This window comes from Tasmannia lanceolata, unplaced genomic scaffold (assembly GCF_043159265.1).
Source record: "Tasmannia lanceolata isolate RefF3 unplaced genomic scaffold, GAP_Taslan_0.1 ptg000002l, whole genome shotgun sequence".
In the NCBI taxonomy this organism is placed as follows: domain Eukaryota; kingdom Viridiplantae; phylum Streptophyta; class Magnoliopsida; order Canellales; family Winteraceae; genus Tasmannia; species Tasmannia lanceolata.
The window spans coordinates 50,102,425-50,390,782 of NW_027518679.1; the positions used below are offsets into that span (position 1 = coordinate 50,102,425).

General features: G+C 38.4%; 16 protein-coding genes across 28 annotated transcripts; 6 read left to right on the forward strand and 10 right to left on the reverse strand.

Moving 5' to 3' along the window:
* The first annotated feature begins 5,049 nt into the window (after positions 1-5,049).
* LOC143886480 (peroxisome biogenesis protein 16-like) lies at positions 5,050-10,567 on the forward strand. The gene is made up of 8 exons (XM_077390460.1): positions 5,050-5,118; positions 6,777-6,834; positions 6,979-7,192; positions 7,862-8,106; positions 8,331-8,605; positions 9,888-9,955; positions 10,033-10,094; positions 10,506-10,567. Exons 1-8 carry the CDS (start codon positions 5,050-5,052, stop codon positions 10,565-10,567), a joined length of 1,053 nt encoding a protein of 350 aa, XP_077246575.1.
* Positions 10,568-13,306: 2,739 nt separating this feature from the next.
* LOC143877106 (2-oxoglutarate (2OG) and Fe(II)-dependent oxygenase superfamily protein) lies at positions 13,307-22,343 on the reverse strand. Of its 3 annotated transcripts, XR_013250557.1 has the most exons (6): positions 22,186-22,343; positions 20,946-21,193; positions 18,234-18,420; positions 17,931-18,082; positions 14,412-14,613; positions 13,307-13,604 (listed from the first exon to the last, which is right to left on the reverse strand). XR_013250557.1 is itself a non-coding variant. In XM_077378954.1 (5 exons), the coding sequence occupies exons 1-4, from the start codon at positions 22,285-22,287 to the stop codon at positions 17,960-17,962; spliced, it is 660 nt and encodes a 219-aa protein (XP_077235069.1). In that variant the 5' UTR covers positions 22,288-22,343; the 3' UTR covers positions 14,405-14,613; positions 17,931-17,959. The 3 variants fall into 3 exon arrangements, 2 of the variants coding, with proteins under 2 accessions (XP_077235069.1, XP_077235059.1); XM_077378954.1 differs by lacking the exon at positions 13,307-13,604 and having other exon boundaries at positions 14,405-14,613; XM_077378944.1 differs by lacking the exons at positions 13,307-13,604; positions 14,412-14,613 and adding an exon at positions 17,251-17,743.
* A 3,020-nt stretch (positions 22,344-25,363) lies between these two features.
* Positions 25,364-38,139, reverse strand: LOC143877116 (phospholipase D gamma 1-like). The gene is made up of 10 exons (XM_077378966.1): positions 35,681-38,139; positions 34,676-34,792; positions 33,577-33,771; positions 29,814-30,062; positions 29,654-29,722; positions 29,403-29,550; positions 28,550-28,698; positions 26,682-26,855; positions 26,278-26,475; positions 25,364-25,873 (listed from the first exon to the last, which is right to left on the reverse strand). The coding sequence occupies exons 1-10, from the start codon at positions 37,394-37,396 to the stop codon at positions 25,580-25,582; spliced, it is 3,309 nt and encodes a 1,102-aa protein (XP_077235081.1). The 5' UTR covers positions 37,397-38,139; the 3' UTR covers positions 25,364-25,579.
* Positions 38,140-42,928: 4,789 nt separating this feature from the next.
* Positions 42,929-51,008, reverse strand: LOC143877122 (subtilisin-like protease SBT1.1). Of its 3 annotated transcripts, none has more exons than XM_077378984.1 (3): positions 50,940-51,008; positions 45,608-46,147; positions 42,929-44,859 (listed from the first exon to the last, which is right to left on the reverse strand). In XM_077378984.1, the coding sequence occupies exons 2-3, from the start codon at positions 46,140-46,142 to the stop codon at positions 43,079-43,081; spliced, it is 2,316 nt and encodes a 771-aa protein (XP_077235099.1). In that variant the 5' UTR covers positions 46,143-46,147; positions 50,940-51,008; the 3' UTR covers positions 42,929-43,078. The 3 variants fall into 3 exon arrangements, with proteins under 3 accessions (XP_077235099.1, XP_077235107.1, XP_077235092.1); XM_077378992.1 differs by lacking the exon at positions 50,940-51,008 and adding an exon at positions 46,503-46,843 and having other exon boundaries at positions 45,608-46,144; XM_077378977.1 differs by lacking the exon at positions 50,940-51,008 and adding an exon at positions 46,503-46,839.
* A 9,428-nt stretch (positions 51,009-60,436) lies between these two features.
* On the forward strand, positions 60,437-63,425 carry LOC143886485 (3-ketoacyl-CoA synthase 6-like). The gene is made up of 3 exons (XM_077390474.1): positions 60,437-61,224; positions 61,672-61,900; positions 62,796-63,425. Exons 1-3 carry the CDS (start codon positions 60,545-60,547, stop codon positions 63,276-63,278), a joined length of 1,392 nt encoding a protein of 463 aa, XP_077246589.1. The 5' UTR covers positions 60,437-60,544; the 3' UTR covers positions 63,279-63,425.
* Positions 63,426-64,641: 1,216 nt separating this feature from the next.
* Positions 64,642-77,281, reverse strand: NUDX14 (nudix hydrolase homolog 14). Its single transcript, XM_077379005.1, has 7 exons — positions 76,935-77,281; positions 76,124-76,229; positions 73,144-73,221; positions 71,412-71,504; positions 71,186-71,278; positions 65,322-65,420; positions 64,642-65,080 (listed from the first exon to the last, which is right to left on the reverse strand). Exons 1-7 carry the CDS (start codon positions 77,279-77,281, stop codon positions 64,832-64,834), a joined length of 1,065 nt encoding a protein of 354 aa, XP_077235120.1. The 3' UTR covers positions 64,642-64,831.
* Positions 77,282-82,260: 4,979 nt separating this feature from the next.
* On the forward strand, positions 82,261-163,477 carry LOC143877147 (WD-40 repeat family protein / beige-like protein). Its single transcript, XM_077379018.1, has 32 exons — positions 82,261-82,461; positions 83,049-85,166; positions 88,472-89,259; positions 91,552-92,265; positions 105,299-105,433; positions 106,506-106,610; positions 107,260-107,373; positions 110,818-110,894; positions 116,955-117,036; positions 125,459-125,791; positions 129,740-130,362; positions 136,672-136,756; positions 142,744-142,938; positions 144,461-145,006; positions 145,132-145,275; positions 145,380-145,850; positions 147,882-148,030; positions 153,754-153,823; positions 153,966-154,049; positions 154,142-154,198; positions 154,340-154,408; positions 154,500-154,586; positions 154,680-154,796; positions 157,479-157,628; positions 157,855-157,939; positions 158,211-158,331; positions 158,488-158,584; positions 158,679-158,792; positions 160,399-160,768; positions 161,405-162,210; positions 162,302-162,424; positions 162,990-163,477. The coding sequence occupies exons 2-32, from the start codon at positions 83,105-83,107 to the stop codon at positions 163,062-163,064; spliced, it is 9,048 nt and encodes a 3,015-aa protein (XP_077235133.1). The 5' UTR covers positions 82,261-82,461; positions 83,049-83,104; the 3' UTR covers positions 163,065-163,477.
* Positions 163,478-164,355: 878 nt separating this feature from the next.
* On the reverse strand, positions 164,356-174,414 carry LOC143877155 (protein BUD31 homolog 1-like). 3 transcript variants are annotated; one of them, XM_077379045.1, is made up of 4 exons: positions 174,315-174,414; positions 165,284-165,413; positions 164,990-165,177; positions 164,356-164,774 (listed from the first exon to the last, which is right to left on the reverse strand). In XM_077379045.1, exons 2-4 carry the CDS (start codon positions 165,375-165,377, stop codon positions 164,619-164,621), a joined length of 438 nt encoding a protein of 145 aa, XP_077235160.1. In that variant the 5' UTR covers positions 165,378-165,413; positions 174,315-174,414; the 3' UTR covers positions 164,356-164,618. The 3 variants fall into 3 exon arrangements, with proteins under 3 accessions (XP_077235160.1, XP_077235152.1, XP_077235144.1); XM_077379037.1 differs by having other exon boundaries at positions 165,284-165,429; positions 174,281-174,414; XM_077379029.1 differs by having other exon boundaries at positions 174,281-174,405.
* A 2,337-nt stretch (positions 174,415-176,751) lies between these two features.
* On the reverse strand, positions 176,752-183,906 carry LOC143877173 (DEAD-box ATP-dependent RNA helicase 7-like). Its single transcript, XM_077379057.1, has 14 exons — positions 183,260-183,906; positions 181,150-181,284; positions 180,928-181,068; positions 180,686-180,797; positions 180,226-180,296; positions 179,935-180,089; positions 179,691-179,802; positions 179,108-179,209; positions 178,960-179,020; positions 178,709-178,880; positions 178,513-178,609; positions 178,316-178,410; positions 177,902-178,035; positions 176,752-177,323 (listed from the first exon to the last, which is right to left on the reverse strand). Exons 1-14 carry the CDS (start codon positions 183,806-183,808, stop codon positions 177,100-177,102), a joined length of 2,160 nt encoding a protein of 719 aa, XP_077235172.1. The 5' UTR covers positions 183,809-183,906; the 3' UTR covers positions 176,752-177,099.
* Positions 183,907-201,095: 17,189 nt separating this feature from the next.
* Positions 201,096-203,270, forward strand: LOC143886491 (growth-regulating factor 10-like). The gene is made up of 3 exons (XM_077390485.1): positions 201,096-201,271; positions 201,350-201,577; positions 202,639-203,270. The coding sequence occupies exons 1-3, from the start codon at positions 201,220-201,222 to the stop codon at positions 203,034-203,036; spliced, it is 678 nt and encodes a 225-aa protein (XP_077246600.1). The 5' UTR covers positions 201,096-201,219; the 3' UTR covers positions 203,037-203,270.
* Positions 203,271-204,584: 1,314 nt separating this feature from the next.
* On the reverse strand, positions 204,585-223,876 carry LOC143877180 (protein TPX2-like). Of its 6 annotated transcripts, none has more exons than XM_077379097.1 (18): positions 223,515-223,876; positions 221,729-221,884; positions 219,898-220,059; positions 219,324-219,489; positions 218,785-218,893; positions 213,907-213,957; positions 213,270-213,370; positions 213,073-213,151; positions 212,902-212,964; positions 212,483-212,569; positions 212,218-212,315; positions 210,445-210,523; positions 210,296-210,361; positions 210,138-210,200; positions 209,101-209,172; positions 208,933-208,977; positions 208,651-208,757; positions 204,585-205,160 (listed from the first exon to the last, which is right to left on the reverse strand). In XM_077379097.1, the coding sequence occupies exons 1-18, from the start codon at positions 223,684-223,686 to the stop codon at positions 205,142-205,144; spliced, it is 1,695 nt and encodes a 564-aa protein (XP_077235212.1). In that variant the 5' UTR covers positions 223,687-223,876; the 3' UTR covers positions 204,585-205,141. The 6 variants fall into 6 exon arrangements, with proteins under 6 accessions (XP_077235212.1, XP_077235203.1, XP_077235194.1 ...); XM_077379088.1 differs by having other exon boundaries at positions 213,270-213,373; XM_077379079.1 differs by having other exon boundaries at positions 213,907-213,960.
* Positions 223,877-228,977: 5,101 nt separating this feature from the next.
* Positions 228,978-240,917, reverse strand: LOC143877210 (uncharacterized). The gene is made up of 4 exons (XM_077379124.1): positions 240,019-240,917; positions 238,168-238,404; positions 237,759-237,976; positions 228,978-229,555 (listed from the first exon to the last, which is right to left on the reverse strand). Exons 1-4 carry the CDS (start codon positions 240,256-240,258, stop codon positions 229,354-229,356), a joined length of 897 nt encoding a protein of 298 aa, XP_077235239.1. The 5' UTR covers positions 240,259-240,917; the 3' UTR covers positions 228,978-229,353.
* Positions 240,918-243,901: 2,984 nt separating this feature from the next.
* On the reverse strand, positions 243,902-254,205 carry LOC143886500 (uncharacterized). The gene is made up of 4 exons (XM_077390493.1): positions 254,047-254,205; positions 247,172-247,470; positions 246,014-246,262; positions 243,902-244,344 (listed from the first exon to the last, which is right to left on the reverse strand). The coding sequence occupies exons 2-4, from the start codon at positions 247,388-247,390 to the stop codon at positions 244,099-244,101; spliced, it is 714 nt and encodes a 237-aa protein (XP_077246608.1). The 5' UTR covers positions 247,391-247,470; positions 254,047-254,205; the 3' UTR covers positions 243,902-244,098.
* Positions 254,206-257,551: 3,346 nt separating this feature from the next.
* Positions 257,552-261,097, forward strand: LOC143877216 (uncharacterized). Its single transcript, XM_077379136.1, has 3 exons — positions 257,552-257,886; positions 258,715-258,963; positions 260,631-261,097. The coding sequence occupies exons 1-3, from the start codon at positions 257,668-257,670 to the stop codon at positions 260,874-260,876; spliced, it is 714 nt and encodes a 237-aa protein (XP_077235251.1). The 5' UTR covers positions 257,552-257,667; the 3' UTR covers positions 260,877-261,097.
* A 613-nt stretch (positions 261,098-261,710) lies between these two features.
* Positions 261,711-268,746, forward strand: LOC143886505 (YCF49-like protein). Of its 2 annotated transcripts, XR_013253844.1 has the most exons (5): positions 261,712-262,137; positions 262,248-262,326; positions 264,361-264,429; positions 268,198-268,361; positions 268,522-268,746. XR_013253844.1 is itself a non-coding variant. In XM_077390504.1 (4 exons), exons 1-4 carry the CDS (start codon positions 261,770-261,772, stop codon positions 268,303-268,305), a joined length of 624 nt encoding a protein of 207 aa, XP_077246619.1. In that variant the 5' UTR covers positions 261,711-261,769; the 3' UTR covers positions 268,306-268,746. The 2 variants fall into 2 exon arrangements, 1 of the variants encoding a protein (XP_077246619.1); XM_077390504.1 differs by having other exon boundaries at positions 261,711-262,137; positions 268,198-268,746.
* Positions 268,747-280,604: 11,858 nt separating this feature from the next.
* LOC143886510 (AT-hook motif nuclear-localized protein 22-like) lies at positions 280,605-282,251 on the reverse strand. The gene has a single exon (XM_077390513.1). It carries the CDS (start codon positions 281,761-281,763, stop codon positions 280,885-280,887), a length of 879 nt encoding a protein of 292 aa, XP_077246628.1. The 5' UTR covers positions 281,764-282,251; the 3' UTR covers positions 280,605-280,884.
* Between the last annotated feature and the right edge of the window lie 6,107 nt (positions 282,252-288,358).

Consider the following 288,358-nt stretch of genomic DNA (forward strand, 5'->3'; position numbering starts at 1 on the left):
GAACATCTTTTGGTGGAAATTTAGTGGGTGTTTATAATTTTTTTTAATCTCTTGAATTCAATCCCATGGGATGATTTTTGCCCTTCAATCTGTGGGTGATTAAATGGACTGAGAAAAGAAAGAATCAACTGTCTTAATTCACGGCGAAATATTGGAGGGTAAGGAATGTCTGATGAGAGCAGATTTTGATCACGAACCACAAAAAGTAAATCAAGAACTCTGATCAAGTAAATTAATAGATTGAAAAAAAAAAAAAAACACAGAGATCAAGCAATCTAGTTGCTCTGATACCATGTTAAATAAAGAAAAGAGACAAGGAAAAGCTAAAGCAAAAAATCAAAGATAAGAGATTCGGTTGTATGCCTATGTTCACGGTAATGGGACCTCTCCCTTTTATTACTTTCACTGACCTGCTTTCGTTACAGCCCCTGCTCTGTGTGTATTATAAGAGATTTGCCAGGCAAGTTCGTAAAAAAGCCATTTAGTGGCTTACTTTTGCAAGAGAGAACATCCAACTCAAACGAATTAAATGAATAAGACAAAATCTGTTAAAAAGTGAGTTCCGAAATTGCCTAACAAATCCCATATAATAATGTTCATGTATTATACCAGCATTCTTCGCCCATGCTATGCATGGGTGTGAAATAATGGACCCCACTCCATAAAAAAAAAGAGGCCTAAAATGTTGGAAAAATATTGAGGGTACTGTTTTTGATAGAAAACAGAAACTTGTTGCTTTAAGGCGTGATATCACTTTCCTTAAGACAAGATTCGCCCCCACTAGTAGTGTGCAAAGGGGATCCGCGAATTGCCTCCAAGATACAATGAAGCCTAGTAGGGAAGTCCTACTAATGTTTGATGACGCGTAGCACCAGCGGAATCAAACCCGAAATGCCCTTCCGAAATTTCAAGCCTTAGAGAAATTTCTAGATACTGTTTTTGCAGAAAAACAGTATCTAGAACAGTAAACAAAAGAAAAACAGTATGTAGAAATACTGGGGATTTTGTAGGAGTGTAGAAGAGAGTGTAAGTCTGTCAGAATTGCCAATTCGTTTTCCTATGTGAAATGACCGAATTCTGCACATTTGTAGACCACCTGATGCCTTTTCAGAGTAAAAAACACCTCTACAGGGCACCTTTCCAAAATGTTTGAAATCTGACCGTTAGAAGTGGGCCTAAAAAAGCGCCACTATGCACCCTATAGCCCATTGCCCACGCCGCGCGCGCACGTGTGCGTGTGCGTGTGCGTGTGCGAACGGTGCGTTGCACCGTCCTTCGGGTCCAACCATGGCTTCAACCCAATGTGCAATCAAACAAGTATTAAAAAAGTGTAGTGCTTTATAAGCCCTTCTCTTTCCTTTCTCTCATCCGGTACGGAACTATCTTTTCAACTACACTTCTACATCCTTTTGTAAAAGCAACTCTTTCCAAGAAAACATTTTCTTTTTCCCAAACGTTTTTAATAAAATATTTTCCAAAACACTAAAACATGCAAAATACATGATTTTGAAAATCCAAAATCACTAACATAAAATAGTAGGCCCCACCTTATGCGTGTGTTTGAGTGGAGATTGTTGGAGCCACCCCCATCAAAACATGAGGAAAATGGTGACACCGGAATTAAAACTAGGGAAACACATTTAATAATGACAAAACCGTTTTTTTGGAAGAAAAGTTTTTCCAATAAAAATATTCCCTTTAAAAAAGGTGAATGACATCAGAAAGAAACATCCTTAGTATATATTATAGATAGATAGATAGATAAATAGATAGATGGAGCGGAGTGGGAGCTTACTGTCCACTATTGGGTAAAACTGAACGGTCTCTCTCCTTCCTCTCTCTTCTAAAACGACTCTCTCTCTCTCTCTCTCTCTCCCCCCCAAGAGCGCTTATGTAATATGGGAACTCATGGCTAGAAACAATCCTTATGGTTTTGATATCCGGTTTCGTTTTCCCACCGATTCTACTCACCCTTTCCGACCAAAACAGACGGATTATAAGGTTTTTCCCAAGTTAGAGAACTTTCCCCTAACCCCCTGGAGGGGGAATGAATCCCTACACCTAACTGTTCCGCTCCCTATGAATTATGCCCCTTACCTTCGCTACACTCGCCATTGGACAACCTTAGGGTTGTTAATTCTCTCCAAAGGAATTGTTGGGTTCAAATCCTCTAGTTCTTGCTCCAGCATTCAATGAAAGTCGATAAGCAGCGCGCAAGAGGCACCTATTTCATTCGACGTTCCGGGGCAAGAGCCCGCTCGATTCGACCAACCAATGGGGCGAGAAAGCCCAGTCAGCCACCTTTTCAGGCTCACTCATGCTTTCCACTCCCGCTCGCTGCCACCTCTTTCCTCTTTACTACTCCACTTAGTTGATGCAACGAACTCTTTCTATTCCGCTCGCCGAATTGGAATAAGGTGAATCAATTGGCTTCCATCTAGCTCTCCTCCTTTTCTTTCTTTACTTTAGAATAATATAATGTAATTAATTCATTTTCAACTCACTATATTTTATTAAAGTGATTCTTATGGCCACATGCCCACACGCGACAAATGACCCGTTCTTAATGAAGGAGTGAAAATCCGTCTCTCACGTTCCTTTAATAAATCACCTCTTTAAATCTTTCTTTCTCCCCCCTCTCTCCTAAAACGTCTTCCCATACCTTAAAAACTAGTTGCAGACCCGTGCGATCCATGGGGCGTTCCTTTAATATATACTAAGGATGTTTCTTGCTGGAGAAGGCTAGTGGTGGACACGGCTGTTGGCGTTTGCGGACGTCAGCCAAAGAAAAGCCCCGATCTGCGGATATGCTGCACTTGCTTATGCAAGGGTCATTTGTAGAATTCGACGGCATAGTGCGTGGACAAAGAAACAATATAAGAAGACCCATTAGTCACAGAGAAAAATTAGCAAAAAAATGAAAGGAAAAGATAAAAAATAGAGGGCTTAATTTCCACCAAACGCCTTCTCTCAATTCTGGATCTTCGTCTGTAAGAAAGAGAAAATGACAAAAATTTCAACAGAATAGTGATTAACACCATTGCCAATATATGACTCCATTTCTATAGGTTTTTGTCTATGTTGCATAATTAGCCTTCGCAAAATCACAGAAGCAAAAGGCTTCTTTTTTTATAAAGATCGGGTGAGAATATATAGGAATAGAAACAGATTTGGGGACGTGGGAACGTCTGAAATTGTGGAATATGAAACATCTTGTTTACTTTTTTAGGTAGTGAAAACCCAGGTAAAATCGGCAAAATATTTTTCCTAGTACACAGATGCGTGAATTTAGGCCTTTTTATTGAGACGTTAATAATTTATAATGGACAAAATTAGAAAGATTTGGAAATGATTTTGCGCTATTAATTAGGGAATAAATCTGGAAGATTTGGAAACGATTTTGTGCTATTAATTAGGGAAACGATTTGCGCTATTAATTAGGGAATAAAGCTGGAAGATTTGGAAACGATTTTGCGCTATTAATTAGGGAATACATATAAACGGAATACATTAAAAACGGAAATGAAAAAAAATTATGAAACTCATTTTAGAGACAACGGAATACATAAAAAACGGAATTCATTTTAGAGAAAATGACTATTTATAGCCATTATTGCCTTTTATTGAAAAGGCATGCGTTTTGAAAGGCATTATTGCCCCTAATTACATGTTAATTGCGATTTTAGAAATCTTTGTAATATACGGGATGGAGGAGGGGCCGACATGAGGCAACACCACGGCTTAGAGGATTCCGCTTTATATATATATATATATATATATATATATATATATATATATATATATATATATATCTTCTATCTACTATATCTACTATCTATCTACTATCTACTATAATAAGCTGGATGGAAAAGAAGAGAATTTTTTGATTTTTTTGAAAATTCTATGAGAATTACACATCACTTTTTTTGACTTTTTTTAACAAATGCACCCATTCAACTCACATATTTTCAATCCTACCCCCTCCTTTATGCTTTTAACAAAGGCACCCATTAAAGCCATATAATTTCAATCTTACCCCCCTCCTTTATGGATTTTTAATAAAAAAATCTATAGGGCGATCTTAACCATCCGATTTAAGAGGAATTATGGAAACATCTATAGATTGGAGGGCTAGGATCAGCCTACGGAAATGATTTTTGGGGCACAACCTATTTATGTTGTGTTCCATCACATGGACGGTTTGGATCAACCTATGACGTGGTCCGTACAATTCTTTGTCGGCCCGTGCATCGCACGCACCTATTAAAGCCACATAATTTCAATCTTACCCCCCTCCTTTATGGTTTTTTAATTCTCTTTTGATTTTTTTGAAAATTCTATGAGAATTACACATCACTTCTTTTGACTTTTTTTAACAAATGCACCCATTCAACTCACATATTTTCAATCCTACCCCCTCCTTTATGCTTTTAACAAATTCACCCATTAAAGCCATTTAATTTCAAACTTACCCCCCTCCTTTATAGATTTTTAATAAAAAATATATAGGGTGATCTTAACCATCCGATTTAAGAGGAATTATGGAAACATCTATAGATTGGAGGGCTAGGATCAGCCTACGGAAATGATTTTTGGGGCACAACCTATTTATGTTGTGTTCCATCACATGGACGGTTTGGATCAACCTATGACGTGGTTCGTACAGTTCTTTGCCGGCCCGTGCATCGCACGAGGTTTTTTACTAGTATATATATATATGAAAGCCACCTCACCCTAAAAAGTCACCTACACTATTTCTATCTCCTCTTTCGCATTAATAATTCACCTTCATTGCGCGAACGGGTACTAGTTGGTTAATAAAGGAAAAGGAGTAAACTAAATGGAAGTGAGTAATTGATGTAAATGCAATGCTCTCGTACATCCATAGCAGTTACTAAAAGAGGTGAAAGTTAATGAAGGTAATGGGAGGAGGTTTCCAAATACTCGAATAAAAACCAAACCATGTTTCATGGTATTTTCTATTCCTAGACCTCTCTCTCTCTCTCTCTCTCTCTCTCTCTCTCTCTCTCTCTCTCTCTCTCTCAAGCTATGGAGGCATACAAGAGATGGATTCGTAAGAATAGGAAGTGTGTACATTCTGTGGAATCAATTGCCAATGTAAGCTGCATCTCTTCCTCGTCCTAATCTTTTTTTCTTTTCTATGTGAGTTCTTCATTTTCGTAGATCATCTCTGTGAAACTACCAATTACTCCAAAAGCTTAAGCTGTTAGAGAAGGTGTTATTTAATCTTTTATACTTTAACACTCCCCCTCACGTGTGGCACATGTGGCCCCTCTTTTGGGTTAGGCTATTGCATGTGGATTTTTACTATATATCAAGGAGGTTTGAACTCAGGACCTTTCACTCTGATACCATGTGAAACTATCGGTTACCCCAAAAGCTTTAGTTGTTAGAGAAGGCGTTATTTAATCTTTTATACTCTTAACAATTTCTAGATACTGGAATATGCAGCGGTATATTGTGTGAAACAACCAAGTACTCCAAAAGCATATAAGTTATTAGAGTTGGTGTTATTTAATCATTTATACTTCAACACTTCCCATCACCTATGTGTTGGGATTCCACGCAAAAGCAAATAGTCCCACATCGGATAAGTGAAGTGGATGGGGTGGGTTATAAGGGAATGGGCACCCTCCCTCTAACGGCTAGCTTTTAGGGGTGAGTTCTGTTGGGACCCGGGTAGAATTCGCCCTCAAAAGCTAGTTGTTAAAAAAAGCTAGCTATTAAGGGCAGGGAACCCATTCCCTTATAAGCCGTTACACTTTTCCGACGTGGGACTATTTTGCTTTCACGTGAAAGCCTCCAACAATCTCCCCCTCCACGTGGAAGCACTGTGGACAATCTCGCCCCTCCACTTGGTAGGAACGTGGGAACTACGAGATCTTCCCCGAGAGATTTTCCGTCCTCGGAGGCATACTGGGGTTACCAAGATCTTCCCCGAGAGATATTTCCATCCTCAGAGGCTAAACCGGGTTACCACGAGCCCGGTTTTGATACCACTGTTGGGACCCGGGTAGAACTCGCCCTCAAAAGAGCTAGTTCAAAAAAGCTAGCTATTAAGGGGAGGGAATCCATTCCCTTATAAGCCCATCCACATCGTTACACTTTTCCGATGTGAGACTATTTTGCTTTCACGTGAAACCCCCCAACAAGTTCTACCCGGTAATTCCCTACATATGGTATCAGAGCTAGGGCGTGGTAACTCCCAGGAAGATCTCGGTAATCCCGGTGTGCCTCCGAGGACCGTGGAATTCCCTCAGAGAAGATCTCATAAATCCCACGTTGCCAATCCGTGGAGGGGCGAGATTGTCCACGTTGCTTCCGTGTGGAGGGGAAGATTGTTGGGGTTCCACGCAAAAGCAAATAGTCCCACATCGGATAAGTGAAGTGGATGGGGATGGGTTATAAGGAATTGGGCACCCTCCCTCTAACGGCTAGCTTTTAGGGGTGACTTCTACCCGGTAATTCCTTACACTATGCCCCTCTTTGTTGAACGTACACATGAATTTTTAATATCAAGGAGTTGCTGGGTTTTGAAACCAGAACCTGCCGTGAGGCAATCGCTATGATACCATGCGAAACGACCAATTACTCCAAAAGCTTAAGCTGTTAGAGATGGTGTTATTTAATCATTTATGCTTCAACATATTGCAGTAGAAAAAGTAGTAGAAGAAGAAACTGGTCTCTCTTAATTTTTTCGTTTTTTAGCTCCTAGTCATATTTTGCTTATATGGGTCCTAAAAATTTATTCACAGGGCATGACATGGCTACTTCCCGAATGCATTTCTGGTTCAGAGATAAAGCCAGAAGCAGGTTTTGTGTAGTTATGGTAACATTGGTTTCTTAGAAACTGCTAGACTATAGGATCATTTTTTTTAAATTTATTTTTCTTCCTTTCATTAATATATAGAAAGAATTGATAAATGAGTGTTGAGATATTTTAAACTTCTTCCACAGTAAGGGCAATTTTGGGTATAATCACTTCTGTAAATCAACATATCATGAATACGGATCAAGCCAACATGAAAAGGGACTACAGGGAGCCATTGTTTCCCTGGTCTTTGTTCATATCTGCGCTTAAAGACGTAGAGAACTTAGTGGAAGTTATGGCCCAAGAATTCTATGGTGATGATAGCAAATGGAATTTCATTGCGGTCACAGAGGCTACCAAGTAAATTGCCTTTTCTTTTTTCTTTCTTTTGATTTTTTAGGAAAGTGACAGTTTTATTCAATGAAAGCGAAATTGTAGTACATGAGCCATCCCACAAGTATTAATTCAATTCGTTATCCCCTACAAACATAATGCATACGTGACCATACCCGTTTCCTCCCTTGATTTCCATGTCGATCTTGGCCATGCCATCCTTTATCAAACAATCCGCCAAGTCCATTTCATATGCAAGAAGTCAGGTTGTATTATAGCACAAAGGTCTCTTACCTCCGGAATGATATCTGCCAACTCCCACGAGCCTGATGATTTATTTTGAGCCCAAGACAAAGCATTCAAGGATTAAGGGCCCCAAACGGCGATTCAAGAACAATCTCCACTTCATTAGAGCCACACATTCCATCAAGTCCGAAAAAGGATACAATAGTATTGCCATTTTCATCTCGAAGGACTTCTCCAATTCCCGTCCTCTCCAAGTTTCCTTTAGTGCTCCCATCAAAGTTAAATTATATCCAACCTGAGGGAGGCGGTTTTAGATCTTCGCTTCTACCCCAACCAACCAAGTCCACTTGTTCTTTCACTTAGAAGTAAATGATTCTCTCATGGCTGCCTTTTATTCTAGTACTAATAATTTCTAATTAAATGTTGCGCACTCAATTCAATTTGATGCAGAGCATTAGCCAGGTTAGCCTTGTTCCGCGATGGTGGATACAAGATGCTCTTGAATGGAGGGCAGCTTACAAATGTTGAAGAGGGTCGGGATGCTTCGGAATCTGACCAGGGTATTGGGAGTTTTGCAAAACCTGGTGGAAATCATGGCTGCAACCCTACTCATCTAGAAGGAAAAGATTTGTCTGCAATGAGCAAGTTTGGGGAGAATGATAATATGGTCTCGGATCCAACACTTGAGCCTCCCAGTAATAATTTTAGCTTGGTTTTATTGTTATGCAATGAACTGCTGCTTATTTGCTTGTTATTGTTACACTAGTTTTCGATCGGGGCCCATGCTATGCATTGGTGTAAAATGGTGGGCCCCAAATCATCACAACATGAGGTGTAAAATGTTAGGCCCCACCCTAATGCATAGATTTGGTAGAGATAGTGGACCCCCCTAATACTTCTGGTATTTTCACAATTGCAGCTATGATGATTGAAAAGCCTACCCTTTCTACCATTTGGTCTGAAAAGGGACTTTCTGGTGCCTCATTTGTCACGGGGGAGGTGTTGTTTATCTTGAGACCACTTATCTATGTTGTGTTCGTTAGAAAATATGGAGTACGATCGTGGATACCTTGGCTACTTTCGTTGGCTGTGGATCTCACTGGAACGGGCATTCTTTCACATGTAACAAATCTTGGTCTTAGTAGTAGAAGCATAGAAAATCCCTTTCCTCTTTCCACCTTTGAAAAGAATGAGGTGCGTGTCTTTTCCTGTCTAATCTTGTTTAAAAATTGTTTGTAATCTTCTTCCTAAACTCATTCTAGTTTTGCATGAGATTTTATATGGTGTAGTATCGTATTTTTCTAAAAGTATCGTCCACGTGATGGACCACAATGTATATAGGTTGTGCCCCAAAAATCATTTCCGCATAGGATAATACTAGCCCTTCGATCTATAAAAGTTTCCATAATATGCAGCTCCTCTATAGATCGGAGGGTTGGGGTCATCATATATAAATGATTTTTGGGGCACAGCCCATTTACGATGTGGCCCATCACATTGATAGTTTGGATCATCCTATAGTTTGGTCCGTACAGTAGTTTTAGAAAATTACTGGACTATGAGGGCTTACACCATATAAAAACTCCGTTTTGCATATAATGCCACGCAAGGTTTTAAATTTCGGTTTCGGTTCCGATTTCGGACCCCACCAAAATCCAAAATTTCGGGCCGAAATCTCGTAATAATTAAAAAAGATTATTTAATTAATTTCAAAATTTCGGCCGAAATTTCAAACCATGATGCCACGTGACCTAATAAGGGGTGTCAAGGATCCACTTGGGATCGAACCATCCATCAGAGTGTCATGTAGAATTTAAGAACAAAAATACATAGCACAATAAGAATATAAAAAAAAAGCTTTTCTTGGAGGAAGAACAAATTTCATATATTTTCCATAATTTTTCGACATACAAAATACCCATAACAAGCTTTTAAATAGACTTGATTTATCACTAACATCCACGTTTTCTAACCTCTCAAAAAAAAAATAACTCAACTTCACTTTTGATAAACTTCTCCTCCAATAAAACAGCAACAAGATATTCTAGATAAAAATGTAAATGCACGTGATAAGATTTCTAGAAACTAAAAGAAAAAAATGCCTATAGCTTTTTTTACTAAAATACCCATGAAATAATACTTAAATTTATAAAAAAATAGAGGGTATTTTTGTAAAATAGTATAATAAAATCAGATTTAGGACTGCCTCACATGCCTTTATTAGTTGTCTAGATCCGACCGGTAACGATTTCAAATCATAATATAGGGTCCCGAAATGTATCCAGGGATCCTGGTAATGTGTCTAGATCTTGTCCGTTTAAGTTCAGATTCAGATGGTCGACCATCTGGGTCCATTAACACCCCTAGACCTAGGGAATGAGGAACCTTTTGCTATGCATTAGCACATTGTTTAATCATAGATGAAAATCAATTTTTAGGTTGCTAAATAGGTTTGCATCTTATGGGCTTGATACAGGTAAAAAAGCGTAAGCTATTGTTGGCATTTTATCTCATGAGAGATCCCTTCTTTAGCAAGTATACTCGGTAATGATATGCTTGCCTTATGCCTTTCTTGTGCAATGCTTTTCTTGTTGTTTTTCGGCTTATACCTGCTATTTCAGGCATCATCTTGAAAATACCGAGAAACTTGTGATCACAGTTCCACTCGCTAGGTTTATTGCCGGTGCGTTGCTATTCTCTTTCTAATTCAGTTCTTAAATTTCTTTTGTTCTTCTTGTTGGGGGCATAGTTAGCAAAACTCCGTTTTAAACTAAAACACGTTTATCGGGTTGCCGTTTAATACTCCGTTTGAAACCTTTTCGGTTAAATAAAACTCCGTTTTTTCAGTAAAACATTTTAAACCATTATCAACGCGAAAGCAAAAGATACCACATCAGAAAAGTGAAAGGATGTGGAAGGGTGTATAAGGCATTGGGGACTCTTCCCTTAACGGCTAGCTTTTAAGGCCGAGTTCTATTAGGGTCCCTAGACTTCTTAGCACTTATGTTGATTGCCATTTGTATTGGCTTACTTTATCTGATTTGAATTGAGAAATGTCCATAACGGGAATACCATGGTTCTTTCTTATATGCAGCTAAATTTGTTGAGCTTATCGTTGGAGCTCAAGCGCGGTACACTAATACATCAGCATCATAAGAAAGAAATACACAGAGCCTCCAACAAAAGTTGGTCATGCATGTTTCATTTTCAAGAGAGAACTCTTTTGGTGAAATAGTCCCCTAATTGTGGGAATGTTTTTCATCTTCTCTATGGAGATTCTCGTGCTCAGAATTCCAATACAAACTTCTGTATTAGATTTATCTAACGTCGTGTAGAAGGGTATATTACCTCCTCAACGACTCTCCCTTGAAAACAAAAACAAAATCAAAATGTTGCAAAGAGCAAGTGTAACGCATAAAGCATTAAAAATTGAACAAAAGTAGCCAAAACACATAAAATACTAAAGAGCTATGAAAGCATATAAAAGAGAAACGTTGCAAGTCCTTTGAAATTTGATTCAGGGGTCACAGCTTTTAAAGCATTAAAATATTAAAATATCCGACAAAGTGGTAGAAGCGGCTAAAAATCAGGAAACAGCTGATTGGATTTTGACTAAAGTTTTTTTGTATCCTAATTTTTTGCCACTTCTTATCACCGGAGACACTACTGCTGTCCTGTTTTTTGTTTCCTGATTACCAGCAACTTCATCCTCATCTACACTTGTAGACACCAATTTATCATGAAAAAAAATCATGGTAGCCAAACATGCCCCGAGTGTTGAGAGACTAGGAGAGAGGTGAGGGGAGTGAGAATTGAGCGAGGAGACGATGCAAAGTGAGAGAAAAATAATCACCCAAATAAGGTGGGACCCATGTGTTTTTTGTCGGCGGACTAGAGAACGATCTCTAGTCGGCAGACTAGAGACACTTTCTTCTCTCTCTCTCTCTCTCTCTCTCTCTCTCTCTCTCTCTCCAAGAGATCACTCTCATGCTAGAAGACACCACTTTGAGACAGTCCAACAATTTGCAAATGGATTTGAATTTAAAGATAATGATTTGCAAATAAGAGATATTTTAGCTCCAGAAATTATATAGTTAGTAGCTTCCAAAGAGGCCTTAACGACCCATTTGCAAATAAAGATTAAACTAAAATAATGTTATCCTTAAATAAGACCGTGTTTTGGTGGCATACAAAAAGAGTCCCTTACCAAATAAGAATGTTCTTTAGACTTTAATGTTTAGATGTTTTATTTTCTTTTGTTTCTGCTGTTATATACACTGACTAATATAAGAATTGCAGGGCGTTACATGAAAAGGAAGGAAGGCCAAAGGGTGGAATGACAAGGAACCAATTCTTTCTAATCACATTCATCTGCAGCTTTGCCTACTATGTCTTCCCTGGCTACCTCTTTCCCATGCTAACATCCCTCTCATGGGTATGTTGGACCTTCCCACACTCTATCCTAGCCGAACAACTTGGGTCAGGACTCAGTGGGCTTGGGCTTGGGGCCGTTGGGCTCGATTGGTCCACTATCACATCCTACCTCGGAAGCCCGCTCGCTAGCCCGTGGTTTGCCACAGCCAATATTGCCGTAGGATATGTCTTCATCATTTACATCTTAACACCTATCACTTATTGGCTCAACATATACAAGGCCAAGGCCTTCCCTATATTCTCCAGTAGGCTCTACACATCTTCGGGACATAAATACAACATTTCTAGCATCATCGACTCTAAATTCCACCTTGACGTTGATGCCTACGAGAGGGTCGGACCTCTTTATCTTAGCACCTCTTTTGCAATGACTTATGGCGTTGGCTTCGCCACACTCACCGCCACAGTGGTCCATGTCTTCCTCTTCCATGGAAGGTATGATTCAAAATTCCTATTTTACTGCCATGTTTGGCAACATGAATTTTTTTTCATGGAAAATTGGCTTACCAACTGTTGAGAGAGGGTTTGGGAGAGTGGCAGGGGAGAGATTTGAGAGGGTATGGATGAGGATATGGTGCTTAAGTGGTTGAAAAATAAGGAAAACAAAAAGGGCAGTGATAAATTCACCCCCTATAAAGATGAATTCATCCTTTTTTACTGGTTGTGGCTTCACAACCAGTACAACACTAGGGGTGCAACTAGGGTCGGGTTGCGGATGACCCGACCCGACCCGAGGAACCCGTTTTTCCAACCCGACCCGAGTTCAACCTGACCCAACCCAAGTTTTTTCCAACACCCCCTTCCCCTCTTAATTTTGTCCTTTTTTTGGAAACAAATGCCGGAATTGGCTGGATTATTGGTATCAGATTCCGACTTCAGCCCCTAATCCTTGTAATCAAATGAACACTAAGGGCCCGTTTGGATACCTCCCATTTTGTATTTGGATTTGGAATTGAGTTTTGAATACAGAATGAATAGATCCGGCAGCTCATGTAGAGGGAGACAGAGGGGGAAGGGGGTACTTCCTAGTGGAGGGGAGGGGTTGAGGTGCAAAGAGGGTGAAGGAAACTGCCAGATCTGTGGATTTCCAATTTTTTATTTCCACAGCAAACTTAGAAATCTGTTTTTTTTTCACTGTCAGCTGATGAATTAGAAATCCAAGAATTTGATCCGATCCAAATTACAATGCAAAAAGGGCTGCAAATGTGAGAAATCCAAATCAAAATCTTCTCAGCATCCAAACGGGCCCTAAAGGATTTTTTTTTAAAAACCTGGAATTTATCCAGCAACCCGGGGTGGCATCTTAAATTTTATTGATAGGAAAATATTAGTTACGGGAGGACATAAAACCTTGCCTCTTGTCCAAGAAGAGGAAAGAAAGAAAACCCCATTTATCCCTTTACAAAGAAACAAGCAAAATTTATTTAGTGCGAATATATGGAATGCCTAATTGGTCGCAACTGACACTAAAGGATTCACATGGATAAATCTCATTAAATTCACTCGCATTTTCACAGTGAAATTTGGATGTTGAGCAAATCAGCCTCCCAAGACAGGAAAATGGATGTTCACATGAGCCTTATGAGCAAGTACAAGCAAGTTCCAGAGTCTTGGTTCATGTGGATCCTTGGCACGAACATTGTCTCCGCTATATTCTTTTGTGAGTACTACAATGACCAGCTTCAATTGCCATGGTGGGGCATTATGCTAGCGTGCGCCATTGGCCTTTTCTTCACCCTCCCGATCGGAATCATTGCCGCTACAACAAACCAGGTATCTTATCCATATATGCACTTGGAATATTGTTTTTTTTTTTTTTTCTTAATTTTCTAGCTCATAGTTGGCTTGGTCATTTTTCAAGGGCGAAAAATGATGGTAGTTACCATTACCAAAGGTGAAGTTATTTTTTGAGATTATGTAAAAGGAGGGGCTTAGTTATAATTTCTATGCTCAAGAAGAAGACAGATGTTCTTACAATATAGAAAGTTCATGAAGACTTCCTTGTAAAGTCTCATGGAAAATTATTTCTACACTTTCCTAGCATTTTTCATCTACTTTTTTTTTGTTTATTTTCTTCCTGAAAATGACAAACAAAATGGGCGTAGTGTATACTATCTATTTATCTATAAGAGGAAAGTGTTCCTGCGCAGCTGCGCAGGGAAGCTTGCGCTTAAGTGGCTTAAAAAGCCACCGATTGGTCACTTTTTGTGGACCCCGCAAAGGTGGACCCTCTATACGGACCAATCGGTGATCCTCTATACGGACCAATCGGTGATCAATCAGTTGGTTTTTAAGCCACTTAAGCGCAGGGAGCTCCCTGCACTTGAACACTTTTCGCTATCTATAATATATAAAGTGAAGTCCATTCCTACTTTTTACGGGGGCATTGTTAATTTGTTTTTGAAAAATAATAATTTTATTTAGAAATATAGAAATGATTGCTGTGCACTCGGTAAAGATTCTCCCATAATATATGAGGTACTAGATGCTCCTAGTTTGGCTAGACGGCCAGCCAAATCTTTGGTGCTTCTAGGAATGAAAGACAAAGAGAAAGTACGGTGCATACCCAAATCGCATACTCAAATCTTTAATCCCGAGATTAGCTAGTATCCATGGCCTGTCCCAAATCCCTTTAGCCCACAAAACTGTGTTAGAAGAGGAATCATTATCAACTTCCAAACTACCCTCCATCTCGCTGATGAACATGGTCAATCCTTGTTGGAGAGCTTGAACCTCCACTTCTATGAATTGGATGTTATGGATTAGGCCTGCAAAAGAGTATATGATGTCAATATTCCTAAAACAACTCCAATACCTTCCTTTAGGGGCCGTTTGGATACGCGGATTTAGAATCTTGGATTTCCTCCAAATCGTAGTTGGGAGACGAGAGAAGAAGGAGACCAGCCGTCGTTTTTAGTTTACTCACCCTTCTTTCTGTTAGCAAGAGAGCAGGAGATCATCCCATGTTTCCAGGTTTTAGAAATCTCAGGATGTGGGAGAGATTTCTAAAACCTGGATTTCTACTTAAAATCCAAGATTCTAGAGAGAAGTGAAGCAGTAGGTCTCCTTCTCTCGTCTCCCAACTACGATTTTGAGGAAATCCACGATTCTAAAATCCATGTATCCAAACTGCCCCTTAGGGTTGCAACTCAGGTTGGGCGGGTCGAGTTTTTAGAAAACCAAAAATTTATAAACCTGACCCTACATGAGTTAGTTTCTCGGGTTGGGTTTTTAATGTTGACATTAGGATAATTGGTAATTTCAAATATTATAGAAAACATCCAATCTTACACCAAATTTTTCAAAAATTAATTCACCAAGTACTTAAATTTGAGAAGGAAACTACTTTTTTACTTCACAGACCACATCACCTCAATGCAAACAATTATATCAATATACCAAAAAAAATTCATGTTATTCAACAGATATTTAGAGGAAAAAAGTGCCTACTAAATATATTGATATGATTAAGGATATGTACAATGGAGCAGTAACTAGAACTACAGATGGCACGTCTAGTGAGTTTCCATAGGACTACACCAAGGATCAGCCGTAAGCCCTTATCTTTTTATGCTAGTTATTGATGAACTTACGGCGGGTATCAAGAACGAGGTGGCATGGTGTATGTTATTTGCAGATGACATAGTAGTAATTGACGAAACCAAAGCAAGAGTTAATGCTAAGTTAGAGTTATGGATAACTACTTTGGAATCCAAAGGTTTTAGACTGAGTAGGATTAAGACAGAGTATATGGAGTGCAACTTTAATAATGTAAGGGCGTGGGGTGAGGATGTAGTAAATATGACTGGACAAGAGGTACATAAGAGGGATATATTTTGCTATCTTGGTTCAATCCTACATAAGGAAGGAAAGATTGAAGAGGATTTTAACCACATAATAAGAGCAGGTTAGTTGAAGTGGAAGCATGCTATGACCTTAAAATACCTACCAACTTGAAGGGAAAGTTTTAGAAGATAGTTGTGAGGCCAGCCATGCTATACGGCTCAGAATGTTGGGCCATGATGAAGTAGCATGTGTATGAGATGAGTGTAGTGGAGATGTGAATGCTTAGATGGATGTGCGGCTACACAAGGTTAGATAGAATTAAAAATGAAGACATCCGTAAAAAGGTGGGGATGGCACCAATTGAGAAGAAGATGAGAGAGCACCGCTTAAGATGGTGTGGGCATATCCAACGTAGGCCTTTGGATGCTCCAGTGAGAAGAATTGACTCGTGCTAAGTTGATGGAGTAAAAAGAGGTACGGGCAAACCGAAAATAACTTGAGTAGAAACTTGAGGAAAGACTTGATGGTTAGGAACATAACAAAGAACATGACCTTGGATAGGAGAGAATGGAAAAAAATGATCCACGTAGATGAACCCAACTAGTGTCAAAATTAGACTTAGTCAATTTGAGCCAGGTATACCCTTTCACCATCTTCATGAAAATTTTCTAAAGGATTCATTAGCCGATCCCCACTAGTTTGGAAGAAAGGCTTAGTTGAGTTGAGTTGAGTTGAGTCGTTGTTATTCAACAGATATTTAAGAAATTCATAGTACACCTATAGGAGTCAAGCCGGGTTTCAAGTTTGGGGTTTTTTTTCCCTCTAAACCCGACCTGACGCGAGATTGGATCTATATTTTCAACGTGAAACCCGACCCAACCAAAGACCCATGATTCTAAATCTGACCTAGGTTATTCTCAGGCCGGGTATAACATGGCCCATGTTGCAACCTTACTTGCACATGTATGTACACCTATAAGAAGAGCGTGTATTTATTTATCCATTTAATGGCTGCAACTTTTATTTGATAGGGTGGTAACATTTTGCTACTATGTAGCCCGTCCACATGTAAGATGAGAGCCATGTGGGTGGACCCCATTTACGAGTGGACACATCTGATACATTGCTCTAACTCTAACGAAAGTTGCTTCATTGTGACCTTATGGTCACGGGTTCGAGTCATGGAAACAGCCTCTCTGCAAAGTAGGAATAAGGTGCGTACATCTAACCCTTCCAGATCCCGCAATGGCGGGAGCCTCGCACTGGGCCGCCCTTTTTTTTTTAATCAGTGGCATTCATCTACTATTGTACCACAACTGTGCACGAAATTTTGATCAAGTAGTTGAGATCGTCCATCAGCATTTGGATTGCCGGAAACAGGAACCAGAATCAATATCATATTCCAATTCCTATTCCGATTCTCCTAAAAACAGTAAGAAAAACGGGGTAAGAAAAAGATTCCAGCAGTCCAAAGGGCGAATTTTGATGGCAAGGAATCCTCCTTTGGTTACTCTATATGAAATAATTTTATGTCAAATAAGGGCGAATTTTTATGGCATCCAAAGAGGTCCTAAAGCAACTAAAATTTAACAGAAGGTCCAACCAAGAAAAAACACAACTGCAAACCCAAAAGTTCTCATCCTAAAAACAAAACATACCAGAGCATTTTAGTAAGAGTTCCAGCACCATCAGTAAACTATGTTGCATCAGTATGGTTACAATTGTCTACGACACGGGTATCAAGTGTCAGATTCGGCAAACCTCAAAAAGAAAGATGCACGGATTCACCAAAATATTTTAATCAATTCTTAAATTTTAATTACAACAAATAATATACTAAAAGTTTTAACGGGCGAAGTAAATATAATGTTTTATTATCATATAAAAAATCTTAATATTAGGATGGATAAAACTCAAAACATGAGGTAACTGCACAGTAGTGGGACACGGCACACGGGTGCTTTGCACATTCGAAAGAAAGCGTGTAACATAGTCAGTAAAGACCCTTAATTAACATTCCTCATAAAATGGTTACATTCAAGCGACATTCTGTTCTGGGTGTGTTTCAAAACTGTGTCTGTCGGTACATGCATTTGAGTCAAAAACTTCCACCTGCATGTGAGAGGCCATCCATATAAAGAATTTCGAGCAGAATCTAGGAGAATAGAAAACCATGGTGGCTAGATGTGTTTATTATTGAGTAGAGATATTCATATGAAAGGAGAGGAGAAGACGGAATGATAAAATCAGAAAACTGGATCAGAAATAAAAGCTGGCATGCCTGAAGTGAAGAACTTACATTTGTATGAGTGACAAACCCTGATGGAATCAAGCAAAAACTACATCCGAACGTAAGACATATTTGACATTTTTCGTAACAGTGCGAGCTTCGTGAAGTAAGCATTTATCCCCATGAATGTGAAGGAGAGCCATTCCTTCAATAGGAGCAACCTATGGAAATCATTAGCAGTCAGAACAGAAATTCCCAATCCTTTTCTCCACAATTCAACTCTTCACAATCAGTAATGGGTAGTTCCAAAAGGACAAAAAGAATACAAATGAATGATATGTCCATAATGATATCCAAGAAAATAAAAATCACCTCAGCAACAACCCCTCTTCTGGAATCGTAAAAGACGGTCTCCCCTCCGACTAGACTCATATCATTGCTACCTTTGGATCTTAAACTGCCAGATAGATATATTAATAATGTATAGTGCGTCTTATGTCCGTCTCCAAGATCAGTGCTTTCATCAATATGCCGCCCAAAGCGCTGGCCAACCTTGTACCTGAAAAATCAAAAGAACAATCATAACAAGTAACAGAAAATTTAAACCAAACATACCAGGAGGAACACTTGTTCATGGTCCATTTATGAGCTCTGTATTGCTACAACCTAACAGGAGCTATTCTAGATTCATTACATATGCAAGACTGAAAACAATACGAATGCATCGGATAATGCAGCTCGAGCTGTTGAGTAGAAGAGCATGAATTTCAGTTTCTGCAAAATTGTAAACTATGATGCCCAGATACTTCTCGAGGCCCAATGTACCATGTAAGACATGACATGATACTTCACAGATACGTATGGATACTTCTGTTGGTCAAATAATTATCTTGTTCCAAGCATATGCCTCTCTAGTCGAATTACCTATCGATACTTGTGGATACTTCTGTTGGTCAAATAATTATCTTGCTCAAAGCATGTGAGTCTCTATTTGAATTAACAATCATGTTGCTTTCTTGTTAGTGCCTTATATTTGCAATTATAATTTTGAATGTGCGTGTCTTAAAAATGCTATTTTAAATTTATTTTTTTACTGACAACTTAAAATTTATTGCTAATTTCATTATCTAAGTTAAATCAAGATTAATGATATTTTATTTATAGATGTCTTGTGTCTTATCTCCAGGCATGGGATACCTGTATCTGCATCTGTGAACTATATTTTGATGTGATTCAATTATCCGGGCCATTAGATTTAATTTTCTTCCTTTTCCCCCTACTGGACTGTTGGAAATGTGTTATTTTCTTTTAGGCATTTTATTTTATTTGATTTATTAGCATTTTATCTAGACTAGATATGAGAAATGTCCACATCAACATTTGACCCACGATGCCCTTTTCCCATGGCCCACTTATCACCCTCTTTTATAATTTTTTTAGGCCTGCCCACTTAATCCCACTTTTTATAACCCTTTAGCATGGACCACTTTCCTTATCACCGCTTCAACAAAGTCACATATATACATACACCCACTCCCCCCTCTCTCCCGAAGGTTAGAAAACATGAAAGAAACCCCCACCCTTGGATCGACATCTCACATCCATTCCCTCTTCTCACCTAATCGACTTCTCTCTCTGTCCCTCATCTCACCCCGCCAATCACTCTCCTTCCTCTCATCATTAAAAAAAAAACACTCTCCTTCCCTCAATTCACCATTCCACTTGCTCGCTTCTCCCCTCATCTTCCACCATCCATTTCACCATCTCCCTCCCTTCTTCCATTCTTCCATCGCACTCCCTCTCTTTGTTCTTTGTCCCATTCTTTGCAGTCCTTATACCCCCTACGCCGCCACCCCCGCCGCCCACCCACACACACACACAAAAACATATTTTCTCTTCCTTGATCTTGATTTTCCCTTTTCTTTATCTTGATTCTTCCTACCTTTGTCAGCCCATTTTCATCTGTACTCTAGCCATCTCTCTTTCCCCTCCTCGAGACCACCTGCAGCATGAAGATGCCCGAGGCCCAGCCCCGATACGTCATCATCACAGGTATGGATCCATCATTTTTTCCCCTTAGCCTACCCATATTCCCTTTTTGAAGCATTCTCCTCAACCTTAATCCTAATTTTTCCCCTATCACCCTTGTATCATACCCTGAACCTATCAACCCCGTTATTCCTATATATTGCTAGGTACCTTTTTGGCTATAGTTAGACATTATTTCAGTATATCTGATTTGCTTGATAGAGATACATTGAGACATGAATTCTATGATTAATTAGCTGATTTTTCTAGAATTTATTGTTGAACTGTATCATACCCTGAACCTATCAACCCCGTTATTCCTATATATTGCTAGGTACCTTTTTGGCTATAGTTAGACATTATTTCAGTATATCTGATTTGCTTGATAGAGATACATTGAGACATGAATTCTATGATTAATTAGCTGATTTTTCTAGAATTTATTGTTGAACTTTACATGAATGAGTCGAATTCTATTGATGAATTAATTTTAAAGCTTTGGATCTTTATGAAAATTCTAGATGTTTTTTATTATCATATGCCGTTTATTTGATTTGGGAATGTATGCTGCTAATAATATAAATTAGAAACTGCCATTCAGAAAAAAAAACAATATGAATTAGAAACTATTTTAAGCTTCAAAATTCCTAGAAAATGATCCACAAACCCTAGGTTTGCATCAAATTAGTATTAAAGTTGGATTCACATAAATTTAGAAAAATACTGAGTCGTATCTCTGTTCCTGTGTCTGTGTCCGTATCTGTGTATAAAATAGCTCATGAATGCCAAACAGAAGGGATACATATGCCTAATTTGGTGTACATAATAAGAAACGAGAGGCTATCATTTTTCACTGGACAAACTGGAAGGAATTTGAGAGTTGAAGAAAGAGATTCGAACGAAGTAGTTTAAATAAGATTCATGGTAGACCCAAGCTGTGGTAACAAGTATTATAATATAGTTAAAATGTATGATTATAGCACAATTTAGTTAGATATCCTGTGAAACAAAAAGGAGAGGAGTTTATAAATAGGGTGTCAAAAAGAGAACTAGTACCTGTAGAATCTAATATTTGGATTCAAACCAACAGCTACCTTTCCTCGAACTTTAATATCAACGAATATTTTTTTAAGGCCAGATTCCCAGATACCTTGAGCAAGAACTGGGTCATTCACGGATATGCGATCATTGTCTCGATAAGCTTCTCCTTTTGTGGGACCAAGACTTCCCTGATGGACAAAACCAAGGGATTCCGCAGCTTCGATAAAAGCCTTTGATTCTGTGGAAGTAAAGAAATTTTGCACCTGGAAATCTTAAACAAGGTGACAATGGTGAGACAAGTGAAAATGTCATGCATATAAGGCAACTAAGTAACTTGCCCAAAACAGCAGTCTCTAAAGTAAAATTAGTGACCCACCAAAAAAAAAAGTAAAATTGGCGTAGGGATTCGCATGTGTTGGGGCTTCATATGGGTACCCAAAAATTTAGGCATTCTGCATCATGTTCTTCGCTCTAATTTGATTTACTTCTACTTTTATAAATGTTGGGAAAACTGACATGGTTGAAAACATGCGATGTCCAATTTTAAGGGTATCTATACCAGCTTACATACATATGGCATGTCTAGCCAATTTCAAACTTTTCACGTACCCTCTTATTCATGCGAACAGTTCCACGAGTCTTCCTTGCAACCGAGTGATCGGCACGACGGCATCCCAACTAAAGTCGGTTATACAATTGATTTAATATTTTAGTAATTTCTTATTATGTATATGTCTTTGTATTGTTGTGTTCATAAACTTTTTGAAAATTTACCACAAGCTTGCACATACCACACACATGAGTTGTGGTGTTCTTGAGTCCAGGCATTCTAAAGGGTTGAAAAATGGTGGACAAGTTGGGAGAAAGAGGCCTTTTTTCTTGGATTGAGAGAATGAAATGGAGAAGAAGAAAAGAAAGAACCAACGACTCACATTCGCCTTTCCGTCTCCACAACGGAAACCTAAGCACATTTAGCTCTGTTAGCTTTGTATGCTCTGTTAGCATTTAGCCATGGTATATAGTCCAAAGAAATTCATCATTAAACCAAAAAAATATATATGAATTTTTGACCTAATGAAAGGCAAATATGGTAAACAAAATTGTTGGATCAGATGGGTAAATAGAACAATCCATGTTCCTGGTCATCTGAAGTTCTTTATAACGATTCAATTGCTTACACAAGAAAAAATAAATTTATATCTAACAGAAACCCTAGAAACATAGACAATATGATTCAAGAAGCATAATTTCTTACCGTGAAAAGATGAGTGTCTTTGAGAGGCGTTATCTGGAGATCTCGTTTGGGTTTTATGAGAGGCCACTTTGAAGATTTATTACTCTCTCGTTTGCTCGTCATTCCTTCTCTCCCTCTCTCCCCAAAACCAATTAAATTGCTTACTTTCTTCCCCAGCAAAAGGAAAATTGGGCAAAACCATTGATTGGGGCATATGAGTCTATAGGGACAAGCCCAAAAAAAGTCGGGTCGGGTCGGGTTGGGTATCTTTGGGGCTCGGGCTCGGGCTCGGGTTGGGTTTTCCAAACCCGGGTTGAGTTCGGGTCGTGTTCGGTTGAGGGCTTGGGCAACCAGACCCAAGTGAAACCCGACATTTTTTATCATTTTTTTTAAGTTTTTATTAAGCTTAAAAGCTGGGGTTGGGTCAGATCAGGTTCGAGTTGGAAAAAAGGATTCCTCGGGTTGGGTTGGGTCGGGTTGAACCTCATCGAGTCAGAACTTGGATCAGGTTGAGTAAATGGTTCCTCGAGTTGGGTTCAGGCTGGCCTCAACCCGGCCCAAGTTGCACTTATATTGGGGTCGCTTGGATTGCCCACTGTTAAATGAATGGTTTCGATCACCTAATAATGGGCCCCACTGTATTCTTTTCCCAGCCATCCATATAGAAATGAGGAATGATAGATGAGGGTGCCCTTGTATAAAGAGTAGGGCTGCAACTCGGGTCGGGCGGGTCGGGTTTTGGAGAACCCAACCCTACCTGAGAAATATCTCGGGTCGGGTCGGGTTTTTTTTTGGAAAACCCACGATTCCCAAACCCGGCCCTACCCATGATAAATCTCAGGTCGGGTCAGGTCGGGTCGGGTTTTTTCACGTTGACGCAATTTTTTAAGAAAAATTCTTGTTTGGCAAGGCAACTCAACTTATAGAAGTAGAAATTACACTCACATTACACTTGAATCAAACAATGATGTAACTACACACATTACACTTGAATCAAACAATGCCGTAATCAAACAATGTTGTAATTACAATCAAACAATGCTGAATCAAACGCTTGAATCAACTCAACTCATAGAAGCAGAAATTACACTCACATACAATAACAGTGGGTATGTGGGTTTTCACTTTTAACTTGTAACTAACAATAGAAAAAAATGTACATACTATAACTTATGTAACTCGGGTCGGGCCGGGTCGGGCCCCTTCAAACCCGGCTCGACCCGAGATTCATGCGGGCTTTTGAATGCTCAACCCGGCTCGACCCGAAACCCATGAAACCTGAACCCGACCCAGGTTATTTTCGGGTCGGGTAAAACCCGGCTCGAGTTAAAGAGTAGGAAAAGGGCCATTTATTGGATCCACGTCATTTTAAGTAATCTTTTAAAATTAGTTGAGAAAGTAAATTCGGTTGTATATTTAATAACGTGGATCCAATCAAGTGCCCTTTTCCATCTCTTTGTGCAATGGCGTCCTTGCCTCTACAAAAATTATATTTTTGTATAGGTAGATGATTTCCGCACTACGCTTTTTTGATAATCCTGTTTTGATAATGGCACTCCTTATTTTTAATTGACTGTAATAAATTTTTCATTTTTTTTTCAGGAGGCAATTGTTTCACCTCCGTTGCAGCTAAGCCCTGTTTACTTTGGATATTGAGTACCAATTTGTGAGTCCAAAACTGATTGTTGGACTTAAAATTAGACATAATTTTGAGTCCAAGAATCAGTTTTGAACTCACAATCAGGTTCTCAAAATCCAAAATTACACTTCATTACGATGCTTCTTCACTTCCATGACATTTTCGGCTTGTTCATCCTCACCCCAAGAGATGAAGCAAGCGTTACCATCTATTCAGTCAATGTCTAGTTTTGAGTGTAAAGTTTATGAATTTCGGAAACATCACAAAGCCCGTATTTAGATCTAAGTTAATAAGAGTAATTACGCTCCTTTTCTTCCGTCCACTTTGATGTATGGGGTCTGCGGCAAGCATGTAGTATTTTTGGCTTTAGGTTACCTCTGTAGAAGATTATTCCTATACTTGTTGAAACGAAGGTTAGAAGTTGTTTCTCCAACCTGATGGGTCCTTTAAGTGTGTAGTATTCTTGGCTTCAAGGCACCTTTGTAGATGATTATTCTAGAATGACATAGATGTACTTGTTGAAAGAAAGGTTAAGAGTTGCAATTGTTGAGGTGAGTGATTGGCTTAATTGCAATCTCTTTAATGTTATTAATTTCTATTTCCATTGACGCATCCTTCTTTAAAATCTTTGATCTCTTTCCATTGACGCATCCTCTTTAATATCATTAATCTCGTTCCAATGATGCATAATAACTATGCCTACAATTCGATGGATGCATGTTTGGTCCTTGAGTCTGGTTGAATGTTTGCCGCCCATCTCTAAGCTTTTAAATGGACATTCAGTATTGCTTGATCATAATGGAGTTTGGATCAAGAGTGATCAAGATCAAAATCAACTTATATAAATAACGCATTCATCAAAATCATTCAGGTACTGAGGTTGTTTAGTAGCAACATTTGACATAAGTGAGATTTTGTACAAGTGTTAATAAAATCTTCTTATGTTGGAAGAAATGATTCATCGAAATAACAAGTCACCGAGTCACCTGAGCAGGTGTGGACAAGTGAAAAATGTCGGCTTGAGTAAAACTAGGGGTGCAATTTGGGTCGGTTTGGTCAAACTTTTGCTAAAAAATGAATTGGAATCAACTTGAACCCTACGCAATTTTATGGTAAAAGCTCATCCCAAATTTCCAAAAAATGACCTGAGTTGCACCGCTACGAGTAACCCAAACATTGGTAAAAGTCCAATGCCCCTAAAACATAAGGGTTCCTCAGCAAGGTTAGCCAGGGGAAAAAATGTATCCAATGGTGAACTGCTCCAATCATAAATAGGATTGACTAGGGATTCATAGCACATGGTTTTCATAAAATCTGTATGATTTTCCCAAGATTGAGTTTTGATCCACGAACCATCCAAGATCCCAACGTGGGGCCACATTTTGATGATCAAGGTGGACCCAGTGTTTTGATGACCTCCTGTCCCCTGCTAGATCATTCCCCTCAATATCTTTCTTGACATGAACCACAGAAAAAAGCTGAAGATATAGAAATGTACAAATTATCTGAATGTCTACCCTATATAAAAAATTAGGAACAGATGAGTACAAAGAATCAAAAGACTGGGAACTTAACATAATTCCTTTTATTTGGGTTTTGAGGTAAGGTGGTATGTCCCCGTCTTGTACAATTTTTATTCATCAATAAAATTTCAGGTGCGCCCAGGTTCCTAGATAATTTCCGGGTAACAAAAAAACAAGAACTTTACATAAAACTAGATGCATGTGAGAAAAATGCATCACATGTCCAAAATGCTGAGTTGGTATGATTTTCTTATCATATGGTAAGATTTTCTTGAATAGTGACAGAAGTTCCTACTATGTTTCCTCCGACATCTGGAAAAGTTTCACGTCCAGCAAGAGGCTTCACTTTGCCTTTCCTGTCAACGCTGACAGGGTACTTCAGGAGGTGGCCTTTCATCTCTGTTACCTCGTCGGCAGCAAACTGTCTCCAATACAACTCTCCGAGCGCTCTAACCCGCCTCATACATTCAAGGCTCTCTGGATGGGTGAAACATTCCTCCACAGCTCCAATGTGCTCTGCCCACAGCGACATCCTATAGCCATAGATCTACAGGTAGCACCCACTTCAGTTCAAATTATTACTCTAATTGATCCAATCACAAACGACTTTAAAACTGTTTTTAGACCGTAATCGTATTTTCAAATTTCACTGCATGAATCAACATATAATGTAATATGGAAGTTAATTAAAGTGGGGGCCACCATTTTACACCTCAGGTTTTGATGTGTGGATCCCACCATCTCTACCCAAACCTATAGGTTGGGGCCCACCATTTTACCCTGATGTTTTTTATAAGGTGGGGTCCACCATCTCCACCCAAAGGGCGTTTTGATGGTATGGGACCTGCCATTTTACACCCATGCATGGGACCAGAATACTAGCAATGCAATATGGATGTTAATTAAAGTAATCTGAGCACAAATTACGAGTTGAATTGCTTAAATGTGTACCTGCCCATGTGGATTAGATTGTTTTTGTGCCCAGGTATGGTGAGGCTGGTATGCACCCATTGCAATTTCAGTGTCTCTGCTGCCTTCCAAGGAGCGTTGGTTGATGTTTGCAGATCCTATTATCACATACTCATCATCCACTATCATACCTTTAGAATGAACATAGATCATGAAGCGCCGATTCTTCTGAGCAAGTACCTATGGTAGGAACAAAATGCTTTTTGTTGTAAAAGGAGTCCTTAAGATGTTAGGGTTGTACATTCTCAACAACAAAAAAAAGATGTTAGGGTTGTAACATTGGAATTATAGCATTAATTCTGAATTACCCACCAAATAAATAATGAAAGGAAAACAATGGAATTTAAAACTAGCAAGGAAATTTACTCGAGGGACAAAAGAGTTACATGGGGAGTGTTTGCTGGGGTAGTTCTTCCATATGAAGCATCTTTTCCCTCCACAGCCTCACGATTGCCAAGGCAGAAGAAGTTCAAATAATCTTGTGGCTCGTATGTTTTCTCAAGCCCAACCTCTTCCAAAGCCTTGTATACTGTCTCATACATCATTTGCATTGTTTTGTACTGTAGTAATCAACAGGAATTCTGTAAACAAATGTTGTACAGTCATACATGCAAACTGTAAAATATTTTTTCATTTCATTGCTTCAATGAGAAATATTCTTGCACGTGACAACAAAATATCTCAATAGATGACTTGAAAATAAATACATGGTATGATAATTAGAAGGGAGTTGCTAGCCAGTTTCGCAGAAAGCCATTTCGCGCCCGGTTTTTGCATGTGATGACAAATTGACAGCCATGTCAGATGAATTAAATGAGTAAGACAAAATCTGCCAAAAAAGCCAACATGTGCGTCTGTCACCATTTTCACTCGAGAAGCAGATCAGCTAGCTGATACTTTTACCAAACCCTTGAGCAAAGCTAAACTAAATGATGTATGTAACAAGCTAGGAATGCATGACATATACATTCCAGCTAAAGGCACTTTGGTCATTGTACTCCTTTGCTTCTTATATAAATACATAAGTGAGGGGAGCCATCTCTAACTCACCATTTTCTCTCATTCTTCTGCCTTCTCTCTTCTCTCAACATGGTATCAGAGCAAAGGTCCAGAGTTCAAACCTCATTGATGTCAAAAATACACATGCAATGGTCAACCCAAAAGTGGGGCCAAATGTGCCACGTAGGCCAACCCAAAGAAAGAGGGGCTACACGTGAGGGGGAGTGAGGATAAAAGAATAAATAACACCTTCTCTAACAGCTTAAGCTTTTGGAGTAAATGGTCGTTTCACACTTGTTATACAAATTTCAATTTAGAGACAATCTAAATTTAAGGAGTTCATACTCCTCTACAAAACCATTGAACATAAACCACTGAAAGCTAACAGGATTCATACACCCTCCATAATGGAACCTTTCACCTAAAGAACCAATTTTCTTGCTAATATTAATTCTTAGTAAATTTTCTTCCTTTCCATCTTGATGAAAGCTAGCAATCAAAAGTAAATGCCCTGGAGACGAACAGAATTTCAGAACTTTTTACTCTTTTCCCAGACACATAATAAGAGACATGAAAGCCTAGAAAATAAATCACAAGAAGTGAATGCAATTGAAAGATGTAAAGATAGGTAATGAAAAGAGATTTTAATCAAGGGAGTGGAATAGGCTTAGAGGAGACCATTCATCAACAGGCACTCGTTTTAAGCCTCTAAACCCTGTCATGAATTTTGCTTTTCTATGAAAGTTCTATCGAATGTTTCTGATATCTATAACAAATTTTTTTAGAGATACTCTTATCTTTACACCTGAGCGTATAATATATGTCAAGACCAGGACTCATATCCATTAGGTCCTCCATAACACCATCACCAGAAAAAAAACATGAATCATTGATCGGTTTGAGAAGGGATCACTACCTACTCAAAAAACACTTTCACATCAAAAGCACTAAAAGAAAAAAATAATTCTTTCTGCATACTTCCAACTTTCAAGACATTTTACCCTTTAAAGGGATTCTTTCCATCAGGGCCTCACATGTGAAATTCTATCTGTTATAGTTAGAGAACTTTCACCCCTCTCTGAATGAAAATTACATGTTTAGATTAGCAAGATGCCTGCTATCATGACACAAGTACGCCAAATTCTGAAGTCTATAGACATGGTGAAGCATCTTTCAATGAATTGTGTTGCTAACATTGAAAGAATTCCAAATTCCTAACCAAAAGTCGAGATCAAAACTGGTGGTTCAAGATCACCTGCCAGAAAAGAATCCTTTGTGTAGGAAGACCTGTTGGAACACCCTCGGGCCACATTGGGATAACTATATAGGCAGAAAATCTCTCGTTTGCTTTGATCTTGTTAGCAATTTTTAGAGCAATTTCCATTGGTATTAAATTGTTAGCACCTACACAATAAAAATATAAAATTATGGAGTCAAAAATAAAAAACATAACAAAATGTTGAAATTTAATAAAGTAGCTAATGCACATCCAGTTGAAGAAATGAACAGCAATTAGAGTTTCTGATGAGCATACTGAAGTATAATAATGCAGTAATCATCGAGAATAGTAGAGAAAGAAATCATAGTTATATTTAGCCTGATATCAATAGATAAAAAATGCCCTTACCGCTTACCTCAACAAGTTTCAACATCAGGGTGGGCACACGGCCAAAACACCTAAGAGAGTGGTTCCAACTTCCAACCATTTGTAAGATACATAGAGGAGTCCCATTACAATTTCATATGTCTAGTCATGATTGGCAAGTTAACCTCACAAGTAGGTATTAGATGTAATCTTCAGAGTGATGATGTCTGATATGGTTCATTAATCAAACATGTATTTATTTCCACATAATGAGCAACAGGCACCAAGATAGCTTTCTATATTTTAAAAGGGTAATGATATCTCCCCCGCCCCCCCCACCCCACACCCCACAAACGGATAAAATCCCCCCTTTAACGGTTTCTGTGAGAATGGTTCACTACTTGAGGATAAATTCACCCCCTTTAACGTTTTTCTTTGCCTTTAAAACTTAACGAATAACGTTAAGGGGGGGGTATCAGTCCCCTTATAAAAATATGTACTTGTAGTAGGTTATATAGCGCACCTAAGTCATTGTGTGAAGACCAATTATATGACGACCCAAGGAAGTATTGATTCTCGATGTATATGAAATGTTGGGCAGCTCGGATAGCCTTCACATAAGCTGTATGTATGCTCATGTCAATCAATACATTTTTTCCACAAACGAGGTTCTGTTACAAAATTGTAGAAGTTAATAAACTGTATCATGGAGTACAAGGAGACTTCAAACATATAAAATTAAACCATAAATAGCATATTACACTTTTACCATACCTTGCTTGTGGCGTCTTTAGGATCCTTTGGGAATCCTTTCACTGAATTTGAATCAATTGAACGGAAAACCTGGATTTGTTGGGGAAGGGAAGATCAACACATATTTGTTTGAAAATCATGTGAAAGGAATCTCCATCAATAGATAAACATGTTATTTTACCTGCACATGCCAAGCCTCTGGATCATTCTCGTTTAAGCATGGAACATCAAGCCTCCCAACGATGTCGGGAATTCGTTCAATTTTGAGCAGTGCATCATCATATGATCTTTTCAACTTATTAATCCCATGGCGCTTTGAAGCTTTTAACCAGCGCTCCTCAAAGTTGGTGAGGACATCATATGCTGCCGGACCATCAATCTTACAGTGCAAATCATGCCATGGTTCCCTTGGACAATTGGCATTGGGTGCCTATATAAGAAATAGCACAAAATAAGAAAAGGGGGAATTTTTTTATTTTTTATTTTTGAATGGCAGGGATTTATTAAAGAAAATAATCACTTCTTCCAAAGGTAGAATGATTCAATCACTCCCAAAGAGAGACATACAATCACTTCTTCCCAAGGTAGAATGATTCAATCACTTCTGACCAGGCTACCACGACATCACCACAAGTTGAAATCCTAATGCTAAATTCAAGGAAACCCCAACTCTAAATTGACGAAAGCTTTTTTTTTTTAATGGCAGGGATTTATTAAAGAAAACAATCACTTCTTCCCAAGGTAAAAAGATTCAATCACTTCAAAAGAGAGACATACAATCACTTCTTTCCAAGGTAGAATGATTCAATCACTTCTGACCAGGCTACCACGACATCTTCCCCACAAGTTGAAATCCTAATGCTAAATTCGAGGAAACCCTAACGCTAAATATGGGAAAGCCCAAAGATGTTGTTGACCCATTCGCCTATAGTCCACTATTTCAAAACGTGGTTACAAGTCAAGATGCGGTCAAAGAAAATCCTAGTCAACTTGGTACAATATAGTTGAGTACTTGGTTGACGTGGTCATAACTCGGGAAAGTTAAGGGATTTTTTATTGACTTCAAAGGGCAAAACGTGTACACAAGAATGCGACCAAGCTAAAAGGGAGTCGACGATGTCACGGGAGTTTTGAAACTATGTCATAATAATTATTGAGGAAAACCCTTCCTCTTCCCAACCATTTTTCCCAAAAGTCGACACACGCTCCTCGAAGATGCCAAAAACCCCGTGAATCGGAAGGCTTTCTTTAAAGTCTCTTATCGTTTTACCCAAAAATATAGCTCGACTTTCATGTAAGGGCCCGTCATAATGGATGATTTGATGAATTAATACGACCATGTGTGTGGATTGTATTAATAGGCCCAAACCACTTATTTGTTTGGGCTCCATCGTAAATAGGCAATTAGACGCATGTATTATTTTAAAACATGAGTACATTTCATTAGTTCACATACCATGGTAAATAGGCTGTGCCCCAAAAATCATCCCCATAGGATGATCCTAAGTCCCTCTGATCTTAAGAGGGAGGACAACGCCATATAGAAATCTCTTCAAATCAGAGGGTTAGGATCATCGTATGGGGATGATTTTTGGGGCAGGACCTATTTATCACGGGACCCAACCAATGAACAGTATGAATCTTTGAAGAATTGTGGGCCCCACTCTACTCTTGGGATCTCTTGGGATCAAGGCCTACATATGTTTTCCAACAAAAATTGAACCATTGATTTTTATTTTTTATTATCTTATGCATAGGATAGCCGACCCCAACTAGTTTGGGACAAAGGCTTAGTTGAGTTGAGTAATATCTTATGCATATGATGTCTAAGTAGCATAGGACCAAGACCACATGGTTCATAATGTTCTATAATTTCATTAGTCTTGATTGCACAAACATTTTGAGTTTAGAATTCACTTTATTGGTCCAGACATGCACAACAGCATATGTCATTAGGTGTTCAAAGTTATTTAGCTATTAAGGATGGTTTTCTTGCTTATGTGATGGTTTCTAAGTGTGTATTTGTGCTTATTCTAACATTTCCTGAAGTTCAATCATAAGATTCCATCATTTGCATATGTTTCCATGTGTTCCTGTGATTTTACAAGATTTCCACTGAGATTTTCATCCAAAACCAAAATGTTTGCATTTCTATGCCAACCAAAACTGAAACCAAAATTGAAATTTAAAACCTTGGATGCCAGGATTTTTACACAATATTCAAGAGGCAAATTGCGGTTGATATGATATCTATGTCCAAGGCTGTGAAAAAAGAGTGGAGTAGTCATTTTCATCCATGAAATTTGTGGAGCTTGGAACCATTGATTGAGATAGTTCATCAATCTTTGATGGAATATGAAGAAACAATTATGGAAAAATTAGGAAAAAAATAGAGTTAAAGAAATTGTTATAGCTATGCAATCAGATATACTATGCAATGGTATGTCTGAAAAAAAAAATAACTTTTTTTTTTCACGGAAGTTCAAATTTTTATGAGGACTAGAAAGATTTTTTTGAGAATATAAAATTCAATGAAGATTGTTAGTGTTGGCAATTTGATGTTTTTTCCATTGATTCAGATCAGCAGGCGAAAAAAGTGTTAAAGACTAAAAGATCTTGAATAGAAAATTCATTAAAAGTAGTTTTTTCTTTTTTGAATAGCAATTTTAATGAATCTAGATTGGAGAATCTAAATATTTAATTATGTGGACATGAACAGATTTCCACAACACGCGATCAAATTAGATGAACAGATGATGAAAGTGCAGGAGGATTTAAACTCAAGGACACATTCTACGCAACCAAGATGGACTGACAAAGTTCAAAATTCATGTTGAGCCAAGTCCAGGCATCTTCATCTTCCAAGTGGGCGCAACATTATGCATGAATATCCATTTTAAGTGATTTTTTTCTGGTTCTGAAAAATCCCTTTGGTGCCTACAACCGATATTTCTACAAAGTTTCAACATTCCATTGTTTCAGGCCTCAAATAAACCCGACATTCAATGACAAGATTAACGAGAAAATTGGAGTTTTGACTTTTGATTGTTTTAATTTTAGTTTCAGTTTTGAAGTCCTTGTCTTGAAAGGAGGTTTATGTGGAAGGGTTAGGATTAGATGAGGGATTGAGATTAGAAGTGCACTTATGACTGTTTAAAGAATACAACTAATATATAATATATGGGAAGTGATATATCCGCCCCTTTTGAGTACTTGGGACACCCAGCAGCAGTGTATCAAGGACTGCAGAGGGGCTGATGTACTTCACGTCAGAAGGATTCAATGGGGCTGATTGCCACGTACGCAGCAGTGTATCAAGGACTACAGAGGGGCAGATGTACTTCACGTCAGAAGGATTCAATGGGGCTGATTGCCCCGTACGCAGCAGCTGGGTGTCCCAAGTACTCAAAAGGGGCGGATATATCACTTGTCATGATATATATATATATATATATATATATATATATATATATATATATATATATATATATATAATGTTTTGAGGGACTTTTAGCTATTCTATTGATATGTTTTAAGAATTAAAAAATTGAAAACTTTTGCTGCTTATTTGTGATCGTTGATCACTTGTTTTTACATGCTTTCCCTTTAATTCCCTGTTTGATTTCAAATCTAGTTCCCATATTTGCAGCAAGAAAGAATGCAAACCAGATTTGAACTAGCCTCCCGTCCCACAGATTTGTGAATTATGTGCGAGAACAAGCTGCGGGCTGAAGAATTTTTAATTGCTTTCAATTAATTTCAATAAATTCGAACAATATTTGGCAGCGCATGCAAACCATTTTAGGCAGATTAAGTGGCATGCATTTTTTGTATTTGCATAAACATTACAACAAATGAGCTTCAAGGGAATTACGATAGATTGAAAAGAGTACTGGCACAAACATCTTTACAGCAATATTTGGAAAATAAAGGTTGAAAATTACCGTAAATGTGGGATTGTGATAGTCATCTTTATGCACAGTTTGTAATGTCCTAAATAAAGAATGCCTTGGAGTATCATACCGCCCATCACATAAATCAAGTCCGCCGAGGAAAGCTATGATTTTTCTCTTATTATTACCAGCTCCAGAATCCACGATCACAGTTTTCTGATGATGGGTATAGATTGCCCCAACTTCCTGATAACCAAGAATTTCAAAAGCAAAATTCAGGCTACGGTCTGAATAAGAAGAAATTCTGGGGTTTGAGATACAATTTTTACAGAAGAATACCCAAAAAATACAAAATAAAACCAATATTTCTGACTCTTGCTTTTTTAGAGTCTGTTTGCTCCATTTAAAAAAAAGGCGGCCCAGTGCACGAGGCTCTCGCCATTGCGGGCTCTGGAGAGGGCTAGATGTACGCATCCTTACCCCTGCTTTGCAGAGAGGCTGTTTCTGTGACTCGAACCCGTGACCACCAGGTCAAAAATGGAGCAACCTTAACGTTGCGCCAAGGCCCGCCCTCTTGATGTGTTTCATAATACATCAAAATCATTAAAAACATATGCCATGTGCCACACTAAAATATGACACAGAAATTAAAAGATTCTTAGCTACAATAAAAGAAGGAAGACTAAATCTAGCAATGCCTCTATAATATTCCAATCAATATGAGTTAGTGTTGGAAGAATTAAAAGAGCGGAAGCTGCGGAACCTAAAATGCATATATTTGTAGAAATATTCCATAGATTACTAGAAAGATGAAATTTTAAACCATTATCAATAAGCTTAAGGAAATGAAAAATAATGTTGGATCTCTAACTCGATACTTTCCACTCAAGCATTTGACCATTTATTAGAGGCGAAAAGATTTAACCTGTGGTAACTATTCTTTTAACAATTTATCACAAACTAGAGCACCTCCATCATGTCTGAAGAAAATTGTACTTCTAAAAACTTCATAAATCTTCAAATATGAACACTTCTTCTTGCCTTGAAGACATTCCCATGAAAGTTTCAGATGAGGATAAGATTGTGTTGTGCTAGTAGGCCTCAAACAAGAACCATGTGTTATACAAGAAAACATTCATTTAAGTCAAACCTGTTGATTTGCCCAGCTATGACGCTTTCCAGCTGACCGGGGACAAAGCAACACTTGCACCGAGGAATGCTTGAAAAATCGACGGGTTTCCTCATCGTGTGTTTGCATGACTCCACCCTGCATATTGTTAAAATGTACAAGGAAGTTAGTGAAAGGCAAATACCAAAGCTGAAAGAAATATAGCAGTAGGGTAATGTGTAAGACAACCTGGAAAGAAATTTTATAGTAGAATAACGTGTAGAAGACTTGATTCAGCATGAGAATTTGTAGAAAGAAAAGAAATGAGATCCTATAAAAGGAATACTAAGCAAATATTCACATAAAGACTCCACGTACCCATATTCAAGCCCATAATATGAGTCATGTTAACACAAATATAGGGGCCTGCACACCACACACAGAATACAGGAACACAAAATTCAATTTGTTCTTTGCCTCCAAAACATGTTATTCAGGGGTCTCTGGGAGGAGGATTATGATAGAGCTTGCTGGCTGGTTTTATAGGTTGCTGCCAAGGAAAAGATACCAAATAAATGGAAAGGAAAACAGAGAAAAGGGGGGAGGGGGGAGGGGGGAGGACGGTTACATTTTCTTTTTGAAGAAAAGATAGATAAATGACTGCAGGCTTAGTTTTCAATTCTGCTCTGGATGCCATTCTGTTTTTCTCCTTACTGTAATGTTCCAGTGTTTTTGTAACTGTTCAAATGGACGAGTCTTGATTCCGTTCTGAACTCTTAGAAAATGAATGTGTCCAGAACACCAGATAAGACATCAAAAAATTCACCCTATAATAAAAGGCAGAGACTTGAAATATAATCTTGTGCAACTCATAATATCTCGTGGTCAAGAGCCTTCAAGGGACTGAATTGATCAAATAAATCAACATGGAATCATATAAAGACCCAAACTTGTGTTATGAGGTGATTTGATGAAATAGATTTTCTCCAAACATGAAAGCATCATCAATGATAAGATATTTGACTCCATGCAGGGCTGTTTCCTTACCGTCTGAAGAACCCAAAATTTCCTTGAAGTAGGGTCATCCCAGACAAGAAGCAAAACTCTTACACCTTCTTGTGACTTGGTTTTGAGAAGATCCCCCAGCGTGCAATCCAATGCATAACCTGCATCTCGAACCAGTCGGACCTTGTGGAACACCGACCATCCTGCAATGTAAACTAGACGACGGGCCCGGCTAATTGCCTCAAAGATGTCAATCCAACATTTACCGTGCTCATATCGCATTCCACAATCAAGCCTCAGATCCGGAAGACAACCTTCAGGAACATGGGCATCCTGATAAAGTGTAACTTTTCCACCTTCCCTAAGGGGAAAGTATGTACCGCGTACCCCATAGTAATTAGGACCGGACCCCACCCCATTGTGGAACATGGTCAGTCTCTCAATCGGTATGTACTGAACTGAAAGCTTCAAAACAGCTTCTGGTTTACAAGGTTTTCCACTTGTATTGAGGATTGGGAAGGATCCCTCAACTTTCAGTCCAGAGTAGATCTTCTCTGCTGGGATTGCTACAACCCCTATGAGCTGGGAGCCAACAACATCGCTGTCCTTGATAATAAAGCGAATTTCCGCAGCATAATGTGCAACTGGCACGTTAAAGTGCTGCATCCAAACAGGGTTCTCATTGTTACTGATCACATATGTCCTGCCTATTACAGCATTGGATACTGAAATTGAAACATAGGGATCGCTGGTCATATGTGGACGAGGCAAATGGCTATCAATTTTGCTGCTCATGCTTGTAGTCAAGGTTCTCCCAAACATATCCTTTAATGTCTTAGAGAACATATCCATGTTCGGAAGGTTGTTCGCTTCCAGAATCCAAATGTCTAAACTACCATGTAGCAAAAGCACCTTCAGGGATGCTTTAGATGGCTGAAATGGCACGAGTTGTGTGCCATGCTGCGAGCCACCAGGGGTATAAGGAGTCTCGATACGACCAGAGAACGAATTGTTCGAATATCCATACATCTCCGGCCTCTGATGGTGTTGAGGACTCAGGGTATGAAAACTGTGAGACGAATTCAAAACCGACTGTGATGTGTGGTTAGGCCGACTATGATCAGACAAGCTCACATTGGCTAAAAGGTTGTCCAATGGAGGATATAGAGACGGAGAAGAACTGATAGCATCATGATTTGACATCACTCCCTCACTGGCAGACACCGAGCTTTCTTGATGATGGTAAGCGGGAGAACTATTAATCCAAGAAAAAGGTGAAGAAGGGTAAGGTGCAGGTAACGTCGGACCCGGTTGATAACCGTAATGATCAGAATATGAAGAATTGTATTGAAAACTACCATGGTGTTGTAAACTCGGCTGTGGATAATTGTAGACAGGGGGAGGTGGGTAATGGGGAATTGGGTACTGATAGAGTGATGAATGAGAATTAGGGTTAGGGTTAGGGTTCGGGTTCGGGTAAGGAGGTTGAGAGGGATGTGGGAGGTGGGAAAAGAGTGGTCCAGAATGAGAAGTAGGACGAGGTTTTAAGGGATCGGAATGCGAAGAAGGACGAGGTTGTAATGGTCCTGAATGATTCATATAAGGAGGGCATGGTTGTGGGATGGAAAAGGAATTAGATGAACTGTAAGGATAAAGATGAGGAGTGGGCGGCTGTGGAGCTCTGGGATCAGGATTTGGAGGGGGATATCGATATGGATACGAATAGGGATCGTATGAATACGAGTTGTAGTTTTCCATAATTACTGAGAAATTTAAGCCTTTCTTAACTGACAAAGAAAACAATGAATATCTCTATTGTTTCAAAAAACCATTAGAATAAATCAAAAGGGCTGTTCCTTTGTTTAGTTTTGTAGGGTTACTGTGAAATTGAAGGCTTTCTTACACCCCAAGGCAAGAACTTTTCCAAACAAAACAACGACTAGCTGAAACGGGTTATTCCTTTGTCTAGTTTTCTAGGGTTTCTGTGAAATTGAAGCCATTCCTATACCCCAAGACAAGAAACTTCGAACCAAAACAAAGAATATCATAAATCTCTACTGTTTACGAAACCAGTAGAAGAAGAAATCAAAAAGGGTTATTTATTCCTTTGTTTGGTTTTCTAGGGTTACTGTGAAATTGAAGCCTTTCCTATGATTCCAAACAAGACGACGAATATCTCTATTGTTTAAGAAACCAGTATATGAAATCAAATGTTAGGGTTCTGAATCGGGGCTTTGTGTAGAGATCAAATGTTAGGGTTCTAGGGTTTTTGCCGATTTCTAGGGTTTTGTGTAGAGATCTCGCGTGTGAGATACGCAGAGGGAGATCGATATGAAAAGGAAGGGAAGAATTTTAATTAAGGATTGATGATTAAAAAGATAATTCAAATTACAAGAGATTAAAACAAAGAAAGTCTGGTAAGAATTGAATTGGATTACCAGAAGAAAATGGGGGCATTAGTTTTCAAATCCTAAAGCGTTTTCTTATTTCTGTCCCAATCGAGAATATTTGAATATATGGATTCGAAAGAAACAGAGGGCATTGGTTAAATTTCAGAAATGTTCTTTCGTTGTTCTGTTTTAACGGTTTCCATCGTACGAACAGTAAAAGATAGGATCATCCTATCTCTGCCGTCCATTTTAAACCTCAGAAAATTGGAGGGTTAGGATCATCTTATGGAGAATATTTTGTGGGCATACTATCTATGTCTGGGCCTAGAACTGGCAAACAGGCAGGCCGGGCCTGGTCGGGCCGGGTCAAACGGGCCGAGTAAAATGACCTGGAAAATTTTACGGGTCACTAAGCTTGGACCCGGACCCGGCCCGTACAGGCCGAGTCGACCCACGGGTCACCCGGATATTAGACACATTTTTTAAGATTTTTTTTTTATTTGTAGAGGGATTTGCTGGCCACCTTCGCCAACCATTTATGTTGATTGTTTAAGAGATTTGTCTTATTGTCGTGTGGTTCTGCAAAGATTTGGCAGAAGTACGATTTGTGAAAAGGCGGCTAGCAATAAATAATCATCATGGGTACTAAGTTTTAAATGAGAAATTACTAAAAAATGGAACCAAAGTTGAAAAATTACGGGAAAAAAACCGAAAAGATGATAAAAAATATGACAATTAGGGAATATATTACATAGAAAAACGAAAAGTTATGACAAAGAAGGAAAAAAATGCATAGACAATGACAATTACAGAAAAAAGTTTCAAAATAAAACCTTTTCCCGGCCCGGCCCAGTTTTGACGGACCGGGACCCGCGGGTCAATTTCAAAAGGGTCACTGATTGGTGACCCAGACCCGTAATTTACGGGCGGTCCGGATCACTTTTTACCAAGTCTATCTGGGCCTAACAAATGAATGGTTTCGATCACTCAAATAATGTGGGCCCCACTATATTGAGTGGGAGTGTTATTGTATGGTGTACGTGGCCCTTGATATTTGAACCAACAACAGCTGATTCTATAAGTTGTTAATTTGTTATCCTTTGATCAAGTATCAAAGACAGGTATGACGTGTACGTACCGTTGATATATTTCCATGCATAAACACCATATGATTTGCGGGTATGACATATGAGTAAGAGATGCTTTCTTTTAAACACCGAATGCATTCATTCTTCAAGGTTGTGAGTGTTAAGCGTGTAAGAATTGGATAAGGGATTGATGATTATCTCTTTGTAGGGGTGCAACTCCGGTCGGGTTGAGGCCAACCCTAATCCAACCCGAGATAGCTTTCCCTCAACCCTAACCCGACCCAACCGACCTCAGGTTAAGGATGCTCAACCCTAACCCAACCCACCTCCAAATCGGGTCAGGTTGGGTAGGGTTGGGTTCGGGTTCATCTAAGGCCAAAGAGAAAAATACAAGAAAGAAAAACATGATCATGAGAAAATCATGATAAAATTAGAGGACGGAGGTCAGGTCGGGTTGCCAAGACCTCAACCCTAATGCAACCAGAGTTTAAATCGGGTTGGCTTTTCCCAACCCTAGCACGACCCAACTCGAGAAAATGCCAATCCAACCCAAGCCAAAATCGGGATGAACATGTCGAGTTTGGGTTGAGCCCGACCTAAGTTGCACCCCTACTTTGTAATCTCTTGTGTTGGTTGTTCACAGCGAATGATGTTTTCAATAAGCAACCTTTTCGAACCATTTACTGGACCACGTAAAATATTCGCGTTATATTTGTATGCTTGACTATTTAATATTTCCATTTGTTGAGAAAATCCGTCGGGCAATCCGATCCAATCGTGCACAAATTAAACGGAAAAGAAAAATAAACAAACAAACCACAAGATAAACACCAAGATTTTACGTGGTTCGGCCAAGCCTACTCCACGGGCGAGAAACACGATTTTCCATTATGAGAAAACAATATACAAAAGATTACAATGGATTAATCTCAAACCCACAGACCCGCAACCTTTTTGTTGCTTCTCAAACCCAAGATCGTACACAAGAGAAACCTGAGAAAACCCAAGAAAAAACCCTTTTCTTCTTATTCTCTCTCTCCCTTAGGGTAGCCCTCACCCCCAAGCCTCTCGCTCGTCCTCTTACCGTCCTTCCCCAAGAGAAAATTCACTCTCTTTTGGTATTTAAGTTTTCCCCAAAACCTAAAAATGTAGCTTTCCTTTTTGCCTCTTGCCTTCCCTCCCAAGCAAGCTACAGTGGGTAGGAAATAAGGCAACTTTCCAACAATCTCCACCTTGACTTATTTCCCAGCCACTTGAAGATTTTCCGTTGATGTTGCCACCGGGCTGCTATTACCGCAAACGACCATTGGACTTCTGAAGTACCAACTACACACCCTCGAATCACCTTGGTTCTGACTCATCCCGATTCGATCAATACGGCCAATGCTTATGTATAGCTGCCAACCCGTTGACTCACCAAGTCAACCTTGGAGAGGGATCTTGATCCATCCTCCCCAACACAGGTACTGTCATCCTCTCGCAATCGTCTACAACCTGGAAACCTGTCCCTGCACCAACTGCGAAAGAGACCATACGCGTGCACGCACTACCACTCTGTTTCCAACTAGCCATCGAGATCTTAGGAACACTAGTCACCGTGTCCCCGACCAGACGATATAATCCGCCACACTTCTCTCATTTCATCAGAACCATTAGCCGCATGTGATTTTCATGGCTCCACCTGCAGCAAAAAACCTGCAACCCCTGGAGTCCAACCAGCCAAGGGACACTAGATTCCTTCGCATCTTTGGGACATAAGCCACCCCACCCAAAGTATGAACCACTCCATCAAACATTTTGATCTTCACCGTTCCAACTCCTGTGACGTCACAAGTAGACCTGCCACCCAAGGACACTACACCCGCCCTCGTCCCTTGGAACGTATCAAAATATTTGACATATAAAGCTTTTCCAACTTGTCTCATAATTTAGGCGCATCTTCTTCTTCCATAACGTTAAACATAATGCTATCTGCCAGACATAGTCGAATCGTGCTAACAGCCTTCGACTCAATGTCTTCCCACTCGGCACCCGTCATCTTCTCCAGCTTCCCATCATTTTCCTTCAACGCCTTAGCCAAGCCCTGTTCAACTAGGATGTCCTTCACCCTCGTCTGCCATAGGGTGAAACTGTCCTTTTCCGTCAAATCTATCAATGTTGAAGTGAGTAGAACTTGATTTTACCGACATCTTAGATTACTTCGCACTTCAAGGTGTAGCGCTCCACCTCGAACGAGAATCTTTCTTAGACAATCTTTCCACTCACAAAGATCGCTCTAACTGTGACCCAACCACAACACCCATGATCACTCCACTCAGCCTTGATGAACGCTCCACCTGAGCTTTGATACCACTTGTTGAGAAAATTCGCCGGCCAATCCGATCCGATCATGCACAAATTTAACGAAAAGAAAAATAACAAATAAGCCACAAGATGAACACCAAGATTTTACGTGGTTCGGCCAAGCCTACTCCGCGAGCGAGAAACACGATCTTCCAATATGAGAAAACAATATACAAAGGATTACAATGGATTAATCTCAAACCCACAAACCCGCAACATTTTCCTTGCTTCTCAAACCCACGATCGTACACAAGAGAAACCCGAGAAAACCCGAAAGAAAACCCAAGAGGAACCCGAGAAGAAACCCAAGAAAAACTCATTTTCTTCCTTCTTCTTCTCTCTCTTTTTCTCTGTCTCCCTTAGGGTAGCCCTCACACCCCAAGCCTCTCGCTCGTCCTCTTGCCGTCCTTCCCCAAGGGGAAATCCACTCTCTTTTGGTATTTAGGTTTTCCCCAAAACCTAAAAAGGTAGCTTTTCTTTTTGCATATTGGCTTCCCACCCAAGCAAGCTACGGTGCATGGGAAATAAGGCAACTTTCCAACACTATCGTTTTCCCAAAATATTTGATAAAATTGCATGGGGAATCCGTCTAGATTGGGCGACTTGCCGATTTTCATGCTTGAAATTTGCCCATGGCTTCTTCTTCTTCAAATCCTTTCCAACCAAAATTCAACAATATGGTATCCAGAAGAATATTCTTTATTGTTGGAAATAATCCATGTAGTGGTTGAGAAGAAGATAAGAAGATGATGCTTCAAGGCGCGTAAATGCTCTCCTTAAGACGATATTCGCCCCCACAAACTCGCCTCCAAGATACAATGAAGCCCAGTTCCAAACCGATTGCTTGACGACGTTCTGCACTGAATCGAATCAAGCCTGAATCACCTTTGAATTTTTCAAGTAATTGAGACCCAAGTATTTTGTTTATGCAGAAAACATAATACTTGAAGAGAACTTTTAAAACAGTAAAAACAGAAACTTTGTGCAAAGTGCGCCTAAAAAAAGGCCAATAAAGCGCCACTATGTGCACCCTATAGTCCTTGCCCACGCGCACGTGCGCTTGTGCGAACAGTGCGTTGCACCGTCCCGCGATTCAACCCAAGGTTAAGACCCATTGTGCACCATAATAAAGTAGAGAAAAAGGTAGAGCTTTATAAGCCAAACTTTTTCTTTCTTATAAGTCGGTACGGAACTATCTTTTTCACACCACTTTTGCACTCTTCTCTTTCTCTTGCAAAAAACAACTCTTTCCAAAGAAATTTTTTTTCTTTTCCAAAACACACTTAGAAAACATTTTCTAAACACCATCTTTTGACAAAAAATAAGATTTTGAAAATCAAAATCTAACATTTCTTTGGGAAGGAAAAATTAAAATCAAAACATATGAGCTATGATCATGTGTACACTGAAGCTCGATTTACAAACCATCTTCCAACCAATCAATGCGCAACTCCATTGACTCATATGCATCCAAAACTTTTTGAAATGGCTCTTTATTTCTAAGAACAACATTTGATCTGCGATGAATACATATGTCAAATTATAAGAAAGGTAATATGAATACAAGTAAGATCTGTTTCCATTCTATTCTATATTCCTACCTTTCTTATTTCCTATATCTACTGCCAACTAACTGCAATGGGACTTCTAACAAAATGCTCATTAGACACCCAAACCAAAGACCCAAAAGAAGATACCCCAGACCCCATTTTTCCTCCCAAAGCCTTGAAAGTTACCCTGTAACTTATCTTCTCTCCCATCTTTCTAAAATTTAAAACACTTGGCTCCACAGTCGTGGTAATTCCCTTCGATGGGGTCACCCGCACCGAATATCTACTGCTCGCGGGCCCGACATTTGTCGCCGTTCTCATATAAGTCGCGGTCTGAGTTTTCTTACTTTCGAACAACAAAGCAAAAGAAGGGTAATTCAAATCCCCAGCTTGAAGAACTCTATCAATGGGGCAAGTATAATTCCTCCTAGCCAAAATCGCCAACTGAGAGGAAGTGTAGTTCAAGCTACAAATATAGTTCAGATAATCTTCAATGGCAATATCGTAAATAAGTCCTGGATTCGAGGCCCGTTCCGGGTCAACATGGCCCGACCCATAAGCAAAAGGAGTGGCCATTTCGGATGTTATCGAGCCCGCATCTGTAATAGAGCCATTCTTGTTGTTGATTGTGTAACCTGTGGTCATTAGTGCCGATTTAATCGCAGCTGGGGACCAATCTGGGTGTACGGATTTAAGTAGAGCCGCTAATCCGCTCACGTGGGGGCATGACATGGACGTTCCAGATAAGATATTAAAAGCAACTCTTCTTTTGTCCGTATTGAGCTGAGTTGGACTCACCACGGGCGGCCACGCGGCTAATATATTCATGCCCGGCCCGGTCACATCCGGTTTTAAAATATCCGGCCCGATTGCACTCGGACCCCTCGACGAGAACGCGGCCATGACTGGAGCCGGATCGCCATACACTGTCCCTTGGAAGACAATCGTGGCCGTTGGTTTTTTTGTAGAGTCCATGTAGTCTTTTAGGGCTTTCCCAGCAGTAGCTCCTAGTGAAGAAGCTGGTAATACATGGGGATCAGCGAAAATCTCTTCTCCTTGATCATTGTTGTTTAATAACAACATTCCGGCCCCACCCGCGAGCTTCACTTGCTCCCCCTTTTCGGCTCGACCGCTCAATCCGCGATCGCAGACTACGATCTTACCCTTAACGAGCTTCGGAGTGAGGGACCCACTGATGCAATACTCGGCCGAGCCTTGGGTCCCAGCGGTTTCTCCATAAACAAGTGGTAATTGTTTTTTAATCCCCTTCCCAGTGTAGAGTGACCCACCTCTGAAAACTCGTCCGTTCCCGAGCTTCACCGTAGTTGGGAAGCTACGGTCGAGATAGCTCGCCGCAACGGTCATAATCCACGGTGCAACGTTGGATACCGTCGATTCAGACGGGCCCGAGTTTCCTGCAGAGCATGAGACGAAGACGCCGTTTTGAACGGCGCCGAGTGCAGCTATAGCCATTAGATCGTTGTAGTAAGGTCGAGAGGAGCCGCCGAGGGAGAGAGATAATATGTCGACCCCGTCGGCAATGGCTTGGTCTATGGCCGCGAGTATGTCAGCGCTGGCACAACCCTGCGGCCAACAAACCTTATAAGCCGCAATCCTAGCTGTGAACCTCATGCCGAGTGCAGAGCCACTGGCGAGTTGGAATAAGCTAGCGTGATCAATGATGTTTCCAGCAGCGGTCGAGGCCGTGTGGGTACCGTGTCCGACCGAGTCCCTTGTTGAGCGATATTCCACTGTCTCATTGATACGGCCAGCGACGGCTTCATACGCTTTGAAGAACGCTCGTCCTCCTATTAGCTTCTTGTTGCATGTTGCAGAGGAGAAACTTGTACCTGTTGAAGTATAAATGATTAAATAACACAACTCTAAGCTTATGCTTATGGCATAGTTGGTTGTTTCACATGGTATCAGAGCGTTATTGCCTCACAGCAGGTTTTGAGTTTAAAGCCCAACAATTCTTTGACATTAAAAATTCACGTGGGAGGCATATGTGCCGGCCAACCCAAAAAAGAAGGGACAGAAATGAGGGGCAGTAAATGATTAAATAACACCAAAGCCCTGTTCACTTAAGATTATGACCAGGGTTTTAAATTTCAGTTTCGGCTATAATTTCGGTCGAAATTAGGTAGAAGATATCGAAATCCCAGATTTTTCTCCCGAAATTTTGGCCGAATAAAGGAATAAAAAATTAATATTTTATCAAATATTTTGCCGAAATTTCAGCAATTTTGGTTTCAGAACGTTTCGATTTCGGTCCTCACCTCGGATTTCGGCCAAAATTTAAAACCTTGATTATGACAACTGATTGTGAGTTCCAACTTGGTCTCAAAATTACATTTAGGCCTTGTTCATTCAAGATTATGACAACCGATTGTGAGTCTAAATCCAATTATTGGACTCAAAGTTAAACGTAAATTTGAGTCCAGTAATTGGTTTTGGACTCACAATCAGTTGTGATAATAGGAAACGAACTAGGCTTTCAAGTCCAATAATCAGTTAGCACAAACAATAGGTTGTTATAATCTTAAACGAACAGTGCCTAAGCATAAGATTTTGGAGTAATTGGTGGTTTCATAGTACCTTCCTCACAAATGCCTTTCCAGCGAGCTGGCACAGGTGACATGTGAGCATCGCTGAAGCTAACGTGCTCTGGCCAGATGCCAGAATCGATGACGCCGATAATTACGTCGGAAGCTAAGTTGGGCGCGTTCCATAGGCCTTTGCCGGTTTTCAGGCCAAGGAATTGAGGAGAATGTGTGGTGTGGAGGCTTAACATGTCATCAAGATTTGCGTAGAGAAATCCATCGATGTTTTTGAGAGATTGGGCTTGTTTGGGAGAGAGCTTCACAGCGATGCCAGAGAGTACGGTTTCATAAACATATAGAAGCTGAGGGGCTTCTTGTTCTTGCCCTGTGTCTTCTTCTTCAGCTGAGAATTGAACTATATTTTCGATCACAACTTCGTACCATCTCTTTGTTCCGCCTAGGGACTGATCTAGAGCTGCTACTTTGGTGTTGTCCATGTGAACTACGTATGTCTGTCTTTCTACGAAGGAGTATGAGGTGGTCGCCATGAGAGCTAGCAACGCGAAGAAGGTTGTTCGAAACAGCATCATGGCTTCTACAAGTATTAAGATTAAATTCGACACAAAAACACAGAATAAAGAAAAATTTAGTTCCATGGTTAAACGAAAAAGAATTTTTTTTTCCAAAATATTATTTTCTTCAAAATTTTAGAAACAATAAACTTTGCTAGGAAAAAGTTTCCTTGAGAAATATTTTTCCCGGAATCCAAACAGGCTTAATTTTCCTAAAGGAGATCGATTTTGTTGTTATTTTCCTAAAGGAATGTTTAGATTCATAAAGTAATTTAGACCCCAGTGTCTAATCAACTTTTTTCTATTTTATATAGCATGTATGCCTTTCACGTGCATGCAAGGGGGATCGAGTATATAAAATCTAAACAAAATGCTTACCGGATGATTAGAGAGATCCCTCTTTGCTTCCAAGGGTTCTATATGGGACGAGAAAACATGAAGAGTAGGACAAGCTTATATAGAAGGTCTTGAAATGGGATTGGAAATTTGAGACAATCAATCTCAATCTCTCTCTCTCTCTCTCTCTCTCTCTCTCTCTCTCTCACACACACACACACACACACATTCAATAAAGTACCAGTGTAAGAAAGGTGGCCACTGGCCGTGTGAAAGGAGTTCCAGTATGAAATTTTGGAAGCATTCTTTCAAGCCAAGGAAGGAAAGTGGTTGAATAGTGAATGATCTCCTCCTGTGGTCTAGAGTCAGGCTATGATTATAGAGCCTGGGGTTGTGAAGAGGAAGTCACCTTAAGATTTTGGTGAGGCCCAGTGCCCCAAGTTAGGTAGCTAGGCCATCAAAACATAACACTAAAACCTTATCATACATATGGGATAAAAGATAAAAGATCGTATCAATGATAGGTCACTTGACTTTTATTTTCCCACTTATGCAGGTGGCTACCAAGACATAAAGCCCTGTTGATACAATGTATATGCTATAATAAAGGGCTCCACCTAAGTAAAATAGCGGCCGGGATGCCCGTACTTAGACAAAAATAGAGTGAAAGAGAGTGTCAATATCCAAAAAAAAAACCTAGCAGTAAAAGCACAATCTGCAAAAGATTATCTGTGCCTTCTATTTATCTTTTATAGAGAATAAAAGGACACAAAGGCACCCTTTCGCTAAAAAAAGTCTTTTGATTAAACAAGATATATCCTTAGACAGCAAAAGTGTTTTTTTGAATGGAATACCATTTCACAAAAATGTCTCACTGAATAAATCAAAAATAAAAATATTTTTGAAAACATGCATCATATACTACATACAGGGAATTTATATGATGGGTGGCCGTAAAAACAGGTGAAGTCTAAAAAAAAGTAGGTACGGCCTCTCTTTTTTATGATCCAAACCGTGTATCTGTTTGGGCACAACGTAAATAGGTTGTGCCCAAAAAAATCATTTCCATACGATGATCCTAGCCCTCCGATCTGTAGAAGATTCCATAAATGATTTTTGGAAATCTCCATTTTCATATCAGTTCAGATCGGAGGGCTAGGATCATCCTATGGAAATGATTTTTGGGGCACAACCTATTTACGTTGTGCCCAAACAGATGAACACTTTGGATCATTCACGTGTTTTCACGGCCACCCATCATATAAATTATCCTATATACAATTGAAAAACATGGGTGGCCCATGTGGTTATTTAAAACCTTATAAATGCATTTTTTTAACTATCAAATATGTTAGAAATGTAAATTTCTTTATAGTAATTCAATATCATTTATAGGATGTGGATGGGCCAGATCCAGAGGTTAATTGGATCCAGCACTTGATAAACTGATATTCCATGGAAAAATTTATGGATACCAAACATGGCTTAACTAGAAAATATTTAACAAATTAGAAATGCTAAGAAACCCTAGAGCCCATAAATGCCCACAAGACGTCAACGTACCCAGACAATTTAGTGGATACAAAATATCCGAATGTTACTGGACATGATTTGGGGACAAGAGTTGGATCCGATCGTATCTATTGGATCCATATCCTAAGATCCGAGATTATTTAGTTCATGACCTATTCAGGAGAGGGAGTTTTGCAACATTTAAATGCCATACTCAAAGCTTCAAACAACTTCTTAATTTCCCACTTTTTTTAGATGATGATTACATGACGATTATTCACCCTCGCTTGAGTTTCGTTCCTCTTTACTTTCCCTAACCCTAAGCCCTGCCTGTGCACAACTTAAGTAGGACCTAGGAAACTCCAATGGACAGTCGGATTCAAATTGGATCATGACCCAAACTCAGAAAGTAAGATCCAAAAAGCACCCAGAAAAGAATCTGATCGATAAAGGGATTTAAACGGACAGTGACCAAGACATAGGTGGATCTGATCCGAAGTGAATCCATTGGCAACCATAAGAACGGTAAGAAAAATCACAGACCACATTTGATGATCTAGTTGTGAAACAACCAATTACTTCAAAAGCTTAAGCTGGCCTCACATGTAACCCCTTCTTTTGGGTTGACCGTACACATGAATTTTTAACATCAACGAATTATCAAGGAATTTTTGGGTTTTGAACCAAGGACCTGCCGTGAGGCAATAGCCCTAATACCATGTGAAACAACCAATTACTCCAAAAGCTGAAGCTGTTAGAGTTGGTGTTATTGAATCATTTATACTTCAAAACTAGTGACAATTTAATGGACGGTTAGGATCATCCGGTTGGGTCGTGCTCATTGTCTATCAATGGGGGGCTCCACAAGTGAGGAAACTCCCAATGTAAGATGATCCGAGCACTATCTGTTGAAAAATGAAAGTTTTTTTTATGCCTTATCTCTCTGTACTGTATTGGGCTAAGTTCACAAAGTTCTCAATAGGTATGAGCTGATATTTACGTTATAGATAATGACTGAAACCGAGTCAAACCAGAAGAACCTTGGAAAAGAAGGCATATCCACCATTAGTGGGCTACAAGCATGAGGCATGTATATTCGTTCTCAGTTTTGCTTTTTATCTTCTGCTTTATAGCATGGCGTGTGAGAAAGAGAAAGAAATGAAGCGTGGAGTGGAGTGGTAAAAGAGCATGTGTTGATTCCAATGGACCACAGATAGTGCACTACATAATCCTCTATTATAATTGGAAATGCACTCTTTTACTTTAAGGCCTACCTATATTCTGTGGTTGCTTTGTATTGACTCTTTGGGTGCTGTAAAAAGTATTTCCAATTTCCATTTTAAGTTCTATGACTAGTAAAAAGCAAGTGCCAAGGGGAGTCATGATCCTTTTGCCGACTTGGTCAACTATAGAGCTAAGGGTGTCAACTGATCCACATCGGATGGATTTCTTGGTCACGGTCCGTTTGGATCCCTTATTGGTTAGATGGCAGGTCCCGTGGACCATCCGAATCCTAATTTAAAACAACAAGGTCTAGACAAGTTTTCTGGATCCATAAACACATTTCTGATATATATATATATATATCAGAGGATTCGAAATTATTTCTGATCAGATCTAGACAACTACCAAAAGCCCTTGGGACCGTCCTCAATTCGATTTTATTAAACTATTTTACAAAAGTACCCTCTATTTTTTTTTTTTATAGGGATTTGCTATGGACCATCACAGAAGACATTTCGTAGATGGTCTATCGCATGTAAGACCAGCCACAGGCTCACTTTTCAGCCGATTTGTCATCATTCACTAGGTGGCTGGTCTAACATGCGACAAACCATATGCAAAATGCCTTCTGCAATGGTCCCTAGCAAATCCCTCTTATATAACCTTAAGTATTTCTGGCATATTTTAGTGAAAATAAGCTGTATGCATTTTTTTCAAACAATTCCTATTTTTAGTATTTTCTCCTTCGTCTCTCTCAAGTCCTGAGCCATCTTCTTCTCTTCCTTCTCTAACTATTAGCCCTAAATTTTAACTGTGTACAATGTAAGTAGGATGGTTTGATTTGAAATGGATCATGACCGAGTCACAGGAACTAGGAAGTAGGAACTAAAGAACACTCAAATCTGATCTGACCGACAAGGGATTTGAATGGACTGTCACTAAGACATAGGCGAATCAAATCCAAAGTGGATCCCTTAACACCCCTACTTTACAATTGCTTTTATTTTCTACTTTATGAGTACGTCACAGTCCATTTCGAATTGAACTTGGCAATCCTAGCAACTTAATCACAATATATTTCAGCCACTGAAAGTGGACCATTGCATGCATTGTTGAGTTTTGATCATTTAGTTAGGAATGTCCGATTTTAGCCAATGAACCTCTCAATGTGGGGCTTATCATATGACGCATTAGATCAATCAAGGCTGTCGATCAGGGCCACTCCTCTTTAGTGCATCTATGCTTAATTTTTTTACACTGGAAGGTGGTGGCCCAAGGAAGAAAAGGCGGCGAATATATCACTTCACTTTTGATAATTCTAAAGGTCTTTAATAAATTAATAGCTAGAAAAATGATGAGAAGAGTGACAAAAGAAGTGGTCTTAGTTACATAAAAATGAATCAATTTGTTCGGTCCCCTTTTCGGTTGTGCCTCTACCACTACGTCATCTATTTGTTTTTTTCTAATTCATTGTCACCTTGTTTTATGATCAAATGATCTTGACCATTCATATGGTAGGCGGTAGGCCATACTGTGGGCAACAAAAATTTAAACATGCACCCATCAGACAATCTAACCATACAGAGGTGGCCTTTAAATGTATGATAAAAACAAGATGTTCAGCTTTAGGTTTAGTTTCTCTTACCCAACTCTACAAGAAAAAATCACAAGAAAAGTTGAATATTTTAGCCTGAAGAAAAGAGATCAAAACTAAGAAAGACGAGAAAAGTTGAGGATTTTAACCTGAAGAGTGCCAAGCCTATTCAGTGATAGAGTAAACCCCGGCTTGCTATCCCCATGGAGAACAGTCCCTTTCTAGAGAAAGAGGAAGGGGAATTTATAGGAGAGAGACTTTTTAATATTAATCTTGGAGTAGGTGAGGTGGCACCACCTCATTGGCTACACTAGAGGAGGGGTGTTTAATTAATTTTCTTTTGGTTTATCAGATACATATGATTGGGATTAACATTAAGAATTGGCTAGTATCAAAACTAGATTAGATGGGAATCAATGAAAAGCTCTGCATTGTTGTTATTCCATTGTGGGTAGTTAAAAAGAGAAACTAAAGTTGTTAAGGTGGTCCACCTACAATATTATAGGTGGTCGGAGGGTGTGTTAGAAAAGGTGGGGGATGTTTTAGATTCACTTGGAATTCATTATTTGTTGAGGATAGATGTATAGATTTTTTATGAGTCAATTCGTGGGGCCACTCCACGCGGCACGATGGCCGTTTGGATACAAGGATTTTATAAAATCCAAGTTTTAGCTTATAAAATCCAGGTTCTAATCCAAGATTATAAATCCATGTATACAAATGGTGTCTAGGTGCAAGATCGAAGTGATAAAATTAAGATAATTTCTATTAATCTTGAATAGATTACAAAGAGTTGATTAGTGCTTATATAGAGTACTTATATGATAAACATGAAACGAGATTAAGATAATTATGGACAGAGATAAGAATAGAATATATTATTCTTAGATAACTGCTAATCTAATCTAGTTGCCTAAGAGATAAGAAAGCACTTATAGTTAGAGATGAATGAGGAGCTTAAGCATTAAGGTAGGAAGATCTAACAAGCTCTTGAAAATTACCTACAGATAAACAAATCTCCTCTATTTATAGGCCCTTGGCCCTTTCTTTCTTTTTTTTGAAAAAAGACAGACATTTATAAAATAAAAGATAATTACAAGTGCACTTCACGGGGTAGAGATTGCCCTATATATACAGAGATTTTATATGGTGTAAGCCCTTATAGTCCCGTATTTTTCAAAAAGTACTCTACGGACCACATCATGGATGATCCAAACCGTCCATAAGATGGAACACTCCTATGACCTCATCCAAAAGAATAATGGTGAATTTCCACGGACCAATGTTAGTCCTTTTGACCGACAAGACAGTGTTGGATGAATCACTTACCACTTCCAAGCTCCTTTCCATCTACTTAATTAAGATGGACAGATCAGACCTTCGCTTTTGAGGCATCCGCAAATCTGATACGTCTAGAAAAAGAGTAGAGAATGTCTCGGTTGCTAAGGGAGCAACCATCAACACTGAGTTCAATGACGTTTCTAGGATGGGGTTTTCATTTTGCTAGCATTTTAGCTTTTGGAATGTTACCTTTCAAAATTGTATCCCAGTTTCTCATAATGGTGTCCTCCAAGTAAACTGAAAGGGAATGTTATTGTAGAGCCCAAGAAACCACTGTGAATCTGATATTCCAAACCATCCTCTTGAAAAATGCCCAAGAAATTAACAACAATGAATCTGATATTCCAAACCATCCGCTTGAGAAATAAACTTCTGGTTTCAAAGATAGGAGACTTCCTCTCCTTCCAAAAAAAAAAATCCAGATGGTTGAGGTTGAGTTTGATCTCTCCCTTTGAGAGTTACTTAACTTTAGTCCAAAACAGGACTAGATCTTGTTAGATGCTGCTTAGTGCTATAAAGAGTGAAGAATTGAAAGAATGGTCCGGAATAAAGATATGGAAGAACTTGAATGGTATGAAAAGGCTTATACACCCTATTGTTCTTGTTGGGAAAACACAGATGGTTACACCCATTTTTTGGTATAATCGCTCATGAAAGACCGAATTATCAAGTGGCGACCTGTTTCGACCTGGTTAACGGAATGATATGCCAGTTTGGTATTTGGCAAAGAAGTGGATAAATGTGCAAGTAACGAGAACTAAAAGATTGGGCAGTTAGCAGAAGGTTCATCCTACTTATACTTTTCTCTAAGTCCAATCGGTCAAATGGGACCAAATTACCAAGTCATTATCCAGATGGATTGTGTGAAAGAAGTGGCACTACGGTTGCTAGTCGTGGGAAGGTGGATGATAACCACCTAGAAGAACAGAGGACGTGCAAATAAGGAAGCCTAGCATGGGATAATGAGAAGTCACTAACTGAATATAAGGAGACGTCTGTCTCCCAGGTAGAGATCCCAGTTGAACCAAATCCAAACATGTTTTAGCATTTTATCTTATCTTTACTTTCTAGCAGTGTACTTTTTACTTTTCGTAGTTTTAGCTCATCTCCGCATTGAGGAAGTAGTGAATTCATTTTCATAGGTGAGTCTTTCTCTTTATTTCAACTATCCCTCGCACTAGCATTTTTTTTATGTTGTTTTGTCATCTAGCTTGGATCGCATGGTCTGTCGACCCTGATAGACGTGAGTCATTCTGCGCGCATCAACCAACCACGAGTCGTTCATATTCTGCGCGTGTTTAGGGGTGTTCATTATTCGGTTATAACCGAATAACCGAACCGAACCGAATTGATTTGGTCGGTTCGGTTCAGTTTTTTTCCTTTTCGGTTCGGTTTCGGTTATTTATTTTTTTAGAAATTCGGTTATCTAAAAAAAATTCAGTTAACCGAATAACTGAAATTATGATAAAAAACCATTATTTTTTCAAGAAAAAGTGCTATATGGGCACTCCGTAGGATGATCAAAACCGTCCATTTGATTGATCACAACTTAATTAGGTTGTGCTCAAAAAATCATTTCGATAGGATGATCCTAGCCCTCCGATCCAAACTAAGATTTTGCTTTTTCCCTCTTTTTCTCCCACTATTCGGTTATTCGGTTAACCGAATAACCGAATTTCTAATCTGTTCCGTTTTTAGAAATTTCGGTTCGGTTTCGGTTATCGAAATTTGATAACCGAAATTATTTCAGTTATCAAATTTCCGTCTATTCGGTTTGGTTATAACCGAACGAACACCCCTAGTCAACGTGTCGTTCGCATACTGTGTGTGTTCATTATCCCCACATTTAGCGTCGTGTCTATACTGAAAAAGTCATTTCCATCTATGTAAAGGAAAGCGAGCCCAAGGGAAAAGTATTGTTCCCCTTTTCTTCTCAACCGCTTGAAATCCAATCCCAGGGGGCAGAAACATTTCATTCACTGAGCCCTCGAACTGAGTTTCTGATTTCTTGCCTCCGAGGAGGTTGGCACGCCCCCCGCACGCGCTCGCACATACACACACTTGGTGCACTGACCGGTCGCGCCGAAGCATATTTACACTGAAACAATGGACGGACAATAGCGGATAAAGTTTCACTTTCTATTTGCTAATCAAGAAACTAGCCAGGAACAAAAACACGACAATCCGCACAATAGCAATCCATCAAGCACAAACAAGAACACAAGATTTAATGTAGAAAACCCTCCAATGTGAAGGAAAAAACCACGGAACAAACTCCAAGAGAATTCCACTAAAAGTATAAGAGGGATACAATGTCTTTCTTCTAGAGCTTTTCCAAAACTTAAGACTTACACCAAAAGTGGAAAAATAATAATCAAATCTTGGCAAAAATACAGGTCTACCTCACAAACCCCTTACAAGAGAACTATTTCCTACATCTAAAACCCGAGCATGAGAGATCCTCTTCTTCTCCAAAAGCACCTTCAAAACCCTAGGTTTTGGCTTCTTCTTCTTTTTTCTTTCTTGCCCTTTCACAAAGACTTTGTTACGAACCAAAATCGGTTCATAACGTGATTCGATCTTCTTAGAGGGAAGATCAACCTCTTGATCCACTTAGAGAGAATGATCAATCATCCTTTGTGCAAAAAAGACACAATTTCTCAGATAGGTTTCTTGATTCATTGATTTCTATTACATTAGCATGTGCTTATATCAAGCACTCCAAGATAAACATAGATGATAAGAATAAAAATAACTAAATAAAGATTATACTAATCTTAAGTAATATTCTAATCTATCAAGCTACTAAATATATGAGATATAGTAAGATCTGATCTTATTCTCTAAATAAGAAAGTAATTTATTCCAATCTAAGTGGAAACCCATCTAGGCACGTATCAGTCCACCCCTCTTGAAATCAACCTTGTCCTCAAGGTTGGAGATTAAGAATTGGTTGGTGAAAAATGAGATATTGTGTCCCTTTCTTCCTCTCTTCGTCTTATAATTACTCATCATTACCCATGTCGTCATCAAGAGTTTAGGCGGCTCCATTTTAAAACTGATATCATCAAGCCTTTTGTCAAAGCTCTTTCGTTGCGTTTTTTTGGAATGGTCTGGATGGTGATGCACGGATGGCTGTGGGCGAGGATCTTTACGTTGGCGTTGGACGGGCCGAGATGATTGATAGATTTTTCGGCGGCGAACTCGTTGAACTCAAGGACATTGAAAATCAACGGCGATTTTCTTTTATTGCTTCTTTAGTTTTTCTTCTATTTGCTTTCTTTCCCCCTTCTTCTTTTCTCCTCCTATTTCGCACCTCTTTTTCATCGTGCAGGGCTTCTCCATCGTCAAGCTCATTTTTTTCAAGCCTTCCACAAATTATTTTTATCTTTACATCATTTTCAAAACGAGTGCTTTGATCTTCTGAAGATCTCCACGTATGGATTCCCAAAACTCTGAAGGTGCAGCCATGGCGCAAGATCAACGACTCTGATACCAATTGTTACGAACCAGAATCGGTTCATAACTTGATTCGATCTTCTTAGAGGTAAGATCAACCTCTTGATCCACTTCGAGGGAAGGATCAATCCTCCTTTGTGCAAAAAGACATAATTTCTAAGATAGATTTCTTCATTCATTGATTTCTATTACAGCAGCACGTGCATATATAAAGCACTCCAGGATAAACATAGAAAGATCTTATGATAAGAATAAAAATAATTAAATAAAGATTATACTAATCTTAAGTAGTATTCTAATCTATCAAGCTACTAAATATATCAGATCTTACTAGATCTTACTAGATCTGATCTTATTCTCTAAATAAGAAAATAATTTATTCCAATCTAAGTGGTACCCATCTAGGCACGTATCAGACTTCAATCTCCAACGTGTTAGGGTTCTAAACCTCTTTAGGTTTCAGTTCCAAAGCAAAACCTCAAAGACCACACAGAAAACCCCTTTGGTTTTTCTCTTTTTCTCTCCTCTCACCTTTCTTTCTGTTTTTCTTTTTTCTTTCACTCATCAAAACCCCCCACTACTCCTCTCTTCCTTGTAGGAGACTTGAGGTGCGGGTGTGGGGCCCACATCATGGGATGGACCCATAACAGTTCTTTCTATAAGAAGCAACTCTAATATGTATAAGAATACTCAAATTTCTTTAGGGCCTTCTTGCAATGTCTACACTTCTACAATTCTTGGAGTTGTTATAGAATCTAGAATGTTCTACCAAGCGCCACACTTAAGCTTGTTTAGAACCTCTTTGTAGAATGGGATCAAGTAGGAGCAGGTTTCACTTCAGCATCCTTCCAAATGCAAGAATTTCCACTAATCTTAATTAATCTTCATTAACAATAATCGATGCGTATATAAAGCCCTTGGAATCAAACATAGTAAGAATAATGGGGAGACAGTACAATTTTGTACCTTACTCTTCCTTGCATTCACTAATATTTTCATAACCTTATTCTCTTCCTTGCGTGCACTAATATTTTCTTATTACTATTCCCTACATTGGATTTGCTAGCCAATTTTGCGTGAAGCCATTTCGCGGCTGGCTTTTGCATGTGAGAACAGCCACACAGGTTTACTTTTTGCCAGGTTTTGTCTTATTCATCTAATTCATCTCAGGTGGCTGTTCTCGCATGCAAAAACCAGCCGCCAAAGGACTTTCTGCGAAATTGCTAGCAAATCCCTTGATAAAAAGAGTAGGGTAAATGCTCATCGATAGTTCTGAATTCGTGAAGAATTCCATAAACAATGGTGTACTGTGATTAGCTGTCTGCCTGTCTCCTTCGAGAACTTTGTGGTTAGAACTTTCTTTCCGTACTCATCATGAAATGTATTGAAAGCTAAAATTTTAAAGAACTAAAAGAGAAGTACTCAACAATTTGAACCCCATAACAAAATAACACACCCTTGGCAGCTCAGTGATAGAAGGCATACCTCTAGTAAGTGTTATATCTAGATCTACGTTGATCTGACCGTTGGATCTAGGGTGTTAGATTTGGTGATTAGATAGTTAGGTTAGATTAGAATAACTATTCTACTAATGCTTATCCTCATAGAGAGATGCTTTATAACAAAATCACTTTTTACCTTGTTTGGTAGACAAAGTTTAGGGGAAAAACATCTCAATGTTGCAGTGGTGTAAATGTTTTCTCTGCTCTGAGCCTCTGATTGTCTAGTGGAAGGTTTTTTTTTTAGAAAAGTAGGAATGCGTGCCGATGTTTAGTGAAAATACGGATTACGGGCACCTTTTAAAATAACAACAAAAAAATGGCTAAACTTCAAAACCGGGTGGTCAAAAGACCCTAATACCCTTCTGACATCGACAGAGTTCTCCTTTTTTCATTACTGCCTCTTCAATTGGCCCGGCTTCTTTTGGTTCATTTAAATGTGTATTTGAACCGAGAGAGCCTTGGGTTCATTTCTATCTTGGCCGTCGGAAATACTTAGAGACGGATGGATGCCTGACATGTGTTGAAAAACTTTTTGGAATGCTAGCGGCTGTATACATAGTCGGTTTTGTTTGGATTGAAATCTTTCTGTGAACCCAGAGTCCTTGGGTTCCTTTAAATCTTGGTCGTCGCCAATATGAATAGACGGTTGGATCCACGACACGTGGACATCAATATCAAATGGTGGCTTCTTCTAATAATACACCTCTCTGTAACCATTATTCCCTTCTCTGTAACCATTATTTCCATCGGCGTACCCATTATTTCTACCGACGTACTCATTATTCTTATTCCCCTATCTGTAACCATTATTTCCTTCGGCGTACCCATTATTTTCGCTGGCAGGTACCCCTCTCTATAACCATTATTTCCGCCGGCATACCCATTATTTCCGCCGGCGTACCCATTATTCATATTCCTCTCTCTGTAACCATTATTTCCATCGGCGTACTCATTATTTCCGCCAGCGTACCCATTATTCCCCTCTCTGTAACCATTATTCCCATCGGTGTACCCATTATTTTCCTCTCTATAACCATTATTTCCATCGACGTACCCATTATTTCCGCCGGCGTACCCATTATTCCCCTCTCTGTAACCATTATTTCCATCGGCGTACCCATTATTTTTTGCCGGTGTACCTATTATTTCTATCTTGGCCGTCAGAAATACCTAGAGACGACTGGATGCATGACACTTGTTGAAAAGATAAGTGAGAAAAGATAACGTCTACCGTTTTAAGCCAAAAGATAAGTGAGAAAAGATAACGTCAGTGTTCCAAAAAGTACAATAACGTCGGGGTTCCAAAAAGTTTTCCAACACGTGTCAAGATCCATCCGTCTCTAGTTATTTCCGACGGCCAAGATAGAAACGAACCCAAGGTTCTCTCGGTTCAAATACACATTTAAATGAACCAAAAGAAGCCTCGTGAATCGGGCCAATTTAAGAGCCAATAATGAAAAATGAGGACTCTGTCGATGTCAGAAGGGTATCAAGGTCTTTTGACCACCTGATTTTGAAGTTTAGCCCTTTTTTGTTCTTGTTTTAAAAGTTGCCCGCAATCCGTATTTTCACTAAACATCGGTACGCATTTCGTACTTTTCTCTTCTTCTTTTTCAATTGGCAGAAATGAGAAATCTCTACGTCTCATTGAAAAGTTAAATTAGTATGTAGGAAAAAAATTCAATGCAATAAATTTTCAATGATCGATTTTTTTTAAGGACCATGAAAACATTCAACGTAATAAATTTTCACTGAAGTTTTTCAAAGGCAATGATAGTCTTAGGATACGCAGACTAGTGCCATGTTAGTTTAAGAGGCCAATAATCGGTTGGGGCCCTCACCATCGGTTGTCACAATCTTAGGCCCTGTTTGTTTCAGATTATGACAACTGTTTGTCAGCCATAAACCTATTATTGGACTCAAATTTAAATGTAAGTTTGAGCCCGATAATAGGTTTGGGGCTCACAATTGGTTGTCATAATCTCAAACAAACAGGGCCTTAAACGAACAGGGTCAAAATCATAATTGAAAGTCACTTTTACGATAAATGATAAAATGCAAGCTCTACAAGGGGGCATAAGAGGTTGGTAAGTTAGATGGAAACGAACATCAGGAGAGACCCACATGATCTTGGTCCTACCTTAGGTAAAGGGCTTAAAAATAGTTGGCTTTGTTTCTCTTAGGTAGGACCCTAAAAAATGCTTGATTGAGGCTTGATGGATCTGTTGAAGTATAAATGGTTAAATAACACAACCTCTAACATTGTATCATTGCTAAAAAAAGAGGGGGTCACACGTGAGGAAGTGTTAAGTTTAAATAATTAAATAACTCAACTCTAACTTCTTCAGCTTTTGGAGTAATTGGTTGTTTCGTTTCAAAGGAACAAAAGTTGGCTCCAGACCGGTCTGAAGGAACTTCCTCCAACCCCTCTAATAGCAAAGGTGATGCAGGTGCAATTGGTTGTTTCACATGTTAAGTTGAAGAAGAAAAGCTTTTCTAAGTATTTTGTAAGAATTTCACTTCTTGTTTCTCTCCATAACGTAAAGGATTGCGTTTCGCTGATCCGATCAGTAGCAAAAGGGGTGTGGAAATATCAATTCCATGACTATTAGCAAGGGGTTGGAGGAAAGTTCCTCCAGATTGATCCGGAGCCTAGTTCTTTTCGTTAATTTGCCTCACGACAGGTCCTGTACGGGCACTACATATGACACGTGTACATCCCCCCCACCCCCCACCCCCAAGAAGAAGGGAGCCACATGTGAGGAGGAGGGTTGAAGTATAAAATGATTAAATAACACCAACTCTAACTACTTAAACTTTAGGAGCAATTGGTTATTTCACATGATCAAGAGGGCCTAGGATCAGTCGATGAAGCTGCTCTCAACACCATATTTGGCTAGCCTTATGGTGGCAGAAGGGTGCTCAATGTCTTAGGAAGGAGAAACGCACTCAATATGGCTTACTAAGGATAGTAAAACTGACTTTCTTCTTACGAATTTTCTTTAAAAATATGTTAATCTAAACAATTCATACAAAAGTACACATGCAATGAACGAAAGCATTAAGCATTATTGCATCTCTCTCTCTCAATGAACGAAAGCATTAAGCATTATTGCATCTCTCTCTCTCTCTCTCTCTCTCTCTCTCTCTCTCTCTCTCTCTCTCTCTCTCTCTCTCTCTGTGTACAAAATCCAAAGATATGTCCTAGTCAAAGTTGCAGAGCAGCAGATGCCATAACTTCGCATTCATTTTTACCCCACCCTCTTCACATCTTAATTAAACCCACTACCAAATTCAAATATCCCAATTCCAACCTTTTTAATGTCACCCAGACCCGTAAAACCACCACCCACTAACATCATAAATCTTCTCTCCCTCTCTCTCTCTCTTTCTCTCTTATATGAAATGTATGAAGCTGATAGTCATCTTCCTTGCCACCCTTAACAAACCAAATGCATTCTTTCCTCTCCCAATTCCTCACTCTTTCTCTCCTCATCCTTGTCATCTCCATAGAAACTTTTCTCTTTACATACAAATGGAAATCCATTTACCATCTCTACCCGTTACTCATTATGCTCATATTTTTCACAACCAAACTCTTTCTTTCCAAAACTCGACCTATTTACCTAGTAGATTTCTCCTGCCTCAAACCTTCAAAACACCACAGAGTCCCCTTCTCAACCTTCATAGAACATCTTCACCTAATTAACCACTTTGAGAAAGAATCCATATCTTTCATGGACAAAATCATCAATTCTTCTGGCCAAGGACAAGAGACTTACCTCCCACCTTCTTTACACTACATCCCACCAAAAACCCATCTAGAAAATTGCATCAAAGAAGCCCACATGCTTCTCTTTCCCATCATGGATGACCTCTTCTCAAAAACTAAAGTCTCACCTCAAGAAATTGATATCCTAGTTGTTAATTGTAGCGGTTTTTGTCCTTCACCTTCTCTTTGCTCCATTATTGTTAATCAATATAGGATGAGAACAGATATAAAGAGCTTCAATCTCGCCGGAATGGGGTGCAGTGCCGGCTCTATCGGCATCGATGTTGCTAGGAACCTCTTACAAATCCATGAAAACTCAAACGCCATCGTTCTCAGCGCCGAGATTGTATCCACCGGATGGTACAATTGGATATTATCAAACTATTTTATTTTTCAAAATAGAAAGATGAGTTTTTTCAAAGAGACACTTCTTTTACGTGAAATGATGGTATTTCCATTAAAAAGACACTCTTATGGTGAAAAAAATGTTACTTTCATTTAAAAGTGTGCCTTCTTGTCTTTTTATCTTCTATAAAAGAAGGCTTAGGATCTCATTTTCAACAAGATTCCTTTCAAAGAAGGCATACTGGTTGTCTTGAACTAGGGGTGCAACCTTTGTTCTTGACATAGTCATTCTATTCCTGGTAGCCAACTGCATAAGTAGGGAAATTAAAGTGTATAAGATAAAGTTTCGGCTTACCTTACCAACCTCCCATTTTTCTCTCATTTCTAAGCCTTTGTGTTTCTTGCTTTTGATCATTTGCATCTCCACCGTTGATTATTCACGATACCAATTTGTCCCAACAGGTACGCAGGTAAAGATAGGCGTAAGCTTCTTCTCAACTGCCTCTTCCGCATGGGAAGTGCAGCAGTCTTGCTTACAAACAAAAAAACAGCCAAGAAGACATCAAAATACAAGGCGATTAAAATAGTGAGAACCCAACGAGCCTTCGATGACAAAGGTTACCTTTCCGGAATCCGAGAAGAGGATTCTCAAGGCATTACCGGCTTCTCGATTGAACCAGACTTGTTGAAGGTTGTTGGATGTTTTCAAAATATTTTATATTTTAATTTTCAAAACTGAGTTTTTTTCAATGAGACACTTCTTTTGCGAAATGATACTTAGAAGACACTTGTGTTATGAAAAGATATTTGCCTCGGTGTCTTTTTTATCTTCTATAATAAGAAGGTGTGGGGTCTCGTTTTCAAAATGATTCTCTCCTTCTCACACTTTTTTTTTTTTTTTCCTCTCTCAGTGTGGGTAGACTGATTGTTTTAATTTAAACTCGGGGTGCATCGGGACTTATTTTCATAGTAGCAACCTGTATAAGTGAGGAAATTAAGGTCTTTTATAAAGCTTAGGCCGGGATGCAACTTGGGTTGGACTCAACCCGAACCCGACGGGTTCAACCTGATTTTGGCTCGGGTTGGGTCAGCATTTCCTCGGGTTGGGTTGTGGTTGTGGTTGGGAAAAGCCAACCCGATTTAATTTTGGGTTGGGTTAGGGTTGAGGCCTTGGCAACCCAACCCGAACCCGACCTCCACAGCTCCACCCTCTAATTTTATCTTGATTTTTTATGGGTTATTGTATTTTCCTATTTGGCAAAAGGTGAACCCTAACCAAGCCGACCCGATTTTGGTTAGATTGGTTGGGTTAGGGTTGAGAGATTTAGACGGGATGGGTTAGGGTTGACCATCCTCAACCTGAGGCTCGAGTTGGGTTGGGTTAGGGTTGGCCTCAACCCGATCCAACCTGACCCGAGTTGCACCCATTACTATAAGTGAGGAAATTAAAGTCTTTTATAAAGCCTACGCTTGCCCTGCCTACCTCCTAATGTTCTAACTCACATTTCTAACCCTCTTTGTATTCCTTTGATTATTTGCATCTCCACTATTTTGATCATTCACCATACCAATTTATCCCAACACAGGTCGCTAGCGAGACCCTTCGCTCGAATGTTATTGCATTGGGAGCGTCGATTTTGCCATTTCGGGAGAAGTTTTGGCATCTATTATCAGTGTTAAGGAAGACATTTATCAACCCATCGGAAGACGTTTACGTGCCGAATTTCCGGTCAGTGCTACACCATTACTGCCTACCGCCGTCCGGTAAGGGGCTGATAAAGGAGATAGGGAAGGCTTTGAAGCTGAGAGATGAGGAGATGGAGGCCGCAAAGATGACATTGCACAGGTTTGGGAATCAGTCTTCGGCTTCCTTGTGGTATGAATTGGCTTACGTGGAAGCTAAGGGGAAGGTGAAAAAGGGGGATAGGGTTTGGCAGCTTTGGATGGGTAGTGGACCTAAGTGTAGTAGTGTAGTGTGGGAGTGCATGAGGGATTTGGAGGATGAGTCGAAAATGGGGCCATGGTCGGACTGTATTGAAAGTTATCCAATTTCTGAGATGGGTATTTAGCCTGTTTTTTGTGTGGGTGATAAAGGCTTGTTTTGAAAGTGATTTGAAATGTGAGAGACGATCATTTGTGTATTTATGGAATGTAAATGGCTTTTTGCCTATCATTCAAAGGAAGAAATCGCTTTGCATGTTTGATCTTCTTTTATTGGATTCCTTGTGTAAAGGGGTGTCACTGCTATGTAAAACTATAGAAAGGGTATAACCGGCTGCCTAACAGAGGGGTAGTTTTCCCATTTTAAGAAAAAACTAACTTAAGATAAAGCGAGTAGTTGTCAGCCTGTTAACAGGTTATTGGTGGTTCCATTCTTAGGGTCCTAATCTGGTTTTCAGGTTTCATTATGCAAAGTTGTTTCACACACTAGTTTAATGGGGCATGGATCTTACCCATGGAAGTCTGTAAATTAAACACAATATAATCTTTAGGAAAACACTTCCAAAACGGGATTTCATTTGGAAAATAAAGATGTAAGAGAACTTGACCAACGATTTGGTCATCGAGCTCACTTTCTTGTCTTCTTGAACATGTGTCACAACATACGGTATTGTCTTTTTTAACAAAACGGAATTCCGTTTTGCTAGCAGCCCTCTGATCTTTAGTTCCCTGGCATACCTCGAGAGACATGAGATTGCAAGGTTGTTTATAGAAACCAATACCTATAGGGTTCCTCAAAAGATACCAACCATCATTCTACCATTCCCTGTTTATAGCAAACAATCCCTTGTTTTACAGTCTCCATATATGGAAGGTGATATGAGACCCGTAATCATATATAAACTCGATCACTCTAGACTTGTGAAAGAAGAAACATTTTTCCCTGTGTTGATATGGTATCAGAGCTTGGGTGACAAAAACTGTGCAGACTCTCCCTTCATCTCTTGTGTATTTGTTTTTCTTCCCCTATATATCGTCTTCTCTCTCTTTTTATTTACCTAGCCAGGCGCATTCTGACTCCACTACCACTACTCTTTTTATTTACATGGGTTCGGGCGAGAGACCTCATCCCTATAACCAACCCAAAATCAAATCGGGTAGGCTTTTCCCAACCCAACCCGAGGAAATGCCAACCCAACCCAATCTGAAATCAGGTTGAACCCGTGAGGTTTGGGTTGAGCCCAGCCCCAGTTGCATCCCCTAATGCTCCTGCATTGAGACATCAAAAAACCAACAGTCTCCCCCCGCGATTGGATGACAGGATGACGATGGTATTGACAACAACCCTCTATAAGAAACTGATAACATTGCCAAACGTAGCTTGACACTAAGAATGAGTTGGAAGTGTTCCTGGTAACCTGACCAGTAGCTGTACAGATAAAGTCACGAGTTTTTTGAAGGAACAGATAAATTTCGTTGGTGGACGAATAATTTGTCTATAAGATTATTCTATTCCAGTTATAAAGATGCCTGGAAAGTACTTGTACAGTTTTATCCTATGGATATAAAAAGATGAGACTGCTCTATGGACAAGAAATTGAAGACATGCAAACATGAAGTTTACAAACTGTTCAATGCAAACATACCTCAAAATTATATTAGTGCAACAATGGAAATACCCTTAGGTAGAAGGCTCATGTGATTTTTGAGGAAGAAATCCTTCCCTCTTAGCCATCTCATATAGCGCAATAGCTGTAAGAGCTTTCACATCTGCGGTCATGCGCCAGAGTTTATCATAGCGGACCACATGTACCTTGATCAGCTCGCCATGTTCACGTAAACCCATTTCTTTTCCATGAAGTGCTGCTATAACATCTTGCTCTACATGCCCTCTGTACAAGAATAGACTCAGTTCCTCATCGCACCCACCCTATAACAGTGAAAGCAAGATAACTAACTCGGGAGATATACCTTAGAAAGAAACACAAACACAAACTGCAACGAATATGTATGAAACCGGGACAAAGAAGTTGATATGTAGTGATAAAAAAGACTTGAACCAAAATGCTAAAGTCAGCAGTGCTTTTGGGACATCAGAGTGCACAGAGAATGAATTCTTGATTAATAATTCTAATAAGCTATGAATATAAAGGATATTACAACCGACATACCGGTGAAGGAAAAACTTTGCATCCAGTTGATGGGTCCAGAAAGTGGGTGAGATTAATCATATCTGACAAATTTAAGCATATACCTGTCTCCTCTTCAACCTGTCATGGTCATCTGATCAGTGCCATAATTGAAATAGCTGATAATAAGGCTAAATCTGAGACAGTTTATGTGGCTGTTGGAAAAATAAAACTTGTTATCAAAAACTATTGGTGAGGAGAGTAATGGGAACTACTTCAAAAACAGTCAATACCAATATTGGAAACATCAACACACTTGAGATAGTTGTACTTGTATCTGGGTGCAAAAACGAGTAATGGCTGTTTGCAATAGCTGATATAGTAATGATAGTTCAGGTAAATTTAAAGTCCCTCCTTCATATAGTAACTGTGAACGCTCCATTGTATCTTCTTGTACAGTGTCATCAACAGTTTAGTCACCTTCAGTTTGTTTTGGTTGACAAGGCAATGATAAATAGATAAAAAAAATATAACAGTGCCAAAATGGAGGGATGGAAGGAAACGAGCCTAGAAGGAGCTTCATGAATCACATTTTTCCTTGAATCATCCTCTAGTGGTCCACCTATGGCATCAAGAAAGACATCTGTCCAAACAGAGGGCTCTTGCCAGTTGACATTAAATTTGACGAGAGCATCAGCAAATTTCTCTCAACATTGGTAATAGTCGACATAACCTCAAAGTAGAGCATAAATCCATGACCCTCAAGTTCCAAAAACAGGACCACCTTTTTAAGATAATTTTTCCAACCAACAAGACTGAGTTGACCAATCCTCATATGAGGATACACCCTATCATGTAGTTACAATTTTTCAATGCCGTATTCTTATTGTGCTTAAGCACAACCCAAGGTATTTTCTTTGTTCTCAATAGTGCCTCTACATTTCCAGTAAGGATTATTCTCGAAGTTCTGTTGAGGTACAAGAACAAGATTTTTCTTCATTTGGGTTGCAAGAAAGCAAGCAACAAAGCTCTGGAGCTTTCCATAGGTTCAAGATGTCAAAATTGACCATCTATCAGCCAGGCAGCGACCAGTCATCTTCAGAGGAACTACTCAGACCCACAAAAACAACTTTCAAGTGTGTGAGAAGTTGATACTGGTTGTGTATTCTCATAGTAAGAGTCCCTCTACTCAGAACTGAGACTGATGGAACAACACTCCCATGATCCCAAAGTCCAAACAACTGGAGTCATCAATAATCTCCACCCTTATTAGGGACTGGTTGATAGCTCCAACTGTCAATGGATTGTGTAATTTCCACTCCACGAATTTCTTCTCTTCCCTCTTCTTCACCTCATCCATCTTCATTCTTCCTCTCAATTTCTGTTTTGAACTTGTATATGTATCAAAGCAAATATAGAACCAAGGGAACCAGAAATCTTGCACTTTTACACATATCAGAGCATATAAAAGCCAATTTTAGTCCAACACCCGATTTCGCGCATCTCAGAACCCGGCATCCTGCTAACTTTAGTTTACTGGATGGAGAAGATTGATGGTTTGTGCTGACTCACAACTGCCTTGACATGGGCTTTTATCTCAGGGATTCCCATCCCCACACTTTCCAACATATAGTCTTCACTGAGAAACAGTCAACTAATTTCACTTATTCGCTCTGTTGGAGCCTCTGGATCTACTCTTCAAGCCCCAAATGCAGGCAGCATTCCCATATAGTTGACTGACGATTCAAGCTGGAACATTTGCTTATCTAGCTTGTTGGCTCTCTCTCCCTTTAGACCCACCCACCAGGCTTTCCTGATTTCTGTCGCACAATTCCACTACCATAAAGAAGTCCCAAGACTCTTTTTTCAAACCTTCACACGAAATCCACACAAAGTTACCGACTTGCAAAATGTTTTTTTTTTTTTTAGTAACAAATTTTATTCATATACCAATAACAGAGGTACATCTGTGGGGAGGACAAGATGTCCCAATTCCCTAGGGGTGTCAATCGATCCAGACGGTCCGATGGACCATCCAAATCCGAACTTTAGTGAACGGGATATAAGCATACCAAGAGGGTCCATGGGCATATCTCGGATTCCCAATCATACGATCCGAAAATTTTCTGATCAGATCCGGGCATGCTTCAAAAGTCCTTAGGGACAGTCACGATCCGAAATCATCTGACAAAAATACCCTCAAAAGTTAAAATCATTATAACATCAATGTTAATAGGTGGGGGTATTCTCGTCAAAATAGCCCAAATCTTTCTAATAGTTATCGGTTTCCAACTTTCCATCATTATTGAACTTACGAAATCTCCTCTTTCCTTTTCGAAATAAATCTCCTCTTCCTTCCTGTGTAAGTAACCCTTCCTCATTATCCGAACAAACATCTCATCTCATCTTCCTTTCGGTAACCCTAACCCAGCCATTCCAATGACATCATCACATTAACTCGCTACCCATTGCCCTCACCCTCGCCACTGCTGCAACCTTGCCTTCCCACTTTCCCCGAGCAGTAAGCACAAAAAACTCTTGTTATATTTTTGGTTTCTATTATATTCTTAGTATTTTGGAATCTGGAAATGTTTTTAGTCACATTTTTAAAGTCTATCACCTATTTTTTTCTAGTGGTTATGATGGAATGATCCAGTTCTTGGACTTTTAGAGGGTCTAAGGTACTGTAAAAAAATCTCTGCGGCTGATAATCTAAGCAAGGATTTCAGCCTGAGTAATGGGGAAAACTTGATTATCAATTATTTGGATGTTATCAACTCAATGGGTTTTTAGGGCAGTGATAAATTCACACCCTATATTTCAAAATGGACTGTACATCCCACACCGTAGGATGATCCAAACCGTCCATTAGATGGGCCACAATGTAAATAGGTTGTGCCCGAAAAATCATTTCCATAGGATGATCCTAGCCGTCTGATCTATAGAGAAACTAAATATAATCAAACCTCTATAGATCGGACGGTAAGGATCATCCTATGGAAATAATTTTTGGGGCACAACTCATATACATTGTGGCCCATCAAATGGACGGTTTGGATCATCCTATGGTGTGGGCTTTACAGTGAATTTTGAAATATAGGGGGTGAATATTGTAATAGAACGGGGTGAATTTATCATTGCTCGGTTTTTTTTATCATAGAGTTTTCCTTTTGGAGTTTTTATATGGTATAAGGCCTTACAACTATACCGTGGAGGTATCACCATTGATATTTGATCCAACAGCAACTCACTTTTTGAGAAGCCACTGTTGGATCAAATATCAAGGGTGGGACCTCCACCATATAAAGGCCTATATTAATTGTGTACTAAGCTTAGTAGGACATACTAGGACACTCCGATGGACGGTCCGATTTAAAATGGATCATGACCGTGATGTGGAAAGTAGGATCCGAAGAACAATCCGAATCCGACCCGACCGATAAGGAATTTGAATGGATCGTGACTGTGACATAGGTGGATCCGACCCGAAGTGGATCCATTGACACCCCTACAATTCCCCAAGGCTACTAACAGTAGCCTAGTCAGCAGAATAGCACTAAACTAACACCATGAAGACAGAATAAGCGGCCAAAACAGAACTGATTTCTTGATAAGGCCGGCAACCTAGAAATGGCTGATAGAACAGCAATTTTTACTTAGGAGCCAAAGATCAGATTTGAATCTGCCAACAGAACTATTTGCAAAAATGGATCAATTAGCAACTCCGCCATCTTCTAAGAATCATAGAACAAGCTCTACATCCGCCTTCTCCACACCTTCCTTAGCCAACTGATCAGCTATTTCATTAGTTGATCTCCTCATATGCTGAATTTGGGGACCAATTTTGCGCACAACATCTCTAATCTCTGCAGTAATGTCTTAAATGGGTCTGCTGACTTTATTTGATGCCCAAGCCAAAGCGTTTGTGGAGTCGCCTTCGATGATAGGATCAAGCAGAGAAACTGACAATTTCATCGTCTTTGAGGTTCCTCCTCAGCTTAATGTCCCATGACACAATCCCTTCTACCCTTCCCCTATCCAAGTAGTCGCGGATTCTAGACTCACTATTAGTCACTAACCAGTAGAGTTCAGAAATGCATGGCATAAACAGACTCACCTAACCATAAATCTACACAAAACCTTATCGCATCCCCCTCCCCACTCTAAACCTAACAAGAGACTCAAACTGGACTCGAGGGAGACATAGACTTCCATGCACCCGAACCTACCCATATTTGGGGAGATGATTTTTTCGCCCCCCTGTAGGATAATACACCCCCCTTTTAACGTGAATTGTGGGCAGACTTTAACGCTTTTTGACTTCAAATCACGTTAAAAGGGGGGCGAATTATCCTATTGGGGGGGGATCATCTCCCCATATTTATCACAAATTAATTTATGCCATAAAGCTTCATTTTCTTTGCCAAATCTCCAAAACCACTTTCCCTTCCTCATTCTCATTTTCCCAATTCCTAATTCACCGTGCTTCTTCAATTTACACACATTTACCTATTTCATTAGATGATTTATTCTTTTGTTGCCCTCGGCTCCTTCCCAAAGAATGTCTCTTTGCAATTTCTCTATTCGCTTAGCCACCTTTAACGATACTTTATAGAGAGCCATAAAGTTAACTGGCATATTTGCAAAATGTGATTCTCCAAAAACACTGTATCATCACCCTCAACTGCTTGCATCACTTCAGCATCTGCTTCCCTGTCATGCACGCGAAAGGATTAACAGTCCCACCAAATTTAGGAACTACCACCATATCACCAACAGCTATAGAAAACATGCCGAAGTAGGATCCCACAAATCTTATCATCCTATCATCATGAAAGGGTTAATGGCCCACGACCCACAGGGGAGAACTGGTTCCTCGCATGGTGCAAGAACCTCATACGGAGAACTAGTTACATGCACTCGCATGGTCCCACAAATAGGGATCAATATGTGAAAGATCAAACATAATAAGTGAGTTTACATAATCATGTCCAAATCAGCATCCACATAAAATGGCTGATTTGGACATGATTAGGTCATACAGAACAAGTTATATGGTGCTTGATAAAACAGTCTGATATTATTCGTTATAATGTGAAACAAATACACAGTAATCAGCCAATCCCTCAATGGAATTCATTACTACTGTAGTCAAGAATAGAGTGGACTTTCTACGTTAAGTAAATGAACTTATTATGCCATCAGGTATTGTTAAACATAAGGTCATCCAAAATTAGCCATGCATTTTGTGGATGAATAGAAGAAGATTAAGACGACAAGAATCATTGACTTTACCAAAAGTAAATGACTTCATATACAAAATCAGGTGGTATTATACTCCATCTTGTAATTCATCAATGATCTTCCTACCTAAAGTAAATGAATTTCTTATTACATAAAACCGTGTATGAGTAGAAGAATGTGAAGACAAGAATTATGCTTCTCAGGTTTCTGTAGATTCTTGAAATCAGCCATTGTTAATGGAAAAAGGGAAACAAAAAGAAGCAATGTCCATAATTTGCACAGTAGAAATAAGTGTGGAAATGAAAACGTAAGAATGGAACCATCATTTATAAAGGGTGAGTTGAGGGCTCTGAGATTGCTTAACGCGATCAATTGTTTGCGGTATGAGTTAATGTTGCCGCAAATGAATTTCTTATTACATAAAATCGTGTATGAGTAGAAGAATGTGAAGACAAGAATTATGCTTCTCAGGTTTCTGTAGATTCTTGAAATCAGCCATTGTTAATGGAAAAAGGAAAAAGGAAAAAGGAAAAAAAAAACAATGTCCATGATTTGCACAGTAGAAATAAGTGCGGAAATGAAAACGTAACAATGGAACCGTCATTTATAAACAAGGTGTAAAACAATTGTCTAGAAGTAAATTTGTTGAGAGAAAGCTTTACCTCACGAACTGCTGTGCCAATAACATCGCCTTTGTCATCATCCAACATTCCAGCCGGCAACTCTAAAATGAACCTTCCAACAGGAACTCTAGCCTTACATATACAGAATGGTTTATACAAGTTCAATCAAAGTGACTTCTTCCAAGTAAGTATCTACCGAGGAGATAATTATGTTCGTCAAAATATATGGCATCATAAGATTCATCTCAAGGCACAAAGACACTACCTGCTCTGTAAGAACAACAAAAGTCTCACCCCCTGACTCCAAAAGGATCAGCACAGCAACAGCTGGTCCTCGTGCAAATACAATACCTGGGACCTAAACATATCTCAAATCATATACGAACTGGTGATGGCTGTATCAACAAAGTAAAGTTGGCAAGGATGCCAGTACAGAAGCAATATAGCATAATAGATATTTGAAAGGGAAAACTACCAGAAATCCCCTAGAACAAAACGTATCTACGAGAATCCCCCTAAAATTTTCTTAATTACCAATTGCATGGTTTTGTATCTTAAATAGCTTTTAATTTTTTCATTTACCTGTTTTACCCTTCATTATGTTACCATAATGAGGAAATCCCTAAAATCTCTCCTCTCATCAATAACCTCCCTCCCTCCCTCCCTCATAGAAAAGCCCATTAGATAATGGTTTGGATCATTAGCGACTGCTCCCACCGTACTTCTTCGAAAAATGCAAGCAACCATCATAGAGAAACCCTATTCCTTTGGAAACTGAAATAAAATTTCTTATTCGACACAAAACAAATGAAGGTAGTGAAGACTAGGGAAGCTTGGATTTGAAGGATTTAAGACTTCAACGGCAAAGGCCAACCTATCTACTGATATAATTCATTCTTGAGATTATTTCTACCATCAGAATACATAAGATTCACAAACGATTAAGAGAGAGAGAGAGAGAGAGAGAGAGAGGTGAGCGAGATTTTCAAACGATTTAATATTGCCTTTTTTTATTAAGGGAGAGATTTTAAGGATTTCCAGGTTATTTATAACTAAGTGTAATATAATGAAAGGTATAATGGCCAAAAGAAAAAATTAAGATCCATTTAAGATGCAAGATTATACTAATGGTAATTAAGAAAATTTTTGGGGGGATTCTTGTAGATATATTTTGATTTAGGGGGTTTCTAGCAGTTTTCTCTATTTGAAATGCAAGGAAACATTGTACAAAAAAAATATTTTTTTTTGGGTTATGATCATAGTTAGCAAAACTTCGTTTTAAACTGTTTTTTTTTTTTTTTTGAGGAAAATGTTTTAAACACGTTTAAATTTTAAATGTATTAAACACGTTTTTTTTTTCACTATATTGTTAATGACAATTTTAAATGCATTTTTTGTGTTTCCATTTTTTCACTACTTTTTTTTTAACCAATACCGTTTTTTTTTTTTTTTGAATGGTTAACCAATACCGTATTAAACTCGAATTTTTCCTGTCCCGTCTTTTTTGCCGAATCACGTACTACGGTAATGATAACCACATAAACTTCATAAGGTTATAGAAATGAAAGCACACAGCACATGTTGCTCCTTGGACTCACATCAGTACAGCTAAAAAATTAATATATTATTAGTTCATTTTCCAATAGAGAACCATTTCAATTGAGAAAAATGTCCATTGGAAGAAATGGACTCATGACTAAATTTATGGTGATCAGGCCCATGAATCTTGTCAGCCATCAAAAATCGGATTCATTACCCTTGGTCCCACCGAACCCACCCTCATTGACTAATCCCAGTGCCTTGATAAAGGTTTGAGGAAAGAAAGAAATATATTGTAACATTTAAAGTTACTTTATATTAAATATATAGCAGCTAAGAGCACTGGATAACTTGATTGTTACAATATATGCATAACAATTACAATAACTTTGTTTGTTCATAAAATGAATTTGAAAATTGGAAGCTATACCATGACAGTTCCAACTTCCAAGAAATACCTTCTGCCCTGTTTCTTTATCAAGAACATCTGCTTTGAACTTTAGAAAACCAACGCGCCTTCCAAACATATCCACTCCCTGTTTACCAAATAAAAGTATTTAATAATTGTGGAAGTTAAAAAGAAGGTAAAATTGCATGAAACAGGAATATATGATGAAAATACACTAACTTCGCTCATTTTTTGTAATTATCGACTTACTCTTTATCAAGATCACAATATAATTAGGGAATTGATTTTCACACTCCACTTTTTTGATAGGCAGCGAAAGCTTCTTAACTTTTAGTGTTTAAAGGGCTGCCATAAAAAATAAAAAAACATCCTACTTTCTCTGCCTATTAAAAATGTGGAGTGCTAAAATCATTTCCCTATAATTATTAGCCCATAGTCGGCATGAATCACAATGGACTAGTTACTAATTAGATAAGATTTGAAAGCAAACAATGGATGTTCGACCCTCATAAACTTATAAAAGAAAGTGTGGGTGCATGCAATCATTGTTGACAAGCTCCTAAATTTGTAGGATGTCAAATAATATAATCAGCTGTGTGTAGAAGAACACGGAAGGTAATCTCGCAAAGAAATGGACTTGCATCATTAAGTTGTTAAAATTTTCTGAAAAAAAAAACAAACTTTTCTAATAAAAAAAGTCAAACAAGATACATACAAGAAAGGAAGTCACTAAGTGATAGTCAATTAAGATTAACAGAAATGTCATTTTCAACTTTGAAATACAACACCAAAAGTGTCAGAACAAATATAATACTCAGTGTTTCAAATCGCAGATTCCGGTTAGCACGTAGCCGAAGAAAATCCTAGTCGACTCGGCACAACGACGTCAAGTACTCGGTTGACGCGGCTGAGTACTTGGTTGACACAGTCATAACTCGGGAATAGGGGTGTAAACGAGCCGAGCCGATCCGAGCTTGGCCAGGCTCGGCTCGGCTCGTTAAGCTCAAAGGCTAGGCTCGGGCTCGAACCAGGCTCGGCTCGGCTCGGTCAGGCTCGGCTAGGCTCGCAAGCCGCTTGCGAGCCTATCGAGCTTGGGTTATATTCTGGAATATATGTATCAAATGGACGGTTTGGATTATCACAGTGGATTATCACAGTTTGGATTATCAAGGGTGCGAGATTCGCACATGCCAAGGTGGCTAGCAAAGGTTGCTAGCAAAAGCGAAATAATAAAAAAAAAGTAATCATTACGAAAAAGTAAAATAGCTTAATGTATAGTTTTAAATGAAAAATTACCAAAAAAGGGTAGGAAATTATGACAATTACCAAAAAAATACAACCAAATGGTAGGAAGTTATGACAATTACTGAAAAAAGTCATGATTATGCTCCAGCTGCTACTGTATTATATTTATATATGCCTGTTTTTCTTAACGAGCCGAGCCGAGCCTGGCCTAATTCGGGCTCGGCTCGTTAAGCTTAACGAGCCTAGCAAGCCGGCTCGGCTCGGCTCGTTAAGGATTCGAGCCGAGCTCGAGCGAGCTTCCGAGCCCGAGCCAAAATTGACACCCTTACTCAGGAAAGTCAAAGGAGTTTTTAATGACTTTGTAGGACAAAACGCAGAACGCGGCCAAGGTAAAAGGGAGTCGACTCGGAGGAGTCCACGATGACGCTGGGAGTTTTGAAAATATGATAATACTTATAGCAATATACCATAGCAGTCTTTTGTCAAATGGTCAGCAACATTTTTTTTAGACACTGCCAGAAAAAATTTTGCTGTACCATAGAAATCTTTGAAGTTCTCAAGGAACAGCTCGAAAGGGCCTCGGAAGTGATATAATGATACCCTTGCAATCCATTGTGAATATCACCACCCATGGATGCAATCATCTATCTTCCCCAAAAGCCCTTCTATACTATTCTGACCATAATGTCGCAATTTCAATTAAAGGCTAATAAGGAAAAACAGTAAAGGAATAGAAGTGTAGGACAAGACTCGCAAAATTGGAAATTGGAGGTTCCAGTTAAAAAGAAGAAAGGAAGTAAGAAAAGGCAAGGGAGAAGCATGTGAAGAGATTTCAATCTTCTCTCATATTAAGTCAGCCATCAATCCTGTTTCCTCCCCTTAAGATGTGGAATATTGAATCTGGCATCATGATGATCTTGAGGGGTTTCAGGAAAATAATACCTCAACTGTTGAACCATTAAAAAAAAAAACCTCAACTGTCAACAACGAACCTTAGAAATTCAAATGATGGTGATGAAAAGATAACTTTTCACATACATACAGACATACATATATAAGGAGAAGAAGAAGAAGAAATTCATGGCTCTCACCATTGAGGTGCTTTGATGCTTGGTTACGCAAACCTAGATAAAGACTAAACACGCACTTTGGAGATAAACACTTAATGGAGTTTTTATATGGTGGCAATTCATCGCTGCACGTGCAGCCAAAAGTACAGTGGGGGCACATGATTGGGTGATCTAAACCATTCATTTGTTCGTCCCCAATGTAGATTTGGTGCCCCGAAAATTTTCTCCATAGGGTGATCCTAACCCTCTAATTTGAGGAGGTTTCTATATCGTGCTTTCCATTTTATGCCAAATTTATTGGAGGGTTAGGATCATCTTATGGAGAAACTTTATGTGGCTCGACCTATCTACATTGGAGACCAACAAATGAATGGTTTATATCATCAAATTTTGTGGGCACCACTGTACTTTTTGGCTGCACAAGTAGCTACAAAACGGCCACCATATAAAACTCCACTTAATGATATCATTTGTAGCTACAAAATGAAATAATCATTATGTCAGCTGGAGCACAGAAAATTTAAAAAAAAAAATACAGAAGACACAATATGAATTATGAAACGCAAAAAGTCCGCTGACAAACACCTCATCCAACTATTTGCATGTAAGGCAACAACATGCAACAAGAAGTAAGCAATGTCCTTTGGAAAATGCTGTCATCCTACTTTATTAAAAAAAAAGTATTTGTATCGAATAATTTGCTGCAAAATATACCTGAATAAGTACTTGTTTCAAAGATAAACGTCCATTTGCCAAAATTCCTCTTTCACTCTGCATATTCTTCAACCACTGCCTGAACAAATAAGAATCAATAGCAGTCCTGCGCAACAATATAAAACGTCAAATAAGGTAAGTAGGTAATTTTTTCAAGCATACTGATCACAAATTTTTTATTTTTTATTTTTAAAAAGAAGTCATTATTAACAAGTGACAGAAATGGCATATAAGTTACATATGAACTTAGAAGCTAGATTCTTCAGCCTAGGGCTCAACCCCACTAAATTCAAGAATCTATCCTTTAGGGAGTAAAGCTTGGCTGGTTCATGTGACACCTACCTGCTTCAAAAAGTCACTCTCCTACCTCGACAGATTCATGATTCTGTATAGAAGGATATGTCCTTCCCAACATGTTTATGTACCCATGTCACCTACATTTTTTAGTTGATCAGTTCCTGCAGTGTCATGAATTGGTACAAATAGAGATATGAATATTACAGATTTGTCAATTATCTTTTTATAATTTCAACAATCGACGCTATGAGATGTGATTTCCTACTAGCATTCGTAGCAGGTGAGATCTTTGGTTTTTTTTTTTTTTTTTCATAAGATCTGTCATTTTCTTCCAGATCTTCTAATTGAAAGCAATGTGAAGTTTTTGCACTCAAGCACTTCAAACGGTGCTGATCAACTAATTGAAACAAACTTGGATTCATGAAAAATCAAACCTAGGGTTAAAATATCAGTTTCTTACGGCATTAAAATCTCTAGAGAAGGGAAAAAAAAGGGGGGGGAGCATGTGAGTGACCTGAAATCGGAGTCAGAAAGGCCTTGCTCTGCTACAACCTCTACTGATTCTCCTCCCACTGATAAGTGGATAGTTTTCACCCTCTCAGTTTTTTCCGGAGAGTTTTGCTCTGCCATTCTCGTGTAGCTTTTTCTACTATGAGGCTTCGAGAACAAGATCTTGGCGGGAGATGAAAGGGAAAAAAACCTCCCAGCAGGAAGAAAGTGGTGGGAGATGGAGGGAGAAATTAGTTGAAAGGATGGGCTCCCCAACGTGATCATCATCGTCTTCTGCTCTCCTCTACTTTGGCTTGGGTGTCCATGGATCCGCTTTAGATCCGATCCATTTTTCGGATAGAATCCAACCATTTCAAATGGGACCATCCATCGGATCATCCTAGTAGGTCTTGCTTACATTGTATTTATTAGGGATTTGCTAGGGACTACATTGTATTTATAACGGATTTGCTAGGGACTTTCGCAGAAAGACATTTCGCGGCTGGCATGAGAACTACGAAGCTCACTTTTCAGAAGATTTTGTCTTATTCGTTTATTTCATCTGAGGTGGCTGCACGGAATGCCTTGTGCGGAAGTACCTGTCAAATCCTTGATTAAAATTCTAAGACGGAGTAGCATGTTCAGGCCTAGGGGTGTCAACAGATCCACTTCAGATCGGATCCATCTATATCTTAGTCACGATCATTTCAAATCCATTATCGATCGGATCGGATTTGGAGTGTTCTTCGCATCCTACTTCTTGTGTCACGGTTACTATCTATTTCAAATTAGATTGTCCATTGGAGTGTCCTTGTAGGTCCCACTTACAAAACAATAAAAAAATCTCAACTTTCTTCATTTGAAATGAACTCCAAAACTGTATCAATTCAGAAAAAAGAATTAGTCACTATATCTAATAACAACCCATGTTTTTAATGAAGAGTAGGATTTGATTGTTGAAAAGAACTCCAATGTTGGAGGGTGTTTGATGATAAAACTTTTCAATAACCAATCTTTGTTGAGGGTGAGTGACAAGTTTACAGGAAGAAAAATCGATCGAGGAAAGGAAAGGAAAAAAGATGTCTGGAAAAGGGAAGGTGGAAAGTCGTAAGCTAAGCAATATTTACTTCATTTTTATGAAAATACACCTCCTTTAAGACTTAATATAAGAAATATTTTGAGGGTATTCTAGTAAAAGGACTTCGGATCGTGACTATCCATCGGTTTTTTGCCATGTCTTGATCACGATCCGAAATTTTTTGGATCTTACAGAGAGGATCCAAAATATGTCCATGGATCCTTCTAACGTGCCTAGATCCTGTCTATTAAGGTTCGGATTTGGACTATCCATCGGACCATCTGGGTCCATTGACACCCCTATTCAAGACTTACGATTAATGGTTCAGAGAAAGAAGATAAAACGGGGTGAGAGTTGAGAAAGGTAAGTGACAATATACTAAAATTATAAATTGTTAAAAAAAATAAAAATACATGTAGCTCTTTTTAGCAGAATACTCCTGAAATAAAACTCTCACCTATAATTTTTATAGTACTTTTTTACCCATATCAAAGCAAACAACCCGAAATCTGCGTTGCATGGGACTCTTGAAAGAAACCCTCATGGCTTGATTTTGATAACAACACCCATTTTTCAACTAATTTGCTTAAAAATAAATCCTAATGAGTGCGTTTGGGATCGAGTTTTACACTTTTCTTCTTCTATGACGAGCACCGCATTCAATGCCGTTGGGCTCACCACGAGGTAACGGTGTTTAGCTCTCCAAGCTCTGGTTTTGTGAGAAGGGGCAGTAAGCTGAGATATTCCTTAAGCTGGAAGGAGCGTTGGCATTCCCGGCCCACCTAAATTCATTTGTGTTCCGCAGCACCACGAAGAATGGGAGACACCTTTCTGCTGGCCTTGACATAAATCGGCTAAGCGCGGCTATCCGACCAGGGAGTCTCTATATCTCCTTGACATCCCGTGGTGGTTTCGTGTCGAGGATGGTCTGCATCTTCTCCTGGCTAACCTCAATACCGTGCTGACTAATAATATGTGAGAGACCTTGTTGATATCTTTCTTCTAAGTTTACGCATGCCCGATCATACAACCCATCTCAAATAAACATCACAACCACATTAATGCAAAATATAAACGACCAATAAATTCATTATATTCTTAATCACGCAGAAGAAAGGGAATGGAGATTTACATCCACAAGCTTTAGAAACAACATAAATGGGACTATTTGCTACAGCTTGGATAGGACCTTTGTTGAAGGATGAAGGCTCAAGTCACTCAAGTTTCTTAGGGGGGGAATAGTAGGTGAAGAAATGGAAAATGCTCACTGCATTTAGGCCCAAGTAGAAGGGACACTACCCCAACTCGGATGGCTACACTAGCCATGGGTGGCTACACCTACACTAGCCAAAAAAGTTCACTATCTGTTAATAAGAAAGGCACAAAGGGGAATAGTAGGTGAAGAAATGGAAAATGCTCACTGCATTTAGGCCCAAGTAGAAGGGACACTACGCCAACGTACTCGAATGGCTACACTAGCCATGGGTGGCTACACCTACACTAGCCAAAAAAGTTCACTATCTGTTAATAAGAAAGGCACAAAAACATAACCTTCTCTTCCCACAATAGCATATAAGAAGTTCCAAATGATGCCCGCTCAAAATTCATGTGGGTGCCCATATCATTTCAGGCCCTTGATGAGAATGGCCAAAGAGGCCCTTGCGTGAAGGGCATTGCTTAGGTCATAGGAACATAAACCTCCTTATCCACTTGACTACACATGGGTTCCAATAGCATTTTAGCATCCCGACGACATGACCAAAAGGAAGAGCCCTTCACCCAGTGATGGACACACTCACAAATGGGGTGCCCCTATCATTTAGTACAGATGCAAAAATAGCACCAAGTTAGCGGTCTTCCCCATTTCACGATCAGTTGCATATACCAAAAGAGAGGGTGTCAGTATCATTTATTCCCTAAGGCAGAGACTGTCCCGCTAGATGCCCATCTCTTGGCCGCTTTGATTGCTTGATGGCCAGTTGGCCCACACCTTATAGAGACTCCTACTCCTTAGGACTCATAAGTGGACCACCTCCACACGATCCGGCCCGATGGATGATGCCCAAACACACAAAAAGTGGCCCCACACGCGCCAATCCTTACACCCCATCCTATCCACATAATAAATCAATGAATTTTGTTGGAGGTTACGTCAAACACAAACTTCGTCGGGTTTAGCTACATTTGATACTTGCTCAGGACTATGAAGGCCTCGTTCAAGTCAGTAACTTGTTAACTGCCCTTCTTGCTCTTAATGAGCATGTCGTCCATGTATACCTCCATCTTTGATAGGTTGCCTTGACATTCTTTGGAACGAAATGAAGGACTCAATAACAAGACAAGCCATGTTCGGTGGAAGAGAAGGTCTTCGGAATGTCCAACTCGTACATCCTTATCCGGTAATAACTTACAACAAAAAGAAGGTGTCCATGTGTGTGAGGAGCTCGTGTCCTGTAATGGCTCCGAGCAATTGGTCGATCCGAGACAGGGGCCAGCATTCTTTTAGGCACACTTGTTCAAGCCGGTGAAGTCTATACATATCCTCCACTTTTCTTTCAGCTTCTTAGCCATCACAACATTGGCAGGCCATTTCAGGTAGTCAATCTCTCATATGAACTTGGCTCAGAGGAGCTTGTTATTCCATTCCATACTTTATGAGTTTAAAAATAAGAGCTCACTTGTTTCATTCTCTTCATTTTTATTCTAAAGAGCAGTGTCTTATCATCTATAAATCGGATTTTTACTTATGTGAGGTTTTACAGATGGGAAAAGGAGGAGGTTGTGTGCCTAGCAAGAAACGGATGCCATTAGTTGCTTCAGATGATCATCCAAATGTTACAAGGGAAGCGACGATTCGTATAGAGGAGAAGAGCCCTATCAGTGGGACTGGTTCGATTGAAGACATGACTTCGGTACTGTGAAACAATCAATTACTCATAAAGCTTAAGCTATACTTGTGTTATTTTTTTTTTTGAAAAGGCAGCTATACTTGTGTTATTAATCATGGGGTTTGCTAAAGTGCATTGGAAACTTAATTTTGCAATCATTTTACACCTTGTTTCAGACTTTTACACATATTTTGATAAATAAAAAAGTCAGTTTCCAATGCGTTTAAAAACCCTTTAATCATTCATACTTCAACACTCTTTCTCTACCTGTGGTCCTTCTTTTTTGGGTTGGCGGTACACGTGGATTTTTAATATCAAGGAGTTGTTGGGTTTTGAACCCAGGGACCTGTTGTGAAGCTATAGCTCTATACCATGTGAAACAACCAATTAATCGAAAAGCTTAAGATATTAGAGTTGGTGTTATTTAATCATTTATACTTCAACAGGTACCTCTTACAAAGTTGAAGATCTTCATCGTGTTCTATTCCATCGTCGTGGGGCAACCACGCGCCCTCATATTCCCCCTCGGAGAAGGTGATAATTTGGTCATTTCTTGACCCTTGGCTTTGGCTGTGCATGGAGCCAACCTATCTGGCATATGCATTTCATCCTGCTGCTGTCGTGCCTCCAGCAGTAGGGCCGCCTGCTGTTGTCTGGATGACTATCTGAAAGTGCTCAACGAGCCGGGGCGGAGCTTGGAGTACCAATATGGGTGTTCTTCTTCAGGTTGGATGGAAAAGATTGGCACTTCACAACGTTCGACATGTCGTGGAACAAAATCATCGATTCAAAGGATCACAGATGCTCGACCGAGGTTGGGGTTGGTGGTACCGTAATATTGGTCCATATCAGGTAGCTCGAAGTTCTGAAGAATCGGTTCACCAAGAATATCCTCGACGAATGGCGGCTCCTCGTCGAGTTCTGTCCCTCCCATCATTTCGTCGATCATCTCCTGGATTTCTCGGCGAAGGGGCTGTTCGGGACAACTCCGACATAAATATGTCGCCTTTCGTTACCTATACCATCTAATCCTATTAGGCCATTTGGATACAAGGATTTTATAACTGAGGATTGTAGAATCCTGGATTTTATAAGCTAAAACCTGGACTGTACATTTCAGTAAAATCCAGAATTTCACAATCCTAGATTATAAAATCCGTATATCCAAATGGTACAAAATGGGGACATTGCCACCAACCCTGACACAACCCCTTCAATTTTAATTTCCAGGGACTATGGGAAAATATGATTTTCCTCCAACCTCCGCTCCCTAGATCCAAACACAGTGTGGGCCATCAAACAAACACCTCGTACTCGTGTGATATAAAATGAACGGTAGATTTCACATCGCGCTCTAGTCGCCTCTAATTTCGACCCGCCGATTTGGCTCCCTTTCTCTGCCCTCACCCTCCTCCTCAAAAATCACATATATTTTTTTTACCAATCTTATTTCCCTTTTCTCTATTTGTTATATAGATCGACAAGACAGAACGATCTCTCATTCACATTTACCCTAACTCACGGCAGAGGGGATGCCACAGAAAATCAGAAAAAAACTGTCTCAAATCACACGATCCATTCGCCAGGTATTTTTTTCGCCTCTCTCTCTCTCTCTCTGAGATCTTTAACTTTTTATTATCTTTCTATGGCGATCTGTATTTGAAATCTGTAGATCTACGTTTTTCTTGGCTTGATCTGTTCTGATTTCTATAATTTCATCTCAATTTCTTAATCTGGCTTCATTTTCTGATTATTTTTTCTTCTTCTATTGCATCGATTTGGCTGCCATTTATAGCAATCCGACTCTATCTAATCAAAACTAGGTCTGAAATGTTGAGCCCGGATCCTTTTCTTATAATTTCCAATTCCTCTGTTTCGATCTGCTTCAAATTCAACGACATTTTCTTTTCCAAATCTGAAATTTTGGCACTTCCCATAATTTGACTTATGCGATCTTCTTTTACCGAGAGAATGATTGTCTCGGAGATTGCGCTTGCTCGATTTGTTTCTCTTCTGATTATTGATTTCCACAGAGGAAATCAATGTCCTTATTCATTCTTTCTTATGTATTTGTGTTCTATGCAGTTTTTTTGTTTTTTTGTTTTTTTTTGAATGGCTGTGTGTTATACGCAGTCAATGCTGCTCTCTGGTTTGAAATTATTTGTTTTTTCAGGGGGTTTGTGCGTGAATAATCCTTATGCGGGGCTTCTAGGTCAGAAAAAAAGTACAATGGAAAAAGAGTCAGAAGAAACTGGAGAAATCGCCCTGAAGGAGTCTGAGAGGGGGAGATTTGCTCTTGAAAGGGACGGTGTAACAGAAAGTGGAGAGGAGGGTTTATTCAGTGCAGCAGGTAGTGGGGCAGAGTTGGACAATAGCCAAATCTTGTTGGGCGTAAGTTCTGCGGCTTCAATCTCGTATATTGCAGATGGGGGTGGGCCACATGCTGAAGAGGAACAGTTTGAGCAGGTCTCTCTGAAGGACCAAGAGGGGAATCTGCTGGAACCTCTAGGTAATGAATTACGATCTTCGAATTCCGATAATGTGAGCCAGTTGTCTGGGATTGAAGAGGCATCTGATAATTCTATTGGGAAAGCTGTGGCCGAATTGGATGCTGTCCTGGCTGCCGATATGCAAGACAATCCTAGTGCAAGCCCTGGGTCAGAGAGATTATCTGACCGGGGTCTAAATCTGTCCTTTTCTTCAGCTAGTTTTGATTCTTCCTCGGGTTTTTATGGAGAGGGCGGGGTCTCTTCTCCAATTGGTTCATCTCCAAAACCAAGGCCTAAACCCGCTATGCCTAACGTGTCTCCAGAGCTGCTGCATTTAGTTGATTCTGCTATTATGGGGAATCCTGGGAGCTTAGATAAGCTGAGGGGTGTTGTATTTGGTGCGGAGAATCTCGGCCGGGAAGAGGATAAAGAGAGCGTTTCTAGGTCAGTGGTGGATGCCCTTTTGGTCACGATGGGTGGTGTTGATAGTTTTGATGAGGATGGAGAGAGTAATCCTCCCAGTGTAATGATGAATTCCAGGGCTGCTGTTGTGGCTGGCGAACTGATCCCTTGGCTTCCTTGGAAAGGAGATTCTGAGATTCACATGTCGCCTAGGACATTGATGGTTAGAGGCTTGCTTGCGATATTGAGGGCTTGCACACGAAACAGATCAATTTGCTCAGCAGCTGGGCTACTAGGGGTTCTTTTATGGTCAGCAGAGAAGATCTTTGTGCAAGAAATTGATTCATCTGAGCAGATGCTTTGGGATGGTAGCCCTTTATGCCAATGTATTCAGTTTCTAGCAACACATTCTCTCAGTGTAATTGATTTGCATAGGTGGCTTCAGGTGGTCTCAAGAACACTTCGTACGGTTTGGGCAATGCGGCTGATGCTTTCATTAGAGAAGGCCATGGGAGGAAAAGAAACAAAGGGTCCAGCGTGCACGTTTGAGTTTGATGGTGAAAGCTCCGGTTTACTTGGTCCTGGTGAGAGCCGTTGGCCATTCACTATTGGTTATGCCTTTGCAACATGGATTTATATAGAATCATTCGCCGATACTCTTAATACTGCCACGGCTGCCGCTGCCATAGCTGCTGCTGCCGCGGCGAGGTCTGGGAAATCCTCAGCTATGTCAGCTGCTGCTGCCGCAAGTGCACTTGCTGGTGAAGGTACGGCCCACATGCCCCGGCTGTTTAGTTTTTTGTCTGCTGATAATCAGGGTGTGGAGGCCTATTTTCACGGACAGTTTTTAGTGGTAGAAACTGGTAGTGGCAAGGGAAAGAAAGCTTCATTGCATTTCACACATGCATTCAAACCAAGGTGCTGGTATTTTATTGGTCTGGAACATACTTGTAAACAAGGTCTACTTGGGAAAGCAAAAAATGAAGTGAGATTGTATGTTGATGGCACCCTGTATGAAACCCGTCCATTTGAGTTCCCTCGGATCTCTAAGCCTCTTGCTTTTTGCTGCATTGGGACAAATCCTCCTCCTACAATGGCCGGTTTGCAACGACGTCGCCGCCAGTGTCCGCTATTTGCTGAGATGGGGCCCATTTATATATTTAAGGAACCGATTGGTCCAGAGAGGATGACACGATTGGCTTCTAGGGGAGGAGACATCTTGCCTTCTTTTGGAAATGGTGCAGGACTACCATGGATGGCTACCAATGACCACATTCGGAGTTTGGCAGATGAAAGTTCGCAGTTGGATGCTGAAATTGGAGGGTGCCTGCACCTTCTCTATCATCCAAATTTGCTAAGTGGGCGTTTCTGTCCTGATGCTTCCCCTACTGGTGCAGCAGGTTGACTTGAGCTTCCTGAGTCATTTTTTTACTTATTATTCGGCAACAAACTCCTTTTAATAGTGACTTATAATTCTTCGCTTACAAAAAAATACATTTCCATAAATTCTATCAATTTCCATTCCATGCTCCTGTTGCTTGCCAATGTCGTGTAGTTTCTTAAAACGTATAATGTTAGTTGAAAAGTTATTATGAGGATAGCAATACTCTTTTTTTGAAAGGTAACAATTTTATTATAAGCTGCTAATGCATTACATCAAACGGAGACAAGACGTTCTACCAATGCAAACAACATCTCTATAGCTGCAACTACTGGGGTTTATACAATACCCCTTGATTTTTTTTGAATGGTTACATTACCCCTTGATATACCTCACGTACACTAAACGAGCTCAATGTAACTCAGAATAGGTACATTACATCAGCCAAGCAACACCAATCCGAACTCTCTATAGTGAGAGGAAGTAGGTTTCTGTTTCATCAGATACTTGTCTCTCTCAATCCTGGTCTCGCTGATAGGTTGATCAGTATCATCTACCCCACCCTGGAGTAATCGAGACCGGCTGGTTCAAACTGCACTCAAGGTTGGTCTATCTGCCACACTATCGGTGGACCTTTTGATGTGCTTAAAGATGACCGACTACCCTTTCACTTGGTCTTAGTTCTCGTAAAAAAGCTGAGTGAATCTCTATGGTTGGACGTGAGAACCTCTCTGCCCTCTTCTTCATCTTCTTTAATTTTTTCTATTTTTTCATATCCACCACCGCCGATGACCATTGTTGCTACTCAAAAGAGGAGGAAGAGGAAGAGGAAGAGGAAGAGGAAGATGACGAAGAAGAAGAGGAGGAGGAGGAAGAAGAAGAAGAGAAAGGGGAAGAAAAAGAGAAAGAGGACGCAGAGGAAGAAGAAGAAAAAGAAGAGGAAGAAGAGGAAGAGAGGAAGAAGAAAGAAAAAGAAGAATCGGCGCCGGAAAAATGCAAGGCGCCGGAAAAATGGAAAAGAAGAGGAAGAGGAAGAAAAGAGGAAGAAGAAGGAAAAAGAAGAATCGACACCGGAAAAATGGAAGGCTTTGGAAAAAAATGGAAAAGAAGAGGAAGAAGAAAAAAAGTTTAGGTCGTGTTTGAAAAAAAGTTGAGGTCTTGTCGGAAAAATGTCGGGTCATGTAAAAATGATATAATTTGCAGTCGACTTGGAGGTTGACTTGATGAAAGATGGGGTCGTGTTGGAAAAATGTAGGGCCGTGTCAGTGAAATGTAGGGTCGTGTTGAAAAAATGTAGGGCTGTGTCGTGTAAATGCCAGGGTCTAGTCGGGAAAAGTAGGGTTGAGTCGCGAAAAGTGGGGTTGTGTTGGGAAAGGTGGGTCAACACGACCTGACATTTTCCCGACACGACACGATTACGACTCGACATTTTACGACACAACCCCACATTTCACCGACATGACCTAACCTGCCATTTTCCCTACAAGACCCAACATTTTTCCTACACGACCCGACATTTTCCCTACACTCTTTCTCTACATTACCTCAACTTTCACCGAGTTGACCCCAAGTCGAACCCAATATTTTCCCTACACGACCCAACATCTTTCTAACATGACCCGACATTTTTTTATGACATGGGGTATCCCCACCCCATTTTAGGGCGGGACTAATCCCCATGGATGAAACACGACCCAACATTTCACCGACACTATCACAACTTTCACCGACTTGACGCCAAGTCAAACCCAAATTTCACCATTTGTACACCTGATCGAAAACATTGTAAGAAAAGAATGGTGTGACTTATCGTTCATTTCTCGGGAAGGCGACAATCGGACAGGAGCAAATGCAGAGGCCATAGAGGAATCAATGTCACGTCAGGAAGGCAACGGCCAGAGAAAACACAACGATAAATCGTCGAAAATATGACTACTGATCTTCTCGTGCCCATACACCACCACTAAAGGCCTCCATTCTCTGTGTTTACCGTCAAACTCTCGATTCCCCCTACATGAGCCCGCTTTGAGCGACGACTTTACCTATTACTATATTATATTCTAAGATTATGGCTAGGACCATGGCCACTTTACTTTTACTGGGGGGTTGAGGAATGAGGAAGAAAAATGTAAACAAAGGGCATTTTCGTCTTTTTTCTCGTATGGTGTTCGTGATGTGAAATTAAATTATGCCGCTATTTGGCTGTAATTTTAGAAATAAAATGCAATCTCTGGGTCTTTTTCCCAAAATCTTAAGCAAAATTCTAATTTATTTTATCCTAAGTGATGATTGAAAGGTAAGCTTTTTCCTAAGGAAATGTGCAAACCACTTTGCTTGACTTGTATGGGGTATCAACAATGAGTGGTTTTGTATTTGTATTTGGATGTTTAATTGTCTTTTAGGGTTTTGGTTGTCCATCAACGAATATATGACTGTTTAGTGAGTTGTAAACTGATCACATTTATGTAGTCTCTGTATTGACATTTACTTGCAATGCGGAATTCATTTATATTTAGGAATGCTGGATGGACATTTATCAAAAAGGATAAGAACAATTAAAGAATGCCTGCATACATGCTTTTCAAGATTCAAGAAGTTGCTTCTATGCTTGCCATTGTTGCATGATGGGTTCCCATTGTAAGGAGTTTTGGATGCTTCTTATGGATCCATTGATGCTGCAGCTAGTACAATGATGTTGTTTGGGAGATGGATTCACTGTGGTCATAGTGAAAATAGGGATATGACTTCCCTGTTGTTATGATGGAAACACAGTTCTAGTTATTCAAGGATTAAGGACTTGATAATATGAAAGCACCTGAGCATGTTTCCTGGTGCTGTGCATTTTGATAGCTGGAATTTGTAGATTCAGTACCGAGCCTAGTGAAAAAGTAGTCCGACAAATAGAGATCGTGTACATGTAGTGATCCCATTGGCCATTTTTTTGGATATTTAATCACTCTCTGGTTATGATAAAAATTTCCTTTTGTTGATTCATTTGCTCATACTGTTCAGTTTCCTCTCCTTTTTTCCCTTCGTTGATATAGTTGTGAATCACTTTGGCATCTTTCATGATTTGCCATTTTTTTTGCCTTCACTTGTCTCTATATGTTATCTTTACCATCTTTGATGACATGACTGCCTCAAGATAAAACTTGCAGCTGTTCATGTTTTTGGCTTAATAAAAGTGACCAACTTGTGTTGTAAACGTTTGTTGATTTAGCTGAGCACTTGGTATTTGTTCTCCTTTATTTATCCTCTTGCTACCAATTTTCATGGATTGCATGTGTTTCAGTTATTTGAATTTGATCTTTTACGATGTTTCAGGTACTCACCGAAGGCCTGCCGAGGTTCTTGGGCAGGTTCATGTTGCTACTCGAATTCGGCCAGCAGAGTCTTTGTGGGCCTTAGCTTATGGTGGTCCGATGTCTTTACTTCCTCTGGCTGTATGTAAAGTGCAAAAAGATAGCCTGGAACCACATCATGGGAATTTTCCTTTGTCTCTGGCCACAGCTTCACTTGCTGCCCCGATATTCAGAATTATTTCCATGGCTATTCAACACCCTGGAAATAATGAGGAGTTGTGTCGCACAAGGGGCCCTGAGGTTTTGTCAATAATTCTACACTATCTGTTGCAAACATTGTCTACATTTGATGTTGCAAAGCAAAATGGAATTAGAGATGAGGAACTTGTTGCCGCAATTGTATCTCTCTGTCAATCTCAGAAAAACAATCATGCCCTAAAAGTGCAGCTTTTTCGTACCTTGCTGTTGGATTTGAAGATGTGGAGTTTATGCAACTATGGACTACAGAAGAAACTTCTCTCTTCACTTGCAGACATGGTTTTCACAGAGTCATCAGCTATGCGAGATGCTAATGCTCTCCAGATGCTTCTAGATGGCTGCAGGAGATGCTATTGGATTGTTCGTGAAACAGACTCGGTTGATACATTTTCACTGCGTGAGGCACCACGTCCTGTTGGGGAAGTGAATGCTTTGGTCGATGAGCTTTTAGTGGTTACTGAACTTCTAGTGGGAGCATCATCTCCTTCATTGGCTGGTGACGATGTCCGTTGTTTGTTAGGTTTTATGGTTGACTGTCCGCAGCCTAATCAGGTACCGGATATGACTAATTTCCTTCCAAGTTTTTCTCCTAGATGATACTAATATATAATTGTTGCAGTGTCTTAGATAACTTGACTCTGGTACCATGGTATCGTTTTCTTTTCATCTGTTCTTGCTTTTCTTTGCACCTAATCCTGGTCATTTACTTTCCTGTTCATGGATACTTCTCATAAAAAACATGTGTTTGACTGTTACACGAATTTTACGAAATGAATAGAGGGAGCAGTGGAAATTAATGATATTCGAGGAATGAGCTAGGTGTGGATCCTTTGTAAGACTGTTGTGTAAATTTTATCATTGAGGCTAAGGAGGTTCTAGGTGTGGTAATTTGGCCTTTTCAATTGGCTTTTGTGGAAGGGTGCCAAATTTTGAATGGGGTTCTTTATTTCAGATGGATGTGATTAGGGAAAGGGAAGGAAAGGCGGGCGTTATTTTCAACATTGATGTGGAGAAAGCTTATGACTACGTCGATTAGGGGTTCATGAAGTATTTGTTTGGGGCGAAATGGAGGGATTGCCTTGCAATTTCTGTCTTTTTTGACTTATTTTAAACAGAAGCCAAATAATATTGTGAGCTAGTTTGGGGATTTCTCCGGGGGTGGGGGTGTTGGGGGTTTGTATGCAAAATGTAATGCTTTGCCCCCACTAAAATGATTTGAGGTCCAATGGTGGAAAGAATCCAAAGGAAGTTGTTGGGATGGAAGAAGCGGTGCCTTTCTTTAGGGGAGTGATTATGCTCATGAAGTCTTTCTTCTCAGCTCCCAATATATTTAATGCGTCAATTCAAAATTCTCTGGGAGTAGGCTAAGAAATTGGATAAGCTTCAAAGAGACTTATCGTGGGAAGATTGTGGGAAGGGAAAGAGGCTTAAGTGCCTAGTGAGGTGGGAAGAGGTGTGCAAGTCAAATTTGTGGGTGGCTTGGCATGAAGAATTTGGTTCGCAGGGGAATAAATCCCCTCTAGGCTAATGGTTATGGATATTCTGGGAAGAGAAGAAGCTTTGTGGGTGAAGATTATTTGTGGGAAATATGCTTAGGGTTGGTGTTGGCATAGTTTTAAATTTTGGTCGAAATCCAAAATTTCAGTGGTCTGAAACCGAAAGTACATTGAATCCAATTTTTACATGATTTCACAGAAATTTCGTTTTTCACCCTTATTTACAAAATTTCTACCGAAATGTTAAAGATTTCCACTGAAACTGAAAGGTCTCCACTGAAATTACTTTAAATTCCTCTGGAATTTTATACATTTCGGTGGAAATTTTTTTAAAAAAAAAAACAGAAATTTTTGTCAAAGTTTTACATGATTCTGGCCAAAAGTTCCACAGAAACCGAAATATTTCGGTTTTGGTGGTGGCCAAAACCGACACCGAAACCGACATTTAAAACCTTGGGTGTGAGTGGGAAGTTAGAGGCATAGGTAGGTCGGGAATATGGTGGTTTATTTGTCAAGTAAAAAGTGACTTTAGGTTGGGCATTATGTTTTAGGGTAGGAAGAGGGCTAGGTTTAGGGAAGATTCATGGTTATGTAGTTTCCCTATTTGCTATGCCTATCCAAGCTTGTATAGGATGATTATTCAGGCTAAATGGGTGAATATTTTCGATTGCTATGAGAGATTGAAGGTTTGTGTAGTTTGGGGTTGGGTTAGTCTCCAAAGCCTTTAGGACTTCACATTTGAATGTGTTCTTATTTTTCTTCGTATTATTGAAGTGGTTTGTGATGCAATTCAGGGCTATACTTTGTAGCCCCTAACTTGCTAGTATAATCGTCCCAACCGAACCAAAGTCATAGGTTTTTTTCCCTTCTTCGCTCAAAAAGAAAAACTAAAGGTGAATAGTGATATGGTGTATATTTGCACCTTACTGGTTTACATAATGCCTTTTATGTGTGTGTGTGTGTGTGTGTGTGGGGTGTATATATATGTATATATATATATATATATATATATATATATATATATATATTTTAATCTTGTGAAAAATCATTTTCTCTTCATCAAATCCAGTACGTTGAACTTTGTTGATTCCGAGATTTGTGTTTTCATGAATTTTCTTTAAAGACTCTTTGCTTGGTTTGGAGAGAAGATTTTGGTCTTGTGGATATTTATTTTGGGTTTGCATCTATATGTTTTTTCATCTTGAAATTAGACTAATATCTTTTATGCATACATGCGCAACCATTTCACATACTGTCACACACACACACATGTTTATAAAGTAGTTGTCTTTATTTTGTTTTTGGTGATTTTGTTTGGAATGTTGTTCCGATTGATTTACCTTTGCAGGTTGCGAGGGTGTTGCACCTAATCTATAGGTTAGTGGTGCAGCCAAATACATCTAGAGCTCACACATTTGCAGAGGCATTTATTTCTTGTGGGGGGATAGAGGCACTTCTGGTCCTTCTACAGCGGGAAGCAAAAGCTGGTAATCACTGTATTTCAGATTATTCTAGCATTAATGGTGCCGAAAATGTATCAATTGAGGGATCCGTACCGGAATCCAGTAGTGATAATGCCATAAGCCAAGATGGCAATCTGGAATCTCTAGAAGGAAAGGAATCCCTATCTCATGACGAAGGTTCTCAATTCCAGTCTGGTAGTGGGGACAGCTCGATTATGATTTCCTTGGACACAAACATTGAAAGAATGCCATCTGCCTCTGAGAATCTATTGATAAGGAATTTGGGTGGTATAAGTTTCTCAATAAGTGCTGACAGTGCTAGGAATAATGTTTACAATGTTGACAATGGTGATGGAATTGTTGTTGGAATAATTAGCCTGTTGGGTGCATTAGTGACATCAGGGCATCTGAAATTCAGTTCAAATGCTGCGTATCCGAATCTGCCAAGTTCTATTCTGGGTAATGGGCTGCCTGAGGAAGGGAGTACTATGTTTTCTGATAGAGTTTCTCTCCTACTCTTCTCATTACACAAAGCTTTTCAAGCAGCACCACACAGGCTTATGACGCGCAATGTGTACATGACCTTATTGGGGGCAGCGGTACGTCTATGTTTCTAATTCTTTTCTTGTTTCAATTTTTTCCCTATCCATGTGCAAGCAATTTTTTTTCTGCCAATTATCTTTTTAGTGGATTTATATGGTCTCCTGGTGTTGGATAACAATTTACTTTTGCCTGTTAATGGGCTAACACTTGCTCAGCATATTTATCTGTCTGACAGTTAAACGAGGCCAGCATGTTAGCATATTTCTCAAATGCAGTGTTTTTTTTTTTTTTTTGAAACTTGCATAATATATTATATGGTAAAAAACAAAAAAAGGGTATACAAAAAGCATCTAAATACTAAAAGAAAGAAGGGCACAGATGAAAGGAACTTGATTCATTATGGCTAGCACCAAAATTCACCAGCTTGTTGGGAAATTTATAATTGCCTGGGCTGAATATGTCATAAACTGCTTACGAGTGTTGGTTGTGGGGATTCAACTATGTGGGGTTATTTTCCATTTTGACCTATCTGTTGCATTCTTGTTGATAGCAACACCCTACCAGAAAAGAGAAGTAGAATCTCGTGTTTGTGTCAGTGTCCTGGAATCTCAAAATGATTGTGTAAAAAAGGTGTAACCATGGTGCAAATCATGATTGGACATTGAGCTTGGTCCCAAATTTATTGGAATATCGTAATAGGAAATATGTTGGAAATGCTGTTTTGATACAGGGGCAGTATTACAATTATTTTTGTTTGAAGATTTGATTATTTTTTCTTATTGTGATCCAATGAAAGACTGTATTTTATGAGAAGTAGTAGGAATTTCAAAAGAGGATTCAGAAGGTCCACAACATACATTATTGATTGAGCGAGCTGTTCCATATCATCAGACTCACATACCAGCAAGCTGTTCCATATCATCAAACTCACATACTGCTGGTTTGCACGTTCATTCACCTTTCAGCTGACTTCTGTACGAATGCCTGTAATGTGACTGACTATAATGGACATAAGAATTTGATTAGTCTCCTGTAATTTGGCCTCTACCCTCCATGGAGGGAAAGACTTCAAACATTAAAATGAATTGAGTAAACTCAGTGACAAGCTTGATTCCCAACCAAAAGGCCGTACCTCAGGTAGTTAGGTTTGATTGTGTTCCCAACAGAGGGTTCAACATATACAAACGCAAGAGGCTTTACTCATTTGCTAATGTTCCCTCAAAATTTGAGTGGAACTGGCGTTGTTAGGTAAGTCGTTTTGAGAGTTTTATGATTGCCTGAATTTCTTGTGGAGGAAGATAGTCTAAGGGAATTATGGGGTAATGATGACTGAGAGGATTGTGTGAGCATTTCTGGAAGGAGAGGTCAGGGGTTTTGGAAAGTTATTTGTAAGATTAAAGAGTTTAGGAACGGTATTTTTAGGTTTAGGTTGGGGATGAGTGGAGATAGGATGGGAATTTGAGAGGACTGTTGGTGGGCGTGAACCACAATGTTATTTTCCTGGGTTGTTTAGGTTAGTTGCTAGGAAATGGGTGGTGCAAAGGATTGTTGGACTGTGATTGGAGGAAAATGCTTCGACATTAGCAGTTGTTTGATAGAGGAAACAATCCAGATCATGAGGTGTAGGGTTCAGGACTGATAGAGGGTTCAAGGAAACAAGCCAGATCATGTATTTGTTGGGATGGCTTAAGGAGGTTTGTGTACCTTGTAGAGTGATGCGCGAGTATGGATATCTTATGATTCTCTTGGCTGCTTGAATGTGTTCTTGTGGATCACATAAGAATTGATGTACTCGGTTAACAATTGAAGTGAAATCCGACTGAGTAAACATTAAATACTGTAAATCTTCTACTCTACTTTGAATATATTAAAGGACCCCGATAAAATCTCAAAATTTGAGAATCTCTTGATAAATTTCTGACACGAGAAATTCCCAACTGTGATGTCTCTTCATAAATTTCTGAAAAGAGAAATTCCCAACTGTGATGTCAAAGGATGTTAATACTAATCAGTTTCAGCCTATGACCATGCATATGAGTTTCATAGGTTAGTAACTATGAAATGCTCTAGCGGCACTCCACCATTTATCTTGTTGCCAACTTTTTGCTTCTCAGAGGTAATGACTTGCAGGCTTAATAACATTAAAACAATGAACACACACACACACACGCACACAAACCATTTCCTCTCTCTCTCTCTCTCTCTCTCTCTCTCTATATATATATATATATATATATATATATATATATATATATATATATATATGGGAAAGGTGTGCGTACTCGGTCGAGTAGATAAGCTTATCTACTTGGTCGGGTTAAAAACAGTGGGGGCCCACATTTTTGGGGTGATCCAAACCATTCATTTGAAAGGCCCTTACCTAGATAGGGTGTCCACAAAAAATCAGCCCCATAGAATCATCCTAACCCATGCAACAGTGGAGGGAAAAATGGGGAAAAAATGGACAAACACAGCTTGTCCACAAATCTGCCCATTTTTCCCTCCACTGTTGATGGGTTAGGATGATCCTATGGGGCTGATTTTTTGTGGACACCCTATCTAGGTAAGGGCCTTTCAAATGAATGATTTGGATCACCCCCAAAATGTGGGCCCCCACTGTTTTTAACCCGACCGAGTAGATAAGCTTATCTACTCGACCGAGTACGCACACCTTTCCCTATATATATATATATATATATATATATATATATATATATATATATATATATATATATATATATATATATATATATATATATATCGGAAAAGTGTTGCTACTCGGTCTTGTAGCTAAGCTTATCTACTTATCTACTCGGTCGGGTTAAACACAGTGGGGGCCCACATTGTTTGGGTGATCCAAACCATTCATTTGTAAGCCCCTTACCTAGATAGGGTGTCCACAAAAAATCAGATCCATAGGATCATCCTCACCCATCCAACAGTGGAGGGGAAAATGGGAAAAAATGAACAGACACAGTTTGTCCACAAATCTGCCCATTTTTCCTCCACTGTTGGATGGGTTAGGATCATCCTATGGGTTTGATTTTTTGTGGACACCCTATCTACGTAAGGGGCTTTCAAATGAATCACCCAAACAATGTGGGCCCCCACTGTTTTTAACCCGACTGAGTAGATAAGCTTAGCTACAAGACCGAGTAGCAACACTTTTCCCTATATATATATATATATATATATATATATATATATATATATATATATTGTGTGTGTGTGTGTCTGTGTGTTGGGGGGGTGCGCGGTGAGGGAGCACAGGTTGCCCCTTCCATGAGACCTCTTTATGAACACCCGATTTAGCCAAACAGTCTGCTGAATCATTTGTGCATCTAGGAATATAACTGAAGTGAATATGACAATTTCTGTTTAAGTCCCTAACGTCATCAATGTATAATTTATCTAGCCAACCGCCGCCACATACCCAATTTACCCATGCTGCTACCTTTCACCAAAGAGATGACGTTAGTGGAGTCTCCTTTGTTGTATAAAGCTCCTTGCTTTTCTCTAGTAAAAATCCTAAGCCTGTTTGGAAGAAATTTTATCTCAGCTTCATTTGAATCGCTTCTGATTGGGCCAGAGTAGGACCAAGCAACATTCCTAAATCAGAGTGTTAGGATCATCCTACGGAGAAGATTTATCGGGGTCCAACAAATGAATGGTTTAGATCATCCACTTATGTGGGTCCTACTGTACTTTTGCCTGCATATGCAGCTACATGGCCATCCGCCATATACAAACTCCTAGTTCTCGTGTCTGCACTCCATAAGTAGGTTTTGAATAATCTATGCTTCTCCATGACCTTTCATCACGGGCATGGTGTTTACAATAAAATGTGTAATGACTTTATTGTAAGTTGATCATACGAGGAGAGATGGCTAAATAACAGAGCATATCATTTTCTTTTAGATAAATGGATGTCAGTATCGGCTAGGCCTGGTTGGCTGAAAAGTTTGTAGTGAATAGAAGCAAACGGTACCATTTTAGATCACAATTTCCTGCATTTTTTGCTCCACCAATGGGACTGTAAGTAAGAGAAAAAAGAACATGGGAAAATGCTAATGAATGTGACCGAAATTTCCTGACAAAAGCTATATTTTACTTTGGTATTGATGGTACTCCGTTATACAGTAACATTTATAAAATTATCATAACAGAGAACATTTCACATGAAGAAGTTGTTGGTGACTGGCTGCAGAAAGTGGATTATATGTTAGATGAACTGGAAGATGTTTCTGCAGCTAATGGCAGAGACGATAGTTCACATTCCTATGAAATTGTGACGGGATTTGATGGCTATACTTGTCGACTGTGGTGGCTCTTGTAGAGAATTGTATTGTTGGGTCATATTCCTGTCTTGTAACTACTGTACACTTTTTTTATCAGGGCCGATGCCCCAGATAATACATACACCTGTCTTTGGAAATCACCATCTTTTTGAAGAAATATGACTAGTATTTGTTGAGGAGTCACTGTTATGCTTCCTTCTCTTTTGTTGCTTTATCCTTTCCTTATTTGGAAAATAGTCTTCTTTGTTTGTAGCGGTGTTTTTTCTATTTATTGCCATGGAATGTTTGGTTGGTTATTTGGTACTGTTCTATACTCCGTTTATGTTAAGGAATGTTAATAACTTGAAGTTACCTTGAGAAGTTGCTTCTAGACATGTTTGATTTTCTCCTCTATATCTTGGCTATATATGTGTGTGTGTGTAGAGAGAGAGAGAAGAGAGAGAGAGAGAGGTGTATCTACTCGATTGAGTAGATAACTTATATACTCCATTGGCTGAAAATACAGTGGGGGCCCTTGTTTGGGTGATGCAAACCATTCATTTGATGGGCCCTCACATAGATAGGGTGTGCCCAAAAATTCAGCTCCACAGGATCATCCCTACCCTTCGATTTGTGGAGGTTAAAATGGATGGGTATAAACCTTCACAAATCTGTCCAGTTTTTACCTCCACAGTTCGAAGGGTTAGGATGATCCTAAGGAGCTGATTTTTTGGGCACATCCTATCTATGTGAGGGCCTATCAAATGAACACTTTGGATCACCGAAACAATGTGGCCCCACTGTGTTTTTGGCTGTAACGACCCGGATTTTTACTGCACGGATCGCTACGGGCAACAAAACATATTTATTCCTGTAATTACACAGCGGAAGGTTAAAGTACATCCTGAATTTACAAAAATCCCAATTATGACATATTGAAAACCTTTTTACATCTGAGGAGATTGACTAGGTTCATCATTTTCGTATTTCCTCAAGTTGCTTTCACACTTCTCATAACTAAGGTTCCTCATTGACAAATACTACTGCATCTAAATTTTCAAATCCTGGTGGGAAAAAAGGGGGTTAGGAGAACAGGTATATAGAAGCTTCAACAAGTAGCTGAAATCAATAAAAATAGACAATTATATAAAAATATGCCGTATTTTGTATAAAACATAATGTGAATTTAAAACAAATACTAATAGGATTTTTTTAATAGAAACAATTTAACCAGATAGTAAAACAAACCATTTAAAGCCCAATAGTTTCCAACTGTTTCTATTTCAGAAGTTTTCTGTAACGATCCGTCTCACCCTCGTATTGTCCGCTTTGGACTTGGCCCGCTTCTGCTTTTGGGTAAGTCGACGGCTCAGATGTACAAACACGTCACATGAGAGACTATCACACATTTTCCTCTTCTATTTATTTCATTTCTCATTTTCGTTCAAACTTTTCGTGCATATGAAATCCAACATTTCATTTCATTTTCCAGAATGAAACACATTTCATCATTTGGAAACAAATATGATTTTATATTTCCCAAATGTAAATAATGAATATTTGAAGTAAAACGGATAAGAAATATCTAAATAAAACAACATATAAGCATATCTGTGGACCCCGATCCGAGGACGGCGCCGAGGGACGCGAGATCCCTCCTGCAATCCTCAAAGATCTCCACAATGGAAGAGAGAGCTCTACCAAGGAACTCTCGAAACTGTTGCCACCCTCACAGCATAGCATGAGTGGCGATATAAAAAGAAAGAGATACATCCTGATCCGGAGCCAAGATATATCTGAAAATAACTCAGAGTCGCCATCCATGGACACGCCATGGACCCAAAACAAATGCTCTGTTTGCAATGGATAACCAGAGATACAAAAGGTCCGTGCCTGATGACGAATGGAGAAGGTCCAAAGAGCGCCCCCAATTCGCCCGAGTGCGAACACTTGGTCTCTTATGCCATTTACTATTAACCTTGAAGAGTTTCAAGCGAAAATCATATGAAATGGGAACACGCATCTCCGAGAAAACGTCTATCTAATCATGCATGTCTCGGAGATGAAAATAAGCACACACAAAAGAATCGAAATAAATGTCACCTAATGATAACTAGGTTATGAGTGACATGATGTGCAAACACATGCAAGCTACAGCTAAAGGTATAGGATCAGTACAAGAGAATAAGAAAACACATCAAAACATACAATAACAACACAGCAAATCCTAAGACTCTAAACGATTTAGCCCGAGTCCTCGGATGGTCTGATATTCATCCAAAGAAACCTACGTATCCCCGCCTCCACGAGAATCAAGCCAACGTAGTTCTCCGCGCCTATTCTAGCTATGATGCCTAAGACACCTAGACCTCTATCTTAGACTCGATCTAAAGGATTGGACTAATTCTTAAAGTTTCTTGTACGATTAGTTAAATTCCAGTGAATTGTAGATTTTAGGACACCCTATATGCCCTAACTAAATGCAGGTTAGCCCTAAGCTAATGCAGGTGGTTCCTACATCCTATGTGTAACTAGGCTGTATTTCCTAAGGAAAACAAAGGGTTGACTAACGCATCCTATTTTAGTCATCAGTCGGCGATGTGAATCGCCCACTGACCGGACGGAGGCGCTCCTATAACTCTAGGACAAACCCCTAACTCTAAAACAAACACAAACAAGCACACAACACATCAAAGACGAACTCCTAACTCTAAAGCTCTCTATCTAGGACAAACTCCTAACTCTAGAGGAAGATTTTGTTGAAAACAAGGTTTTGAAGAAAAAAAAGGTTAAAGCATTTATTTACAAAGTTTGGCTGGACTTGGGATGAAGATCCCAAGCTGCACTACGTACCTCGTGGAAGAGGATCAAGCCAACGTAGTTCGAAACGAACTCTCTAACTACACTCAGAACATTTTAAAACAATTCAAATGTTTCGATATTTTTGGATTATAGGTTTCTGATGTTTTCACCCTTTTGGTCAAAGACCGGAGGGAAAATACAAAAACAACACCCTATGGCTAAATCTTAGGGCTAAAAGGGGAAACTAGGCTCTAATAATACCATTATAAGAGCAAATAAGTCAAAGACTCTCTAATAACACCGCAAAGGACAAGTGAGTCAAAGACTCTCTGAAAGAAAAGGAATATGAGTCAAAGACTCTAACAATACCAACTAAAAGGATAAATGAGTCAAGGACTCTCTAAAAGAAATGGAAACACGAGTCAAAGACTCCAATAACACCAACTAAAGGAATAGACGAGTTAAAGACTCTCTAAAAGAAATGGAAACACGAGTCAAAGACTCCACTAACACCAACTAAAGAATAGACGAGTTAAAGACTCTCTAAAAGAAATGGAAACATGAGTCAAAGACTCCAATAACACCAACTAAAGAATAGACGAGTCAAAGACTCTTTAAAAGAGAAAGAAACACGAGTCAAAGACTCCACTAATACCAACTAAAGGATAGATGAGTCAAAGACTCTCTAAAAGAGAAGGAAACACGAGTCAAAGACTCCACTAACACCAACTAAAGGATAGATGAGTCAAAGACTCTCTAAAAGAAAAGGAAACACGAGTCAAAGACTCTACTAACACCAACTAAAGGATAACTGAGTCAGAGACTCCCTAAAAGAAAAGGAACATGAGTCAAAGACTTCACTATCACCAACTAAAAGATAAATGAGTCAAAGACTCTCTAGAAAAACCAATAAGAGAAAGATTGAGTCAAAAACTCTTTAATAACACCACCTGAAAGACAAATGAGTCAAAGACTCTCCTACAACACCACCGAAAAGGCAAATGAGTCAAAGACTCTCCTATAACACCACCTAAAAGGCGAATGAGTCAAAGACTCTCTAATAACACCATCTAAAGGATGAATGAGTCAAAGACTCTCTAATCAAGGGCTGACTCCTATGCGAATGGACTATCGAATAAGGAGAAGCTCACAAGTAAAAAGGAATAAGAATTTGCACATTTGGCAGAGGTAAAACACCTAGCCGGGCCGGGCCGGACAGCGGCTTAGCCCTAGGGTGCAACAAATGTGCGCCCAGTACCCCATATAAGGGTAGGAGTATGAAGCCAAGCCGAGTAGGGTGTTCTCCCAAAAACCAAACGACGCACAAAGAGGAGAACTAGCGAGAGAATGAGACCGGGCGGGTCTCCCAAACACACACAAAGATGGGCTCCAAGTAACCTTATCATTGCCCTTGCAAGGGGTAAGCAAGGCTAAGACAACTAATTGACCAAATTGGTCTCTAATTAACAGAGGTACAAATTGAGGTGCACCGTCAGAGAGGATTCTACAAATGAGGCCAAGCAGGCCTTCTAAAGGCTAATTACTTACAAAGCCAAGACAGATGACTCCCTAATAACATCAATAAAGATCAAATGAGTCAAAGACTCCCCGATAACATCACCACACAAACGAATGATTCAAAGGCTCTCTAAATGAGGCAAGACATGCCTCCTATGGGTACACCATTTATCAAAATCAAAGCAACCTCCCTGAGGTTAAGCTAAAATGAGGCTTGCCTCCAAAGGAGGATTTCCTAATGAGACAGAATATGCCTCCTAGTACAGGTTCTAGTATCTAAAGAAGTCTAGAAGACCGCGTTAGTCCACCAAGAGAGCAGAAAAGAGCAGAAAAGAGCTACTAGGCAATCTCAAATTTCCATTCAATTCTTATATAAACAAATCAAGTACTAAGCAAAGAAAGACTTATAACTAAAGAGTACACAACCTGTAATAATAGCAATCATAGCATGATAAACAACATTAATTAGCCCAGACCACCCGCTAGGTAGCCTAATGAAGTAAAAACAATATCAAACACTTCAAAGCCAACCACAAACCCCAATACGGGGACTCCAATGAAATCAGATGATGCCAAAGTAATCATCTGATTTCCTACACGTATAATATTTCTACAAACCGCCTTGAAATCAGACGATATTCGTGTCAAGGACATCGAATAGTGCAAATCATCTGATTTCCTTCTTCAATTAAACAATTTATTTAAAATAAAATTAATTAGCCCAGACCAGCCGCTGGGTAGCCTAATGAAATAAAAAAATGATATTAAACACTTCAAAGCCAACCACAAACCCCAATACGGGGACTCCAACGAAATCAGATGATGCCAAAGTAATCATCTGATTTCATACACATAATATTTCTACAAACCGCCTTGAAATCAAACAGTACTCATGTCGATAACATCGAATAGAGTAGTCATTTGATTTCCTTCTTCAATTAAACAATTTATTTAAATAAAAAATAAGTATGATAAGCTTTCAAGATAGTCTCACCTGAACAGTCCATTCATCTTTAGAACCCAACTCAAAACTTAACATAAAAGAAGAATCTTAAATTTTCAACAAATTATACAAATGCATGCAATGATATTTCTGATTTTTATAAATTTTGGTGCATAACAGGGGGCATCAACTTGTGCAGATTCAAGTGCAAAAAACGGTGAGCCACAAAACACAAAGATGGGCTCCAAGTAACCTTATCATTGCCCAGAGAAGGGTTCTTTTAAAAAAAATGGTTAAAAGAAATCCAAAAGGTTGGGTAGGCCTACTAAACAAAAGAGGGGAGCGCTACTTGGATTGAGCGAGTCCCCTAAAGATGGGCTTGGGCTATCGCCTTCATCGCCCGGACCCGACCAGGTATTCCCAAAATCGATGAGATCCTGAAATGCAAAGGGAGTCCCGAGGAACGCGTAAAGAGTAAACCCGAAGAACTGAGGTAGATCTCGAATGATAAAGATGATCCTGGAAAACCTAAGAAACCGCGAGTAGGGGATGGCCACACAAACCTTACAAAGATCCCGAACGCTAAGGCAAAATCTATATGAGAGGAGGAAGAGAATTGGTCAGGGGCTTGTTGCTGACTTGTTCCATATGGAACGAAATCGACTCAACAAGAAACGCTATGATTGCAACCAATGCAAGGGACTAGTCTGCCGTCAATCGACTTGCTCCAAATAAAGTTAAGTCGGCCTAAGCAATGGGATGTAGCTTGCGAATGAAATCAAAAGACTCAAGTCATGCGTCCTCTTAAGGTGGGAAAGAAACAAAACCCTACACAAGTAATGTAACATCTCCATAATAATACTGACAATTGGGTTGAGCCAAGCAAATGAGGATTTGATTCCTATATAAAAAGGTGCTATACAAGATTTGATATTCATAACACAAGTAGAATATATCCAACACTCATCTGCTCATCAGGCCAAACGAGAGCCTGCCATTCAAGTAGACCTAAAGCCCTTCGAATGGCACTTAACACATGCGGGGTTCAGGAACACAGGCCATTCTTTCTATACAAGTCCTTTTTTTTTTTTAATAAAGGTTAATACTTTGAGAATTCAATTACCATGCAAACAAGATTAGACAATCAATATGCGAACAACATGGGGAACATGTTTAGCATAGCAGGCTGCTGGCATTACTCAAACAATTAGGCCACTTCCCACTGGACCTTCAAATGTCACCCAAACAAGAAAATTTTGCCTCTGAAATAATTTACTTAAATGAACCCCTGATGGTCTGAAATGCCATCATTGATTCAACCATGGATACATTCTTGAATCGGTAAGCATGAAAACTACCAGTTGCATTGGAATTCAATAAGAGACATACACTCTAGAACTTCTAAATTCAGGGACATAACCATCACAATTAACACAAAACAAAAGAAAAGAGGGAGCGCTTTGGTGACTCCAAATACCAAACTACAAACCTCTTCTAGAAATCCAGACACACCTTCAAAGATATCCACATCCAGAATCTATATAAAAAAAATATTAAAGAAATTGGCAAGAACAATTTACCTTTGATTCTTGCAGTAGCTTGATTTAAAATCGCAAATTCAACCCACGCTTTATTGAAATAAAATGAAATCTGTTGGCCGATGAATCGAGGATTGCAGATTGGAGAGAAAGAGAAATCGGTGAGGTGAGGGAGATGACCGGAAAATGGGTTAGGATGGTCGGATTCAATGGTGGCTGCCAAATGGGTGTGAAAATGGAGTGGGTTTGATGGTGGTTTGGGTGGAATATGTATAAGACGGTGGTGGGTTTTGAAATGGATGGAAGAGGGTTTGAAGAGGGAGTGGTAAAGAGGGTTCTCGGTCGGATTTGGGGATTTTCCACTGGAGAAGATGGTGGTGCCGTGAAGTGCGGCTGAGAGGAGGATCTGCCGTATTTGAGTTTTGGGTTAAATGGGGTTTGGTGATAAAAATGGGGAGGTGAAGAAGAGGTGAGATGGGGTGGCAACAGAGGAGGTTGAAATGGGAAAAATGGAGGTTGTAGAGATGGGAATGAGATGGGTTTGGAGATGAAGGGTTTTGGGGTGGTCGGATTGGGGAAGTAGAGGTGGTTTGAGTTGGTCGGTGGATGGAGGTGGCACGATCGGAGAAGATGGGTATCGGCCGGAGGAGAGGGTGGGGATGGAGCCGGATTCCTGTGAAGAATCCACCGGAGAAGATGGGTAGATGGAAATGGGTTTGCGGAGGGGGAGGAGGATGGTGAGAGTGGTGGTGGCTGCGATCGGAGGAGGTGACTGCCGGAAGGGGTAGATTGATCGGAGAAGATGGAGCCTTCGGCCTCCTCTCTCTTGTTCTCCTTCTCTCCCTCTGCGGCTGCAGAAATCCCCCCTCCCCTGCAAACCCTAGCTCGATGGGTTTTATTAAAAACAAGATGATGAAATTGACCCCCCTACTTCTCCTTTGGACAGCCCTCCTCTATGTAATTTTTAACGAATTATGACCTAAAGGGGGGGTGTCCAAGTAAAAAAAAAAATGGGGCAAAGATTCCCCTCTCTCTACATGATCCTAACCCTCTAATTTGATCTGATAGCCCCTACTCATTGCTTGAAGAGGAAGAAATAGAAATTTCCAAGAATGCCCTCTTGCACACGGGAAATGACGTATTTCACCTCCGCCCTTCCGAAGGGGGGGTGTCCAAGTAAAAAAAAAAATGGGGCAAAGATTCCCCTCTCTCTACATGATCCTAACCCTCTAATTTGATCTGATAGCCCCTACTCATTGCTTGAAGAGGAAGAAATAGAAATTTCCAAGAATGCCCTCTTGCACACGGGAAATGACGTATTTCACCTCCGCCCTTCCGAACTTGCACCACGACACTGTCCTAGCTCGTTCGCTAGGCAAACGCTCGGATGCTGACAAAATAAAATTTTACAGGGACCCTGGTGGGACCCTAACCTGCTCTAAGGTAGAATTTGGGGTTCCAATTTAATGATTTGATGGGGTTGTGCTCAAACAGGGAGGGATTAGGGTACGGTCAAAATGGGGTGTCTACAATATCCCTATCACTTACCAGTCGAATCTAGCTATCACCTGCCTTATCAAACCTCAGAAGTGGGAATTTGAAGATGCTTGACCTTGAAGATGACAACGATAAAGAATAAGTGATTCTCTTAGCCTTTTTCCTTCTTTTCCCTCTCTTCCTCCCTTTTCTTTCTCTTCCTTTTTTCTTCCTGGCTGCTCTATTTATAGGAAAAACTGAGGGGAATAGTAACATGTGAATAGTTTTTATGCATAATAACTGTTATTTTTACTGGGTATTACACTGGCCGACGGAGTAGATAATTTATCTACTCGATCGAGTAGATACACTAATCCCATGTGTGTGTATGTATCTATATATGTCTACACACACACACACACACTTTTCGCTATACATATATATATATATATATATATATATATGTATATAAATTGTTTCTGCTAGGCCTTTTCCTTGAATGTGAGAATCTTAAGTCCTGTGTTTTCTCTTTCAGATTAATGCTTCTTCAACAGATGATGGTCTAAACCTTTATGATTCTGGCCATCGTTTTGAACATTTCCAGCTTTTGCTGGTTCTTCTTCGTTCGCTTCCATTTGCATCCAGGGCATTCCAAATGCGGGCCATACAGGTATCCTTTTCTAGCGTTTTACGGCTTCAATGTCAGAGGGATTTTCAGTATATTACGTGAATGTGTTTTGTGAACTGTTTTGCATGGATATTTTATTCTGATCTGCGTAGTGCGTACCCATATTTGTTTGAGTGCAGACATTTACACTTCAGGCAATCTTAAATATAGTAACAACTTACATGGCTGTAATTAATACAGAAAATCCCTGTCTTTGAGGGATTTCATTTATCTCATAAGTGATTTATTGCCAAAGTATTCATGTATGTGGAGATATTGTATCTTTGTGGGATTTCGTTTATCTTATAAGCAATTTATTGCTAGAGTATTCATGTATGTGGAGATATTTTAGTATCAAATGGAGGGCATGTTACCATTCGAAAAAAAAAAAAAAGAAAAAAAAAAAAAGGAGGGCATGTTCTCATTTTCATATTTCTAATAAGATTTATTGATGTTGTGCAACTATCCAACCTTCTGAATAGGTATGTGTACCTGTTCTTATATTGCAACCATGGATTTAAATTTTGGTTCCGGCTGGAATCCGGTAAAAAACAAAAAGAATTAACATTTCGGCTGAAATTTCATAAAAATAATATTTTTTTAAAAAAAAATTTGAATTTCGGAAATTTCGGCCAAAATTTTGGAAATCCGAAATTTCGGATTTCATGAAATTTCGGTTTCGGTCCCAACCGAAATCCGAAATTTTGGACCGAAATTTAAAACTATGGTTGCAAGTATGCAACTAACCATGTGTGGTTGTACCGGTACCTGGTGCAACATTGGACTAGAAGATAAGACAGCTGCGTTGCTGGAAACTTTGTGACCAGTTTAATTTAATGCCTCAATTCTTCTCTATTTGTGAGATCATTTTATAATGAAATTCTTTTCATCGATGAAAAGTATTTTTTGGGAGCACTGCATATATTTTTTAAGATGCATCGTTCTATTTCAGTATGCCATACGTCCTCTGCGCTCCCCCTACCCTACAGACAAACTGTTTTTTTTTTTGAAGACGAAACTTGCTGGTTTTAGTGACTTTCGGATTCTGAGCTGTTTCTTTTTATATGATTTCCAGGATCTTCTGTTTTTGGCTTGCAGTCACCCAGAAAATAGAAGCAGTCTTACTTGCATGGAGGAATGGCCAGAGTGGATTTTGGAGGTTCTTATTTCTAATTATGAGGTAATTCTTGTCTGCCTGAATCCAAAATGTTTTTTTTTTTCACTCATTTTATATTTCTTATTATAATATTTTCCAAATGCAATGCATCCTTAAGCAAAACAGTTTAAAGCTTTGCTGTTTGCAAGAATTTTTTACTAGTGGCAGGGTATTGTTTCTGTGTGTATGCCATTATACTTATATAGTAATTCTTATGAAGAAAGTGTTCCTAAGAGCTTAGATAAGCTTATCTAAGCTATAGCTCAAAAACACATGTGGCCCTACATTTTTTAGGGGATCCAAAGCATTCATTTGGAAGGCCCTTCTATGGATAGGATGTGTACCAAAAATCAGCCCTATATGATCATCCTAACCCAATCAAAGGTGGAGTGGAAAATGGACAAACAATGTGTGTCCATGTTTCTGCCCATTTTTTCCTCAACAGATGGCAGGCTTAGGATGATCCTATAGGGCTGATTTTTGGTACACACCCTATCCATGGAAGGGCCTTCCAAATGAATGCTTTGGACCCCCCAAAAAATGTGGGGTCACATGTGTTTCTGAGCTATAGCTTAGATAAGCTTATCTAAGCTATAGCTTAGGAACACTTTCCTCAATTCTTATATGCTTTACATGTAGTCTTTTGTTTCAATAATGTTACCTGTTGCTGCAGATGGGTTCAAGCAAATGTTCAAATGGTGTGAGCATTGGAGACATTGAAGACCTGATACATAACTTCCTTATTATCATGTTAGAACATTCAATGCGCCAGAAAGATGGTTGGAAGGTTGGTCGTTTCTTTTTTCTTTTGGTTATGTTCTTTTCATTCTCATGGGTCTGAAAATTCTTGTCCTACATGTCCTGTGAAAATATTTGCCCTTCACGTGTTCTATTTTAGGGTTTAATTATCTTCATGGTACTACATAATTATCTGCATGTTTTTTTACTTCATTTTGATGTACCCTGTTGCAGCGCAGAATAGCTGTGGTTAATATAAGTGTCTATGTATATAAACATATATGTATACATACATACACACACACATACATACATACATGTGCGGGCGCACACGGCACACACACAGATATATATATATATATATATATATATATATATATATATATATATATATATATATATATATATATATATATATATATATATATATATATATGTTGGAAGATGGCATTTCCATCCCCTTTTCTTAGTACTCCCGCGACTTTGATCCCCTCGGACTGATGTTTACAAGTACTCACTGGTTGTGGTCTCCCTCTCTCTTCCTCTCTCTCTCTCTCTCTCTCTCTGATATTTTCCTCCCACCATGGCGAAGATCTTAGTTTTCCTGCATTCTGATTACAAATGACGCTCGGAAATCCACCACAAACCCTTTGGTCTGTTCTCCATTTTTCTACTCCCATGCATGGTAAAAACCCTAGATGTCAAATCCACCACAAAACCCTAGATCTCCTTCCTCGGCGTTACAGAAGCTTCTTTCAGAAGATTTCGTGATTTCCCTTGCACTTTAAGTACCACCATATCCTAAATTAGGTAAGGGATGGAGATTTCCTTTCCCTTCTTTTTGCTTTCCTGTTTTCTATGGCCCAAATCCATCTCTTGTTCGATTGCTGATTGGAGTTTCTGGCTTCTTTTGTTGTGTGTGAGTTTTTATCAGCCGGAGTTTGCGAGTCGACACCCATGGCTTTGCTTCGATGGACAACAATGAGGTTCTTGTTCTGTTTTTTGAAATCTCTTCTGCTCTTTCCCTATTGTCATCACCATGCAAGAACGAAAAGCGAAAGTTGCAAAAAGAAAAACTGCGATTAGGAAAAGAGGCTGTTTAATTTAAAGAGGATTTCATCGGTAGATATATAAAGAACATTCAATATTTTATCTGTAAATATACACAAAGAACATTCAATATTTATGAGCAATGATGACTAAAAAGAGCAAGCCTCGTTGTTAATCTTTCATGCACCGGTAACGGCAAGAAGAGACTTGGATAAATGGGCCCACTGAAGACACTGGGATTTGTGAGACTAGTTCTATTTGAATGCTTCCTTGAATCGGAAAACAAATTATTTTGAGCAACAATTTTATTGGATTGAAATGAAGACATGGTTTATCTCTTATTAATATTCTGATGCAACATAGATCTTCTATGCTTATCTGTTTATTGTATTTTGTAGTTAAATGCAAAGTATCAGATATGGTGATACTTAAAGGAGTACAGGGCCTATATATATATATGAGGAAAGTGAAGCTACACCGCCTGCTTAAAATACAATGGGCCCACATTGTTTTGGTGATCCAAACCATTCATTTGATTGGCCCTCACATAGATAGGGTGTCCACCAAAAATCAGCTCCATAGGATCATCCCAACCCTTCAAACTGTGGAGGCAAAAATGGACAAATTTGTGAAGGTTTTTACACATTCATTTTTGCCTCCACAAATCGTAGGGTTGGAATGATCCTATGGAGCTGATTTTTGGTGGACACCCTATCTATGTGAGGGCCAATCAAATGAATTCTTTGGATCACCAAAACAATGTGGGCCCATTGTATTTTAAGCAGGCGGTGTAGCTAAGTTAGCTACACCGGCGGTGTAGCTTCACTTTCCTCTATATATATATATATATATATATTGCAGAAGAGAAAAGGAGAGAATTTTTTGAATTTCTCCCAAAATTCTAATAGAATTACACATCACTTTTTTTGACTTTTTTTAACAAAGGCACCCATTCAACCCACATATTTTCAATCCTAACCCCTCCTTTATGCTTTTTAACTAAGGCATCCACATAATTTCAATCCTACCCCCCTCCTTTATGCTTTTGTAATAAAATTCTTTTGCAAAATTTCGGATTGAGTGCATATGTTACATGATTTTTGTTAACTAAGGTACCCATCACATGGACGGTTTGGATCAACCTATGATGTGGTCCGTACAGTTCTTTGTAGGCCCATTCATCGCACGGGTTTTTTACTAGTGTGTGTGTGTCAATATATATATATATATATATATATATATATGAGAAAACGGTTCCTACACATATGTGTAGATAAGTTATCTACACATTAGCTTAAAATAAAGTGGGGGCCACATTATTTGGGTGATCCAAACCATTCATTTTTAAGGCCCTCACATAGATAGGGTGTCCACAAAAAATCAGATCCATAGGATCATCCTAACCATTCGAACTATGGAGGCAAAAAATGGACTAATTTGTGAAGGTTTAAAGACATCCATTTTACCTCCACAAATCGTAGGGTTGGGATGATCCTATGGATCTGATTTTTTGTCGACACCCTATCTATGTGAGGGCCTTTAAAATGGATGGCTTGGATCACCCAAACAATGTGGGCCCCCATTATATTTTAAGCTAGTGTGTAGAGAACTCTCTACACATATGTGTAGGAACCGTTTTCTCTCTCTCTCTCTCTCTCTCTATATATATATATATATATATATATGTATATATATATAGGGATTTGCTAGTGTCCATCATAAAAGGCATTTCGTGGATGGCCTGTTGCATGTGAGAGTAGCCACACAAGCTCACTTTTCAGCAGATTTTGTCTTCATTCACGAGGTGGCTGCTCTTGCATGCAACATGCCATCCGTGAAATGCCTTTTGCGATGGACGCTAGCAAATCATTCCCCCCTACAAACAACACACACACACAGACACACACATCAGAAACACTTTTCTGGTCGATCAGCCAGATAGCTTATTTGTTCCGTTGACCAGAAATACACGGGGGCCCACATTGTTTGGGTGATGTAAACCATTCATTTGATGGGCCCTGACAGAGATAGGGTGTGCCCAAAAAGTCAAATCTGTCCATATTGTACCTCCACAAATTGAGGGTTAGGATGATCCTATGGAGATGATTTTTTGGGCACACCCTATCTATGTCAGGGCCCATCAAATGAATGGTTTACATCACCCAAACAATGTGGCCCCCCATGTATTTCTGGTCAACGGACCAGATAAGTTAAATATATTGTGTGTGCATGCATGTGCATCTGTGCTACCAAAATGCTTTACAACTCTTCCCCACAACATGATTTTTCATTCTTCTTGGAGTAAGTACACACCAATTGTATGAGCTATTTCTTTCTCTGTTTCTTTACCTGCTACATTGATGGATGAGTAAATACTGTAGGAATGCTGGCCATCTAACAGATGGAATATATGTTGTATAATATCATCACTTCCCTTTTACAGGATATTGAAGCCACAATTCACTGTGCCGAGTGGTTGTCTATGGTGGGTGGATCTAGTACTGGAGATCAACGAGTTAGGTACTTTTGTATAGAGTAGTAATTAGGAACTCTGATCTGGGAAGAATGCATGTGTTTGTTTTTTCATAGTCAAATTTTTAATGCTGTTCTTGTAGTAGAATACCCTCTGCAAACAAATGTCTTCTGTAATTGTAAATTTTCCTGTATCAAATCTTTTGCTGTTGTCTAATATTGACCTCATTTACTTAGAAACCTTTAGCAATAATGTACCATAAAATTTATTGGCACAAAACAATCAGTAGTTCCATGATCAGAAAATTGACTCAGATTTTGACATCTTAATTTTAACAAATATGCAAGGATATGAAATCCTCATTCTTCTTCCTTTTTTTTTTTTTTGAAATCTTAAATCTTCATTCTTAACCATGATTTCAAAGAATTATTCTCAAGAGTGTGAGTATATGTTCTTTGAGACCAAGTAAGCTGGAAGGAGTTTACCAATTTTGTTGTTATGTCTTATTTGGGTGAGTTTGTAATATGGTTCCCTAGTTGTGGAATGACCACTTTTTGGGGGTGAAATTGGACCGATTCCTTTTGTTAGCTAATCAAGTCTATTTCCGTTTTCTGTTGTCAGTACAAACTTAGCTAAAGACCACATGAACCCACTATGAGATCTTGGCCGCATTAAGTGAAGCTTATTTCTTGATATGTGCGTGGAAGATTGAATATTGGGTACATTTGAAAGTAAATAAAATATACAATGATTATAATACTCATGGAACACTTAATTGAAACATTCGTCCCACCCACTACGTTGTCATTGATAATACATTATCAAATAATACTCATGGAGCACTTAAATGAAACACTCGTCCCACCCATTATGTATTGATGCCACAACCTGATCTGAAGCCTTTTAACAAACTCAATTGAAAGACCTGTTGTTGCTTGCTCATTGGCCCACTCGATTATCCAATCATGTATAGGCTGAGAGAAACAAGTTCTAGAGGCATCTTAGAGTTTTACTCCTGATAGCTTAGGAAGGAAACATATGGCACTTTTTAAGGTAGTCTTTAGACTGTTGAATCAAGGAACTCATTTGGACTTCCATTGGATATTGCATAGTTGCTCAGAACTCCTAACCTTGACAATGTTGTTGCATTTGTATACAACATGTAAGTGGCACCAAAGTGGATATGAACAATGTATTTGTTTGACAGTCTTTTCCTGCTAAAAAGTGCATTAGGTAGTATACTTGTCTACTTTGATAACGTAAATAAAAAAAATCCTTTGAACTACTAGAAAATAAAATGTTGAACCTAGTTATTTTGGACAGTCACGGACAAGGTGAATCATCACTTCTCCACTATGGGTTGAAATATTTCGTGGATTGGGTCTTCTTTCAGGAACGTAACAAATGAAGAGCTGAACCTTGCAACAATGAAATGGAGCATGCAGTTAAAATTGGTGTGGCTGATGCATACGGAAATTCATTATCTCATCTTACAACTCTACTATTTTCCTGTACATGCTTTGGCTATAGCAAAATTTGATTGCCAAATTCTATTATTTTTAACCACCCTTACACCTATTATGGTTTTAAATTGTTCTTGGGCATATACCTCCCTACCATTTTTGTGAGGAATTGAATTTCCTTGCGGTTCTACTAAACGTAAAGCTTAAAACTAGTGTCTTATGCTGAAAAGGAACAATTCCGTGAGTGTTAGTACACTAATGACAGTTAGGACTTGTAAGATGTACTAATCATGTATGAGGACAATTTTACTTGTGCATTCAACTAAACTTTGCTTTAGCATTTTAGTACTATTCTTTATATTATTTTGTTGTTATGCTAGTTTGAGTGTGTGTGTCTCTCTCTCTCTCTCTCTCTCTATATATATATATATATATATATATATATATATATATATATATATATAGAGAGAGAGAGAGAGAGAGAGAGAGAGAGAGAGAGAGAGAGAGGAGAGTGGCTAACTTAGCTACACCGACGGCTTAAAATACAGTGGGCCCACATTGTTTGGGTGATCCAAACCATTCATTTGAGGGGCCCTCACATTGATAGGGTGTGCCCAAAAAATCAGCTCCACAGGATCATCCCAACCCTTCAAACTGTGGAGGCAAAAATGGACAGATTTGTGAAGGTTTTTACACGTCCATTTTTGCATCCACAAATCGTAGGGTTGGGATGATCCTATGGAGCTGATTTTTTGGGCACAACCTATCTATGTGAGGGCCCCTCAAATGAATGGTTTGCATCACCCAAACAATGTGGGTCCCACTGTATTTTAAGCCGTCGATGTAGCTAAGTTAGCTACACGAGTGTGAAGCTACACTTTTCTCTCTCTCTCACACACACACACACACACACACATATATATATATATATATATATTGGCAATATTATTTAGGACAATTTTACTTGTGCATTCAACTAAACTTTGCTTTAGCATTTTAGTACTATTCTTTATATTATTTTGTTGTTATGCTAGTTTGTGTGTGTGTGTGTGTGTGTGTGTCGGCAATATTATTATTTATTGAGTAAACAAAGCAATGAATTTGTTTGGTTGCATGGCATAGACTCGGATAGTAGTGGAATAAATAATCAAATGGAGGAGACAAGCATTGGATTTGCCTGCTATTACCTGTAAGAATAGTCGTAAGTAGTGTTTGGTTGTGTGGCATTGACTTGTAGAGTAGGGGAATAAGTAGGGGGTGTCGTTATATATATATATATATATATATAGTAGAAGAGAAAATAAGAGAATTTTTTGTAGAATTACACATCACACTTTTTGACTTTTTTTAACAAAGGCACCCATTCAACACACATATTTTCAATCCTACCCCCTCCTTTATGCTTTTTAACAAAGGCACCCATTAAAGCCAAATAATTTCAATCCTACCCCCCTCCTTTATGCTTTTTTAATAAAAAATCTATAGGGTGATCTTAACCGGGGAATTTTTTGTAGAATTACACATCACTCTTTTTGACTTTTTTTAACAAAGACACCCATTCAACACACATATTTTCAATCATACCCCCTCCTTTATGCTTTTTAAACAAAGGCACCAATTAAAGCCAAATAATTTCAATCCTACCCCCCTCCTTTATGCTTTTTAAATAAAAAATCTATAGGGTGATCTTAACCATCCGATTTAAGAGGAACAACATATTATGGAAACCTCTATAGATTGGAGGGCTAGGATCAGCCTATGGAAATGAGTTTTGGGGCACAGCCTATTTATGTTGTGTTCCATCACATGGACGGTTTGGATCAACCTATGATGTGGTCCGTACAGTTCTTTGACGGCCCGTGCATCGCACGGGGTTTTTTACTAGTATATATATATATATATATATATAGAGGAAAGTGAAGCTACACCACCGGTGTAGTTAACTTAGCTACACCGCCGGCTTAAAATACAATGAGCGCACATTGTTTTGGTGATCCAAAACATTCATTTGATTGGCCCTCACAAATTTGTGAGGGCCAATCAAATGAATTCTTTGGATCACCAAAATAATGTGGGCCCATTGTACTTTAAGCCGGCGGTGTAGCTAAGTTAGCTACACCACCGGAGGAAAGTGAAGCTACACCACCGGTGTAGCTAACTTAGCTACACCGCCGGCTTAAAATACAATGAGCGCACATTGTTTTGGTGATCCAAAACATTCATTTGATTGACCCTCACATAGATAGGGTGTCCACCAAAAATCAGCTCCATAGGATCATCCCAACCCTTCAAACTGTGGAGGCAAAAATGGACAAATTTGTGAAGGTTTTTACACGTTCATTTTTGCCTCCACAAATCGTAGGGTTGGGATGATCCTATGGAGCTGATTTTTGGTGGACACCCTATCTATGTGAGGGCCAATCAAATGAATTCTTTGGATCACCAAAATAATGTGGGCCCATTGTACTTTAAGCCGGCGGTGTAGCTAAGTTAGCTACACCGGTGGTGTAGCTTCACTTTCCTCATATATATATATATATATATATATATATATATATATATATATATATATATATATATATATATATATATATATATATATATATAGAGAGAGAGAGAGAGAGAGAGAGAGAGAGAGAGAGAGAGAGAGACGAATAAGGAGGGGACACGAATACCACATCAACAGATATGCAATGATTACTCAGGAGACATCCTCGGGAGTCTCCACTCTCTCCAGGGAGTTCCATGCTATATTGGCAACGAAATGGGGAATTTTGCCGACATGGCACCCAATTGCCAAGCAAAATCCCTAAGCCTTCTTGGCTTTTGTGCAACCAAACACACCCTAGGAAAAAAGGTACATGGAGGAGATTCGTTGATGCCACCATTAAATTTAAAAGCTCGCAAAGGGTATTGAGTTGGTAGTGATAGGAAGTGCAGCCATGATTTTCCAACGAATCAACTTTATGATTTTGCTCCCCATATCGGTTTGGGAGATCTAGACAACCATAACTTGAGAAAGAATATGTGGTTTTGCATGGAAACAGACATTTCCAAGATAGACATGCGTCATGCCTGTCCTAGTTAAAAATGTAGACATACTCTCATTTGGCTGATGATCTAGGCAAGTTGGCATAATTATGCAGCTCCTTGACAACAAACACCAAAAAAATAAAGGTAGAGGAAGAGAACGAATTAAAAAGAAGAATTAGAAGCCCAAAATTGAGCTCTAGAACATCAACATGATTATTTATTTTACCCTGTAATCTCCGCAAATAAGAATATGCAAGATCCTGTAACTTCCTCATCTATAAACCCTTGAAACCTAGACTTTTTTTTTGATTGGAATCAAAACCCTAAACTTTGATTCCTGGTACAATTAGAAACCTTTCCCTACCTTACATCAATCTTCTAAAATGAGAAAACCTTGAAAATGGTAACGAAGACTCCCAAACATGATTTAAGTAGGGACTGCTGTTCATAAACCCGAAACTTTAAAGATATCATTACTGGTGGTCAACTTCGACTCTCATTATTTAAACTTGGTTTCTGTTTCTCGGGCTTTGAAGGGTCTGATTTGTGGGCCCGCTTTGTTTATTGGTGCATACTTCATAGTTCATACTAATAGCAAACCAATCATTAACAATATCCAAGAAATGAAAGAGACTTTTTTGTTTTCTAGCTTACGACTAGACCATCGCCTCCAAAGGTCGATTAAATTGGTGACGTTACTAGGGATGCTTGAATGAAGTAATGTAATACTTACAGATATTGGAGACCAGTTAGAAAGAAGAAATATTTGTGCTGGTATTCTCTTCAGTGAAACCACAAAGTGGCAGTTTTTTTAATCACTCATTTTCTGCTTAACTAATTGATCACCGGTGATGATTTTGTTATTCATAGCGCATCAATGGAAAGAAAGATGCTGGATTATTCCAAATCTTTGGAAATTTTCTCTCTGTGCAAACCTGAGAGATGTCATAAACTGACTTAGCCATGTAGACCCCAACCTGATCAGTCAACATCCACTATCAAACTCGACATTGGCCGTGCCATGCTAGGTCATGATGCTTCTGTTAGTATCCACGATATTGTTTTGATGATGATCCATTTTACAATCTTAGTAAGACCTGCAGTCCCACACAAAGGGATATCCATATGAGTCCCTTGGATGGAGCTATTATTGGCCACTATTACCCCCTACCCCCTGAAAGCACCTATAAGAAGACCTTACTGTAGAGTTGCCATTTGAATTCCACATTCATAACCTAAGCTCCTCTTGTCTTCTATGGATTAGAAACCATTTCTAGACCAACATTTCCTCTAAGAGGCCGATCTCTTCAAATTTCAGCAAGTATTTTTAGAAATGTATGTTAACTTGTTTTCTTAATGTCCATTTTTTACCATATTCCTATCTACACAGTGGTTCTTTATTTGGAGATATTTCAATGCTGATTTGATTATTCTTTTTGGGAGTAAGAAAATGCTAGATTGCAAACAAGTTATATAGTTGTTTCTTTTTGTCCTAATTTTCAGTGAGTTTTAGTTATATCTAATTCTGAAATTTGAATATTTGCCATTGCTTCCCATAACTATAATTTATTTTTCAATGCATTGCTTTTATTTGTTATGTTATGTTTGAAGACGTGAAGAGTCATTGCCTGTATTCAAGCGAAGGCTTTTGGGAGGATTGCTAGACTTTGCTGCCAGGGAACTTCAGGTCCAGGTAGTCTGTTTCTCACAGCCTCTGTTACCGTTAATATTCAGTTAGTTATGCTTTCAATTGAATAAAAGTGATTTGTCAGTATTTTGTTTGATTTAATATATATTTTTATTTGTTCCAGTCAAGGGTATCGACAATGTTCTGAAAATCGGAATCATATCGTAAATCGTAAGATGTGTCGAATCGTAAATCGTAAGATTTTTTCAGATTTATATAAAAAAATCTGAAAAATAGTAAAAAAGAGGAAAAATTATAAATAAGAATAAAAAGAGTAATTATCAATTTTCCATTCAAAAACTATTAAAATAAATAACATGAAATGCTTGAGAACCACTTAACCGATTGTCATAATTAAAATTAATTAACCATTCATTACCAAAATGGCAAAATCCATTCATTCTCTCTATAATAATCTCAAAAAGACAAAAGCAACTTTAAAGTCTCACACATCAACAACAAAACGAAACATGAAACATATCATGATTTTATAAAATATAGATCGTGGATGTCGTCGATCCCACTCACATCCTCATCATCATCTTCGTCATCGGTAGTTCCTCGCTCAACATTAACACCCTCATCTCCATCATCTGTGTCGGGAGCTGAGCCAAATTCTTCTTCTTCATCTTGCAATTGGCTCAGCTCATGTAAATGTTACATTTACATGAGTGAATATCAATAATTAATGTCTTTACTACTAAGAAAAGAAGTTACAAATAGCTTACGTCTTCTCTTTTGTTGAGGTGCATGAGTGGAGCCAACGCCCGTCTCATCTCCTGCAACTTCCTCCACAAAACATTCACCCATATCCAGCCAAGTCGTGTCTTCGTGAAGCACATGTCCATCTCTTTCCGTTATCCACTCATCGTCCGAGTCCATGTCAGATAACGAAATAGGATCAAATCCTTTTTTGTCCCTCCTATTTGAATTGCTAACTCGAAGTTGAAGATTGTATTTTACAAATACAAGTGCATTCAACCTCTTTTGTTCGAGTCGGTTTCTTCTTTTTGAATGTATCTAAAATAAAAAAAGTTAATAATAAAAATTAAAGGGATACGAATAAAAAGATATGAATAAAAAAATTAGACTCACTAACATTTACTTGCTCAAATGTGCTCCAGTTACACTTGCAACTGCTAGCACTTCACGTCAGGCTTTCAATTCGAATTGCAAATTTTTGCAACTCGGGACATTCATCTCCAAAGGTGTCCTACCATAAACCTATTTTTCCAAAAAATAATTATGATAATATCTAAATACATAAGATAAGAATTCAATTAAAATTTTTACTTGAAGAATTTACCTGGTAGCTGTTCTTTCCTCATTAACTTTGCCATTTCCCGTCCAAAGAGACCCTCTGCTTTCTTGAACTTATCAAGTCGGTTACTAATTAGCACATCTCTTTTGAATGTGGAACCATTCTTTCTAAGCAATCCAATAGCCCCACCTTAATTTCAATGTCCACGTCATTTGACTCCTCATACTGAAACCACGGATTTAAAAAGTAACTCGCTGCATGCAAGGGCCTATGAAGTTGCTTGTCTCAACGTTTATCAATGATATGCCAAATTTGCTCATATTTCTTCTTTATGTGGCCCAAATTCTTTGCAATGGCCTCTTTGGCTCGGTCCATAGCCTTATAAATGTACCCTATGGCAGGCCTCTCATCTGAATCCACTAAGCGTAGGACTTTCACCAAAGGGGATGTGCATTTCAAACAATAATATACACTAGGCCAAAATGTGGAATCGCCTAACACAATTCCGCGTATCTTGATCCCATCGGCTTTTTTGGAATTTGGGCGTTTTTGCTAATCATCCGAGGCAAACATCTGCATCAAGCCCGCCTTTCTTTCTCTTAGACTCTTGAATGTCAGGAAGCACGTTGCAAAATGTGTCACAGCTGACCTTGTCAATTCTTCTTTCTTATGCTTGCGCATAAGATGCAAAACCCAACTATGATTGTAAATGTACGTTGTGATTATCCTGGCCTTTGCTATAGTCTCTGCATGGGTTGGTAATTTTCCAATGCCTTCAAGCATCAAATCTATGCATTGAGCGGCACAAGGAGACCAGAATAATTTTTTCCTCTTCTCCATCAACAACTGTCCTGCTCTCACATATGCAGCTGCATTATCTGTGATAACTTGTATTACGTTTTCCTCTCCCACTTGTTCCACAACCGAGTCAAGTAGAGCAAACAAGTTATCTGCATTTTTTGAGGTATTAGAAGTATCTAGACCTTGCTATGTTTTGGCAAACTCTATCCCTATCCCCCTTTTTCCAAACTTGATTGATAGTTGCTTGTTTGCTGGTTTTTTGGTCCCCCTTCACCACAAAATCATCCATTTTCCTCTTCCATCCAGCAACACATGCATCATCTATTTCTTCTCTATCTAGATAATAGAAGTCCGGCTGCCCCACATCATACTTTGCATCATCTTTTTTCTCCTTTTCTTCTTCATTTTCCTTCAATAGTAACTTAAATTTATTAGCAACGTCATCTGGATTTTGTGTACAAGCAGCTACATTCTGTTTTGTGCGTCCCAAATGGTGTTTCATTCTAAATACACCTCCAGAATACTCTTTCCCACAATAATTACATTGTAATCTTGTCATGTTATTGGGAACGACCGCCGTACAATGCTCCCATGTCACATCCACTTCTCTAGCTTTATCCATCTTTCTTTATACTACACTTCAAACTTCTCAAAGCAATGGCTGAAATGAAATCATATTACAAAAGAAATGATGATACATGACACATTAAAATTAAAAAAACATGAACGGAGTGAAGCAGTTCTCAAAATAAAAAACAAACAATGAAACAGAGCATGAAATGGGTCAGATCTGTTTGTTTTGGATTTTAAGGTCTGATTGGAGTTATTTGTTTTGGATTTTGAGAACGGATTGTGACTCTAGAACAGATTATCGAACCCAAAGTTAAACGTAAATTTGTGTCTAATAATCAGTTTTGGAGCCGAAATCTGTTCTCAAAATCAACAAAATATAATTAAAGTTAAGGCTCTATTTGTGTTGGATTTTGAGAACAGATTTTGAGTCGGTAACAAATTATTTTGACCCAAATATAAATGTAAATTTGGCTCTAACAATCAGTTTTGGACTCGAAATCAGTTCTCAAAATCCAAAAAAAACAGAGCCGGATTACAGCTCAAAAACTGATTCTCAAAATCCAAAAAAAAAAAAAAAAAGAAAAAAAAAAGAAAAAAAGAAAAAAAAAAGAGCTCTATTTATTTTCGATTTTAAGAACTGATTGGAGTCAAATCAGTTCTCAAAATCCAAAAAAAAAACAGAGCCGGATTACAGCTCAAGAACTGATTCTCAAAATCCAAAAAAAAAAAAAAAAACAGAGCCCTATTTATTTTCGATTTTAAGAAATGATGGTTTCGATTTTAAGAACTGATTGGAGTCCAATCAGTTCTCAAAATCCAAAAAAACAGACCCGGATTACAGCTCAAGAATTGATTCTCAAAATCCAAAAAAAAACAGAGCCCTGTTTATTTTCGATTTTAAGAACTGATTGGAGTCCAATCAGTTCTCAAAATCCAAAAAAAAAAAAAAAAAACAGGGCTGAGGTGATACCCAGTTGAGGAGACAAAAGGAAAAAGAAAAAAGAAGGGGAAAGGAAGAGGAGATGAAGATGGAATGAGGAGGAGGAGAGGAGGAGAAAAAACTAAAAAAGAAAACTTACTTGGATGGTGGAAAACTCTTCTTCTTCTTCTTCTTCTTGCTTGGAGGGTGGAAAACCAGAGAAGAAACCCTCAATTTGCAGCTTCGGAAACCCTAAAAGGATTTGTGGGTTTTCTCTAAACCCTAAAGAAAAGGAAAAACGATACAGAGAGAATGTTGTAAGAGAAGAAAAAAAGGGTGTTTAAAGTCTTTTACTGGGCGATGGGGCCTACTTTTTATAGCAATAACACAGGTGAATTATCAATAACACAGGTGAATTATGAATCGTACAATTCAAGAATCATGCGATTTTTCATAAAAAACGATTCGATTATCCGATTTAAATCGTAACCTGTACGATTCGAATCGTAAATCGTACGATTTTCAAAACGTTGGGTATGGATTTGTCAAATAATTTCTGTTTGTTTGTGAAGAATAAAATTTCAAATCTGTTTCTTAAATTTGTGAAAAATTAGAAATCGCCTTGTATGTACTTGCTAAACATACCATAGCAAGCGAAACCTTAGAAGCTGGGGGCAGTGGCGAGAGTGAAAGCCGATCAGAGGAGCCTTCAGTTTTCAAGCAGTTCAAAGTTGGGAGTATAGGGCGTGTTCGGCAATGCTTCTCATTTTCGCCCAATTAAACGGGCGAGAAACGGATTGATGAGAATCTTAGAAACGACTATCAGTCGCTCCAAAGAATCCTTGCTTTTAGCCGAAAAAGAAGGCAAACGTTTAGAAACGGGCTTAGTGGGCCGGATTGCCAAACACGACTTTTTGAGATACTTTTGCGCTTTGACATTCTTAGCGCCTAAAAAAGTGGAGAATGCGGTTATTTAACGGTTGCCGAACACACCCATAGTTTAAATTTCTACCGAAACCAACACAAAATGATTGAAATGTTTCCATTTTCTCCACCGAAACACATTCCGAAACCAAAACATTTAACGAAACCAAAACCATAAGCGTATTAGTGGTATACTATACCAATATGTGTTAAATAATTATATTGAATTATATGCATTATGTACAAACATTAATATGAATCATGTGTGAAATGTGGTATGTACTGAATTATCAGACCTGCCCGTCAGTGCATGACATTAGGTGTTCGATGTTATTAAACAATTATGTGTGTTTTCTGCTTATTTGTTGATGTTTGAGTGTGTATGTGTGCTTCTTCTATCACTTCATGACATTTCGCCATATATGCCCATCATTTGCATATGGTTCCATATATTTCAACAATTTTGTGGGATTTCTATCGAAATTTCCTTCCAAAACCGTCATGTTTCCATTTCCATCACAGCCGAAACACATACCGAAACTGAAACTGAAACTGAAACCTTGGTTGGGAGCAATATAGAGAATGCCCATACCTTTTTTTTAAAAAAATATAGAGAATGCCCATGCAATGTGTCTGTAGGAAGCTGTAAATTGTCACCCTCAAGATGTGAGACTCTTATGTTTCACCTTTTGACAAAAAACCATCATTAATTTCCATTACGCCCTCATCACTTGTTTATTATTTTCCTTATGCTAACTCAGGGCAAGGTGGACATGGTACCGACACTCTCAAAATAGGCATTTTCCAACCATGTCATTTTTCTTATCTGATTTGCTATTACTTTTTTCACATATAGAACCAGTTTTGTTTTTTCCAAGAGATGGTGCGATGCCAGATCTTTCGAGTCTCAATAACTTTTCTCCGTGGAAACATGAGTTATCTCAGACTCATAAGATCTGGTATGGCACCATCTCTTAGAAAAGTACCGAAACAACTGGATGAAATATTTCTTCAATATATATAGAGGAAAAGGATTGTACGCTCGAGTGTACCTAACCTTAGGTACGCTCGAGTGCCAAATCACATGGGTCCGCCCCATCATAGATAGGGTGCATACCAAAAATCAGCTCCATAGGATCATCCTAACCCATCCATTTGTGGAGGTCAAAATGGACAGACACTGTTTGTCCACAAATCTGCCCATTTTGCCCTCCAGTTTTGGAGGGGTTAGGATGATTCAATGGTGCTGATTTTTGGTACACACCCTATCTATGATGGGGCCTTGCAAATGAATGGTTTAGATGACCAAAAAAAATGTGGGACCCATGTGATTTGGCACTCGAGCGTACCTAAGGTTAGGTACACTCGAGGGTACAATCCTTTTCCTCATATATATATATATATATATATATATATATATATATTATAAAATAAATAGAGTTGTTATTTGTTGCATTCTCATATTCCTCCAAGGAAACATATGAGTTGATAGAAATACAATCGCTGATAGTTTGGCTAAAGCGGGTGTGATAAAGCAGTCTCTGGAGCTTTATGACTTTCTTCCCCCTTAATTTCTTATTGTAATGTTTTCTGTTTTCTTTTTTCTTTTCCTGTGTGTAGTTCTGGCCTAGTGGGGGGGGGGGGGGAGGTTTCCTTTCGGTCCTTCCCCTTTTATTTATATATCAGTTACCATTCAAAAAAAAAAAGAAATACAAGTGGGGGCCACTTGTTTAGTGATCCGAACTATTCATTTTGTAGGCATTGTTATGGATTCATTTAAAGGCCACAAATTGGGGGCATAGAATCGTTTGTTGCATGTGGATTTTTGTGCATTTCCCATCCATAGCAAGGCCTAGCAGATAAATGGTTTTGATCATTGAACAATTGGTCCCTGGTTGTACTTTTGCCTGCTCATACATTCCATGCATCATGTAGCAACTCATTATAATATTACATTTTAATTCATATGTCATGTACATTTTCTAGAATAGGCATACATAAAATGATATAGAATGATATATTCAGTTTAATACATTCTCATACATAAAAGAATACTAGAATAATGAAGATTTATAACATCATTCTTAGCAAATTTGGCAAGGCTCTAATTAAAAAATTGGCAAAATATTCAAGCAGCTGTCGACATTCATCAGGAATGCCTCCACATGTTGGAGGCTTAGATTCTCCAAGGGAATCAGTCAAAAGAATTAAAAGAATAAATGTTAAGAATAGTGGGAAAATTTTGAAATATTAGAATTTGTAGCTTTGCCTCTACTGACAAAAAATGTGTATGATTAGGAAATGGAAATAAGGAAAAGAACTTTCCCTTAATATTAAGGAAAACTTCGATCTTGGTTTTAAAAAATACAAAATGCATGGGCATTTTAGTCTTTTATAATGCTTTTAAATTTAATTTGTATACCTTTAGTTATAAGTTTCCGTACCACCTCCTTTCTTTGTCACCTCCCTATCATCACTGTACTGGTACCATCATCATCATCTCTCTCTCTCTCTCTCTCTCTCTCTCTCACACACACACACACACACACACGCGGGCGCGCGTAATGCCACCATACGTCTTTTGAAATTTCCAGAAATCGATGGAGTTTGGTGGAAATAAATCCTTCAGTCCTGGTCTTCAACTACTTCATTTTATGGATGCCACCTTTACTCTTCCCCCTTTTCTTACTCTGACATCCATTGCACTATCATGACTAAAACATATCCTATTACAATGGAATATAGGAGGAACAAAGAAGCTAAATGAGCTACCCAAAAATCCCTGGCACCTAACCAATGGTGGTGGAGGAGATGATGGATGTTGGAGTTATGTGGAGGAAAATGAAAATCTTTAGTAGGAAGGTAGAAAGTGACTAAAATACCCTTACACTTTTCAACAAATATTTCATTGGTATTTTGGTCCAAAGGACCCAAAAACTATAAACAATACTCAAGTCTTTGAATAACTCTGAGAAGATTGCGAATAATTCCTGAATAATTTAAAATTTTGGTGTTTTCTTGAGAAGTCACTAACTTGTTATTTATTTGCACATTTCACTGAAAGTTTTTTTTTTTAATTAAAAGTCACAAATTATTCACGATTATTTGAGAAAATGGCCGAATTGGAACAATGCAAATGTGCTACATTCCTTTAGTTGGCTTTATATCTTTTCGTATGCATTACTTTTAGCTGATAAAATAGATGGTATTATTTTTTCATTTTCGGTTTACAATATTCAGGATGCTGCATTTTGTTGTGTAAAAAAAAATTCTAAGCAATGAGTTTGTGATTGTTAAACAACCAATTAGTGTCGTTTAGTTTTTTATACTTTAAAATCTGACTACGATATTTTTTCTGCATATGATTAATAAATCCTGCAAAGTGTATTCTTTTAGGGCATGTTTGGCAACCATGATTTTGTTTTTTAGGGAAAATTAATTTGCCAAGTGGTGAGAAAAGGGATAGAAAGAGTGGGAGAGGGAGAGAGTTGAGAAGGTGGGAGTGAGGAGAGGATGAGATGGTGGGAGTCAGTAGATGGTTCTAAGTGGCTGAAAAAATAGGAAAAATAAAACTCTATTTGAGTAGAGTTTTCTTTTTCCTGTTGTCAGCCACTTCTCATTCTCTCCTCGTTCCCTCCCAATTCTCTCATTCTCCCACCCTCCTAGTCCCTTTCTCACCACTGGATAAACTAATATTCTAGAGAAAAAATTTTCATGGCTGCCAAACATGTACTTAGTATCTTTTATCTGTTTGAGTTTTATTATTCCTGTTCTTTTATAAATTTAATGGGGTTAGGACTCAGGAGTGACCACCTTATATGAATCTAATTGTGCTGCCTTCTTGCTGGCTTTCTTTCTAGTTGCGTTAGGCAAACTTGAGCAACTTTGTTATTTGATAAAGGGAAAAGAAACTACAATAATTTCTACATTCAGATTTTCTTTTGTAGCAGACTCAAGTTATTGCAGCCGCTGCTGCTGGTGTTGCGGCCGAGGGCTTGTCTCCAAAAGATGCTAAAGCAGAAGCTGAGTCAGCTGCTCATCTTTCGGTGGCTTTGGCGGAGAATGCTCTTGTGATTCTGATGCTTGTAGAAGATCATCTACGGTTGCAAAGTCAACTATTTTGTGCTTCACATTCTGTGAATGTTCCTGGCTCTCCTCTTTCAGTTTCATCATCCATTGGCAGCCGCTCAAATTCATTAGGCCAGGGTGTGGGAGAATCTTCAGAAACTGTGGTCTCAAGACAATCATCATTATCTAGTGATTCTGGAGGGCTTTCTCTTGATGTATGTACATGTCTCTATGCATTTTACCATGAGTTGTGATTCACCATTTCTGAGTTAAGTTTGCATACTTGCTTTGAATTACTTAAATTTCTCTCTCCCTCCCTCTCTCTACATCATTATCTATGTGTGTAATACACACACACACACACACACACAGATATATAGGGAAATGTTACCAGCACATCCATGTTTTGATATTTGCACTAAACTATGCTGCCTTTTAGTATTTAAAGACCTATCAAGAGCTTATTACACTTTCCAAAGAGCTCTCACAAGCTACTTTAAAAAGAAAAGACAAGCTAGAACCGCCCAAATAACAAAAATGTGGTTGTGCTGATATCATTTCCCTATATATATATATATATATATATATATATATATATATATATAGAGAGAGAGAGAGAGAGAGAGAGAGAGAGAGAGAACGGTTCCTACACATATGTGTAGAGAGTTCTCTACACACTAGCTTAAAATACAGTGGGGGCCCACATTGTTTGGGTGATCCAAGCCATCCATTTTAAAGGCCCTCACATAGATAGGGTGTCTACAAAAAATCAGATCCATAGGATCATCCCAACCCTACGATTTGTGGAGGTAAAATGGATGTCTTTAAACCTTTACAAATTAGTCCATTTTTTGCCTCCACAGTTCGAATGGTTAAGATGATCCTATGGATCTGATTTTTTGTGGACACCCTATCTGTGTGAGGGCCTTAAAAATGAATGGTTTGGATCACCCAAATAATGTGGCCCCCACTGTATTTTAAGCTAGTGTGTAGATAACTTATCTACACATATGTGTAGGAACCGTTTTCTCATATATATATATATATATATATATATATATATATATATATATATATATATGAGGAAAGTGAAGCTACACCGCCGGTGTAGCTAACTTAGCTGCACCGCCGGCTTAAAATACAATGGGCCCACATTGTTTTGGTGATCCAAAGAATTCATTTGATTGGCCCTCACATAGATAGGGTGTCCACCAAAAATCAGCTCCATAGGATCATCCCAACCCTACGATTTGTGGAGGCAAAAATGAACGTGTAAAAACCTTCACAAATTTGGCCATTTTTGCCTCCACAGTTTGAAGGGTTGGGATGATCCTATGGAGCTGATTTTTGGTGGACACCCTATCTATGTGAGGGCCAATCAAATGAATGGTTTGGATCACCAAAACAATGTGGGCCCATTGTATTTTAAGCCGGCGGTGTAGCTTCACTTTCCTCTATATATATATATATATATATATATATATTCAATATTCATATGTATGCATAAAAGAGTGGGAAAAGTGAGCAAATAGGACCATGACATCTGGCTCACAGAATAGCTAGAAACAAAATGCGTCAAGCAAAATAATCAAGAAATCTGAAAAATAAAAAGAAAACAAATCATAACATAGCAATGTGAAAACATAAAATAAAGGAACAAACACAATGTCTATATGTATGAATGTTAGTTGTATACATAAATTCATCAGCCTATCTCCGACAACTTGGAACCATAACATAGCGAAGTGGAAACATAAAATAAAGTAACAACGTTATGTCTATATGTACGAATGTATAGTTGTATACATAAATTCATCAGCCTAGCTCCAACAACATGGAACCATAGCATAGCAAAGTGGAAAAGCAACAAATGTAACCATAATTTTAACTTCAGCCGACACGTGTCGGTTCCAACTGACGTGTCAGTTTCAGTGGGGACCATAGTCCAAAGTTTGACTCTTTACTATGTAGCTACATAAGTAAAAACCTTATATATACAGTAATTTTCGTTGCTCATTCCGTTATCAAGATGAGAAAGTTGAAAAGTTAAAGAAATGACTGGATCGTCACCTTTCAAAACATGTGAACTATCTTATGTTTAGAATGAATCTTACTATTCCAGACACATGACAATGCATGTAACCACTAGGTTTTTGATCTTGTTAAACCATTATGAGTGGTTGTCTTGGTTATGCGATGTTTTATTGGTGTGTATTTGTGCTTATTCTACTATTTTATGAAGTTTCATCTTAAATTTTCATTGTTGTCCATTGATTTCCACAAACTTCTATAATTTTTTGCAAAATTTTCATGGATTTCCATAAGCTTCCATGAAGTACTGCCATTTCCATGGGGATTGAAGTCTGACCAAAACTTATACCTTTGATATAATATGCATGCAAATATGAGAAGGAAAAAGACAAATCCCACACCATGAAAAATATTTTTCTGATAAATAAATAGGTATACCTCCACAAGTCTCATCAAACCAAACAACGTACACGTTCCACAAATCGTGCACGCTTTTGAGGAAAACAACCCATCCTTGATTGTGGATCAGAAATTCCCCAAATATGGTTAAATGGTTCTTCGTCCAATGCAGAACAACAACAACAAATGCGAAAAATGATTTTGTGGTTCAGGTTGTGGGTTTATGCAATCTGACTACGCACATTTTTGCATGCTGAAACAGGTGCATATCGGCTGATAAGCCGGTACAAGGACTTTTTGGATCTTTGTTAAATACATTTCTTTTTGGGAAGGAAAAAAATCTGATATTTTTTTATCATTTGCCCAAGAGGTTGTCTCTCCTCAATTGAGACCCCAACTTTTCCAAAATTCAAAGGGAGGAAGCTTTCATGGGAAATTGGTGTATCAGGGTTTCCTAAATTATCCCTCATATGAGAGAACCCATGTTACTCTGCCCTCCTCTCCAGCTCTCTTAAATCCTTTTATTTTCAAAACTCTTCTTTAAACTTTAAAAGGATAAATACCCATTTTTGTGAAATGCCGATGATCTTTACTTTAAAGTAGCCCTGAATAAAAATAGGCCAGTTATACTATAGTTATTGTTAATTATAATAATATTTGGACTTCTTTTCGAAAAACCTTGTGGTGGAATTTTAACATAATAGATTAATTAATTAATGTAATCGTTGTCAATTTAATTTTCTTGAAAACACTGATACTGATTTGTAATCTGGACATATCTTGTTTTTGATATTTCGAAGAGGAATGCTACCTGCACACACAAAGTCAGCACTCTATGTTCAGTCCAGCATGGGTACTGGCAAAACTATCACTGCATGTAATGCCCTACATTCAGAAGCTAAGGCTTCCATCATGTTTGATTCAAGGAATTTCCAGTATTGTTCAGAATCTAGCTATATATCCACATGACTAGGCGAACCTGTAAATTCCTGAGATAACGGACATACTTTTAAGCATCCCACTTTTGAGGTCCACACACCCAGCAACTCTATATATCCTTATCGTGTAGACCATCCACCAAAGGTTCCTAACCCTATGGACTTGCCTTGCTATTCACCCAAGTTCATGTTTTGTGATCCCATATTCACCGACTGCAGCTTCGGATTCTTATCCAATGTGCCCTCAAGCACCCCAAAATTTCAGACTCTAGTCCCTCTAGTCCAATGATATGGTGCCATGTTGATTTTTCAGTAGTTGAGCAATGGTGTTTTTTTTCCCGGTTACATTGACACGCTGAAGAGGAGGAAAAAAGGCCCCACTTTGGAGATGTTATGTGGATTTAATGCCCAAGTTGTGATTTCATTTTCTTTTCTTTTTTCTTATTCTTTTTCTGGCTTCATGTGTATTGACTTCGTTGCCTCTTTCCTATTTAATGAATCGCTTCGGAAAAAGAGTTCTCATGAAAGGTTTTACATATTTGAGCCCCAGTAAAGTCATGAGTTGTCAACCTTGGCTCAAACTGACATGCTTCTCTAATAAAGGTTTATTAGGTTTTTTATGTGTTATGTGTTGCGTTCGTATTGTTAATGTTTCCTGTGCATTTCCAATTTAGCATTTACATCCTTATTTGTCTGCATCGTTGTAACTCCAATTACCACATTTGTTGATGTTGTCCTCTTACTACTATTTTAGATCTTTCTCACTCCAGTAACCACTATTTTGCTTCGAATCAGGTTCTTGCTTCCATGGCTGATGCAAATGGCCAAATTTCTGCAGCCGTGATGGAGCGCCTTACTGCGGCAGCAGCAGCTGAGCCATATGAATCTGTTCGGTGTTCTTTTGTCTCATATGGGAGCTGTGCCCTAGATTTAGCCGACGGTTGGAAGTACAGGAGCCGGATTTGGTATGGGGTTGGTCTTTCCTTGAAAACCACCATCTTTGGTGGTGGTGGCAGTGGCTGGGAAGTTTGGAAGTCTGCTTTAGAAAAGGATTCAGATGGAAACTGGATTGAACTCCCTTTAGTAAAGAAGTCAGTTGCCATGCTTGAGGCCTTGCTATTAGACGAGTGTGGACTTGGTGGTGGTCTGGGTATTGGAGGAGGATCTGGTACTGGAATGGGGGGAATGGCGGCACTTTACCAGTTGTTGGACAGTGATCAACCATTTTTGTGCATGCTCCGGATGGTGCTTGCTTCAATGAGAGAAGAAGACAATGGTGAAGGACGCATTATTATGAGGAAAGAAAGCATCAAGGATGGCATGTCTGAAGGATTACATCTGCAAGCAGGAAATTCGGTGCCTTTGGACAATAATGGCCGTTTGTCAACACGAAAACCACGTTCGGCATTGCTTTGGAGGTAAGGCTTCTTGCTATTTATTCATCACAAGTTTCAAGTTCCTCGCACACTAGTATGCCGTTCCAACTATCGTTTGTAACTTTTGGTCAGGGAGTCGCTAATTCTCGACCTCAAAGGGTGTGACTCTTGTTTCTCACATTTTGATAAATTCGTCACGCACTATATAGGGAAAAGCTTAATCTCACCATCATTAATTCTCTCTACATTCTCATTAATTACTACTGGAATTTGTGTATACTAACCCTTCCTATGTTTACTACATTTTATGGACTTTGATAGCCTTCGCTAATGCCAGTAATGCTCTTGTTGAAATTCTTCAGTTGATAAAACATGTGCATGTTTCCAGTTTTAGCTCCATTAGTTCATAGTGAAATGCAATTGGTAAACCGTCTAGTCCACACACCCTATTGGCTATTGTAAATTGGATTCATTGGATGATGATGCTTTTTATTTGTAACTGGTTTTCACAATTTCTTAACTACAGAGCTTTGTGCCTCAAGGCTAATGTAATCTACCAGTTCTCATTGACTCTTACCATTTATGGGCTTTTTCTTCTTCTATTAATCTTACTAGGCACAAGCCAATTTGTAGGCTTATTCGAAATGCAACAGTTCTTTGTAGGTTTATTCAAATGCATCAGTTGATAAGATGTCTACAACACCACTGCCAGCAAAAAATTGGATTTGTTTTCTGATTTTCTTGTTGGCTTCTTTTTTTTAGCTCAAGCCCATTTGTAGGCTTTCTTATTAGTTAAATTGCACAACTTTCTGGGGCTATGCCTCTACGTTAATGTTAGTATTTTTGTACTCGTATTATCTTACAATCCTCATACCACTTTTGGGCTTACCATATTTCTTCAATGATAATATGCATCTCTGCTGTCTGTTCATGATTTATTTTTTATTTTATAGTTCGTGATCATCTTCTAAAAGTGAACCACATTGGAATTATCTTTGCGTAGACTATTTCATTTTGGGGTCCATGGTGTTATGGTATTTATCTTTGAGTGACTATACTATTGAAGTTTAGAAGATCACCATTGTTGCTTGATTCACGTGATGAGAGAAGATGGAGAGAAGAAGAGAGAAGGAAAAGAATAAGAGAGGAGAAAATTATTTTCATGGAGGTTGAATACCCAACCCCACTATTTGAAGCCTTTTCATAATCCCACTTAACAATAATTACAGATGGTGCCATTAAGGGCATCCATGATGAGCCCTATCTAATTAACATAAAAATAAGCTCTCTTCTTAGAAAGAATTACATTGTAAATTTATGTTAATCTTATCTAACTCTCATTCTTTTTTTTTGAAATGAAATCTAACTTATATTCTTTACACTATTTCTCAAGCTGGTACATAGATTTCATCCATGCCCAACTTGGAACAAATATTTTCAAATTGGTTGTGTGAAAATACCTTGGTAAATATGTCTGTTAAGTAATCTTTGAACCTCACACATGTAGCAGATGTCAATTTACTAGTATTTTTTCACAAACAAATGACAATCCACTTCAATGTGTCTTGTTTTCATTGTTTTTTTTTCCCGAGCGATAACAGCATAAATTTTATTCAAAGAAACACAAAATGGGACGAGGTGTCCCTACAACCCAAAAAAAGGGAAAAACACCTAGACTAATTACATGGAAACCTAAAGTTGAAATGCTTTAGAAATGACCAAAGGCATGGGCTAAAGAAGAGGGGAGAAGCCATTGTTAATGACCAGGATTTTTCACAGATGGGGCTCACTTCAATACAACTCGTTGCTAGGAAGACTTTAACGTGCATGGGCCCACTTCAAGGAATCGCTGGTGTAGCTTTATGTTTCTGCCTCGAGTTTTTATTTTCATTTTTTTTGAAGAGTCAGTAGTTGGAGTTTAAATTGTTATTTTCAATACTATTTTGTTTGGTGTTTCGTTTTGGTCAATGGATGGGACGTTTCAGTGTTTCGGCCGTTTTGTTGTTTCGTTGACCTTGGAGTCTTGACGAGGGGACTAATATTATGTGGAATGGGATGTCTAGTTATATCAGGAAAGTGCCTAGAGAGATACTTGGAGAATCTAGAGGAAGTGGGCTACCGTCTAAAGACACGTGGTGGTGAAACGAGAAGGTCCAAAAGGCGATTAGGTCTAAAAGTGAATGTTATAAATGTTTGCATAAGTGTAGAAATGAGGAGAACATTGAGAAGTATAAATTGGCTAGAAAAGAAGCTAAGAAGGCAGTAAGGGAAGCTAGAGGCAAGGTATATGAGGATTTGTACCACAGGTTAGGGACGAAAGAGGGAGAAAAAGATGTCTACAAGCTTGCTAAGATGAGAGAAAGGAAGAGCAGGGACTTGAATCATATAAAATGCATCAAAGACGAGAAGCAAAGATTGCTAGTAAAAGAAAACGAGGTTAAAGAGAGGTGGAGAAGTTACTTCGATAAGATGTTTAATGGAGAACCTGTAGCGAATTTGGGAGAATTTGATAACGCTTTTGATGATACAAACCAGAGGTTTGTTCCTAGAATCCGAACATCAGAGATAAGAGTAGCTATGAAAATATGAAATTAGGTAAGGCTAGGGGGCCTGACGATATTACTATTGAGACTTGGAGATGCTTGGGTGATGTGAGTTTTGTTTGGTTAACTAGATTATTTAACAATATTTTGAAGACTAAGAAGATGCCTGATGCATGGAGGAAGAGTACATTAGTACCTATTTATAAGAATAAAGGGGATATTCAGAATTGCACCAATTATCGGGGAATTAAGCTAATGAGTCATACCATGAAGCTTTGGGAGAGGGTAATTGAGCATAGACTAAGAAAAGAGACTAAGGTGTCAGAGAAGCAGTTTGGCTTCATACCCGGATGATCGACTATGGAAGCTATCTTCTTGATTAGACGGTTAATGGAGAGATTCAGAGAAAATAAAAAGGACCTTCATATGGTTTTCATTGATTTGGAGAAAGCGTATGATAGGGTTCCCAAGAGTGTTATGTGGTGGGTCCTTGAAAGGAAAAAAAATGCCTACTAAATATGTTGATGTGATTAAGGATATGTATGATGGAGCAGTAACTAGTGTCAGAACCACGGATGACAAGTCTAGTGAGTTTCCAATTACAATAGGACTGCACCAAGGATCAACTCTAAGCCCTTACCTTTTTACGCTAGTTATGGATGAGCTTACGGAGTGTATCTAGGATGAGGTGCCGTGGTGTATGTTATTTGCAGATGACAAAGTATTAATCGACGAAACCAAAGCAGGAGTAAATGCTAAGTTAGAGTTATGAAGAACTACTTTGGAATCCAAAGGTTTTAGGCTGAGAAGGACTAAGATAGAGTATATGGAGTGCAACTTTAGTAATGTAAGGAAGCGGGACGAGATTGTAGTAAATATGACTGGACAGGAGATACCAAAGAGGGATATCTTTCGCTATTTCGGTTCAATTCTACATAAGGAAGGAGAAATTGAAGAGGATGTTAACCATAGAATAAGAGCAGGTTGGTTTAAGTGGAAGCTTGCCTCAGGAGTTTTGTGCGACCGTAAAATCCCTACCAAGTTGAAGGGAAAGTTTTATAAGACAGCTGTGAGGCCAGCCATGCTATACTGCTCAGAATGTTGGGCCATCAAGAAGCAGCATATGCATAAGATGAGCGTAGCGGAGATGCGAATGCTTAGATGGATGTGTGGCCACATAAGGTTAGATAGAATTAAAAATGAAGACTTTAGTAAAGAGGTGGGGGTGACACCAATTGAGGAGAAGATGAGAGAGCACCGCTTAAGATAGTTTGGACAGATCCAACGTAGGCCTTTGGATGCTCCGGTGAGAAGAGGCGACTCGTGCCAAATTGATAGAGTAAAGAGAGGTAGGGGCAGACCGAAAACAACTTGGGTACAACTTGGGTAGAAACAGTGAGGAAAGACTTGATAACTAGGAACATAACAAAGAACATAACCTTGGATATGATAGAATGGAAGAAAATGATCCACGTAGAAGAACCCAACTAAAGCCGGGTAGATTCCTTTTACCTTCTTCATGAAATTTTTCTAAAGGATTCATTTTAGCCGACCCCAACTAGTTTGGGACAAAGGCTTTGTTGAGTTGAGTTGAGTTGTTGACGTTTAGGAAAAGATGATATAACCAAAGAATTTTTTTAATAGTTAATAATTTCCATACAAGAAATAACCCTCATTTCTATTTTCTTACACCCCTCAAGCTGAGCATAGATATCAATCATGCATAGCTCGGATAAAAATATAGTCAAAATGGGACTTCACCACTCCTTTTGTCCAGATATCAACAAGTTGATGACCAATAGGAACAAAGAGAAGACAAATCTGCTTAGACAGACACATTCATGAATGAAGTGCATGCCCACCTCAATTGCTTCGTGTGATCATGCTAGACATGATTATTTGCTATGTTGATTGCCCCTTAATTTTCATGGCATAGATGCATAGGGCATTGTTCTGATACTTGTAATTCTTTCAAAAGACGTCTCAACCAAAATAATTTTGCAATTCCATTAGTCATAGCACAATATTCTGCCTCCATGCTCGATCTAGCAACCACAGATTGTTTCTTGTTCCGCCAAGTAACAAGGTTGCCACCTACAAAGGTACATTATCTAGTTGTAGATCGTCTTCTATCAACCGGACGAAGGATTAACATCAGAAAAAGCTTAAATCTTTAGGTGACCATGGCTTGCAAATAATAATCATTTCTTGCAAATAATAATCATTTCCTTGGGCAAGACTTCTGATAATGAAGGATTCTCTCTACTACTTCGTGATGGGGAATCTTAGGAGCATGCATACACCGACTCACCACACTCACTGCGTAGGCAATATCTGGGCGAGAAAGACAAGTACAAAAGCCGACTTACCAACCTCTGATACATACCAATATCAGACAAGAGAGGCTCATCTATGGCACATAACTTGTAAGTTGGAACAATAGATGTCTCTAGTCTCTACAGAACAAGACCCCAACTTTCCAGTATCCAGAGTAAGTTCCATGCATATTTCCTGAAAGAAATAAAAATGCCCCTTTTGGAGCTTGACACTTCAATTCCAAGGAAGTACTTGAGTTCACCCAAATCCTTGATCTCAAACTCAAGTGCTAAAAAGGCCTTTAACCCGAGGAATTATTTCCATCCACCACAATATCATCCACATACACTATGAGGACCGTGATTAGAGGACCCCTCCTAATAAACAGAGTATGGTAGCATGATTTTTGAATATCCAAATCTTTTCAAGGCCTTGCTAAATCGCCCAAACCATGCCCAAGGAGACTGCCAGTATATGAACTTCTTTATTTTGCACTCTTTATTGTTCGCATTCGTGAGCCTTTACCCCAGAGGAGACATGCAGACTTCTTCCTGTAAATCACCATGTAAAAAAGTATTACATCTGGTTGATGAAGCTACCAAGACAAATTTGCTGCGAGAGGCATATCTTTCAAAAGTAAATAGTAAAAATATTTCTTCCAGAAATCTTAATGTATAACATCGTTTATGCTAATATGTGTGCCTTTTGACATACTAGTTCTTTCTTGTCAATGTGAGGATTTCCATGTAGGGAGGAGTGGTAAGTTAGAGGATCTTGCTTCCCATTTCAATTCATTTGTCCTTGAGTATCAATGAAGTGTTTTTTTCTTAATGTGGCCTGACATCGTTGATGCTAATCTATTTGCTTTTTGACATTCAAGTTCTTTCTTCTCAATGTGAGGATTTCCATGTAGGGAGGAGTGGTTAGGTAGAGGATCTTGCTGCCCATTTCAATCAATTTGTCCTTGAGTATTAATGAAATGTTTTTTTAATCTGGCATTTTTTAATGTTGCAAAATAGGATAATTGCATTTTTTTAATCACATTTTGTATGATCAAATTTGATCTTGATTGTATGCTAGCATTTTATGCTCCTAAAAATGTTGCTCAGACTATTGCACAAATTAATATAACTGAAATTATAGTTTGTATGTCTCATGGGTACCAAATCCTTGGTGTTGTCACCTTATGGACAGGATTGTGGCTTAGAGTATTGTAGTAATTTGGTTGACCATTTTGGCTTGTGCATTTAGCTTGTAACTATTTATTGTTGATTTGCTTTATTTCCTGTTTAGTTATGTAAACATGCAAAATGCTTCCTAATGCTATTTGGCATTACCATTATAAAAAAAAATGCTACATGGCATTGTGCCAAGGTTTTACAAGGAAAGTGCATGATATTCAATAATTATTATTGTGTGCCTTGTACTTGCTACTGGACCCAGGTAAGTTACTGCGGATGATTTAAACTAATACCAGCTTTATGATGTACAGCGTGCTTGCACCTGTTCTGAACATGCCAATTTCCGAGTCCAAGCGACAAAGGGTGTTGGTTGCATGTTGCATCCTGTACGCAGAGGTTAGTTTAATTTATGTAACTTTTCGCTTCTACTTTTCCATTTTACTAATACCAAATTGAGTATATTTTTCCTCTCAAGATCTAGTTAAAAGGTTTTACGTAGTTGCACACTGTAGGAAATAAATAGTTATTTCTTGTATGGAAATTAGATTGTATTTAGGGGTATTTATGTCTCTTCTATGTCATGCAGGGTTTTATCATCATTATACAAGAATAGCCCATGGCGGACCTATTCCATGCACTCCATCTGTTCTCGCTTTCCTTCTCTCCTCTCCTCTCCCCTTCTACTACTCTAATCTCCAACAACTCTAACTTTGTATCAGAGCAAGGGATCTTTTACATTTTTCCAAAGAATCAACGTCACTGACTGTTTGGCACATCAGTGACATCATTAGACCGTACGACTGATGTCAGCGGTCATACAAGCATGGAGTAGGCCTAAAACTTACATGGCTTTGATGCACACATGTCATTCCCATTATGGTGATTTTTCAGAAATTGTTTGGGAGTTATTTGATATTTTTCTAGAAGAAAATCTAGAAATCCTATTTTTTGTGCTTGATGAGAGTATTCTCTCAACCCGTGACTTGTTTCGAAGAGGGATTGCTCTTTTGGGGCTGTTTTTTTATAGGAACACAATGGTGGTACCATTTTTTAGACTGGAGCTCTTATGAGGGCGTTCTACCGACTTTTTTGGGTGCATCCAGAAATCCCATTTAGGTTGGTGGGAGTTCTCTCAGTTCGGGCCATATTTTGAAGGGGTTTACATCATTTCAGGTCGTTTTTTCCATAGAAATGCAATGGCGGTGTCCTTTTTTTTCACATTGGAGCTCATATGAGGAAGTTTCATCGAATTTTGTGGCTGCATTACTTGGGCATCTGAAATTTGTGTTTTTCACACTTCTTACATTTAGAGGTTGAGAATCTCTCCCTTTTGGTTGGTTTGAGGTATCTCACACAAAAAATTGCCTCTGTAGATATATCTGATGTGTTCTCCTCAGTTGTTGGGACTCTGAGTACTGGTTTTGGCCCTTCAGGGGGTCCCTAGGGAGACAATCTTAATGTACAAATCACCATGGTAAAGTTAGATGGCACTAATTATATGGAATGAGCCTGGTCTACACGGATATACATCAATGGATGGGGCAAGCTTGGCTTTGTTACTGGCCAGGTGGAGGAACCCAAGTTGGATGGTCTGAAATATGATAAGTGGGAGCTAGATAATTTCATGGTAATGTCGTGGTTGCTTTCTTCGATGCAACTGCATATTAGTCACACCCCCTTATTCTTGAGAAAAGATAAAGATATCGGGGATTGGGTTGAGATGGCATATGCACAAAATAGATATATTACTTGAGTTTATCAGCTTTGACAGGAGATTAGGGATCTCAGACAAGGGGAGAAGATACTATCTCCTTCTCCACTCTTTGCGGCATCTGAGAAGAGTTAGATCACTATCAACTCTTAAAGTGGGATATTGAGTCTAATAGAGAGCGATTTCAAAAACAAGTGGAAGAAAACTGTATATTTTAATTCCTAGTTAGTCTGAATCCTGCATTTGACATCACATGAGGTTAAATCCTAGGCTGCGATACTCTTCCTACTTTGGTGCATGTACACTCTCTTGTCCAGAATGAGGGCAGTAGGAGGAAGGCTTTGGCTCCATTATCATCGTAAACTGGCCATCTTGCATTGGCTTTTGCATCGAGGGGTTCCAGAGATTATAATGAAGGAAATCAGTAGAAGTCCTTTGATGAAAAGGCTAAACTAAGTTCATCCTGGATTATTGACTTGGGAGCCTATTATCACATCACTAGTATATCTTGTTTATTTGATTCATATCGCTTATTACCTGACACGGAGAAAGTGAGAATTGTCGATGGTTCTTTATCTAGCATCTCAGGTAAGGGGGCTATTAGTGTTAACAATCGCCTATCCCTATAGTCAGTTCTGCACGTTCCAAACTTATCTACTAACCTCTTGTCTGTCAATAGTCTTTACCAAGAACTTCAATTGTAGCGTAACCTTTTTTCCTTACGCACTGTGTTTTTAAGGACTTGGTGACGAGGCACACGATTGGGAGTGGTTGTGAGGCTGCAGGGCCTTACATTTTGGACAATGGATCTCCAACTGCTTTTCATACTAGCAGTAGTAGAAATGAGATTGTTGCCCAAATTAGGTTGTGGCTTGTTAGGTTGTGTTATGTTTCTTATCGACCTTTGAATGTTTTGTTTTGAGTCACTATAGTGATGTTTATCAATTTCCTTAACATTGTAGATCATCTTATCCGACGAGTATGAACAGAAGCTTACATTCATTTGACGTTGTACATTCTGATGTGTAGGGCCCCTCTCCTATTGTTTCTGTGGATAGGTATCACTATTTCATTATGTTTGTTGATGGTTATACTCGTACTACCTGGTTGTACCCCTTAGGAAGACATGGAATGAAGTACCTCAAATTATTACAAAGTTTTATCAAATGGTTCTCGCCCAATTTGAAAAGAAAATTGAAGTTTTCCCCAACAATGCTCATGAATATTTTGAGGTAGAGATATAGAAATCCTTGGAGGCACATAGTTATCAGAGTACGTGTCCGTACACACCACAGCAAAATGATGTGATAGAAAGAAAGAACCGTCACCTTCTTGAGGTTGCTCGAGGGCTGTTGTTGAGCTCTGTGGTGCCGAAAAAGTATTGGCCGTGTGCTGTGTTGACTGCATCATATCTCATAAATCACATGCTTTCCACACTAATCTAGTTAAAATCTCCACTCCACCTCCTTTGGCCCCACAAACCATTATTTCCTCTTCCGCATCTTTGTGTGTCTTTATTTTATTCATGTATTAACATGGATAAAAAAACATGGTTTTAAATTTCGACCGAAATCCGAAATTTCGGGTTTCGCTCGATACCGAAACCGAAATCGGTAACATGCGAAAGGGTAGTTTTTTTCAATATCCCCAAATTTCCTCCGAATTTTTTTAATTTTTGATAATTATTTAATATTATCCCGAATTTTCAGCCGAAACCCAAAATTTCAGCCGAAATTACCGAAATTTCGGCCGAAATACTATAGGAGAAAAAATAGCCGTAAATTTGATTTCGACGGATTTCGGCCGAAATTTCAGCAAAAATTTCGGTTTCGGTGAGGACCAAAACGCATCCCGAGACCGAAATTTGAAACCATGCCCCTTCATGGAATAAACTAGATCCTAAACCTGGTCACGGTATGTATGTGGGGTATTCTCCCACTCATGAATGGTATGTGTCTGAATCCCTTGTCTGGGTGGAAATTTGGCATTACGGATGTTTCCTTCTTTGAGTCTATCCCTTTTTTCTTGTTCTCAGTCCTCTCTTCAATGGGATGTGGAGACTTCTTGGTCGAAGAGAGTCCTATTCCTGTTTCTGTCCCTGTTGAACCTCGTATTAGTTCTTCTTCTACTGGTTTGAATGAGAATGGAGAGAAGGAATTACTGGTCTACTCAAGACGGTCATGTCCAATTGTACATCCTCTAGCTGAACAGACTACTCAATCGCGATCCGCAGACCCAAGTAATTTTGATACTAATGTGATTGATTGTAATCCTGATATACCTATTGCTCTTCGGAAATCCAAGCGTTAGTGTACCTTGCATCCTATTTCTAATTTTGTGTCATATACTGCCTTAGCTCCTTCCTTTCGTGCTTTTTTGCCTTCTGTGTTCTCTGTCTTCCCTATCGGTTCTCTGAGGCTGTGGCTGATCCTAAGTGGCAAGAAACTATGGACAACAAAATGCATGCCTGGTAAAAAGCGGAACTTGGGAATTAGTGGACTTGCCAAAAGGAAAAAAGCTTGTGGGATGCAAGTGGGTATACACGAATCAATCAAACACTTGACCGATGAGTCAGTTGAACGGTACTAAGGCTGGTTGCAAAAAAGATATATGCAGAAGTATGAGTGAGTACAAAGAAACCTTTGCTCCTGTTGCAAAGATGAATTTCTTTAGGGTCCTTTAGTCTCTTGCTGCAAATTTGTCTATAGAGCTTCATCAACTAAATGTAAAATATTCTTTTTTATATGGTGATTTACCGGAAGAAGTCTACATATCTCCTCCTCCAAGGTTATAGTTCTCAAATATGGAGAATAAAGTGTTCAAATTAAAGAAGTCAATATTTGAGTTGAAATAGTCTCCCCGAGCATGGTTTGAGTGATTTAGTCAGGTCGTGAAGAGATTTGGATAATGTCTATTCACAAAGCCATGTTGACCATACCTTGTTTATTAAGAGGAATGGTCCTCATAGTGTGTGGATGATATTGTGGTGCCTGGAAATAGTTCTTCATAAATTCGTTAGTTGAAGGCCTTTTTTAGCAGCTGCTTCTGAGATCAAGGATCTAGGTGAACTCAAGTACTTTGTTGGAATTGAAGTGGCAATGTCCTGGAAGGGCATTTTTATTGCTTAGGGGAAATGTGCATTGGATTTACTCAGGGTTTCTGGAAAGTTGGGGTCTCGGCTAGCAGATGCACCTATTGATTCAAGTCACAAGCTAAGTGACTTAGATGGGCCTCTCTTGTCTCATATTAGTTTGTATCAGAGGTTGGTTGGCTGGCTTTTGTACTTGTCTCTCTAGCCCAGATATTGCTTATGTTGTGAGTGTGGTGAGTCAGTATATGCATGCTCCTCGGATTTCCCATCTCGAAGTAGTCCACATAATCCTTCGCCATCTAAAATCCATACCAGGGAAAGGATTATTATTTGCAAACCATGATCACATGAAGATTTAAGCTTTTTTTTATGTTGATTGGGCAGGTAGTGCGTCTGACTCCATATCAAAAGGTTGCGTGTTTGATCCGTCAGCTTGAGATCTAGGGTTCAAGATTGGGCAGATTCAGTTAATGGCAGACGATCTACAACTGGATATTGTACCTTTGTATGTGGCAAACTTGTTACCTGACGCAACAAGAAACAATCTTTGGCTGCTAGATCAAGCGCGGAGGCAGAGTACTGTGCTATGGCTAATGAAGTTGCATAATTACTTTGGTTGAGGCATCTTTTGAAGAAGATACATGTGTCAGTTCCATGCCCTATGCGGCTATACTGTGATAATCAGACAGCAATCAACATTTGCTAATAATCATATCCAGCATGATTGCACGAAGCGCATTGATGCGGACGCTTCATTCCTGAACTTGTTCTGTCTAAGGGGATTTGTCTTCTCTTTGTTCCTATTGATCATCAACTTGCTGATGTCTTGACAAAAGCAGTTGTGAAGTCCCATTTTTTACTTTATTTTATCCAAGCTGTACATGATTAATATCTATGCTCAGCCTAAGGGGGAGTGTAGGAAATAAGGGTTATTTCTTGTATGGGAATTAGATTGTATTTGGGGATTATTTATGTCTTGTCCATGTCATGTAGGGTTTTATCATCAATATACAGGAATAGCTGATAGAGGGAACTAGAGGGCGAGCCTTGGCACAACGGTAAGGTTGCTCCATTGTGACCTGGTGGTCACGGGTTCGAATCATGGAAACAGCCTCTCTGCAAAGCAGGGGTAAGGCTGTGTACATCTAGCCCTCCCCAGACCCCGCGATGGTGGGAGCCTCGTGCACTGGGCCCGCCCCCCTTTTAGCTGATAGAGGGAACTATTCCATTCACCCCATCTCTTTCCTCTCTCCTTCTCTTGTCTTTCTCATACTCTCCTCTCCTCTCTCCCTCTACTACTATAATCTCCAACAACTCCAACTCACACAATTGAAGCAATCACGAACTATATTCCCTTCTTGCGATTTTAGTTAGGAATTATCCCCTATTCATCTTACACTTCCACCCATTGCTTACCATAAGAGCCATTTCTGATTTATTGTGTAAATTGTTTGTTTGCTCTTGCAGTTGTTTACATTTGTCATCTTCGTCTAATTTTTCTTGTCCTACATGATGAAGGATAGAGAGTAGATTACAATTATATAATTTCTTTTTTTATTTTATTTACAATTCATGATGCAGGTATGGCATGCAGTTGGGAGGGATAGGAATCCTCTTCGCAAGCAGTACTTAGAGGCTATTTTGCCTCCATTTGTTGCCATTCTGAGGCGGTGGCGACCACTTTTGGCGGGTATTCATGAACTTACCTCCCCAGATGGTTTAAATCCCCTCATTGTTGATGACCGTGCTTTGGCTGCTGACGCATTGCCTCTTGAGGTGATAGTTTCCATTCATGCTATTTCTTTTGCTTTCTACGTAGGCACAAATATATATATATATATATATATGAGAAAACGGTTCCTACACACATGTGTAGATAAGTTATCTACACACTAGCTTAAAATACAGTGGGGGCCACATTATTTGGGTGATCCAAGCCATCCATTTTAAAGGCCCTCACATAGATAGGGTGTCCACAAAAAATCAGATCCATAGGATCATCCCAACCCTACGATTTGTGGAGGTAAAATGGATGTCTTTAAACCTTCACAAATTAGTTCATTTTTTGCCTCTACAGTTCGAATGGTTAGGATGATCCTATGGATCTGATTTTTTGTTGACACCCTATCTATGTGAGGGCCTTAAAAATGAATGGTTTGGATCGCCCAAATAATATAGCCCCCACTGTATTTTAATCTAGTGTGTAGATAACTTATCTACACATATGTGTAGGAACCGTTTTCTCTCTCTCTCTATATATATATATATATATATTCAGCAAAGTTTACGATTGAATTACATGCTGTTCGACAATATTAGTTCTATATTTTCTTCCATAATGGTATTTGGTTGTTTCCACTTTTTTTGTGTGTGAGTGTAGACTTTATACATGGATGCTATTGTGGTAATCCCTTTTCAGGAGTTTTCCATGTTGGATGTTACAATTGAATTTGTTCGTTGTGTCTAAGGGAGCTTTACATGGCACAGAAGGAAAATATATTGAATTAGCGTGTGTGATAAGCCCCATTCACTTTCCAGAGGAAATTCAGACTCATCCAAGAGCTCGTCCTGTATGCATATATCTGTATGCAATCTGGAAAATGATTTGCAAGGCAATTTCGTTGAAAGCCATTTTGTTTGTGGCTCACTTTTGCACGAGAAAACAGCCACCTCAGATGAATTAAAGGAATACTACAAAATGTGCTACAAAGTCAACCTCTGTTGCTTCTCTGCTGCAAAAGTGAGCTGTGAAATGGCTATCTGTGAAATTGCCTAGCAAATTCCTTAAAAAATGTTATGACAATGGTTTTGGAAAAGACTGATAATTTCACTTAAAAATGTTTTTTTTTTCAAATCTTGCGTACATTTGAAAGTATTGTGATATTATCATAATTTATTTTTTCAAAATTTCATGATAATACTGCAAAATTTTCAAATCTCAACAACATTGGTGATCATGCTGTAGTATCGTTAACGTCAATTCTGAAAAGTTCTCTCTCTTTTTGGTATTGAATTGGTTCATACTTATCAATAATCGACATTTCTGGTATACAAAAATTATTCTCTTACATATATGGGTTTGTTGAGTATTGTCTCTTCCGTCTTATTTGTTGGTATTAAATTGGTTCATACTTAACAATAATTGATGTTTCTGTTATATGAAAAATTATACATTCATGTATGTGTTTGTTGAGTATTGTCTCTTCCGTCCTACATTTGTTTTGCTGTCAGCAACTTCTCTCTCTAAATTTCAAATTACTGTGTCGTTGAAACTCAGTACTAGTTATATCTTTTTCAGTCTGCTCTTTCGATGATATCCCTTGGATGGGCAGCTGCCTTTGCTTCTCCTCCAGCTGCAATGGCATTGGCAATGATTGCCGCCGGTGCTGCCGGTGGTGAAACTGTGACACCCGCCAGAAATACACAACTTAGACGTGACAGTTCTTTGCTTGAGAGAAAAACAACTAGGCTACACACTTTTTCAAGCTTTCAGAAGCCCCCTGACACACCTAATAAGTTACCATCTGTTCCCAAGGACAAGGCTGCTGCCAAGGCCGCTGCCTTGGCAGCTGCCCGTGATCTCGAGCGCAATGCCAAGATTGGTTCGGGAAGAGGTCTCAGTGCTGTTGCGATGGCCACCTCAGCACAAAGGAGGACTGAGAGCGATTTAGAGCGTGTGAGGAGATGGAATGTATCCGAAGCCATGGGAACTGCTTGGATGGAATGCCTGCAAACAGTTGATACAAAATCGGTTTCCGGAAAAGATTTTTCCGCACTGTCTTATAAATATGTCTCAGTCCTAGTTGCAAGTTTTGCCTTAGCAAGAAACATGCAGCATATGGAGGTAGGGCTAGTAGTTTTTTTTTTTTTTTTGGAATGGTTGGAGGTATGTCTAGTCCGATGCTTCTTTTCTTGGTGATGGCTTACTCCGTGAAAATAGTATATTAAATTTCTCTCTCCCTCTCACAGATGGATAGACGTGCACAAGTTGATGTAATTGATCGACACCATGCATCTACGGGGACTCGTGCATGGCGCAAACTCATTCATTACTTACTTGAAATGAAGGGACTTTTTGGGCCCTTTGGAGACCACTTATATAATCCTGAGCAGGTATCTCAAGTTATTCATTGTTTAATAATATGTTTTCAGTTTTCAATTTTCTGTTGAAGGCTTTAGGGTTTCTGTCCTTACGTTTGCTTACTTCTTGTATGTAGGTTTTTTGGAAGTTAGATTTTATGGAAAGTTCTATGAGAATGAGAAGATGTTTGAGAAAGAACTACAAAGGATCTGACCATTTGGGTGCCGCTGCTAATTATGGAGATCATTTACTGCAACATAAACCTGATCAACAAAACATAACTGCTTCTATTGTGATGGCAGAAGCAATCTCAACGGGTGAAGGGAATGAAGAAGATGAGCAGACAGAAACGGATAACTATGAGTGTGAAACACATGATACGGAACAGAGTGTGGACAATCATCAACGGTTGTCAACTAGTGTCGAGCAACCTTTGCAGGGCCCACTGGATTTTGCGGGATCTGAAGCTCCAAATGACGGGAATTTTGTTCAAAATGCATCGGCAGTAGCCCCTGGGTATGTGCCAAGTGAATTTGATGAAAGAATTATTCTTGAACTTTCTTCATTGATGGTCCGGCCATTGAGGGTTATACGAGGAACCTTTCAAGTAAGTGTTAATACTTAAAATTATTTCTAATATGGAAATTCTTCTATAATTTGTGCATTGAATACTTTGTGCTTCTTCTGTCTTTTTCAGCCATAGTCTGTGCTTCTTCTGTCTCTTTAGGGTACTTCCGCTCAAAATTCTTAGCAGTTGTGACATCAATAGTTAAGTGATATATAATGTGACAGGGAACTAAGAAAATTGCGAGTTTTATATGCCCCAACATACTTCCATGTGCTGAGTTTATTTCCTTAAGGTATTCCTATTAATGTTACGGGGAGGATGTTTTCTCAGACATGTTTAGTCTCTCTGAACTATGCTGCCTAGTCAATCGGATATTCCAGTAGTCACATTCTCTTCCAAAGGAAGGGATTGAACTGTTTTACGTTGATCTAGCCTCGCCAGTGGTCCGTTTGTGTTTGAGGGGATTATAAAAGTAATTTATGAATTTGTGCTTTAGCATTCAAATATGGGATAATCATTCTTTTCTTGTCTACTGGTAGAACTACCATGTCTAATATACCATCTTGTCTTTCGTTATTTTTCTGGTAGAACTACCACACCTGATATGCCATCATGTGCATGATGATGTAAGTGTTTGAACATAGGAAAAAAAAATTTGTGATATAATTTTGATGATATTCTTATTTATATTGCGACTCCGATGAGGATGTTAACCAGCTTTCACATGTTGGAAATAAAATTTCACCAAAGCATGTTGTTAAGTTCTTGTCGTCACTTGATCTTGCCAAATCTTTTTCATGTAGACCATGATAACAGTGTTTATATTGGCAACAAGTCTTCCAAGGGAATGTTTGATGTGCCAAGGATTTGGAGAAGCTGGTCATTTTGACTTAGAATAAGTGTTATAACTCTAAAACTTTTGGAGATGTCTGGAAGGAGTTTTTGAGAATACCAAGTTTCTGCCAGTATCTTATATTTTCTAGCTTTTTTAATGCTAGTTTGATGTAGCTGTCTCATGCTGGGAATTGTTTCTAAAGTTATAACTCGGGATTAGAAATCTTCCTGTAGGGTTTGAACATATAGAGTTTTACAAGCTGTAGGGGATCTTTTGAAATTCATATTATTTAAGAGACTGAATTTTTCGTCCAGTTTACTCTAATGACTACGTGAAACAGTTGCTAGGGTTTGATTATCAAAACCTTCTCTTCTTGATTATCTTGTAATTTTTTTCAATCGTAATGTGATATTATAACCCAACACAGTGTCAGGATTAGACTTAGTCAATTTGAGCTGGGTAGATCCTTTCACCTTCTTCATGAAAATTTTCTAAAGGATTCATTAGCCGACCCCAACTAGTTTGGGACAAATGCTTAGTTGAGTTGAGTTGAGTTGACTAATGTGATATTAGAAGTGAACTTGCAGATGCCTTTACCAAAGATAATGGGCAGGTTTAGTTCATTCTTTCTAGCAAGATAGGAATGCTTTATCTACTTATTGCAACTTGAGGTGTTGGATTGAAGTTATTAGAATTAACGTGTCAGATGGAGTTGCAGTAAATTGTGCTTCCCATTTTCTAGTATTGAATATAACTTTTATCATTAATGAGCTAAATTCCGTCATTATGGAAACATAGTTGTGGTCTATGTTTTAGTCTATATTGTGTTGTATAATCAGTTTCTTTCCTGTATTAGTCTTCAAAAGGTTACAAATTGAATTTTTTGAAAATATTGTGTTTTATAATCACTAATCAGTTTCTTTCCTTTATTAGTCTTCAAAAGGTTCCAAAGTGAATTTTTTGAATTATAATTTGGTGTGCATTAAATATAATAATTATGGAAACATAGTTATGATTGTATAATCAGTTATTTTGAATTATACAACACAATACAACTATATTGTGTTGTATAATCAGTTACATGCCTGTAGTAGTCTTCAAAAGGTTCCAAACTAATTGTTTGAATTATATTGTTCTCATGCTTGACCATAATGTATGCCTGACGATTAGAGTTAGTGTAATTTCCAAACCCTTTTCCTGTTTCTAAGCATGGTGGGATTAATTTTCTCTTTCAGATTACGACAAAGAGAATCAATTTCATAGTTGACGACAACATTGATGACAATCCCATGGAAGATGGATTGGATTCTAGTGTTCAAAACAGATATCAAGAGAAGGACCGGAGTTGGTTGATCTCTTCCCTTCATCAAATGTTTAGCAGAAGGTGAGTTCAATCCTTTTTTTTCTTTGATTTTTTTTTTACTTTTATTTTTATTACCTGCCATCGCCTTCTTATTATTTTGGCTTCCATTTCTGTAATTTTTCAGTTAGGCATTCTACCCCACTGTGTTGGTACCTAGAAGGTTGCCACTAACTAGAACAGAAAACTGTGTTAAATATTTACATGAATGCCTACTCTCATCCTTGCTTCATAAAGGATCAGAGATAAAGCTCTCACCCCTTGAGATTTGGTATCATCATGCCCTGTAGGGATGTGTTTACTCTCACTGTCCCATCACAGAAAATCACAAAATGCCAGGCATTATAGTTTCACCATTGGGAGTGAGATTTACTGTGGCCTTGCTTAAAAAGGTTAGAACTGGGGAGAGGGACATTAAACACATTTTCTCTTTGGCAATTAACAAGGTATTGTGACACAAATGTATTTGTGTGTAGGAAATTGACATCTGCACTCCCTTGTTTTAGTAATGGCACTCCTTTGATTTACACTTTATTAATTAGTTGGTAGTGGCTGACTGGCTGTTACAATTCCCAAAAAGCTATCAACTTTCAATTAGAGAAGTTTATAACAAAGATATATCAACTCAACTCAACTCAACAAAGCCTTTGTCCCAAACTAGTAGGGGTCGGCTAAATGAATCCTTTAGAAAAATTCATGAAGAAGGTGAAAGGAATCTACCCGGCTCTAATTCCTGGCTCTAGTCGGGTTCTGCTACGTGGGCCATTTTCTTCTATTCTATCCTATCCAAGGTCATGTTCTCTGTTAATGTCCTAGCTATCAAGTCTTTCCTCACTGTTTCTACCCAAGTTGTTTTCGGTTTGCCCTACCTCTTTTTACTCCATCAATTTGGCACGAGTCGCCTCTTCTCACCGGAGCATCAATTTCCCTATATATATATATATATATAGGGAAATGATATCCACACCCCCTTGTTTTGATAGTGGCACATTTCATTATATATCTGGAAATGATAGCCACACTCCCAAGTTTTGATAATGGCACTATGTTTTTAGCTTTTTGGGATTCGTAATAGCCTCTAACAGCGAACTAGAAAAATGTACATACAAAGAGAAGTGCCGATTCCCGAGTGTTGTAGATTTTTTTTTCATCGTTTCCCTTGTATTTAGCTTTTCTAAACATAGAAGTTATGGTGTATACTGTATGGGCATTTGGTCTTTTGCTCAACTACCCAGCTGTCACCCTTACCTCTTGTCATTCATTTTTTTTTTCATGTCCAAAATGGTATTCATCTCTCAACTCCCATTACCATGACACAATTAAGCCAAATTCTTGGGGTTCCAAATATGCCACGATGAAACCTTCCTTGGGCTTTCTATGGAGTGCCATGGCAAAGTGGTCTCACATGTCCCATATGTAACATTGAGAATCTGAGATTCAAGGGTCCTCCGGGTGGCATCTTAGGTTTCCTTCATTTTTGTGGCAGTTTCCTGCTCTTCCCTCACCAAAGAATGGCATGATCCAAGGGTTTTCCATTGTCGGGAAAACCAACTGTAAATATCGGGGAAACGACATTGGGAAAATGCCCTAGGCTCCTTTTGGATGCCACAAAAAACATGGAAAGTAAACTTAAACGATCAAATGTTTTCCGTTTCCTTTTGTGGAATGACTATTTGATTTACACGGAATGTATATTTTTGAAATGTGTAGAATGCCTTGTCGAGTGCCTGTCATATGACTTGGAAGCCCCTTTACCGACTAAAATTCCTCCAACGTTTTAAGAGGAAAAGGTGAAAAAATCTTAAAACATGAGAAAATCTCTCTCTCTCTCTCTCTCTCTCTCTCTCTCTCTCTCTCTCTCTCTCTCTCTCTCTCTCGTCGAACCCTGCTAAAATCGTCACTGCAACTTCCTCTCTCAAACTCGCATGGCGAAAGGAAAATGGGTGTAGAAAAAATAAACGGTTTAAGATGAAGAGTTTGTTGGTTGCTTAAGGGTTTGGGTCGACTGTTGGGGCCTGCTAATTTGGGACAAGGTGAATGATGGTGGGGGACATTTGCAGGTTGTTGGGGGTTTTTGGTTCATGTATGTTTGTTGTTGAAGGGTCGTCATCGAAGGAAGGAAAAAAGGTTTTCGTTTGCTGGAAAAAAAAAAACTATTGCCTTCTCGGAAAAAGGGTTTCTATTTCATGGTTGTTTGTAGAGAGCCTCAGAGGTTACAACCTTACAGTTCCTTCTATTTATTGAAAGGAAGAGAGGAGAGATGGTTTCCTAAACCCTTTCCCTTCTTTGGCCGAGATTCACACCCGCCATTCTCGGAAACAACCCCTTCTGCGACGGCCTAATATTTTGTGGAAAATTTCACTTTCCAACCTTGAAAACCAAAGCTAAATATGAATTGGGAAAAATTTTCAATCCCTTCCTTTCCTTTCTCTGTCGACAATGCCATCTTTTCCAATTCCTATCTATTCCGCGCAACTTCCGACCGTCCAACTGGGTCCCTAGTAATAGGGTTTTGGGTTCTCAGTAAAGCCCTCTGTTATATGTGATGATGGTGGTCATGAATGTCAATGGTGGGACAACATAAGTAGTGACTAGTGGCGGGGTCGACCATGAGATGACGATAGCACTATGGTCACAGCCAAAGTTTTAAATTTCATTTTGTTTCAATTGAAGCGGGCCAAGCTGCCGGAACGTTTCATTCCGGTCCCAAAAAAAAAAAAACAGAACAGAAGGGCCTTGTGTTCTGTTTCCCCCAGAATTTCAACCTATTTCGGCCATTTCGTCCCTATTTTTTGACCGAAACACCCATTTATTTTTTTGAAAAAATTACAATTTCACCCCTTAACAACTCTTTTTTGGTTGTTTTCTATTTTACCCTTATTTTAGCCATCTTGACCGTTTTATAGACATTGAAGGGTATTTTTCATCTTTTTCGCTCCCCAGACATGAAAGACTCTATATAAAGTTATAAACCCATCTAAACCCCATTAATTTTTTTCTTTTATTAATATATTGCAATGAATTTAATGTTTTAAGTCCTAAAATGCGTTTTTTTCAATTTGCTCCATATAATGGGTTCTTATTTTTTATTTAGCAATTTTTGTTTTTTTTAACTATTAAAATTAAATTTCTTCGGTCGTAGCATCCTTTCCAAAACGAAATGCTGAGACGTTCTGTTCCACTTACCAAAACGAACTGGCAAATGAAACGAAATATACAACTTTGGTTGCGCAACAATAATGATAGGGCGTGGTGATCGAGGTGGCGTGGTCCAATGACTATCTTGGTTACAATATTACTGTCAACAATGGAGAAGGCCAAAAAAAAGAGGAAAAGTAAAGAAAAAGTACAGAAGAATTTATAAGTCCCGGGTTGTTCAAAAAGAAATTTATAAGTGCCCATGCCTTGAGAATTTTTTATAACAAAATTATAAGGGAACTTTTGTTTTGGAAGTGGTTCAAACCGATACGTCCATCACGTGAACATATTACGCTTATTAGCAGTCCCATGTATTTATAATGAGAGAACATTTCCTACGCACTTGTGTAGGTAAGTTACCTACACACTACCTTAAAATACAGTGGGGGCCCACATTGTTTGGGTGATCCAAACAATTCATTTGAATGGTCCTCACATAGATAGGGTGTCCACAAAAAATCAGATCCATAGGATCATCCCAACCCTACGATTTGTGGAGGTAAAATGGACGTGTATAAACCTTCACAAATTAGTCCATTTTTTGCCTCCATAGTTTGAATGGTTAGGATGATCCTATGGATCTGATTTTTTGTGGACACCATATCTATGTGAGGATCATTCAAATGAATGGTTTGGATCACCCAAACAATGTGGGCCCCCACTGTATTTTAAGGTACCTACACAAGTGTCTAGGAAATGTTCTCTCATTTATAATATATTAAATAATGTTTCTTTCCTTTGTCATTCTTTTTTTTTCCATGGAAATTTTTTATTGGAAGACTTTTTTCATTGAAAATTTTTACAGGAATTTTGTGTATGGTGGATTTTTTTTACACCCTATGCATAGCACGGGTGGGGCCCGTCATTTTTGACAGCACATGTTTTGATAAGGTGAGGCCCATCATTTTACAACCATACATAGTATGGGTGGGGTCCAACATTTTTCACCTCAGTTTTTGATATAGTAGGGCCCCCATGCAGGTGATGGGGCCCACCATTTTACACCCATGAGTGTACCCGCCATCTCCCCCCTAAATCCTTGCATCGGGTAGGTTCCACAATTTTACTTCTTGTTTTGATAGGGTGGGGCCAACATTTTACACCTCGTGTTTTGATGGGTGGGACCCATTATTTTACCCATCCATAGCATGGGTCATGAATGCTAGTGTGTGTATAGAAAGAATTAGTTTATTTTCATCATTAGTAATGTTAACTTTGTATATTTGAAATACTTTGGTACATTTGATTTATGTGAACGAACCAGTTACTCCAAAAGCTTAAGCCGTTAGAGAAGATGTTATTAAATCTTTTATACTTCAACACTCCCCCTCACGTGTGGCCCCTCTTTTTTAGGGTTGGCCTACATGTGGCACATGTGGCCCCTCTTTTGGGTTTGGCCATTGCATGTGGATTTTTATTATCAAGGAGATTTGAACTTGGGACCTTTGGCTCTGATACCATGTGAAACAACCAGTTACTCCAAAAGCTTAAGCCGTTAGAGAAGATGCTATTAAATCTTTTATACTTCAACAATTTATCATTGGTAGTATTTTTTTTATGATCATCAATTGTATTGCAAAAAAGACCGAGATGGTCAAGATACTAGGATGAGGGAACAACCCAAAAGAGAAAGATACAGAGATTTACAAATGAAATTCACGGAGGAAAGAAACTCCTCTGGCAAGCCTATTGGCCACCTCATTAGCCAACCGGCGAACATTTATTTTAAACAATGAATGCATAAATTTTTAGCATATCATTTGCATGTAATATCAACCTTCTTGCGCTGGGAAATCTGTATTTCCATTAAAAAAATCCAGGGTTAGGGGTTGATGAACTACAATATATAGTTGTTTTCCTTCACTGAAGGGGAAGTGTCATTTTTCCCTGTGGGTGGCCCTTATCATGCCTAGGGTCCAGGAGGACATTGTGATTTTTCATGTAATTTTCCTTTATTAGGATTATAACAGAACTATCTTTTGGTATTGATAGTGTCAAATTATTGTTGCTTGGATGCACATCATGCAGCTTGCAATGCGATTCCTGCTTGTGTCAAAGTGGAGTGTGGCAGCTTTCAGGAAAAGTCTCCATGTGGTTGTTTTGATTATTATTCACTTTTCTTTTGAAACTTCTTGGTGAAGATAGGGATGATATGAAAACCTAGGCTTCGCCTTATGTTATCCTTTTAAACTGATTTGGGCTCGTCCTAAGGCTGCAAAATTTTAGCCATAATTGTGGCTCACTTATCTTACCTGAAAAGATGGTTCTTTGATTTGCCTGGAAACAAATGCAACTAACTGCTGCCATTATAAGATCTCTATGCTGGTCATCCATTAATAAGGAAACAAGCAGAAGTTTTTGTTGCTATTATATGATCTATATTCTAGTCACAGTGCATGAATTAATATCTTTCATTATTTATGGTGTCACAGGTTATAATTAGATATGGAATATTTTCATTCAGGCAATCTGACTTTTTATGTTGCTTAAATGCTCGGCATTTTGTTTTAGTCTCTGTTTCACTAATTGATAGTGTTGTACCTTTACAGATACCTTCTGAGAAGAAGTGCACTAGAATTATTTATGGTTGACCGGTCAAACTTCTTCTTTGATTTTGGGGTATAATCTATATAAAATATGGATTTTTCCTTTCTTGTTTTTTCCAATTCATCTGTTGAAACCATTTTAATTGTGTCTATCCCTTGTTTTATTGGTGTATTTTTTACTGAATACTGAGTATTTTGGTTGAAAATTACTCCAGAGCATTGAAGGCCGCAAAAATGCCTATCGAGCTATTGTCCAAGCACGGCCTCCTCATTTGAACAATATCTATCTGGCAACACAGGTCCATTTCCAATGCTTGAATTCTATATATTTCATACCTCGATCCATTCTATCCTTATATACTAGTTTCCGATAATTATTTTTTGATTGTAGAGACCTGAACAACTTCTTAGAAGAACTCAACTTATGGAGCGTTGGGCTAGATGGGAGGTAACAAGAATAAGATAATTGATGAATGTGACTTTCAAATACAATATAACTTAAACCTAGGCTGGTGTATCTTCACCAATTCCATCTTTCTGTACTTGGAATCTGAGATTAATACAGTGTGCAAATTCCAATTACCTGCAGATTAGCAATTTTGAATATCTAATGCAGCTGAATACCCTGGCTGGGCGCAGTTATAATGACATCACTCAGGTAATTTGTGGAAGAGTTGCCTATAGTAACTTCTATTGTTATCATGAGTTATTCCATATTTTGTTTCTAAGAGTCCTTATCTTCTCGGCAGTACCCTGTTTTTCCATGGATTCTTGCGGATTACAGTTCAAAGAACTTAGATCTTACAGATTCCTCATCGTTCAGAGATCTTTCTAAGGTGAGTTTTTCTTTTCGCTTCCCTCTTATGGGATACTGTAATGTAGAAAATTTTAAGTTGTCTATTTTCCCCTGAAGTTTGATACTTTTGCAGCCTATCGGTGCATTAAATGCCGATCGGCTAGAAAAATTTCAAGAGAGGTACTCAAGCTTTGATGATCCAGTCATCCCCAAGTTCCATTATGGTTCACATTACTCCAGTGCCGGAACAGTAAGTTCAAGCCATTTACCAATTTCTTTTACCTCTTGGTGATTGCAGTTATAGGACTCTATTGCATTTTTGTAGCAAAAAATTGAAGCTTGTAGTTATCTTCAATTGCATTTCTTTGGTGTTATACTTATTAAATGCGTATAGAAACTCTGTTTTGTCTTATTGCATGACTCTGTTCCATAGTTTCCAGGGTGGGAAACGAAACATGAAACGGAAACGGGAAACGCATGAAAAAAAATACAGGGGAAAAGAGAAACGAGAAACAATAGAAAATCGTACGAGAAACGTCTTAGGAAATCATGTGTTTTTTCCAAAATGATTTTCATAAGTTCCACACATGTTTCCTACGCGTTTAATATGGGTTTTCTACGAGTGTTGCATACGTTTGTCACGCGTTTACACATTATTTACATAAGTTTTCCATATGTTTCTCATGTGTTTCAGGAACATTTCTCCAATTTTGTATCATATTTTGGAAACGTTTCTGAAACGTGTTTCCCTCATTTTAGGGGAAACGAGTTTCCCAACCGCGAGAAACGCGTTTTAGGGGAACCGGGTTTCCCACCCGCCCAAGGAGTTTCCGGCAACTATGCTCTATACACTTTGGACTTGACTTAACATGTAAAGAAAAGAAATTACAAGATGGGCAGAAGTTGCCTCTCAGTAAGAGTATCTATGATGCTACTATGCTAGCCCCTTGGCTAATTAGTCAGCCACGTCAATAGCTTCCCTATAACATTATTTATAGTAATGTCTGGTATTGGTGTCTCCCTAATCTTTGTAAATTTTATACTTTCAATGAATACAAAGAAGATGAAGTGGAAGATGAGGAGATAAGAGCTTTTTATAAGGGATGAAGAGGAACTGATTCTATTCTTTCATTATTTTTGTCAACCAATACACACACACACACACACACAAGTATCATTTGTTACTATAAATGCCCTTTGTGTTATATTTCTAAACTCTCCCTTAAGCTGATAGTTTTCCTTGAAAGATTGATATCCTGTCAACTGAAAATGATGATCACCAACTATTCCCTATGGGAATACATCATTTATTTGTTGTTGATTTGAGATTTATACGGAAACAAGTTTTTCATCTTCCACTTTATCCCATATAAAATGAAAGCCAATACTTAATTATGTCAAAGGATTCGTCACCCTCCTTGCTTTTCAGTCATCTTGTTGAAAACAACTGGTGTGCTGATTGGTTTGCAATTTGACCCTCGAAACTTCTCTAGTAGACATGGCACATATTTGTATTGGCATTAGATCCTTACCATCCTTGTTCTTTCTAACTTCACACTTGAAAAGTATTTTGATATGTAAGATTTTGATTCCAAAATCTCTCTTGGCATCTTTGATAGGAACAACTTCGCTCATGCCACTTCTAGCAAGGATTGCAATCCTTTAATGGAACACATTAGCGCTAGGAATGCATGTCAATGCGCTTCTGGTAGATTAGGGAAACTAACACTTCTGCATTTCAGCTCCTTCTTGTCGTACACAAGAACAGCCCATGCCCCACGCACGGCTCAATATTGACACCTTCAACACTGATCGCTCTGCATCCAGTTGGCCCATTGGCCTTATCTTGTCTTGGCTCACCAGCCTCTCATGTGTCAAAGTCTTTTGATTTGACTTTCTTAATTAAGATTTCAAGCTGCCACACCTTGGCCACCATTCAATTCAACTCAACTTTTCCGCAAAGCTGATAAGGCTCCTGCTCTCTTGTGCCTTCGCACCTGAAATGTACCAACCATAGCCACAACCATTTCTGCAACTATACTTGGTACCTTCGATATCAATAGCCTCTACACCAAGGTGCCAAATCCACCTTTGAAACCCTTTTGGTAGTAGCTCATGCCAACACTCAACGGTGCAAGCCTCGCTCTGATACTAACTATCAGCGGGAAAATCCTTTATGCTCTGTACCAATTATCAGAGGTTCCAATTAAGCTTTGATACCTACTATTAGAGCCACCAATTAGGCTTTGATACCAACTATCTAGGTCTTCATTTTTTCCTTGGCGAAACACCCACGTAGCCCCAGCATACCGTATGTATGCTAAGGCTAGCATGCTTCAGTGCAAGGTCCTGAAGGCCCTACATGCTTGACCTGACACCTCGTGTGCTTTCATATGCTCACAACTGCAAGCCACTCGAGCCCACCCATGCTACTGGCTTACACTTGTCGTGCACTACTTTAAGCCCACTTCCCGTAATCCACATGCATCACAAGCTGACCAAACACAAGATCCTATAGCCCTATGCAAATCCATCCATATGCAAGGCATGTCCATCCCAAGCACAAATCCACCAAGTCTTGTAACCCGACTATCCACAGCATAGATGTATGCCATGAACCTATCATAGGACCGAAGGTCTTGAACAACAGCTATAGCCAACTAGAGGCTCTCTGCCTAGTCCTTTGATTTGGGTGATCAAGGTAAATGGCTGCACCACGAATCAATGCGCTAGGCTGTTATGCATGTCTACACGTCCCGCTATGATAGCTAAAACCGGCCAAGGTACAAGGAACAACTCGTTCCACGTTAAAATCTTGGTCCACCTCCTTCGTATCAGTTGCTTGTTAAGGTTCTTATACTCTCGTATTAATTTCAGTATATATATTACTATGCTTTCATATATTTTTCATCTGACAGCTACTAATTTACAGGTTTTGTATTATCTTGTGAGGCTGGAACCATTTACTACACTTTCAATTCAACTACAAGGTGGAAAGTTTGATCATGCAGATCGGATGTTTTCAGATATAGGTGCGACTTGGAACAGTGTTCTTGAGGACATGAGTGATGTAAAAGAGTTGGTAAGAATCTGCTTAGTCACTTCTACATAAGCACCACCATTGATATACACCTAAATTGCAAGTTGGGATTAAATCTAAAGAGCGTTATAGTCCTTGTTGGCTTACGCAATGTGATCACGGGTCTGCACTCAGACTTCAGTCGGTTTCCTCTTTCACCATCTGATATTTGCAGTTCCATTTGTGACATCATTAATGTTATATGTTTCTTTCTTTGATTCTTCTTCAGGTTCCAGAGATGTTTTACCTGCCTGAAACTCTAACAAATGAGAACTCGATTGATTTTGGTACAACACAGCTAGGAGGAAAGCTTGGTATGTGCATTCTTTAATTACCTGCGACCATTGTTTCAAATTTTGGTTGGGTCCGAAATCAACCAAATTTCGGATTTCGGCCGAAATTAGGTCATTTTGACCGAATTTGTACAAATTTTGGCCGAAATGGCCGAAATTTGAAGAAAAAATCGGTTTCAGTAAGGACCCAAACCAAAATTTAAATCCATGCTTGCGACCGATAAATTACTACATTGTCCCTAAAACTGACATCCTGAGTTTGACAAATTATGTCTGTGAGTCATCATTGCAGATTCTGTAAAACTCCCTCCTTGGGCTGACAACCCTGTTGATTTCATTCATAAGCATCGGAAGGCCCTTGAGAGTGAACATGTATCTGCAAATTTACATGAATGGATTGACCTCATATTTGGGTAGGACTATCTTATCTGGACTAATCATCTTAGCGTTCAATAAGTCAACTTCTTTTTGTCTTATGCTTTGTCCCGTACCATCTTTTCTCTCTTGTTTTGGATTAATTTTGCACCTTTGCTACCCAATATTCACATGGATAAATTTACAAATTTCAGACATAAGCAGAGAGGAAAGGAAGCTATATTGGCCAATAATGTGTTCTTTTACATCACATATGAAGGAGCCGTTGATATTGATAAGATTTCTAATCCAGTAAGGCTGCTTGCCTCTTGTTCTTGTTCTTGTTGTTATATGGTGATCTATTAACAATTACTGAAATTTTACCCCCTGAAATTTTGTAAAAAAGGTACAACAACGTGCTACACAAGACCAAATTGCTTACTTTGGACAAACCCCTTCCCAACTACTGACTGTCCCCCACCTGAAGAAGAAGCCATTGGCAGATGTTTTGCACCTACAGGTACATTTTGATTTCAACTAGAATACCTCTTATCAAATATGGTAAGACTGCGTATTTTTCCTTGTCCAACTCTTCACATAGTGCACTTTTCAACATTTAGTGCCTATATAATGTTGTATAGTTCACATATACCTCCTATCATAGCACTCGGTAGCTAGCAAATTGGAGATCGAGGAGGCCTTTTGTCCCCTATGTCTCATCCACGACAAGTCAACCAGCTATATATGTTTTTCATGCCCCCATCTGCACGAGATGTCGCAGCTGAGCATTAAGTGCCTATATAGCAGTTTGAAAAAAAAAAAAGGGGGGAGTAGAAGTGCCTATATAACGTTTTATTACCCCCTATCATAGCACTAGGTAGCTAGCAAATTGGAGATCGAGGACGCCTCGTGTCCCCTATGTCACAACCATGAAGAGTTGACCAACCATATCTGTTTTTTATGCCTCTATTTGCAAGAGTTATGTCGTAATCCTTCATAATCGGTTAACTTCGATGGTCTCTGATTATAATTTTCATGCCAATTTTCTTAATTGGCCCAATAAATGTTGAGGACAAGGAAGCCATTCAAGAAAAAGTCATTGAGGACAAGGACGTATTAGGAAACCCTGGATAGATTCTTTTCCCTACACACTCTGTCATAGTTGGAAAGAGCCAAAGAATATATGCCTTAAAATGCTTGAACCTCATCAATTGGTAGTTGTTTAGAAATGTTATTAGGCACTGCCAGCATAACCCACCGTGGAATTCAAAATATGCCTCTGAACTGACTTCTTGGAAATTTTGAGTGCTGTTGTGAATCCGCAATCTATCTTGAAGTTCTTTTGTATGTAGTTTTTAATGTGAGCCCTTGGTCGGGCCAGCCACGATTCAATTTAACTGTTCCCAAGTTGTCAAAATGTTATGTCATCAATTTCTACATCCATGCCCCAGTTTCAGTTAGGAAAGTTTTCTAGACCCATATGGGACACTGTTTACAACATTCACAGGACAAACTTTCGAAGCCACTACCTTTAAAAAAAAAAAAAAAAACTTTCGAAGCCAATATTATCTAATTGTTCAGCCTTCCAATATCTCACGCAATAAACTTTATTAATTTTGTAGCTCCATTTCATCCATATACAGCAAACTTTCTATTAAAGAAATTTATGAATTGCATTTTTTTAGGGATTTGCTAGGGACCACCGCAGAAGGCATTTCACGGAACGGCTGTTGCATAAGACTCAGATAAACTAAATGAATAAGACAAAATCTGAGCCTATGTGTCTGCCCTCATGCAACAGCCGTTCCGCGAAATGCCTTCTGCGATGGTCCCTAGCAAATCTCTTTTAACCTTCATTTCATTATTATAAACTTGAATTAATGTATCTTGTTTTCGAAAACAAGTTTCACGGCCCAAAATCAGAAGTTTCTGCTTTTAGGTTTGGCCAGGCTTTGCATACATACCAGTTGAATGATATTTCATATCCTAATCCAAAATTGAGAACCATTCAAATTTTGATTGTGCGTGCTGAATTTTTTGTGATGTTTAGTATTTGACATTGGACTAAATATGTTGGAAAAACTTATCAGTGTTTAAATTTCTGCTTGTTTTTATTGTTCCACCAGACCATCTTTCGTAACCCTAGTGAGATAAGACCTTACGTGATTCCAAATCCAGAACGATGCAATGTGCCCGCCGCTGCTATTTTTGCGTCTTCCGACTCTGTTATAGTTGTTGATGAAAATGCTCCGGCCGCACAAGTTGCATTGCACAAGTGGCAGCCAAACACACCTGATGGTCATGGAATACCATTCCTTTTTCAGCATGGGAAAGCCATAGCGAGTTCAACCAGTGGAGCTTTCATGCGTTTGTTCAAAGGTCCGACTGGATCTGGTTTTGAAGACTGGCAATTCCCTCGTGCATTAGCTTTTGCAACGAGTGGAATCAGAAGTTCAGCTGTTGTTGCCGTCACATTTGACAAAGAACTTATCACTGGTATGTAGTCATTGTTCATAGACTAGATTTCATCTTAAATCTACAGTGAAATGTCATTTCCTAAGCTCAAAGAATCCATTTACTTTGGTAACTTTCTATAGGCAGGATGGACCTTTTTTTTTTTTTTTTTCATACGCTTGGCACGATTCTAGTTTCTTGTTTGGGAGGAATGCTAGAGTTGGAGCTTGGAACAACCTTATTGTAAATTTGTAATAAAGTAAGGCATGCCCACTATTATGATCTGGCCGTGTAACTTATAGGACCTATGTTGGATGTCCAATGGCCCAAAAATATGTAAACAAGACAATCTTAATATCCAACTAAGTATATTTTTGGCTGCTGGAGCATTAAAGCAGGACATATTCTGTTATATATCCCTATATCAACATCAGTTTCCACAGAATATTAGCTTTTTATAGTGTAAAGCCAGGTTTTCAACTGTTTACCTATCATTTTATTTTATGCAATTCTGTCTAATTTAGACTTGGATTTAGAAGCTGCTTCCTATCATGAGTAGTTTGGCATATTTTGAGAGGTGTGTTGCATATGCAATGTAAATTAGTGCATGCATAGAAAAGGACAATTGATTTTTTTTTCTGTTGTGTTATGTGATCATATCTTCTACATGTTAACCAGGTGGCCATGCTGATAACAGCGTAAAGTTGATCTCCTCCGACGGAGCAAAGACCATTGAAACAGCCTTAGGGCATTGTGCACCAGTCACTTGCCTCGCTCTCTCACCTGACAGCAACTATCTCGTGACAGGGTCTCGAGATACGACACTAATACTCTGGAGAATTCATAGGGCATCCCCATCCCACTCAAGAAACATTTCAGGTCCTTCTAATTCTACACCTAATTCTACGAATGTTCCTCAGACAGGTGGAACCTCAAACAGCATTGAATACACTACCAGGAGGCGCCGTATTGAAGGCCCTATCCACGTTTTAAGGGGTCATCTCAGGGAAATATTATGTTGTTGCATAAATTCTGATCTAGACATCATTGTTTCCTGCTCTCTTTCTTCAAACATTCTACTTCATTCTGTTCGGAGGGGTCGGTTGATAAGGACACTCGCTGATGTGGAAGCACATGGGGTCTGCCTTTCATCCGAAGGTGTTATAATGTCTTGGAATGAGTCAAAGCGAAAGCTAAGCACCTTCACTGTCAATGGGGTTCCCATTGCAACGGCAATTCTGTCACCTTTTTCAGGCAGAATTAGTTGCATAGAGGTTTCTGTTGATGGTGAAAGTGCTCTGATTGGGACGAGTTCTTGTTCTCTTGATAAGGCAAGAGAGATGGATGGTGCCGGTGATATCAGAGAATCGGAATCGGACAAGTCTGAGGCTGAAAATCTATTGTCAGTGTGTCACGAGGAAAATGTGATTAGATTGGCTGTTCCAGTCCCTTCAATTTGCTTCCTGGATTTGCATACTCTGAAGGTATGGCAGCTGAGAACAGAGGATGATTGTTGTTTTATTTAATCCTTTGCATATTTTTTTCAATTTTAGGAGTGAGATTCCTGTCTTGCAGATTTTTCATACCTTGAAACTTGGAGAAGGGCAAGACATTACCGCTGTGGCCCTGAACAAGGATAACACGAACCTTTTGGTATCAACGGCAGATAAACAGTTGATTGTATTCACTGATCCAGCTGTAAGTCTCCTTTTGGATGATAATTACTTTTTCTTTTTGGTGGTCTTACAATTAGAATACTAAATCATGCTGATATAGAGAAAAACTCTATGGTTCCAGTGCTGGAAATTTTCAAGAGTAGTCTTGATTTTTAATTGATTTGAACCAAAATGAGAAAAAAATGCATATTGCTTCATAGAGGAATTCTAAACTGAAGGGCGCCCCAAAAAACCAGCTACAAGGGTGCCCCCATTGGATCATCTCACCAGAGTGCATTTATTATTCTTTTATTTTTATATTTTTCTGTGCCATATTAAATGAACTTTGGTGAGATGGTCCAATGGGGCCTCCCTTGTAGCTGGTTTTTTGCAAGGTCGCTCTTCAGTTTTACCATTCCTCTTCTTTGCAACTTCAGATTAATGTTTTGTTAGCTGGCCAAATTATTAAGAATAGAAACAAAGCCTGCCATTTTTCATTTTTTTTTGCTTTTTTTTCTGAACCTAATCAAAGTATTATTGTTCTCTTTCTCGTGTGGAATTTCTCTTCATAGACTAACTGTGAATTTGCACATTTGCCCGGCTTGCAGTTGAGCTTGAAGGTAGTGGATCAAATGCTTAGGCTTGGTTGGGAAGGCGACGGACTTAGTCCCCTCATTAAATGAAGACTCGACCCGTCGTGTTTCTGTTCTGAGATGGGGATTGTGTAAAATATGCCCCCTAAAAACAAGACTGGCTTAGGCTCAACCATGAAACCATCCGATGATTGTTGAGGTTAGAACTTGGTCCAAATGCGTAATCTGTATTTAGCTGAGGGTTTTTCTGTGTAACATATGTACCCATCACGTGCGCTTGGGTCGATTTTATCTATACGGTTTATCATTTGTGGGTTCTTCCACTCTTTTTGCCTTTTATCAGAGTTGAAGGTTTTGTATCCTTTATAGTTTTTTTCTGTAAATCTTATTTTATAGTTTGATATGAAATTCTGAACTCTGGTGTACCCTCTATTTCTCCCTCACAGTTTTATTATATCCCCTGCTGGGCATTACAGGGTTGGCTGTTTTAGCCCTTGTCTGAATATTTTCCAGAATCCAAAATCTACATCAACAAAGCCATGCTACATAAATTATGAAGTGGCAATTAATTTGATTCATCACAATTAACTGGTCTGGTGTTCATCTTCCAGACCCTGAATCGCTGGGTTTTGGCAATGCTCAAGGTAATTGAGAATGGAAAACCCATATCCTGGTTCTTTTAAAACCCATAACCTGGTTCTTTTAAAAAACAGAAAAAATGGTCATGTAGCTGTTTTTTTTTTTTTTTTTTTGAGACCCCTTGATCATGCGTATAGTCAAACCAGGCCGAACCTAACGTGAAAGCCCTTGTGCAGCATCCATTTTCTTGTTTTTGAATGATAAAAGGAAGCCAGTTAGTGGCCTTATGCGTATAGTGGCCTTATGCTTATTACATTGGGGTTCAGGCCGAATTGTAATTTCATTATCTAAAGAATGGTTACGGTTCGTCCCATGTAATTCTAGGTGTGATTTGATCACATAGTTTTGTTCTGGACTCGAATTTCCCCGGTCGGTCAGACGGTTATCTTGTTGGGTTTGTAACTACTGTCATCGTTCAATAGCTGCATTTCAAGGGAAAAAGGCAAAACGAATGAAGCCAGTTATGATCCAGTTCCAAGTAATAATACGTCTCATCTTCATCTCCTCAAGAACAGATCCAACACAACCCAAGTACCATACATCACAAATACCCAACCAGAATGAAAATCTAAGAAACAATCTCCCATTCAGGCATTTCTTCGAATAGGAGGCGATCGTAATTCAAATGCTAGCACGCTGCAATCATGTCAGCCACCAAATTTTGAACAAAAAGGCCCTTGTCAACTCCGACCTGTATGCTTTGGCCCGTGTCAAGATTGAGTCTCCGAGAACAGCCCAATCAGAAAAAACCACGATAAAATTTATTTTAAAAAAACATCAAGCCTATAGAAACAATCCATTATAATAGAAAACAGGATATTAGTCTTGCCCTGTTGTTGAGCCTAGATGATAAGTTGATAAAATCAATCAAGCTTGCAAGAATAATTAACACAAACTTAGTTCCCAAGTATTAGGGGCTTTAAACGAACTCAATCTCAGGTGAATAACCTCATAGATGGAGATCCAGAGTACAACAAAACATTCTAATTCTCAGTAGTTTGAAGATCAATCTCCACTAGCACAACCCCTGCAACCACAATGGACGCACTCTATAACCTTTTCTTCTCTCAGGTGTTTGGGGACTCTGCACACACATGTAGTTGCAAAGTTGTGATCCCGTGGCTGTATGCATCGCAAACAGCAAAGGCGTTCGTAACCAGGCTGAAAATCAAATGCAGCCCACAAAATTAAAGATGAAAAATTCACATCACAACCCAACAAGAACAGGAAAAAAAGATTTGAAACCAGTAATAAAGGGTGAAAAATCACTTGTAAGAAGTCCAAGAACATCGAAATAAGGAAAACTAAAGGAAAGAGAAATGGTAATAGTAGTAGTAAAACTACAAAAATGACATCAAAACATAGGCAAGAGGAACCTTTTTCCATTTCGCAATCAGATTACGATCGGCATAGCCTTGATCCAAGCAAAATTCATAAAGCTCGTTGGATATTTCCTTTCTTCGGTAGTAAATGTCATATACGTAACGGCTCTTCTGGTGGGCAATTCGAAAAATGGACCATAATGCTTCGCACTTTCTCTTGCCATCATTTGAATCATTTTCGGCTGTCCATGCATATAGAAATCATGTCAACAAGCAGGTATTGTACAGCATATAATTATAAACAGAGTTCATTATATAGAAATAAATTGCATCACATAAGAGATCAACCTTCTCTCATCTTTCCCTCTAGCTCCCGAAGAGTAGGTTCAATTAGTTCCCATCCATTTGGATATTTGACACGGTTTGTCTTTACCTTTGGCATTCTTCCACTTGTAGTCGATTCTATCAGATATCAATCCTTGAGAAGAAAGAAACTGGAAAGTAAGATATTGTTTTTAATGCAAAGAAACTGGAAGCAAGATTCATCACATTATATATTCATTTCAATCCTAGTAAAAAGAATATCACAGGCAACTTATCTAGATATCACCAGCATGCCCAACATCATCTAAAGACAAAACAGCCCCCTCTACATTCCAAGCTAAAAAATGAATTCCACTAAATAGCATTAAAAAACAAAAATTATAAGCACACTCCCTTGTTCTGATAATGGCAGTCGTAAATTATTAAATACCTCTCTGATTGGCATTTGACAGCCCTTTGAGAATTGTAACAGATATTAACAGCTACTTTAGAAAAGTGTAAAATGAAGAGTGACATTATCAGAAAGAGGCACAGTGGATATCATCTCCCAACTAAAAAAAAGTCTCAGAAACTTTGCAGAATCAAGCTCAAATATTGTGTAGAATGCCACCCAAAATAGAAAATCATCAATTAAATCACATCTGGTCAAATGGACCATATTTTTTTAATTACTTGGCTGGTCCTGTTTGTAATATCTTCATTGTTTAATGAGAACCATCTTTTATTATTATTATTATTATTTTAAAAAGCTTCCAACCATGCAAGTAATTAAAAAAATGCCTATGATGCTTTTTCCTTGATACCCCTCCCTACCAAGGCATCGTCAAGGAATGGAAATGCCACTTTAGTTGCTAGACCAACCTTCATACCCCGTAGCTTTTCTATAAGGGATATTGTAATATGTAGATTACCAGGAAACACCAAGCAAATAAAAACTAAAAAACCTCATCAAAGGCCGAAGATAAGTCCTAGATGCAACCTGTTTTCATCAACTACATATAAATGTCAAAAACTTGAGAATCTCCCACAACACTAGGCAGGGTGACCATGAAAGAAATTCAGTATGTAATGCTCCTACTGCTTCTACCTTCCACCTAAAGAGCTGAGTCCACACATCTAAACATCCCACTCCCATGCTACACCAACCAGGTGGAAATATATTATGTTATTATGAAATGCAAGTTCAATTCCCAATCCAGTTTGGAGGGTTCCATTGTCACATGCAAACAGCTGAGCCCATGCATCTAAATATCACACTTCCATGCCACAGCAATCAGGTGGATACCTATTATACAGTCACCATTTCAAAATGCCAGGAATGATGCAGAAAAAAATGTCCTCTAAAGATGAACATATAATAATCAGTAGCCATCTTGCTGTGTATTCTTTTTTGTTTTGTTGTTTTTTTTCTTTTTCCTCTTTTAGCTTATAGATGTTTCTATTGCTTTGAGGCCTCCTCGGTCTTCATTTTCTTTTCTCTTGTTTCTATTTAATGATATCTTCTTACCATTCAAAAAAAAAAAAAAAAAAACAATAGCCATCTCATCATCTTAAAGAACGGGCCCCTCCAACAGTTTAAGGAGCCTCTGAAAACTTGTGGTGCCATGGAAAAGACGAAAATGTACAAAAACCCATACCATATTTTTTTTTGAAAATTGACATATTTCATTAATATTAAGATAGCAATCGGGGCCAATAGTCCCATCCTGCATTACAAAATATTAAGGTGGTGTGGACCGACATGCCGTCACCAGTCCAAGGGATAAAGAAAGCAGCACCCGGACATCTATTCAAATTCACCCACCATCCATGTCTTCCCAACATCCACTTCCTTTACCCAAAAAACAATTAAAGTTTCCCAAGAATTCCATCCAAATAAACTATTACCCTATAATCCCGTTCTACTTCCTTGCTCTTTTTACATTTTCTCCATCCAGTCATAAACTAATTTCCGGATCCCACAAAAATCTATCAAGAACCCCCTTTTTAAACAAAACATCCAAACTAACTCTAGAACAAGACTGTCATGCACAGTCGCTCAGCTCCACCAGTAGAATCCCAATGTCTAGTTCCAATTCCATATCTTCAGAAAAATAATCTAGGCGAACTGCTGATAGGGGACCTCTTCTACCGGAGACATCCGGAATTTAATCAGTTCGGATATCTTTCGAATGCAAAGTGTTTGCTTCGCCTCTCATTCTAACCGTCTCTGGTTATTCGCGTACTCCAAACAACCTCGGAAGAAAGGAAGTTTGTAGACTGGTATACATATATCCTTTAAATTGTAAGTACCTGTTACCGGGAAAAATTCTTCGGCAATCATCCAATAGTCCTCTTGAAATTTCTTCCATTGCCTTTTAATAATTCCTTTAACTTGTTCATGGATGGTGGGAGCTTCCGCCGAGGCTTTTACCCGATTGTATTTCAAGTTGCGGGCCCACCGGCGATGTTGAAACCACTCAGAACAGTCCGGAAAATCTCTCTGTAACCTCTTAAAAGTTCGAGATTCCGAAGGAGAAGAAGAAGCGGCCATTTTCCAAAACGAGATAACCTAGAAACCAGTTAGACTCGTCTTCATTATCATTATGTCATTTAATAAAATAAACCACCCAAAACTCCGTATCCTTGGGCCCACAACCAAATCTCGAAAAAGATTACAAGACTAGGTTACTTCCCTAAGAAGGCTAAACATAAGGCCGACAAAAAGAACCATCACCACCCTACAAATAAAGAACCACCTGTACCAAAAACCGAGGGTAATACGGCGGTGATAAGACTTATTCTTTGCCACTGATACACCTCCCTAGAAATCTGCATTGCATAAGTTGGAATGCAACACAATTCTACATATAATAATCATAATCCAAAAGGTTACATTTGGAGGGAGGAAAAGGCCTTTCTCCAAGCCTGATGACCCATCAGGTGATGCAAAGCTTGACACGTCCGAATCAGCCCATATTTTGGAGGGGAGAATGGAAAGTCTTGGCCCAAGAAATTGCTCAAAAAACTTCCCATTATTTTGTGTGTTTTTGTTTTTCGGAGTTTTTTAATATTCTGACTTTGACATCTCCTCTGCTGGCCTTTCATGTCTATAGTAGTATCCATGCTGCTTCCCTTGGGCTTGTCCTTGACTAGAGAGTTGGTGAAACCACCTTGTTTAGGCAATTGATTTTGAAATTTGAATTTCAACGGTAACCCAAAGGATTCACCCTGGTCAGGGCCACCCGGTTGACCCGACTGAGTTAAAGCAGCTTCCGAGTCCTTTTGCCGGATTGCTCCACTATCAACTATCTTTACATTGTCTGCATCCTTGCCCAAGCTCTGCTTTACGGCAGGCACCACAGGCCGATGGTCATGAGACAAAGGATCCGAATCCAAAGGATCACCCAGGGAAGAAGAAGCCTTATTCAGTGAATCCAATCGCTTAGGAGGTCGAAGACCTACACCAATTTCGAAATTAAATGTCCTGGACCCGAATATGAACGAAAGGCTCAATGTCATCCGATTTCGAGCGAAGGACCAACATTGAGGCAAGGTTCATTCCTTCCACATTGACTCTTAATACTTTTCCAAAAATCCGGCCTAAAGCTTCAATTATTGATAACGCCCATACATGAAGAGGGATCCCTGTAAAGTTGATCCAGACTGCCTTCTCCTCTTGATTGATAACCGGGCTCCAAGCAGAGAGGGAGGAAAGAAAACTTCGCAAGCTTTGGCTTCCATCTCCAAGACCTTGGTAGCCATAGCTTCATTGGTAAACATGAATAAGATCATATTTGGACCAAAGAGACCCGGTCTAGGGAGAGATGGAGTTTTCCAATGAGCTTTAGCACGGTTCCAAATGTCCATAGGTTCCAAATAACCCCTTTTGGCCTGCTAACGAAGCAGGATTTGAGAAGGGTGCTACGATCCTCCACCTCCTTTCCAGAAATAGTTAGGGTTGGAATCCCTCCGATGGGACTAGATATAATGTCCCCAGAATCCGGCCAAACCTTATCGGGTCTTTCCTCCGAAGACTTTCGCCAGAATTTGCCTTTCCCTTTTCCAACCTTACACTGCCTACATTTGCTTCGCCATCTGAAGTTAAGATAACCACAATCGGTGCATATCCAGTCTCCCTTCATTTTACATTTGGAATAATCTATGAAAGTTTAATTGAGTAAAGTGACCAAGATCAATATCTCATGAATCTTGTTGATAGGACCTGCCATTATTAACCATGATGCCGACAAATTGGTACAAATCTCATTTACCAGTCACTTCAGAGAAGAGGTTTTGTGGTTTCCATTTGCCAATTGGAGAATATGCTACATAGCTTATCAACCAAGTTTCCATATCCTTGTCTACATAGAACCTCTGCTCACAAAAACATGGATCAAGTTTCTTGCAAAGATATTCCTTTATAGTTCAAAACTTATCTTTCATCTATTAAAGATGAATGCATTGAAGGACAAGACGCAAAAGCCTTGTCAAGCAAGAAGTGCAATATTCATGTATACTAGCTCATATTAGTTGTATACTACGTTGGTTTTTTTTTAATGGTATACTAACTCATATTAGTTGTATACTATGTTGGTATGTGTTACATATGAATTACATGTGAAATGTTGTGTATGTAAATATTTATATGAATTATTTGTGAAATGCGGTATATGAACTCTCAGACATGTGCAACAGTGCATGTCACTACGTGTTTGATGTTGTTAAACATTAAAAATGGTTTTCTTGCTCATGTGATTATTTCTAAGTGTGCATTTGTGCATGTTATAGAATTTCCTAAAGTTTCATCTTAAAATTCTATCATTTGCTTATATTTCCATACGCTTCCGTGATTTTACAAGATTTCCATCAAAATTTTCAACTGAAATTGAAAAGTTTCTGTCCACGGACAGAAACGGAAATTTAAAACCTTGTCCTTTGCTTAAGAGAGTAGAGAAAATAAATCTCATGAAAAAAATCCACATGAGGTTCGACTGTCCAAACCCGGCTATCCTCATTTAATGTCGAAGAAGAAACCTCCTCCAACAAGCTAACGCATGGCATAACAGGACATCACCTAACCAAAGATCAACCCAAAACCTCACACTCTCCCCCTTTCCCAACTGAAACCTAATACTTGACAAGGCCTCCTTCTTAACTTGACAAATTGACTCGTGAACCTTTTTCAGGGAGAGCTAATGCTTGTTAGGTATTTTGGGTTGACATTGCTTCACACCCAAAAAGAAGCGAGCTACGCTCTTACTAAACTCTAAACTAATAGGACTAAGCTTGGAGCTTGGAGATGGAAGTCTTCTTTCGTTTCTCGACGGTGAAGTAGATTTGAATAGTTGAGTCGTGAGTAATCTTATTACTGATTATGGAATCTTTTCCAGTTTCACTCGGTTTATAGCCTTTCCTCAATCAAAATAATAAAATTGAGTTCACTTTTGCAAGCTCTTTCATTATTCTTTTTGTAAATAGAATACTTTGACCTACCACTCTACATTCCCACCATCCCTCCCCATATTTCACAACTATAACCTTTCTCCAATAAGCCTCCTCTACAAACCTCCAACAGCATTTCCCTAACAAGGCCAAGTTTCCAACAATTGGGTTCCCTAACCCTAAAACTCACACTTTCTTCCAGTTCACCTAATGTTTAATATTTTTCCCTTCCTCCTTACCTTCCCACAAGAAGTCCGTTTGGAGCTTCTACACCTTATGAACTACGCCTTTTGGCATCTTAAAGAGGGCCATAAATGTATGGCGGATTTGAGAGGACCGCCTTCATGAATGCCACTCTTCCCCCAAAAGATAAGTAATTCATCTTCCACCCTACTAACTTCTTCTCCATCCTCTCAACATCAGAGACCATAAATCCTTAGCTGGCATACTCACCCACAAAGAGAGTTCAACATATGACATAGGAACGGTATCAACTTTACTACACATGATCCCCAACAACAACCCCACTCTCTCCATTGGCTCCTTGATAATGATTTAGAAGGATGGATCTGAAATACACTCCTTGATTCACCCTCCACATCTAGCCCCAAAACCCATCATGTCCAACATGTACAACAAAAAGATCAAATCCACATAGTAATATGCTTTATCCATGTCGATCTTGCAAACAATGTCTCTCTCCCTTTAACTTCTATAAGTCAAGACATTCATTAGCAATTAGCACTCCATCAATAATTTGCCTTCCATACGTAAACGCCCCTTGTGTTGGAGATATCATTTCCCCCATCACCCTCCTCAATTTTATTAGTCTTTGCAATAATCTTATACATACTTCCCACCAATCTAATGGGCATGAGGACCTTTATCTCTTCTGCCCCCTCCTTCCTAGGGATAAAAGAAACAAAGGTGTAGCATCGTGTTAATACGGCCTCAACACAAAGAACTTCACTATCACCTCCATAATATCTTCCTTAATCCACCCTCAACTATCTTGCTAAAATGCTATCGTAAAACCATCAGGGAACGGTGCCTTCTCCCATGGCTAAGATTGCATTCTTTACCTCTTCCTCAAAAGCCCGCTCAACCCAAGTAGCAGAGCTAGGCACAAGCCTATTGAAAGTGATATCTTTAAGATCTAAACATAAGCCTTTTGAAGTTGCCTATAAAATGTAACCACTTCCTCTTCGATCTCCCTTTAGTCCTCAATTGTTCTCTCTTGCACTTTCAAAATCTCTATGTTGTTCACTCTCCTTCAGGTGTTGGTAATCTTATGGAAGAATTGGACTCATACCCTCTTCTTTGAGCCAAAGCTCTTTAGATCTTTAGCTTCCAATTTATATCCTCGAATGTCAACATTTCTTCATATTCCAGCTTCAATGACAAATTTCTTTCAATGTCCTCACTTGTGAGACCTTCTCTTCCTCAATCAATTCCATATCCCGCAGAGCATTCATCACTCATTGCTTTTTGTTCCTCTCTGCAGCCATATTTCTTGTCTTCCATTCCTTAATGAACCTCTTCACATGTTTCCATGGACCTCATAAACTTTCATAACGTAACTTCCACTTCCATGGGAATTGAAGTTAGGACCGAAACCAAAGTTTGATTCCATGATTGGCAGTATATCAATTTTAGGACGAGATGGCCTATTGCCTATTTCACATAATTGAGGTGTATCCATCCTAATATCCTTATATAATAATAGGTCATAACAGGTTACATAATGGAAACTTAAATAGATAATGTAGATGTATTGTCTAATTCCTTATTGGAATGGGTTCGATTAATCGCGGGTAGCGATTTAGATTGCCTTATAGTTGAAGGAGATTCACTTAATGTGATACAGTGGATGAGTAAGGGTGTGACATATCCGTAGAGATGTGATGATACGATTGAAGAAGTTCTAGGTTGAGTCGAAGGCCACTCAGTTACTTTCCAGAATGTGTAGAGGTATTCAAATAGCAAAGCCGACCCCTTAGCTCGATTTAGTAGCACTAGGCTTGAAATGGAGCTTTTTGAATTTCTTCCTCCTTTATCCCTAATTTTCTACTCCTTTATTTTTTTTTCCTTTTGTTTGGCTTGTATCTTACCACCTCGGTCGTTCGGCTAAGCCCTATTCCTAATAAATCATCGTCATTCAAAAGAAAAAGGTGTCTAATTCCATATAAAAACGGTTACTATTAAGATCACTATAATAGATATTGTTTTATTTCCACATAATTTCTCCCAAAGACAACATTGAGCAAGTTTCTTGTGCAGATGATCTTTTACAATTTAAAACTCATCTTTCATCGTATTAAAGGACAAGAAGCGAACACCTACACCCCACAAGGGCAGCATTGATGCTCATGTACATTGTGTATGAGGGGTGGCCCACACCAATATGTATTAGCCTATTAGATATGGCATTGGTCTCATGAGATAGTTGAACACGAGTCATCTATGTTGCATAGACCAAAAACCTAAATTAAATCATGCATGAGGATAAAATTGGAACATGGATAATCAATTGCAAGAGAAATATTCTCTGTTGGTTGTTCCAAAAGGGTTCATCAAACCCATATTACCGGCTAAAATAAATACACCCTAAACTGCAAATTCTGAGGTTTTCTGAGTTTCGATTTTCCAATCTTCGGTTGAAGAGCATCAACATTACAAGATAAAACTATTGCAGAAAGAAGAATCATATCTGCAAACCTTTATGTGACGGCTTGCAGAAATTATGATGTAATGTTGAAGGTATTTGTGCCAAGAAAAGGCTAGAAGAACAAATGAATGAAAATAGAAAGGAGAAAGGTTACCAAGAACTTAAACGCCTCAAAAGCCATTGTGGAGGGGAACAGAGACGGTGTTGGCTGACCAAAAATAAAACATCATGTTCTTGATAATAAATGGGATGCCTTAAGCAATGTGCACGGTGCGTGAGACCGTGACCCAATAATGCCACATACTAAACAACCCTAGCCCTAAAAATTTTGACCTTTAAATGGATCATAAAAAAAATTAGAAAAGTATAAATAAATTGGATGGTCAGGATAGTCCTAGTGGAGAGATTTTGGGACATGGTTTATAATCTGAGTGGATTAACTGTTTAGATCATAGAAGATGTTGGCCTCACTTGTACTTTCCCCTTCTAATATATCCTAACGATTTTACATTTTCTTCAATGTTTATACATCTATGATCTATACATGTAATTCACACGTTCTTGGGTTGCGCCATTAGAGAAAGCTCGAACAAGGCAAACATTTTTTCATGGTCTTGTACTAATAAACACCTTCAATTTCAATCATTAACAATACCACTAATTGACAATTAAATGGAAAACTCTAGATTACATTTTAAGTTAGAACAAGGAAAAAAAAATCAAGATCTTGTACTAATAAACACCTTCAATTTCAATCATTGATAATAACCTATAGCAAAACAATCAAATAATTTAATATAATTTCCTTTCATAATGGGTAACACAAAAAACAAAAATAGTTAATGGGTTCTTGGGTTAAATCAGTTTATATAACACCTAAGAAATCAACAAAAAGACAATAATGAGAAGATTTGGAAAGGGGTTTTTACCGTGAAGAAGAGGGAGTTTGAACAGTCTCACTACCTGAGGGTTTCGTGTTGGTGGGTTTTTTTCTTCTTCTTTATCTTCTTCAGAACAGGAGAACTCACTTTTATAGTGCTCTCTTGTTTAAGGCATTTGCAAAAGACCGCATCAGTTTTATGTATATTTGTAAAAGACCACCTTAAGTTTTTCAAATTCTAAAGTTCCTCTGCCGTCATGTCTGAGAAAAAGACAAAACTGCCCTTCGAATGTGAAAATGACAAAAAATAATGCTCACTACTTATAAGTAGGGCTGGCAATTTCACCCGAAAAAACGGAGATCCGCCCCGCCCCGCCTCGTTTGGGGTGGGGATTCCCCGATTTGAGAGGGGAAGGGGATTTTAAAAATTCCCCGGTGCGGGGAGGGGGGAAGGGGAAGGGGATGGAGTTGTCCCCGCCCCGCCCCGTTAATCAATGCCATTTTTTTGTATATTTTTAAGTGTTTTTTTTTTAGGAAAACTACTAGAAACTCTGTGGATTAGCTACAAGATTCCCCCAAACATAAACTTAGCTTGTCTTTTCCTTTTAATTAGCTTCTGAGAGCATTTTGGGAACTATAATAACCTTTTGACAGATGTTGAAATAATAAAGACAAGCTAAGTGTATGCAATTATAAAAAAATCGTAGTGCCAACATCGGTAGCCAAAATAAATTGTATTTTTATTTGGTTAGGGTTTCCTTAATTCCTTCCCACGAAAGAAACTCTATTGTCCCCTCTTTTTTTCGACCTCCTCTCTCGCAGAAGAGACCTCCGTCGAGCTCGAGCCCTCCGTCGGCCTCTCCTCTCCGGCAACCACGCTATCTCTGGCAAGGTATGTGGTCTCTCTCTCTCCAATGATCTATTTGGGCTTATAACGCCTGTTGGTGCGACTGCTGCGAGGGCACTCAAGTCAGTACTTCAAGGGATTTTGCTATCTTCTGAAGAGTAAGAAATATTTCTCCTTCGTCTATGAGTATTTTAGTTAATAACATTTTTATATATTGAAATTGCATCAAGTTGATTAGGGACACCCAGCATTAGTGTATCAATGGCTAAAGAGGGGGTGATGTTGGGGCGGGGATTTTGTCCCCGAAGGATGCGGGGAGGGGAAGGGGATTAGATATTCCCCGCGGGGAGGGGGATTCCCAACCATCCCAGCAGAGGGGAGGGGAAGGGGAAGGGGAGGGGGGGAATTCCCCGCAGAGGGGAAGGGGTAGGGAACCCCAACATCCGGCCCTGACACGCCCCGTTGCCAGCCCTACTTATAAGTAACAAGAGTGCGTTTGGATTGCCGGAATTGGAATCCGGGTATAATTGCAATCCGCCTAATTCCGAAGTTTGGTTAAAAAAATAATGGAATGAGGGGGGTTGAATGGACACAAAGGAGGAATTAGAGGGAGAAATGCCGAAATCTGTTGGTATTTTGATTCTGCCCCTATCGGAATGGAATTTTTATTAGATTTTTTTATTAAAATTTTAATTTTAATTTTTCGGGAATCAGAATATGATGTCGATTCCAATTCCTAATTCCAGCAATCCTTTTTTTTTTTTTTTTAGAGGGCGGGGGGGGGGGGGGGAGGCTGGGCTCGAACCTCTGACCTCTAGGTTGAAGAACAGAGCCTTGACCATTGAGTTAGAGGTTCAATCCCTTTCTTTTTTAACAATTCCAGCAAGGGAAATGATATATCCGCCCCTTTTGATCACCAGGAACACCCCCTATCAGTGTTTGTGGCAATCAAGGGCATTGAATTCTCCTGACATAAGTACAACAGCCCCTCTATCAGTGTTTGTGGCAATCAAGGGCATTGAATTCTCCTGACATAAGTACAACAGCCCCTCTTGAGTCATTGATACGCTGACAGGAGGTGTTCCTGGTGATCAAAAGGGCGGATATATCACTTCCCTTCCAGCAATCCTAACGCAACCTAGGGCTTTGTTTTTCTACGCTTCTCAATTATCTTTCCTGTTTTTGGTTAGTTCCTTTAGACGGTCGATAACTTCTAATCTTCGATCAATTTCACTCACTCCAATCCTCAATCGTTTGGGGGAATTTGAGTCTGAAAATTTCATCGATTAACACTTATCAGAGAAGATTAAATGGGAAATCAGGTAGATTAAACGGGATTGAAGGGGTGCCTCTCATTTGATCATGCTTTTTTGCTTGTGTTTCTCTAATTGTGAAATTTAGTGAAGAGATTCTAAATTTTGTTTGTATTTCATTCATGAAATCTGATCGATTAACCCGCATTTTGACTCACAATCTTAAGACAAATGTGTTGGGTTTTGATTCCATGTCTCCATGGTAATGGTCTTTTGGAGTCTTACTCTGTCCTCTAATTGGAGGGCGTTTGGCAGAGAGAGAGATGGAAAACTTCTCACATTAAATGTGATCCGGGTTTTGATTCCATGGTAATGGTCTTTTGGAGTCTTACTCTGTCCTTTGGCAGAGAGAGAGAGAGGTATGCTAATATGCCAAATTTATAATCTTTACCAATAACAAGCAGTTTGCTAATTCAACTTTGAAACAATAATTAGATATCTGGAAACTAGAATACACACATAGAGCAAATAAATGACAAGCATGGACTTCATAATAGTTATAAATTATCCCTATATTGATGTGAACAAAATTGTTTGCTCTCTCTCACGATGACGTTAATGGCATTCCCCTTTTCTCTGCATTGAGCACTTTCCACCAATTCCACAAACTCCATTTCATCCTCCTTTCTTCATTCCTCAAGAAAATACTTATAAAATTTGAGAGCCCTCTCAACTGAATTTGTGAATTTGTTAGCACGCATTCAACCCTTAACGCCCAAATCGGTTGCCACCTCGCCCGCCACCTCTTCTATCAGAAAAACCACCACCACGGCCACGGCCACCTCTCCCGCCAGAAAATCCACCACCTCTTCTGTCAAAAGAACTACCGCCGCCGCCTCTTCCTCCTCGCCATCCTCCACCACCACTGCCTCCTCCCTGTTGATCTTTATCTTGTAAGGCTGGCAACTGCTTTAAGACCTCAATGTTCTGACCTGTAGGAAAAGCAATTGATAAATTATATCAACAGTTTATAAATTGGGGCAATCAGTTAAAATAGACCAGCAACCAATAAACAATTATGGTAGAACATTTTTTCAGTTCCAGTTTAGAATTATTTTTGCTTGTTCATGGGGATGACTACTGAAGGAAACCTGCCTCTTCTGATGATTGAGAACTTATTTTCCCAGGAGCCCTATAAACCCTAGTTAAACATTTTGACCATATTTATTGCTTCCCAGTTCTTTTTTTCTTTTTGAAAATTATTGCTTCCCAGTTCTAAAAGGTGAAGGAATGCCATTTAAAAAATATTTGATGAAAGTGAGTTTGGGTGAAGTTGAGAGACATAGAGGCCCTAGTTCTCCAGTATCAACATAACATCATGAAGTCTAGAAAAACAAATGGGAGGGCTGATGCCATATTTAAGAAAGCCGGGATCCTGTTCTTGCCATCAATGCATTTCACCTATTTTATCCAAAATTTCATGGGTTCAATCATTTGTACTTGCATTAAAGATTGGGCCCTAATGATTATAAATGGATAAGTAGTGCTCACAATTCCATCAAGAAAATACCTGCTATAAACAAGTTGACATCTTCAGCCGGCACATCAAACACCGCACCCTTTCCATCAGCTGTAAGGGAAAGACCTCTCAGCTCATCAACCTTTTCCACCGGTACGAATTCCCTCAAGACCCTAAAAGCAGACCTGAGACAATTCAGAAGAACTAAAATCAAGCATAAATAATAAGAACTGCAGCAACCCCCTTCCATTCCGCTCTTTCAAAGCATTCAAAATTCTCAAAGTGGTGGTCGGTAGTCCATTCAATAAATCCACTTAATCACCCATAAGTTCTATAGTAAGCCAATAATATAGTTCAAGTGTACAACCGTCTTGGACAAACCAACATCTGTAGAGGTACTGAGTGATAAACAACACAGGTTCAAACACCTAAATCTAAGAATGTATACAAGGTTAAAACGCTCACGATGGAGTGTAGATGCTTCGTCCAGTTTCAAGGAGTAGAGTCACATAATTCTCCATGGAAGTGAGCAGCGACCTCCTAGTTATTTCAGTATAACCCTGCATCAAACACCCAGGTTCAATATATGTACACATGTACACTGGCTTGGAACCATTAAAAAAAAACACTGGTTTGGCAGTAAAGAGAACAAGAAGACTCACAGCAGTCTTTGCAAGTGCTTTTGCAAGCAGATCCACTGCTGATAGATCAGAGGAACTCAGAAGTTCCTTTGCAACTGATCTGAAAATTGGAACCACACTGCAGTTTGCAAGAAATTTATCAGTACAATTTCTAGTAGTTTTTTTTTTTTTTTTGGTTTGAGGAGATACAGTTCTAAGAAAATAAGGATGGAAATACCTATCAGAGACTTTGGATATTGTTTCAGCTGCCTCTGAACCAGCTAATTTAGCAATATCGGCAGGCTGGGGAGCTGAGATGTGCTCAAATTTTACACCCGACTCTCTTTCTATTTTAGAAACCGCAAACGATTTTTTTGGATCAAAAAGCAGCACAGCAACTCCAGTATTGCCTGAAAATTGCAGTCACATGTCAGCAACTTATCAGGTAAAACTCTCAACCCATAGCAAAGTGCTAAACTTTGAATTTACCCGCTCTCCCTGTGCGTCCTGACCGATGGATGTAGGCTTCCACATCTCGTGGTGGCTCACACTGAAACATGTCAACGCATATATTAGATTCAAGCCAAAGTTCCAGCATATTTTAAAGCAAACTATAAGACAAGAAAATAAGTGCAACCTGAATAATTAACTGGACATCATTGATGTCCAACCCACGCGCTGCCACATTTGTGGCCACCAGAACTTGGAACTTGCCAGATCTGAATCCAGCAAGAGTAGACTGAAAAAATGAAAGTGCTCAACATTAAAAAAAAATGGCAAAATTTAATCTCTTGATGACAACAGCAATTAGATGCGTTTTACAGCTAATAAACAATGCCACAGTTTTGCAGTTGAGGAGAAATTGCAGATAAACATCTACCATTTCTTTCTGTGTATGTCACAAATACCATTCTCGGGAATGGAAAATCTCGGGATACATTAATTATTTTTTTGTGTGTTTATATCGAGAAAAAAATTATACAAATTAAAATATTTAAAAAATATAAAAAAAATTAAAGAAATAAATATGAAATAAAAACATCGTAAAAATATCAGGATAATATCGTGATATTTTATGATAAAAAATGAAAATATTGCTATATTTTTAAAATCTCGGGATTTTGGCGTTTTATCAAAATTTAGCAATTACAACGCGATATTGACCAACTCAATTTAAAGGGTAGAGCACCATATTTTCCAGTAACAAACAGTATACTTACTTCACGTTGAGACTGCTGTATGTCTCCGTGCAATGCTCGGGCTCCAGGGAATACCTCAACAAGTTCAGAGGCAGCATTCTTTGTCTCGACAAAAATAATGGTACGGCCTCCACTGAACCAGAGGAATCCCAAGTAAAACAAAATTCCATGAATGGATAGAAGAAACTAGAAAAAGACGATTCAAAAAAAAAAGGAGAAGAAAGTAGAAAAAGCTGTTAGATAGAATAGCTTGGAAACAACCAACCTGCTATAACAACGAATAATATCCGGGATAAGCTTGGTTCTCACTGAATGAAAGCAGGGAAGGGCAATATGTCTAACACTGGTACTAGCTTTCATTTTCTCATTACCAACAAGATCAATGGTTTTCTTCTGAGAATTAAGAAACTTAGAAGCAATCTGAAAAAATGCATAAAAGAGCATCAGATAGACACCAAGAACATTAATGGGAAAGAGAATAGTAATGTCAGAATAAATATCTGATATCAAGACAGTATAATGTATTATTAGCCAGCAAGGTTGGATTAAAAAGGACCTGCTTCACCCACGGAGGTAAGGTAGCACTAAAGAGAAGTGTCTGGACTTTGGTTACATCCTTAACCTTCCCTGCAAGATCGAAGGCATAGGAGGTTAATTCTTGTCATTCAAACCTATGAAGAGAGGCATGTAAGCCCGTATGTAAGACAAGCATGTAAGCCAATCGTTAGGAAGTTCTATAGAGTGTACTCTCTCTATTGGGTGTCAACATCTGTACCACGACGTTAAGATTATTTGAACTAAAAAGTTGAGTGTCTGAGCTCAACAATTTCCATATGCTGGAGAAAGACTATTTGAACTTTATTGAGGGATAATAATACTAATTAATAATTATACATGGAATGTTACTCTTCAATATTGGTTGAAATCCATTAAATGTGTTAGAAGTGTTTCCATTAGAATCGAACAGAATAGTAATACAAACTATCTTATTATGGCATGCATCAGGAGAATCATACCAAGAATAAGTTCAACATCTTCAACGAAACCCATCCTCAGCATTTCATCGGCCTCATCAAGTACACGGAATATCAGAGAGCTCAAGTTAATAGTTCCCCTTTCTAGATGATCCTACACCAGATAAGAATGGAGGATAAAGCGCAAGTGAAAAAAATATATGGAAGAGTTGATGAATTCATAATATGTATAGTTTTAACTATTAACATCAAATGGTCAGAAAACCAGACAAAACAATTGTCACCTTTATTCGGCCAGGGGTTCCAATAACTACATCAACCCCTCTTTTCAGTGAAATCTCTTGAGAATTATAAGGTGCTCCTCCATATAGACAGCACGAAGATAATCCGACTGCTCCACCATAAATCTGAAAATCCGCATGTACCTGGAAAAAAGAGAACTCACACACTGGGGATAGAAAATAACTAGGAAAAGAAGTCTACAAAAAATACACTTCTGTTTGTACCTGCTTTGCCAACTCCCTAGTGGGTAGTAGTACTAATACGCTTGGTGGCCTTCCATAACCGGTCTTCCTTGATGCCTTGGCATGCCCATTTGTTAAAGACTCCAAAATCGGCAAAACAAAGGCCAAAGTTTTACCCTATTACAATTATAAAAGTGTTAACATGGATAGTTCAAGCTATTAGCATCATTCATAAAAGACCTGAGCTCTCACAAATGCGAGTCATTTACAAACTTAAACGGTTAACTAGAAACGAGAACTAAAGAGAGAATGTAATCGCATTACCATGATAGAGGAAGTAAGTGAGCTGAAGTTATACCATGACACATAATATATTGAATATTAGTTGGAAGAAAAAAACAAAAAAATAAGTCATTACATTTAGTTGGTAAACTACATTTTTCTCTTTAAAGACGATATAAACCATACCATGGTTAGAAATATCAGAGTATTGTAACGCTGATAAGTATTTGTATTGGTCAAGGCAATACAATATTCATCAATATATCCCTAACAAATATTGCATCACCCATTTCAAAATAATAAAAAAAACAAATATAGCATCACAGCTGTCAATTGTAGGCCATACCGGCCGATATTTAAGCTGTATCATTCATATCGTTTATATCAAACTATATGTGAGGGTGAAACAGTTTGTGGTTAGCAGTGATTCCACACTTGATGAAGATGAGTTGGCAATCGGGGTCAGGCTCCACAATGAAGCAGCCGCGCTACTTGTGAATTGTGATCACAATTACAAATCTATCCAATATTTTTTTAAATACTGCAACATTTTGCAATTTTTTTATAAATGAAAAATCCCAAATTTTACTTGAGATTCTGAAAAAATCATCAAGAAATCGCCATGTTTTTATTTTTTACTCCAAAATGCATTATAAATACAAATAAACTATAACGACGGATCACATCATCTACACCAATTTTTTTTGAAATGGCATCAACACACCATCTTTCTTTCCCAATCTCTTGAAAATGCAATACAAATGCAAATTGCTTATATATGAATGCTGTTAAGGATTGATCAGCTCTCTTCGTTGATATGTCACATTTCATATCTTCGTGAAAATCTTGTTGCCCCTTGATTTTAGACAGTTAGGCACCGTGAAACAAAACATCCAAGCACCTACAATGAGCAAGTGAGCTTTAAGAGTCTGCACTTGAACACACTCATTCTTTTCCCTGTTACTTAAAAGTCTACACTTTACAACACCACTCTTTTCCAATCTTCCAAAAATGAATGACAATTGTTGCTAACTATAGATCTGTTCTGTGATATGTCTTATATTTTATAACTTTGTGAAAATCATTGTGGTTCCTTGACTGTAGACAATTAGGCACGCACGATTAAACAAAACATCCAATGATCAACTAATACAACGAGCCCTCATCGACCTCGTTCATGGTTTAAACTTCAAGGCATGAGATCTCTTCTTGCCCAACACCCCCACCCCCCACCCCCCCCCCCCCCCTCCTCTCTCTCTCTTGGCCCATAAGACCTTTCTGGGCTTACGAAAGCGAGACGGAAGACCAGGATATGCGCAGCTAGGAGGTCTCTTCTTGCATCCCCAAGCAATTGGTAATTGCTTGAACTCTTTTCCCACAAAGTGCAATGCACGTCTCCTCTAGGCATATCAACACGATACCAAAAAAAAAAAACATGCTTTCCACAAACTGAGGAATTGGTACATGCATACTCAAACTACCCACAATAAAACCTCGAATCAATGACAAATGCACCAACCTCCAAATCAATTGAGCCAACCAGAAACTGGAATCGAACAGTAAAGGAAAAGAGGATCCCCTTAATGAACCCACCACCCCCTTCCACACACACAACGAACACAAACAAAATACTACTAAAAAAAACCTCTTAAGAGATCCAGCAAGAATATAGAAAACGAAACCTATCGATTTCAGTGTAAAATAAACAGGACATATAAAATTAAATTCCAAGATATACTGGCAAGCAAACGACAAGCAGATACTAATCAAAATTCAAAATCAAGTTAAAAGCAGAAAAACACGCACTATCAATTACAAATAAAATCATACAAATAAAAAAAAGAGAGAAGTGCGTGATATTTCTCAATACCTGACCAGTGCGAGCTCGTCCGACCAAATCAGAACCATTAAAAATGATATCAAAAGTCATAGCCTGGATAGGAAAGAGCGCTTCAATTCCCTTAGACTTCAGCATCTCTCTCAGCGCCTTAGAGATTTGAAAATTCGCCACAGCGTTAGGGTTAGGGTTTACAACTCCATTCACAGTCACCTCTCCCTCCTCATCAGCCGCTAAGCCGTTCACCTTCTCCGACAACCTCGGCTTCTTCGAAGAACCTCCGGAAACTTTCTGGCCGATCGGATCTCCGATCTCGGAGCTCGTCTCGCTTTTCTCCTCCTCTTCTTCCTCAGAGGCCTTTCTTTTCTTCTTTTTACTCTTCTTCAAAGATCTATCCAGAGAGTTTTCACTGTTTGTTTCCTCGTTTTCTGATTCGGTTGGCTTGGATTTTATTTTCTTAGAATTCTTCTTCTTGATCTTGTTCGAATCAGTTTCTAGGGTTTCTAGAAGCGTGTTCGACATCATCTTCTCCTTCTTCATCTTTCTCTCTGTAGATTCCTCGGATAATATGAGAGAAGGCATGAGGAAAATGAACAGAGAGAGAGAGAGAGAGGAGTTTTCCTGCCAAGAGAGAGCAGAGGAACGGCGGCAGGCGAAAGAGAAGGAAATTAGGTTAGGGTTTTGGGTTTTATGTGTGTGGAGATGGATTCCGTGGTAGCGTTTTTCGCGTTAGATTTTTTTAGATATTGATATTGGCACTATCATTTTCCGATAATTACACTAAATTATGTTGTCTTTTATTCTTTAGCAGCTGTCAAAGGTTAATTTAAAATAAAAGACAAGGTGATTTCGTCTCATTATTAAAACATGGTAGTGTAAATAGTATTAGTAATTTTTAATGGACGAAGAGAAAGGTCTCTTGATCTCGACACCTACTGAGCCCCACTTCTGCCTCGTGTTCGTATAATCGTATCCAGCCGTTGATCAGAACGACAGCTATGCGTAAGTAGACATGGCAAACGGGCGGGCCGGGGTTGACCCGGCCCGTACGGGTCCGGCTCAAACGGGCCGGATCAAAATGACTAGGAAAATTTTACAGGTCATTGAGCTTGGACCCGCACCCAGACTGTACGGGCCGGGTCGACCCGCGGGTCACCCGGATTTTTGACTTATTTTTTTAAAGATTTTTTTTTTGTATAGGGATTCGCTAGCCACCTTCACGGATGATAGTTTTCGGCTTGTCGCCCATCCTTTCCTGCAAAGATCGGAAGTACGATTTGCGCAAAGGTGGCTAGCAATAAATAATAGCAATATATAATAATTACTAAGTTTTAAATGAAAAATTACGAAAATGAAAGCAAAGTATAAAAATTACCAAAAGAATGTATTAAAATATGACAATCACCAAAAAAAAAAGAAAATTAAAAAATTATGACAATAAAGGAAAAAAAAAGGCCAAAATAAAACTTTTGTACTTCTCTACGGGCACCCGCGGATCCACCCGGCCCGGCCCAGTTTTGACGGGCCGGGTGGACCCGTGGCTCAATTTCAAACGGGTCACAGATTGGTGACTCGGACCCGGAATTTACGGGTGGGCCGGGTGGACCCACGGGTCCGGGTCACTTTTTGCCAGGTCTATGCGTAAGGTCAGATGCCATTGAGAACACTTTGATCAGATGATCTAGGCCATCGATCCATTGAGCCTTTGTTCAAGGCTCTACCTGGAAAATCTAAACCGTCCATTCCTATAATCCTTTGTCTTAGGTGCTGATGTTCGTTCATGTGGGTTACCTCGTGATGCTCGCAAGATCCCGATCCACATATATTTCCTAATTCATTGGACACAAAGTTAACCTCTCAGCATATATTGTCTGGCTTTTGCAGGAGTGAGTTACCACATAGGCTCACTTTTTAGCAGATTTTGTTATGTTTAGGGGTGTAAACGAGCCGAGGCTCGTTAAGCTCACAAGTGAGGCTCGGGCTCAGCTCGGCCAGGCTTGCGAGCCTTACCGAGCTCGGGTTATATTATGTTCACACCCCTCATCTTCCCTGGACAGCCCTACTAGTGTAATTTGACTACTTTTTTTACACTATGGGGGGTGGTCCTAGTAACAAATGGGGTTCCAAAAATGAAGTGACATATTTTGCCCCCCCCCCCCCTTCACTCCATGGACAACCCTTTTAATGTATATATTAATATAATATAATATATATATATATATATATATATATATATATATTTATATATATTTATATATTTATATATATATATATATTTAAATATATTAAATTCTTAACGAGCCTTAACGAGCCGAGCCTGGCCTAAATCGGGCTCGGCTCGTTAAGCTTAACGAGCAGGCTCGGCTCGGCTCGGCTCGTTAAGGATTCGAGCCGAGCTCGAGCGAGCTTCCGAGCCCGAGCCAAAATTGACACCCTTAGTTATGCTCACCTATAATTTATAGTGCCCTAGGGCTTGTTAAGGTGCACTGGAAATGATAATTTACACTCATTTCCAATAAAAATATTTTAAAACATTTGTAAAATTCTCAAACATTCTCAAAATGCATGTAAAATATCATTTCCAATGCATATTAAGGAGCTCGTTAGCAAAACCCTTATTTTATTTCAGGTGGCTAGGGGTGTAAACGAGCCGAGCCGAGCTTGGCCAGGCTCGACTCGGCTCGTTAAGCTCACAAGTGAGGCTCGGGCTCGGGCTCGGCTCGGCTCGGCTCGGCTCGGTCAGGCTTGCGAGCCTTACCGAGCTCGGATTATATTATGTTCACACCCCTCATCTTCCCTGGACAGCCCTACTAGTGTAATTTGACTACTTTTTTTACACTATGGGGGGTGGTCCTAGTAACAAATGGGGTTCCAAAAATGAAGTGACATATTTTGCCCCCCCCCCCCTTTTCACTCCATGGACAACCCTTTTAATGTATATATTAATATATAATATATAATTTAAATATATTAAATTCTTATCGAGCCGAGCCAAGCCAAGCCTAAATCGGGCTCGACTTGTTAAGGATTTGAGCCGAGCTCAAGCCGAGCTCAAGCGAGCTTCCAAGCCCGAGCCAAAATTGACACCCTTACAGGTGGCTGTTGTCTCCTACAAAAGCCAGCCACGAAAACGGTTGTCCTCCACATTGCCTTAAATCCCATCAAGGAAGGCCATTTCGGGGTGGCTTTTGCAGGAGGGAATAGGCACATAAGCTCACTTTTATAGCAGATTTTGTCTTATTCATTTAATTAATTCGAGGTGCACCTATTAAACGCAGCCGCTGGCTTTCCTCAAAATTGCCAGGCAATTTCCATTTTTGCAGAAAATAATTGCCACATAGGCTCACTTTTAGCAGATTTTGTCTTATTCTTTAATTTCATACGAGGTGGCTGTTGTCTCTTGCAAAGGCCAGCCATGTCACCGAAAGAGGATCTAGTCACACTTCAAGACTTTCCACATTTGCTTTAAAAGGAGATCTCTAATAAGCAATAATTCCACAATTCAATTTGAGCCAATTATTTCCAATGCCCGAGACTATCCCAAATTAGCGAAGAGATCAAGCAATCGTGCCCCAATTTATCCCATTCAATTTGAGATCAAGCTAAATGATAGAGGATTCATTTAGCTTGTTTCCAAGTTAATTATCATGTTTGAATTTCTTCCTTTCCCCTCATTAATTATTAATTTTAAGGAATAAAAAACTTTGTAAAATGGAACTTTTTATTGAATTTATGAAATAATACAGAGAATGGAGAAACGTCCAGGTTTTTCTTTTATCTTCTTCTCCAATTTGCGCTATTAGATGTGATTGTCATTTAAACACGGTAAAACATCCTCCCACACATAGCAAGTCTACATTAGGCTGGAATTTCTTGCCCCCATAGGATGCATATGAGCCCTACAGCAGGCACAAGCATAGAAGCTGTAATAAGACATTTGATACGAATACTCAATCAAGAAGAGACTTTCATGGGACTAGAAGAAGTGAAATGATTGATGCATGTATCGTTAAGGTAAAGTTGTGGTAAAAAATAACTCATTCCTGGCATTGTTTGGTTGCCACATGCCTGGCATCCTCAAGGATAATCCAAGCAAAAAAAAAAAAACACTTTTAGTAACTTTATAGTGTTTGGTTGCCAATTTAGCAGCACAATCCCTAGAGACTACTAGACAAGATTCATATGTAATTATTATTTGTCTTGTGATGTTCCCTCCTTATACCTTCCATGCCATATTTCTGAAAAATGGTGGAAATCTTTGTAGAGAATTTTGCTCTCCTACCATGCCATATTTCTGAAAAATGGTGGAAATCTTTGTAGAAAATTTTGCTCTCTCTCTCTCTCTCTCTCTATATATATATATATATATATATATATATATATATATTGGTAATGACACCCCCTTCCATCACTCTGAACGGTTGGCAACGAAACACTACTTATCACTATTTTACAAGTTAAATTTTAGGGGATCAAACCCCCCTCCCCTCTCCCAACAGAAAAAAAAAATTGACTACTTATACCACTAATCTACAAGGGGGGTTTACAATCTCTTCAAAGTTATTACTACATATTGGTGATATTAGTGCCATAAATTATTTTAATTATATAATTTGTTACAAGATGAAATCAAAGCTTTTGTTGTTTTGGTGGGCTTCACATTTGGAAAACAGGACTCCTAGAAGAATCAAATAGCATACAGAGGCAACATATATATATATATATATATATATATATATATATATATATCCAATTAGAAATCATGTACGCAAATACAAATTTTTATGAAATTAGTTAATCTTTTTTTCACACCACAAATTAATGTTTTTTTTTACGACAAGCATTTATTAGTGTGATCACTTATTATGCAAATTGTGTTCTTATAATATCTTTTACTGCCATTTGTCATAGGGTGAACCTATTTTTTCTATCAAATTTTGAAATCGAACCCTTTGCCTGTAGTTCAATTTTAATTTTGGTCATACAAACTATTTTATCGTCTAAGCAGACAATCGATTAGATAAGACTATCAATTAGATAGGGAACAACCGATCAATCATTTTTTTTTGTTGGTATGGCTAATTGATATGCTAAGATATGACCGACTGATTTTTTTGTAGGATCCACCCACATTAATCGGTCTCTAGTTGGTCCAACAACACACTCAATTCAAACTTCAATCAATTCACACACCAGTCTCGATCTAAATTTACTTCAATCAATCCACACACCTGTTGACTTTCCTTGTGAAAAAAAAAAAGAAAGGACAAAGTTTTAATAATTGAAAATTACAAAAAGGGGATTCTTTTTGTCTTTTGTGGTTTGTCTTTTAGGACATACTTTATGATTTTGAATGTTTCTACCAAAATTTGAACTTCCCTCCAAAAGGGCTAAAGTCTTGTGAAAACTTGTGAAAAATTTTAGTCCAAGATGGGAAGTTCATGGGGAAGAGAGTGACCACAAAATTCTTTCACTCTCTTTATCTTGTGAATGAGAAAGAAGAAAAAGGGGGTTCCTAGCGCATGAGCCGACGGGTGGCCTGGTGGACTAGACCATACCACACGCGCGCCGCCCGGCGTGGCCCGGCGCGCGCGTGGGTGCATAGCCTTTTTACTTTTTTTTTATTTCTTTCTTCTCATTTGTTAATTATTTTACCATTTTTATCATGACTTGTTATCGTTTTAGATACGATGTAATCATGTTTTGTAACCGCCCACTTAATTTTCGTTAATTTCTATTCGTTGGGAAACGTCTTAAAACGTGTTCCTTAATTATGTTAATTATGGACGAGTCTTTTGGAAGTTTATAAAATCGTCCTTTGGAAAGAGGGATAATTGCGGAAAAAAATCTTCTCTGGAATTTTTCTTCCTCTCTTCTACTTCTGTGCTTTTGAACAATTTCTATTAATTTTTCAACTCTGATCAAGGCTACATAACCGTGTTCGCAAGGCATCTGAGTAGCGTGAGTGCACACCTCCTGGAGCGGAGTTGTTGTATCCTGGAGACATACGCCAAAACACCCAATGTGCACCACGATTCGTCGTATGTGGGGGCGATACTTGTCTCAAGGACAGCGAATTTAGATTCGTGCCTCAACTCACCGATAAGTTCCACTAACTTTTGTTTTGCTGCTGTTTTAGTTCTAAAGATCACATTTTATTGCATTGCTTATACATCTGCCATATTATCAGATTCATCAAAAGAAAGGTATAATCCGAAATTTTCCAAATTCCTTATTAACAAGATAACAATCTTGAGACAAGTAACGTGATTTTATCAAAGGGATATTTCGGATTATAGACTTATGACTTCGACTAACGTTGAAAGACCAGAAAAGTTTGATGGATCTGACTTTAAGAGATGGCAACAGAAACTAAGATTCTTTCTTGCTACTTTAGAACTGGAATATGTTTTATCTGCTGTGGTTAATATTGCTGAAGAAAATGAACCTGCTATATCTCATGTTTCTAATAAATGGAAAAGAGATGATTATATGTGCAAGGGACATATTTGGAATGCTTTAAGTAACAAATTATATGATGTTTATTGTGGTGTTGAATCTGCTAAAGAACTTTGGGAAACTTTACAGAAGAAATATCTAGTAGAGGCTGCAGGATCAAAGAAACATGTCATAGGGAAATATTTCTGATTTATGATGGTGGATGGGAAATCCGTAATGGATCAAGTAAATGAAGACAATTGATAGTGCCTGAAATCCTATCTAAGGGGATTAAGATAGATGAGGAGTTTCAAGTAGCCACTATAATTGATAAGTTACCACCATCATGGGAGAAATATCAAAACACTCTCTTGCATGATAGAAATGACATGTCTCTTCAGGATCTGTTTGTTTATTTGAGAACTGAAGAAGAAAACCTCTCTAGGAAAACACCTATGTGTTCAAGGCCAATCTCACAGAATCTAAGTCTGATAATAAAGCCAAAAATAAGAAGGACGGTAAATTTAAGAAAAACACCAAGAACATTAAGAAAAAGAAAGGTGATTGCTTCATTTGTGGGAAGCCAGGTCACTATGCCAAGGATTGCAGAAAGAAGAAAGGGAAAAATGTTTCTAATGTGAATATTACAGAGTCCAAGCAACCCAAAACTCATGTGTCAGAAGAACAATATCTCTCTACTGTGGTTTCTGAGGTGAACCTAGTGAGCAATATGAAGGACTAGTGGGTGGACACTGGAGCCACAAGACACATCTGCAGTGATAGGAGTGCTTTCACTTCCTATGATTCAGGGGCAGATGGAGAGCAGCTTTTTATGGGGAATTCTTCCTCCTCGGTTATTGCTGGAAAAGGAACGGTCGTCCTAAAGCTCACATCTGGGAGAATTCTAAAGCTGAAAGATGTCCTTCATGTACCAAACATTCAAAAGAATCTGGTGTCAGGTTCACTTCTAGTCAAGAAAGGCTTCAAAATGGTGTTTGAGGCAGATAAGGTTGTCTTAACTTTGAATGGGTCTTTTGTGGGGAAAGGGTACGCTTGTGAAGGACTTTTTAAACTCAATGTAATTGTAAATGAAATGAATAAAGCTTCTTCTTCTGCTTACATTGTAGATTCTTTGGATGTTTGGCATGGTAGACTAGGTCATGTGAATTTTTCTTCTTTAAAGAAAATGATTAACTTAGGTTTACTACCTAGTGCTGAACGCAGTTCAAATAACAAATGTGAAGTTTGTGTTCAATCCAAATACACTAGGAAACCTTTCCATAAGATACAAAGGCAATCAAAAATTTTAGGTCTCATTCATAATGATGTTTGTGAATTAAATAGCACATTAACTAGAGGTGGTAAAAGGTACTTCATAACATTCATAGATGATTATTCTAGGTTTTGCACAGTGTACCTTATGAGATATATGGATGAATCTTTTGAAAAATTCATTACATATAAAACTGAGGTTGAAAATCAGTTAGGACATAAGATAAAAATCTTAAGGTCTGATAGAGGAGGTGAATACACCTCAAACGAATTTAGTGAATACTGTGAAATTCATGGAATAATTCATCAAGTGACTGCACCTTATTCTCCCCAACAGAATGGTGTGGCAGAGAGGAAAAATAGAACTCTAGTTGAAATGGTTAATGCAATGCTAGGAAGTTCTGGTTTACCTCAAAATCTTTGAGGAGAGGCTCTACTCTGTGCATGCTATATTCTTAATAAAATACCATATTCAGATTCTGGTAAAACTCCATATGAGTTATGAAAAAACAGAAAGCCTAGTTATAAATACATTAAAGTGTGGGGGTGCTTAGCCAAGGTGGCAGTACCTGGACCTAAGAAATCTAAACTAGGTTCTAAGACTATTGACTGTGCATTTATTGGTTATGCACAGAACAATAGTGCTTATAGGTTCTTAGTAGTTAGATCTCAAAATAGTGAGATTCAATCTAACAATATTATAGTCTAGAGAAGCTGAGTTTTTTGAAAACATATTTCTTTGTTTCAATAGACATACTAGTGATGTTTTAAAGAGACCTTTGGTGTCAGATTCTAGTGATAATGATGCTTCTGAAAAGGTGTTGGAACTTAGAAGAAGTAAGAGAGCCAGAATTGAAACTAGCTTTGGTCCTGATTTTATTTCATACCTTGTAGGAGGTGATCCTTTAACTTATAAGGAAGCTATATCTTCTCCTGTTGCATCTTTTTGGAAAGATGCAATTAAATCTGAAATTGAATCAATTATGTTTAACAACACATGGATATTGACCGATCTACCTCCTGGTTGTAAACCACTTGGTTGCAAGTGGATCTTTAAAATGAAACTAAAGACAGACGGAACAGTAGATAAATTTAAAGCTAGATTGGTAGCTAAAGGTTTTAAACAAAAGGAAGGTATTGATTTCTTTGATACATATTCACCTGTAACTAGAATTACCACCATTAGAGTTTTGATTGCTATAGCAGCAATTCATAATTTGGAAATCCATCAGATGGATGTAAAAACAGCTTTTCTAAATGGTGAATTAGATGAAGAAATCTATATGGATCAACCTGAAGACTTTGTAATTCAAGGCCAAGAACATAAGGTGTGTAAACCAGTAAAATCGTTGTATGGTCTAAAACAAGCTCCAAAACAATGGCATGAGAAATTTGATAGTGTAATGCTATCAAATGGATTCATAATTAATGAGTCGGATAAATGTGTTTACAGTAAATTTAATGGAAACATAGGTGTGATTGTGTGTCTGTATGTAGATGATATGTTGATCATCGGAACATACATTAAGGTTATTAAAGAAACCAAAAAGTTTTTGTCAACTAATTTTGACATGAAAGATTTTGGTAAGGCTGATGTTATCCTGGGTATTAAAATTAAACGAAAACCAGATGAATTTTTTGTAACCCAATCTCACTATGTGGAAAAAATACTCCAAAAATTTAACCAATTTGACTGTAAACCAATGTCTACGCCTTATGATTCAAATCTAAGGTTGTGTAAGAATAAAGGAGATGGTGTTAACCAACTAGAATACTCTAGAATAATTGGGAGTCTCATGTACTTAATGAACTGCACCAGGCCGGATATAGCCTATGCAGTGGGGAAACTTAGTAGTTATACCAGGAACCCTGGTCATGAGCATTGGGATGCTCTGATTAGAGTAATGAGGTATCTTAAGGGTACTATTAATCTTGGTTTACATTTTTTAAAATATCCAGCTGTATTAGAGGGGTACATTGATGCTAATTGGGCGTCAGGGTTGGAAACAAAGTCTATAAGTGGATATGTCTTCACTCTTGGGAGAGCCGCAGTGTCTTGGAAGTCTACCAAGCAGACATGCATTGCCAGATCCACTATGGAATCTGAATTCATTGCTTTAGAGAAAGCAAGTGAGGAAGCCAAATGGCTTAGAAATATTCTTATGGATATTCCTTTATGGAATAAGCTGGTACCGGGTGTTGCGATCCACTGTGATTGCAAGGCTACCATTGGAAGGGCAGAAAATAATGTATACAATGGGAAATCACGACACATTCGTCAGAGGCATAACTCCATAAGACAACTGTTGAAAATGGAGTGATCACAATTGACTTTGTGAGGTCAGAAGATAATATATCAGATTGTCTGACAAAAGGACTAAGTAAAAACTTGGTCTTAAGCACATCGAGGGGATGGGGCTGAGGCCCATGTATTGAATCACCTGTAATGGTAACCCAACCTAACTGACTGGAGATCCCAAGAAGTAAGTTCAATGGGAACAACAAGTTACTTGAGTGGTTTGTTTTGCACCGTGTTAAAGTGATATGAATTCGCTAAACCTATCCCTATAGTGTGCGCGGGTGCAACCTGTAACGAAAAGAGGATGAGTTATTATAACTCTTAATAATTTCTATAGCTGAATCTCCAGTGGGGTGCGAGATTACAGGGCACTCTTGATAGATACACCTATGTGAGTGTGAAGTGTGGCCGCTTCTATGAGAATTTGGGCTGATTCTCTAGAGCACTCATGAAACAGGATCGAGCACATGGCCAAAAAGTGCTACACCGAGAATACATTTATGTTTGAATTCGTTGTGTGTGTGATATGTTGTCTAAGTTTATCACTCAAAGTTCTTGGTTCAAGACTTTAGTTCACCAAGTGCTTGGTAAACTCGATATATTTGCACTAGGTCTAGGTTCAAGTCCAAAAGACACCTATACCGATACATAACTTATTCTCCTGCCTTGATCAGAGTTTCTTTTTAATGATTTTGTTTCTTTGGTATAATTTTGAATATGTGGGGGATTGTTGACTTTCCTTGTGAGAAAAAAAGGAGAAAGTTTTAGTAATTCAAAATTACAAAAAGGGGATTCTTTTTGTCTTTTGTGGTTTGTCTTTTAGGACATACTTTATGATTTTGAATGTTTTTACCAAAATTTGAACTTCCCTCCAAAAGGGCTAAACTCTTGTGAAAACTTTTAGTCCAAGATGGGAAGTTCATGGGAAAGAGAGTGGCCATATATATTCTTTCACTCTCTTTATCTTGTGAATGAGAAAGAAGAAAAATGGGGTTCCTCGCGCATGAGCCGACGGGTGGCCCAGTGGGCTAGACCATACCACACGCACGCCGGCGCGCACGTGGGTCCAAAGCCTTTTTACTTTACTTTTATTTCTTTCTTCTCATTTGTTAATTATTTTACCATTTTTATCATGACTTGTTACCGTTTTAGATACGGTGTAATCATGTTTTGTAACCGCCCACTTAATTTTCGTTAATTTCTACCTGTTGGGAAACGTCTTAAAACGTGTCCCTTAATTATGTTAATTATGGACGAGTCTTTTGGAAGTTTATAAAATCGTCCTTTGGAAAGAGGGATAACTACGGAAACAAATCTTCTCTGGAATTTTTCTTCCTCTCTTCTGCTTCTGTGCTTTTGAACAATTTCTATTAATTTTTCAACTCTGATCAAGGCTACGTAACCGTGTTCGCAAAGCATCTGGGTAGCGTGAGTGCACACCTCCTGGAGCGGAGTTGTTGTATCCTAGAGACATACACCAAAACACCCAATATGCACCACGATTCGTCGTATGTGGGGGCGATACTTGTCTCAAGGACAGCGAATTTAGATTCGTGCCTTGACTCATCGATAAGTTCCACTAACTTTTGTTTTGCTGCTGTTTTAGTTCTACAGATCACATTTTATTGCATTGCTTATACATCTGCCATATTATCAGATTCATCAGAAGAAAGGTATAATCCGAAATTTCCCAAATTCCTTATTAACAAGATAACAACACCTCCAAAATTTAAAGCCACAAAGATTTGAAATGAAAGCAACCTTGCGACGAAACTTTACAAAATTCCATCTCCCACGTTGTGAAGTTTTCAAAGATCTACCATTTTTATTGTTCTTCGTCGATGATTGCTCTAATCATGACTTCGCTTCTTCATTGTAAATAAACATAAAATAAAGGCATTATCATTTAATTTTTACTTCTTTCATTTGCCTCGTTTCCCTTTGCTTGATGTAGATATGTTGATTTCAGCAATGTAGATTCGTCTCTTATCTCGCAAGTATGCCAAATGGAGCCTGGGGTCGAGGATGAACTCAACTAACCTATTTTTTCCAAATCGAGTCGGGTTGGGTTGGGGTTCACCTTAGGCCAAAAAGAAAAACATAAGAAAAAAACATAACCATGATAAAATCACAATAAAGTTAGAGGACGGAGGTATTGTTCCGGTTAGGCTGTCAAGGCCTCAACCCTAATGCAACATGAAATTAAATCAGATAGGCTTTTTTCAACCCAATTGGAGCAAAAAATTGGGTTGAACATGTCGGGTTCGGGTTGAGCCCAACCCAAGTTGCACCCTTAATTGGGCCAATTGACCACGTCCTTTCCTACATATATCCGGTCGAACAAATACAGGGCAGATTCCAATCTCCCATACTGTACACACCCATCAATCATTGAGTTCCTCAAAACCAAGTCTCATTTGACCATTTGATAGAGCAATCTCTAACCCCACTAATCGTCGAATTCCATGAGATCAAATTCTTCTCATCAGATAGCCTCTGATCAAAAAGTTCACAAATTTCGTATTTCCATGCTAAACATACACATTAATCATCAAGTTTCATGAAACTAGTTCTCAAGAATACTGACAAACGAACATTAACAGTAGAAATAACCTAAAGAATTCTGCAACAACCATTAGCTTTCGTTCCTTTGGTGTATTAGTTAGGTAGCTAACGCACAACTGATGGCGTTAAATTAAGCCCTTTGAATATGTCACACATCAGGCTGGATCCCACGAATCCAAGAGAGGGGATGGCGTGGGGACCAGTTGTCACCCCATGTTCAACGGTTTGGATTGCACGAACCCATGTAGGACCCTAAAGATACTTAAAAAAAGGCTACTGATATTCCCACTACCATGTTATGATAACAAGACGAACTTAATTTGTCTTTTTTCTTCTTAATTTAATTGGTTACTTGAAGGTTTTTTTGGGAATTCTTTTTTTTTTTTGAAATGGCATATTTTATAAAAGAAACAGAAGGGACACCCGAAAGGGAATACCCAAAGATACAGAACAAAAAATAAAAAATAAAAACTAATTACAAAATGACTAGGCCGTCAAATAGGAAATTGATCAGACCAATTCATCGAGATGCATACCACCCCTCTTCTAGCCAAAGCGTCCGCCTTCTCGTTAGCAGACCTTCTAACATGAATCAACTCAATATCTGATTCCGCCAATATATCTACCAATATATCTTACGAGTCCATTTTTTTGGGAATTCTAATAGACTTGTACAGCTGATTTAACTATAAAAGACAAGGTGGGGTTTTGTTATCAAAACATGGTACTGGGAATATCAATAGCCTAAAACAAGGTTAAAATAGCCTCTACTAATAATGATAATGACACCTATCTTGAAAGTGTCTTTTGATAACAACGCCCCTAAACTTGTTTACTTGTTTTAAGCTCACAAAATGGCAACCAAACATTATTTTCACAAACTTTACCATTCGCACTACTTTATTTTTGCTTATTGAATGACATCATTTTACTTTCTACTTCTAAACCACGTGTTTTGAACTCGGAATCGTTGAGTTTGTCTGTAGAATCTTGTGTCCAGATTTCAAAGAAATGGTCCTTCTCTCCCTCTCTCTTGTGTTAAAATTCCATTATTGATACACACATATGGGGGAACATATCCATCGTGGATATTCACAAACTTATTCCACATAGCTGTGGGCCCCTTTCTTTTTTCCTTTTAATTTGAATGATTTGAATTTATATGGCCCAGCCATCTAAACATCAATTTGAATTTAATTAATGTAAAAGAAAATATAACAAATAAAAATGCAATTAGTAAAGGACTAAAGGTGCAGTCTTAAAAAAGCTGTGATTAGTTTCACCATCGTCTAAAACCAAAAATTCATATCAGATGGATGGTCCAATCTTTATCAGGAAGGCATACTTTTAGATGGCTGGAAATAGAGTTTTCTTTAGAACGGTTCATATTCATTAGGCTTTATTACTTCGTTACCATGCAGATTAGTGGTATAAGTAGTCAACAAGGAGAAGACATGCACTGGATTTACCTGGAACTCACCTCGTAGAATAGTAGGACGTATTGTGTTTGTTTCTCAATCTAGTACATCAGTGGTAGAGGGTGTCATTACCAAAGAAGAGAGAGAAAGAGAGAAAAATTAGTTGTCCCAAGAAATTCAAGCAAAATATCACCTTTTGCGGTTTTTGGATTGGATTCTATAGTGAATGGATAAGGTTGACTCATCAGACATGCAATGATTAACCATTTCAATGCAATATTGGCAACCAAACATGGAGTTTTGCTGATGTGACACCCAAATGCCAAACAAAACCGCTAAGCCATCCGGACCTTTGTGCAACCGAACACACCTACGGATTGATAGATTGGTGTGAATTTTGTACAGTGGAGCACCATGGTGCAACTCGAGACAATTTTTGGGAATACTAGTTGAGCTTTTACCATCAAATCGGGTTGATTCCAATTCATTTTTAGCAAATGCTCAACCTGACCCGACCCAAGTTGCAACCCTAACCATACTTATGATTTGGATCATCTGAATTTATATCTCCAAACACATGCCCCTAGGGCTGTTAATACCACTTTCTAAAGATGGATTATTAGCGCCCTAAATTAAATGGAGCTATTATATCCAAGGCACTAATATTCACTCTACCATATTTTGATAATGTCACCATATTAATTCCTCCATGGTTGGTTTTGGTACTTAGAGACCATACGGCAATAATCACTCTCTCATTCAGAAGCTGCCTCGGAGAAGGTGACATTCGGCAAAGTTTCCTCAACCCAGGTGACATACTGACGTTATTATCGTCACTCTCTGTATAACTTATCTTCTGCCCAACCATTCCTTGGCAGAGATGATTATTTTCAGTAGAAGGAAAGGTATGGGCCTTTCTTCCTTCTCTAAATTCCCAACTTCATACAGAAACCCATGAAACTGTCACATATACTCCCCATCTTCCCTTTAATTCTGCAAAGGCCAACGTGGGTGAGAGAAAGAAATGAATGAAAATCTGAGTAAGAGAGAGACATATAAAAATATTTTGTGTATAAGAAGATCACATGCTATGTTACCCAAATAGGGAAGAAGGGAGCTGCATCTGTATTAGAGCAGAATATTTAGGAATATGTTTCATTTAGAAAATTCTCACTAGATATTTTAAAAAAGCTTAAAGAGAAACATCTTAAAATTTAGGGTTGGAGATGGGTGAAGAAAAGAAGACCAAGTGTCAGAAACGAATCTCGAGTGCTGTGTAAAACTCTAGCTCCTGTACAGTCTAGTCTCTCTCTCTCTCTCTCTATTTTATTCTTTCTATTACCAGTTATAGAGTTAGCATGCAGCAAAAGCAAAAGAAAGACGAAAAGGGAACAGAGCAAGTTAAAAGATTAAAAAATGTAGACAAAGAGAAAGCAGCATGTGTGATTGAGTCTCGGCCATTGGACATGTTATTGGGTTTTCATGAAACACTGAATTTTCTATGGAAATAAAAGAAATGGTTCAGTCTTTTACTATCTTAAGCTAGTTATTAACTGGATTATATTTTAGTTAAGAGGTCACATGAAAAATTGATTAATTTTACAAAATTAGTATTTAATTTATATTTTAATAGCATAATGCTCTAGTCTAGGAGACAAGATGTGGGTACCAAATGCCTTGGTCTTTTTTGAAGGTGGTGAGTTATAGTGGATCCATATATTTCTTTCCACTTGCAGCTAGCAATAATCTTTCTGTGGACTCACGGAAATCTGTTTTCTGTAGTTTGCAAGGAAATTTTGAGTTCTAAGTAACAAGAAGGTTCATTCATGAAAATTTTCTAAAGGATTCATTGGCCGACCCTAACTATTTCTGTAGCTTGCAAGGAAATTTTGAGTTGTAGGTAATAAGAAGGTTTATTCATGAAAATTTTCTAAAGGATTCATTAGCCGACCCCAACCAGTGTGGAACAAAGGCTTAGTTGAGGTAACAGGAAGGTTCACTCGAAACTAATCAGTTTTTTTCTTGGACTACTGTAGTTGTGAGTTAGTGTGAGTCTGTGAGAGAGAGACTAATGCACTTCATAAACGTTGGGCCAGTTAACCATAACCGAATTAGACCCAACTCATCTCAGTTTGGAAACTTAGGTTAGTCAAGTTAGGGTTGAGTGATATAGATGCCAATTGTGTTAGGGTTGACCCCTCCTCGGATTGAGGTTCAAGTTGGGTCGGCTAGGGTTGGTTGGAGTAAAAATATCTCTTTGAGCCTGAATTGTACTACAACCTAACAGAGAATATCGTTCTACAGTCTGTTAATTTGAATGTACCGTAATATAGAAGTAAAAGAAAAGGAAAACAGTTGGAAAATTTACAGCCCACGAGAAGCGTAATTTGAATAGTAAAAATGTAACCCAATAACGTTGGGAAAGGAAAACATGTCCTCTTAGGCTTTTACTTTGTTTTCCCCAAATTTTTACCCAACCAACTGGAACCTAAAATCAAATCAAATCAAATAAAAGACGCTATATAAGGGCCCGTTTGGATGCCGAGAAGATTTTGATTTGGATTTCTCACATTTGCAATCCTTTTTGCATTGTAATTTAGATCGGATCAAATTCTTGGATTTCTAATTCAGCAGCTCACAGTGAAAAAAATCAGATTTCTAAATTTGCTGTGGAAATAAGAAATTGAAAATCCACAGATGTGGCAGTTTCCTTCACCCTCTTTGCTCCTCAACCTCTCCCTCCACTAGGAAGTACCGCCTTCCCCCTCTCTGTCTCTCTCTCTACATGAGCTGCCGTATCTATTCAATTTGTATTCAAAACTCAATTCCAAATCCAAATACAAAAGGGAAGGTATCCAAACAGGCCCTACATGTAACTTCCCATTTCTAAGCTTATAAAATCAAATCAATTAAATTGCTCCGTATTTCTACCCTACTTTCAAATTCTGCCCGGTGGATAGCAAAAGTGCTTTGAGTGGTAAATAAGGAGAGAAAAGTTCCGGATTTCAGATAATCTTAACCTTTCATTTACAGTATCACATTTTTTTAATTTAGATTCTCAGCCGTCAATTTAACACTCCAATTTGAATGGTTAAGATAAACCAATTGGAATAGATCTCTGTGACATGACCCATCTACATAGTGGGGACCAATAAATGAACGGTTTGGATCATTCTAAAAATTGTTCTTCAAACACGTTTAATAGGCGTTTTAAATAGATTAATTATGTTTTTTTTGCCAACTTTTCAACTTTATGTTATATTTTTGTAAATGACAAAAATGTTAAGTGATTTGCTAGCATCCATCCCTCCAGGCATTTCGCAGATTGTCTGTTGCATGTGAGAGCAGCCACTCAGGCTCACATTTCAGAAGATTTTGTCTTCATTATGAGGTGATGCTCTCACATGCAACAGACCATCCGCGAAATGCCTTCTCCCATGCACCCTAGCAAATCCCAAATTTTAAATACTCTGTATTTCTTCTTTTTTTCTTTTTTTTCTTTTTTTTTACCACATTTTTTCATCCATTACCCATATTAGAGTCGAATCTTTCTAGCTGATCACATTTCTAGTGTGACCATGAAACTATAGCTTAAAAGAGATTTGCTAGAGACCAACCAAAAAAAGACATTTCGCGGCTGGCTGTTGCATGTGAGAGCAGCCACCTCAGATAAATTAAATGAATAAGACAAAATGGGCATGCAACAGCCAGCCGCGAAATGTCTTAATTTTGTTTTACTCAAGGGTCCCACCATACAAATTTCAGAGTGACGTGTACTCTGCAAAAAGACACATTTCTCTGTGTTTTTCCCTGCAACTAGAAAAAGCCTGAAACAATGTCAGAACACCTTCCATTACTTAAATGTCACCACCACCGTACACGGAGCGTGAAGGCACAAACCCAACACCGGTTTCCGGTTTCCTCCAAAAGCGGTTTTGGTTTTTACACCCTTTTAAAAACAAAAATCTCACTTCCTTTGTTCTTTCCAATTTTCATGTAAAATGGCAGCTGAAAATCAAAATGTAACTAAATTTGCTCGGTTTTCAGACACTGGTACTTTCTCTATTTAACCCCCCATTCATGTTTCTTCATACTTTCATTGTTCTTATTTCTGTGGTTTTTTTTATGTAGATATGTATACTATGGATGCGCCTTCTATCGGGCTTGGGCTTGGGCTTGGGCCCGGGATTGAGTCCGGGAAATCTGGTTTCACGTTTCTTCAGTTGAAGGAATTGGAACACCAAGCTCTCATCTTTAAGTATATGGTGGCTGGGGTTCAAGTCCCTTCTCACCTTGTTCTTCCTATTTGGACGAGTGTTGTAAGCTCTGTTGGTGGGGTTTATAAACACTTACCTAGTTGTAAGTTGAATAGACTTCAATTTTTTTATTTTTTATTTTTCTTGTGGGGGTTTTGTAGGGTTTTTCTGGGTATTTTTTAGTTAAGTGATTTGGGATTTTTCTTTGTTTTTCTTTGTCAGGTTGATGAGAGGGTGGGTTCTTTTTACTTGCTTGCTTTTTTTGGTGATTTGAGTTGGGTGTTTTGGGTTTCTTCTAACTAAGTCTCAATGTTCTCTATTCTTTTGCTTCCTCTCAAAATATGGTCTCCATACTAAATGCAAAGAACAACTAATTTAAACTCATAAACCTAAAGATACAAGTACACATTATCTTGCTTTATCCTAGTGATTTGAGGTGGTTGTTTTTGGGTCCTTTTGTAGGTAATTCAGTTCGATGTTTGTTGTTTCTTTTGCTGATTTGAGTTGGGTGTTTTTATGATTTCTTTAATTGATCTGAGCAGGGGATTTTATGGTTTTCTCCACTGATTTGAGTTGGGTGTTTTGGGTTTCTTCCAACCAAGTGATTTGAGATGGGTGCTTTTTGGGGTTCTTTTAAGTGATTCAGTGGGATGTTTGTTGTTTCTTTTGCAGATTTTAGTTGGGTGTTTTTGGGTTTCTTCCAAGTGATTTGAGATGGGTGCTTTTTGGGGTTCTTTTAAGTGATTCATTGGGATGTTTGTTGTTTCTTTTGCTGATTTGAGTTGGGTGTTTTTGGGTTTCTTGATATGATTGCTCATTTAACTTGGGTGTTTTTGGTCTTCTTCTAAGTGATATGATTGCTCATTTGAATTGTGTGTTTTTGGTCTACTTCAAAGTGATTTGATTGGTCATTTGAGTTTAGGTGTTTCTGAGTCTCTTCCAAGTGATTTGAGATGGGTGCTATGTTTGATGTTTCTTTTGCTGATTTCAGTTGGGTATTTTAGGTTTCTTCTAAGTGATATAAGATGCGTGCTTTTGGGTTCTTTTAAGTGATTCAATGAGATATCTGTTGTTTCTTTTGCTGACTTTAGTGTTTTGTGTTTCTTTAACTTATTTATGCAGGGTTCATGGTTTCCTCTACTGATTTTTTGGTGTTTTTTGCAGGGTTGGGTTGCAGTAATCTGTGTTTTGACTATAGGAATAGCATGGAACCTGAACCAGGAAGATGTAGGAGAACAGATGGGAAGAAATGGCGTTGTTCTAAGGATGTGGTGCCTGATCAAAAATACTGTGAGCGCCACATGCACAGAGGCCGTCACCGTTCAAGAAAGCCTGTGGAAGGCCAAGTGGCTACCAACAAAAGCCTCATAAGAAACTCTGTTGATTCAAATACCAACCTCTCCATTTCAATGTCATCAGGTCTAGAACTAATGGCCCCCACAACTAACCCTAACAGCACCACCACCATGGCCACTACTAACAACAATGCTTCTCCAAGGTTAGGCTTCTCACCCACCAGTGTTCTTCAAACTAGTAGTACTTGTAAAACAGAGAGCTTTTAGTGGTTCAAAATGTGAGCTTTTAGGGTTTAAAATGTGATTTTGGTGGGTTGTTAGAGATGTATGAGACAGAATTTTGTGTGTTGTGAGGTGAGGAGATAACTGATGGGCTCCACCTCTTTAATGGTTTTGTTGTAAGCTTATTGAGTTCTGGACAAAGAACCAAGCTCTCTCAACCTTTAGCTGACTGTTACTGCAAGCTGTTTTTCTCTCCTTTTAGGTACTAATGATTCTACTAGCCTTCTTTTTTATCCTTTTTCCATGAAATGTTGAAAGTTGCTGAAACATAAGCATTTTACCGTTTTCAGCTTTTGCTCTCCATAACGTAGGGTATACTGTTAAAAAAAGGTGTTTGGTAGCGATACAGTATAGACGTTATATTAGTAGGAAACTATCTGATGACTGCAGCTTGCAGCCCCCTCCCCCTTCCTAATTATCAAACAAAGAGACCTAGGCATTCTCTTATATCATTTATTCCCCTTAAAACTAGATAGAAATTGATTAATTTCAAATTGTGCAAATGTTTGGAAAATGCAGTTCCCTAACTAGAAAATAAGGAGACCAGCTGATCACATGGATCTGTGTTTGTATGATGTTTTCTCTTTTTCTCTTTCTTAGGAGCGCCAACGATCTAGGTGATTCCTTGCCAAATCAGCAGCACATTGTACCCCACTTTCTATGGGGCGATCTTTATGCCCGAAGTACACTCTTGTAATCCTTTCTTTTAAATAAAATTGTCTTTATAAAATAAGAGATACCGCTCTAATAACCAGTGATCAGTGCATGATTAGTGCAGTATTAGCATTCTTGGCCCATGCTATGCATTGATGTATAATGATGGGCCCACTATATCAAAAACATTAGTAAAATGTTGGCCCACATCATATGTATAGCTTGGATGGAGATGTTGGGCCCACCCATGGGTATAAATTGGTAGGGCCAGCCATCAAACCTCGGTATAAGACGGTTGGCCCCACTATGCATGTGTTTGGGTCAAGATTGTGGGCTCGACCGAAATCAAAACATGAGGTGTAAAATGCCCCCGCCGCCCACCTATGCATGGTTTGGGTGGAGATGGTAAGCCCCGGCCAAGGGTGTAAAATGGTGGGACCACTCTGCATTTGGGTGAAGATTGTGGCCCCACACTATCAAAATATAGGTATAAAATGGTGGGCCCCTACCTCACCCATGCTAGAATCAAGTCTAGAAGGTTAGTAATTTTCTTTAAAAATGGAAATTTTTTTTAGATTGGAAATATATTCCCACATAATTTTTTTTTCTTGAATGGCTATTTCCACATAAAATAAGTAGCAAAATGCTGGAAAATTTATCTTCTATGGAAAAATTCCAACAAAAAACTCCATGCAAAAAAAATTCCAATAAAATTTACTACGTGAAAAATTTTCTAAAAAAAAAAAAAAAAGGGAAAAACGAATGACAGGGCTCAGCTGCATGACATTACCTGTTTCCAAACAGTCAGGTCTTTATCTTTCAACCTAGAAAAAACTAAGACAAACAGTACTTCACGTGCTGATACATTGAGGCTCCAAAGAAAGGAAAGAGAACAATATATGAATTATAATTCAAAACACGACAGTAACAGTAGTTCATGTGCTGATACATTGAAGCTCCAAAAGGAAGAGAAAGCAAATATATGAGTACAAGAGTACATATGTTAATCCCTCACATGTTTTACTGGCCATAGTTAAAGATTTTTAAGCCTTTAATACCTGTACAACTCCAGCCTGATGATGCACCTTATTGAGGGATGGGAAATTCTAATGTAGAATTGCCCATGCCTCAGATTTCTTGTGGAATCAAACTGTACAACATAGAAAGCTTGGACTCAAGCAGCAACCATGCAATTTGCAGATGCTGAGAAGCCAAGCTACCACAAATTCGTCTGAAAGTCTGGTTCAACTGCTGTTCACTGTCTATAAGTAAATCTCCCCATTAGATCGGAGGTTTGGTTAAGCTTCCATATCATTGGGTAATCTTAGTTAGTGAAAAGAAAGATATGTAGACATCCATTTCCAGGAAACAGCAGGAACACAAAATCTTATAATGTGTAAGTACTGATTTAATAAATTTCAATCTCTTCGTTCTTATCAACGGATGCCCAAGCTCCTGTTAACATTTGTAAACCAAGTTAGTGAGTTTCATTGTCATTTCCAAAGGCAGATAACAGTTCATGGTCATTTGTGAAATTATTACAAGAAAATACATTTAAATAAAGGATGGAAAAAAAATGAGGTAAACCATCAAAGGCCTCAAAAATGACTTCTTTAATTCCACGGATATATACAAGAAGGGCAACGACAATATGACTTAAGTATCCTGCTTACCAACAATAATTTCGATTTGCAGAGAAAATAAAAATGCAAATTGACATACATTATAGTTGATTTTTTTCAATGAGGGCATGCTTGGATCTAGGGATTGTTTTTTCCTGGAAAAAACTCTCTCCAGAAAATGGAAAATCCATGGTTAGGTGAAGTACTTTAATGAAATTCTCGGATGAAACTTTCTCCAAAAAATAGGGAAAGTAAAAAACTCCCTCGGACCAGTTATTTCATCACCCAAGAAAGTAAATTTCTCGTTTTTCGGGCTATAGCATTTTTCTTCTTTCCATAGTCTATCTTGCTATTTCTTAGAAATGGCAGAATACAAGTCTCTCTCTCTCTCTCTCTCTCTCTCTCTCTCTCTCTCTCCAATGTGGGGTATTTAGTGATGGTCTATTTCCGACGAGTGTGTTTCCCAGTTGGAGCATACAGCAAGTTGAAGTGGAAGAAGTTCAGACCTTACATGATCGTCAAGCGGTTGGGTCCTAATATCTATTTGATGGCCCTCCCTGAGGATGACTTCTCCCATCTTCAACGTTGATGGCATGCATCAGTTCCACGTAGACATGCCAGAACCCGACGATATTGTTACTTTACCATTCCGAGTGAGCTCATCTACAGAAGATCATATCGATGACATCAAGACGATGGACGCTCGTCGGGGATCACATCGATGATACCTTGTTCATTGGCGAGATCGGTTGTTGATAGATTGCACTTGGATTGATTGGCTGAGTTGCAGCAACTCCAAGATGACTTGTTCCAGTGCGTTACAGGCATCTCCTAGACGGAGCCTAACTCTTTCCCACACAGGGGTACTGATGTGATCCATCCATGATCACTTTCAATTTTAGGATAGTCTCCCTTTTATCATATGTTAACGTACCAACTTCTCCAAAAGCTTAAGCTGTTGGAGAAAGGCATTATTCATCTTTTATACTTTAACACTCCCCCCCACGTGTGGCCCACTTGGCAAACACGTGGCACATGTGGTCCCACTTTGGGCCGACCATCGCATGTGGATTTTTGCTATCCGGGAGGTTTGAACTCGAGACCTTTGGCTCTGATACCATGTTAACTTACCAACTTCTCCAAAAGCTTAAGCTGTTGGAGAAAGGCGTTATTTATCTTTTATACTTTAACAGCATAGTTTTTATTTTGGGTATTTTTAGCACTATTTGTTGTAAGATGTTTCTATTTTTTAGATTGTAACTATATTTGGTATCTTAGAAGTGGGGGGCTATCCACATCAGCTAGGGCCCATATCTCATCATGAGTTATGCTTGTCTCACACTTATTTCCTATCATAACCCACAACTTGGGCTCTATTCTGTTCTAGGTTGGGGTTAGGGTTTGTGGCTTGGGTTAGATGAAGGAGGAGGAAAGGGGTTTGGGTTTAGGGATTGTGGGGTCTGTGATAGGGAGAAAGAAAGAGAGAAGAGAAAGAATGAGAGACATGGAGAGAGAGAAAAACAGGGGGTAAGAGAAAAAAAAGGGAGAAAAAAGAGAGCTGGGATCTTTTGCTCTGATACCAAGTAGATGTAGCCCAAGGGAGAAGTAGAAGAAAAGAGGGGAAAAGAAAATTAGAATAAAGAGAGAAGAAGAATAAGATAAGAAGAGAAGAGGAAGAATAGAGGAGAAAGGGGGTGAGAAGGAGAAAGAGGGAGGGAAGAAGACAGGGAAAAGGGAAGAAGAAGGGGAATAGGGGAGAAATCTGTATTTCTTCATTAATTTATCAAAATTTAAGATCTCTAATACATGTGGCCTATGTGTAGGCAATGGAAACAAATTCCATAAAAACAAAATCCCCAACTCTAAATAACATGGAAATAAATGTCCTAGAAATATTCAACAAGCTGATAGAAGCATAAAGACCTTTCTAAGTATCCACTTGTGTTCTTCTTGAATTTAAGAAAATTGTGTTGCATTTTAAAGCCAGCGCATCCCAACTGAATCCAGTAAACTCATCAAGTCTTTCAAGTACCCAAGCAACTATTTGGACAAGGGTAGAAGAAATGAGGAACCAATACAGTGTTGGATTGAAAAGGTCGCCTTTGATAAGTAAAGGATTGGGTTTAGCTTGTAGTACGGAGAGATTGGACATCAGATGGGGTTGTCTTATGTCTTATTTTTCCTCAGAATTCCACAGGTTAGGTTTTGGATTGTTGATGGAGTTCCACAAATTAGGGTATTGGGCTTCACAGTGGGTGATGGTGTAGATTACTTTTACTTTTGGTGTACTGACTTGCATGTCTTGAGGTGAGGGATAGGTTTTATTCTCTTTCAATGTATCTTGGGTTTTGCGTTTTGAGTTTTGATTGTACAAGTAGCAAAGGATAAAGGTTAGGATGGGAAATTAAGGTATGGGTTTCCCAGGATAGGTCTTCTTTTTGTTTTTCCCCTTTGCTTGCTATACGTGCTTGTTAGGGCTAGGATGCAAGGGTCAAAGTTAGGAATACGTTGCTGAAGGTCCCACACAATAATGGAACAATACTGTTAACATCATCTTACTCAGAGAAATGTGTATATGGGTCTGGCCTTAGGTGTGTGATGTAGTTTTCTAGAAATAAAATTGCTGGATCCGAAGATATGTGTGAAAAAATTGTATCATGATTCCATCACAAGGATATGAACCCTACTTTAGATCTAGACATGTAGGAATTCAGATCAAGATCTTGACCTTGACACGGTACAGTATTGCATTCTTAACGTGTCCATTGACATTTGCAAGATAAGGGTAAATTTTAGGTTATTTAGGATTTGAAGTTTGGCTCCTTGGATAGAGGAGTGAGAATATATGTAATGGAATATGCAGGACAGGGTCAAAAGTTTGCAAACGAAATTAATATAGATAATGAAAAATGTACCTTTGCCCTCCTATAAACGCGACAAATAAAACATGCAATATAATAATATAAATGTCAACTCTCTAATAAGCATCGGCTACAATGTGTTTCCGTCTATGCTAGCTAAAAATTGATTAGGTAAATGCAATCAGCAGTACAAGGTAGGTATTTCTCGCAACAATTAGTTCCCAAGAAAATTATTGAAGACATAGATTCAGCAGCTTATGAATAAATTAGCATCTATACAATATAAGTGCTCAAATATCACGCAAGGTAGGTATTTCTCGCAACAATTAGTTCCCAAGAAAATTATTGAAGACATAGATTCATCAGCTTATGCGTAAATTAGCATCTATACAGTATAAGTGCTCAAATATCTAATATACTTCAAATCACTCTAATTTCGACAGTAATAACTCATATCATCACCTGCACATATTTCCTCGAGGTCTGATTTCGATCATTCCTCCACCAGTCCCGTAATGAATCTTCTTTCCCCCAAGACTTTCAAGTTTGTCCTTGCCAATATTTGTGATCTACAAATTGAAGTTCAAAATTACTTTCCAAGAATAAAGTGCATGAACACTGGAATAATTCCTGCAACTAAAAATGCCAGCTGTTTAAAAGAGCTGGAAGAGCACTAAACCGAAAATATTAAATTGACATCTTATAGAGGGTGGCATAGTTTTCTAATATATTTGTGTAACTTACGTTGTGTTCTTGTAGTAAAGAATCCGTCATATTCTCTTTCAAGCCCTTAAATCAATTAATAACACACGCACTCATGAGAATAGTGGGAAAAAGTTGAAAAAATTAAGTAATGATGCACAAAAGAGACATAATGATCTGTAATTTAAATAAAGTAGGAAAAATGAAAACCTTGATATGACTGGGCCGAGACAATTTTGGTAGAGATGTGATATTTTGCTGAAGTTCTGATGTCAATGAGAGCTAGCATTTAAGAAAAAAATGAATAAGTTATAGCTAATATATAACAAAAAGGTAGGGGTGTTCATTATTCGGTTAAAACAGAATAACCGAACCGAATTGGTTCGGTTGGTTCGGTTTTTTTTTTTTTTTTTGGAAATTCGGTGGTTCGGTTTCGGTTATCTCAACAAAAAAATTCGGTTAACCGAAATAACCGAAATTATGATAAAAACCATTATTTTTTCAAAAAAAGGTGCTATATGGGCACTCCGTAGAATGATCAAAACTGTCCATTTGATTGATCACAACTTAATTAGGTTGTGCTCAAAAAATATTTCAATTGGATGATCCTAGCCCTCCGATCGAAACCAAGATTTTGCTTTTTTCCCTCTTTTTTCTCACTATAACCGAATAACCGAATTTTTAATCGGTTCATTTTCGGTTCGGTTTTTAAAAATTTCATTCGGTTTCGGTTACCGAAATTTGATAACCGAAATTATTTCGGCTATCAAATTTCGGTTATTTCGGTTTGGTTATAACCGAATAACCACCCCTACAAAAAGGCATATAAAAGTGAAAAATAATTAATATAAAAACAGTCTAACATGTGGATTGGGAACATGCTACCTATCCTGTTCTAGCACAAAAATCAGATAAATGGCATAATGGTCCTAAGATCTGAACCTTCCATCAAGTGGAAGCAATCTAAGGTGAATCATCAATGTTCCTTTTACTGTCCACTGGAAGGCCACCTCTCAGACAGTGAAGATCATTGGACCAGTAATATTTTTGGGCCACAGACAATTCACTTGGCTTACCAATGAAGATGATATAGATCAAAGGAATGTGCCACATCAATTTTGTGCAACCACACAATTAAAATGAACCCAATCCACTAGTTAGGTACAATTTAAAATCAACAATAACATCAATACCCTTCTTGTGTTGAAATGATCATTAACATACATGAATACGTATTTAATGCCTACCTTACTAAACAGTTCTATTGGTGGATTATGCTGAAATTGCCTGTCCGTTGAGAAATTAAATTCCTGTGCGGAAGCAAGAATGCAATGTAATCACCTTGAAGCATTCAAAATAAAACGTATACCATCTTTATACACCTGTAATAAACTTAACAGGATACCGTGGGTGTTGTGGTTTCCCGCTTGCTAGTTCGGAAGACACCAATATCTCCTTTGCTTGAAAATATCTATATTGTGCATAAAATAGAACTTGTTAAGATGCAACTACATACAAGAATAAAAAAATCCAAATGGAAACCATTACTATTACCTTCTTATTAAGAGGTCTAGCTATGAATTTGGGCATGATTTCACATTGTTCTCGCCTTAGATGATCTACGACTTCTGTTCTGAAAAAACCAACAAGACATTAGTATTTCTTGAGTACACAACCAGTATCATCCATATAAAAGATTGGAACTTCTTTGAGCTTCTCATTTTGATTAGAAGCTCATGTTTCCATACTAAATACTTGCAGGATAAGCAACTTAGATTGAACCATAATAAAAGACCGTAATCACATTATTAAATGCCATAAATAAATTTTAAAAAAAACCAAAAGACACCAAGAAAAGACTTTCTAATACCCATTTTCAACAAGGGTCCAACAAAGAAAGGCACATGTTTTTTAGTACAATGTGATTGAATAATGATGGATTGAAAAACAACAGCCAGCCATTTGATTATTTGTTTCCACAAACGAATAGACCACTACTAATAAAGCTACAAAAAAAAAAGATTTAATCCATGCTCCACAGTATCATATTATAGGAAGATGAATATGAACAGAATTGGTTTTCCTTCAAGAGAAACTTGCTTTGGAACCTTTGGCTGCACTTGGTTTGAAGCCCAAAATTGACACAAGTTGATACTAACTACATAACAAGAACCTATGACCCAAAGAAAAAAAAAAGGGCGGCCCAGTGCACAAGGCTCCTGCCATTGCGGGGTCTGGGGAGGGCTACATGTACGCAGTCTTACCCCTGCTTTCAGAGAGGCTTTTTCCGTGACACAAACCCTGACTGCCAGGTCACAATGGAGCAACCTTACCGTTGCGCCAAGGCTCGCCCTCTGATATGGTTGTCTATCTCCCAGTTTGACTAACAACTGCATCCGAAGACTAATTGTGACATCAGTATCTACAAGGATCATCTATTAAATCATTTCTATCACTATATTATCAACTATCAGTCTATAATAAAACCCCTGCATGTACGTATGTGCATTTATGCATTTATTACGTTCCTACACTTTCTCTTAAAACTCCGCCCTTCCATAGATACCTTTTATGGCTAGTTGGATTGAACGATAACATCAATGTCCATATCCAAGTAACATGAGCCTAAATACTAAATAGATCCCGTCAAAATCATATCATATGGTAAGCAGTGTGATTCTTCAAGAAACTTCCTTGATGAGCACCATGATGCATCGAAGGATTGAAAAATGACCTGAACCCACCTCCTGACAAACATCACCCCCTTGTGCTAGACAAGGTTTTGAATTTTGGCGCTAATATTTACCGTGAATCGTTTTTTCAACAGTATTTTGACGAAAATTTTAGATTTTGCTGTTGAAATCTCATTTTCTTGCCTTTTTTCAAGATTTCCACCGAAATTTTAGGGTTTTCCACCGATATTTTAGGAAAACCAAAATTTAAGGGATAATTTTACAAGATTTCAGCCAAAATTTCCACCAGAATATCGATTCCGGTGCTGGCCAAAATCGACACTGAAACCGAAATTTAGAACCTTGGTACTAGAAGATAACAGAAATTCAAAGGATCAATCACAAAATAAATTGGCACTCATAGTAATTATTTCCCAATGATGCTCCTCGATACGAATAAGATCAAGGGTAACATTGAGTTCTAGCAATAAAAAGTTGATGAGCCCGAAGATTAATGAAGCTTTCCAGAAGTAACAAAATTACAGTAGAGAAAATTATTTATAGGATGCCCTACTTTTTTCTAGGTAGTCACTGCTCAAGATATAGAAGAAATATCAATTTGAACAGAAATCACCAGCTTCTGTTTTGAACTTACTTTTGAGGCTGAGAAGGAATAACAGGCTGATATCCTGAGTTCTTGGAGTCTGGGGCACCAATTTCTATCACAGAACTAGTCTTTTGGTTGGGCATGACCTGCAACGACAATATTATTGAACCTATCTAGAAACCAGATAGTAGTCATTCAAATATTACAATAAAAGGGAGAAAATAGATATCCAATTTTTTGCCACAAAGTAAATATTGCTTATTGACTCATCAAAGTAAAGACTAAACATATCAAAATTAAGTCCATGAGGTACTTTATCTGAATCAGTGCAAGATAGTAATGATGATGATGCAGTAGATAAGTGTTGCATAGCCCTCTCCGATGTCTTCAAGTGAAACTCCTATGAAAAAAATGAGAACAGACGGAAACATCAGTGCTGAAATTGTGCAAAGGATTCATTTTGCAGACATGATTGTGTGCCATGACAAAGGTTTTCAAAGTTGCGCCGAAATTTCGGAAGAAATTACCGAAATTTTGGAAAAAAAATTAAAATATTACAGTTTCGCGAAATTTCGAACGAAATTTGGGACTCTGACCGAAATTTCAGTTTCATGTGGTTTCTGTTTCAGTCCCAACCGAAATCCAAAATTTCGGCCGAAATTTAAAACCATGGCCATGACACAGCCCTGGTAATAGAGAAGAAAATTACAAAGAACTGATGTAACTTCTTACTTGAAACTCAGGCAACCGTGGTGTGCTCTTTTGTGGTAGTGGCAAAGAAGGAGCCTCAAGAATCTGCAGAACAGAAAAGCAAAATATTAGAAAATATCAATGAAGAATCTTTTTAAAAAATTTATCAATTATCAAGAAATCTAAACGACACTATTAATTGTAAGTACAAACTTTTCTGTTCAATGGGCGTGCTTTAAACATGTGCATGGCTGGAAGCACTCGTTCACTTAACTCTATACCATTCTTGGGCCTGAAATTTCAAAAGAAAATATGTGCCTACAGCTCTTCGGACAAAATTATCCTTTTCAATTTTCATCTCAAGGAATGCCGTACACAGTCAACATCCATTTGACAAGAAGTGAGAATACCTCATCCTCTGCGCTCTTTGTGCTGTTTCCAGTTCTGGCTCTCTTGGAATAGTGAGTTTCAGCCTAGACTGCTCAGAATTGCAATGAGTGGGTCCATTCTGCTGCTAAGGAAAACATAACTGGTAAAAGTGATGACTTAAGAGGCATCTGCTAGGATGTTATGTCAGAAATATCTCCAATATTTTCAAAATATTGCATTTTTATCAGGACATTTTGATAAAACGACAAAATCGTGAAATAATACTTAGATTTTAAAAATATAGCGATATTTTCATTTTTATCATAAAATATCTCCATAATATCACAATTTTATCCTGATATTTTTACGATATTTTTATTTTATATTTTTCTTAAATTTATATATGTATATATTTTCCAGATAATTTATTTTAATCATTTTTCCTGATATAAACCTGAAAAAATAAAAAAATTTAATATATCCCGAGATTTTCCCTTGCCAAGAAATTCACAAGAATGATAGTTGTGGCATAGCTAGTATTGAATAAATTATGTTCACCACTTCACCCTTAAATTAGAACCAGCAAGTGAAAAGGGGCTAGATAGATCAACAATTTACAAATGAGAGCCCTTCCTAATATTAGGACCAGCATCACGTTTCTCAAGCTGTATACATTACCTTTCTCGGAACCTTGTGTACCAAGTTGACTTGTTGCATCATGTCAATTACCTGCTTCAAAAAGAATAGATAGATATTCTTACAGAAGCACAAAAAACTACAGTTGAATTCAGAATAAATAGATTCATATGTACTATGCAAGTTCAACCTAACCTGCTCATTTTTCCAAGCATTCATATAAATACATTTACATAAGTAGATTAAAATTAGAAACAAAATATTCTAATCACTAACATGCTTTTGTCATTACAAAATCACACACCAGTATGTCATGTAGTGTCCATATACCTATATTCTTTGTTATCATCTCATTTGATCAATATGGTATTTTCATTGAAAATTATTGCCCCACACAGTGTTTTAGTCAAAGGCCTCTAGGATGTGTATACGAGTTATTCCCGGATCAAATCAAGTTTAGTTGGTTTTAAGATGAGATTTGGAAAACATACTGCCGGTACTAGTCACAATTTTATTTTATTTTTTGTCATTAGGAATAGTATATGTTACAAGGATCAGAGGTAAAAATTGACAATCTTTCATATACTATACAATGATAAGGTTCCTCCATTGTGACCTAGTGGTCACGTGTTTGAGCCACAGAAACAGCCTCTCTGCAAAGCAGGGGTAAGGCTGTGTACATCTAGCCCTCCCCAAACCCCGCAATGGCAGGAGCCTCGTGCATTGGGCCGCCCTTTTTTTCATATACAATGATAACAGAATAAATACCACAAAAATATGAAAATCAAACAACATCACAGTGCAAAATTCTTTAATTCTCTTCGTAAGTTTGAGACAAACACGTGCAAAGCAGGAAAGGTGTGCAAATTTTCAATCAAGTTGTGAAGGAGAAACCCTTTAGGATTCAATGTACTATGAAGCAGAGAATTATCTGACACTTGCAAGATGGCATGTGTCTTCAAGTCGACACATGTCAGGCTCATTGGGCACTGCATCTGTCAATGTGTAGAAGCAGCAAGCATCCACTTTGTATGAGAGAAGAAGAAGAAGAATTTTGTAGAGGTTGAGAATCCAGCCCCACAACTTGATGCTTTTATATATATTGAGTCTTAATTATTATTAGTAAAGTCATCAGGGCCATCCTAGATGTGTTGTCAATGTTCTGAAAATCGGAATCGTATCGTAAATCGTAAGAGGGGTCGAATCGTAAATCGTAAGATTTTTTCAGATTTATATATATAAATCAGAAAAAATTAATAAAAAATAGGAAAAATTACAAATAAGAATAAAAAGAGCAATTATCAATTTTCCATTAAAAACGATTAAAATAAATAACATGAAATGCTTGATAACCACTTAACCGATTGTCATAACTCATAAGTAAAATTAATTAACCATTCATAACTCAGTTCAAACAAACATAATAGGGCACACGGCACACCCTTGTTTGTTTTAGATTAAAATCGGGACTTCTATTATTGATTAAAGGCTCTGTTTGTTTTGGATTGTGAGAGCAGATTGTGAGTACATAACATTAACAGATTTTTTGACCCACAATTAAACGTAAATTTGGGTCTAATAATCAGTTTTGCACTCGAAATCAGTTCTCAAAATCCAAAAAAAAACAGAGCCTTTTAATCAGTTTTGGACTCTAAATCAGTTCTCAAAATCGAGAACAAACAGAGCCTAAAAGGGGTCAGTACTATTTGTTTTGGATTTTAAGGACTGATTGGAGTCCAATCGGTTCTCAAAAGCCAAAACAACCAGAGCCTAATCAGTTTCAGACTCAATCGGTTCTCAAAAGCCAACACAAACACCAAAACAACCAGAGCCTAATCAGTTTCAGACTCAATCGGTTCTCAAAAGCCAACACAAACAGAGCCTAATCAGTTTCAGACTCAATCGGTTCTCAAAAGCCAACACAAACAGAGCCTAATCAGTTTTGTACTCTAAATCAGTTCTCAAAATCTAAAACAAACAGAGAAAAGGGTCGGCCCTATCTGTTTTCGATTTTAAGAACTGATTTGAGTCGAATCAGTTTTCAGAATCCAAAACAAACAGAGCTAATCAGTTTTGGACTCCAAATCATTTCTCAAAATCGAAAACAAACAGAGCAAAGGTTCAGCCCTATCTGTTTTGGATTTTAAGAACTGATTGGAGTTGAATCAGTTCTCAAAATCCAAAACAAACAGAGCCTAATAATCAGTTTTAGACTAAATCAGTTCTCAAAATCGAAACCAAACAGAGCCGGAGTGATGGATAAGGTAGGAGGAGAAAAAAAAACAGAAAACAAAAACCTACCTAAAACCGAAGTGGGTTTGGGAGCTTTCTTCTTTTCCTTTTCTTCCTCGTCTCGTATTCCACTCTTTCTTCTTCTTCTTGCCTTGAACGAATGGAGGAGGAGATTGGAACCCTAAGATCGAAGTGGGTTTGGGCTTTTTGGGTGCTTTTGTAACCCTAAAGGCGTCGTAAACATGAGAAGTCGAGAGAATGGGAAGATAAAGTCGTAAAAACCCTTTTACATAAGTTGTGGGGCCCACTTTATTTTAAAAAAAAACAGATTCTGGATTGAATCGGACGATTCACTTGCATCGTACGATTCACGATTGAATCGTACGATTCAATCCAAAAACGATTCAAGCTAACGATTTAAATCGTGAGGTGTACGATTCGATTTGAATCGTACGATTTTGACAACATTGTGTGTTGTATCTAAATGACATGAAATAAGCCAACTTTACTGTTTTCGTCAAAAGGGAATAGAGTTTAGGGTTTTCATGGGAGGGGCAATAGAGTTTAGGGTAGTGCAATCGAATTGCGGGGAGAGTACATTTTCTTTAAATTGTGGGATTAGGGTTTGTGCCCAAACTCCAAGGTGCACCGACTCCGATATCAAAGAAGACAATAAATCTAAGGTCTCAGATCCGATAATGGAAGGGAGAATCAAAATACAAGAGAATAGAAACAGGAGAAGGAAGAAATCTCTTTCAAACTAATATGTATCTTCTCAACCTTGACCTGATCCATGTTGAAGTGTAGAAGCCATCTACTTCTTATTAGAGGAGAAGAAGAAACAAAGAAAGAAAGAAAGAGGAGAATAGAAGAGAAGAGAAGAAGAATTTCAAGGAGATTAAGAATCTAACCTCACGACTTGATGCACTTATAAATATTGAGTTGTAAAAAAATACAACTAATACCATCCATTAGGGCTATCCTAGATAGGTCCTTTCACAGTAACAAGAAATAAGCCTACATCAACTTAAAATAATTACGCTGAAATTTCAATATAACATTAATATAAACTATCTAACTCTTAACAGCATCCTTCTAGTCATCTAATGAGTGGAACAAAGTCTCCATCTTACCAAATGAGTGTCAATGCAGAGCAACCCAAATTCCCAAATACAATCTAGAAAAAAAAACTTTAAAAAAGAGCTTTTACGTTCAGCTGAGACTCAAGATAGAAAATTTGTGTCTATAAACTACACATATAATTATAATATTATTGCATATTCAAACACAATAATTTATATATGTTATGAGAAAAATAACAACTAGTACAATATTAATTAGTAACAGTTCAATCAAACTTAACTCCATGCTTGTAAAATAAAACAAAATATTTAAAATATCAAGTGTATATAAATATATATATATATATATATATATATATATATATATTACAAATAAAAATACAATATATAATCAATTAAAGCACATAAAAATTGAAATATCCTAAAATCAAATGTGCATCCATAAAAGAGGCACAAATTCAAATGTGTCATAAAATTTCAAATATCATACAACTGAGTAAATCAAGTAATTAATTACTTTCTTAAATATTTACGATATACATATTTTGAAGTATTTTTTGCATAAACAAGTCACAGAATCTAGCTTTACTTAACTCATTCAATGTTACTCACCTAGACCTATTTCGATGTTCATGCTGCACTGATTTCCTGAACATGGTAACCAACTTGACAAACCAATCCACATCTAAACGTCATTTAAACATATATTGCAGAACTAGAGCTGTCATTAAATCTTAATCGCACGGTGTGGGGAATACATTCAAGTGGAGCTCATGAATCAGCATAGCCTAGGAAGTGTCTCAACGTACATGAATTAACTTAACTATGAATAGTTTGAAACAGAAATAAAGAACGGCTAGATTTAGAAATGAAAAAAAAAACTACAAATACTAAAAAAAGATAGATTTGAAGGTGGTTTTAGTGAGATTGTGCCAGTGATAATTGGTAGTAGTTTAAAGTGGGAGCTGGAGTGGAGCAGCAACTCGGTACAAGATTCTTGATGCTAAGATTGTTGGCATTTTTGGTGTGGCCCACATTGGTGGGACCCACTTAAAAGAGACGGAAGTTCAGTTATTCTATCCCCTTACACATATAGTGTTGTATTTACAGAGGAGTCATCCCAAGTGTTTTAAACTTGTAAAACATCAAACTGTTGGATGTGTGGAAGGACACAAAAAAGTGTGATCCAAAAATCTATAAATATGTGTGTTAGTTTAATGGGAGCACACACATACATTTATAGCTAAAGTTCCATCTAAAGAGAGTCCCTAATCTGAGAGAAAAACATGCCTGTGATTCCATCACTCGAGCATAAAGTCTTCTACAGATTAGAAGAACACTCTTCCATTGTCAGAGGAGCAGGGGTATTTGTGTCCGTGATTCAACATGTTCGATGGAATTCGTGATCTCTAATTCTAATCGCCATGGCCGGAGGTAAGTTCCACATTAATTAAAAAGTAATTTAAATTTTACAAAGATAACATATTGAACATATTAAATACAATCTCAAGGTCCCAACAATATAGACCCATCATGGCTCAACGCCTTGAAAAGTTGAAGAAGAACATTAGAGGCATTAGGAGAAAAATAACAAACTCTGATGCACCTTGAACAAGTGACCGCCCTCAAGTTTTTGCCTCTTGGCAGCTTGACTTTCATTCCCAGATGGATTTTCTATGCTTCTCCCACTCTTTTGCACCAGTGGTTTTTGAATCCTAACAATTGAAGTAAATAAATAAAAAAGGATAAACAAGTAAATTTTGATAGAATGGAAACAAGACTTGAGGCAATGAAAATGATGGCTTCAAAGAGCCTTCGTAATTCAAGAAAACAAAGAAAAAAGAAAAGAAATAGAACTCCAAAGAACCATCATATGAGATACTGATAGTGATAAAAGCAACAGGTAGAGTGTCATTCATATTTATTATAGAACATAAACCTACCGTAATACATGTGTGTACAACAGAATTTCTGAAATGATGCAAGATTGACATGAAATCAAGTTAGATAATCAACTTAACATGGAAAAAGTACTTTGAAGATGAAAGCTAAAATGTCCATTTCTAGCATGCATGGAGATTGCCAAGACATGCAAGTAAGATTAAAATGAATAAAAAATAAAATAGATGGAGATCTAAAATCAACCTTTTCACAAATTGGTGTGAACCTTTGACTACTTGTAGATAATTTTGTTTGGCCAACTGACTAGCAGTAGGTTTCATCAAGGTAGAGCCCCTTGAGACAGAGGCCTTGATGACAGGCTTTCTTTGAGCTTTGGAAATATCTGGGGCCATATCATAGAATGTGCATCCTACAAGTCAAAAACATAGCAATGCAGACAAAAAAGAAGTAAATAAAAAGGAAAAATGGTTGAACTATGGCTAATAAAAGTTTTTGTTGAAGGTTCATCCAATTGTCGTTCAACAAAATTACAGGATAATGAATAGAAGGTAGCAAGAAGACACATTCCCGGAGTCAAATTGGGTTAAAAGAATTCAAAAGAACCAAAAAGCATCCATATGAAGGGGAAAAATCGAACCTCATCATCAGTTAATCAAATTTGGTCTAGTTTCAAAAAAAAACGCCAACAGAAATATTATTACAAAAAAGTGACTAATCGGGGGGGAAAATCGAACCTCATAATCAGTTAATCAAATTTGGTCTAGTTCCAAAAAAACGCCAACATAAATATTATTACATAAAAAGTGACTATCAGAACCTTTGGTGACACCATCCCCTCTGTGACAATCAGCGCCAGTGCTATCACTAAGTACGTGATCCAAAACACTTGAGGTGGATGTTTGTTGTGCATGTTGACCATTTTGTAGATCGTTCATTGGGCAGCCGATGAGGAATCCTTCATCCTTAAACCCATCACAATCTAGAAAGACAACAAGAAATGTAAAGTTAGCATCAACCCAAAAGCATAGTTTGGATCAAAGCACTAATAGTTCTTCCTGACTTGGACGAAAATAAACTTTTTACTGCAGGATGAATGTTCTTAAGATGTATTCATGTTTGCATGGCACCCCCGCAACTTGCAAGTCTTAATGAGCCAAATGTTAATTCAAGTTGTGGCGAGCCACTAGCGAGTTTCTCAAGCAGCTTTCATTTTTTCCCAGGCCAAGCCAGAAATTTCATTAGGAAAAGGTTCTTACATGCTGTCAACATGTAAAGAGTACCCCCAAAAAAAATTTACCTAAACTACAGAGCAAACTAGGAATATTAGATATAACACCCAGATACATAAATTATATTTATAGATAATTAAAGGTAAAAGATACTTTACCAAAGAAGTACAGTCAACGTATAATTTTTTTCAATTGAATTTAGATAATATCCATTTATCATTTTATTGTTCAAAATTGATGTAATATTAATATATTATTGAATATAACTAGAAGAAGGGCGAGAAGGGCTGCCAGTGCACAAGGATCCCACCATTGCAGGGTCTGGGATATTATTGAATATAACTATAGATAAAAACATATTTCCTAAAGCAAAACATTTAGAGTAAGCTGAAAATAATAATAATTTTATACTTATAGTATTTAACAGTGTTTGAAAACCCAGACTTGGACAATAACTCGGCAAAGGTAAGATCGAGTCAAATCGGGTGCATCAATGAGTGATTGATGTGGTCAATTTTTCATTAACTCGAGCAAGTCAAATGAGTTATTATTGACTCAGTAGGTCCGAACTCGAGAACTCGGCAAAGGTAAAACCAAGTTGACTTTGAAGATTCAATGATTACTCGGGAGAGTTTAAACAATGGGATTGAGTTAAAAAAATTTATTGAATACTTCATATAGTGGTTTTCTAAAGACGCTATCATCCTATAAATTTTCTCCTTACATGATAAAATTATATCCAATTTTGGTATAACCACACCCCGGCCTCAAGGCCATGTGTTCTTGTTGTCATGCAAGAACTTGTTGTGTTGTTTCGACTGTTTGTAAGTCCAATCTTATCATTTTTTGTTCTGGTGTCAAATCTTGAGTTAGTGAGCCTAAAAGCATGTGACTGCAAATTCAAATCTACCATATGTGAGAGTCTAAATATCTCCACACATTGCCTTCTCAATTTAATAACATTGTTACTTCAGGCTGTACCACCATTTGCATTTTGCAAGACTATTATATACTGCAAAAGATTATTAAATGACAAATTGGCAAAGAAATTATTTACGGAAGGCTATGGAAATGAACTATTCTAATCGCACAAGTTATGCAAAAGCTATGCAAAATCCCATTTACAGAAGGCTATGGCAATGAACTATTCTAATCTTCATGCAATCATGCAAAAGCTATGCAAATCCCATTTCAGTCAGACAAGCATGCTGACCATCAACCATGAAAGTAAATCCAATAAATGCATAATAACTTCCATTAAATGGAAAAGAACTTGATCCAAAGAAATTGAGGCTTGCATAGATTCAATATAAATAAATAAAATAATGATAAAAAAAGGCCCAATATCTAGAAAAAAGTCCAACAAGAGAAAAAAGTGTTTCATCATAGTTGCACAGACTAAGGAGAAGTACATGATACCTCCATATTTTTTATCCGGTACGGAAAATTGAGAGCCCATGCCAATATTTGACTGACTAGTGATTGAATTAGTATGTTCCGCATCTTTAGATTTTGGAATGGTATTTACATTTTTCACTAGGGCATCTTCGCTCATATTCAACTTCATTGCATAAGCTGAAAAGAAGAAGTTTTCAAAAGAAAATAAGGTTCACATTTGAGTCAGTTATCCAAAATAAACAAATGTATATGATGATAGTACAAAACGAAAAGAAAGTAGTATAAAAGTAATTATGAAAGTTGATTATTCATAGTAAACAGTATACTTCAGTGAATTAATGAGCAAATAAATGATGAAATTTGGCAGTTTGTGTAAGAGAAAATCACACATTATATGTTACGGTATTCATTCGATTTATATATCCCTCAAGAATCAACTATGGCAGTGAGTATATAGGTAGGAATTGTGTGGAAATGCAAGAAAGATTTATTTCCTGTTCCCTTTGTCATGTCACAAACCATCATCTCCAAGGGCAAGTAGCATTCAGCTGCACTATGTAGTTTTGACCATGAGGCGTTAGGATTATATTCCGTTCTGTTTTGCACATATTGGAAACTTTCAGGCTGTCTTCCCTCATGGACATTACTTCCTTTGTAAAACATTTCTCTTCAATTTTTCCCATTTCAAATCAGTCGTGTGTTCTGCAGTTCTGCTTTCAAACAGTTATTACCAACAGACATTCAACACTGCACTCTTCAACAGGAAAGGCAATCAAGCTTAGTGTTAGCATGCTAAAGAGCCCTTACACTTGGGCAGTGTTTGGATTGCAGGAATTTTCTGGAAACGTTTGGAAAGGAAAAATATTTTGAAATGTTCCTACTTTTTTTTACATTCTAAAAATGATAACTTAAACCAAACCTATTCAATTTTTACTTAGGTGAACCTTCAATTTACGATAATTTCCCTCTACATTAATCATACTCTGATATTTCCCACTAAATCATGCAAAGAAAAAAAATTCCCAAGAAATTTTTTCCATCAGAAATGTTTTTCTTCCAAACCAAACAAGATTGATTGGTAAACCAAAACCCAGAACAAAGATTTCACTGAAAGCTCTCCTAGCTGATGTATATAGGAACCATTACTATCAATTCATCTGTATTTAGTTCTACATCATGTTTATTAATGAAAGAAAAAAAACGTATTTTTTAAATTATAACACAGTAGTAATGATAACAACTACAACAATTTGGAAGCTGCAATTAACTAAAACATCAATTCACATGGCAAGAAAAATAACAAACTATAATCAAAGATTAGGTATATTAACATAAACCATCTGCATTGTCCAAACAAACCCTTGCATTTAAAGAATCATGCCCCATCCAAAATCAGCTTCTCCAACTACACCAATGCTAAATCAACCAAACCGCATAGAATAACAAAAAACTAAAAAAAAAACATCTTATTTTACAAAAACAAGATTAGACATTTCTAGGGTTCTACATCATGTTATTAATGAAAGGAAAAAAATATTGATAATACATTAGCAATCAATTATAACAATTTGGAAGCTGCAATTAACTAAAGCATCAATTCAAATGCAAAGAAAAATAAAAACTAGAATCAAAGATTAGGTATATTAACATTAACCATCTGCATTATCCAAAGAAACCCTTGCATGTAAATTAAATCAACCGAACCTCATAGAAAGACAAAAAGAAAAAAGAAAAAAAAAACATCGATTCACAAAAAAGAAAGAAAGACAAGATTAGAAATTTCTAGGGTTTAGTCCAAAACCCTTACGAGAAGGAGGATAACTGCCAGCAGTCACGAACCAGAGCTCCGCATCTCGAGCTTCAGAAATCGATTCTCCTCTGCTAAAATCAAAGTAATGAAAAGCATCAAATTCATAATCAAGATCGATTTCAAGAGAATGAAACCCTACTTCGAGATTTTCCTCCATATTTTCATCCATTTTCTTGCAATCTAGTAAAGATTTCAAAGCAAGAAACAAGATGAGGATTTCATTAGTTCAAAGATTCATATTCTCTTGCTCTGAAATCAGATAACTCTACGAATAAAAAAACCCTAAATTGAGGGATTTGAAGAAACTTCGTATATTTATTATTCGAACAGAAATGGCAGAAAAAATGTAAGAAGGGATTTTATAGCGCCGATGAAGGAGAGTCTGAAATTTGAATAGGGTATTAAAAAAAAAAAAATTTGAACTGGATGACGAATATGCCCCTTTCTTTGGAGATAATGGCAGAGGAAGTTTTGAAAGACTTAAATGCCCTAATCTTTTGATAATAATTACAAATATGAAGCTTTGCTAAATGACAAATATAACGTCACGCCTTTTTCAAAAATTGAAGTTAGATAAGGACATTTTCGTCATTTTGTAGAGAGAAAGGTGTGGTTTTGTCTCTACACGTTCAGATGTGTCATCGGGCTCCAAGCTACGTTTCGGGCGCGGTTTCGTCTCGTCATTCGAAAATTCCGCCCTCTTGATTTCCTTGATTATAGTAGGAATCGGATTTCCGTCTTTACCCCAATGTTTTTCTAAAATTACGAATTTTAACCCACTTTAGTATGGAGGGAATGAGTGGTCATTTTAAAATAAGAAGTGGGTAGAAAATCGAGAAACGTTGACTATGAATCGAACGGCTTCAGCCGATCCCGTTCTTCGAATGCATTCCGTTGGATTACCGCGGGCCTCTTGCGTTTCATCAACCCTAATCTAACTCAACACGATGCCTGCGTCAAGGTGGGTCAACCCTAATCTACCCAACCCGAGCCTTGGGTTAAGGAGGGTCAACCATAACCCAAACTCGACTATAAATCTCTCAACCATGACCAAACCCTTATAACTCGTTTTTTATTCCAAATCAGGTCGGGTTGGGTCAAGTTAGGTTTGAGTTGGCTCTAGGGGTGGCAACGGGGCAGGGGCCGGATGTTGCATTCCCGTCCCCGCCCCCACCCTGTCTCGTCCCCCTGCTTTGGGGATGGCAGGGAATCCCATCCCCGCCCCACGGGGAAAATCTAATCCCCCGTCCCTGCCCACGCACTACGGGAAAATGTGTTTAATGGCTTTTTTTATTAGAAAATTCTACAAAAAATGTATTTGAGAATGATATTAGGTAAAATTTAGGAATACTAAATGAAATTTGTACTATGAAAAGTATGTCTACCCAAATTATAAGAGAAAAATTCAATTTTGTGCGGGGATTGCGGAGCTGGGCGGGGCCAAAGCAATCCCCATCCTCACCTCAAGGAATTTTCCAACCCCATCCCCGTTTAAATCAGGGAATCCTCCCCTGTTCGGGGTGGGGCGGGTCCCCCCTTTTCACAGGTTTAATTGCGAGCCCTAGTTGGCTCAAGGCAAATTTTTTTAGAAAAGATACAACCATGTGATTTTCAAAATCACAATAGAATTTAAACACGGTGAGGGTCCGGTCGAGTCAGATTAATCAAGGGCTCAACCTGAAATTAAATCGGGTTGGCTTTTCTCAAACTTAACTCAACCTAACCTGTGGGAATGCCAACCCAACCTGATTCTTGCACCTGTCAGTTTGGGTGTAGTCCAACTCAAGTTGCAGGGGCGAGGCCACATGTAGCATAAGGAGGGCAGCTGCCCCTGTTGAGTTGGGCCGAGCCAGCTCAATTGGGCCCAGCCCCCTTTAAAATGTGAAGCCTGCCCCCTTATGCATAAATACTGACTCCGCCACTGCCAACCTGCACCCCGAATTGTAACGGCTAAAGGGAAGTGTACAATAAATTGGGGTGAAAATATCAAAACAAGAGGGTGGGGAATATATCTCAAATAATTCAAAGATACTTTCTGTGACTCTGTGATTATGTTTAGCTTTGATTCTGTGTACAGAAGTACAATAGAGAGGGGTGAGAATATCAAAAAAGGGAGTGGGAAAGATATTTAAAATATAGCTTCTGTCATTATGCTGAAAATAGCTTTGATTGTGTCTGTTCAACGGGTCCGTGTATCGTGTCTTATTTGTCTTATTATAACAAGAGGGTTACGTTTCTAAAGCACGAAAACTGAGAAGGATGGGAAAATCTACTATTTCTATCGTAACCCGAAATGATATTTCCACCCCCTTTCTCATCATTTTCACCCTTTTGTTTTTCTTTTTATGAAAATGACTTCTCAAGAATGATTTTTTCCCCGCAGAGGTTTCTTGCTACGTAGAATGGGCAGGGCTTACAGTTTGTTTTTACGTCAAAAGATAGGTACAGACCCTGTGAAATGCCTTTTGCGATGGACCCTAGCATATCCCTTTATTAAATATTGGCAGATACTGGGCTGTCCCCACAGATTACTAAGCCCCTGTTGGTTTTGGATTGTTAGAATTGATTTTTTTGAATTCTGAGCTTCTATTTTGAAATCAAAACTAATTATTGGACTCAATAGCATGAGTATGAATAATTACACTATCTCACCTTGTCTTTTACTATTTAACCACCTGTCAATTGTCATCACAATTTCCTAAAAGACAAAGTGAGTTAGTGCAAGTATCAAAACATGGTAGTGCCAATATCAGTAGCCTTATTATTCTGTAATCAAAACCATGATCTCATCTTTTCTGTAGTTGGTATGTGGTATTGAAATTGGTGCTTTAAGGCGTTGTTTGGATATATGGGAACAAAAATTTCCAACATTTGGTAAACTCATTTTTCATGGATTTTTTCAAAATATAAATTTTCTCTATTTCAAGAAAAATTGCAAAACAACCCAAGATTTTTTCCATGGAATATAATTTTCAATGATTTTTTTCTCCATAAATGGTTTTCCTTAGATCCAAACTCCCCCTAAGGGTCCTTTGGATATAAAAAGTGCTTGTGGAAAAAAGTCCAAGGTCCACAAGGTTTGAATTTTCCTAAAAATGGGGAAAATTTGCAATCCTAGAAAAATAATTCCATAAAAAATGACTTAGCCAAATGTTGGTGGTCATTTCCAGGGGATATTTTTTCCAAGAAAATTTCACTATGGGCCCCAATTGATGTTCCAATTACTACAATGTTTATTTTTGGGAAGTGATAAATCCACCCTTTTGATTACTTGGGACACTCACCAGCGGTGTACGTGGCAATCAGTCCTATTGAATCATTCTGACGTGAACTACATCAGACCTTATGCGGTCATTGATACACTGCTGCCAAGTGTCTCAAGTGTTGGGGGTAATGTCCTTTAGTCAAGGATATGATAAGAAGAAGAAAATGCTTCAAGGCGCGTAATCGCTTTCCTTAAGACAATATCCGCCCCCACCAGTTGTGTGCAAAGGGGATCCGCGAATTGCCTCCAAGATGCAATGAAGCCTTGTAGAACAATTCTATAAATGTTTGATGACGCTTTGCACAAGCGGAATCAAACCCAAAACACTTTTTTAGAACTTCAAACCTTAGAGAAAATCACTAAAATTGTTTATGCAAAAAACATATTTTAGTGCACTGTTTCATAAACAAAACTATCTTGAAAATACAAGTGAGAGAGATATTGCTAGAGAGAAGAAAAACTACAGATTTTACTTCTTTTATAGAATCCTTGATGTCTATTCACTAAAAGAAACATCTCTTAAAAACATCCCTTTGATTGGTTTGAATAATGACCATTTGATCAGTGATTTAAGTGTCTTGGATCACCCACAAAGTGTCATTTGTATTTGAAAAACATCCATGACTCGTGGGAAAGAAAAGACATGAAGAAATGAAGAAAAACAGAAGTGAAAAACCATGTTTGTTTTCTCCCAACGGATAGTTGTTTGAACATCCGCGGTCGACCGGGCTACCACGGTCGCCCGCCGGCATGCGTCTGTCCATTTTATCTTTTACGATCAAAAGAACCGCGGTCCACCTCCGACACCTCCCTGAAAATCAATTACGTTTCCAGTAACCTATGAGAGCGAAGTAGTTGAATGAATCTCCGGCTCCTTTCCCATAAGGGATGAGGGAGTTGTATACTTGTACGAGAAGCGATTGGAATGCCCTAATGCGAGTGACCGAAAGGGTTTCGAGTTACCCGATTTAGAGTGACAGTAGAGTCACAGTACATGCAAGATTTACACCAGTGCTTACTGCATGCAGAGTGATCTCCACCATATTACGGTGGAGCTTGGTTGCCAAAAAATTAGAACAGTTCTGACCCATATATTGATGGATTTTATGAGAGTTAAATATGGAGCGTTGTATAAGTCCATTTTTGTTCATTTATTTGTACTTGATGACACTAATAAAAATGACTAAACAAGCACCCAGTTTGAGTCTCTGCATGCTCGAAGTTCAGATCAGGTATTGGAATCTTGCCTTATTTTGTGGGTTACTTCATTTAAAGCTTTTCCAAGCTGAAAATAAAACTCCTCTTCTCGAGGAAGACGTTTTAAAGGCATACTAAACGTATTTTTTGGCCAACTTTTCAATTTTACCCTCGCTATATTTTGTAAATGACAAAGTTTCAAACGTATTCTGATCCCGCTAGAATTAGAATACAACCCCTTAGGCGGAAAATATATGGCGTCATAAAATCCCCAATCTATTCCACCCCATTTATTTGAACGGAATGCCAAAATAGAGAAGAATCGGAATAGGACGCCAATTTTGGCTATGTTCATTAACCATCTTCGGAAGAGAGTTTTCTACTTCGGGGCTAAAAAATAACGAGAATAACAATCTTTAGCTATTTCAGTAATTCATCCGAAGATGCGTCCTGATTATTAGGCTGTGTTTTTCTTGAGCGGATTTTACTAGCTTCAGATAATTAAATTAAAAGGAAGCTTTTTTCTTGTAAAATTTTCTATGCCAGTAAGGCCTTTACTAAGAGAAGTAATACAAGGCAGTGAGGCATCTTTTTAATGCCCCAGTTAGAAAGTTGAACACTATTGTTCGGTTCTGATTTTCCTTTTATTGGGTAACATATAAAACACTAAAACCCAATTGAAAACTCATCAGTCATCCAACTCTACAACAAGCATTAGAATAAACAACCCTCAGTAGATCTTTACAAAACAAATTTATATGGATTCTGAAAAGAATGAGGCTTCAATTGTGCTAAATGCTTTAGAACCAGGGAACAATGAGGTAATAATCTTTGACCTTATTGAACAGTGTCGAACATACAAGCAAAGAGTGGTTATAATTCAACTAAGATATTCTATGAAAGAGCTCCCAAAAATGTGGACCGATTAGAAGGATCCATCATCCTAAAATTAGGATGCATTTCTGTCTCAAATATCCTGTCAGTGAATCTCCAGGGAATAATGCAAATGTGATTTTATTCCAAAAAAAAAGAGGAAAAATGATTCTTACAAATGAGCTTAAAAACATGATTCTAATTCTGGAAGCACTTCAATGGATAAGAATTGATTCTGGCTTCTAAAATGAGGATTATGAGAATGGTTAAAGAATGCATACACACATTGGAAATCTTTCTTTTACGTAATCCCATTGATTTCCCATTAGATAAGCTGTTGTCCATGTTATATATATATCAGATATACAATTCTACCTACTTACAGTATAATATACACTTGCTATTCCATTCCACCACAGGCTACACCTGCCCAACCCACTCCATATGAGCTTAGGGTTTAGGGTTTAGGGTTTAGTCACCCAAAACAAAACCACCACAGATTCAGCAGGCAGCAGCTCCTGATTGCTGCACCTCCTCCTCCTCTTCAGCCTGGAGGTTTTGAAGGGTTCGTTTTGAGTACATGGTTACGGCAACTGTGGCAGCGAGAGCCCCACAAAAGCCAAGAGAATTGTAGACGATCTGTTGCACCGACAGGAATCGGTGACCATTTGTGGCGTCGGCCAGGCTCCGTATCAGAATCCCACTGTGGAAAGAAGATAAGAAATGTGTTTCATCTTTCTCCAATGACCCAAATATAGTAGAGTTGCCAGAACAGTTTATCATCCAAAGAACATGGAAGATAAAAATGATGGAAAAGGGGCGGGGCGATAAATAGTTGTTATTGTGTGAAGTGTATGTGATCAATTATTTTTTTGAAAGATGACATATTTCATTGGGGACCAGGAGTCCCAACCTGCATTACATAGAATTAAACAAAAAGGTCCAAAAAAGGTCCAAGGCGTACCCTAGACCGAGGAAAAGGAGAAAATAACAGAATTCGAGACCCTTTCTTCGTACGCCATATTTCTTGACTAATCACATTAAGAGGGACTTACAGGCAAAATTGCCTCGATTAGCGAGAGACCATGGTCTCTCAAGCTACTGAGATTCTAAATCTTTACTCGGCCCACCTAGGAACTGGAATTACCTAGAGCAGTTATTGATCCCTGCGATCACTCCTATTTATCCTTCTAGCAAATTACTTTAACACCAACCTACAGAACTGAAACCAACTTCGTAGATTCCACAACTTCTGTAACTAAATTCCCAACTTCCTTTAACCATCTCCCCCTTCCAACCTACACCTCTACTAATTGAAACAACCACAAGAATCGTGTCTAAGAAGGTTCCACTAGAAGTCAATTACACTGCTCCACAACTAACGAGTTCAACTTAAATAGATTCTACGGACTCCCTGATATGATACAGTACAATTCCACAGCCTCTTAAGATAAGATCCTTTAATCTCATAATCCAGCTTCCATTCCAGCCTCCTTGGCTCTTTCTATTTTCTCCTCTGCGACTAGCGGGCATCGCAAGGAACATTTCTCTAGTCCTTTCTAGGTCCTCTTGGTAAGAGATCCCAAAAACGTCTCCAATTGCTAAAAAGTCATTAAAACCCTCCGACTCTGGATGCCCAGGTTCCTCTAGATTGGACGATATCAAAACACCCTTTCCTTTATCCTTTCTACTGAGCTCATTAGACTTCACTGTTCGCTGACCCTCTTCCACCTCTGAATCACCTCTCCCAAGACCCGAATCAGCAATAAGGCTCTCGCGCCTATTTTCCAAGCTTAAGATCGCCAAATGTTTCTCCTCCTCCCACAGACGCCAAATGTTTCTCCTCCTCCCACAATTCACCTTTCCTTTTCTAAAATCTTGTTGAAAATGGGCAAATTACGAAGGGGCGTGTGAAGTTCTTCCTCACTGTTCATGGTGGACGACAGAGAAGGAGACAAGCCCGAGCTTCGACTGGCTTCTACTCTTTCTTTCATCCACTGCTTCTTAAGAGGAGAAAGTAACACCTCACCAGGGGTAGGGCGATTCCTTCATCGCCAGCTTTTCATTATATTTAAGATTTTTTAGGAGGTCAAGGTCTCCATCCACCAGGGTAAGGTCACCCTTGGTTACACTAATTGTAGCCACAGATCGATCTCTACCCAACATGCTTGAACTAGGCGAGTTATCCAGAATTCGTAGGTATTGGTGATTTTCGAACTCAAGTTTTTTCTTTCTGACTTCCTTTTTCTGTGCATACACTTAAATCCTCCTATCATACAATCTAAGATGAAGCATCATAATCTATGAATAATATAAAATATGATCCATTTCAAAAAGAAAATAAAAAAAATAAAAAAAAATAAAAATATATATATATATATATATATATATATATATATATATATATATATATATATATAACATTTCATACACACTTGTGTAGGTAAGTTACCTACACACTACCTTAAAATACAGTGGGGGCCCACATTGTTTCATTTGAATGGTCCTCACAGAGATAGGGTGTCCACAAAAAATCAGATCCATAGGATCATCCCAACCCTACGATTTGTGGAGGTAAAATGGACGTGTATAAACCTTCACAAATTAGTCCATTTTTTGCCTCCATAGTTTGAATGGTTAGGATGATCCTGTGGATCTGATTTTTTGTGGACACCCTATCTCTGTGAGGACCATTCAAATGAATGGTTTGGATCACCCAAACAATGTGGGCCCCCACTGTATTTTAAGGTAGTGTGTAGGTAACTTACCTACACAAGTGTGTAGGAAATGTTTTCTCATATATATATATATATATATATATATATATATATATATATATATATATATATATATATGTATGAAATATGAAAGGCAATGTGCATTTTGCTCTAATACCTCAACCTTATCAAGTCATCAACTACTGAGAACTAAGCTCCAAGTGCACAATTATATGTCCCCCGTACCCGTTGGAATCCTTGAGATTAGGATCGTACTAAAATGATCCCAAGAAAATTCTTCTCCCACCCTGGGCATCCCTTTCCTCTTCCATCATGGCTTCATATTAATCTCAACAATAGGAAAGATTGAGGTAAAAAGTCTGACCAGTGAGCCAGTTTTAAGTCCCCTGGCCTATATACACTACTATAGAACTTGAGGGCTGGGCAAATTGCACTATGTTTCTCTCACTGGCCAAAGCGGAAGTGAAATACAAGTTTATTTATCAAGGGTGAAATCCAAGTTATTTATCAAGAGTGATGTTGGGACCCATGTGGAACTCTCCACAATTCGCATCAACTAGAACGAGCCTTCCACATCTCCCCATCGAAGTCAAAATCTGGTAATAGGTCATAGGAATGAGCTGGAAGCAAATAGAACTTGCCTATTTAAGGGTAGGGTTTTATTTTCGCAGCGACCAAAGAAACTGCTCAACTGCTCAAGCAATGCTATTTGCATTATAATCATGCTTCTCTGAGAGAAATCTTTAGGATCCAACTCTGGGAGCTTTTCAGTTCTTTTCATCATTCTTCAACTTACCGCCACAAGAACAGGTTGGGGAAAGCAACTTAATCGAAAGATTAATACTATGTACCCCATTTTTAAAAAAAGGATCAATACTATGTACTTTAATCAAAAGAGAACATCATAAATGCATCAATACAGTGCCAACCTTGAATCTATGATGATCACATCTTATCTGAAAAAGTATAAAGCAATAGGAAAAATTGTAAACTAGTAATTTTTTTTTGAATGGTTGTAAACTAGTAGAAGTTAAAGAAATATTACTATAGATCCACTTAAAAATTCCATTGTTTAATGCCAAATCCATGGGCCTACGATGTTCTTACATATTATTTAAAAACCAAAAATGAAAAAAGATTTAAGAAACAAAACTGACAACAAAAGCAATAAGTGCATCTAGAAATATATATTATCAACACATGTAGAACATCATTTGAGGGAAAAATAAATTATTATAAAAAATCTGAAAAACCAAAATAGAAATGATATGAAATGATAGATCTAGCATATGCATGCATTGATCTAGCCCAATTTTATTTTTATCTTTTATTTTTTTCATACGTAAGCAGCTGGGATTGAACCTCCGGCCTCCCGTTGAAAGAACATAATCTTCACCAATTGAGCTAGAGGCTCAACCCCTAGCCTAAAATATAGGGCATATATGTATCTAAAAAGTATCAACACAACTCATTCGAACGAAAAAACAAAACAAAAATCAGAAAAGATGGAAAACAACAATAGATCTAACATATACGTGCATAAACCTAGCTCTAGATATTGCCAAAAAAAATAATGTAAGTTCCATAGATCACCTTAAACATGACCAACGATATTGAAATGCATGTTTCTAACAACAAAAATATCATCTGAAGGGAAAAAAAATAGAAGAAAAAATAGGAAAATAACAAAAAATATGGAAAATAACAATAGATCTTGCACGTTTGTGCATATATTAAACCTTAAATATCACCAAAAACATTAATCTAGATTATGGAAGAAGTCACAGAGAAATTCATTTTAAAAAAAGTAAATAAATCCAGGAAAAAAAAAAGGATAGATCTAGCACATATCTGCATACATCTACCTTAAAGCGCACACCTCCCCCCCCCCCCCCCCAAGAAACATATATCCACATCTATTTTGCATGAAATAAGTAATTCATTGAAAAAATATACTGAACTAACCATTCAAAAAAAAAAAAAAAAAAAAAATCTGAACAAAAGAAAAAAACCCAAAAAAAAAACCCAAATTCTGGATTTTGTACTCTGATGATCGATGCTTTAATCCTTGCTTTTCAAAACAGACACAGAAGCTTCAAAAAGGTTCCAAATCTCAAAAATAGGGTAGAAAAATGGCTTTAGGAACCGCAATTTTGCTTCCTTAGTACATGACAAGATGTCTCATGCATCTAATAGTGTATCAGGTGACAAGATGTCTCTCATGCATCTCATAGTGCATCAGGTGGACATTAAAACAAGGTGTCGCTACGGATTTCTCTTGACCATAATTTGATCCTAACATGTAGAAGCTTTGCTCATTCAAATGTGAAAGCAAAATAATTTAGGCAAAACAAGATATCTGGGTGCTACAAAACTGCAACATTTTCTGCCTACAGCTTTTCCTCGTCTCAAATTCAAACATCCATTCTCGAGCAGTTAAAAGAGTTTGGTATATCCATTTACTATCTCGATAAATCACAAACCTTGAAACATTTTCTGCCTACAGAGCTTTCTACTCGTCTTAAATCCAAACATCCATTCTCGAGTAGTTAAAAGAGTTTGGTAGATCCATTTACTATCTTGATAAATCACAGACCTACGGGCCTGCACCTTCTCAAATTTACAAATCCATTCTTTGGGAGCTAGATCTTGGTGGATTTGCTAAACATCTTAATAACTCATGACTCCACCCCAACAAATTTTGAGGTTCTCGTTCTGTTTTCCTAATTACATGCAACTAGTATTATGTGATGTCTCCTGACTAATTATTATGATATGCTTATATTATTAATAACTACTTATAATATATGTTATTTTAGTAAGGCCCATATCATTGATGTAGATCCTAATATTACATATTAATATATGTTATGCTGATACATATATAATATATAATATCACACAAATACAAGTAAAATCAGAGTCAACGAACAATAGATGATGTCAATTGTACAAACGAACAATGTTGATCATGCAACATTCTAACACAATAATATAACGGGAGATGTCCCCCTCCCCCCCTTTTAACGTGAACAGTGGGCAACTTTAACCCTTTTTGACGCCAAATCACATTAAAAGGGGGGGCCAATGCATACTGCAGAGAGAGAGAGAGGGAAGGGGGGGGACACAATAATATAATGGGAGATGTCTTCCCCCCCCCCCCCTCTCGCAGTATGCATTCGCCCCCCTTTTAAAGTGAACAGTGGGCAACTTTAACGCTTTTTGATGTCAAATCACATTAAAAAGGGGGGCCAATGCATACTGCAGGAGAGGGGGGGGGGGGGGGGGGGGGATCATCACCCTAATATAATAAATGTATAAAATGATGGGGAGGTACATCATTTGCACAATGCTTTTTTTTGGTAGATATCATTCCCACAATGCTAATCACATGTGTTAGAGTAATAAACAATAAAGCAAGCCTGCATGTTGTAACTAATTCAGTCGCCATGTTGACACTTCACAAACCTGCATGTATTTAGAAAGAAGCAAGCAAAAAAGACAAAACTCAAGTAGATAGCCCAAGAGGAAAATCCCAAATTTAGGATTTTGATGCTTTGATTCCAACGATGCTCTAATCCATGTTTTACAAAAAACAATCCCCAAAAATAGTCAAGGAGGCCCAAAATATCTCATATCATCCCCAGCATATTGCTTTTCCTAACAATCTTTTTCTCGAGCGCTAGAGAATTGGAATAGAGGAATTGTAGAATTTTAGGATTTGAGGGTACAAGTTGTATTACAAAAGGAGGGTAATCATGTGCTGTGTGAGACTATCAATTACCATCTATCGCCAAAATGGTTGGTGAGCATTTGCTTATCAACCCACAGTCTATCATGTCTGACAGGGATAGCAAGTTCCTCAGTCGCTTTTGGAGGAGTTTATGGAAGAAGCTCACTACCTCATTGTCTTCTGGCAGTGCATATCATCCCCAGCATATTGCTTTTCCTAACAAATCTTTTTCTCGAGCGCTAGAGAATTGGATTAGAGGAATTGTAGAATTTTAGGATTTGAGGGTACAAGTTGTACTACAAAAGGAGGGTAATCATGTGCTGTGTGAGATTTTCAATTACCATCTATCGCCCAAAATGGTTGGTGAGCATTTGCTTATTAGAATGTGCAAAAAGGAAAACTTAACTTGGTGGCAGCAAATGGAGAGCTTTGATGTTTGGAAACTACCACATTTTCTAACTCATGATCCTTCATGGACAACGGGTTAAAGTGGTGCAAGATGGGTTTTTAATATAAAAAAATTCTTACATTTCTCACGTGGAGAAAGACATGATACTAGGTGGTAGCAAAGGAGAGCTCTGATGTTTTATGAACAAAAGGGCTAGAATTTCATATTGTTATGGAGATTGCGAGTGGTTTTTTAAAGAAATTTATAGATGACTGACTTTTCATGTTTCCTTATTATCCTCTTTTGGGCCCTCAAAAACCCTTTAACATTTTGCCCTCTAATCCTAGGGGCCGATTCATGATGGAATCCTTCAGTATGCCCAAAAGTGAGTCATCTTCGTCTGCAATTTTGAACTCCATCTAGGGTGCATCACAGTTCCTCTAACGGTGCAAGCTTTTTCTTGGGACTTCCATCCCCAAGAAAATTAACATCCAAGATTGGCTAAAAAGAAAACAATTTAGGCTTGCTAATAGATGTCCCGTATACATGTAGGACGAGTCAATTAGTCACTTATTCATCCACTAGCATTTGAAACAAGATCTTATCTTGGTTTGACTCGAAACATTGGATCACTCCTTTGGGCTGATGCGATAGAAATCTTGATGTTTACCTTATGAAGGATCATACGGTCGACTGCACCTTTGCCATGGTTTGGATGATATTGACAAAAGTGCAAGGATCTTAATCACATGTAAGCTCTCCTGGCCCATTTGCTTCAGATTGCTGGTTTCTAAACGTGTCCTTATTAGAAAGGAGTTTCAAGGATATTCCATGTCTGATCACTTGAGGAAGTCTGCCATCTCCTACCTAAACATCATCAAACTCATATTCGATTTCGATTCCCAATCCTTGTCCTGTAGTTATTGCCTATTGGTGGGTGGGGTTCACAAAGATTCAACCCCTCATTCATTTTTCTGGCTCCCTGAGTAGAATGAATTCTAACAAAGTTGAGGTCCATTCTCTTCTCATTGGGTAGTGCATTCTCATCAGTGAGTTTGATGGGAGTCTTACAGTGGATGGGGACTTGGCAAACATGATAGGGCAGTTCAGAAGAGAGTAGGCCCCTGGAAGTTGGCCTCTTCTATTAATTAGATTGTAGATATGGTTAGAAGGACTGGCATTTCTTTTATTCACATCCTTAGGAGTGCTAATAGATTGGCCAAGGCTAGCGAATAGATTGGCCAAGGCTAGAGTGCGCAGGAATGTCTTGTACCCCATGACGTTGATCTGTAATTTGCATTTCCTTTAGGCTCCGTTTCGTTTAGGCTTCAAAAGAAGCGGAGCTTAAATATAATTGCTAAAAAAGGGCGGTCCAGTGCACGAAGCTCCCGCCATTGCGGGGCCTGGGGAGGGCTAGATGTACGCAGCCTTACCCCTGCTTTGCAGAGAGGCTGTTTCTTGACTCGAACCCATGACCACTAGGTCACAATGGACCAACCTTACCGTTGCGCCAAAGCTTTAATATAATTGCTACCTTCATAAAAAAAAAAGAAAAAAAAGAGGGGCCAATGTTTCCGTGACTTGAACCCATGACCACCAGGTCACAACAGACCAACCTTACCGTTGTGCGCCAAAGCTTTAATATAATTGCCAATGATGTAGCTATAAAGGGGGTGCTCGCGCCTGCTCTTAGAAAGGGGCTTTAGTTTTGGGGCAATATCTGCCTAGTGTAATTTATGTTTTCTTTTTAATAAAGATTTTGTAGATTTCTAGTGTTGCCAAAAAAAGAAAAAGAAAAAACAACAACACACACATCATATGAAATAGAAGCATCATGAGATATAAGTATATAACCACAATTCATTAAGATGCATATGTTTTCCTTGAGCATTATTCAAAACTTGGGTAAAAAAGAGCCTAGACATGGTTATCTGCGAATGAGAGATTCCCAAAAGAAAGTTTGTGATGCACATGAGATATTATCATTGGCAAACTCATAAATATATTCTGTAGAAGTAAGCAATTAGATAAGGAGGAGAGTTCCAACCTGTAGATTGTGATAAAAGCCTCTGGCACCATTCCTACCAATGATCCAAGTATGTAAGGACCATACTTAACATTTGTCGCAACAGAAGCATAATTGAAAACAATATATGGAAATGGAGAAATCCTGAGCAAAGTAACGGCTCGAAACTGGTGGAACCAATCTCCTTCGCCAGCTAACCTTATGATAGCAGCCTGTTTAGGCCATTTCTCTAGCCATCCCTGCATAAAATATATAGCTCCCATAAGCACTCAAACAAAACCATGATAGAAAAAAAGTTTATGGCTACCATAAGCTTTCAAACAAAATCTTGATAAAAATTTTAAGTGTTGCATAAGCATTCAAACACCAAACTTGACTTGTTTTCCAGATGAAAGAGAAATAAGAAATAGGAACAGCAACAGGGACTAACATGTATTCTATGATGGAAAAAGGAACCAATGAAGTACGGCAATGACATGCCCACACTCGTTCCGGCCATAATTAGTAGAAATCCAAAACCATAACCAAAAGTTATCCCGGCTATCCACATACAAGGTGAAGATGGTAACAAAAGTGAAGGGAATACTGCCATAGAAGCAAACACTATGAACCCAAGCTCAGATGTGCTAAATGTTGTTGTCTCCCAATCCAATACTGGTACAACCACCTGCAAAAATTAACACAAACAGGGCATATGCCATAAATCAAGAGAGGAATGGAGAAAAATAGAAAAAGACAGCAGAACGCTCAAAGCAAAACTCGAAAAGAATGAATTATTTTTTAATGAAGTTCAAACTATATCCTGACATAAGGACAGGCTAGACTGGATAAAAGTTAACAAGAAATAGAAATAAAACGATTTTCATGCATATGCAAGTGAAAACATCTGCGATCTGCCACCTCATCTTTCAGGGTTACCCACCCCAACCCATAAAACGATTTTCATGCATATGCAAGTGAAAACATCTGCGATCTGCCACCTCATCTTTCAGGGTTACCCACCCCAACCCACCAACGTTCACAAGGCATGCTTAAATTGTCAACGACCGGTGACCGGTACTTGCATAAAATGTGTAAACTAATAATGAATTGCACTTACATAAACATCACTGTTCATGTCATAATTCAATGATCTAACTGTGAGAATTAACCACATTTAGTACTGCCCGATAAATCTCAATTCCTCTGTTTACAACTTCCCATGAGTACTAGCAGCTTTCCTGTACTTACATTGCATGCTAAAACTGACAAAAAAAACTCTCAACAACATACAACTGTGCCCAGATGAATGAAAGACTAAAGAAAGAATGAAAATGAATGTATTCTTAAATGGTTCTAACCAGAGAGCCAGACATATTTTGTATTCAGGCCAGCCTTTGCCCATTGATGTGCAAATGCAATCTTTTTCTTTAATAAAATATCTGTTATCTTCATAAAAAAATGAAACTCACCCAAATTTACAAAATTTATTTTCTTTCTAACAAGAATTGATCTGGATTCACACCATGATTTAAATTTCGACAAAAACATTTCGGCCGAAATTTTGGATTTCGGCCAAGGCCGACATGAAATTTACCTTAAATCGGTTTTTTCACAAGATTTCGGCGAAATTAAAATTTCTCCGAAGTTCTGAAAATTTCCCATTTTACAAAATTTCCACCGAAATTTTTAAAATGTCCAAATTTAAGAAATTTCCACCAAACAATCTGTCGTGACTCTGATATAAACTCTATATTCATTCTAACAATATTTCAGCTAGATTCACAAGCTTACAAAAATCAACAGTTCCTCAGAGAAAGTAAAGAATGCTTAAATTTCTAAGCAGTGGATACATAGGCAAAAAGCATATTTGTGCCTAGAAAAAACCAACAGATAACTAAATAAAAACGCAGAGATATACCATATGGTGTTGCTATATCAGATTACAAAACGACACCAAAGATCCTAACTAGTTTGATACACGTAAAACAGGGAGATCAGGAATACAAATTAAAACAGGAGATGGATTGGAACCCACCCAAAAAGATCAATTTCTAACTCGGTCAGTCTCTTCGCCGAGGATTTTCCCAAAACATGCTTCACCTACTTCCAGAAGTTATTCACAATTTTTTTTAGGATTGGTGTAAATTTGATGATCGTTCATTTTGTATTTCAGCTTTTGTACTACTTTTTCCTGAAATTCTTTTTGTTATGTTGCTTGTATCAAACTACATTACCCTAGAACACAAAAGACAAATCCCAAATGGAACAAGAAAAGCAATGATAAGAAATAAAATTTAACCTTGTCAATGAGGAAAGGTGCACCCCAGATAATAAAAGAAGCGGCGGCAACCAGTGCTAAAAGGCATAATAAAATCATCTTCTTCCACCAACATAGAAAACCAACTTTTCTAGGAGATTGAAGCTCCAACCTCCCAAAATCACCTGATTCTGAATCATTCAAATATTCCAACCTAACATAATCCCCATTCCCATCGCCCATTCCCACCTTTGTATCAGGCACTAGTATCTGATACGTCATGACTGAACAATGTGGTATATCAGATTCAACAACCCTAAATCATAGAACAGGATAGCCTTTCTACCCTAATTCTAAAGAAAGAGAAATCGAGGATTTGGGAATTCAGTACTGAATAAAACCCTAGTTTTCCTATCTTCTCATCCTTCGAATACAACAGGCGAAAAACCCTAGAAATCTAGAGTAGATAGCTAGGATAGAATCCAAAATCGAGATCGGAACTCGAAAAAAGGGCGAGGATTAGAGGATTCAGTACTGAATAAAACCCTAGTTTCCTATCTTCTCATCCTTTGAATATGAACGGCAAAAAACCCTAGAAACCTAAAAGAGAAAGCTTGGATAGAATCCAAAATCAATGTCAGTTTCAGGAAAGAATAACTCCAAAGAGTGCAAATTTAATGGCAGAAATAATTAGGGTTAGGATTGAAAAAAGAAAAAAGAAAAGAAAAGAAAGAACGGCAGTTATTGGTAGAAACCCTAGCAAAAGCACATGTTAGACTGGTAGATGAGAAATAAAACTGAAAGAAAGAAGAAAATGGAAAATAAAAAAAAATTCAGTAGAATAAGGATTAAAATTACGAAAGCGACCCCGGAGAAGAGAAACCTGAAAAACCAAAAAAAAAAATAACTTTTGTTCTCCTCTCCGGTACTCTTTTTCTTTTTTCTCCAGAGTTGAGATTTGTGGGAGCTTTTTCGGATATTTATAGAAAAATCTACGTGGCAGGGTGTGAAGGGACACGTGTTAAGAGAAAGACGTTGTGGGATAGCGCGTAGTGACACGTCGGACAACGGACTGCTGACTGGACAATCGTTTTTCTGTTGTGTGCTGTACAGCTAGCTAGACCTGGCAAAAGGGTGGGTCAGGCTGGCTTCACCCCAATATGGGCCGGCTCACAATTGACCCGGAATCTTAAGGATGAACCCAGACCCACCTGTATGGGCCGGGCCCAGTTTTTTTTTTTTTTTTGCCATTTTTATTTCCACATTATAGGATGATCCAAACCTTCCATAAATAGCTGTTGCCCAAAAAATCATTTTCATAGGGCGATCCTAGCCCTATGACCGATGGAGGAATTGCATATTATTATTTATGGAAATCTCTATAGATCGGAGGGCTAGGATCATCTTATGGAAATGATTTTTGGGGCACAACCTATTTACGTTGTGTTCCATCACATACGGTTTAGATAACCCTATGATGTGGTCCCGTACAGTACTTTCTGAAAAAGCAGGACTATAAGGGCTTGCACCATATAAAGTCTTGATCATTTGGGTTTTAACGGGCACCTACGGGTTTACCCAGCCCGTCCCAGTTTTGACGGGTTGGCTGGTCTCGGTCAAATTTCAGCGCGTCACTAATTTAGTGACTCAAACATGTAAATTAGAGGCGCGCCCGGTGGACTGCGGGTCCGGGTTTAACTTTATTGGAATGCTTTCTTGGTACTTCGGAGCTAAATTTTATTATTTTATACATATTTTTAATAGATGAAAGATTTTTTTTATAAAAAGGATTACTCTCTTAGTAGTTTTTATGTAAAGATGTTACAAAAACACAAAAGGGGTGTCCCTGGTTAAAATAGGAGGCTCATTTATCATTAGCCAAGAAAAAACTTCTTTAAAGAGAAATATCACCATTCACCAGTCGTTCTCACCGGCCAACATTGCCGACCAATTGTCGCCATGGCTGTCCAACCATTTAACAATCCATTTTTTTTTAATCTTGGGAATTGGTAGCGTCTATTGCAGAAGGCATTTCGCGGCTGGTCTGTTGCATGTCAGAGCAGCCACCTCGTGAATGGAGACAAAAGCTGTTGTTTTCATACACGAAGTGGCTGGTCTGAAATGCGACAGACCAGCCGTGAAATGCCTTTTGCGATGCTCTGTTTGGTTGCCGGGTTTTTTTTGTTCTTGGGAGTTATGTGAGAGAAAAAAATACCCTGGGAGATAGGTGGGAAAAAAAGAAGTCCTAGAAGTATCCTGGTAAAATAAAAATCGCATGTTTGGTTGACCGCATTATGGTGGGAAAAAAAAAAACCTTTGTTTGGTTGCTTGAACTGTTTGGTAGAAAAAAATTCTTCTCAAGCTTATTTTTGGCTCCTGGGGTTATTTTGGGATGGGATGAAAAGGCAATCATTACAAAAGTGGGATTAAAAAATTCACCACACAAGCAATCATTTACAAGAGTGGGATTAAAAAAAACCAAGTGCTAAAAGGCAACCAAACATGGGATGGGACCAAAATTTAACTAACTCTTCTTGGGACAAAAATTTAACTGGCAACCAAACGGAGCGACGAATGGGTGGACAAACTCCACATTGCTGTCCAACCATTTATCAATTCCCATGTTTTTTAATCTTTTAGGCTATGCTTAGCGAGAAATTATATGACAATGGGCGGACAAACTCGTATTCATCATCCTAACCTTGATATTTGATCCAAGGGTACCACAGATACGAGTTTGTCTGCCCATTCAACCCTCTAAATGGGGTTATCAAATTCTCAAAAGTGGGTTATCAACCCTCTTTAACAATTTTTCAAAAGTGTGTCCCCCGTTGGCAATTTTTCCATTTTCTTTTCACTAGGTTTTAGGATTTTTTACGCTCTCTCTATTCTCACCCACATAATTCTCTCCATCTCCTTCCTTCTCAGCCCTTCTCACATAGTGGGGCCCATGAATATTCCATGGAATATTTTTCATTGCTGCCAAGCATGCTCCAAGGCCTAAGGCCATTTTTCATTTAAAAATAAGAAGAATGGTAGAATGAAGGACCCCCTTGCAAAATTCACCTTCAAGGGTGTCCCTATTGGTTTATTTTTGCAAAGTCGGCACGTTTTCCACTTTTTTAAGGTGCATTTCACTTTCTTCGTGCTTCACTTTGCAAAAATCCACCCATAGGGGTGCCCTTGGAGATGATTTTTTGCAAGGGCACCCTTCATTCTATCATTCCCATTTAACGCCCAAAGAAACAGAGCCTAAGATCCTAACAGTCCCTGTTGCTTAGTTTTTGGGTGGGGACCTTTTCCATTTGCTTCTATAGTTTCCCATTACGTCAAGTCTCTGTCTAATAGTTCCCAACGTGCAAGCTAGACTAGCATCTATATTACTCACCACCTCTCTAACGTTTAAGGGAAGGACGTCTTGCTACATCCCTTAGCGGGCAAGATTTTCCATTTCATTCAATATTTTTAAGGAACTTCTAAGCTCAAGAATCAAGACGTAATTTGCAGTCATAGAGCCCATATATACTCCCTAATAAAGAGGGAGAGAAAAGAGAGAGAAGGGTAGAGATAACAAACAAAGGGATTGGAATAATCCATCCTCTCAGCCATATGCATAAACCATCCTTTTTTTTCTTCTTTCCTTTCTGATTCAATATGTTGTTGACTCCATTTTTGTTTAGAATTCTTCAAATGCAGGGATAAAATACATGTTGGCCCATTTGTTTTTCTTTCTCAACCAAGGACTGAAGATCAAGGGCCTATAAACATGGCATGGGGATATGGATTTTAGAACAAATCTGAAACTAATTTGCCCCATGTGAGTAAAATTGTTTGCTGTCTCTGTGTTCTTTAACCATTCTCAGCAGCACTTAAGCCATTTTTGGGGGGTGAATGAAAAAATGAAAAAAAGAAGAGGGCAGCACAAAAAGAAGTAATGCCTCAGTTTCTCTATCTAGCAAAAGCAAAATAAGAACAGCTTAACATCCAAAACATTCTTGTAAGGTCATCACAAAAAGAAATATTCTGCATCGAAATAGATGTGCAAAATCGTCCCTCAGGATTCCATCTTCACCTTCACAAAACAACAGTATCCATGAAAAGAGTCGTAAAGGCAGAATGAAACTATTGATAAGACGGACGCCTCACACGCCTTGCACGCCTGGGATCGTGCCACCATGTCGGTGTATTAAGGATCGCATCTTCCAACCAATCGTTCCTCACTACCTTCTTTGTTGTTATTCTCTTACCGAACCTTCCCCAAACGTACATGGCTCGTGTCAACCGTACACTTTTCCTGCCTCCGAAAAGATATCGGATATAGTCGCTAGCAAGCCGAGTTAACTCCTCACCTCTGATGATGTAAATGTACTGCAAAACCAGGAATCTTGAAGTTGGTATGCATATCCATGATTCTAGTAAATGACTATGTTCTGTATGATTCATTAGTCATGTTGAAGAAAACATATAAGAGAAAGAAAGCTCAGGCATGTTAGGGCCTGTTCGTTTGAGATTGTGACAACCGATTGTGAGTGATAAACTGATTATTGACTCAAATTTAGGCCCTGTTTGTTTGGGATTGTGGCAGCCGAATTTTTAGCCCACTAATCACAATCAGCTGCCACAATCCCAATCGAACAGGGCCTTAGTGTGGAAAAAGAAAACCTAAATCACCAATCGATGGTATATCAGAAGACAAATTGATAAGTGTATCTGAAGAAGGAACTGTGAAAACAGCCTCAAACTAACTTAATTCTAGGGGTGCAATTTGCGTTGGGTCGGGTTGAGCTTTTGCTAAAACCTGAATTGAAATAACCCTGAACCGACCGGATTATGTGGTAAAAGTTCAACCAAAATTCCCAAAAGACGACCCGAGTTGCAAATCTACTTCTGAACAGTAAAGCAAACGTTGGTATATGAAAAACAGAAAGAACAGGAACAAGAGAGCAGACACCTAGAAAAGTTACACGGCAGGCACCTAAAAGAGAGCATTGGTTTCACTGTAAGAACACAAATGGCTAATACAAAATGGTGACGTACAGATGGTCTTTGTTTATCTCTTATTGATGGTGCGCCCGTGCGGGTTTTGGTCAAGGAAACGTAAACCCAACCACATGAATTAGAAGACTTGAACCCTTCCCAGAATGTCGGCCTGGAAATTGCAGATGAATCGCACGCAAAAACTTTATCTTCCAATGATACCAATAGAAAGTCTCAGTCTTTTACTGAGGAAACTGAGTGTCACTTTTTAATGACTGAAATCAAGTAAAATGCCAGGGCCAAAGCTTGTTGGACTTCACAACAATGGGTGGAAACTCAATGAACTGTTGCTATGCCTTAAAGGAGAAAAACTATACCAGTAATCAACTAACATTGGGCAGATTGAAGATATTGGATATAAAATGCCAGGAATGCTTCTGGAAGGTTCTTTTTAAGTGGGCTGCTGGTCGTCAAATATCTCGGGTTATGTAGCCATTTCTAAAAGGTAACATTTGACGCACGAGAGATATAGATTCTCTGGTAAGGATAAAATCTGAAATCTGAATAATTGAGGAGGTTCAAAGAAGACCAGATAACAGAAGCAATAGTAAATTCTTACTATGAGAGATCGCTAGGGGTATTAGAATCTGGTTGCAACACCACTGGCTTATCTGACACAGAAAGGTACTTATAGCTCTGATAATATTGAAAACAAGATACATGAAGCAGTAGTATTACAGTATTACCCTAAGTCACAAATATCGTTCTCAAAAATTCCCCAGCTAGTGAAAATCTCGGGATATATTATTTTTTTGTGGTTTATATCGGGAAAAACAATAAAAATAAATATTATTTTAAAATATACAATTTAAGAAAAAAATATAAAGTAAAAACATCGTAAAAATATAGCAATATTATTGCAGTAAATGATTGAAATGAAAATATTGCTTTATTTTTTAAAATGTCGGAATTATTTTGAGATTTTGCCGTTTTATCAAAATGTCGTGACAAAATCACTATATCTTGAAAATAACAGAGATATTTATGACATGGGTATTACCATAAGGATAAAGGTGATGGTTGCCAAAATCACTTGCACTAGTTCATCCAGGATCCCGGCAAAGCCTTCATCCTCTGAATCTCCAGAACCATCACCTCCACCACTAGATCGATTTCCAGAGCCTCCATCACCATCATCAAATTGTCGTTCCTGCATCTGCTCCCTCAATAAATCCTGAACCAACGGCTCCTTTCTGAAATTCCCCATGGCTTTCTCTAGAGCTTTCACTAGAGCTTTCCATGGAGAAGACTGAAAACCAATTAAAAATCATGTAGATCAGAAAGGAATTTCCAAAAGGAAAGTCAAGCAGTTACTAAGCTTAGGAAATTAAAAAAAGGTTGACATTTCTCTATCATCTTTGGTCAATATGCATTTCCACATAAGTAGACCCATGCATGCCACAATCTATTAACACTTTCCATGATGCTCTAAGAAATCTGTAAATGATTTACCAAATGACACACGCCGGTGAATAGGTGATTTAAAATAAAAAACTTTTAACTGACTGTCTGACCAGTGGCCTGTAAATGAACGGTTAAATGCAAAAGAATTGGCCCATAATCAACAGGCAAAGTTATTTTGCCTGGATGGTTAGGATAATCCAATCGGCAAGATTTTCAGGCACAACATCCACAGTGGGGAACATTCGACACAGGGTTTAGAATATCATATGCATGTCTTATGTGTAAGGTTTAGATGTGCCGCATATCATGCGCCTTTATGCAGCCTACAAATCATATGGGCCCTCATTTATAGATGGGCATTTTTTTAATGGTATTGATAGATAGGCATTTAGTACGGCAACCAGATAACAATCTCATGATTTGAGAACTGTGGAGCATGAGGCTACATATACAGGTAGTAAATTAAGTTTCACATACTACAGTTCAAGAAGGCCTTTTTTTAAGGATGGAAGAAATGTTACTAAATCATCCATACAACTAGATTAGTAAAATTAACATAAAATGCCACTCATACTTTTGAAAGACATGAGCACCGAATTTTATTAGAGCAGCACCAAAAATGCATGCATCTGTCTTCAGAAAAAATGATTACCCATCTCGTTTTTCCCTTTTCTAAGGAAAACAGATTCTTAATAACAGATCAACCATTTTCAAAAAAAATAAAATGGAAAGACTTTTTGGATAAGTCTATTACCTCACTATCACCCTCAGTGTTTCCTTTGCCACCAAACAAGCAAACAGGTGTGTATCTTTGGTAGTTTGCTGCATTAACTACCAGTCTTGGCCGAGCCCCGGGGAGTTGGAATACATGAGCTGGAGAAATACATACCCGAGAGGCAGGTGGATAGAAAGCACGGGATATACTTCTGAGTTCCACAAGGGGACAGCAGGCACTGATTTGCGTGGAGCTCATCCTTAGTGAAAGCTCAATTGCACAATAGATCACGTATGAGTTTAAAAACCGAAGTATTTATTGTGATATCCCACATCAATCTGCAAATAAATCAACTATGAGAGAAGTCTTTAATCCCAACAAGAAGAGCACAAAACATTCTATTTTGAACTGACATTCCTTTTCACCGTGAGGTTGAGGGATGTAATATTTGAGCATTACAGAATATATACTTATTTTTTTTATATTGGTGTTGAATTGATTGGTTCAAGAACAATCAAAGTCGAAGACAAGATCAAAACGATCTCATACAACTACTGAATAAAGATTTCAAAATGATCCTAGAGTACCCTAAATGCACAAGGGGCATTTTGCACTCACTAAACCCGCCAAATGCATACAAATTGGTTTATTTAAAATCAATGAGAAAATCACATTTTGATTTTTTATCTGGATCCAAAAAAAGCCTGACCTTGACAATAATGGCCTAATATAAAATAATATATGTTTTGAAGCATTAACTAATATAATATATATAATTAAGAGGCAAAATCTTATAAAACAAAGAGAAAAAGGGCATGACTGGCCAAAACTAGTGCACACACAATACAAAAAACAAGAAAAGGCCAAAAAAAACAAGAAGAAAAGAAAGAAAGAAATACAATATAGGCATCTCGTGCTGTATTCTCAGGGCTGAGTAGGAAACCCCGCGGTTATCAAACAAATCAGTAAAGGCGTTTCTTTCCCAGTGATGTAAAATATCTGAAATCTCCCTGAAATAGTGTCTGAATCTTGAAGGAGAGGAGTTCTCCTTCATGAGCCAGTGAATTGTGTTATGGGAGACGCCTTCCACCCACAATATGGCCACGCCAATCTGAGTGCCAGCTTAACACCACTCCAAACACCATGAACTTCTGCTTAGACCGCATCACAATCATTGCATGGGCCTACAAAGGACCCAAGAAAATCTGGACTTAGGGTCAAAGAAAACCACGCAATTCCAGCCTTTCAAACAGTAGAATTATCAATGCGAAGGGCTATCCAACTTCCACAAAAAGTAAATTTAATCCACCCTTTGGCTGAAGGAGCCCCGACCTCGGGAGTACTCGTCGGGGGAAAACATCTGAACGGATCGTGAGCCAATTATAAATAATATCTTGAATCCCTACGCCTGCAAACCGCTTGGTTTTAGAGTTGTGTTCCAAGACCTCAAGAATGATCCAATTAATTATCTTACCAACTGTGTCAATCTTGTTTTTAAATATTTGGTTGTTTCAATCATTCCAAATGATCCATATAGTAGAATGGAAAAGAATACTCCATAAGCAGTAAAGTATGTTGTTTCATAATGATTTACCCCACCAGGACCAAAGATCATTAACCGGTGTAAGCACAGATGCATAGAGAACAACGTTGAATAACTCCAATTCTGCCGAGTCTGAGGCCATTTTAATAGAACAGATGTGAAGGGGTTAAGTTTCCAAAGAGAAACCACAATAGACGCAATCGCGAGAATCACAGATGAGCCTTGTAATTAGTTGATTTCTAGTGAGAATATTCCGATTAAGAACATACCAGAGAATTTTTCGAGTTTCCCCCCACCCCACCGGCCACAAAAAAAATTGTGCTCCGACGACCATAAAATCTCATCAGGGTAATCGATATTTGAGTAATAGTGGTCAGGTATCATAGTAGATAGCTGTAGGAACTCAATGGAAACTCTAGGGACATATCTTTACGAAGCAAATAATAGACCGATGTCGACCCTCACCATCAATGTAATATGCAATGATAGCCCTAGCTACATATATCCCCACATCAACCACTAATTGGAGGACTAAGCATGGTGTGGATGTCAGTTTGCCCATATGCTGCCTAGCTTCTTCAACAACAATGATCAAGGGAATAACCTATCAACCTCCGCAACCCATTCAGTTCATCATTTGAGATGTCCATGAATCAAAAGCTATATAATCAGAACTGTTGAAAACAGAAATTGGCCGTGTAAAGAACCTATAGTATAAATGAAGAAAACTTTGAAAACCATGCTGTCTTCAGTTCGTTTGCAAGTATATCTATACAAATATCCCAACCTACATGTTTTTTTATTTTAGAATAATTGTTTTTTTTTTACCTACATGTTACTTTTTGAGTGGCAGCAAATTTCATTACAAGGACCGAGATGGTCAATTACTAGAAAAGAAAAAGGCGACGCAACAACAAAGAAATCGGGAGAAGAAGAAAATCAAGGCGTCAAGAAATCAAAAGGCTCCAAATCATCCTTCATTACCCCTTCCCTAGCAAGTGCATCTGCCACCCCATTAGTGGAACAGCACACATGATTACCCCAATAGATGACGATCCCACGCAATCTTGGATCTCATCAAAGAATCTAGCAAATCTCCAAAGATATGGATGAAGTCCTTTAAGCGATCGGATCACATTCAAGGAGTCTCCTTCAATCACCACCTTGTTAAGGATATTTTTATCAAGCCTTGAAGCCTCGATGCACCACCTTAACCTACATGTTACTTATTCAAACATATGTTGGTTCATGAAAACGGCACACGTTAGAAAAGTATTGAACCTTCAGCATATCCTACTCCCATATACAAGCAACAAAATGACCAACCACAACCTGACCACGCGCATACAATACCTCATCATAAATATATATACAACACATAATATGTGACTTTGCTTATAAACTGAACGAATGCATTAAAGATTTCTAATGGGTGCAATAAATGACATAAAATAAAATTGCATAAACTGAAACAGCTATGGCCACTTCAAAGAAGCAAACTCCTTACATGATACGATAAGCCACTTGGAGCGGGTTAGCATCTTCTTAGAAGGACTCACATGATTCTTCAAGCCTTCTCTAGTAACCACCTTTAATCTACTATTTATTTTCCTACACAAATAATGGATGAAGAAACCCATCCTTACAGCCATTAAAAAAAAAAGGAAAAAAAGAAGAAAGAAACCCATCCTTATTCAAATATGTCGCCTTGTCAATATTATGTAGCATGGTAGTGCCCCACGTAACGTTGGCACAACGGTAAGGTTGATCCATTGTGACCTGGTGGTCACGGGTTCGAGTCACGGAAACAGCCTCTCTGCAAAGCAGGATACATCTAGCCCTCCCCAGACACCGCAATGGCGGGAGCCTCGTGCACTGGGCTGCCCTTTTTTATGGTAGTGCCCCACGTATAGGTCGGGACAGAAGGAGGGGGCAAACCCATATATTGTCTCATGATGTGTCAAGTGCATCAACACATGATAGGTGGTATTAATCTGTGTTTAAAAACTCCCCCGAGCCGACAAGGATTTTTCTTGGCCGCGTTCCGCGTCGCACACATCCGCGTTCCGCATTTTGCCCTTAGAGTCAATAAAAACTCCTTTGACTCTCCCGAGTTATGACCGCGTCAACTGCGTTCTTGGCCGCATCCGCGCCAAGTTGACAAGGATTTTTCTTGTCCGAGTTCCTTGTCACATCCGCGTTTTTAAACACTGGTACTATTAATACACACATTCAACACATGGAATCCATATAATCCATTATTTGAGTTTCTGAATTGAGAAGAGTCATACGTGAGTTTCTAACCATAGTTTTCAGAGTGGGAAAACAAATGCAAGAAGCGGCATGAGAAGAAGGGCTTAAAAATGAGGAAATGAGGGAAGCGAAAAGGTAAAAAGGAAGCGGTGGGAAAAGTAAAGAGAAAACATAATGAAAGAGTCATAGGAAATGAAAATGAAGCATGTAACAAGCCTCATTGGAAGCGACAAGAAATGTATAGAGAGAACATGGTTATGGAACTAGAGTTATGGAAGATTTAGGGTTACAAATAGTTAAAGAGAACTTCACATCTGATTATGATTAGAATTACAAGTTATAGGGGCTTGTAATCTTATAAACAAGCTTGATGTTTTATTCATTTAGATTTAATGCTTTTTTAGAAGAAATATCTTGAAATAAATCTTGTTGTCCTTCTCTTTTGTCAGTGTTTTTTGAATTCAAGCTCTAAGGGAGTCACTTCTACTATCAATGGTAAATCAGAAGTTTAGGGTTTCTTGGCTGAACTGTAAATGTGCTTGATGAGGTGTGATTAGGCTTGAATGATGTGGTCGAATCTTTAGAAACTGTGAAATATTGGGTAGAATTTTTATATGGTGTAAGCCCGTATAGACCAATATTTTTCAAAAAGTACTGTTGGGCTTGCACGCCAAACTGTCTATTTGATGGCCCACAACGTATGTTGGTTGTGCCGAAAAAATCATTTCCATAGGAGGATCGTAGCCCTCCGGTCTATAGAGGAATTGCATACTATGAAAACCTCTATATATCAGAGAAAGGAGTTGCTAGCGTCCATCGCATAAGGCATTTCAGAGATGGTTTTTTGCATGTGAGAGCAGCCACCTCATGAATGAAAGTGAGCCTTGGTGGCTGTTCTCACATGCAACATACCATCTGCAAAATGCCTTCTGGGATGGACGCTAGCAAATCCATATTATGAAAAACTCCATACATACTAGGGTTGGGATCATCCTATGGAAATGATTTGTGGGACACAGCCTGTTAAGGTTGTGGCCTATCAAATGGACATTTTGGATCATCCAGTGGTGTAAGCTGTACAGTACTTTTTGAAAAATACTTAGACTATTCAGGCTTCTACTGTATAAAATCTTAGAATTTATATGGTGTGTGCACTGTACAGTGGGGACCACTTCAAAGGATCCTCTAAAGCGGGTGTAAAAACGGGTAAAATGGTGCTGCCCTGATCCAACAGCTTCTCACATTGGATCAAATATCAATGGTGGTACTTCCATCGTACCACTTTTATGTGTTTATACACCCACTCATTAACATAGAAGTTAGGCCACAATGCCACATTGTAGAAATGTTGTACCTTAACCCTCTGATCGATCTATAGAGGTTTCTATAACGTCCAGTCCTTGTAATTCTACCCAATATTTCACAGTTTCTAAAGATTCGACCACATCATTCAAGCCTAATCACACCTCATCAAGCACATTTACAGTTCAGCCAAGAAACCCTAAACTTCTGATTTACCATTGATAGTAGAAGTGACTCCCTTAGAGCTTGAATTCAAAAAACACTGACAAAAGAGAAGGACAACGAGATTTATTTCAAGATATTTCTTCTAAAAAAGCATTAAATCTAAATGAATAAAACATCAAGCTTGTTTATAAGATTACAAGCCCCTATAACTTGTAATTCTAATCATAATCAGATGTGAATTTCTCTTTAACTACTTGTAACCCTAAACCTTCCATAACTCTAGTTCCATAACCATGTTCTCTCTATACATTTCTTGTCGCTTCCAATGAGGCTTGTTACATGCTTCATTTTCATTTCCTATGACTCTTTCATTATGTTTTCTCTTTACTTTTTCACACTGCTTCCTTTTTACCTTTTCGCTTCCCTCATTTCCTCATTTTTAGGCCCTTCTTCTCATGCCGCTTCTTGCATTTGTTTTCCCACTCTGAAAACTATGGTTAGAAACTCACCTATGACTCTTCTCAATTCAGAAACTCAAATAATGGATTATATGGATTCCATGTGTTGAATGTGTGTATTAATACCAGTGTTTAAAAACGTGGATGTGACAAGGAACTCGGACAAGAAAAATCCTTGTCAACTTGGCGCGGATGCGGCCAAGAACGCAGTTGACGCGGTCATAACTCGGGAGAGTCAAAGGAGTTTTTATTGACTCTAATGCTCTGTTCTCTCGTCGGGAAGGGAAAGGAAAGGAAAGGAAAGGGAAGGGAAGGAAACTGACGTGGCAAAAAGGAAAGGGAAGGAAAAGAAACCTCACAGAAAACCTGTCAGATGAGCACAGAAACCTGACAGAAAGCTCCCAGAAACTTCACAAAAACTACAGAAATATGTGTTTCGTTGCACGGAAACTCAATACAAACCTGTTAAACAGAAACTGTGACAAACTAACATGTAGAATTCTGAGTAACTAATACATTAAACCCAAATTCTGTGTTAAAAAAATCAGAAATGTGAATCTCATTACCATAAACCACTAAACCCTAATCCTAACCCTTAAACCCTATTTCCCATCACAAGAGAATAAATTCCAAGCAAAATAAATATCCAGCACAAGAGAATAAATACCAAACAAAACATTGATTTGCAAAAAAATAATACGAACAGGTACGAACAAATACCCAAAATATTGTACCAAATACAAAGAAATGAGGAACAAATACCAACCCTAGATCTACCCAAAATATGAAAAAATGAGGAACAAATACCAAAAATATTGTAAAAAAACTTGTTGATTTGCAAAAAAAAATATTTGTAACAGATGTACCCAAATACAAAAAAATACCGTAACAGAAGATCTATAAACCTTATTTCTGGAACCCTAAATCCATATAAATCATAAACCCTAACCCAAATCTGTAAACCCTAAACTAAATGCATAAAACCATAAACCCTAAATCCAAACTCGGAAACCCTAAATACCAAAATATAATGGAAAAAAAAAGATAAAAAACGAAACCTTAACTAGTAAATCCGAATCCCTACCCTCAAACCCCTTATCCGAAATCCTATATCCAGCAAAAAAATTCAGAGAAAGATAGAGATAGAGACAGAGAGAGAGAGAGGGGTGGAGAGATAGAGAGAGGAGACTTACCGGACGGAGGTCTTGCGAGAGAGACGTCGACAGTGGTCTTGCGCGCGCGAGAGAGAGAGACGTCGACAGTCTGGGTAAAGTCGGAGAAATACAGAGGTTTCCGATGTATGACGTGGGGAAAGGGCTTTCCGTGAAATCGCGGAAAGCCCTTTTCCACGTAAATTTTTATAAATTTCCACCTAAGTTATAAAAGTTTACACGGAAACCATAAAACACGGTTTTTGGAGTTTTCCACGGAAAAAAAGGGAATTTTCTGCGGAAAAGTGGGAAAAGGAAACTAAAAGAACACAGCATAAGGGCAAAATGCGGAACGCGGATGTGCGCAATTATGGAACACGACCAAGAAAATTTTTTGTCAACTCGGGGGAGTTCCTTGTCGTGTCAAGGAGTTTTTAAACACAGATTAATACCACCTATCATATGTTGATGCACTTGACACATCATGAGACAATATATGGGCTTGCCCCCTCCTTCTATTGCGACCTATACGTGAGGCACTACCATAAAAAAGGGCACCCCAGTGCACGAGGCTCCCGCCATTGCGGTGTCTGGGGAGGGCTAGTTGTACCCTGCTTTGCAGAGAGGTTGTTTCCGTACTAGGTCACAATGGAGCAACCTTACCGTTGTGCCAACCTTACGTGGGGCACTACCATGCTACATAATATTGACAAGGCGACATATTTGAATAAGGATGGGCTTCTTTCTCTTTTTTTTCCTTTTTTTTTTAATGGCTGTAAGGGTGGGTTTCTTCATCCATTATTTGTGTAGGAAAATAAATAGTAGAGTAAAGGTGGTTACTAGAGAAGGCTTGTTGAATCATGTGAGTCCTTCTAAGAAGATGCTAACGCGCTCCAAGTGGCTTATCGTATCATGTAAGGAGTTTGCTTCTTTGAAGTGGCCATAGCAGCATAGCTGTTTCAGTTTATGCAATTTTATTTTATGTCATTTATTGCACCCATTAGAAATCTTTAATGCATTCGTTCAGTTTATAAGCAAAGTCACATATTATGTGTTGTATATATATTTATGATGAGGTATTGTATGCGTGTGGTCAGGTTGTGGTTGGTCATTTTGTTGCTTGTATATGGGAGTAGGATATGCTGAAGGTTCAGTACTTTTCTAACGTGTGCGGTTTTCATGAACCAACATATGTTTGAATAAGTAACATGTAGGTTAAGGTGGTGCATTGAGGCTTTAAGGCTTGATAAAAATATCCTTAACAAGGTGGTGATTGAAGGAGACTTCATCCATATCTTTGGAGATTTGCTAGATTCTTTGATGAGATCCAAGATTGTGTAGATCGTCATCTATTGGGATAATCATGTGTGCTGTTCCACTAATGGGGTGGCAGATGCACTTGCTAGGGAAGGGGTAGTGAAGGATGATTTGGAGCCTTTTGATTTCTTGACGTTCTCGATTTCTTTGTTGTTGGGTCGCCTTTTTCTTTTCTAGTAATTGACCATATCGGTCCTTGTAATGAAATTTGCTGCCATTCAAAAAGTAACATGTAGGTAAAAAAAACAATTATTCTAAAATAAAAAAACATGTAGGTTGGGATATTTGTATAGATATACTTGCAAACGAACTAAAGACAGCATGGCTTTCAAAGTTTTCTTCATTTATACTATAGGTTCTTTACACGGCCAATTTCTGTTTTCAACAGTTCTGATTATATAGCTTTTGATTCATGGACATCTCAAATGATGAACTGAATGGGTTGCGGAGGTTGATAGGTTATTCCCTTGATCATTGTTGTTGAAGAAGCTAGGCAGCATATGCGCAAACTGACATCCACACCATGCTTAGTCCTCCAATTAGTGGTTGATGTGGGGATATATGTAGCTAGGGCTATCATTGCATATTACATTGATGGTGAGGGTCGACATCGGGCTATTATTTGCTTCGCAAAGATATGTCCCTAGAGTTTCCATTGAGTTCCTACAGCTATCTACTATGATACCTGACCACTATTTCTCAAATATCGATTACCCTGATGAGATTTTATGGTCGTCGGAGCACAATTTTTTTTGTGGCCGGTGGGGTGGGGGGGAACTCGAAAAATTCTGTGGAATGTTCTTAATAGGAATATTCTCACTAGAAATCAACTAATTACAAGGCTCATCTTTGATTCTCGCGATTGCGTCTATTGTGGTTTCTCTTTGGAAACTTAACCCCTTCACATCTGTTCTATTAAAATGGCCTCAGACTCGGCAGAATTGGAGTTATTCAACGTTGTTCTCTATGCATCTGTGCTTACACCGGTTAATGATCTTTGGTCCTGGTGGGGTAAATCATTATGAAACAACATACTTTACTGCTTATGGAGTATTCTTTTCCATTCTACTATATGGATCATTTGGAATGATTGAAACAACCAAATATTTAAAAACAAGATTGACACAGTTGGTAAGATAATTAATTGGATCATTCTTGAGGTCTTGGAACACAACTCTAAAACCAAGCGGTTTGCAGGCGTAGGGATTCAAGATATTATTTATAATTGGCTCACGATCCGTTCAGATGTTTTCCCCCGACGAGTACTCCCGAGGTCGGGGCTCCTTCAGCCAAAGGGTGGATTAAATTTACTTTTTGTGGAAGTTGGATAGCCCTTCGCATTGATAATTCTACTGTTTGAAAGGCTGGAATTGCGTGGTTTTCTTTGACCCTAAGTCCAGATTTTCTTGGGTCCTTTGTAGGCCCATGCAATGATTGTGATGCGGTCTAAGCAGAAGTTCATGGTGTTTGGAGTGGTGTTAAGCTGCACTCAGATTGGCGTGGCCATATTGTGGGTGGAAGGCGTCTCCCATAACACAATTCACTGGCTCATGAAGGAGAACTCCTCTCCTTCAAGATTCAGACACTATTTCAGGGAGATTTCAGATATTTTACATCACTGGGAAAGAAACGCCTTTACTGATTTGTTTGATAACCGCGGGGTTTCCTACTCAGCCCTGAGAATACAGCACGAGATGCCTATATTGTATTTCTTTCTTTCTTTTCTTCTTGTTTTTTTTGGCCTTTTCTTGTTTTTTGTATTGTGTGTGCACTAGTTTTGGCCAGTCATGCCCTTTTTCTCTTTGTTTTATAAGATTTTGCCTCTTAATTATATATATTATATTAGTTAATGCTTCAAAACATATATTATTTTATATTAGGCCATTATTGTCAAGGTCAGGCTTTTTTTGGATCCAGATAAAAAATCAAAATGTGATTTTCTCATTGATTTTAAATAAACCAATTTGTATGCATTTGGCGGGTTTAGTGAGTGCAAAATGCCCCTTGTGCATTTAGGGTACTCTAGGATCATTTTGAAATCTTTATTCAGTAGTTGTATGAGATCGTTTTGATCTTGTCTTCGACTTTGATTGTTCTTGAACCAATCAATTCAACACCAATATAAAAAAAATAAGTATATATTCTGTAATGCTCAAATATTACATCCCTCAACCTCACGGTGAAAAGGAATGTCAGTTCAAAATAGAATGTTTTGTGCTCTTCTTGTTGGGATTAAAGACTTCTCTCATAGTTGATTTATTTGCAGATTGATGTGGGATATCACAATAAATACTTCGGTTTTTAAACTCATACGTGATCTATTGTGCAATTGAGCTTTCACTAAGGATGAGCTCCACGCAAATCAGTGCCTGCTGTCCCCTTGTGGAACTCAGAAGTATATCCCGTGCTTTCTATCCACCTGCCTCTCGGGTATGTATTTCTCCAGCTCATGTATTCCAACTCCCCGGGGCTCGGCCAAGACTGGTAGTTAATGCAGCAAACTACCAAAGATACACACCTGTTTGCTTGTTTGGTGGCAAAGGAAACACTGAGGGTGATAGTGAGGTAATAGACTTATCCAAAAAGTCTTTCCATTTTATTTTTTTTGAAAATGGTTGATCTGTTATTAAGAATCTGTTTTCCATAGAAAAGAGAAAAACGAGATGGGTAATCATTTTTTCTGAAGACAGATGCATGCATTTTTGGTGCTGCTCTAATAAAATTCGGTGCTCATTGTCTTTCAAAAGTATGAGTGGCATTTTATGTTAATTTTACTAATCTAGTTGTATGGATGATTTACTAACATATCTTCCATCCTTAAAAAAAGGCCTTCTTGAACTGTAGTATGTGAAACTTAATTTACTACCTGTATATGTAGCCTCATGCTCCACAGTTCTCAAATCATGAGAGTGTTATCTGCTTGCCGTACTAAATGCCTATCTATCAATACCATTAAAAAAATGCCCATCTATAAATGAGGGCCCATATGATTTGTAGGCTGCATAAAGGCGCATGATATGCCTGAAAATCTTGCCGATTGGATTATCCTAACCATCCAGGCAAAATAACTTTGCCTGTTGATTATGGGCCAATTCTTTTGCATTTAACCGTTCATTTACAGGCCACTGGTCAGACAGTCAGTTAAAAGTTTTTTATTGTAAATCACCTATTCACCGGCGTGTGTCATTTGGTAAATCATTTACAGATTTCTTAGAGCATCATGGAAAGTGTTAATAGATTGTGGCATGCATGGGTCTACTTATGTGGAAATGCATATTGACCAAAGATGATAGAGAAATGTCAACCCTTTTTTAATTTCCTAAGCTTAGTAACTGCTTGACTTTCCTTTTGGAAATTCCTTTCTGATCTACATGATTTTGAATTGGTTTTCAGTCTTCTCCATGGAAAGCTCTAGTGAAAGCTCTAGAGAAAGCCATGGGGAATTTCAGAAAGGAGCCGTTTGTTCAGGATTTATTGAGGGAGCAGATGCAGGAACGACAATTTGATGATGGTGATGGAGGCTCTGGAAATCGATCTAGTGGTGGAGGTGATGGTTCTGGAGATTCAGAGGATGAAGGCTTTGCCGGGATCCTGGATGAACTAGTGCAAGTGATTTTGGCAACCATCACCTTTATCCTTATGGTAATACCCATGTCATAAATATCTCTGATATTTTCAAGATATAGTGATTTTGTCACGACATTTTGATAAAACGGCAAAATCCCAAAATAATTCCGACATTTTAAAAAATAAAGAAATATTTTCATTTCAATCATTTACTGCAATAATATTGCTATATTTTTACGATGTTTTTACTTTATATTTTTTTTCTTAAATTGTATATTTTAAAATAATATTTATTTTTATTGTTTTTCCCAATATAAACCACAAAAAAATAATATATCCCGAGATTTTCACTAGCTGGGGAATTTTTGAGAACGATATTTGTGACTTAGGGTAATACTGTAATACTACTGCTTCATGTATCTTGTTTTCAATATTATCAGAGCTATAAATACCTTTCTGTGTCAGATAAGCCAGTGGTGTTGCAACCAGATTCTAATACCCCTAGCGATCTCTCATAGTAAGAATTTACTATTGCTTCTGTTATCTGGTCTTCTTTGAACCTCCTCAATTATTCAGATTTCAGATTTTATCCTTACCAGAGAATCTATATCTCTCGTGCGTCAAATGTTACCTTTTAGAAATGGCTACATAACCCGAGATATTTGACGAGCAGCCCACTTAAAAAGAACCTTCCAGAAGCATTCCTGGCATTTTATATCCAATATCTTCAATCTGCCCAATGTTAGCTGATTACTGGTATAGTTTTTCTCCTTTATGGCATAGCAACAGTTCATTGAGTTTCCACCCATTGTTGTGAAGTCCAACAAGCTTTGGCCCTGGCATTTTACTTGATTTCAGTCATTAAAAAGTGACACTCAGTTTCCTCAGTAAAAGACTGAGACTTTCTATTGGTATCATTGGAAGATAAAGTTTTTGCGCACGATTCATCTGCAATTTCCAGGCTGACATTCTGGGAAGGGTTCAAGTCTTCTAATTCATGTGGTTGGGTTTACGTTTCCTTGACCAAAACCCGCACGGGCGCACCATCAATAAGAGATAAACAAAGACCATCTGTACGTCACCATTTTGTATTAGCCATTTGTGTTCTTACAGTGAAACCAATGCTCTCTTTTAGGTGTCTGCCGTGTAACTTTTCTAGGTGTCTGCTCTCTTGTTCCTGTTCTTTCTGTTTTTCATATACCAACGTTTGCTTTACTGTTCAGAAGTAGATTTGCAACTCGGGTCGTCTTTTGGGAATTTTGGTTGAACTTTTACCACATAATCCGGTCGGTTCAGGGTTATTTCAATTCAGTTTTTAGCAAAAGCTCAACCCGACCCAACGCAAATTGCACCCCTAGAATTAAGTTAGTTTGAGGCTGTTTTCACAGTTCCTTCTTCAGATACACTTATCAATTTGTCTTCTGATATACCATCGATTGGTGATTTAGGTTTTCTTTTTCCACACTAAGGCCCTGTTCGATTGGGATTGTGGCAGCTGATTGTGATTACTGGACTAAAAATTCGGCTGCCACAATCCCAAACAAACAGGGCCTAAATTTGAGTCAATAATCAGTTTAGCACTCACAATCGGTTGTCACAATCTCAAACGAACAGGCCCTAACATGCCTGAGCTTTCTTTCTCTTATATGTTTTCTTCAACATGACTAATGTATCATACAGAACATAGTCATTTACTAGAATCATGGATATGCATACCAACTTCAAGATTCCTGGTTTTGCAGTACATTTACATCATCAGAGGTGAGGAGTTAACTCGGCTTGCTAGCGACTATATCCGATATCTTTTCGGAGGCAGGGAAAGTGTACGGTTGACACGAGCCATGTACGTTTGGGGAAGGTTCGGTAAGAGACTAACAACGAAGAAGGTAGTGAGGAACGATTGGTTGGAAGATGCGATCCTTAATACACCGACATGGAGGCACGATCCCAGGCGTGCAAGGCGTGTGAGGCGTCCGTCTTATCAATAGTTTCATTCTGCCTTTACGACTCTTTTCATGGATACTGTTGTTTTGTGAAGGTGAAGATGGAATCCTGAGGGACGATTTTGCACATCTATTTCGATGCAGAATATTTCTTTTTGTGATGACCTTACAAGAATGTTTTGGATGTTAAGCTGTTCTTATTTTGCTTTTGCTAGATAGAGAAACTGAGGCATTACTTCTTTTTGTGATGCCCTCTTCTTTTTTTCTTTTTTTCATTCACCCCCCAAAAATGGCTTAAGTGCTGCTGAGAATGTTTAAAGAACACAGACACAGCAAACAATTCTACTCACATGGGGCAAATTAGTTTGCAGATTTGTTCTAAAATCCATATCCCCATGCCATGTTTATAGGCCCTTGATCTTCATTCCTTGGTTGAGAAAGAAAAAGAAATGGGCCAACATGTATTGTATCCCTGCATTTGAAGAATTCTAAACAAAAATGGAGTCAACAACATATTGAATCAGAAAGGAAAGAAAAAAAAAAGGGGATGGTTTATGCATATGGCTGAGAGGATGGATTATTCCAATCCCTTTGTTTCTTATCTCTTCCCTTCTCTCTCTTTTCTCTCCCTCTTTATTAGGGAGTATATATGGGCTCTATGACTGCAAATTACGTCTTGATTCTTGAGCTTAGAAGTTCCTTAAAAATATTGAATGAAATGGAAAATCTTGCCCGCTAAGGGATGTAACAACACGTCCTTCCCTAGGGTGCAACCTATTTCCCTTAACTAGGAATGAACGGTTCACTTAATCACTTTGGAGTGTGGCCCAGCTTACTTTCTTAAAAAATACTAGACTTCACGCGCACTCTCCATATAAAATCTCCAACTAAACATATCCTAACAAGCTAAACTCCCTTTCTCCAACTCTCCCACATCCATGGCCGCAGCATCAGCATTCTGCTTTGTCCTATCTCCACGTGTCCCCTCCTCCTCCTCCTATTTATCAAACCCAATATTTCACCCAAACCAGAAATTCCCCGTCTCTCTCTCCTTCTCCCGCCAAATTCCAACTCCCTCAAAACCCCCTCCTCAAAACCAAACCCCTTCAATAAAACCCCTCGTAGTGCTTCAAACCCACTCTGCTCTCCCAGCTTTCCTCAGCTTTAGTTTTGCCCTTGCTTCATTTCCCAATGTAGTCTCTGCCCTTGAATTCCCCTCATGGGCTTCTTCTCTGCCTCTTCAAGAACCCCAAAACGCGCTTTCCCTGCCTACATGGGCTATTCATGTCTCCAGTGTTGTAGAATGGTAAGGTTTTGTGAAGTTTTTTTTTTCATGAATTATGACTTTTTTTTTTGTTTCTACTGCATGAATTTTAGTCTTTATGGGTTTTCTGTTTATGGGTTTTTCTCTTTAAGGATTACTGCCATGGCTTTGGTTTGGCAATATGGAGAGGAATCTGGAAATGAATCTTGGAAGGGGCTCTCTTGGGGTATGGTGAGTGCTTTTAATGCTTCATTTTCTCAATGTGTTTATTGTTGAATGAATAAATAACATCAATTATAACAGCTTAAGCTTTTGGAGTAATTGGTTGTTTAACATTGTATCAGAGCTAAACACCTCAATATTAAAAATCCGTGTGTATGTCTAACCCAAAAGAGGGACTACACATGCCACATGTATGACCAACCCAAAAAAAAGATGGGCCACAAGTGAGGGGGAGTGTTGAATGATTAAATTACACCAACTCTAACAGCTTAAGATTTATTTTCGGTTTATTGTTTCTATTTTCTGACAAAGGTTCTACTAGAAATTTATTTGTCATGAGAATTGGCAATTTTGGGTTGTAATTAGTAAACACTTTTTTTCCCCTAAATATTGCATGGTTGGAGTTATTAGGATAATTTTCTCACTGCTAAATAAGGAAAGAACCAATTCTGTCTTTTATGTATGCGTTGGTGGATTAATATCACATTTGCATTGTGTAGGCAAGTGTTTGTTTTGTGTTAGTTTGTTGGAAGCTGCACAGTTTCTGACCCCAAAATATGTTTTCTGGGATATGAAGCCAAACATGTTTTCTGGGATGTAGAAGCAGCGGTCATTCCGTATATTAATTTATAGAAAAAATGGAGATCCAGAATATGAATTTCTCGAACCAATTTTCCTAACATAAAATGACACATTGACATGTATTTTCAAATTTAAATTTGACGGAAAATCTCTTATATAAGAGGAATAGGGGAACCCTATTAGTCAAAGGATGCCGGGAGTGATGGTGTTTTCGGGGGCTCTGCGAAACTGGGTGGAGAGGTCAATGTCAGAGTCATCTTCCTGGCCGTTCCGAGTATAATATGATAAACAAGTTGCCTTCTAACTCCAAGAGGGACAGTGAGAGCATCCCACTTGGCCTACAGATGCCACATCAGTGTAGTGTTTGGGATATGTCCCAAGAGATTGAATAACTGCATGTCACTGGAAGATGGGGACTATGTTAGTCTTGGGCATATGTACATGGTTTCAAATACCCCGTCCTAGGAAAGACATGACGAGAATGAGTCTAAGGTTTCAGATCCCATAATGGAAGGGTGTACCAAAGGACAAGATGGAAGAGTAGGATAGAGTCAGGGTTATAAAGATTGTGATGAACTTCTTGTGAAGAACATAAGATCTCATTTTGAATCTTTGTTTACCTATGCTCTGATACCATGTAAAAACTCTTGCAATCTTATGTGAGAGAGGTTGAGACACTGAAATTTCTAGAGAGAATCCCCACAATTCATGTGGTCAGTATTGTGTTGTTTCTAATGATTTACGGCCCTATCTCTAGCTTATATAATGAGTATTCAAGTCACATTAATTACAAGACTGCCATAAGTGATGACACCCCATTACATACTTATGTATACCGTCTACTCAAACTGTATGAATTAACTGGTATTTCTAACAGCCTTCTTGTTGAGAGGGGATTTATCTAACATAATCTCAAGGGCGAAAAAGCTATCCCCTGGCCCATGGAGATTAGCAGGGATAATCAATGAGATTTCTGATTCATGTACTTCTAATTCATTCTCCTTCACTCATCTCCCGAAGCACGGACGAGATTGTTGATCTCCTCTCTAAGGAGAGTATGAGTAGACAGTCTCTGTATGTGGGGCAATCTCTGTGTCCACTGTAATCTGTTCTTGTCTTTGCTGTTTTAATAAAGTTTTGTTTTACTGGTTTAAAAAAAAAGAGAGTATGCCATGGCTTGTTGGGCTTAGTGAAATAAAATCCACCTGATAATCTTGTGGCTTGCTAACACTCTTAGATTTTATCCTATTTTGTAAGACCATCTTCATCATATTTACCTATTAATTGTTGCTTCTTATCCATTGAATATTAGGCCCCTGCTGTTAGCTACAATTTAACTCAAATTCTAGTTAAATTTGAGTTAAATTGTTAGAAATTGAGTTAAATTCTACAGGCATCCTTCTCCACTTGTAAACGGGAATTTGTATTTGTTCTAGCTTCTCACTATTTCATTATGTTTAGGTACCCCTGCTTGGTGGAGCGTTTTGTGCCTGCACATGGCATTTCTTCTATAACTCCGAGTCTCTTGAAGTAAGGCATACAGCATTATTTATTTCTGTGTGAAAAATCTAGTTGGTTCTCCATTTAGTAGCTATCTAATTCAATGCTTTGTATATCACTATGAATTATACCTGCTTTGTATATCACTATGAATTATACCTTCTTTTTTTTTGAAATGGTAACAGTATGAATTATACATTGACACACTCTTTCCATATTTTATCTCTGATCAGAATACTATATGAAGTTGGGTTATGAACTTCTGATAGGTTGATGTCTTTAGCATAGCATATAGTTGCTTAGGATACATCTCTGTTATTCTGGTAATTTAAATAGTCAAAATTTGCACAGGAATCACCGAAGCTTAAATCTGGATAGAAACTAATCTGTCTGTTTAAATTTTCATAGATATCTGAAGCTTGTTTTTAAATCCTAAACCGAACAAGCATGATGGGGATCATAAAACATTGCTGACCATTGGAAAATAGAGATTTTATAAGGCGGCCGTGTGTGTAGGTAACTAAAGTTACATTGGGGCCTACATAATTGGATGATCTAAGATATTTGTTTGTTTGTCCCCGCAGTAGATAGTGTGTGCCCCAAACCTCTTCTCCATATGATGATCATAAGCCTTTGATATATTAGGTGTGCCCCAAACCTCTTCTCCATATGAAGAGGCGATATAGAAGCCCCCACTATGAGAGCTAAAATCATCCTACGGAGAAGATTTTTGAGGCACATCCTCTCTATGGCGGGGATTTGATCGTTCAATTAGTGGGCCACTCTGTACATTTTGTCTGCGCATGTACCTACATCCACGGCTACCATATAAAAACTCTTGGAAAATAAGAATTGCAATTTTGCCAATCTTTCTATTTGTTGTTTTATTATTATATATGTCTAGCACTAGCAGTTTTTATTTCTTTTCTGAATCTGCAAATGCTCTGAGTTCTATTTGCTTTAATTGAGAAACACAGTTTATTTATTTTTGTTTGAACTGATTAAGAAGCGAAATTTCTGAAGCAGAGATTTATATTCGATTAATAACCACACCTACACTTGTCATCTAGTCCATGTCGATGGTTCATAAGTTGAAAATCAACTTTGACTCGATCTGTGACAAGTTCGTACTCAATTAAGTTCTTCTAATTTCCATTTCAAAATAGGTTAACAAATTAAAAAAAAGGAAAGAAAGAAGAACAGCAAGCTAATGGAACACCAACATTCAGTCACCAATTTGCATTGCAGAACATCCCAATAAACAATCAGTTAAAACGTTTTCATTAATCCCCTTGACTCATGTCATGAGTTACTGGTCTGTCACCTCATTACTAAGGCCTCGTTCGTTTTAGATTTTGACCACCGATTGTTAGTCCAAAACCGACTATTGGACTCAAACTTAAACATAAATTTGAGTCCAATAATCGGTTTTGGACTAACAATCAGTCGTCAAAACCTAAAACGAACAGGGTGTAAATAATTAGCTGGTGTAATGTCTGCTTTATAGTCAGTGAGGCAACTGTTCGAAGTGGAAACTCTTACAAGAACTACCCAGTAGACAGGATTCTACATTCCAAATCTCCTGATTTTACTCTCACCAGCAGCATCTTGGAAACATGCTTTTTCATCTCAGAACTTCATGTTGAAACGGTTGCAAGTGACACTTGAGACACTTACATTTCTAATCTCCCAAATTTGACCAATGGGCTAGGTCCAGAATCTTCCACAATCAAGCATGGTGATTAACAAAGTAACAATTACTTCAATGGTCGAAATCTCCATCAACTGACAAATCCCCAGAAATTCATTTTTAAATTTGCTATTAAATGATCCTTGACAACTAGTGCACATGTGAAGCGCACTCGTAAACATGCACGGGCATCTCTGCTTCCATGGAAACAGTGTTTCACACTCCACCATGGTAAATCTTGTCTACGTCAAATAGACAAGATCCCAAAATAGGAGCAAAGAAGTGATGCAATTTTTCCATGTAAATCTACTGAAAAGCAAGTTTTGCATCACTTTGGTAAACTTAGGGCCTCTTTGGCATATGCATATGATTATTTGTATATTTTGTCATTTATAACATGCATGTTCTTTGGATGCCCTTTCTAAATAATGTTTTTTTTCTTTTCAAATTGTACTGTTATTTCTCTCTTTGGATACCTATAGAAAGAAAACTCATGTTGAGAACTGGGCTTCGGATGGGTGGATGGGGCGCAATCCCTAAAATGCAGCCTCCTTTTTCTTCTTTTTTTATTTGGGTCAGTACATACAACACCAATAGGGGCCTAGAACTTTATTCTTCATCTCTCAATGTTGTCCCTTTGGCATAAAACAGATATTTGGTTGAGGCATTTCCTCGAACTAGTGGGAGGTCACTCTACATCTTCTTTGAGAAAACATTCTTGTTGCCTCTTGGCAATCATTGAGGAATTTTGTAAAGAGAAAAGTTGGATGAGAAGTGGACCTCTCACTCACATCTTCTTGAAAACTTCTTGGTACTCCACCAGTTAGCCAATTGACAAACCGACATGCAAGAGTTTAAACTGCAGTCTCTGTGTTAAGGCATTTCATAGAACAAGTGGTTGACAACATTCAAGTAACCACTGCAATCGGCATGAGCATGAATAAAAATAAAAGGATGATTTTTAATGGTTGGAATACGATTTACCGGTCTTTCACTTTGTTGTTGGTCCTGAACGTGAATAAAAAATTGGTCGAAACCAGGCTGTTTTGCCCAAAATGGTTTTGTTTCCTCCCATTCCTATTATGAAACATGCATAACAACGAAGTATATGATTGATACACATGTTTCAACTCTCAACTTCAACTCCAAAGAGCACATCTGAGAGGAAAAATCCTTCGATCATTCCTTTCCACTTGGTGCTAAAAAAACAAGGGGGGAAGCTCTTGAGAACTTTGCTGGCAATAAAGCTATCAAAAGCACCTGACGGAAAATATGTGAAACACCATATTTTTAGGAGTTCTGCATCCTAGGTAAATGTGTATTTTCCTATTTTTGAATTTTGCATTAGGTCTATGCTAATATCATAGATCCATGAATGCGGCACCAGATTCAAGATGTAATTTGTTGTAGATTTACAGTATACTAACAGTATTTCCATATTTGTATTATTTCTAATGTTTGCTTTCTTTCTTCTTTGCGAGAACAACGTAGGTTTATGGATTTAAACTTAGATCAATGGATCTATGACGTTGAATATTGATAGATTAGTAATATCTTTTTTTATCATTTTTAATGTTTTTTTTTTTCATTTAATAGCATCTACTGTCTATTTCATAATTCGTCACTGTTGACAGACGATCATAAATATACTTGATGATAATTATACTAAATAGTCTACTTGGTTGACATTTGATAATAACAATGACACTCGACAAACTTAAAGTTGTAACCCATAAATCATGAAAAGATGACTTCAAAATTTATTCAGTATATGGAAAGACAACACAGCGCCTTCCGGGCACCAACAAGTCATCAGAACCATGTCAAATAGAAAATGTTTCATCATTCCTTAATGATTTTGTGCCAAAATTGAGTTCTATGGAGGTACAGGATTTTTAATTCTTGGTGTCAAATCCTTTGGACTTAAATTATTCTCATCGTAATATCATGCATGGCTGTTCATTGAGACAAACTTTTCTTATGCTGCCAACACATTAGACTATTTGTGATGGTTTCTTTACCTATGCGACTTTGAGTACTGGGAGCATTTTTTTAGTTCAGAGTTCAGACTTGAGACATGAAGTAACTATGTTGTGCTATGTCTCTAGATACTGGTGGCTCTCCAAGCTGCATTGACAGTTCTTGGTAACTTCACAATGTGCATTGCTGCATTTCGCATATACAGATCATCTCAAGGAGGGTCCGAGAATCCATAACATTTTTCATCTCATTATTACTCTCCATGCTTAATTTTGGCAGCTTAATGTGAGGTGTAAGTAATATCTCATCCTACTTGGGTTAAAAGTATCATACTCTCTATATTTGTATTGGGCATTCAAGAAGGGATTCAGATTAAAAAGATAGATTTTTTTTAAATTTCCTTTGGTCCTAGATAGCTTTATGGATCTTGAACTTTAACATTGACTTGACAGAAGAATCATTCTACCAACTATGCTGCTACGGAACAGGAAATCAGTTTTCAAGTAAGCTTCCAGTTGCGGACCGTCATGCCGACCCCCATTGTCTAAAACCCGATTGACCGAGCTTCTGGTTTGCCTTTCCAAGTTTGTATTGTCTAATCATGGTGCAATCTATGTAGATTTTCAAGTTTTTATGGCCTGGTAAACATGTTATATATGAAATCCAAATGCCTCGTATATTCTTCTATGTTCCTTGATCATTCCTCATATTCTAATGTGATTTTTTTTTGGCAATTATTTATAATAATATAGAAACTCTACCAGCCAATACACTGCCTGGCTCTATCCATCATGCCCTACACTGTTTAGAGCAAAATTGCCTAAAAGTAATAAGAACAAAGGAAGATGATACTTGCACCTTGACTAGCAATCTCCATAATACATACGGCACATGACACATGTACACAAGTAAACATAAAATATAAATAAAAGCAAGCCACAAGATGAACACTGGGATTTTATTTTATGTGGTTTGGCTAAGATGCCTACGTCCATAGGTGGAAAACACAATCTTCACTATGAGAAATCAGAATACAAGTATTACACCATATTAACACAAAACTTGTAATCCTTATCCCCACAACCAAGACTGTACACAAGAGAAACCCAAGAAAAAAAAAAATTACGGAGAGAAACCCGAGAAAAAACCAAGGAGAAAAATACAAGAAGAAGCACTCTTCTCTCTCCCTTGTCTTTCTCTCTTTCTCGTGCCCCAAAGCCCGAGGCACTTTCCCAACAGAAGTAAATGCTTCTATGACGATGAGATTGGGGTCGTTGATCTGGAGGACCCATCACTTGGATGGGGCTCGTAAAAAAATTGAGGTCGTCCGATGATAGTAACTATCCGAGCAGATCTATCTATGCCCATTGAGATTAAGAGCAAAGGAAAATGATACTTGCACCTCGGGGGATACCCAACTTTTCCCAGTGTGTAGTATAAAGATTCTTTACCTTGGTGAGGACAACATGTTGCAACAAAATTTAAGCACAGAGAACTGATGAGCTAATCATGGTAAATTATAAAGAAACGAATTAACTCATGACAAGAAGCTAATCTAATATTGGATTAAGCAGATTTTAAGAATGTCATCTTCTCATAAGACAACCTTGTCTTGATCTAATGGGCCATCAGAGGACGGCCCAATAGGTCCAGGTTTGATGCTGGGCGGATATCTCATTTGCAAGATTGAGGCATGTAAAAATATACCTCAAAATCATAAGAAATGATAGATACAAGGGAGCCCTTGCATAAAGAGCCAAAAAAGGGCTCTTGATTGGATCCATGTCATCAAATGTAACTGATTTTACTTTTTCAACCGATTTAAAAATGTAACTGAAAATGATGTGGACCCAATGAAAAGCCCTTTTGCGGCTCTTTATGCAAGGGCTCCCTTGTATCTATCATTCCTCCAAAATCAATGTCTTTCCATCGTGCTTGATCATTGGGTAAGTGGCCCACACTTGTGCTCAGGCCCCCTCTTATATTTCCTTGGAAAAAAAATATGCAAATCCATCATATAAGAATCCCTTCATTTATACAAGAACCCCTTCACTTATGCTGTTATACGTACTAGGGATGCAACCTGAGTCGAATTTTGGGGAATTCGGCTTTCACCATAAAATCGGGTCGGGTTTGGGTTGATAGCTCAACCCTGACCTGACAAGTTGCACCCAAAAATTGAGTTCAGGTTTTGGGTATTCCGCTTGAGCTTTTACCATAAAATTGGTTTGGGTTTGGGTTGATTCCAATCCATTTTTTAGCAAAAGCTCAACCTGATCCGACCCAAGTTGCACCCCTATTTAATATTAGGGTTGCAACTCAGGTCAGATTTTGAGAATTCGGGTTGAGCTTTTAACATATAATTGGGTTGGGTTCGGCTTGAGTCCAATTCATTTTTTTTAGCAAAAGCTTTAACCCGACCGACCCAAGTTGCACCCTTGTTTATCCTCGACAAGGGTAAAGAGGAGCCAAATTGTCTCTTTGCCCAATCTCTACTATACAACTGTACGGTGGTTGACAACTAGGAAAATTGCATCGATAAAAAACCATCCTATGCGTTCAGTAAGGCTTATATTATTGCAACTTTTCTTAGCGTAAATTCAAGCCACTTTGTGTTACGAACCTAAATCTGTTCATAACGGATTTGATCTTCTTAGAGGGAAGATAAGCCTCTTGACCCACTTCGAAGGAAGGGTTGTCCTCCTCTGTGCACAAACCACACTATTTTGGGGATAAAATTCTCATTGAATAAAGAAAGGTTGCGTACAAGTTATTTATTAAAAATCCTTAATCTAGATAAGCCTTATCTCTAAGACTCCTAACTATACAAAGCAAATTTCAAAATAACAAATATATCAACTAACTTATTTCAGCCAAGGTGGGACCCAAATAAGCACATAACATTTTGATGTTTATAGTTCGCAAATTTCCCTTGGGCAGATTTTGTCTTACTCATTTAATCCATCTGAGGTGACTGTTCTCTCATGCGAAAGTCAGCTACAAAAAGCCTTTCCGCGAAATTCCCTAGCAAATCCCAATTAAGAGATACTACACAAAATTACTTTGAGAAAAGACAAAAATAAATAAAAAATTCTGACCCTTGAAACTACTCGGAAATTATAGATTTTTTGAGGCACGGGTAAGTTGTAACCAATTTTCATTAACATGTAGTTATTGATCTGAAACAACAGGTGTGTATTTTGTACATACATAATAATAGCTAGACAAACATCTCTACACAATTTGTGGAGCTCCTAGAGTTTAGATTACTTACAGGTTTTTGAGTGTTTTGTGCCACATTGTGAAGATTATTTCTAATTGGGATGGGAAGCCCTAGTAGAATTCCCCAATTTTTCCTTATCTTCTCTCTATTATCATCTCATGTTATGATCCTAGATTGTTTAAGGGCCTAGCCTAATGTGTTCCATCAGGTATGAGGTCACATTAGTTGTTTTTTAACCCAGAAAAGAATGAAGCACCGGGGCAGACCTCAAAAATATTATAGATAAAGCGAAGGAACCAAGAGGAGGACTAGCCGCCTTGCCTCGAGAAACATAGAAAGGGGAAATACAAATCCCAAAGAAGAAAAAAACATGAAGCTTGAGGAGCCCCGGGCCACCCACGCTTACTCCCCAAGCCCAGCTAAAAGAAAGACCCGAGATTTAAAAGAGCCCGAGCAAAAGGGATGGATGGAAGTCAAGAAGAGAGGTATCCCGAAGACTTCTAAGCGAGCTGTGGTTGCTTTCAGACAGGAGGCATGGCGATAGCTCTTCAGGCTCCTCACAGAACATGTCTTCCATCGAGGCCGTACCCGACATATTAGTTAGATACTTGAGCAACCAGAGTGAAAGTCATCACAAAGTGGGCTGTTGGAAACGTCAGTTGCGCAGTAACAACCCTAAGTAATTTAAGGGCCTACCCTAATGGCTAATGTGTTCCATCAATCCTTAAGCTTTTGGCATATTGGTTAGGTACCTAACATTAGAGCTATTTAACAATGGTGAAGCTATATTCCATTGTCAACTGAAACACTTGGAATGACTGTATTTAGATGCAAGATATTGAAACCAGTGATGTTCCCATTTTTTGTTAGTAGACAAAACTTTGTGATTCTTTTTGTGTTTTTTCACAATAGTGACATTTAATGCGTCATGTCATCATGCACTTTCCTTCTCTTCTTCTCCCTCTTTGTTTCTCCCCTCCCCAGTGCATCTTAACACAAAACCACGTCAGGAATTAGAAGTAGTAGTGTAGAGAATCAAATTAAGTGTTTTTGTTAATTATGCTTATAGGCAAGCCTCTGCTACCACTCGCCAAAGAATTTCCAGCTGCTACCATATAATGTTCATCTCTATTTGATGATAAATAAACCATTTGTACGTCTTTTGATATTCAGATATTTCATAAACGGACTCTCGATGCGGCCAAAATCTGTAAACGATTAGAGTTAAATTATATGGTCTTGTCAATTATGTTTATGGACAAGCCTCCATTACCACTCTCAAGGCAGAACTTTGGATTAAAATGGGTCAATACTTCTTTTTTCTTTCTGTATTCTTGGGTTTCCCTTCTCGGGCCCCCCAGCCCCTTTTATTCATTATTATTTGCCATTTCAAAAAAACAAATGGGTCAAGACAAGAAGAAATCCAAAATATTAGACACATACAAAGAACAGAATTGACATGGGAAAACCCATCACAATATCTTGTATTCTAGCAAGTTGCTTAGAGATGGTGACCTGACCTTGATGTATTTGTCTCAACTTTGTTCTACCTTTTTCCCCTGATCTCATTTTACTTTGTGAGTCATGGCATGGCCTCATAATCTCAGTATGAAATATTTTTACTGATTAATAAAATCTTGCTCAGTCAACTCAGAAGAAAAATGTGCAAATATGGTGGGAAAGGAATACTAGATATATATTCCAAATGGACCCAAATTTTGTTTACAGTAGCTAAAGTTATGATATGACTTGAACAGTTAGCTGCCAGTCAAACATATCAAGCCAGAAGAGACCAAAAATAAGTAAATGGGAATTATATCGCAGGGACGATGTTTTGATAATGGGACGAACTCACCTTGTTTTACATGTTTTAACCAGTGGTGAGAGGTTATTATAATTTCTTAATTGCTCTCAGCAGCCAAATCAGAGAAGTGTCATGTTTGTGCCGTTATCAGTACCCTAAATAAATCTTGTAATTATGATGGTCAGTCATATCTCCACATGTAGTTTGTGTCCAATTATATCTGTCATCCAGAAAACAATTGGAAGTTACCAGTGTATCATTCAGAAAGCAATCCTATTTCAGCAGATTTGGCACATAATTATATAAAATAAGATCAAAATTCAATGCTTTAAATGCAGGTTTAGGCTAAGATTGAAGTTTTCCCTAAATTAATCACCTGAAACCAAATGAGGTTTACAGATTTTCATTCAAAAAGGTCTAAAATGCATTTGTCATGACTCAGATTTTCCTTGTTCTTTATCTAGATAAAAGGCAGATGGTTTACATAAGAAAGGGTAGACAAACAAGAGAGAAATTATAGACAAGTTCCTTGTTAGGTGCAACAATGGCAACTAGATATGTGGAAGCTTACTTTAGGTTGAAACAAAGTCTAGGAAAGGTAGTTTTTGCCATCAACATATTTCTCCATCTCCAGGAAACGTTCATTTGTTTGTATTATTTTAATGACATCTATAGGGATATATGGAAACACAACTGATTTCATAAAGCTTTTATTGATCAATAGAAAGCTGCAAAGTCCCACTACAAGAGATGGGATTCTCCATAGGAAACTCGGTGTCAGCTCATTTGCCTATACATAATAAGGAGGAAACATAGAAAGAGAGGAAACATAGAAAGAGAACCCAGTTCTCAATTCACAGATCACTGAAGTTAAGAGACGGAACAAATAGTTCTCATCCTTGTTTCTTATCAATATGTTGGGAAGATTCCTTTAAGTAATCACCTCATTCATCTTTGAACTTCTATTGTTCTCATAAACTTGCACTAAAAAAAAGGGAGGAATGGATTAATCTTTATACAAGTTTCCAGTTTTGAGAAAAAAGAAAGAAAGAAAGGTTCTCATATCTACGTGATTTTTGGATAATAATTCAAGGAATAAGAAATCGATGACCGCAAAATGATTTAGGTACTTTTGTACAATCATCTCAAGATAGCCGACACCAGCTATCGATGCCAAAATAGGAAGTCTATCAATAGTGTATATCTATTAAAACAGTTTCTATTCTTCTGAGTTATCGTTGTTTGACTGATTGTAAATAAGAAATTTCTCCTTATCTTTGCAAACTTTACATGGTAATCAACAGCCAATTTCACCCCTATATTGGTCCATTTTTTTCATTCCCTCGCATGATCCTATTACTACTTCGTCTGTACCATGTAGGATGTCACCTCGTGCTTCCACCTCTCCGTCTTTTGCCTCTATTCCTAACCTTTCGTACGTGCATCATGCCATTTCAATGAAGGTGGATCACACTAGCTACCCTCTCTGGTAAATTATCCCCATGCTTGGCACACAGTATCTCTTCAACTTTGTCATTGGCGAAGTTTGATGTCTGGTTGTATATATCTTCCGTGTAACACGCCTGATGAACCACTCATATCCAAACGAATCTTCTAGGATTGCCAGGAACATGACCAACTCATTCTTAGTTTGTGGATCTCGTAGCTCATCTAAAGTCCCCTCGCTCGGTTGGTCTATCACCTCAATGGCCATATGGAATGCACTGAATAGATGTTTGCATTATCCCCCCATGCTCAGGTTATGCAGCTCCATTGCAACTGCAGATTTTGAGTAAAGATTCCTCCCAACCTCCCACCATCTACAGAAGGCCATGTCAAATGTGGATGCCCTTGCCTCCGAGGTCAGCCCTTCGTAGATTCCAACTTTGTTCTTTCTATCCATGTTGGTTTGGAACTATCTTATGACAACTTTGTCACTATCATTACAAACCAATTCAATGATCTCTCGTTGGGAGGTTTGTATTACTGATGCGGATGGAAATCACCGAGTATGTTGAGTTTGAAGTAAAACAACGGAGACTAATGCATGAGCATAATTAAGTCACAAGCAGCACATTTATTTGTGGTCTTGGGTTTTAATATTTAGTCTTTTTTATTTATTAGTGTTTTAGTAAGCTGTGATTTCTTTACTTTGAATGTGTGAGTAAGTTGTGGTACTTATTACTATCTAGCTAGTAAGTTATGTGTGTTTAGGAAATGTGTCTAGAACTTATGGAGTCTTTGTATACAAGTCATTGGATGTAATCTCTATAAACATGGATGAGAATAGAAGGAGAGAGACTTTTGATTGCTGTAAAAATATTTCTCTACAAGTTTCCTTGCTCTTGGAGTTGAGTGATTCCTCCTACGAATCAAGCTTGGGGCTTGGTCGCGTCGAGTGACTTCCGCGATTAGCAACATTGAGTGACATCCGTTGCCTCCGTTTAAGGATTCCCGAACTATCCCTTCCTTTGGTTGAGATCATTTTGATTTTGGCCATCCTCGTGGACTCTGGTCTGCATCACTTACCGATACAATCCTATAGGAGGTTCATCATTTCTTAGCAAAAGAAACAAAATAGACAAAATAAAGAAGAAAATGGCCCTTCGATCATCGTCGTGTGGAATACAATACTTTGATGCTCAGCAGCGGAGGCAAAAATATAAATAAAGAAGAAAATGACCCTTCGACCACCGACGCAGGGAATAGAATACTTCGATCACCATCAAAGGGGATGTTATTTATTTCAGTCCCGTCAAATTCGAGTTTCTCAGAGTGAAACTAGAAAATATTCTTGCAGGGGCTAATCCTAGCAACCATAAAGTTCTCAATGAACTAAAAAGCCTAAGGCAAAATTTTATTCAATAATTCAAAGAAGACCATTACAATGCTTTGATAACATCTATTTATAAGAATAAGAAATCCTAAAAGCTAACTTAATACTTGAGTATTAATCTTAACCGACCATCTAAATTGACCTAAATAGAAGCATTAGAATAAACCTAAAATAGAAATTCCATAATAGACATACACCAACCCATAAATCGCTCATAACTTCCGCAAATCACGTCCATATCGTGTAATTTTAGGTTCGTTAGATAGGTAATCAAAAAACTTTTCTAATCGTACCAAAATCAAGGCACGCAAACAAGATTTAGTGCCTAAAAAGTAATCTACAAATAAAATGACAAAAATAAACCTCGAATATGAAGGCACTTGTTCCAGCTTTGTATTCAATAACAACCCCCACATTCTTGGTAGTTTTTGCCTGCATTATTCTCCCCTGGTTCAAAAATACTCGGTCTTGAGTTTTGAAGTATCGAAGAATATTCATTAATTGAAACTCTTGAGGACCAAAGCATGCTTCATAATCTTCAAGATGGAGAGATAATGTCTTGATCTCAAAACTATTTAATTTCATAAATATCCCTTGTAGGCTTCAATGTATGATCTAATAAAAATAGATCAATATAAATTGATCAAGAAATCATTGTAGTATTTTCCCCTTCACCTATGTCTTCAATCCTATTTGGTTCACCTAATATGCTGTCAGATCCGATCTCTTTTAATTAGTTTTTCATTCTTGATTCCATAGGGCACATTAATCATTGCTTCAAATGATTAGTTGATCACTTCATCACCATCAAAACCCAATGACTCATTATTTGGACTATTAATAGTGACTCCTAATTTATGATTTATTACTCTAAATAATAATAAACTGATCTCTAGTCTATAGTTACTTCCCATTCTTTATATTCGACAACTCTCCTTTAAAGTGATTAAAGGTACTCTGTAGCTATTGTAAATCCATGCAAACATTGCAACCAAATTTCTTCTTCAACCCAAGAAAAGAATTTGCTCTAATATCAATTGATACAGTAAAAAATTAAGATGTTCCTCATTTCCTAGCATTGGAAAAGGGTCCTTCGATCTCTGTCGTAGGTAATATAATACTTTGATAACCATCAAAGGGGATGATATTTACTTTGATCCCTTAAAAGTCGAGTTTGTCAGAGCGAAACTTAAAAATTCCACTGATTAATTCAAAGAAGTCAATTACAATGCTTTGATAACATCTATGTATTAAAATAAGAAACCTTAAAAGCTAACTTAAGACTTGAGTAATTAATCTCAGCCATCCATCTAACAACAAAAGCACTAAAATAAACCTAAGATAGAAATCCTATAATAGACATATACCATGCCCGTAAATCACTCATAACTTCTTCAAATCAGTCCAAATCATGTGATCTTGGGCTTGTTAGATGGGTAATCAAAAAACCTTTCCCATGACACCAAAATCAAGCCAAATGAACACGATTTGATGCCTAAAATGCATCTATAAAGAAAATAATGAAAATAATACTCAAAGAAGCAGTCCAGCTTTGTATTCAAATACAACCCGCACGTTCTTGGTATTCTTCGCATGCATTACTTATTATCCGGTCATGAGGTTCGGTTGGAGCTTCCAGCCTTCCCTCTCTCTGCATGGCACTGTTGTTCCACCAGAGGCCAATGCAACTTCCATTGCACCCTCCTGCTCCAATGGTCTTCAAGTACAAACCATTTTTACAATGGATGTGGGCATGACTGAAATCTGTCCACTCAGTACTCATCTAATTTTAACCCCTCTGGATCTCCGCCTTCTTATGATTCACACCACACTATGGACACATGTTATCACAACAATCAACCCTCTTATGGGTTACTTTCACAGCAGTGTTCTACCCTTTATGCAGGCCAATCTTTCATTGCTTATCTGGGAGGATACTTTGATTCCATCCCCATCGTTCATTTGGATCTAGATATGCACAACCTTCAATCGGTCTTCGAATATCAACATCCTAAGTAATTTCGAGTGGGTAATGGTCAAGGTTTGACATTTTTGCACACAAGTTCCTCATTGCTTTCTAATCCTTTTTTTATGTAGAAAAAATGTATATAGAATTATTAAAGATCCATTCACTTTATTTCTTAAATATGCTAATGAAAAGATGAATTAAAGGCTTACATTATATTTTGGAAAGAAGGATCAGATCATAAAGCTACGGTTGAGGTTAGTAATAACGAGTCATACAATGAGTACTTTAGAAATGCCCCCAACACTATGAAAGAAGTTGAAGAAAGTGTAACATAAGTTGAGATTAATTTTCTATCAGAATGCTACCGCACTATTTTTGTGGATACAAATTATTATCATTTCACTAAAGAAATGGATCAAGTTAAGGCTTTGAAGAATTACATCAATTTTTTTTGAAGATGAGATCAAGTGAAGATTAAGATTTCAAATAGTAAAAATGATCACATAGATGATGATTAAAGTTTATTGATATTTTATTTATTTTTTAATTCAATTTAAGGGGAGTGCTGGAATGAGTAATTAAAATTTATGATGTCCCGAAAAGAAGAATGTCTCTGTATGGTCTCAAGAGTATCATAGTACTATATACATTGTGTTATCGAATAGCGAATCGCCGGAAGCTTTCTGTAGCTTGCGTTTTTCTCTCTTCTGGTTGAAGGCACTACTGAGTCTATTATACACCCATGGGATATATAAAATGAAAAGAAAGATTTGTGTTTAGCGGGACAGGATCATATGAAATTAAGAAAGACTAAGTCAGATAGTCAATAGTCTTAGGGGAATACCAAGTTATAGGATACGTTATACATGAGTGTTGTAAGAAATACAACAATTAAGTTGTTTAATTGGTGCTTTAGAAAAGTAAAAAAGTTGAGTTTAAGAGTCTTTTGTGTCTATACATATGTAGTATCTATGAGTCTAAGAAAACAAGAACACAATTTGCATAAGTCACGAGTTCGGGAAGAAAGACAAATCTTGTAAGTTATTTCGATATTTAAGCCTTCTTTTAGTGTCCCTTGTTGTTTTGGGGGAGCTTTATACGAGCCTCTTAGTCGTGTAATCTTAGTTGCTCTATCATATGTTTTTGTGTTAGAAAGTTAAATATCTTACGAACACAGCTATCCATATTTATGGTTGAACATGCATTATTCTTTTGTATCTAAATATATATCGAGCTTCGATCAATTCTAAAGATGGTGTGAGATAGCAAATTCAATTGCAAACGTAGAGAAAGAGACAGCTAATTCAATTGCAAATTATTAAGAGAATCAATGCTGACCAAAATGATGAATCAAGGCGAGGTGATATCACATAGTGTTCATGCAGCCCATATAATACTAAGAAAACTTATTGATCACTAAAATGGACAGAAACCTAGTCTGTTTGGGAGCACAACTTATAATGCAATTTGTCTAGAAAGCTCACACAATCAACAAAGAAAAAAAAAACCCACATCACATACAGCTTTCAGATGGATGGTACTCAAAGCAATCATGGTAGACTAGATGGCAAGACAGTCTTTGAAAAACCCGAATGACAAGATGTGTTTTATTTCCTGAAATAAGTTTTCTACATGCTTATATATTAGAGATTTACATGGTAAAGAGTAGAAAAATTGTAATATAGACTGCAAAAACAAGAACCATCCTAACTCAGTTAAATGAAAAAGAATACAAACTAACCCTCTTTCAAGAGTTGACTTAGTCAACGCTAAGGTGGTGGGGTGATGAGAAATCAAGCAAAAAAAATGAAAAAAGAGGAGACAATGAAAAGAAAGAAAGAAAAAATGCAAAATGGGAATGAAGGAAAGCCATGCAGTTCAGAGAACCTGGACAGTTTTTTTAACAGCTAACAATCACTTTGGTATTTACTTTTTTTTTTGTTTTCTTATTTGGAGATAGAGTACTTACCTCACTCTCCAGTTTTACTCTTTTAATTGCCACCTTATTTTTAGGGCATGCGCAAACTTTAACGCTCGAGAGAGTCCTTGTCGTTGCCTTTTGATGGAATTGCCACCTCGAAAAAGAGCTTGTTCAGAAATCAGAACAGTGCACGTGTAAGACAGACTGTATTCATGTCCCCTGTACAAAACCCATATTAGGATAAGAATCAAAGCCCATACCTTTGCATGGAAACGCCCCAACTCTTCAGCTTAGAAACGGTTACCACTAATTCTAGATTGTTACATCTGGAAGGATTCTTTGCCAAAATCCAAAGATAGCTGTTTGCCTTTGTTGTAGTAATGATTTTTTTTCTTCTTCTTCTAGGGAATAGGTTATTGTTGGTGAAACTGATCAAGTGGGTTGAGATAGGTTGATGTGATGATGGGTTTTGAATGAAAAAAAAATAAAATCCAAGTTGATTTAAAATAAGACATATTTAGCAAAACCAAAATAAAATTCAACTAAATTGGCTTTAAGATTTTTGCAGAACTGTAACACAAAGATGAAGAAGAGCAAAGTGCTTTTCATTTCCACATTTGCAAGATGCGCCTGAATCACTTTCCCATCCCCAACATGGAGAAACAAATAATATTACGTAGAATAATAGAAGCACAAAATAAAAAGAACAAAACAGCTAGATTTAGCAGGAATAGAATTAATCAGACAAAGTTAGTTGAAGAAAAAAAGGAAAGAGAAAGAGAGGAAAGTAAAAGTCTATCATTCTTTCATTATCTTCTTCTCCTTCCTAACTTGGAAAAGTCACCCATAAAAAACCCATGAATTTGTACATGCTACTTCAATCAACAGGATGACGCATAATTCGAACCAGGAAGAAAAAGAAGAAAATCAAAAGAACATGATAAATCTCCAACAACCCAAATTCGTCTGAGCTTGAATCCATTCCTACAAGGCTACTTGGTGAGTCATTTAAACATGATGAGAAATGAAAAAAAGTATCTTTTTTTTTTTTTTTGCATTTTGTCAATAAGGAGGACGACCACCAGTAGCCCAATAAGCCTCAGAAGGTAATTGGCAGTTGTTTAGTAGATTGGGAGGTAGACCATGGAAAAGAGGCGCGTTTGGGTCTGGTAAAAGCTGTTGCTGTTGTTGCTGCTGCTGTTGTTGCTGATGCTGTTGACCTACTAATCCAGGTGATCCAATTGGGCCACAAATTTGGAGTGGCTCTTCCTCTTCTAATGGAAGCCTCTCATAAGCTGCGTTTCCAAACGAAGCCGCCATTATTACAACCGGTCCCGATGCAAGCAAAGCACCCACCACACTCCCGCCGACCACCTGACCTTGTCCTCCGGCCAAATAAATAGTCAATCCGGTAGCCGCAGGCGGAGCTGGTGGCGGTAAGAACGAGCCAGAGAGAGATAGAATTTCAAACCGCCCGTGTAAGGTAACAATAGCACCGGGAGCAGCCGGTTGCCGGAGTGTAACATTAGTGACAGTGCCGCTTCCGCTTAGAATGCAAACGCCTCGCTGCCTCTGGCGGGCGAAATTGGCCATGCTCTCGCCCACATCGCACCCGTTGGCGATCTCCATGACATGGGCTCGCAGGGCGTTGGCACTATCACGGGTTATGATAATTGGGGGTTTGGGCTTGTTCTTGGACCCCGCCGGCCGGCCTCGAGGCCTTCTTGTAATCTCGCCTTCCGCGTTTAGGGTTTCCTTGTTATCATCATCGTTGCTGTTGTTCTGATCTCGGTCGCGTTTCTTCCCTCTATCTAGACCGCTGCTTCCGCTTTGTTCTTCTTCAGAATTTTGCTGTTGGTGGTGGTGTTGGTTGTGGTGGTGGGGGTGATGGAGATCTCTGGTGTGGAAAGGAGGTGGGAGGTTGTGACTTATGGGATCCATGTTTTTTTCCTCTTATATTTCTTCTCTTCTCTATTGAAAACCCCTTCTTCTAGTACAAAATCCAAAGTAGTTTGGAAACTATAGGAAATGAAACAGTAGAGAAAAGGGGAAAAAAAATAGAGGAGATGAAAAGGAAAGCAAAAGAAAAAAGTCTCCTCCACAACGCTTTGTTTTCTATCTCACTAATACAAAGTACACACTAGTTTGAAAGCTAAGAAATGAAACAATAGATCAAAAGAAAAAAATATGGAGAGGGGGAGAGAAAAGCAAGAGAAAAAAGTGTACTCCACAACCCTTGTTTTCTATCTCACAATTTAGATCAATCAATCAAACAATTACTAGCTACTACCCTTCATCAGGAAAGCAAAAAGGATGATGAGCCTTTTTGCAGCACCCACAAATTTTGTAGAGAAATCTTTCATCTTATCTTTCTAACTCTTAAAAACAGCTGTTTTTTAGGTCTTTTGGTTTTTCTATGTTGCTGTAGTTGTGGTGTAGGAGAGGGGAAAGAGAGAAAAGAGAAGGGCAGTTTGGGGTGATTTTTGGGTTATTGTCGGGTTAGGGTTAGGGTTAGGTCAAAGGACCGGATGGATGATGGGTTTGGTTTTGGTAAGAGCGTGCGCATGCGGTGGATGGGCCCACCTCTCTCTCTCTCTCTCTCTCTCTCTCTCTCTCTCTCTCTCTCTCTCTCTCTCTCTCTCTCCGTGAATAATAAGCTTTCTTTGCTTCTCTCTTTTCTCCCCCACCTTCTTCTTCTTCTTCTTTGATCAAGTGCTTGAATTTTCTCACTTTCTTTGGTTTCTCTAAACTTGCAAATAACTCAAATTCATGTGGGCAAGCTTAATTAATTTCTTACCGGGAAAACATGAGTTATATAGGTTGTGTAGATGTGAGAGAGAGAGGTTTTTGGAAGTGTTAGAGGAGGTCTAAGAAAAGATGGTGTCATTTTGTTTTAGACAAGGGAGAATATATAAAATGCTCGTGATTCTTCTCTCTCTATTGAGAAGAAAAATAAATAAGAGATTGACGTGGTTTGCTTGCCGATGAACACACCATTTTTATCATTTTCTTTCTAACTTCGTCATGTATAAGCGATTTTTAGAGATTTTATGGCATCTTTCTATAATTCTATCTAGGAATAAAACGAGAGAGAGAGTACTTTAATTTGCAGGGGGGGTGCATGTGGGTGATGGGAAATTGGAGAGGACACTTATAAATAACGTCAGTGATTGTCTTAGGGAGAGGCTCGAATCTCGGGTGCTTTCATCCTCTCGTGAATGCATATGGACCCCACTTTGCTCATCCCTTTCTGCTATGCGTCACTCCTTCACTCCACTTCCAATTCTCTCCGACCCAACGGCTTTAGAACGGAAAAGAAGGCTGATGGTTGTTTGATGACTACCAAAGTTGGAGATTCTATACGTGTGGCCCAACAAATTAATGAATGGTTTGGATTATCCTAGTAAGTGGGCCTCATAGTACTTTTTGAAAATACTAGACTTTTCACCCTTCACTCCTAACCACATGACACTTCTTTCATCCAACTTTTTGGATTTGTCCTGCCCGCATTTTGGGGGATCAGAATATGTAAATGTCTGTTTGGTAAGAAGAAAACATGGCGACCTCTTACTACCACTGCCAAGCAAAAGTATCTCCATCTGCATCTCCTATTGGTGTCACTATCATTACAAAAATATATATGTATATATATACATAATTGGTGTAATTTGAACATTAATGTTCATATGTATATATTTGAACAGTGTTTCATAAAAAATGAAGTCTCTTATATCTTATATCACTGGATTTTGTATTTAGTATTAGATTTAATAGAGTATAAATTATCAGCAAATGAAGAATGGTAGTTCATGGTCTGACCAATTATGAGATATAAGAGTTTATAAGTTTAAAGAGCATTGATTATTAGAGCTCTAATTGTTCGTATATTTATATTTGATAATAATGGGATGACTTACTATGTTTCACTTCTTTGATGGGCTGCTATACAGGACGGAGCCAGGAATTTGCAAAAGGGGGGCGAACACATATTGTTATATAATAATTAAGAGGAAAGTGTTTCTGCTCACGTGCGCAGGGAGTTCCGCGCACAAGTGACTTAAAAAGCCACTGATTGGTCCGTATGGAGGGGTCCACCTCTGCGGGGTCCACAAAAAGCGACCAATCAGTGGCTTTTAAGCCACTTGTGAGCAGGGAGCTCCCTATGCACATGCGCAGGAGCACTTTTCTCAATAATTAATAAATCTTCATAAAAGCCTCAAAGACACCATGATATTGGAAAAAAACCAAGAAAAATGAGTCAACTAAATACTTGAAAATAAATTTTCCATGGCAAAAAATTTATCTTCTTCCAAACAACCCCTAAGAGACAACCATTATTTCAAAGAGAAAAATGCTTACAAGAAAGTCACTTCTACAATAAAGTAGGATACGATTTAACTTTTGTAGAGTAATAGTTTTGCGCAAAAAGGGATTGCCCACCTTTTTCACTTAGGACAGCCCCTCAAGTGAATTTTTTACTACTCTTTTACACTATAGTGGGCAAGTACCTCATGGCAAAAAAAAGGGGAGATATTTTAGTAAACAGAAAGATACGGTATATGCAAAAAGTTGGAAAGGGCAATTGCACCATTCGTAAAAACCAAGAAATAAAAGGGGGCAAGAGGCTATTTTTGGAATTTAAATGTATATGAAATTTTTTTTGAGATTTTTTAAGGGGGCAACTGCCCCCTGAATCCGTCCATGCTGCTATAGCCTTTGACAGAAGATTAAACATGCAAAAACAAGATGAGTTCGTCTCACACCTATAGACAATCCTATTCTTCAATCAGAGAAATTATATGATGCCCGTTTGTCAAGTCATGTGAAGGTGATACTTCAAAAGTACCACCCTTGATATTTGATCCAACAGCAGCATCTTAAAAAGTGGGCTGCTGTTGGATCAAATATCAAGGGCGGTAACGTTTTGACTGTACTTGACGGCCTGCCACCATATAACTGATGGTGAGCCCCCAAACCGATTACTGAACTCTAACATTAATGTAATTTCAGTCCAATAATTGGAGGCTCACAAACCGGCTGTCATAATCTCAAATGAAGAGGTCCTTCATGTGTGCAGTGGGCCCTAGAAATGACTAATTCCTCATTCTCTCAATTGACAGAGGTTCTCTTTCAAATGACACAAGAGGGTATTTTTGTCAATAAAGCAGACAGCATTTGTGGAATAAATGAGGGTCTTATGCCTTTTTCCACATTGGAATGTTGTACTTGGGAGAGGCTTTGTCTAAGGAAAGTACCACCTGGGCGAGGCATTTTCAAATCTGTCCCTCCCGCGTACCATTCCTTGACTTTACCAAATGACGTATGGTACCCTAGAATTGCGTTCAAAGGGTATTATCGTCATTTCAGAGATCCACACATTAAAGTTCAGATCGCAGAGATGGTTATGGATCAAACGGTTAAGATCACAGTGATGCGTAGAGCTTCAGTTTATCCACCGTACATGCGGCATTGAAAAAATAGTGCAAAGATCCTATCATCAATTCAGAAATTTATATGGTGGGTGCGATAATTTTCATAAAGTATTCTGGCGCCCACTTAATAGGATGATCCAACCCGTCCATTTGTTGGGCCACAACTTAAATACGCTGAACCTAGACTTGGCAAAATGTGACCCGGACCCGTGGGTCCACCCGGCTCGGCCATAATTTACTGGTCCGGGTCACTATTTAGTGACTTGTAAGGAATTTGACCCGGCCCGGCCCCACCCATCAAAACTAGGCCGGGCCGGGTGGACTCACAGGTGCCCCTAAAAACTCAAATATCATAGAATTCTTTTGAATTTTAGTGGATGACGGATTATAATTGGCCCCATAGTGAATCACACAATGTTAGATCTGGGGAGAATTGCTTAGAATTCCTTACTGTTACACTACAAGGCACTTACAAGGGGTTGTCCCAAGTAAAAATGGGAGTCGAATATATCAATTCCCAAAAGTGTGTGACTACAAGTGGCTGTCCAAGATAAAAACGGGTGACCCGCGGGTCCACCCGGTCCGTACGGGTGGGTAGGGCTGCAAACGAGCCGAGCCGAGCCGAGCTTTTTATGAGCCGAACCCAAACATGTTCGTGATCCGGCTCGGTTCATTTGCAGTCCTACGGGCGGGGTCCGGGTTCACAAAATAGTGACCCGTAAGATTCCGGGTCATTTGTGACTTGGCCCGTACCACCCGGACCCGTACGGGTTGGGTGAAACCCGGCCCACCCGTTTGCAAGGTCTAGTTGTACCTGGCAAATCATCTTCATAGGGTTAGGATGATCATCCCTTTGGAGGGTTAGTTAGCATGATCCTATGGAGATGATTTGTGGCATACACCTATTTAAGTTGAACCCAACAAATGAACAGGTTGGATCATCTTATGAAATGAGCCCCACAGTTCTTTTCGAAAAATACTACACTTCATGTGCACAAACCATATAAACTCTCCTATATGAGATGATTAACTATAAGAAATTAGACGGTGGACCATGCATGCGTGTGCAGCCCAAAAAAAAACAGTGGGACCCACAATGTCTGGGGATCCGGCCCTAAAGTATTATATACTTCAGGGCCAACAAATGAATAGTTTGGATCACCCAAACCACCTGCCCCTTGGATTTTGATCTAGCCATTGATAGTTTGACGGTCGGGCATCATATAAATTCTCTATTATATCAATCAAACATCGGAAAAAGGGAATAGATGTGGATGGGTTAAAACTTGGGGAACACACAACGTCGTCGTCATTTTTGCCATTTTTGTGGGCATTCATGTAATTTGACCTCATCTACTTTCGTTATCCGCGCGTGGGGGGAGACAGTGGGCAGAGGAGCGAGCGGATAATGCGCGGGGTGGTTCGAAGACCAAACGGGAGATAAAAGAAGAAGAAGAAGAAGGTTGGGAGTCTTAAAACGGATATGAATGAGGTTTTCTGGAAACCGATAGACAGGAGATGCTCTTTGTCGGGCATTCAGCCCCTCACATTTTTTGTTTAAAGCGCCCCACTCTGGGCCCTACCTTTTAACTCTCCAACAACCTTTTTACCTCCTCGTTTTTTGAGAAATTATATGGTGGCCGACCGTTTAGTAACAAGGGCAGAGAGAAAGAGAAACCTGCTGCCACCCTTGATTTTGGATCCATAGAAAAGTTTTTTAAAAAAGGGGCTTTTGATGGATAAAAGAGGGGGTTTTCTCTCTCCGACCTTTTCATGTAAACGTCGGCCACCATATAAAATCTCCGTTTTGAGTTTCTGGCTGTAATTTTCTAGCTCCCAAGAAGACAATCTGTGTTTCTAGTTTGAGAATGAATGGTGAGGATCAATATTAGAGACCCTGTTGGTGAAAATGGAAATCCATGCGAATATATAAAGAACTACGAAATTATGTTTCAAAAAGTCATTTGGGTGAGTGGTAAGAAGTATATTATGTTTAGAAAAGTAAAATGTGACTTGGTTCATAGGATGGTCCGAACCGTTCATTTGTTGGGCCACAACATAAATAGGCTGTACAAGTGATCGTACCCCTCCGGTTTGTGGAGGGACTGCGCATTATAGAAACCTCTATAGTTAGGATCATGTTATGGGGTTGATTTATTGGGTAGAGCCTATTTACCTTCTGGCCTAACAAATGAACGGTTTGGACCATCCTGTGAAGTTTGTACTCTCTGAAAAGTATTGGACTTTGTGCTCTCACATCATATAAAATCTCATGACTAGAGTATTGTAATAAGGAGTCAACAAGAAGGAAGCAAGCATTGGATCTCCCTGGAATTACCTCGGACAACAGAGGTAAGTAGTGTTTGATTGCGCAGCATATATAGACTCCAAGATTAGGGGAATAAGTATGGGTTGTCATTACCAATATAAAGAGGAGAGAGAAAAAAGCATCATTCCCAAGAAATTTCTAGCAAAATTTCATCTACTTTGTGGATTTTTGACTTGGATGTTATAAGGAGGGAACAAGAATGCTACATAAGCAAAGATGCAATAATTACCAAGGAGATATCACAGGGAATCTCCATGGAGTTCAATGCTATATTGGGAACCAAACGGGGAATTTTGCTGTTGTGGCATCCAAATGCCTCCCTAGTTTTTGTACAACCAAGCAAAACTAGGCATGCGCACGCATGCTGCCAAACCAATTAAATTTGTTCTCGGTTACTCTATTTTATTTTCTCTTGATTTGATCGTCTCATTTATCATCAATGTAATGTTCTTTGTTAAAGTATAAAAGATTAAATAACGCCATCTCTAGTAGCTTAAGCTTTTAGAGTGATTGGTCGTTTGACATGGTATGAGAGCATAGGTCCTCAGTTCAAAACTCCTTGATAATAAAAATCCATATGCAATGGCGAACCCAAAAAGAGGGGCCACGTGTTCCACGTGTAGGCCAACCCTAAAATAAGAGGGGCCACACATGAGGGAGAGTGTTAAAAGTATAAATGATTAAATAATGCCTTCTCCAATAGCTTAAGCTTTTGAAGTGATTAGTCGTTTGACATTCTCCTTCGAGGTGGTCTTCTTGAATGGTGACGGTCAGA

Bases quoted from the DNA above. Each gene is read 5' to 3' on its own strand.
- LOC143886480 (XM_077390460.1), top strand. From the start codon at position 5,050: ATGGAGGCATACAAGAGATGGATTCGTAAGAATAGGAAGTGTGTACAT. The intron at 8,107-8,330 runs GTAATAATTTTA...TCACAATTGCAG, and splicing joins TCCAACACTTGAGCCTCCCA to CTATGATGATTGAAAAGCCT. The intron at 10,095-10,505 runs GTGCGTTGCTAT...TCTTATATGCAG, and splicing joins ACTCGCTAGGTTTATTGCCG to CTAAATTTGTTGAGCTTATC.
- LOC143877106 (XM_077378954.1), bottom strand. From the start codon at position 22,287: ATGACGAGCAAACGAGAGAGTAATAAATCTTCAAAGTGGCCTCTCATA. The intron at 18,421-20,945 runs GTACTAGTTCTC...TTGATTTTTCAG, and splicing joins CCAAATATTAGATTCTACAG to GTACAAGGTTGGCCAGCGCT. The intron at 18,083-18,233 runs GTGATTTTTATT...TGATTTCCATAG, and splicing joins GAAGAGGGGTTGTTGCTGAG to GTTGCTCCTATTGAAGGAAT.
- LOC143877116 (XM_077378966.1), bottom strand. From the start codon at position 37,396: ATGGAAAACTACAACTCGTATTCATACGATCCCTATTCGTATCCATAT. The intron at 26,856-28,549 runs GTGATCTTGAAC...TGATTACTACAG, and splicing joins AAAGGATTCTTTTCTGGCAG to TACAAAACAATGCAAATGAT. The intron at 25,874-26,277 runs GTACACATTTAA...TGCTACCTGTAG, and splicing joins AATCTAATCCACATGGGCAG to ATCTATGGCTATAGGATGTC.
- LOC143877122 (XM_077378984.1), bottom strand. From the start codon at position 46,142: ATGATGCTGTTTCGAACAACCTTCTTCGCGTTGCTAGCTCTCATGGCG. The intron at 44,860-45,607 runs GTACTATGAAAC...ATACTTCAACAG, and splicing joins GAAAGGCATTTGTGAGGAAG to GTACAAGTTTCTCCTCTGCA.
- LOC143886485 (XM_077390474.1), top strand. From the start codon at position 60,545: ATGCATTCTTTCCTCTCCCAATTCCTCACTCTTTCTCTCCTCATCCTT. The intron at 61,225-61,671 runs GTACAATTGGAT...TTGTCCCAACAG, and splicing joins GAGATTGTATCCACCGGATG to GTACGCAGGTAAAGATAGGC. The intron at 61,901-62,795 runs GTTGTTGGATGT...ATCCCAACACAG, and splicing joins TTGAACCAGACTTGTTGAAG to GTCGCTAGCGAGACCCTTCG.
- NUDX14 (XM_077379005.1), bottom strand. From the start codon at position 77,281: ATGGTTGGATTCTATCCGAAAAATGGATCGGATCTAAAGCGGATCCAT. The intron at 71,505-73,143 runs GTATTTCTTGGA...AGATATGTTTAG, and splicing joins ATAAAGAAACAGGGCAGAAG to GTCCCAGGTATTGTATTTGC. The intron at 65,081-65,321 runs GTATGTCGGTTG...TCACTGTTATAG, and splicing joins GCAAAGTTTTTCCTTCACCG to GGTGGGTGCGATGAGGAACT.
- LOC143877147 (XM_077379018.1), top strand. From the start codon at position 83,105: ATGGAAAAAGAGTCAGAAGAAACTGGAGAAATCGCCCTGAAGGAGTCT. The intron at 154,050-154,141 runs GTCCATTTCCAA...TTTTGATTGTAG, and splicing joins ATATCTATCTGGCAACACAG to AGACCTGAACAACTTCTTAG. The intron at 158,793-160,398 runs GTACATTTTGAT...TTGTTCCACCAG, and splicing joins CAGATGTTTTGCACCTACAG to ACCATCTTTCGTAACCCTAG.
- LOC143877155 (XM_077379045.1), bottom strand. From the start codon at position 165,377: ATGCCAAAGGTAAAGACAAACCGTGTCAAATATCCAAATGGATGGGAA. The intron at 165,178-165,283 runs GTTGATCTCTTA...ATGCATGGACAG, and splicing joins AGAGGGAAAGATGAGAGAAG to CCGAAAATGATTCAAATGAT. The intron at 164,775-164,989 runs GTTCCTCTTGCC...TTTGATTTTCAG, and splicing joins TGATTGCGAAATGGAAAAAG to CCTGGTTACGAACGCCTTTG.
- LOC143877173 (XM_077379057.1), bottom strand. From the start codon at position 183,808: ATGCCTTCTCTCATATTATCCGAGGAATCTACAGAGAGAAAGATGAAG. The intron at 181,285-183,259 runs GTATTGAGAAAT...TAATTGTAATAG, and splicing joins GACGAGCTCGCACTGGTCAG to GGTAAAACTTTGGCCTTTGT. The intron at 178,881-178,959 runs GTAAATTCAAAG...TGCAATTTTCAG, and splicing joins AGGACGCACAGGGAGAGCGG to GCAATACTGGAGTTGCTGTG.
- LOC143886491 (XM_077390485.1), top strand. From the start codon at position 201,220: ATGGCAGCTGAAAATCAAAATGTAACTAAATTTGCTCGGTTTTCAGAC. The intron at 201,272-201,349 runs GTACTTTCTCTA...TTTTTTATGTAG, and splicing joins TGCTCGGTTTTCAGACACTG to ATATGTATACTATGGATGCG. The intron at 201,578-202,638 runs GTAAGTTGAATA...TGTTTTTTGCAG, and splicing joins TTATAAACACTTACCTAGTT to GGTTGGGTTGCAGTAATCTG.
- LOC143877180 (XM_077379071.1), bottom strand. From the start codon at position 223,686: ATGGATGAAAATATGGAGGAAAATCTCGAAGTAGGGTTTCATTCTCTT. The intron at 213,374-213,906 runs GTAATGTATACA...TGTTTTCCTTAG, and splicing joins TACACAAGGTTCCGAGAAAG to CAGCAGAATGGACCCACTCA. The intron at 212,316-212,482 runs GTACCTCATGGA...TTGTCGTTGCAG, and splicing joins CTTGCACTGATTCAGATAAA to GTCATGCCCAACCAAAAGAC.
- LOC143877210 (XM_077379124.1), bottom strand. From the start codon at position 240,258: ATGACGTATCAGATACTAGTGCCTGATACAAAGGTGGGAATGGGCGAT. The intron at 238,405-240,018 runs GTTAAATTTTAT...TAATTTTTGCAG, and splicing joins CACCTTTCCTCATTGACAAG to GTGGTTGTACCAGTATTGGA. The intron at 237,977-238,167 runs GTTAGTCCCTGT...TATTTTATGCAG, and splicing joins TTTTCCATCATAGAATACAT to GGATGGCTAGAGAAATGGCC.
- LOC143886500 (XM_077390493.1), bottom strand. From the start codon at position 247,390: ATGAGCTCCACGCAAATCAGTGCCTGCTGTCCCCTTGTGGAACTCAGA. The intron at 246,263-247,171 runs GTAATAGACTTA...ATTGGTTTTCAG, and splicing joins ACACTGAGGGTGATAGTGAG to TCTTCTCCATGGAAAGCTCT. The intron at 244,345-246,013 runs GTAATACCCATG...CTGGTTTTGCAG, and splicing joins CCATCACCTTTATCCTTATG to TACATTTACATCATCAGAGG.
- LOC143877216 (XM_077379136.1), top strand. From the start codon at position 257,668: ATGAGCTCCACGCAAATCAGTGCCTGCTGTCCCCTTGTGGAACTCAGA. The intron at 257,887-258,714 runs GTAATAGACTTA...ATTGGTTTTCAG, and splicing joins ACACTGAGGGTGATAGTGAG to TCTTCTCCATGGAAAGCTCT. The intron at 258,964-260,630 runs GTAATACCCATG...CTGGTTTTGCAG, and splicing joins CCATCACCTTTATCCTTATG to TACATTTACATCATCAGAGG.
- LOC143886505 (XM_077390504.1), top strand. From the start codon at position 261,770: ATGGCCGCAGCATCAGCATTCTGCTTTGTCCTATCTCCACGTGTCCCC. The intron at 262,138-262,247 runs GTAAGGTTTTGT...TTTCTCTTTAAG, and splicing joins GTCTCCAGTGTTGTAGAATG to GATTACTGCCATGGCTTTGG. The intron at 262,327-264,360 runs GTGAGTGCTTTT...CATTATGTTTAG, and splicing joins AGGGGCTCTCTTGGGGTATG to GTACCCCTGCTTGGTGGAGC.
- LOC143886510 (XM_077390513.1), bottom strand. From the start codon at position 281,763: ATGGATCCCATAAGTCACAACCTCCCACCTCCTTTCCACACCAGAGAT.